At 38.7% G+C, this 288,358-nt stretch overlaps 7 protein-coding genes and 1 long non-coding RNA gene across 10 annotated transcripts; 3 read left to right on the forward strand and 5 right to left on the reverse strand.

The window, feature by feature from the left end:
- The first annotated feature begins 8,919 nt into the window (after positions 1–8,919).
- On the forward strand, positions 8,920–72,685 carry LOC134661544 (uncharacterized). 2 transcript variants are annotated; one of them, XM_063517679.1, is made up of 18 exons: positions 8,920–10,246; positions 13,953–14,164; positions 19,886–19,953; positions 20,518–20,740; positions 21,213–21,395; positions 61,533–61,658; positions 62,106–62,267; positions 62,678–62,785; positions 62,947–63,065; positions 63,311–63,448; positions 63,891–64,086; positions 64,360–64,421; positions 64,501–64,992; positions 65,134–65,512; positions 65,741–65,840; positions 66,006–66,536; positions 71,882–72,015; positions 72,500–72,685. In XM_063517679.1, the coding sequence occupies exons 1-18, from the start codon at positions 9,447–9,449 to the stop codon at positions 72,640–72,642; spliced, it is 4,176 nt and encodes a 1,391-aa protein (XP_063373749.1). In that variant the 5' UTR covers positions 8,920–9,446; the 3' UTR covers positions 72,643–72,685. The 2 variants fall into 2 exon arrangements, with proteins under 2 accessions (XP_063373749.1, XP_063373755.1); XM_063517685.1 differs by having other exon boundaries at positions 62,109–62,267.
- Positions 27,264–47,143, reverse strand: LOC134662024 (uncharacterized). 2 transcript variants are annotated; one of them, XM_063518279.1, is made up of 6 exons: positions 47,002–47,143; positions 46,320–46,468; positions 45,752–45,875; positions 45,016–45,180; positions 44,543–44,638; positions 27,264–27,855 (listed from the first exon to the last, which is right to left on the reverse strand). In XM_063518279.1, the coding sequence occupies exons 1-6, from the start codon at positions 47,044–47,046 to the stop codon at positions 27,346–27,348; spliced, it is 1,089 nt and encodes a 362-aa protein (XP_063374349.1). In that variant the 5' UTR covers positions 47,047–47,143; the 3' UTR covers positions 27,264–27,345. The 2 variants fall into 2 exon arrangements, with proteins under 2 accessions (XP_063374349.1, XP_063374348.1); XM_063518278.1 differs by having other exon boundaries at positions 46,320–46,483; positions 47,002–47,129.
- On the reverse strand, positions 56,294–60,389 carry LOC134662053 (uncharacterized). The gene is made up of 6 exons (XM_063518322.1): positions 60,316–60,389; positions 59,871–59,977; positions 59,427–59,505; positions 58,493–58,546; positions 56,893–57,013; positions 56,294–56,437 (listed from the first exon to the last, which is right to left on the reverse strand). Exons 1-6 carry the CDS (start codon positions 60,367–60,369, stop codon positions 56,298–56,300), a joined length of 555 nt encoding a protein of 184 aa, XP_063374392.1. The 5' UTR covers positions 60,370–60,389; the 3' UTR covers positions 56,294–56,297.
- Positions 72,686–80,795: 8,110 nt separating the features above from the next.
- On the reverse strand, positions 80,796–215,276 carry LOC134655747 (neogenin-like). The gene is made up of 25 exons (XM_063511216.1): positions 214,969–215,276; positions 129,951–130,104; positions 129,395–129,516; positions 107,706–107,847; positions 107,326–107,391; positions 106,743–106,929; positions 106,306–106,428; positions 98,437–98,611; positions 98,126–98,241; positions 97,691–97,778; positions 96,687–97,082; positions 95,074–95,168; positions 93,902–93,977; positions 93,416–93,586; positions 91,475–91,583; positions 90,359–90,523; positions 88,660–88,793; positions 87,668–87,813; positions 86,965–87,070; positions 85,488–85,636; positions 84,751–84,859; positions 83,547–83,655; positions 82,348–82,408; positions 81,809–81,892; positions 80,796–81,732 (listed from the first exon to the last, which is right to left on the reverse strand). Exons 1-25 carry the CDS (start codon positions 215,171–215,173, stop codon positions 81,439–81,441), a joined length of 3,582 nt encoding a protein of 1,193 aa, XP_063367286.1. The 5' UTR covers positions 215,174–215,276; the 3' UTR covers positions 80,796–81,438.
- A 10,301-nt stretch (positions 215,277–225,577) lies between these two features.
- On the reverse strand, positions 225,578–252,138 carry LOC134655758 (peptidyl-prolyl cis-trans isomerase G). Its single transcript, XM_063511227.1, has 20 exons — positions 251,836–252,138; positions 251,076–251,181; positions 250,618–250,705; positions 247,874–247,903; positions 247,205–247,341; positions 245,416–245,524; positions 243,781–243,960; positions 242,640–242,715; positions 240,546–240,647; positions 238,972–239,053; positions 236,435–236,506; positions 235,607–235,672; positions 234,548–234,677; positions 233,311–233,562; positions 232,935–233,069; positions 231,160–231,762; positions 230,038–230,110; positions 228,373–228,463; positions 226,622–226,679; positions 225,578–225,647 (listed from the first exon to the last, which is right to left on the reverse strand). Exons 1-20 carry the CDS (start codon positions 252,028–252,030, stop codon positions 225,578–225,580), a joined length of 2,655 nt encoding a protein of 884 aa, XP_063367297.1. The 5' UTR covers positions 252,031–252,138.
- LOC134662079 (uncharacterized) lies at positions 233,679–234,054 on the forward strand. The gene is made up of 2 exons (XR_010098012.1): positions 233,679–233,792; positions 233,992–234,054. It is a non-coding gene; the product is annotated as an uncharacterized LOC134662079 (long non-coding RNA).
- Positions 252,139–253,490: 1,352 nt separating the features above from the next.
- Positions 253,491–266,520, forward strand: LOC134662073 (heterogeneous nuclear ribonucleoprotein F-like). Its single transcript, XM_063518349.1, has 8 exons — positions 253,491–253,748; positions 254,458–254,586; positions 254,852–255,016; positions 256,290–256,428; positions 261,068–261,231; positions 262,954–263,072; positions 265,294–265,401; positions 266,249–266,520. The coding sequence occupies exons 1-8, from the start codon at positions 253,631–253,633 to the stop codon at positions 266,360–266,362; spliced, it is 1,056 nt and encodes a 351-aa protein (XP_063374419.1). The 5' UTR covers positions 253,491–253,630; the 3' UTR covers positions 266,363–266,520.
- Positions 266,521–282,506: 15,986 nt separating this feature from the next.
- Positions 282,507–285,730, reverse strand: LOC134656796 (uncharacterized). Its single transcript, XM_063512323.1, has 2 exons — positions 284,858–285,730; positions 282,507–284,429 (listed from the first exon to the last, which is right to left on the reverse strand). Coding segments are annotated over exons 1-2 (789 nt in total). The 5' UTR covers positions 285,645–285,730; the 3' UTR covers positions 282,507–284,427.
- Between the last annotated feature and the right edge of the window lie 2,628 nt (positions 285,731–288,358).

A 288,358-nucleotide genomic window follows, 5' to 3' on the forward strand; every position in this document is an offset into this window, starting at 1 on the left:
TGAATTCGTAAATGCTCCAGATCGCAGGTGTTTGCGATAAATATGCGATCTGGGGCCTTACGAATTACCGCCCGTGGTTTGTATAAAGTTTTACGTCTTGCCTTGGCCAGGAAGTGAGATTTTCTTCTCGCGTAGAGGGAACAAAATCACACTTACGGGCCTAGGGTGACGTAAATCTCATTTACTTGTTTATTAAAAGTAGCAACATGTTATTTGTAAATAATTTCAATAAAATAAGCGCCTACCTCCACTGGAGAAAAACATACAAAAGTCCATGTCCCTTGCATCTCCCCACTGGCCCCTCGCTTCTACCTCGTTCTTTATAAATGACGTATCAAATTTCACGTTAAAAGTTGGATTACCTTCCCAATATCTAATGGTGGCCATAAATGTAACTATATCACGGTAAACTCTATCTAAATTACAATCTGTGCCGTTTCTGAACGCTCCACATCCGGTAAGAGGAAAAAATCTAGACGCCTCAAGAAAAAACATGTAAAAATGATTCTCACTCGTCTTTGAGGCTAAATGCTTTAATGAATTTTCCCAGCTTGGGTCTCTGAAGTAACAGAACTGTTGCTTTAAACGTTTAATCTCACCCCAGGTCGTTCTGTTAAAGCCAAATCCAGAATTGCTGTATTTCGACCATCCCCAGACACTTACTATGAAACTAACACTCATTGGACGGTATAGTTCCTCTCGAGGAAAATATGACCCCAGGGATAAAAACCGACATTCCGAACAGAGTTTTGGCTGGACATGTTCCAACAGTTTAGCCATGGTGATGAAATCTCTGGTCAAATATTTATCAGTCTCAAAGAAATAGATGTAACCTTGGTAATTCTTCAGGACTCCGATATGGTCGAACACTTGGTTGGCAACCCACCACCAGAAGAGCTTTCCTTGCGAAAGAACTGGGTTTCGTTGACGAGAATCAAAACACTGGTTTAACTTTTGGCAGTATCTGTGGTCCTCGCCAGGGTAAACCTCTGGATGCAACTGAATGCTATACGGGTAAAATATTTGTATAGCTCTTGCATACTGCAAGGTTGTAATAGCTTTATTAATGTCTTCATCATAATAATCGTGTGCGAAGATTAACAGACTCTTACGAATTCCCTGAATATGTCTTATCGAGTCAAAGAATAAAGATAAATATCTTATGTTAGGATGAACTCGTATCACTAAAACTGTATGATCAAATTTATCAAACTCCAAGCTTCTATGCTGTTTATTATTTATTATTTGTTGGCGTTCATTTACTTGCTGAACAATGTTCTTTAGTTGCTTTAATTGACGCACAACACCAGGGTTGTCATGATACTTGAGATACTGTATATCATGCTCCATGTTTACTGTATTTTTTTTAGATTTTGTGGTGACTAATTCTGTTTCTTCCTCCAAAGTGTGTTGTTTTGGTTTTCTATTGATGAGAAGATATAACATTAGTGCTACAATACAAATGAAAATAGCAATCAATGATTTTGTTACTGCACTTTTAAGTCTCATGTTGTATTATAATCATATCATAATTTATTAGTACTATCTCAGAGATATTTACTTTTTACAATTTATAAAAGAAATAAATTGTATAAATAGTTTATTAACAAATATGGTCCCGTCACTATGACATTAATAAACAAAAAGTATTAAACCGAGAAGCTTCAATTAATGACGTTATTCTAGATCTGTTCTAGATGGATAACGCGATTTGCAATAAGGATTGTTCTCTCTAAAGTATAACTGCGACCTTTTGATTCTTATAGCGGATTTGTCGTTGCTAGAAATTGGTCTGAGTATAACGATAATTTCCGTGATAAAAAATTGTCCTAAGTTTTTCCCCAGGGAATCTTATTTTAATATGTTCAGCAATAAAATCATGAAGAGGTAACGGACAAACTCAGCTACTTTCGCATTTATAATTTATTAGCAGAGATAGGCAGAGATACTAGAGATCAAACTTTATATGATCTTTGTGGATACTCTTTCTGTAAACCTCGTAACTTAATCCTCTTATCAAGCATAACCAATCTATGGCAGCTGTCAACGTTTTCAAAATAAATATATAACTCAAAAAAATATTTACTGTCGGGTCTCTAAAAAAGTAAAAGAATAATAAAAAATACATTAAAATTACAATTAGGTATACTAAAAATATAAAAGGTACTTTCACTCAGCGGTGATATAGTCAAATTATAAATCACATCAATAACCAATACGATGAGTATCTTAAAAAGGACAATAATATTCCTGGCTCTGCTTTGTGTCTGCCTCGTTATACTTATTAGCCAAATTCTTTACGATAATCTGCAAAAGTACAAATTGGTAGCATGGGAAAATTATCTGAAAAAGCTAGATGGAATAGAAGCTAAAGATATGGATGAAGATACAATTTTTCACAAATATGGAGAAATTTATTTTGTACGGAAGACAAAATAATTGATATGAGCAAGATGATGAAGTTCATAAATGATAAGCAGCGTATCCGTAACGCTAGGAAACATAATTTAAAGAATTCGAGCTTCGAAACTGTATTAGTTGTTAAAATTCACAATAATATCAGACATCTAGCTATATTTTTAGACTCTATACGTAAAATGAGATTCATAACTAAAAGCCTTCTCATTTGTGCCCATGACTTTTACGATATTGATATTAATTTTATGTTGAATCACATGCCATTTGTTAGAATAATGCAAATCTTCTATCCGTACAGCCAGGTACAGCTCTCAAATATACCCCAACATATATCCTGGCAGAGACGCGAGATTTTGCAAAGAAATCAACAAGTGCATTTCGTCGAATCAAAGAAATGCCACTCTTGCGCAGTCAAAGCTTTTCTGGTGGTGGGTCACTAGCCAGGTTTTTGATCACATCGAGGTGCTCAAGAAATACGATGGCTACATATATTTTCTGGAATCTGAGCAGTACTTGACGAGTGATTTCATCCACATGGGAAAGATGTTGGAGAAACTTCAGACGCTGTTCTGTCCGGAATGTCGTATTTTGTCTCTCGCGTCTCGTTCGCCTCGGCCCGAGCAGTACAGTCTAAATAACAACACACTAGTGGTCGACGCTTGGGGCTTAAACTTTAGTAATTCTGCAATAGGCTTCAACAAACGAACTTGGTACGAGATTAAATATAGAAAACAAGAATTCTGTCATTTCAGTGACTCAAGTTGGGATAATTCTCTGAGATATTTATTTTCAACGACGCAGGAACAGAAATTCTTGGTGCTTTCTCCTGAAGGGCCTAGAGCGTTTTCGACTAAAGGATGGGGTGAATTTAGAAATGGAACTGAATGTTCTCTGGATAGGATATTCTTGCACATTTCAGATTTTCTGTCGACAATCCGGGGAGTCCTCCCCGGAATATTTTGAGTTGAAAGTCGGAAATAAAGAAATAAATGAAACGATAGTAGGGCGAGGTGACTGGGAAGATGCAAGGGATAAGGAATTTTGTATGTAGAGTCTGTGCGGAAAGAGAAGAGTCGTGGCAGAAACGGGAACTAACATTTTCAATTTTATATGGCAATTAAACCTTTGACACTTGTCTTGTAAAAAGTAAACAAACTTCTGTCATTGTATATTTTTATTAACAAAAACAGCAAGTTTTATGTATAAAATATTTTCAAAATACGATAAAACTGTAGATAAAAACACAAGAAAAATTATATTTAACATTGTTCGGTTTTGTCAGCGGGAAGAAAACGGCTAAAAGCCGACTATCGACTTACAAAAAGTCGCGGAACGTGTTTCCGCTATTCACGGGTATTGATGTTGTATTTAATATTAAATAATTACCTATTTCATAAGCCCCCTTAATAACTTGTCTCCGGTACATAATCGGTAGGTATATTCATTAGAAATATATTAACTTTCATAAATATGCAGGTCATTCATGATAATCATGATTTTTAAAATAACTGACAAATAGTCTTGATGGGAAGTCCATTTTATGCATATTTATATGTATTTATTTTTTCAGGATTGAGTAAAAGTACCTACCGTATCTCGAATAAAAGACCGCTATGTAGGTGATATGCAAGAATTTGTAATTTACGTGCCGGATTCAAGCACATCCAATTCAGATGAAGATAGTTCTATGAGTGTCCCTGGTTGTTCTAAAGCTAACTCAAACATAAATGACATTGAATATTTTAATTCAGACTACACAATTTTATGTATTAATGTAATTTACGGTAATGTTTCAAATTGTAATGTCTTTAATAAATAATTATTCAAACTTCGATTACAAAGAATAAAACTTTTTCTAATAAAATATGTCTTTATTTGTAAGTTTGTTTACTAGGTTCTGTTAGTTACGAAATTATATTTCATATTTAGCAGTGACTTTTCGGCGAAGTAAAATATCGTGAGATGAGAGAACCGGACATACCTATCCCAATAAGGCTTACTTATGCTCTATTTTTTATCCCAGATAGTAAAATTACAGTTCTATTGCCCAATTTCTACCCGATCTACCCGGTTTTGTATGAAAATAACTGTTGAACTGCACAGATTAGGCAGTATATAAATGAGACTCTATCTTGTTTGGTACTAAAATGATAGTTGTATTGGGCAGATTCTTAACTAGTTTTAGCAGTTTTGTCAATCGCACTGTCACTTTTTAGTATCTGAGACATAAAAACAAGAGTGTGTTTTAAAAAGAAAACTAGTGCCTCCGCTAAATCAGAGGATTGAGTTGACGAGCCGACACCACCACCAGGCTCCGTTTAGTAAGCCGTGGCAAAAAACCGGAACAAAAGGGTTTCAAGTATCATGACCTTTAGTGTCGTACTATAATCACGTGACCAGTGTTGTCAGCATAGCAAAAACCATAAAATAGCACTGGCGCGCCCTCAAATCCCACGACTCTTCACTTTCCGCACAGACTCTACATTGCTATTAGAACCAGCAGGGTGTAGATATTAAGCAAGTGTGTATTCTTAATCCCGTACAAATGAATGATTACAAAATACAAATAACGTGTATGTACAATGGTGTCTTCAGTCTAAAGGTGTTGACTGTGGTTTTTATGCTATTGCAGAACATGTGTAACCGTACCTAAAGAAAGGATTATATTTACGTTTTTTAATACTTATCAATCTTATCATTTTAAACCTCTGCAACTTTATCCTCTTATTAAGCAAATCTAATCTATGGCAACTGTCAACATTTTCAAAATAAACTGTATAAAATATGATAAAAATATTTACTGTCGGCTCTCTAAAAATGTAAAATAAAAAATACGATAAAATTACAATCATAAAAAAATATAACGCACTTTTACTCACCGGTGATATAGTCGATTGATAAATCCCAAAAACCAATACTATGAGTATCTTACAAAGGACAATGATATTCCTGGCTCTGCTTTGTGTCTGTCTAGTTATACTTATTAGCCAAATTCTTTACGATAAACTGCAAAAGTACAAATTGGTAGCACGGGAAAATTATCTGAAAAGGCTAGATGAAATAGAAGCTAAAGATATGGATGAAGATACAATTTTTCACAAATATGGAGAAACTTATTCTACGGAAGACAAAATAATTGATATGAGCAAGATGATGAAGTTTATTAATGATAAGCAGCGGATCCGTAACGCTAGAAAACATAATTTAAAAAAATCGAGCTTCGAAACTGTATTAGTTATTAAAATTCACAATAATATCAGACATCTAGCTGTATTTTTAGAATCGATACGTAAAATGAGATTCATAACTAAAAGCCTTCTCATTTGCGCCCATGACTTTTACGATATTGATATTAATTTTATGTTGAATCGCATGCCATTTGTTAGAATACTGCAAATCTTCTATCCGTACAGCTCTCAAATATACCCCAACATATATCCTGGCAGAGACGCGAGATTTTGCAAAGAAATCAACAAGTGCATTTCGTCGAATCAAAGAAATGCCACTCTTGCGCAGTCAAAGCTTTTCTGGTGGTGGGTCACTAGCCAGGTTTTTGATCACATCGAGGTGCTCAAGAAATACGATGGCTACATATATTTTCTGGAATCTGAGCAGTATTTGACGAGTGATTTCATCCACATGGGAAAGATGTTGGAGAAACTTCAGACGCTGTTCTGTTCGGAATGTCGCATTTTGTCTCTCGCGTCTCGTTCGCCTCGGCCCGAGCAGTACAGTCTAAACAACAACACACTAGTGGTCGACGCTTGGGGATCAAACTTTAGTAATACTGCAATAGGCTTCAACAGACGAATTTGGTACGAGATTAAATATAGAAAACAAGAATTCTGTCATTTCAGTGACTCAAGTTGGGATAATTCTCTACGATATTTATTTTCAACGACGCAGGAACAGAAATTCTTGGTGCTTTCACCTGAGGGGTCGAGAGCATTTTCAACTAAAGGATGTGGTGAATTTAGAAATGGAACGGAATGTTCTCTGGATAGGATATTCTTGGACGTTTCAGATTTTCTGTCGACAATCCGGGGAGGACTATTCCCGGAGTATTTTGAGCTGAAAGTCGGAAAAACAGCAATAAATGAAACGATAGTAGGGCGAGGTGACTGGGAAGATGCAAGGGATAAGGAATTTTGTATGTACATTGCTATTAGAACCAGCAGGGTGTAGATATTAAGCAAGTGCGTATTCTTAATCCTGTACAAGTGAATGATTACAAAATGCAAATAACGTGTATGTACAAAGTGTCTTCAGCCTAAAGGTGTTGACTGTGTTTTTTATGCTATTGCAGAACATGTGTAACCGTACCTAAGGAATGGATTATATTTTCGTTTTTTAATACTTATCATTTTAAACCTCTGCAACTTTATCCTCTTATTAAGCAAATCTAATCTATGGCAACTGTCAACATTTTCAAAATAAACTATAAAAAAATATTTACTGTAGGTTTTCTAAAAATTTTAAATAAAAAATATGATAAAATTACAACCATAACAAAAAATATATATAACGAACTTTTACTCACCGGTGATATAGTCGATTGATAAATTCCAAAAACCAATACGATGAGTATCTTGCAAAGAACAATAATATTCCTGGCTCTGCTTTGTGTCTGTCTAGTTATACTTATTAGCCAAATTCTTTACGATAAACTGAAAAAGTACAATTTGGCAGAAAGGGAAAACTATTTGAAAAAGATAGATGAAATGGAAGCTGAAGATATGGATGAAGATACAATGTTTCAAAAATTTCGAAAAACATATTCTATGGAAGACAAAATATTTGATATGAGCAAGATGATGAAGTTCATTAATGAAAAGCAGCGGATCCGTAACGCGAGGAAACTTGGTTTAAAAGACTCGAGCTTCGAAACTGTTCTAGTTGTTAAAATTCACAATAATATCAGACATCTAGCTGTATTTTTAGACTCTATACGTAAAATGAGATTCATAACTAAAAGTCTTCTCATTTGTGCCCATGACTTTTACGATATTGAGATTAATTTGATGTTGAAACGTATGCCATTTCTTAGAATAATGCAAATCTTCTATCCGTACAGCTCTCAAATATACCCCAACATATATCCTGGCAGAGACGCGAGATTTTGCAAAGAAATCAACAAGTGCATTTCGTCGAATCAAAGAAATGCCACTCTTGCGCAGGCAAAGCTTTTCTGGTGGTGGGTCACTAGCCAGGTTTTTGATCATATCGAGGTGCTCAAGAAATACGATGGCTACATATATTTTCTGGAATCTGAGCAGTACTTGACGAGTGATTTCATCCACGTGGGAAAGATGTTGGAGAAACTTCAGACGCTGTTCTGTTCGGAATGTCGCATTTTATCTCTCGCGTCTCGTTCGCCTCGGCCCGAGCAGTACAGTCTAAACAACAACACACTAGTGGTCGACGCTTGGGGCTCAAACCTTAGTAATTCTGCAATAGGCTTCAACAGACGAACTTGGTACGAGATTAAATATAGAAAACAAGAATTCTGTCATTTTAACGACTCAAGTTGGGACAATTCTCTAAGGCATTTAGTTTCAACGACGCAGGAACAGAAATTCATGGTCCTTTCTCCTGAAGGGCCTAGAGCATTTTCAACTAAAGGATGTGGTGAATTTAGAAATGGAACGGAATGTTCTCTGGATAGGATATTCTTGGACATTTCAGATTTTTTGCCGACAGTCAGGGAAGGACTTTTCCCGGAGTATTTTAAGCTGAAAGTCGGAAATACAGAAATAAATGAAACGATAGAAGGGCGTGGTGAGTGGGAAGACGCAAGGGATAAGGAATTTTGTATGTACATGGCTATTAGAGCGAGTGGGCCCGTATGAACCACACAATACCACTGAACGATATCTCTATCTCTTTAAAATATACGTGTATGAAGGTGTCTTCAATCTCAGTGTGTTTTTCAAATTGTACATTGGTTTTGTGTTACGCGTTCACCATGAGATAATTGTAACAGTAATTTTCCTTTAACGTTATAGTTGAATACCTAAATAAAGGTGTCTTGCAAATTACTTATCATGATATTTTTATTACTTTTAAACCGTCTGGGTAATAACTGGGTTTTGTTTTCGAAACAAGAACAAAATGAGAAAACTATTTTAAATCTCTTGATCACAAAGTCTCAAAAAGCTATAATAAATTTTAATTATTTCTAAGAATCAGTGAAGTGACTCGATTAAAAGATTCAAGACTGAAACATAAAACTTTTATTTACTCCATGTTTAACAAATATGGGTTAATGTGTTCCGTGTACGAAAGTAATGTCTTAGCAAAAGAAAGCACACTGAACACGAAAATCGAAACATCTTCTATACAACCCTAACTCATTCCCAAAAAGGTTCACATTTCAAAAACCTAACAGAAAAATGTGGTATTACATTTACAAGTACAAGAAAATCAAATACAGTTTAACACAACCTTAATGACATTGTTAGTGGGTTGATAATGGTTTAACATGAGGGAGTGAAAGTCTGGTAAGGTTAAAAATAGTAAATCGGAGATTTTCGGAAGCGGTCGTGAAAGCTCGGCAGTCGGCAGTGCGCGGCCGCCCGCCTAACAGCGCGCGCGCAGGCTTGGGCGGAACGAATTTATCGATAGTATTTTATAGTAAAATATGTAGCTATTACTTAAGTGGGATTAAAACAATAGGGAGATGTAAATTAAACCTAATACTAAGCTGAAGTGAAAACGATATACTTAGGATATGCAAGTGTTATAAATAATCGATAAGTTCTACAACGAAAGTTGGACTTCAACTAAACCAAAAGTATTAAAAGTGAAACGACATAAAATATTAAGTGTGTGAGTTAAATATTTAGTTATAAAGCTGATCCGCTCAGCCTCATATAAAAATATTAATAGTGCAGTTTAGACAATATTTAGAAAGCAATGTATCACTAGTAGCAAATCACGAAATGCATTCCGTAACATTCTGTCTCGCCCCGCCGAACTCCGCACGTGCGTTTATTTTCATTTATAAATAGGCCAGACGCAGCTGCAGCATGATGTCATTGAAAGAAAGCAGTGACGTCACTGACGGCCATGAGAAAGAAAAAGAGTTGGCCGAGCTTCCTCCCAGCGGGACTTCTCTGCATAAGCGGCGGAGAGGCGAGCCTCCGGCCTCGCTCTCAGTAAAACCACAGACGCCATCTGACGAGGGATCCTCGCCTTACACTGCCGGACCTAGCTTAGAATACTCCTGGTCACTCCCTGAAGGAGAAGTCCTCGACCCAGAAATGCTATGCGAAAGCATGCTCCAAAGACTCAAAGATCGTGACGACATAGCTTCTAAACGGGGTAAAGATCTCGCTGTGAAGACCAAAGATACTGTCGAAGCGTTAGAACAGCTAGAGAAGTTAGTACAGCTGTTGGATCAATTCGTAACTTTGAAAGAGCATAACGCCCGTCTTTTAAAAAAGTTGCGTGACGTGAACCATTTGAAGCGTCTGCATGAAATGTATAAGAAGATAGAACAAGAAAACGTGCTGTTAAAATCTGAAGCTAAGGAAATGCAGATGATAAATGAAGCGTTTGACGCTGAATTAGAAAGCGAGTATGGTCAGGTGTTGTTTGACAGTATAATGGCTGGAGGAAGGAGTATGAAGAGGTCAGGGTCAAAGTGGAAGAGTCATGGAAGGTTTGGGGGCTCGTTACTCAGAAGACAGAGGGCCAGGTCGGCGGGAGGGGATGAAAGTGACGCGACGCCGGGTACGCCGCTAAGAAGACGATCGGAGGGCATTTTTTGCAAAGAAGTGGAGAAGTCTAAAGTTTCAAAGTGGACTAAAGTGAAGGCCGCTTTTAGGTAAGTGTTTTCTTTAACTAAACTAACATATTCCATGGCTGACGGAATGAGGTTCTACCGCGAACACCGAAGTTCGCAAATTGACCAAAATTTGTTCAACTACTTACTACAAGACCTAAAAATAGCATTCGTGTTGCTATATAAACAGAGCGCCACATAAATTTCTGAAATGTTTTTGTTGCGGTCATGTCACTTGCTGACATGCCAACATAGACGTTTATTTTTGATGAATGAATTTAAGTCATTAAATTATTTGTAGGCGGCAGGCGCTGTGACTGGTTAGGTAATTTTCCCAAAATCATAATTTACCTGTAGCATAATTTCTATTCGCATTTTTTCCTATTCTTAATTTACACCAGACGCATTAATTCCTAACATGATTTTTTTGTCTGTGTTTAGCTGTAACAATTTTTGAAGTGAAGACTTCTTTAGCGGCGCTGTGCACTTTTTGAGGTGGGGAAAAAATGTTAAACTCGAGACAGCGTAAGACGATCACGTGACCTGAGCCCGTACCATGAGTCACTGACAGTGTCAAAACTGACATTTACGTTATCGAGAACGTAATTTACTTTCTATACATCTCGTTTGCACTAATATGTGAGTACGAGCGAGATGTATAGAAAGTAAATTACGTTCTCGACGGCGTTTATCTCAGTGCCAAACTGATGGTAGCCGTACTGATAGAAAAACTGTTACATGTAATGTCATTGAGTTTTTCTTTATTAGTGAGTTTCGCTCTAACTGGTATTAATATAACTAGAGTACTAACAGTGATGTGCTTAGGGGTTTCAAGTAATTAACGCTAACGCTAGATGGCGTTAACCTCAATTATACATAGTGCATTTTGGACTAGTCATTGAGTTTTCACTTCTGCCGGCACTCTCTGAGTGCAACTCGTTGTTTTTTTTTATATCTTTATTTAGGAAAAAAGTACATCGTTGCTGAGCGATGATCGCCTCATAATAGTTATTGTCTATAATTTAACAATTTAATTTGCTGAAATTAGGAACTCTTAAAACCAAAGAGGTAGAACTATTGAAATTACGACGTATGAATAACACTTGCACTGCGTGCATACTTGTCGTGCTCAAACTCTAATTATTTTTTTGTTAAGAAATTACTTAGTAAGTAAAAAAATGCTTTCTTGTTATGGTTCTAAAGAAGAATGTCTTTTCGATATTTGCTACATTGCTACAATGTAGCAAATTATATCGAAAATACATTCTCAACGACGATTTTTAAAACAGGCTAATTTCGTAAGGGGAGTAGGTAAGTAATTGAAAATGACATGACATAATGTATCGTCCCCCAGATTAATCCAAATTACGAGACGAGACGACCGTTTTTAAAAACGCTAAAATATGGCTTAAATACCTATTAGGTTAGGTTATTAATGTTATTTATACTACAATAGGTTAGTTTGAGCCATTTAGGGTTTACTTTACATAGGTTATTTCATAGAATTTCATAGTATTTCATAGTATTGACAACCAAATTAACTTGAACCTTAGATGGATCAAATTAAGTCCATGGCCGTACTAAAATAATTATTGAAATAATAATAATTATTGGTCAAGAGGAGAAAGATAATTACGAAGCTTTAAATATGTACAGTCACCTGCAATAATATGTTACTTTTCGAAGCCCGCAAAAATATGTGACACGCTTTTATGGCTCTACAAATAAGATCGTGTCAGATATTTTTTTTTGCGGCTTTCATTGTGTAACATATCGATAACATATTATTGCAGGTGACTGTACCTAGTCTGCGTAGGCAAATTTACAAGGCAATAAAACTGCCAGTGTACACATATGCCATACCAGTATGCTATATAGCGTTTTTGGCGCTGTGGGATCACGAATATCACGATGACTTCAATAGGTAAATAAATATTTCTTAGACATTCTTACACAGATTGCAGTAAGCTCAAGAAGGCTTATATTGTGGGTACTCAGACAACGATATATATAATATACAAATACATAAATACATAATAAACACCCAAGACTCAGGAACAAATATCTGTGCTCATCACACAAATAAGTAAATGCCCTTACCGGGATTCGATGCCCAGGATCGCGGCTTCACAGGCAGGGTCAGGGTCACTACCACTACTACTAATAGGCCTGACCAGCCGTTCAATCGTTTTAAAAACTAGGTATCAGTTTATTTAATATGCCGAACGGTTATAAGAACACTGTAAGATCTAATTTTATACAAATATCGAGTGCTATATCTGTACTATTGAACAGAATATAAGTATGTTACATTGTATGAAATACCGTGGCATTCTAATTTCAAACAAATCCACTCGGCTGATTATTGCCGTGCGCCGCGGCTATTTTGAGCTTTATGGTACCACTACAATGTCGGTAATACCGTGACTTAACCCCTTGATTCCCAGGGATCTATTTTTGTCAGCCAAAAAACGACTTTGAGGTTTAAAATTTAGTACTATACCCCTAGTGTAAATTTCATTCTATAGCGTGACGAGTTCGCGTTAAGGAGCCCACTGATTACCAGTCCGCCGGACGGTATCGGCCTGTCAGTTAGAACAAAAAGTCGACAGTTCCGAACAACTGACAGGCCGATACCGTCCGGCCACAGACCTAGAATTTTCGCGCTCGATGCGTCCGGCGGACTGGTAATCAGTGGGCCCCTTTAGGTGTCATTTTGTATGGGATTTTGAGTACTGTTTTGAGGTAACAAAACGTCCCGCTTGCCACGCTGTTCAAAATTTCATACAAAAATAGACAACGCAAACGCGAACGCTCGTCACGCTATCGAATGAAATTTACACTAGGTACCTAATAGTGGTTATTAAATTGTTATTAATTTTACGAGTACTGATTGAGTCAATATCGCGTGTGTGCAACTCAAAGGCTTTTATAGTCGGTAAACAGAGTCGGACCATGCTAAGTTTCCATGCAAAGAGAGTTACGTCTAGGATAGCCCGCCTGTCGTCACGTGACTGCCAAGGTTGTTTCCTGTTCTTATACTTATAGATAAAATAATTTTTGTGCTTTCATTTATAGTTTGTCAAAGGACTGTCTCATTTCAAACATAGACAGAGAAAATCATACTATCTTTGTCTTACACTAGTACTAGTACCCAAAAGAAAGGGATGAGTAATAGTTTTCATGGTTCTTTCTTACTGACTGACAAATTGGTTTGACCGACTATATTTTGAAAGCAACAAAAACTCATTAAAAAGAGTTTCATTGTGATTATTGTGATGTCACAGAATGCGTTTTCATCCTAATTTCATAGCAATAAATCGTTTCATAAAGAGTAACTGGCCGCGTAGCCAACGTGCCAATCGCTTACGCTCCGTAGCGATCGAAACGCAACTGTCACTGTCACACTAATATGGAAGAGAGATAGAGAGACACAAAGCGATTCGATGGCGAAGCTATAGCGATTGTCACCTTGGCTAGGCCGCCTGATTTGACTAGTTAGTACAGTCAGTCTAAGATCAAGTTCACCATAGTATTAGTATTACTATGGCGTACTTGATCTTAAAAAAGCGGACGGGCTATAACACTGTCATATTATTAGCGTATGCTTAGCTAACAAACTGTCTTGCAGTTTGGCAGAAGAAAATAATTTGTATATTAGGGTTTAATTCATCTGAATAAATGATTTATTTATTTTTTATTTACAAGGTTTCTTAATATAGCATCTTAATCTTATCTTTCCTTACAGATGGGAGAAGGCCCAATGGCCGCAGACAACCGGCAGCGCGGTGGCGTGCGGCGCGATGGTGGGGGCGGTGGCCCTCGCTGGCTCCTCTCCGCCAGGCCTGGGCTCATCCCCTCCAAGTCTAACGCACCCTGAGCGGGACTCAGCAAGCCTTACTCCTGGCAGCGCGCTCTCACTCACGCCTAATTCTAGCTGCGAAGAGTTACGGGAACCAGGTGAGAAGGAGCCTTGGGTAGGAGCCCGTTACGACCGTATTACTCGTATTAGCATAGAGAAATAAGTAAGCAGAGCGCTCACTCTACACACATCAGTACCCGTACCATGAGTCACTTACATTACAGTGCCAATACTGACATATACGCCAACGTCTACATAATTTACTTTCTATACATCTCGCTCGCACTAATATGTCAGCACGAGCGATGCTTATAAAGTAAGTTACGTTCATGCTAGCGTGTATGTCAGTGCCAAAGGTGGTAGCCAGTAGCCACACAGTTTCAGTCATCAATAAGTTTTACAAATTGTCAGACAATAGTGTGAACACGGTACATTACAAACGTCACGTGCAACAATTTTACCCAGTTTCCCAAAAGTAATTTAGTTTTTGCGTAGATAAAATATTAGTCAAAGTTATCTAAAGATTGGAATGTATGTAAGTTTATCCTGTTTATTATATTCGCGGCGTGATGCGTTCTGAGAACATTGCACCGACGATGTGTTTACAAGCAACCTCTAAAATTTTACGAGAATATCCGTGTAATATGAATAGATATTGTATTTATACGTATAGTTTATTTTAACCGGATATGAGTCAGCGGATTAATATGAGAGACAATTCGATTACAAAGACAGATAATCACCATGTAAACTTAAATCAGTCTGCACTTTTAACAGTCTATTATTTTTGTCTCTGAATGTCTGATCCAAATGTTCTAAATGTTTTCATTATATTTTTCACACTATTCACAATAAATAAATAATAACTAAATCGTTCGCAAGCTCACGTGGCGCCAAAATATCAACAAAATCCGATCTCATAATACCGTCATAAAATTTATCCTATAAGTACGTTATTTTTAGCAATCCAAGCGCCGCTATACTAATCACACAGCGTTATAGCCATCCTGAAATAAACCGCATTCTTATTAGATCTAACATCCGTTGGACAGACGTTTTACAAAAGGGTGTATGTTACGTAGTCGATGTGTGTACGTACAGTCACCTGCAATAATATTGTTACTCTTCGAAGGCCGCTAAAATATGTCACACGCTCTTATGGCTCTACAAATTCAATAAGAAAGAGGTGACTGTACCTACCGTCGCGAGATTTTCTGGACACGTCAGGATTTTTGATCCTTTGTCAGAAGGACAACTTGACGAATATTAGGATTTTTAGGAACCCTTACTAACCTTTATATGCCTAACGCGTATTGTGGCGAGTTAAGTGGCTGGTGGCTCCCGAAAGGTTTTGAAATAAGGAATTTTAAATGGGCTATTTGTATGATGGGATATTGTTGAATTAAGAAATGACCGTCCAGGAAATGTTAAGGGGTACGTTTTTGTCCCCGAAAAACTCGGCTACCTAATATATATATACATTTTGGATTCACATGTTGCTTTCAACTTTTATTGAAGTCACGGTTTACAATTCAGCAATCGTAAACGTTAGCAGTACGTACGCTGGATCACTGCAAATTATCAATTTGTTTACTGACGATTGATCTACCAGAAATACGGGCAAGAAAGTAGGACATAGGTATACATTTTCTAAGTTTTATCTGACCTAAGTATATATTTTGGAATTAAGTACTCGGGTTGGAAGGTCAGATGAGATGGCAGTGCAGTCGCTTTCGCAAAAGGCCAGGCTTCCTTCTTCAGGTGAGCTGCGGAAAAATGCCGTAACAACTTAAGAAGAATATTTACCTAAAGTAGTTATTTATTTTAAAAGGGGGCGCGAAGTTGTTGTTTTAACTCCTCTTGTAGTAGCGAATGGTTTGAAAAGTGGAATCTTTAGCGTTTCCAGGCACTAGGGTTAAACCAAGTTTCTTTGCTACCGAGCGAAACACAATTTTTGAAGTGAAAACTTCTTTAGCGGCGCTGTGCACTTTTTGTCATGGGGAAAAAATGTTAAAATCTTAACAGGTGTCACGTGACCGTAAGACGTAAGACGGTCACGTGACCATCGAAAAAATGTTACTTCAATGTCATTGAGTTTTTCTTTACTTATTGATTTAAATGCCATCTAGTGAGTTTCGATCTAACTGATATTAATATAACTCGAGTACTTAGGGGTTTCAAGTAATGCGACGTAATAACGCTAGATGGCGTTAACCTCAATTATACATAGTGCTGCAGACATTTTGCAATAGTGATTGAGTTTTCACTTCTGCCGGCACTCCCTGAGTGCAACCTGTTGTTTTTTTTAACACACCAGCGCTAGGAAAATGCTAACAGCTTTACCCATCTTGTGGATAAAATGCAATTTTCTCATGAGTTTTTGTAGAATAAAGAAATCCTATACGGGCTGGTGTGGTGAACAATTTTAATAACATGTTTAAAACAACCTGACTTCCCAATGTCACTTACGGTTGTTATGTAACATGGCATAGATGGCTGATGGACGCTTCAGCGCACTCACGTCTCCACGAATAGCCAAACATAAACACAGGATGATTGACGCAAATCTTGCGAAGGGATCGGGAATCAGAGATGCGATTTATTTGGAATACTTCTATTTAAAATGCAAATACAAAATGCAAAATACCTATTTTGTATTTTGCATTTAAATGCCTTTTAGTAAAAACCATTTTGTATTTTATTTGAAATACTTTTCGAGATGTATTTTGCATTTTTAATATTCATTTCAAAATGCAAAATACTTTGTGATTAAGTTTAGCCAACATTACCAGTCAAACAAAATGAAATGAACGAATAACGCTTGTATTGCCGAATTTGACCGATAGAGGCGTCTGCTAGCCATGCGCGTCCTTTTTTAGGGTTCCGTACCCAAATGGTAAAAACGGGACCCTATTATTAAGACTCCGCTGTCCGTCCGTCCGTCCGTCCGTCCGTCCGTCTGTCACCAGGCTGTATCTCACGAACCGTGATAGCTAGACAGTTGAAATTTTCACAGATGATGTATTTCTGTTGCCGCTATAACAATAAATACAAAAAACAGAATAAAATAAAGATTTAAGTGGGGCTCCCATACAACAAACGTGATTTTTGACCGAAGTTAAGCAACGTCGGGCGGGGTCAGTACTTGGATGGGTGACCGTTTTTTTGCTTGTTTTGCTCTGTTTTTTGTTGATGGTGCGGAACCCTCCGTGCGCGAGTCCGACTCGCACTTGGCCGGTTTTTTTCTTTGGTCAGAGTGCGCGCCTTATAGCCGTAGAAAAAAAAATACATAGAGTGCTCACTCCATACATCAGTTTTAGTACCAAAAAGACTATTAGCATCTAGTATCGAGTAGCGGAACTATCAGTACTGCTACTTGACAATAGATGTAGCACCGACCGGAAAGTCTTATGCTGTTGAGATAAGACTTTCCGGTCGGTGCGACATCTATTGTCAAGTAGCAGTACTGATAGTTCCGCTACTCGATGCTAGATGTAGACACTGAAATTAATAGTCTGAACTGATGTATGGAGTGAGCACTCTTGTCTTACTTATTTCTCTATGTAGCCGTTTAGACTCGCGGCTCGGCTCCCGGCGCGTCTCGTCATCTCGTGGCTCGCCTCGACACACTCGCATTCGGCTTGTCATTCGGTTATAAACCTTATGCCGTGCCGTTAGTGTTTAAATTATATTAGCTCGACGAGCTTGCGAGCCACGAGAGTCTAAACCGGCTATTATGTCTGACTAGTGTCAATGTGAAACGAAAATGACAAACATTATCTATTCTATGGCTATTCTCATGATAAATACCTAAAATAAACAAAAATATCTGAGATTTGGTCAAAAGGTATTTTATTTTGAAAAAGCATTTTGAAAATACCTATTTTGCATTTAGCATTTGAAATACAAAACGCAAAACTATTTGGTATTTTGCATTTGAAATAGTAAATCTGAAAAGTATTTTGCATTTTGTATTTAAATGCTTTTTTAAAACCATTTTGTACATCTCTGTCGGGAATCAATAATACGAGGGGCGTTCAATATATAATGAGAATGAGATGTAAACTCTTTAACTTGGAGGATACAACTAAACGGAGTAGCCATTACAGGCTTTCCCCTCTGTCGAAAATAGGCGGCCAACGGTCATACACAATGTATGGACTGACGTTTATCTGACATCGCTATTTTTACGTTACGCATACATTTGACGTTCCCCTCCCCCGCAAAAATCGGCAGACTGTTTTGTACAGAAAATTACAGACATGGCGTCTCCGTTTGATTATATCCTCCAAGCTCTTTAAATATTAGGAAAGTAAATACTGGCCGGTAAAGCTAATCTACCTAGCTGATCGCCATGAAAAAAAAAACTAACTGTTTTTTGTTTAAAAAAAAATACGGCGATTTCTTTGCGATGCTATTGAGTACGTTAGCGAAAATGGAGAAAATTGAACTGCGCGCCGTTATCAAATACTTGTGTTTGAAAAATTTTTCTACGGACCAAGTCGATTTAGATTTACGGGACACTTTAAGGTCTAATGCTCCTCCGTATTCGACAGTCGCACGTTGGTGCGCCGAATTTAGACGTGGAAGAACATCGACCATGGATGACCCCGCTCCGGACGCCCTACTACAGCAGTAACTGAAGAAATTGTGAAAAAAGTCGAAAACTTAGTTTTGGCGGATCGTCGTGTCACGGTTCGTTTTATTGCTGAAAATGTAAAGATTTCAACGGGGAGCGTGCATAATATTTTACATGAACGCTTGGGTATGAAAAAGGTACGAGCTCGTATCAGCGCGTTGGGTACCCAGAATGCTTACTGACACGCAAAAACAAACTAGAGTCGAGATTTGTCAAGAAGGTTTGGACCTGATACAGCAAGACAGGGAACTTTTTTTGGCGCGATTTATAACAATGGACGAAACATGGCTCCATCATTACGACCCTGAAACGAAACCGCAGTCTATGACATGGAAAAGGCCATCATCTCCAACTCCGAAGAAATTCAAGGTGGGCCCATCTGCCGGTAAGGTCATGGGCTCTGTTTTTTGGGATGGTAAAGGGGTCGTAATGATTGAGTATCTCGAGCATGGAGCCACTATTACGGGCACTTTATATGCCAAACAAATAGCAACATTGCGCAATGAGATCCGTGAAAAACGGCGAGGTAAACTCTCGAAAATTGTGTTGTTCCATCAGGATAATGCACCGGCACACAAGTCCGCCGTTGCAATGGCTGCAATACGTGATGCTGGGTTCGATATCCTTAAGCATCCTCCGTATTCACCAGACCTCGCCCCTAGTGATTTCTACCTATTTCCGAGATTGAAGGAATACCTGAGAGGCAAGAAATTTGAAGACGACGACGCGGTAGTCGCTCCAGTACAGGATTTTTTAAGTACTCAAGATGAAACCTTTTTTAGAAATGGAATTTTAAGTTTAGAAAAAAGATATACTAAGTGTATTATGCTAAAAGGTGACTATGTCGAAAAATAAAATAATATTTAATAAAAGTTGTATATAATATACTCATTCTCACTTTTTATTGAACGCCCCTCGTATCAATGTGCAACGTAAGAGTTATAAAAATAACAAGTAATCTTTACAAAACGACCGTCTTCACGAAACAGTTTACAATGCCATCAGCCCATCATTTTAAAAGTACGAAATAGGTAATATTAAGTTAAGTAAATTAACAATATTGTTCTAAGTCCTGCATAAGTGTATGTTTTTTATACCATATCTAATTGTGTGTTCCTGAATTGGCTCTGTAACTCTACTTAAGATTCTATTGTTATTTAAGTTATTCTGATTATTGCAGGCCTGTGCCGAAAGAACATCCTGCGCTGTGACGAAAATGACAACACCTTTCTACATGCTCCTCCGCAGGTTATTATCTTTTCATTTTTGATACAAGCTTTTGTCGCCGACTGTACTTTTCTTTCAATAGGCAACTGCTCGCTATTCTCATTGAAATCATTCTAACAAACCAAAAGACAATTAGGTTGCGTTGTTTTATCACAGAGTTGTTATGGCCACCTCCTGTGTCCATCATGAGATCAGCTCGATGTTAGGTACCATTCTATTGGATTGTGGGTGACAATGGCATCCCAAGGAACCCATCCAACCACCGAACCGAACCAACCCAAGGAAGTGGGTCTATTCAATTCAATATTTATTTCGAATAAAAAATCCATATTATTGTTAGTACTTAAGGCTAAACAAAACTTATAAATCTAAGTTAGTGACAAAAAGTAGATACAAATACAAACAAACACAAAATATTAACTATATTAAAAGCGGCGTGGTGCTATTGGACCCGAGCATACATTAAAAAAAAATAAACCTCGTAAATTACAGATTAATTACCTATACCTACCTACCTAAAACCTGATAAAAATTGAGTTTATAACATACACTCTAGCATACGTAAAGCTTTTGTTCTATCCTCAGGATGATAGTTCCACCTCTCCATCCCCAAACAAACTCCACAAAGGACCCTGGGGCAAGATGCGAGATATCATCCAAACTGGGCGGGAATCCGTCAGGAAGAAGACCAGAGGATCCAAGAGTTCTCCAGACGTGGTACCTTTGAGAAGAAGGTCTCTTAGTGATGGAGGAGACAGTGACGCCCCACCAGCGCTGACGTTGACTATACCTTCATCTGAGGAGTTAGGTTAGGCTTTTGAATTTCCAATCCCATTTTGGATCTCTTAGAGTCTTGACACTCTAAGCAATGGATACCTTCTTCAAAAAGTTTGTGTTGTTAGTAAGGTCAATTTGGCTAATTCCGTCATAGGGACTATTTCGTCCACGAGCGTATATTTCTTTGCTTTTCAATCGTACTAAACAAAACCATCTGCTTTTGATTGCTAAAACTAAAAGCAATTGCTGCTTTGTCGGCGAAATTATCAATTTTGTTCGTTTGTCGAGAAAAACGCTAGTAGACGGAATAGTCCCTATGACGGAATTAGCCACATTGACTTTACCTATTCCAAGAAGTCATCAAGAAGAAGACCAGAGGATCCAAGATCTCACTAGATGTGATACCGTTGAAGAGACGGTTTTTGTGTTATGGGAGAGGTAGTGAAGCACCCTCAATAACATTCTTATTACCACACCTAACATTATAATTTTGTACTACACAGAATCCGAGCCATCCCACCCCGTTCTCCGCAAGCAGCGCTCACTCGAACTAGGCGCGAGGCCGCCGCAGCACCGGCCTCCACGGGCCTCGAAATGGACGAAGGTGAAGCGAGCTTTCCTCACGTCAGCCTCGGCGTCCGTACCCTCCAGCCCCAATAGACACTCGGCGTTCTTTACAGATGTTGGTAAGTGGTAGTATAAATGTTGCATGTCCCTTTATAAAGCAAAATAAAGTTCTGATTCTGATTTTGATTCTGAGAATTTAAAAAGCAAACCTTTTCCTGCTGTAAGGCGGTTATCACACTAGCGTCGTACCTACCCACACACTAAAATAACCGCCTACGTGAGCTCGGGATTGGGAATGGTCTAATCTTGAACTACTTTTGAAAGCGTCTTCAAAGTTCTTTACGCAAGACCGTAAAATGTATATAATATTGTCCAGCTTAGGCTTGGATGGCTGAAATGAACTATGTTGTTTCTTCCAAAACAAAGCATCGAATTCTATTTCAACCATTTTGCAAGGCCGAACATTATGCGGCAATCAAATAGCCTTTTACCCGCCAATTTTCAGGCAATAGGCCCAGTAAAGCCGTAAATCCACAATAAACTCGACGTAAAACCCTCCGAAACCATTACTCTTTATAGTCTTTATAGGATAGGTACCTACAATCGAGTTCACAAACATCAATACAAGCCAACGTTCCAAAAATATGTTTACACGCCTCTGAAGACACTGACAGTACGGTCGTGTAATATGTTTGTGGACTCGACCGTACCGCAGCTCTATTTCTTCGACCCATTTCTACGCCATCGGCCACATGTTACCTGGCAATTTGCAACCTTATTGCGTTGGCTCAGTGTCCATATCAGTTAAGTGTTTCTGTTACAACACGTTGACCATCGATATACTTTATTGCCTTGGAATAAGGCTCATATCAGGTTAACTGTGTACCTACGTCATTGAGAACCTTGACATGTATACGGTAATCGAAATGTTTTACTTTAACTTTTAATTGACGTCTTTGACTGTTCTATTTGTGAAGATCGATGGAAGGTAATTTAGAATTTGTTGGTTTAATTGCTGGTTTTATCGATATTTTTAAATCGGATTTTTATATATTATATGAATCCTTATTTATTATTATTATAAATATATGCGACATGAATTCTGTCTGCTTGGCTGTCTGTCTGTTACCTTTTCACACTTAAACCACTTAACCAATTGAGATGACCCCGCCTGATTGAAAAGTAGCAGAATTTACTTTTCTTGGAATATTTTGACATTGCTTGCCCCAAAGATTAAAAATTAACGAACCATAATCCTTTTTAATCCTGTTGACTCATCTACATGGTGTTCACATTGTAGCCCGTGCTTTGAAATGTTTTGGACGGCAATTCCGTGAACCCACAGGATGTTCATAATGTGGTTTCCTTGCTTGCGTCCAATATTTACTAAACATTCTTTGTTATTATTAGTTGAGAGCGTGTTTTCGATCGGATTAGTCATGCGATAAATAATTAATGTGCATTCAGTACAGAAGTAGGTCTCTAGGTGTATTTTTGTATGATATCGGAGGCAAACGAGCAGACGCATCACCTGTTGGTAAGCAATTAACAACCCATGGACACCTGCAACACCAGAGGGGTTGCAAGTGTGTAGCGGATGAGATAGGAGTATCTTTTCTTAAGGGGCCCACAGATTACCAGTTCGCCGGACGATATTATCAGTATCCTGACATTTCCGAACAACTGACAGGCTGATATTGTCTGGCGAACTGGTACTTAATCTGTGGGCCCCTTTTAAGGTTTGAAGATCGTATTGGTCCGTGAATTCCGCGGGAGACACAGTTTAATAGTAAGTAGTCTGGTGAGAAACAATATATTGAAGACGACGAATTCATACGCTGAATATAGATAATGTCATTAACGATGACGCTGACGCGAAGATTTGTCAAATCTAACGGTTATAGTATATAACATTAAGAACTAGAACACCCGTCTTCGTGAATGAAACGATCTATACGAGTATGACGCATTTACTGTAGTGTAGTGGAAAATAAAATGTGTGTATCGTCCAAGAAATTTTCTATTCCTGATAATCTGCGGGTGTTTGATGGCGTGAAATCTACATATGCGGAAAATTTCCAAATTTATCGAAAGAATTTTGAATAAGTAAATTCTACGAATCAGACTTTTGTTTTGACGATCCTCCAATCTCGTATGCAGGGTCAGTACCGACTAACCTAACCTAATAGGATGACATTATATAAGATAGAAATACATTTAAAAAAAGTTAAATCCTAATAGGTAGCACAAAAATCTACCTAAAACATGAGAGAAACACTTTGCCGGCTGTCTGCGCGCGCGTCCATTAAAATTTGGCTCCGATCCAGATAAAAAAATAATTAGAGGAAATGTAGGTGACAAAGTCATTCACCTCCAGCCACTTGATACGGTCATGGAAACTAGACTGGGAGGGTTGGTCATGACCCTATTTGGTAAAATTGGCGATAGACAAAGAAATAAAGTGGACGTCATGTCGTACACTTTGTCACGTACACCTTTTACAGATGATCACGAAAAGAAGGCGACTCTCGACAAATCTTGCGAGTACGCCAACGAACAATGAGATCTCGTAAGTATTGCAATAGTGATGGTTCGATAAGTAACTCGTCGTTCAGAGAAGATTTTGACGGCTGTGCAGTCCCATCAAAGACCACACGAAGCTTTGTTATGCTGCTGGATTCTCTTATCACAGCGTGGTGAGGGATATGGTAGACTTTGGGCCTCCCTAGATATATCGACGCACATTCGGCAAAAGCCGATATGAATAAGCTTTATGTCCGCACAATAAGAGCGAAAAAGCCATCGAGGTGTCGGCAGGTGCCGGCCGATTCGAGCCGAGAAGGACGATGACTTTTTCGCTTTTATTGCGCAGACATAAAGCTTTTTCCTATCGGATTTTGTCGATTCCACGTCGACATATATGGGGGAACCCTTTGTGAATTGGCTTAAGTGTTATGGGATAATCTTAGACAAGACTCAAACTCAGTTCAGTTGATTTCTTTAAAAAAATGGCCTTCACAAAATGTTTGATCGTTTCGCCAACGTCTAAGTGCACGTAGAGCACATCGTTGTTCGGTACAATACAATACAATACAATACAAATCCTCTTTATTGCACAACCTCAAAATAAATGTACATGGAAACACAAATAATACATGAAGACAGAGGTAAACAACAGGCGGTCTTATCGCTAAAGAGCGATCTCTTCCAGACCACCTTTAGGTAGTGGAGAAATGAAAAATGATATGATTAGGAGGTGCAAAAAAACTAAATTTAAACTAGAAAGAATAACTTTAAATTTTAATTCTACAACAATAATACAATACATAAACATACATACATACTACTAAAATTATTTAGTTCGGTAGTTGCTTTTAGTAAGATAGATTGCCGGGTTTTGGCTAAATAATGGTTAAACGCATTTCAAGATTACTTCATTAGCTGCACACTTCCATAGGTTAGCTGTTGGTTTTAGTTTAGTGCATAATAAGCTACCAATATTAATAATATTACACTTTAATGAGCAAAAGAAACAATAATAATAATAGGTATAATGCGCCAATAATATCCTTCAAGCTAAGTTAAGTAAATATTTTAGAGAGGGATGTAAAATATTTTAGAGCTGGTAAAACATTTTTGCTTACACGATTTTATATTTTTGATAGTGATGTGCTGATGTGTGTGATGTGTTCACAATTTTATTGCAGTACCTACCTATATCATTAACTGTTCTTTCTTCTTTACAGTATTAAACCATATTTTACAAAGCATAGCCAAAAATTATCTTCGTATGATACGTTTACCCTCAATAATCCTTACCCATCAGTAACATAAACAAAAAATGTTTAGAACATGCGCCGGAGTTCACGCATTGCCGCAACCTCCTTCGGGAGATAGCGTAAATAGTAGCGATGACAGTGGATTCGGGACATAAAGATATCGTCAGATGACAAGCAAAAGTTACTAATTACTATAAAATACGTCATGTCGTACACTTTGTCACGTACACCTTTTACAGATGATCACGAAAAGAAGGCGACTCTCGACAAATCTTGCGAGTACGCCAACGAACAATGAGATCTCGTAAGTATTGCAATAGTGATGGTTCGATAAGTAACTCGTCGTTCAGAGAAGATTTTGACGACTGTGCAGTCCCATCAAAGACCACACGAAGCTTTGTTATGCTGCTGGATTCTCTTATCACAGCGTGGTGAGGGATATGTTAGACTTTGGGCCTCCCTAGATATATCGACGCACATTCGGCAAAAACCGATATGAATAAGCTTTATGTCCGCACAATAAGAGCGAAAAAGCCATCGAGGTGTCGGCAGGTGCCGGCCGATTCGAGCCGAGAAGGACGATGACTTTTTCGCTTTTATTGCGCAGACATAAAGCTTTTTCCTATCGGATTTTGTCGATTCCACGTCGACATATATGGGGGAACCCTTTGTGAATTGGCTTAAGTGTTATGGGATAATCTTAGACAAGACTCAAACTCAGTTCAGTTGATTTCTTTAAAAAAATGGCCTTCACAAAATGTTTGATCGTTTCGCCAACGTCTAAGTGCACGTAGAGCACATCGTTGTTCGGTACAATACAATACAATACAATACAAATCCTCTTTATTGCACAACCTCAAAATAAATGTACATGGAAACACAAATAATACATGAAGACAGAGGTAAACAACAGGCGGTCTTATCGCTAAAGAGCGATCTCTTCCAGACCACCTTTAGGTAGTGGAGAAATGAAAAATGATATGATTAGGAGGTGCAAAAAAACTAAATTTAAACTAGAAAGAATAACTTTAAATTTTAATTCTACAACAATAATACAATACATAAACATACATACATACTACTAAAATTATTTAGTTCGGTAGTTGCTTTTAGTAAGATAGATTGCCGGGTTTTGGCTAAATAATGGTTAAACGCATTTCAAGATTACTTCATTAGCTGCACACTTCCATAGGTTAGCTGTTGGTTTTAGTTTAGTGCATAATAAGCTACCAATATTAATAATATTACACTTTAATGAGCAAAAGAAACAATAATAATAATAGGTATAATGCGCCAATAATATCCTTCAAGCTAAGTTAAGTAAATATTTTAGAGAGGGATGTAAAATATTTTAGAGCTGGTAAAACATTTTTGCTTACACGATTTTATATTTTTGATAGTGATGTGCTGATGTGTGTGATGTGTTCACAATTTTATTGCAGTACCTATATCATTAACTGTTCTTTCTTCTTTACAGTATTAAACCATATTTTACAAAGCATAGCCAAAAATTATCTTCGTATGATACGTTTACCCTCAATAATCCTTACCCATCAGTAACATAAACAAAAAATGTTTAGAACATGCGCCGGAGTTCACGCATTGCCGCAACCTCCTTCGGGAGATAGCGTAAATAGTAGCGATGACAGTGGATTCGGGACATAAAGATATCGTCAGATGACAAGCAAAAGTTACTAATTACTATAAAATATTTAAACAAAAATCAACCTTCTTTTCGTACTAATATGGTTCACTATGGCTATGAACTTGTGGAGGTACTTAGTGACTTTTGTTTGTCACCTCTGACGATATAGAAGAAAGAGTGCTAAATCCATACATCAGTTTTCTTACCAAAATGCGAGTTATTTCGTAGTCGACATCTAACGTCAAGTAGTCGAATTATCAGTAAAGTGGAGTCCAGACCAGACAATTTTTCGCCAATCTGATGAATTTAAAACTAGTATCACCGCTCCAGGAAAATGGGACTTTAGTTTAAGTTTAACAATGTTTAAATCGTGAAAGTTTATGTCAAATAATACAATCCATGTCATGATATTTTTTTTGGAACTCACGAAATATTTACCAGAGCTGGTTTCATCATTATAGCTCTAAAATATTATTTTCCAGAGTTTATGGCAATCCATTTATCAGACGATATATTATTTTAACGATTTATCACATCAACAGCGTCAAATAATAAAGCGAGTATATTTTTAGATTTTCTAATATGTTTTGAAATAAAACGTGTTCTACAAGCTGATATTGAAATAAAAACATCTCACATAATGTTTTAGATATCATTTGAAATAACTGTTGAAACAAATGAAGTGCTGTTCAAATCTTCTTTAGCATCATTTAAAGTGACATTTACATTGGATGTTGCATTGGCTTCGGTTTCACCAGATGTGAGATCATCTTGCAGTTTTTTCAACTTCTTTTTAAAACGTTTGTCTAAATCGTTAACGTTATCCTCACTTAGCATTCTCCTGATTAATTGTTTCATTTCTACAACTTCTTTCTTATTAGGATCTACTTTAATTTTACGACTCTTCTTTGTAGGCATATCGAGTACTGTTGCGTTGTTTTCTTCTATAAATTTGTTAGCTTCCTCAGTAAAGTTTCCAAATGCACAATTTCTAACTTTGCTGACGAGCCCAAAGGCTTCCTCTTCGACTGTTCTGATGACTTCTATGAGGCAGGCTTCATGCATGGCGCCATGGGCGAGTACCTTGGTCAGTTCCACTACACCCTCCATCAGTTGGCTGGTCACGTCCATCATGGCGGCCTTTACTATGGGCGACTGAAACGTAAACGAACTATCCATGAGGAAATGTAAATTTATTTTTAATACGACTAGCCTAAAAAATATTCTGTATATAGGTTGAGTTGAATACTTTTTAGGGTACCGTACTCAAACAATTGGACCCCTATTTCCAAGCTCACGCTGTCCGTTAGTCTCTTAGGCTCTATCTCAAAAAAAGTTCACTTCTGTGGTGTGGTCTTAAATGAAAAAAAAAAAGAAATGTAAAGAAGGAATAACACAAACTTGAACGAGTTAAAATTTCCTACAGTATGGGTACGGTGACGTATGTCATATCAACACTATTTTGCGAGATTTACATTACATCTAAATTGATGACATCCATATGCCGTTTGAAAAATACTATAAACAGTGACCTGTGGATATTCCAATGGATTATTTAATTATTTAAAAAAAGTTAATATCAGCGAATTTGAACCATAGACGATATTTCGACACTACCACGGATGTTAGCACGATCCGTGACAGATCTACCCACGTGACCTAGATAGAGTTTCGCTATTCCAGTAACCGTGTGTGTAGGTGGGAGAAAATAATATGCTCAATGAAAAGATGTAGACGTATCTGCTCAAAATACCTACAAAGAGCGTGAGGAACAACTCGTGGTCACTATACTACGCATAGCAACTGTCGTTCATCATCACTACATACCTAGTATAAAACAAAGTCGCTTCCCGCTGTCTGTCTGTTCCTATGTATGCTTAGATCTTTAAAACTACGCAACGGATTTTGATACGGTTTTTTTTTAATAGATAGATTCAAGAGGAAGGTTTATGTACAATTTGTTAACCCGTGCGAAGCCGGGGCGGATCGCTAGTACTAATATCGCGCGACTGCTACAAAATGCTACAAAATGTACAAAATGTAGGTTCCCGGTTCTCGCCATACAAACTCAGTACCGGGAGCAAACCCTAGTACCTATATGGGTGACGCACAATTACACGTGGGTAGTGTCACCTCTCACTACCTACTTACTTACTTACTTAACTAACCATAATATAAACACCCCCTTTAGATTTACCCCCGAAATTTGGCCATGTGATTTAGTCGTGATCGTCTAGTCTAGCGTTAGGACCCCTCGAAGTGAACCGCGGTACCCTAGGTTCTTTAATGAGTATCAGCTAAATTTTGGACTCTGATTTTATTTACAATTACCTGGACTTTAGGAAAAGTATATTATAATATTGGAAGCACATTTATTATGACGCTAACGAGTAACTTACTAGAATAATTTATTAAAATACAGAAATAGTACTGAAAGTTACCAGAATTTATTATTGTAATGTAAATGGAGTTATATTTTACTTTAAATGATATTATTTAGGTAAATGCAGCATATATGATAATATGAATATAAAAGAAATATGTTTGATAAAATGAGTTTAAAAATGGGGTTGGTAAAAGCCTGCCACAATCTATTAAGCCTCCGGGATAACATATGAGTAGCACTCCTGGGGTATGCCCATTTACACCCTAGCATTTCAATTTAATATTATTAACTACCAGCTTCTATACGAAATATGCTACCCATACGCTCGATGCAGGACTGGGGGCTCCTAGTCCAATCAGCAAGGTCAATTGGAACTCCTACCCTACTCTTTAGCCAGACGGGCTATGACCAACACTTCGGAACCTATGCGTACCTAGATGGCTATGGAAAGAAGTGTCAAAGTATCCATCAGTCATCAAAATTACTATTCTTTTTTATTTCAAAAACTAGGAATGCGAATCCCATTTCCATTCCCCAGAACTAAAATATAAACTGTATTTCTAGTCTTTTAGAGGTATAAACGAAGTACTAAGTTTATTTGTTAAAAATATACTATATTTTATGAGACTGAAATATCAAGATGAGCATTATTTCACTCAAAATATCCTTTGGATTACTCTTGCCTGCCAAAGGTTCCCTAAAACAGCTAGACGTCGATTTTCTATCTCCGAATAGACTGTGTTCCTAATCCCAACTTGATATTTAAGATTTAATTGTGTAAATACCTTAGAAACATGATTGTAATACTCAGTACCTCGTCTTTACACCAGAAAACCAGAATTTCATAAATAAAAATAGAGATAAGATACATTTATTATTTTCCCCAAATAAATTAAAATATTGGAAGATTTAAGCAACTGAAACCCTATACTCATTTACGCACAATTTTAGTATAGCGAGACCGTAGTTGAAGTTCTTTAAAAGGAGAAATATATCAATTTTACAGACCAAGACTAAAACGAACCCTAAATTCCGAATAATTAGTGTGTGAATTTACCCTAAACCTACCCTTGTCCCTACTCTAGTATAACCAAAGTACAGTTCGTACTTACCATCGACCTGGTACTTTGGAATATACGCAAGTGTATCCCTACTAAGAAGCTGTAGGAGTTCGGCGAGCGATTCCGAGAATGCAACCTAACAGCTCGTGGGCTTGTCTCCCCCCATGGCGGGTTGCACAGAGGCAGGGTGGCAACATGACAGGTCCCTATTATGTATGTATATAAGTGGTATAAATAAATATATTTAATATACGAAGCCTCCAAATACTGTAGATTTCAAATGGGCCCAGATTACTCCGGATGGTGCGCATGTGACACCCCCACTATTCATCTAACAGCTGGACATTGGAGAGCTAAGGAGGGAGACGTTTTTCACCTTCTATGTTGGTAAAGAGAAGGTGCCAAGATAACCCTCATCTTGGAACAAAAAGACTCCTAGACAGCTCACATTTAACACCGCAAGGGGTGAGCAGTCCAGCCGGACAAACAGTCAGTCCAAACAATGATCTGGTTTTGAAAAATATAGCAAAAGACCCCATAGTAAAACACTAAAATAACTAGGTTCTATTTTACGAACCAAACTCCACACAAAATTAAACTAACTAAACACAGAAGTGAAATTCCCTTAGACACCATTATCTAAGTTCAGTTTTATGACGATATTGTCCCCATAAAACCAAACACAGACACGCTTTCCAAGTCCCTGCTATGCAACGATATTGTCCCTGCATAACGTGACGGCACTTAGAAAACACAGTGTAGAAAACTTCACTATAACAACACAAAGCAGCAAAGAATCCCCACAATAGCCTAAGTTCAGCTTTACGACGATATTGTCCCCGTAAAACCAAACACAGACACGCTTTCCAAGCCCCTGTTATGCAACGATATTGTCCCTGCATAACGTGGCGGCACTTAGAAAAACACTGCGTAGGAAACTTCACTATATTTAAATCCCGTACTCGGTAACAAAGAATCTCCACAAAAGTCTAAGATCAGCTTTACGACGATATTGTCCCCGCAAAACCAAACACAGACACCATTTCCACGCTTAAATTCACCAGGATAATTCCAAGCGAAAACAAACATAGTAACAGTTGTAGAGGAACTTTGCTTACCGAATATTAAACGCCCGAGAACCAGAGTCACTGCTAGTCCGATGGTTGAAGAATGAATGCCCCGCCGGCGGCGCGCACCGGCCTTTTATACCCTCTACTGGAGACTGGATACATATTGGGGACGTATTGGATACAAGAGACTTATTGGAGACATATTGGATACATAATGGATACATAATGGATACTGGAGACCTAATTGGGACATATTGGATACATACTGGATACATAATGGATACTGGAGACCTAATGGGGACATATTGGATACATAATGGATACATAGTAGCGACTGGGGACGAGAAACAAGCGATTTATGCTAACCAAAAGTACCAGGATACCAGAACTGAGGGAGAGGTCATTTGCCCCGTACCTATTAGCGTTATGCAACCTACGACCGGTGACTTATTAAGACAAACGTTTACCAAAAGTACCAGGCTACCATAACCGAGAAAGAGGTCATTTGCCTTGTGGCGGGTGCCGACGCTCGATTCAAGAAGAAAGATCCTAAGTCCTATTTTGTTTACTAAGCCATACGACCGTAATATTAAGGTTCACATTCGTAAAGTTCGATGCTACCAAGATCTATCCCTTTCACGCTTGCGTCTTAGAGAAAGACGGAGATATTCTCAATGATGTCTACGCACACATTCACAGGCAATAGTCGGGTAGTCAGTTTGAGTAGACTAAATTATAATAAAAGGGAACGCTTTATGGCCCTTCTACACGCACGAACCTGCAAGCATTATTTTACTTTGAGATACTTTTAGTCTCTTTCCGAAAAATACCTCCGTGTGGAAGTATTTTAAGTTCATCAGAAGCAAACATACTCAATACGTAGCGGGAAGTTTAAAATCTTAGGAGTTTTGGACTGTTTGTATTAACTCTGTACTAGGAGTTCAGACTTCAATACGACCGAACGTCACGCTGTCAATGTCATTGTCAATGCCACAAGCTCACGCATTTAGGTTAGTTTCAACTTGAGATGATTACTTTACGCAATTTATTGATTTAAATAGCGAAAATTTTATAGTGGGTTATATATTTAATGAAACCACAAGTGGTAAAATATGAAAACGTGTGCTTCAAGTTGTAATTGTTACACTATTCATTGGAATCATGTATGAAATACGCGACTGAAGAGGGTCTTAGTATTCAAGGTATTTCTCTCTAGTTTTTGTGTTTTGTAATGAACAAATTAGGCTAATATTTTGTAATAGGCATACGGCCAGTCACAGTTCGCCCCCGATTTAAGTGTTTTATGAATTACAACAGTAATTTGTAAAAAACTTCAATCTACTCTAGATTAGTCGGAAATATCCCCCCCTTTTCTAAACGTGTAGTGTGTGTCTCAATACTAAGTGACCGCTAGTGACTCAGCTTTGAAATCAGTCCATCAGAACTCTGTCAATGAACCATGACAACTCTTTCCCCAGTCACCTCGCTCCGCCAAAGATAACCAGATTGTGGGTCTGGCAGGTTACTAGTTAACCCGTTCTTGCTAGCTCAACCCGGCAGCACGGGTATTACTCCTGTCTCTACCTTTAGCGCCGTACACTTCCGTAGAAGAGCATCTGATGAGACAGCAAAAACTTCCCAAGCAAAACGAAGAGACCTTTAATTTTTATAAGTACGGAGCTTTCAATCTCCATTGCCAGAATTCAAACCAAACTTCTTTGCCTTATCACCCCCAGCCACGTTTTCTTGGCATATGTCTCGTATTTGAATAAAATACACCGACCTTTAAGTTTGTTTGGGTGTGTTTTTTTTTTTTTATAGAAAACAAACTTAAAATTGACACAAGTACCTCAACATGATACGATAAACATATAAAATCAAAGAATCATTAATCCAAATTAGAAAAATTATAAGTCATACCACCAATAAAACAACATAAAAGTGTGAATACATTAAATAATTAAATAATTATAACCTCTTGAAAAGAGCCTCGCCCTTTCTGGACGCTCACGGCTCATCAGAATATGTCGAATGCCGATATATCTCATCCAAGACGAGTGAGTGGTTTCGTGAAAGTTTTATTACCTTGTGGAGTACTAGCCATAAAAATATACCCTGTAAATGGGTTAATCCATTGGATTTTAACCTACTGATAAGATTTTTCCTGGCTAGTTGTGTTTCCCCTTCCCCCACCCCTGATTGATCCCCTGAAAATACCGACAAATCTAGTTTGATTACACTCTAGCCATTGTCTATCTGCATCAATCCATTTTTTCCAATAAAGGTACATACGTCCACTAGGCATCCATCATCTCATAATCATACATCCCTCTCATAAATTCACATAAACTAATAATTATAAGTACTCAACGCATTCCTCCTCAGTTACACTTTCACACGATTGAAACAGACAGCCAAGGCCTTGTTATGTAATCAAAATGAAATAATAGAAATCAAGGATATAGTTACATATGTACTTGAAACAAAAACAATACCGCCCTGTTCAAATAAAAGCTCATTATGTCTAGTTTTAGATGATTTAAAAAAAAAATCTCTGGCACTTATCCCGAGCCTACCCTTTAATTATTTTTTATTTTACTTCTTTATTAATGAAAAAAAACTATGGCAATGGCACTATACCCGAGCCTACCCTATTTTTAATTTTACTCGTTATTTATTAATCATGATCTATTTTTGGAAAGAAAGAAACATCCAAATTATGCAGTAAATCAACGTTAGAAGAATACAGTTAGTCGCAGGTGGCAGAGGAAACGACCCATCTGCGTATAACTTTAATTGCTAAGTGAAAATAAATAAGGATAGAGAATAGCGATCTGCACAGGCGTCTGCAGAGTGGAAGGTTTGGGTGAACAAAGTAACGACCTCAGATGGTCTCGACCCTTAGTCATGAGGATTAGAGAAAAGAACAAGCGAATACTACTGCTGACTGTACATACAATTAATGGAATTAATTTTGAGAAGCGCTATTATATTTCACTGTCAAGCCCAGATAATTTATATGGCTGTTTGCAGCGCGCAAATATTTCTTTAAAATCGCCGAACCAATAACCGTGTACCGGCTGATTGTCATGCGATTCCGACCTAAGCACTTTAACACTGGGTAACTTTGTTACAAGGCTTTGTTCGCCTCTTATAAAAAAAAATATAATCGAACAAAACTAGAATGAGTTTCGTACATTTAACTCGACTCTACTTGTACTTGTACATTTCCTTTATACGATTAGCCCATTGGGTAGTCAAAATCTTTCAAAACGTGTTTACGAATAAACAAAAATATCTGGGATACCCAGCCCCGCTAGGAATACATAAATATAAAACTCGAAAATGCGCGCCCCCCTGAGTCAAGAGCCAGCCTAATCGATCCCTCGCCCCCGCAATCCCTAAATAGAAAACCCCATCGAAATCGTTAGAGCTGCTTCCGAGATCCCCGAAACATACAAATACACATGAACTGCTCGTATAAAGGTAACAGATAAGATCAAAGCAAGAAAGCCCCAAGTTAAAATTTATCGGAAATTATTCCCCAGTACAATACTGAACATTCCATATATGACATTTATAAAGTTGATTATGATGATGACCATGAATCATAAATAATAGTAAACTACAATATATGCAACTAAACATACTCAAATAACGATTTATTTTATGAACTTTATAGGTTGATTCGTTTTATTTTTAATGCATTTTTTTCCCTAAGGTCATTTACCTGTCGCACTTACGTTGACACCAAATAGCTATGCCCTACAACATACAACAATGCTATCCCTTCATGTTAACTGGGGTTTTTGAAATCGACAACATATTTTGCGCGAAACAATCCCCTTTTTTATACGATTTTAACTACCTCATATTAAATTATAATGAAAAAACTAAGTTTTAAAACCATTGAATTTCCTATTGAACATTCAAAAGCTTATGTTTAGGTATTTCTTCTTGGCCTGTATCTTCTATCCCGAAAAACGTGTCTTGAAAGTTCTCTGTAGTCCTTAGGATGGTAGCCACAGGAACAGTAATGCTTGTTGTTTCTTAGTTACACTAGCAGCTTGAAGACTGGATGCTGTCTCTTCTCCTCCAAATCGATGGCACAACCATCTTGTCCAGTTTATCCGGTTGCCAACGGGCATCGTGACTAAAATATCCAAAAATTCCAAAGCCTTAGTATGCACTTATACACATAACTCACTGTAACACTAAAACTTTTCTCAACGTTTATCTCACTCAATTTGAATATCGTTAGTTTCGTTTTTCACTTCACCTGAACTGGTTTTAACACTTATATTTACACTATAAAATATTCAATAAAACCCGATTCAATGCTTTTAAACATCTAGGTATCTTGAGAACTAAGTAGGTACCTAGGTAGATAGATAGGTAGGTAGATAGGTAGGTAGATAGGTAGGTAGATAGGTAGATAGATAGATAGGTAGGTAGATAGGTAGGTAGATAGGTAGGTAGATAGGTAGGTAGATAGGTAGGTAGATAGGTAGGTAGATAGGTAGGTAGATAGGTAGGTAGATAGATAGGTAGATAGATAGGTACGCAGATAGGTACGTAGATAGGTACGTAGATAGGTACGCAGATAGGTACGTAGATAGGTACGTAGATAGGTACGTAGATAGGTGTTCCTTAACCACTGAGTACTGACCGTAATTTAATTCATAACTCGTCTTTGTTTCATAAAATATTTTGTATTGCTAATAAAAATACCTCAATATACCACGTCACTTAAACAAATTACATAAAATGAAGCTCTAAAATTATCCTAAATACAGCAATAAAATTGCAAAATGTCTCATAAATTCACAATAAAAATTAAAACATTTTTCACTACCCAGGCTTCGAACTCGAATTCATAAGCATTTTCTCCATACATTCGTCCGACACTGAGACCGCTAGGCTAACTGAACATTGAGAAAACTGGACAAATTTAGCAATGGGTTTCAAAGGAACACTTTTACTTGTTTTGATTTATTTTTCAAGTAATTAAGCGCATATTTACTAACAAAAAGATTTTTATTTATAAAGGAAACAAAATGGAACGCAAACAATTAAATGGTAAATACAAACACTTTGTACCTACAAACCACACAAACAAATCACACGGAATTCTTTAAAAACCCGCTATTGAACGAGAAAAAAGCATGTGTTTAATATTTTGGAACGTTCGAAGGATTGGAATTAGAATGCAAATCATTATTATGTAATGTGAACAGGAGATTTAGAGATTATTTCATATACGATCGTAACCTACAATTGTTCCGGGTCTAATTATCAAAATATTTGTACTTACGTGTTATTTCTTGACTATTTTCACCGCTGTACGTATGTACACTGCACTAAAGCACGTAAAATAACCACTTTAATGTAAATTTGCCACATGAAACTACTTGAATTTAGAGTTTTTTGTTTACAAAATGAACTCTTACACTGCGTGTCTTGCGTCTGCAAAATAAACTCCTTTTTTTCACTCAAATACGCGTTTCCACTCACTAAGAACCTCCTCTGAGTAAGCATCTACTTCTATTTTTGTTCAAAACACTGTATATTCCATTGTAATACTGCCTAATAACATATTTCTGTCCAAAACAAAGTTGAACCGTTTACAAAACCGACATGTTTTATTTTAACACGATTTGACCAGACATTATGGCCGTAATTTGTTAACACGCACTTAACCTAAACTTTACAGCTATCCGTATTTATCTTACATAAAGATTTTCATTAAAAGCAAGCCAGTCTTATTTTTCCATTCCTTAAAAACAAAAACAACCTCCATCTTTACAATAACTTTTGACAACTGTTCTGTCACAAACATTCTAGAGGTAACATTCTAAGTATAGCTTGTCAAACCACGTTTGTCTGTAGCAATGGCGGCAAACCCAAAAATGTATGCGTAAAACCCGGCCTTTCAGAAGTAAAACTTGAATCCCGCGCGTTCCGCTATATTGTATTTTATTTTATTGATTTTTAGAACCTATCCCTTTTATATTATTAGCAATATAAACGAACAATTATCAACTAGAAGTAAGTTAGTAATATTTAGTCCTGTCTGCACTTATTGTATCTATGTCCGCCATAGATGGTAGAATCCTACAGATGTGCTATACGTGGACGTTCAAAAGAGACAAAACATTCGCAAAGCGTCACTATGATTGGTCCTAACACACTACCGCACCGCACCGCGACCTCGGCCTCCGAACTCTAATAATAATGTTAACGGAATCTGTCAAAATTGAAACTAAATAAATCTAGGTTTGCGGAGAATTTCTAGACTACTAACGACATCTATATTACATAACTAAAAATATCAGAAAGAAGAAAGAAAGAAATCAAACTGTAATTTGACAACAGACGGAATCAGTACTTGATTTTATGACAACGGTTGGAATTTTCTGCTTAAAAATTAATCCGTATTTATCTATGTTCATAAAGTAATGATTGGCAATCTATATATTTATTTATTCCTATGCTAAATGAAATTGATCGTGTAAACTGACTTTTACAATGGACCGCATACACAATGTGACGAAATGATAACACACGCTGTAACGCACCCGACAATACACCAAACCAACAACACAATATGGTCGTGTTCATTTGTTTACCTGTGATTGAATTTTAAATAAATAAAAAACAGCAAAGATTTTGTTGTTTTAATATGTATTTTATATTAATAGACACATTTTACAACTAGAAAATCAGAATATTTGATGAAATCGGAATGATACGGACGGAACGTTCGAAGACATTTGTCTATAGTAACTTTAGTGTCTGTCAACTTTCTAAGTTCCGTTGTATTTCGTACCTTTTTTTCTGTGTCCTCTCTTCAAAACTTTTAAAGAAGACGCTTTAGGAGTTTACGATGGCTAAATTAAATCGCTAAACTAATTTTAAGAACAAAACTATAACGCTAAGAATGTCTGCAAAAGTTTTATATGTTATCACCTATGGCGGTCATGGCGGAATCCGACAAGCATACTACGAGACAAATGAAATGGAAAAACAAAATTCGAATCGGTTTAATGTGTCGAACTACTGCCAAAGTGAAAGAAATGTTGTTGAAAGTTTAAAGACCGTTCCTGCAAACAAGGTAAGATTACGTTCTGGTTTCTTTTTTTTTTTTTTTTAGACGACTCACTACTGTGGTGACCCTGTAAAATATACTTAAATATCAGTTAACGGAAAGTAATTTCGGTCGCAATTTGACCTAAGTTTCTATAAATAAACCTACTTTTCTGACCGACCCTCTGTTAATTACAGACTAACTTTTTATATGGTTTCCATAGTTTGTTATGATTCTACTTATAATGCTTATGACTAATGTATCCTGTTGCCTTATTTTTACTCTTTGCACAGCAACTTAACCACATTTCTTCTTGAAAAACTGAAAGAGATCAAAGTAAAACCCGGTATTTAAAAAAAATGGACGTGTCGATTTTTGTTTATCGCTGTCTATCTAACAAATCTAAACGCATGCGCGTAGCTAATATTGTTTTATGATATAGAAGGCAAAAGAACAGGCAATTTACCCGGTGGTAAATGATTACCATTTCCTTTTCAAAACCAGAGAGTTGTAAGTGCGTTGCTGGCTTTTAAGATGAGACGCCCCCTGTTCCTTAGTATTTCCAGAAATTCTACGTGAAATGAACCAATTTACGCCCCCATGATTTCTCAACTTAAGAATATCTTCTTACACAACTAGATATCTTATCTAGCCACATCCTAGATTAACTTAGGTAGCCTTATATCTAGATTATTGGCAACAGCCTCTTAGCTTAATCTATAGCAACCCTGCCTATGAATATTGCCAGACAAAGGCATCTACCCGCGCGTTATGGTTGACATACATATGTACATACTTATCCATACAAGTTTGCACTGCGCCGCCTAGTACCAACCGTACAAGCTCTGCCTAGCCCGAGGCCAGGTTGATATGCGAAAGATTGTCCTGACTGATATATTTATTTATTTATTTCATTATCATTAATGATACTTGCGATAAAACTAATTGCTTAACGAATCTATGACGCAAGGGGAAATGTTTGATTGTATTCGCTTAAAATAACCGTTGTAAGTGCTAAAGTTATACTACATGTCTTTAATTTTGTTACTTTATTTTTCAGATATCAATGACGCAAGAAGATGGACTTAAAATTGATTTTTTCTGATGGTAATCATCCTAACTCATGAATATAAAAAGGAATCCCTACCAACAGCAAGAATGATGAATGAAAATAATAAAACTTTTTTATTTTTATTAAACAGTAACTCTTAAGGATTTATTTATTTTATTTTTTCAATGCGTAGTGACTATTGAATAATAAAGATAATGCTTCATGACTTTTTTTTTTTAAACCACAATAAAAGCAGAGTCCAAACTAAGTGTACCCACTCCATAACACGGTCAGCAAAATGTAGCCATAAAGGCTACTTTCTATTATTTATTTTTAGAAACCTCGGTATCCAAAATGAACCTAAAAGGTGCATTTTAGATCCCTTGGTCACGGAACCAAAATGTCACCTCTCACTACCTACTTACTTACTTACTTAACTAACCATAATATAAACACCCCCTTTAGATTTACCCCCGAAATTTGGCCATGTGATTTAGTCGTGATCGTCTAGTCTAGCGTTAGGACCCCTCGAAGTGAACCGCGGTACCCTAGGTTCTTTAATGAGTATCAGCTAAATTTTGGACTCTGATTTTATTTACAATTACCTGGACTTTAGGAAAAGTATATTATAATATTGGAAGCACATTTATTATGACGCTAACGAGTAACTTACTAGAATAATTTATTAAAATACAGAAATAGTACTGAAAGTTACCAGAATTTATTATTGTAATGTAAATGGAGTTATATTTTACTTTAAATGATATTATTTAGGTAAATGCAGCATATATGATAATATGAATATAAAAGAAATATGTTTGATAAAATGAGTTTAAAAATGGGGTTGGTAAAAGCCTGCCACAATCTATTAAGCCTCCGGGATAACATATGAGTAGCACTCCTGGGGTATGCCCATTTACACCCTAGCATTTCAATTTAATATTATTAACTACCAGCTTCTATACGAAATATGCTACCCATACGCTCGATGCAGGACTGGGGGCTCCTAGTCCAATCAGCAAGGTCAATTGGAACTCCTACCCTACTCTTTAGCCAGACGGGCTATGACCAACACTTCGGAACCTATGCGTACCTAGATGGCTATGGAAAGAAGTGTCAAAGTATCCATCAGTCATCAAAATTACTATTCTTTTTTATTTCAAAAACTAGGAATGCGAATCCCATTTCCATTCCCCAGAACTAAAATATAAACTGTATTTCTAGTCTTTTAGAGGTATAAACGAAGTACTAAGTTTATTTGTTAAAAATATACTATATTTTATGAGACTGAAATATCAAGATGAGCATTATTTCACTCAAAATATCCTTTGGATTACTCTTGCCTGCCAAAGGTTCCCTAAAACAGCTAGACGTCGATTTTCTATCTCCGAATAGACTGTGTTCCTAATCCCAACTTGATATTTAAGATTTAATTGTGTAAATACCTTAGAAACATGATTGTAATACTCAGTACCTCGTCTTTACACCAGAAAACCAGAATTTCATAAATAAAAATAGAGATAAGATACATTTATTATTTTCCCCAAATAAATTAAAATATTGGAAGATTTAAGCAACTGAAACCCTATACTCATTTACGCACAATTTTAGTATAGCGAGACCGTAGTTGAAGTTCTTTAAAAGGAGAAATATATCAATTTTACAGACCAAGACTAAAACGAACCCTAAATTCCGAATAATTAGTGTGTGAATTTACCCTAAACCTACCCTTGTCCCTACTCTAGTATAACCAAAGTACAGTTCGTACTTACCATCGACCTGGTACTTTGGAATATACGCAAGTGTATCCCTACTAAGAAGCTGTAGGAGTTCGGCGAGCGATTCCGAGAATGCAACCTAACAGCTCGTGGGCTTGTCTCCCCCCATGGCGGGTTGCACAGAGGCAGGGTGGCAACATGGGTAAGACAGGTCCCTATTATGTATGTATATAAGTGGTATAAATAAATATATTTAATATACGAAGCCTCCAAATACTGTAGATTTCAAATGGGCCCAGATTACTCCGGATGGTGCGCATGTGACACCCCCACTATTCATCTAACAGCTGGACATTGGAGAGCTAAGGAGGGAGACGTTTTTCACCTTCTATGTTGGTAAAGAGAAGGTGCCAAGATAACCCTCATCTTGGAACAAAAAGACTCCTAGACAGCTCACATTTAACACCGCAAGGGGTGAGCAGTCCAGCCGGACAAACAGTCAGTCCAAACAATGATCTGGTTTTGAAAAATATAGCAAAAGACCCCATAGTAAAACACTAAAATAACTAGGTTCTATTTTACGAACCAAACTCCACACAAAATTAAACTAACTAAACACAGAAGTGAAATTCCCTTAGACACCATTATCTAAGTTCAGTTTTATGACGATATTGTCCCCATAAAACCAAACACAGACACGCTTTCCAAGTCCCTGCTATGCAACGATATTGTCCCTGCATAACGTGACGGCACTTAGAAAACACAGTGTAGAAAACTTCACTATAACAACACAAAGCAGCAAAGAATCCCCACAATAGCCTAAGTTCAGCTTTACGACGATATTGTCCCCGTAAAACCAAACACAGACACGCTTTCCAAGCCCCTGTTATGCAACGATATTGTCCCTGCATAACGTGGCGGCACTTAGAAAAACACTGCGTAGGAAACTTCACTATATTTAAATCCCGTACTCGGTAACAAAGAATCTCCACAAAAGTCTAAGATCAGCTTTACGACGATATTGTCCCCGCAAAACCAAACACAGACACCATTTCCACGCTTAAATTCACCAGGATAATTCCAAGCGAAAACAAACATAGTAACAGTTGTAGAGGAACTTTGCTTACCGAATATTAAACGCCCGAGAACCAGAGTCACTGCTAGTCCGATGGTTGAAGAATGAATGCCCCGCCGGCGGCGCGCACCGGCCTTTTATACCCTCTACTGGAGACTGGATACATATTGGGGACGTATTGGATACAAGAGACTTATTGGAGACATATTGGATACATAATGGATACATAATGGATACTGGAGACCTAATTGGGACATATTGGATACATACTGGATACATAATGGATACTGGAGACCTAATGGGGACATATTGGATACATAATGGATACATAGTAGCGACTGGGGACGAGAAACAAGCGATTTATGCTAACCAAAAGTACCAGGATACCAGAACTGAGGGAGAGGTCATTTGCCCCGTACCTATTAGCGTTATGCAACCTACGACCGGTGACTTATTAAGACAAACGTTTACCAAAAGTACCAGGCTACCATAACCGAGAAAGAGGTCATTTGCCTTGTGGCGGGTGCCGACGCTCGATTCAAGAAGAAAGATCCTAAGTCCTATTTTGTTTACTAAGCCATACGACCGTAATATTAAGGTTCACATTCGTAAAGTTCGATGCTACCAAGATCTATCCCTTTCACGCTTGCGTCTTAGAGAAAGACGGAGATATTCTCAATGATGTCTACGCACACATTCACAGGCAATAGTCGGGTAGTCAGTTTGAGTAGACTAAATTATAATAAAAGGGAACGCTTTATGGCCCTTCTACACGCACGAACCTGCAAGCATTATTTTACTTTGAGATACTTTTAGTCTCTTTCCGAAAAATACCTCCGTGTGGAAGTATTTTAAGTTCATCAGAAGCAAACATACTCAATACGTAGCGGGAAGTTTAAAATCTTAGGAGTTTTGGACTGTTTGTATTAACTCTGTACTAGGAGTTCAGACTTCAATACGACCGAACGTCACGCTGTCAATGTCATTGTCAATGCCACAAGCTCACGCATTTAGGTTAGTTTCAACTTGAGATGATTACTTTACGCAATTTATTGATTTAAATAGCGAAAATTTTATAGTGGGTTATATATTTAATGAAACCACAAGTGGTAAAATATGAAAACGTGTGCTTCAAGTTGTAATTGTTACACTATTCATTGGAATCATGTATGAAATACGCGACTGAAGAGGGTCTTAGTATTCAAGGTATTTCTCTCTAGTTTTTGTGTTTTGTAATGAACAAATTAGGCTAATATTTTGTAATAGGCATACGGCCAGTCACAGTAGGGTTTGCACGACGGATCCAAAATGTATGGGAAGATCCGCGGATCCGGATCCAGATCCGGATAATTTCATACATTCCGGATCCGGATTGCAAACCCTACACGTGGGTCTATAATAGTATAAAATGGTGTAAGTAGGAACTGTAGGATGCAATTCAGTAGTGTTGCTCAGGAAACAGCATTTTAAATGTAATATTTCACCGTAGGTGACCTTGGGCTTTTTGTGATCGCTTCATAATGCGGTGTCTGTTTAGTCTGCTACCTAGATGCCAATCCGAACTTACATTCCTATATCAAAATGATGCCATGATGTCTCGCTCGTGCCAATAGATGTACGAAAAACTACGAGCGAATAACAAAACGACATCATTTTGATATCGGAATTCGAATTGGCCTCACCAAATATCTCATGGTTATCATCACGAACATTTACAGGCACACCGAACGTAACGCAGTTGTTAAAGAAATCCACAAGCATGTCCGTCACTCGAAGTGTCAGAGCGGGAAATAAACATAATTCTAAAATATACTCGGCGTTCATGGCGCATAAATTACAAATCAAAGACACGGAGAATACACGAATGCGTGTTTACCGGGAACCGCAAATAAGAACGCATTGCGAAAGGAACCGTGAGTTACTTATTTTAAAATTCTTATTTCAAAATGAAATTACTTATACATTGAGTTGTTATTCAATAATTTACACGCGTGCATGGTATTGTTTAACCTGATTTGGGTTTGAGATTTTCTTGCCACTTTGAGAAACAATATCTATCACACATTTATGTTTAAGCACTTTTATTCAGGGTAAGGTATCCAAATTTAGACTTTTTCATGTTTGGCAGATAGTGTAATCGATTGTAAAATAAGTCAGAATTGGTAAATTACTAAATCCTAAGGGTTAAGCTATGGGTTATGGGTCAATTTATAGAGACAAACACTAGCTGCAGGAATTAAAAAATCTGCAGAAAAAAATGGAGATAAGAATGGTAACATTGATGACTTTAAAATGGCTTTGACAGATTTACGTCTCATAATGCTTAATAGTATACCTAATCAGTAATCAGTATATCTAATCAGTAAGGAATCAAAACATTACATAAATGAATACCTTAGCGATGACACATTTGATGACCTTCTTCAAAGAGTTGTGCTCGTGGCCACAAGCCTTCAGCAGTTCGTCTAGCTCCTTCTTCTGTGCACGGACCTGGAAACGGGTTGCTAAATTAGATTTGCACAAGTGCGTCGCAGAATCGGCAGAATAGAAGAAAATACAAACGGATAAAGTAACAGGCCACAGCATCTTTTGCTTATAACTGTTGCAGCATTTAAAATCGTAGTAAAATGTTTTGGGAAGCCAAAAATAAATGTTTATATTCAGATGATAGTAAAGGCCGATATCAGAGCGACATAATTCAGCTTCAATGGACGAATTAAGTTAACTTTAAATAGTATGATCCTCTTGTATTATTGGCGCTGTAGTTTCTTTTGTTATGTTTTTCATTCCTTTCTTGAGAATATATATAACGAGACGAAATACAGTACTTAATTAAGAAGAAAATAATGTCAATTTCTGGTACTTACAGGCTGCAAACGCGTCTTGATCATGTTCTTCATTGTAATAACCGCACCGACGGCCTGTTTAGGGTTGTGCCCTATCAGGGCATACCCGCACACCACCATCTGATGCATCGCCTTCTCGGCTAGCTGGGCGGTTTCATTCTCACGTTCTTTGAGACACGTGTCCAGCTGCAAATACGTCAGTAGACTTTAATAATTCAGCCTATATACGCCCCACTGCTAGGCACAGGCCGCTTTTTGTGCGCGAGAGGGCTAGGACTATAGTCCCCACGGTGTCCTGTGTAGGGTTGTGCCCTCGTTCTCACGCTCTTTGGAGTATGTGGCAATAGAAATTACCAGACTTTTTTTATAGAGACTTTTTTTCCACATACACTCTGTACCTCTGTAGTGTATGAGGAAAAGTGGGACGGAACTTAGAGGGGAAGACCTTCATGTCATTTCATTTATTGAATGTAAAGTCATGTATGTACATGTACACAATTTTCTTCGATAACATATTTAAAGCAACCAGCAACCAGTGGAGGAAACAAGAGAAGTTTTTCTGGACAGGATTCTAGTAAGTGGAAGTGGGAGTGTGCATTAGCCAGGACCAAATGGTGGGAGAGAGACCTTTGTCCTCCAGTGGGACATTTTTTAGGTTCGTATAAAAATCATTCATTCATGCAAGAAAAAAACGGAGGGTCAACATTGACTAGTATAGTTTCATCGAAGATAGCAAGAATATCATCTTTATTGAAACCTCTGTTCCTGTAGACTTCCTGATCTCCTCTAACTGCCCCTGAAGGTCGGACAGCCGCTCCAAGATGTGTGTGGTGCCATTCTGTAGCAGCATCTGAATCTTCATCAGCACCATGTTCACTGACCTGCCGAAACGTTTACTTGAGTGGACACCGCGTATCGGCAAACGTAGCGTAGGACGCCCTCAAATAAGATGGAGTGGATGACCTTTGCAAGGCGGCTGGTAAGAGCTGGATCAGAGTTACCGCAAATCGTGCTCAACGGCGTGCAATAGGACAGGCCTAAGTCCAGCAGTGGACGAGAGTAGGCTGATGATTATGATATCTATGATGATGATGTGTGCTTCAATCCATTGGAAAGAACACAAACAATATTTTTGTTGATGTGGTTTTTAGTTTTTACCATATACTTAACAGATACATGGACAATGTCGCTTTATAAGTACTGTGTTTCGTCGCTTTAATGGGCGAGCTTCAGGCCGAAGGCCGACTGCGGCGGAAGGCTGAAGGCCCGGAGCCTTCCCTTGCTTCTCTTCTCATTATAATTGGTATTGTGGCATTAAAACCTACTTCTCCAGGTCCACGAGGAACTTCTTCTCGATACTCAGTGCCAGATCTTTACTGAGTTTGCTGGTGACCTCATCCTCTATCACTTTGTCTACCTCTTGATTCACTTCATTCCCTGTCGGAGTCGTGTCCTCGCTGTATGCTGCTGATATCTGTAAACTTATAAGCTGTAAGTAAACTTGCATAAAAAACATATTTGATAAGTTGATAACTAACGAAACCATTTCAGTGCTGACAAAATATATGGGTATTTATTTCGATGAAGCAAGTTTTTACGATAACAATTAGCTTTAATACACAGCCATTCAGGATAAGGAGAACAAACTATATAAAGTGTGTCTACTTAAACTTACTTTACTGGCTCGGTGACCAAAAAAGGATCTTAGCCTCTGACACAAGAGAGCGCCACTCTGCCCTATTCTGCGCCACTTCACGCCAGTATTTTAAAATAATCTTACGATGTCTTTACTAATAATACTTGTAGTAGGTAATTGGTAAAATATCTCCTAGCTATATACTTTTAACCACCACCAAGAAATTTTACAACGACAACCGCAGCTTCACTGGTAAAGTATCGGATTACAAAACGGTACCTTATATAGTATATTTACAACCTCCAAAACTTATGAATCTTATGATACTTTCTAGAGTACCAGAAATTATGTTAAAAGTGGATAATCCTCACCGCCAAAACCAATAAGCCCCACAAACATATTATGACACTCGCCATTCCACTCGCAACACAAAAATAGCTCTACCCATATACAAATGTTGCGAAAGCCGAATCGAACCGCTTTACGACGGTTTTACACCCGTTTCATAGCTATCGAAGTGCGATTTTCAAGAAATCACTTATAATAATATTTAGATAAGTAGATTTATCCGGAACGTCGAACTGAATCATCGAAGACGCCAGCGAGAATAAATATCTTCTATATAATATAATAACTTGCGATGGACAAATTTTGTTGTATATTTCAGCTAAACACTTTTTTGTCACGGCTTAGGGATATACAAATTACGCGTCAAAAACTACCTACTAACTAATCTCAAAAATATATTTGCCTTTATACACCGTGGGCGCGAGTAACCCGACAGATTTTAATTTAAACCACGCATTCCTGAGGTTATAAGACTTATAAGGACCAAAAAATGTTTTATGACTTTTGGTCAAATTCGGCTAAAAAACAATGTGAAATGTATGTCAACCATAACTCGTACGGATGAGCGACGGACGTATTATTACGAGTCTACGTAGATAAGCAAATATCGCCCTACCTTTTGTGAGATCACTTCGTTCAGGGATACTTGCTCTTAGATAAAACACTACTAGACTGTTAGGGCTTTAATTTAATGTTATTAAACACAGAAGATTCTGGTCTTATTCATTTCAAAGTAACATATAGTATTTTATGCAACCGTTGTTTAAGAGAGGTCAAAAAAAGCGAGTCGCGTGAGTAACAATTTGAGGCGAAGCCGAAAATTGTTAATAAAGACGCCACGAGTATTTTTTGACTCAGTTAAACAACATCAATACTTTTTCTACGACCAAGCCCATACTTTTAAATAAAATTGTAAATTTAACAAATATTTTTCATTCAAGAAGTAGCAAAGAATGGGTACGGGCGGGAAAAGAATGAATGAAATAAAAAAAACACGTCTATGGTTCACCCATCTGTCAGAGATGACAGTTAAAATTAGGTTGGCAACAATGTATTTCATACAATATTTTTTAAGTGGTGATTACACGAAATATCGTAAAAGTGCCAAAAAGACACTGCGTGGGGATACTTTTTTGGGGAATAGACTAAATACTTGTCTTGACAACTATAAGATAGGGGTTTAAAGGTGTGTGCACGACCCTTTAAATGACAAATAAAAGTACGGGAGTAGAAAAAATATGTTATGACTGATGTCAGTCAAAATAGTTAAATCCAACATTCCTTGTACTATGTATATTAAAAAGGAAATTGTATTTATAATCACCGGAATGCATTTTGCAGTGGATATTCTAAATTACATCAGATTTTTACTTTATTTTTTGATATCTGTAAAATGAGAAAAAACAGTATATTACTTTTAATAGTAGATTATACAACAAGGGCATAAAGGCATAAAATTTTATGCAAATGGCCGATATAGGTCAATGATAAAATTGGAAAATATCAAATATTTAAGGTTATTTTGCCGGATTAATTCACGACTAAAGAAAGTATTTTACAATCCATATGGCCCTTACATTTATCGACAAAGGCACGTAATGTAATAATTACCACACTAGTGTGGTGAAGTAGCACCGTATATATTGTAAAAGTGCCTTATGCCAGTTTCATTCGACTGAAACTCAAAATTAAATCTTTTACCACCACATCCTACTGATATATAAGACATAAAGTGTCATTCTACGGAACTTGCTAACTATGTAAAAAAAACCGCCATATTGCAATTGTCTCTGATTGATGAAAAGCAAGTTACATAGAATGACACTACACTATTTACACAATCGGGCTCATTTCGCCGCGGTCTGATAAATAAGACCTAACTGGGCTATAGCCGCTAAAATCGAAGTTCGCAAATTGCGGGCATTTTTCTCTTTCACTCTAATTACGCCTTCATTGGAGAAAAAGAGAAAGATCCCCCGCAATTTATGAAATTCGGTTTTCGCGGTAGCCTCTCTGTAACTTTGTACTGCCGGCGGCACGAGCACGCTCGATGGAAAAATTCTATTGCGGTTAAAACTGTTAATAGGTTAAGAGCATGAGAAGTCAAAAAATCATTATTACCATTTGAGGGGGCACATTTGACAGAAATCACAGGGCAACATTGTGCTTGTTGTATTGAATGCGTAATCTGAAACATATTAATACATAGTAGAATACAAGAGGAAAACCTGTGGTGTCGATATAAATGTAACAGATGCGCTGGGAATACTGCGCGAAACAAGAAAATTTCGTGTTGCGCAATCACAAATGGTTTTAAGTTAAGATGAAAGTGGAGGACCCGTGCGAAATCGCCTTTTCATACAAACGTAGTCGTCATTTTCCTTTCTGGATATTAACACTATTGAAAATATTTTGACACAGTTTGTTGTATATCAACGACAGCTATGGCTATGTTTGATTTTTATCGATTTTTTTAAATTATTATAAGAGTTAGGAGCATTTAAAAATTTGTATGAAATATGTTCTTGGCTGCTAATTCTTACAATAATCAATAAACCTAAAAAAAAATGTACAAGTATTTCACTTCTTCTTCTTCATCCTCGCGTTAACCCGACATTTTGCTACGGCTCATGGGAGCCTGGGGTCCGCTTGACAACTAATCCCAAGAATTGACGTAGGCACTAGCTTGTACAAATATTTTCCATAATGTAAATTATCCAGAGAGGAAAATGGGGACTACGTTTGTATGGAGAAGCGGCTTTTCCTTTCCTCTAGCTGCCCAGTCATAAAAACTTGCCAAGACAAATGCAATTTTGATTAGAGAAAATAAAGGTTCAGATTATAATGAAATATAAGCCTCTCTTTATATAGGCCTCTGGGTGGCTAGATGATATATACATTTATAGATTTATTAAAAAAGAGTATTTAAATCAAGACAAAATAAGAAAATGTATTAAAATATGCATAACTACCTCAATTTTGATCATGTTGAAAATATTTAGTAAACATTTACAGAAGAGTTCCATTAATGCGGTCAGCTTCAGCAATAAACTGTTAAAGGCAAAATTTAACTTCAATTTTTTTCACCAAACCATAGAGAAATATAGTGAGACAAGAGTGCTCACTCCATACATCAGTTCAGACTATTAATTTCAGTGTCTACATCTAGCATCGAGTAGCGGAACTATAAGACAGCATAAGACTTTCCGGTCGGTGCTACATCTATTGTCAAGTAGCAGTACTGATAGTTCCGCTACTCGATGCTAATAGATGCTAATAGTCTTTTTGGTACTAAAACTGATGTATGGAGTGAGCACTCTATGTATTTTTTTCTCTATGACCAAACGGACGTTGCATTCTATCCACGAGAGTGGCCAAGTAGTTTGATGCAAAATTTTAATTTGATTCCTCATATTAACTCGTGGAATTGACTTTTAATTGAAAGGTTAAGACCAAATCGCCTAACATGGTACGGGCATGTGATGCGGAGGTATGAAAGTCAGTGACGCGAAAGGTATTATATACCCATATTATTATAAATGAAGTTGGACGGATGTAAGAAGAAAGGAAAACCAAGGAATAGGTGGATAGATTGTGTGAGAGATGATATGAAAAGAAAGCAGGTAAATGATAAGATGACGAACGATACAGAGGTAATATAGAGGAAAAAAAGCGGCCAAGTGCGAGTCGGACTCGCCCATGAAGGGTTCCGTATTTAGGCGATTTATGACGTATTAAAAAAAAACTACTTGCTAGATCTCGTTCAAACCAATTTTCGGTGGAAGTTTACATGGTAATGTACATCATATATTTTTTTTAGTTTTATCATTCTCTTATTTTAGAAGTTAGGGGGGGGGGACACACATTTTACCACTTTGGAAGTGTCTCTCGCGCAAACTATTCAGTTTAGAAAAAAATGATATTAGAAACCTCAATATCATTTTTGAAGACCTATCCATAGATACCCCACACGTATGGGTTTGATGAAAAAAAAATTTTTGAGTTTCAGTTCGAAGTATGGGGAACCCCAAAAATTTATTGTTTTTTTTCTATTTTTGTGTGAAAATCTTAATGCGGTTCACAGAATACATCTACTTACCAAGTTTCAACAGTATAGTTCTTATAGTTTCGGAGAAAAGTGGCTGTGACATACGGACGGACAGACAGACGGACAGACAGACGGACAGACAGACATGACGAATCTATAAGGGTTCCGTTTTTTGCCATTTGGCTACGGAACCCTAAAAACGTGCTGCGCCGACCCCAAAAACGTGCTGCGCCGACCCCAAAAACGTGCTGCGCCGACCCCAAATAATGGGAAAAGGGCAAGCGAATGATCATGACGGAAAGCCACAGATTAGATGTACCTACTTATATACTTACTGTAACACGCAAACGTACATATTGCACAGAACACACTGTACATTAGGAACAATATTCTCACTTTTTACATGTTTCGGAGGGTTTGGGTTGGTTTTTGGACTTGATAGGATCTGAAACAATGATTTGAAACTGAGTTCGTAGTATCTTAGACAGAAAAATGAAAAAAGTTTTTGGCAAAAATGACATTTTTGGTAGACTGTATTTTTCTTTCTACAAACAGCTAATACTCATCGAGACAATTCAAAAAATCCCAAACGCAATTCGGTTGCGTTGTTTTATCACAGAGTTCCTATGGCCACCTCATGTCTCCATCATCAGATCGGCTCCATGGTACCTACCATAATATTGCATTGTCACCCGACTTACACACGTATGCAAATTTTCAGCTTCATCGAAAACCGGGAAGTGGGTCAAATTTAACTTCTAAGATTTGACCCGTACAAACATTATGGATGTTTGTACGGGTCAAACTAGTATAAAGTAAATTAAATATAATTAAACCATAAGGTTTAACTTCATATACCTATACTACATTATATGTCAGCGTCTCTTGTGTGTAGTGGTAGATATTATTGTATTTAATAACAATTTATTCACAGTCGTAATAATAATTGTTACTTACAAAGACAACCAGAAAGATGGCTATTAGAAACACTAATTTTATTATTCGGCACATGTCATATCCGCATCCGTAAGTCTCTCCCTCTGCAATGTGAAAACTTACAATTTATATGTTTGCAAAGGGTAATTTCAGAAATAACTCATTAATAATTACATACCTATCCTTATAGTTTCCTTGTTGCTGGATTCGTCAATCTATAAACTCAAAACAAAAACGGCCGTTTTAACTTTGGACGCATAGATGGACGAATCCAGCAACACAGAAACTAGTTTGATGTATTCAAAAGGTACCTACTTTAATACAAGATACAGTACGTAGCGGCCCCCTTTTTTTAAATATATGTCGTTATTTAAATAATCACGATTATTTTAGCAGTGGCGCTAGTGTGCACGTTGATGGCCTCTAGCGGAACGCGAAGGAGCAGTACCAATGTACATGTACATGTATGTACGCACTCGTTCTCGGCCTGTCTAGGAATCTCTCGACGTATTAGTATTTTGTTCGCTTTCCTAAAAACAAATGCCTGCACCAATTCTTGAGATTAGTTGCCAAGCCGATCAGGCTCTCTCTCTCTAACCCATGGCGAAAATCCGGGACAAACACGAGGAAAATTGATAACGTAAAATGAAGATGGGACCATGCCCATGCACTAGATCTCTATCAAAGATCTGATTTCAATATTGCATAGGACCATCCCGTTTGGTCTTAGTATTCATATTACGTTGTCATTTCTATTGTATGTAGTTATGATGTAGTTACAAACCCCATTCTATGGAATCATCAAGGCGCGGTGACCACGATACTTCTGAGCTCCTTGTTCTTGCTGAAATAACAAACAAGGACTTGTACCAGAAGATTCTAGGAGGCAACCACAAACACCAAAATATTTGCCTCTCTGTCGCACTTGCATATTCGAGCGGTAGAGGTAAACAGAACAAATTTAGAAATCCCCGCTTGTTTTATTGATACGATACGACCTTGATATGACACGTAGTGCACAGAGGGGCTAATACCGCGAAAACCAAAATTCGCAAATTGCGGGGATCTTTCTCTTTTACTCCAATGAAGGCGTAATTAGAGGGACAGAGAAAAATGCCCGCAATTTGCGTACTTCGATTTTCGCGGTTATAGCACAGTACGAGCGCTTTTATAATTACCTGCATACGAGGGGCGTTCAATATATAATGAGAATGAGATGTAAACTCTTTAAATATTAGGAAAGTAAATACTGGCCGGTAAAGCTAATCTACCTAGCTGATCGACATGAAAAAAAAAACTAACTGTTTTTTGTTTAAAAAAAAAATACGGCGATTTCTTTGCGATGCTATTGAGTACGTTAGCGAAAATGGAGAAAATTGAACTGCGCGCCGTTATCAAATACTTGTGTTTGAAAAATTTTTCTACGGACCAAGTCGATTTAGATTTACGGGACACTTTAAGGTCTAATGCTCCTCCGTATTCGACAGTCGCACGTTGGTGCGCCGAATTTAGACGTGGAAGAACATCGACCATGGATGACCCCCGCTCCGGACGCCCTACTACAGCAGTAACTGAAGAAATTGTGAAAAAAGTCGAAAACTTAGTTTTGGCGGATCGTCGTGTCACGGTTCGTTTTATTGCTAAAAATGTAAAGATTTCAACGGGGAGCGTGCATAATATTTTACATGAACGCTTGGGTATGAAAAAGGTATCAGCGCGTTGGGTACCCAGAATGCTTACTGACACGCAAAAACAAACTAGAGTCGAGATTTGTCAAGAAGGTTTGGACCTGATACAGCAAGACAGGGAACTTTTTTTGGCGCGATTTATAACAATGGACGAAACATGGCTCCATCATTACGACCCTGAAACGAAACCGCAGTCTATGACATGGAAAAGGCCATCATCTCCAACTCCGAAGAAATTCAAGGTGGGCCCATCTGCCGGTAAGGTCATGGGCTCTGTTTTTTGGGATGGTAAAGGGGTCGTAATGATTGAGTATCTCGAGCATGGAGCCACTATTACGGGCACTTTATATGCCAAACAAATAGCAACATTGCGCAATGAGATCCGTGAAAAACAGCGAGGTAAACTTTCGAAAATTGTGTTGTTCCATCAGGACATTGCACCGGCACACAAGTCCGCCGTTGCAATGGCTGCAATACGTGATGCTGGGTTCGATATCCTTAAGCATCCTCCGTATTCACCAGACCTCGCCCCTAGTGATTTCTACCTATTTCCGAGATTGAAGGAATACCTGAGAGGCAAGAAATTTGAAGACGACGACGCGGTAGTCGCTCCAGTACAGGATTTTTTAAGTACTCAAGATGAAACCTTTTTTAGAAATGGAATTTTAAGTTTAGAAAAAAGATATACTAAGTGTATTATGCTAAAAGGTGACTATGTCGAAAAATAAAATAATATTTAATAAAAGTTGTATATAACATACTCATTCTCACTTTTTATTGAACGCCCCTCGTACCTTCTTGGAGCCACTAGTGAGAGTATGGGACGCAATCGGTTTAGCACCAGCGCCTTCGATAGGCCGGTTGTTGGCGCTACAGGACGACGGCCCATAACACTTATTTACTGCGTGGTGGCATTCCACGAGAATGTCGCTTACGTAACGCTTTCGCCTTGTATGGCAGCTACCTTAATCAAATCCCTAAAGTTCTAGATTATACTGCCAATTTCTTAGCCAAATCGTGAAATATTAACAGACCCAATATAGCTTACTCAGCATTTTCAGAAGTATTAGAATAATGTCGTTACGTAAGCGACATTCTCGTGGAATGCCCCCGCAACAGCGGTCTACCGTGCGGTAAGTCATGCTTGCATTTTGCACACCCTAGTCTAACTACTTATATATAATTTAATTATATATATGAATGCACTGCAGCTTATACCTGATACTTGCACATCAATGCATCAATGTCGTGCACTTGTGTTTTGTCAATTTACAAAACGTTCGTCAAGCTGTTTTTAAAAGAGGTGACTGAGGGTGCACTGATTACGGATTCGGGCAAACTGTTCCACACTTTCACTATGCGGTTAGACAGGAAGTGTGAAAGGAAGGAAGTCTAGGGTTGCTAACTTGCTACTACCCTGCGTCCGTGTCAGGTTCAGAAAATATCCTCTCCACTTCTTAATTCATAATCCGAGTGAAAATATCCCCTAATTCAGGTAAGTACATTGTAGTGTGCTGTGAGTATTTTGTCTGTTTCTGTTATTTCAATGATCTATTATAAGCATAAGCGTTATAGAATGTCATAGAAAACGTAGGTCTATTATTATAAATGTGTTTTAAAATGCAAAACCATACGTTACGTACTTCGCGGCATCTTTTCAAGTAATTGTTGGCACCAAATACAATCGAACGGTCTAGATTGTTCAGCCGTATTGACGTTTTATGCAGTGACTTCTTTCTCATATTTTACATGAAATTTGTATCATATTTAATAAATAGAATTTGATTTTGTATGGATTATTTACACATTATTTTCATAGATTATTTTGGTGACGTTTTGATGGATGTCATAATGAAATTGCCATTCTACTTTTCCATTGTTTCTATTACTTAAACTTAATACTTTACTCATAGATATAATATTTACCTACTTTCTTTGATTCTACTTCTTTACAAGGAGGTGTTACAAGGAGGTATAACACAGGAAAAGTAGTGTATTTTGGCGGCAAAATATGTACATCCATGAAACTTTGTTTATGACCTTTATCTCTAGGTACCTATTTTACTAGGCGCAAAAGTTACGATTATACGTAGGTATGCGCGTGTACACACCAAGCACCAATAAGGTATGTTCGACAGAGACAGTAAGATATTAAGTTAGAGTCTGTTCGGAAAGAGAAGAGTCGTGGAATGTATTGGGCCCCATACATTCCACGACTCTTCTCTTTCCGCACAGACTCTACATGAGTTGCAGGCGTCCATCAGGCGGGCCGTATGCTTGATTTCCACCGATGTGGTATAAAAGAATACACAAAAATTACCAATAAAACTTCATTATTACAGTACAATACGTGTTTATTTTAACTTGATACTATTTACAGTCACAGAAATTTCTTTAAACATAATACGTATGAAATAGAATGCGCTGTATGCGCCCGTACATTTTTGGGTTCAGTTGGAACCATTTAAATCAGTAATAACTAGTTCCCATAGCGCATGAACACAAAAAGCGAGACGTAGACTAGCAAGAACTTGCGTGCAATTTTCATTACATTGCGGTATCTGATCAAACTTTTGAATACCTTTACGTTAGTCGTCGGCAATGTACCTAACGTAAATTGCATGCAAGTTTTACTAGTATGCCTCGCTTAACTTGAGTCCGTATTGCTAGCAGTGTTAACATTCTTTTTAGCTCTAGGACAGGATCGCATGCAAGTCATGCCTTTAGACTTGCATTTATTGCACACCGCCGGAATCTTGGCGGGTTCCTCTATTTTGCTCGTTGAAGCTGTGGAAAGGAAAATGTTGTAAACAACTGGTAGAAAATTATTCCTGCCTTTCTTTTGGTTTATTACTCCAATAAAAAAAAACCTGTCCATTTGCGAAGTTAGGTTTTCGCGGTCGGCACAGCATGCCTTTTTTTTCCATAAGTACCTCTCTGTCGTTCATCATCTCATCATTCACCTGATCATAGGGGTTTTTATAATTAAGTTAATTATTAAGTTTTATGGTATTTCATTTTAATTGTAATTTAGATTAGATTAGTTTTAAATTTTATTACTAATTCATGTAAATTGTTCACCTGGTTTCTTTTTATAATTATAATCTCTTACACAGTTTTTGTACCCTACCCGTCCCCTACAAAGTGCAGCAAAGCTAACGAATAATATACAATTCAAGCTCAGATTGACATCATTCAAATTTTCTATAGATAAAATGTAAAACATATGGACAAGAAATTACGTTTGGATTCTCTACGGCCTCTTTCGGCCTCCAGCGTGGAGAAAGAGGGCTCAAAATTGTGGTGTGAAGCTCGATGGGACTCCTCAATTACTAAGGGCGATGTCAGCGTGATCGATGAGTACTTGGAAAAAAGATTTATATAAATATCTTAAATTAGTTATTGAATTTAAGATGTCATAATCATTTATAAATAAACAAAATTGCCGACCAATTTTCTACATTTTTTCAGGTTTCAATTTTTTCTAATGTGCCATAAGTACCTAAATGTGTGATAAATATAGTCTGTCAAGCCGGATATGTCAGTAGCAATGTAAAGCAAACTAAAGTATGGTATCGTATCCCTAGGAAACGAACAAAAAGCAGCAATGTACATCGAACAACGATGAAATGTAAACAAAACAGTTCCACAGATAAGATATAAATGACACACGATTTTTGAATAATTCAAACGTAGTGTTGCTAACCCGCGATTTTTCAAATTTGCCGCCTTTTTCTACTGACAAGATTTGGTTGACCCAGTATAAATGCCATAATTTCATAGAGATACATAATATAGAGATGAAACATGCGTGCGCCCGGGAGGGACAGAACATATACAATGCGATGAAATTAACAACAACACGCGACATTCCTGACAATATACCAAAAACAACCTACGTAATTTAGTCAGGTTTTGACGTAGAACGTTTTAGAATTAGGGAGACATGAAAAGTGAGACTATGACAACGACAAACATAATAGCTACTCCTACTGAAAAGTTCCATATACCATCCCGTTCGGTCATCTCTCCCCACCCCTAATGCCTTATCTAGGGATCCTATACGTATTCATGCACAGGCGACCACAGTATCCTACCACACTTTAAGGGATGCTGCCTGCCCATCTACCTTAGTCTTGGACGTACATAACCGGGAATCGAACCTGGTCAATATTCTTTATGTAATCGCGTGTTAGTATTTGTTTGTATAATTGATCCTAAAAGTATAAGGACTAAATTTTTCTATGAAATCTTGTGCAAACATTAGACTGAAATGCCCACAGTTTAAATAATTTGTAAAATGTTGTCATTAATATGCATCATTTATCTGAATAGACCACTTATGCATATCTTATCTGCATCGATGCTATGCATTACAAATTGCGTTTATTTAAAATTAGAACACATAAAACAACAAAAAGAAGAAACAACCTTAGAAAATATCTTAACACAGACTATGCACTCCACAAAAATACGAAACGCAATATTGCATTCGTTACCCAAAATAATTAATCTTTGCATCCAGGAAAATGGCTACCATTTTGAATATTTACTGAAATAAAATAATTATCTTATTGTTGGGTTTTTCTTGTGTTCCTTGTGACTTATGATTCGCACCATCAACAATAACAACGAAAAAACTTGCAGTTTTTATACCTAACATTGTTTACAGAGACTTCGACCAGGTTCGATTCCCGGTTATATATGAGATATATTAAAAAATTTGAATGCCGTTATTATTAAATCTAAAATCAAAGTCATGGTTCCTATTAAGAACAGACTTCTCCCTACTGACCCATTTGGATTGATCAGGATCACCCTGTATAAGGAAAATCTATTTACTTGTGAACTTTTTGTTCCGACAGCCGTAGATTGAGTGGGTCGTCTTGGAGCATTCTGAGAAAAAAAATTGCAATGTTTATCTTGTATATATGGTGTCTATACTGTCTACGTTAAGGTGCAGTAGGAAGCTACTATTTATACTAGCAATTTATGATCTATGATAAAACAGATATACTTATATTTATAATCAGACATAGGAATCCGTGGGGCAAATTTTCTTGACAGGTAGGGACTTCCTATATCGATAAGTTTATCGATATAGGAAGATAGAACCTGAAAAAGGATCAGGATCAGAAATCTATCCTATTGTATGAACTTTTTGTTAGATTTTACATTGCATGAACGCCATTGGTTTTAAGACCAACACATGAAAGTCAGGAGAAAAGGAGAGATACATACATGAAAGCAAATACTTACGAATTTATAAAGTACTCCGAAGGCGATAATGTAAATAAGGATTTTGATAAACATTGGTTTGTGCTTGTGTGTTTGGATGCCTGCAAAACAAATCATAATTGCATCGATAATTGAACTCAATTATCAATGCTCGAAACGTAAAAATCAAATAAAATACGTATAATACTAAATTCGCTTTGATTGATAAGTAATCTATCAATAAAGAGGTTGAGATAATATTGACTATTTCATAGTGCAATAAGTATTACGCCCTACCTTTATTTATATAAAGGCTAGGTTATCCTAGCGATTATTTAAAATATGCTATGTGTGAATTTCATACTTGTCTTCAAAACAATAGTTACAAAAAACACACAATGGGGGCGATCACTAGTATATAGAACGAGCATCGATAATTGAGTTTATCGATATAGGAAGTCCCTACCTGTCAAGAAAATTTGCCCCACGGATTCCTATCGCTGTTTATAATAGAATTCAAAATAAATAATACTAGGAAAAACGCAATAGACACCCCTACCTGTTGCTGTAACTCCCTTAGGCGATCTTTTCCTTGATTGTAATAATACTCCAATGTCTTCGGGATAAAATCGAAGGCTCTGAAACATTTATTTGATTTATTCATAATATAAAACCTGCCTTACATTGTTATGAACTTAAGGCGACACACAACAAGCCGTCTCGCGAGGATAGTGGTACGCCAAGCAGCTCTGCCTGTGTAGACGTGCCTAGAGGCTCATTTAAAGACAGTGCGAGAACTCGCATGCGACTTTCATTACATTGCGTTATTTGATCGGTCCGCTGAGTTTATGTAACCTCGATGGTCCGCAATGTAACTAAAATCGTATGCGAGTTCCCGCGCCGTCTAAATGGGCCCTTTTATGGTATGGTACTCTCAGGCACGTCTTTTTCTAATACGTATATCTTCTTGCTTTCTATCATTCAAGGAAAATTATATACTTACTGTAACGGCGAGCAGGGGCACGTCGCGCACGCGCATTGGCAGATGGTGGAAGGGTCGACTGCGCGCAGCGACCTCTGGCACGACGCGCCGCAGCCGTGGGAACGCAACTATATTGACCAATGTAACATAAAGATATGTTTGATCGTCCCACAAACAAACGTCCTTAAAAAAAATGAGTTGCACAGCATCAGTGGATTTATCAAAATTATCCGTTTTTGGTTATACATTTAATAGGTAGGTACCTATTACTAATTTTAAGTAATTACCTATGCCTCTGAAAAATTTGAATGCAGGCAGATTCTTAGAGCGTGAAAAAGGATGAGAAAGGTATCCTATTGTATGAACTTTTTGTTAGATTATACATTCCATAACGCCTTTGGTTTTAAGACCAATACATGAAAGCCAGGAGAAAAGGAGAGATACATACATGAAAGCAAATACTTACGAATTTATAAAGTACTCCGCAGGCGATAATCAAAATAAAGATTTTGATAAACATTGGTTTGCGCTTGTGTGTTTGGATGCCTGCAAAACAAATATCTAAAGGAACATTTCATAATAGTTTTAAACAAATAAATAATAACGACGACTGAAGACGACTTGACGACTGGTCTGGCCTAGTGGGTAGTGAAGCCTGCCTGTGAAGCCGCGGTCCCGGGTTCGAATCCCGGTAAGGGCATTTATTTGTGTGATGAGCACAGTTTATTCCTGAGTCTTGGGTGTTTTCTATGTATTTATGTATTTGTACATTATATATATCGTTGTCTGAGTACCCACAACATAAGCCTTCTTGAGCTTACTGGGCTAGCTTGATTTAAAACTGGGGGTTTTCTCTTTGTAGCCTAGCCTGTTCGATCTCTCATGCAAGTTATGTAGTCAGCCAGTGAACGCATCTGTAGTCAGCTTACTCACACAGCGGGAAATTTAACCAAGTAGCTCACAGGAAACAACTTACATTGTTTTATACGCTTCCTTTCCAACCCCCAATTTTCCTTCTTCTTTTCAGTAAATAACAATTTATTATTATTTAGGTAACGATGGTCATTTTATTATGTTTATTTTTTTCACACCATTGATTTATGTTTTGACATATTTTTTAATTTAATCCATCCATCAGTTTGGTCATGACATTAATTGCCGTAGACAAACATGATTTCGGTTTTTTTTTACTTTAATGTAGCCCAAATGTAGCCTAAGGCAAAGAGTAAAGTATATATTAGGTCTAAGGTTGGTGTAAAGAGCGGTATGCACGACGATTTTATGCAGTCAGGTTGTCAAAATGACATTGCCAATTCTTGAAAAAGCTAAATGGCGGGAAGCAGCTTTTATTTATTGTATGTGAAAATGACTCATTGTTTCATCCGTATTGTGAATTGTAATAAATTGTGAATCAAAGTCATGCAGATAGTTTTTAACTGAGAAAAGCCTATTACTTACATAGAAGAACGCTTAATTAGCTTTTATCGCCGTTCTCCATTGATACAGGTAGCTTTAGGTGGCTCACCCACTTATCGTTTACTCCTAAGGAAAGTTACTCAAATAAGAATGGGTCTGAAAGCTTTACTGGGTTATCGTAACATTGTCCCTTATTTCATATTTCACTCCATAAAATGTCTAGTAAAACCAGTTACTAATGTACTCATAAAAATGTTGTTGTTTCAGAAACTGAAGGCTTGAGCAGTGGGTGCGAAGCCAGTGGCTTCCGAGATGAGATTGCTCGAGATTATGCTGCCCTGCAGACGCGGTTGGGACGAGAATTCTCCGACCGCAGGGGGAAACTCAACAGCGGTAATCTCCCTTTGAAAATGAAAAATATAACTTTTCTCCTCATATTAGAGTTAAAAAGTGGTGGATTTTGATTTCAAACCTTTTCGGAGACGTCCACTTCCCTGACCCGTTTTACTGCGAAATCTAATTACCATGCAAGAGGATGATACGATATGCCGTTACTTCATCATCATTCATTATGATGAATGATGATGAAGTAACGGCATATCGTATGCATCTAGGTCGCATTTATCGGTAAAACGTACCGCGGCCGTACACGATATCTAAAGTACAGTTGACATCAAATATATAAAATTTTCGTTTATAAATGTACTTTTACTGTAGGTTATAACATTCGGAATTATCATCATGAGAGGGTTCATGATACGCCTACTAAATTACATCAATGACCAAGATCAATCTAAACTGATTCAGATCTAAATATTAATCTTTGCCTCTTTTATATAGAAGCAGTCTCAAAAGGCCCTGCGCGCCCTGTCCCGACCAGGGAACAACTGTCAGCAGATTTCCAGAAAAAGCTGGATGAATGGCAGATGCTAAAGGGAATGCAGACGCCACCTTTTGTGCCGGAGCGCAAGGATCTGAGCGAGGACTTCTTGAAAAAGTGGGGTAGGTGTTACGAGTTCGAATGTACTTGTTTGAAAAGTTTCGTACCACATAACTACAGAATAACAGCTGCCTCTGTCATTTTTAACGTTGGTAAGCTCGTTAATTGCTTAGTGCAACCATTGAAAGCTTTGAAAAATCGTTCATAAGGGTCATTTTTAGGGTAATCACTAAAATTCAGTGAGAGTTATTCTTATAGAAAGTGCGCCTTAAAATGTTCGTATTTAAATCGGTCGGTATACATTTGTTAGTCATGCTACAAAAGTTTGCTTAACGACTTTGAACACGAAGAGGTTTTTGTAAGAAAAATGTAGTTGGGTCAAGTTTTACAAACGTTTTACTTATTGATAATGTCAATAAATGAAAAATCTTGCAGTTTTGGGAACTTACTATCTAAAATTGTACCCTTTCAGATGCATGGAACCGTATGAAAAAAACGAACTCTGTGCCCTCATGGGGAGAGCAAAGCAAGCCGGATCAGGTTCTGGTGCAGACGTCTACAGGTCTCTTCAAGTTCCAAGGTATGTTGTCTTTGATTGCTGACGGCGGATTTTATTGCATTTGGACTAATCCTCCTCCCATCCTTCTCCTAGTCTTAAGTCAGTCTTAGTTCCAAAATTAAGTCTTGACTTTTGCTTGCTTCACGAGACTAACTAAACCTAACTAATGTCTATCGTTCCAGGCATATCTCGCTCTTTCACACGTAAGCTTCATGAGTGGGAGAAGTCACGAGGTATCGCCCCCGAAGCGTCGACATCAGCGCTTCTACGTGCCGCCCGGGCACGCAGTAAAGCGGCAAGGGTAATATAGATTTAGAAAAACTTGTGTCGTGTTAATGACTTGAATGAGATTTTTTCCTCAATCCAACAGGACTGGCCTTCAATTCCGTGGGACTTATTTCAAAACATGCCAACTTTAATTACCTAATTTGGTTAACTAGAGAAAACGTATTTGAAAAGCACTACCTATTTATAGCATATTACTAAATATCCTACCTAGCATTTTGCAATACCTATATACCTACCTACCCTTGTGATTGTGTCCAGGCGGCGCCAGCGCAACTAACAAGAACACAGTCAGATGGCAGCGTCGCGCCATCTATGGCATCCGGGCACCTCCACGCCTCTAGTCTGAGCGTTAATGACGCTGATGACTTCGAATCGGAGTATGAGAGGGAACACTTGGTAAGGATACTTAGAAATTATGGTTTTATAGTTGACGAGAATGCAATAGGCTGGACGACTTCAGTGGTATTGTTGTAAGCAGAGATGTCTAGTATCTTTGATACTAGCTTCTGTTACTTATTGAGGAGTTTAAGTTGGATTTGAAACCTAGAAATTCTGTAAGGCACAGCTTGCTAGTGCTACCCGAGAGTTAATTCGTAAATATCCAGTTGGAACGTCACCTTTTTTACAAGTTTATATTTACGCAGCATTCAAACAAGCTGGTATAGTAATATTTGTTTGCCGTTGGGGTTGCTCACGTTTAGTAAAGGTACTTACAAATTTTTGGTGATAATGCGAGGGTCTGATCATTAAGATGTCTGGATCATTAGACTGTTTAAAGAAAAGCACCTATGGTCGACAATAAAAGCTATTTGAAAACACTTTTTTGTTTAATTCGCAGATGGTGGACGACGAAGACCCGCCAACCCGCGGCGCAGTCCTGGTAGAAGTAGAAGCCGAAGAGGTCTGTACAGCGGCACCTTTAGTGGCCGTCTCCCCTCGCCCCGCTCCGCAGCAACCGGTGTATAGCTATGGACTTGCTGAAGCAAGGTTGCTATGTGAAACTAGCAGTGCTGCAGTCACGCAGCCTAACGAAGGTGAGGCATTATCATTTTCATTCAATAGTCTTCGTTATTTAAACTTCGCACGCAAGGCGACTCGGAAATTTTATGATGTTTTCTTGTTTACTCAGTAATTTCAGAATGTTAATTGTGAATCGAATTAAGGCTAAAAACACACGTGGTGGTTCAAAATTTCAAGCCACTCCACTGCTGAATATGTTTTCAGATAGATCACAGACGCACTCACAATTAATATCCTAGAATATAATCATAGACGAGGTGATATAATTTTATATATTTACATTTCAGGATCTCGCACAGTGAAAGCAAATGGACAGACTGGCGCCAAACCAAAGACCACGCGCGACCAGGTGACAAACTACATCTTTTAATTGCCAACAGTTCGTTAAACTTTAATTTATCAAACCATTAATATTTAACTTGTTGCAGTCAAAACCTTCAGAAAAGAACAACAGAAGAAAAATGGCGAGGCAACCAAGCATAGAGGAAGATGCAAAGTTTATCAGAAAAACCATAGAAGAAATAGAAAGGGGCAGTTCCAGTCGGTTTACTGAAGAAAAAGAAGATGTTGAACATGAAACACATTATGAGCCAGCCACAGTCAGGGAAGAAGTAGCTAAAGTATACAATCCTCCGAAAAATATTAAACAATCTGAAGTTAGAGAAAAAACAAAGAGTAAAGAAGACATCGAAGATCCAAAAGACGACAAAAAGAAAGATGATAACAAAAGCAATGGGAAAAAGAAATCTAAGTCACGAGCCAGACTGGAAAGAGAGCAATCGAAGCCTTCAGAGAGTGACACGGAGCAAGATGTGGACACGGTGACTGTGGAGATTCCAAGGAGAAGAAAGAGACCACGACGGGCTTCGGAGAGGCCTAGAACTCCGCCAACATCATTACATTCGGATTCCGAAGGAGAGGTAGCTCTTATGCAATTTTTTCTTTAAAACTATGTCCAATTTTCCTGTAACTTATAATCTATTTATTTTTAATCATTGAGTGCTTCAAGTATACAAACAAGTATGTGCTGATAATACTAATCACACTCATTTATTCCCAAGGTCTTCGTTCTCAAACTGAAAGCTCCCGGACCCCGGGAGGGTTCACCAGAAGTCATAGTCAAAACAACCCGTAAAATATTTTCTCCCGTCGTCCGATGCGGCGAGTCAGTCCCCAGAGCTGTCATCCCAGTCGACGTCGAAGATCTAGACGACGTTCGACCTTCAGAGCAAGTCAGACATACTAAAAAGGCTGAAAGAAAGGCGAAGCAGGAGTATTCTCGTTCGAAGAGCTCTGGGGATCTCCAAGAGGAGCAGAGGCCTACGTCGAGGCCGCCTCTGCCTACGTCACCGTCGTCACAGAGGAAACCACAGCCTAAGGAAACTGCCCCGTCAATAAGGATTATGATTCAGCGGTACAATATGAAGATCAGTGAGGAAGGTAAGCTGGAGGATTCTACCAAAATGCCAATTGTATAATAATAGTTCTATCAACAGTTGGATGCCGAGTTTTGATCTGATGATGTACCGACCAGCATAGTCTGGATTAATATTTAAAACAGTGTCAAACTAAAAAAACTACAGTATAGTGTCCATAGCATTCTCGGAAAAATTCGACGGTTTTTTTTAATCAATGGTTATTAGACTACATTTAGTTAATACTTTCCAGGTCACACGCCTCCCAGCAGTGGTGCTTCCTCACCGGCCTGGCGCTCCCCTGCTCTAGAGAGACGACGCCCTCCCGACATGCCCGTTGGGGTTAATATAAGGTAACCAAACATCCAGGATACGCAGACAAAGTAACAAAGAAAACATGAAAATATTTAATTCTTGCAAGATACATAAATATACAGTGCTCCCAAAGCTCTTAAAATATTTCTAACACCAAAGTATTATGCACTATAATTATCACCTATTTTTAATGTACTTTACAGAAATAACCCATTTCTCGAGAGGGAAGTCCAGAAGTCAGCTAGCGCCTGCCAACTATCCAGGAGAGATCAAACGTCAGCAGAAAAACGACTAACACCCGTCCAGCCACCCGGCCTAGATGGTGTCCTCAAATCCCGTAGTGCCAACGCTTTACACCCCGAACCACCTATACCAGAAACCCCATTGCATAAAGAAATGGAAGACAGCCAAGAAACTATAAAATGCAACGCAAGCACAGACACTATTGTACCCGATCTTATTAATGTACCTGAGAAACCTAATCCGATAGTCGAGACTACGCTTTTAAGACAGATGTCCGAAGTCCCAAGCATAACTAAAATAGTGAAAGAAAACCCTGAGTTGTTTGCGAGGTCTATATCGACTGTGGAGTCGGTGGCCATGGAGGTTGAAGCTAGTCAGCTGTCGGAGAGAGCGGCGAGGATTCGAGCTGCGAGAGAGAGGTTCCTTTCGTCTCCTGTTCCCATGAGGAGGGAAGGGACAAGCTCGGCTAGTGATCTTAGGCCTGGAGATAGGTGAGATTCTGTTTGTTAGTTGGACATATTAACGTACCGTGGGCCACACTGTTAAAAATGACAATTCGTAAAACTTATTGCAAAAGCATAAACCATCGATGGCTTGTTAAGGTGACGGTAGAGGTGGGTAAATTTTCAGATTCTGTCAATTTACCCCATTTCACACACAAGCGCACTTCACGCACACTACCTCACTTTACTGGGACAGGTCATTGACCCATCAAGTTTTTTTAAGATAGCGTTTTGAGTTTAGTGTTAACCACTGACCTCTTTTGAGGAACAGAAACTGTAAAAACGTTCCATTGAAAGAAGAAAGAGAAACAATACATTAAATCTTGCTCTCCTTGTCTGTTCATGTCACACGTGACGTATTTAAATTCTAATTTAATTCATTTGATTGTTAACTATTTTCTGCATATTATGGCTTTGTCGAGATACGCGTTTTGTAAAGTTAAACCGAATAAACCCAGATGTCATTAAGTCAGATGTAAAATGTTATTTACTACAATTACTACTCTATACGGTTATTCATAAGGCGAAAAATCAATTCAATTAAAAATTTAAATAAATAAAGTTTCGGCAGGGTGGAAATTTAATTAAGGCCGACAAAATAAAATTTAATAATATATGTCGGCTGATGACCCCTAAGATCTTTACAGATTTACTTGTACGAGTATCGTATATTCGCTATTTATTTTGCTATTAAATTTATAAAATTAAAATAAATAATTAAATATTATACTGGCATTCCACCGCTATTATTTCAGTGCTGAACTGATTATCTTCGATCGTAGCCTTGATGATGTAGTTGTACTTACACTTACGGCGGTAGGAGCGGCAATGAACCCCGCGCAGCGTAGAACGAGAGGTGCGTTGGGATAAGTGCATATACATATAATTCTTCGTGCGTCTGTCTGTCCGTCCGTCCGTCTGTCACAGTCTATTTTCTCCGAAACTACTGGACCAATTCAGTTGAAATTTGGCACACATATGTAAATTTGGCACACAAATGTAAATTTGTGACCCAAAGATGGACGTGTAACGTAAATAAAATGTATTTTAGAGAATTTGAAATACGGTAGCCATTTTTGGGGGGGGGGGGGAAATTAAAAAATATGTTTTTTAAACTATATAGTGTTACATATCAAATAAAAGAGCTCATTGTAAGAATCTCAGATATATTTTTTTTTAAATTTTAGGATTAATAGTTCAGCAGTTATTCATGAAAATAGGCAAAAAATTATCATTCTCCGCCCACTTTCTCCGAAACAATTGGATCTAAAATTTTGAAAAAAATACACAAAGTAGTTCTTTACCTATATATGTCAGGAAAATCTATAAGAAATGTGCAGTCAAGCGTGAGACGGACTTAATATACGGAACCCTTAGAATGCGAGTCCGACTCGCACTTGTTTTTGTTTAGCTCTTATTAGGTTTAAGGAGTTTTATGAGTGAAAAAAGAAGTTTTTTGTTTTATGTGCCCGCGTTATTGCCAATCGATTGTGTTTTAAACGATAATTAGACAAAAAAACTTGTTTTTCACCAAACGAATATAGATCCCCCTGACACATCTTCCAAGTCGCCTTTGGATAGGCTTAATTTTAAAAATAATTGAAATAATGTTCTATATCATTCATACTTGCAAAAAAAGACTAAAAATAATTTACGTGACCAATGCTTATTATTAGTAAATATCTTACAATTTAATATCTGATATATCACACGATACAAAAAAATGGCCGCAAAGTTAAAAGTTTATTTATTTACGTTACTAGTCCATCTTTGGATCACCGACTCTTTGTCATATGTGAAAAATGTGTACCAAATTTCAATTGAATTAGTCTATTAGGGGCAGACACACGAGTGATCTTAAAAGGGATTTTTTTCTTGAATGATTTGTATGTACTTACCCCAACGCACCTCACGTTCCACGCGGCGCAGCGTATCAGTAAGTACCTAATAATTAGTGTCCGACCGAAACACAAATTTCTGTATATATAAATATTGTAGTCCTACTTGCTCCCCAACTTTTGGTCTTTGTCACATAGTTTAGTTTCATAATACGAAGTACTATTTCGTATGTTTCGGCCAGGCCGAAAGATTCGGCCGTTTTTTGGCCGAAACCGAAACTACGGCCGAAACATGATTTTATGGCCGAAACTGGCCGAAACCGAATCTTCGGTCGGACACTATTATCATGCCGCGATCAGAAAGGGATTAGAAATAACAGATTTCCATACACTTCGTCAAAATCAATATGGATTGACAGCTATCTCAATCCCTTTCTAATCGCGATTCAGTAATACGAATAATCACAATGGTCTTAAGTACCACAGACCCTACTGTCGCTTAAGTCCTTTATGACAATCTCTGCCTATTAGAACTTATAAAAAAAAAGAAACCGAGTAATTATATCCAACTACCGAACCTGCTTACAAATTTTCTCGAGATATTTGAGAAATGTGATATGCAAAGGAGAACATTCGAACAAACGAAAGTATTTTTGCCCAAGCTGAAACGGAGACCTTCGCCTACGCTCGGTCAGTGATGGTTTAGGTACAGTCAGCTGCAGGTCACCCCTGCATAGAAGATTGTATGCAGGGGTGGTATCTTTTCTCTGCAGCTGACTGTACACCTATAAAAAATTGTTGTACCTGCTGCAATTTTATACCGGTACCGTACTTTATATTTCAACAGGTATAGTACCTTCAAAACGAAGCGGTATTGATAAATAAGAACGGTACCGTACCGCCTATAAATAATAATAATAATTCAGCCTATATACAGGTTGGTCCAAACCTTGACGTCCAAAAATTTTTTTTTAGATTCCTCACGTCGTGGGCTATCAGAATATACCCCATGTATGTTAGCCGATTTTTCGTAGTTATCGAGTTATGATTTTTTTTTACTTTTAACTTTTCATATGAAATTCCGGGGTTCCCATACAGAGTGGCTAAAAAATAACTGCATTTCCGTTGCCAGGGAGGTTTTGGGATTATACTGAGCAACTTTTACAATGGGGCCAACCCCGAAACCGCGAAAAAAAATTACCCTTCCATAGAAAATGGACTAGCCAAAATGTATAAAAAGCCAATTTTTTTTCGCGATTTCGGGGTTGGTCCCATAATAAAAGTTGCTCAGTATAATCCCAACACCTCCCTGGCAACGGAATGCAGTTATTTTTCAGCCACTCTGTATGGGAACCCCGGAATTTCATAGGAATAAGAATAAGAATAGAATAAGAATAAGAATTGTTTATTGCCACATACATGAACATAAAATAGAGTTAGAATTACTTACATAATAAAATAAAACAGTTGTTATCATATACAAAACAAAAGTGAGAAGATCTTTGTATTAGGCAAAGGGTTCCAGTCTCAGCGTGTGCCGGGCCTAGGTGCCCGGCGCTGGTTTTCAGACCGGTCCCAGACTAAGGACGGTCGGAGAATATTACCTACATAGGAAAAGTTAAAGGCTTAAAAAATCATAACTCGAAAAGTACGAAAAATCGGCTAACATACATATGGGGTACATTATGATAGCCCACGATTTTTGGACGTCACGGTTTGGACCACCCTGTATAGACAATAATCTCAACGCTAGCCCAATGCGGATTGGGGACTTCACACACAGCTTTGAATTTCTTCGCAAATGTATGCACTACGAGTATGCAGGTTTCCTCACGATGTTTCCTCCTTCACCGAAAAGCTAGTGGTAAATATCAAATGATATTTCGTACATAAGTTCCGAAAAACTCATTGGTACGAGCCAGGATACCAATGAGTTTTTCCTTACCGCTTATACCGTAAAGAAATAATGCAGTCTCTGCTTTGCACGATTATTGTGTAGACATAATTCTTATAATCACCGAAACATACATACCTCTACGCACAGAATGTCATTGAAATAAAACATTGTTTTTTATAGTAAATTAATATAACATTCGATTTATACACATAACAATAAGCAGGCCAGGCCGCAGCGATATTGGCCTGTAAGCTTCATCTCGGTCTCCAAATCCGCAAAACTCGCTGGTACTAAATGCTGGTCTTGCCGTTATTAATTATCTTGATTCTTGAAGATTATCAGAACAGCACGTTACGTAATCGCATACATAGACGGAACGAACGTCAACAAAGTAGGTGTAGACACTGCAAGTCTTTAGGTATTAAACGAATTACGCTTCGTATTAATAGATGAGTAATATTTAAATGAACATATAATATTCTCTAACATAAATACAAGATTACAATTAATTGACATCAAAAGTCATTGACGTACAGAAGTCATATACATTTTTATAATGACGCAAAATTGATACCAGCATAATGAAAATCAATCCCAATCAGTAAAACGAGTCTTTAAACTTTTTTCATTTTAAGCGGGTTTTGAAGGAACAAGTTACTTAAATTCGATTGTAATCGTATTGTTTTAGGATAATTTACTGCTGTTTTCGACCGTTACGACCCGTAAATAACAACAACTCACATTTAAAATTTGACTGGAGCTCGACGTGATTATATTTATTTACCCTATTTTATGAAATACAATTTATCTACTGGTATACATTTTCGTATGCGTATATGATGAAATGTCTTTAGTAATGTCAAAAACGAGCTATGACGACGTACACGTCTGCTTCGATGCAAGGCCAACGGCCATCTGACTCGAAGAAGAGTTTTGAGTGATGTCGTCAATGTATGGAAATTATACGAAAGTTTACATTTGGGATTGAATTTCTGTGTTGTATTTGTGAGTAAAAATATAAGTAGATAATAATCTGGTAGTTTAGTTATCTAGCCTTCAAAATCCCACAACAACTCAATTACTGTCAAAGACAAAACTGTAATGCGTCTTGCTCAAACGGAACTCCATATTTTGATTTTTGGACACTTTTAGTGTCGATTTGTAGAGAATTACAGGAAATAAAAAAAAATATGGCGTGAAGAGCCGGTACACGGCTTCTTCGTGAACAGATTTACGTATAATTTAATGCAGTTATTAATCATTCATTGAACAAATTGATTGCACAAAGTGAGGTCTAAATCGAAAACGTCATATACCGTCCCCTTAAAGCGTTGATGTTAGTACTCATATGCTATTAAATATATATTACCAAATGTATACAAAAAGCAAACATGTAGAGTTTGGGCCAAACTTTGGCGGTTTCCTGACGTCGTGTGGTTGCGTAACACATTGCAGCCATAATCTGTTTTAATTTTTCGTATTTTTTCCTTACACACCTATAGGTAGTAGGTACTACCAGCACACACACGCTCAATTTATTTGTTACTATGTGTGTACGAAGATATGCAAATTTTGAGGAATTTATGTATATTTCTCAGATCCAGTCGCATCAGCTGCGAGAGTGACGTGACAGAGTCCCAGTCCTCTGGTCCGCAGGAGTCCACGCTTGGCCGGAGTGCTTCAACAGGCATGGTCAATGTTGACCCAGAGTCCTGGCAACGGGTCGCAGAAGGTACCCACAGATTTTTCTTCTGTGTCAGAAACAAGATGTGGTTTCTTGTAGCATGTTTTAACACTTGTAGCATTTGTAGCATGTTTTTTGGGCGCTAAATACGTCAAGAAAGAAAGTCGTGTGATGTAGATATTCGAGCAGACGGGGTGTTATAGGTAGATTCATAAGAGTTGGCGCCAAATTTGTACTGAAGTATCAAATCTCTCGTATAAAATCCGTGCCAAATTTCAAGAATTAACTTATAAGTAATCAGTTTTAGCATACCATGATTTTGGTGTGTCAACATTTATTAATTTCATTATATCACAACGATAATTACGAGGATCACGTTATGTCAATGACGATAAGTATTAACGATGCTGATCTAGGCCGATTCTGAAAATCTTGCTGATAAAGACTCAAGTTGCCGGCAGTTGCAGTTGCAAATAAACTCTAATTAGTTAATTAGAGTTTATTTTGATATAATATTTCGTTTCGTTTCCAGGAGGTCGCGGCGAGAGACGCACACGCTCCCGCTTCAGCCTCGCGCGGCTAGCGGCCCGCCTACGCCGGAAGGACCGCGACGAAGGCGCTGTGTCACGGCTTTGCCGACAGAGTTTACTAGTGCACCTACCCAACAAACACTGAACAATGTACAATTGTCATCTTGGCTAGACGCTTCGTGGTCTCCAAACTATCGCTCTACTGCTTAGGCATGCACAGAGTAAACGTTAGGGCTACAAGTCACAGAATCCAGTGAAAAATGCAGTTTAGATCTTATTTTCATACGACCTTGATCATTGCTCACGCTAATTGGTTCATGCACAATGAAGTGTAAGTCGTGCTTAAGATGCGCGCCAACTATCAAGACGATCGTATCAAAACCAGTTCAAAACCATAACAATTTGTTAAATTTGAATCGACCTCATAGTAAAGGGCATCAAGCTTGATGACCCCTGGATGGAGTATATTGCTCGTTTACTTGCCTAGATAGCATTGAATCCACAATAAACTATTTATTTTACACAACTTTAGTTTCATTTGTATACTCTTCACCTGCTTGCAAAAATGTCATATCTGCCTATCTCATTTCTCTGAGAATCTTAAATTCTTCGAATTAGTACTACTAGAAACGTGAGTGGGTAGTGAGCCTGCCTGTGAAGCCGCGGTTCTGGGTTTGAATCCCGGTAAGAGCATTTATTTGTGTGATGAGTACAAATATTTGTTCCTGGGTCTTGGGTGTTTTCTGTGTATTTGTATATTTTAAGTACATATATATATCGTTGTCTGAGTACCCACAACACAAGCCTTCTTGAGCTTACCATGGAACTTAGTCAATCTGTGTAAGAATGTCCTGTAATATGTATAATATTTATTATTTTTAAACGATTTTACTGAGGAGGAGGGTTTGAAATGAAAAAGGCATTTCTTTATTTAAAATTTAATATCGCTTCAATCATGACAATACGCTGTAACACTCCGTCAACCATTCAATACTGCGGTAACAATAGTTACCGTATCAAAAGGTAGGAAATAATATCATTATAATGAAAGGAGCCATGTGAAAAACACTACAATTCATTAGTAATAAGACTCAAAAGAACACTTACAAACAACATTAAAGGGTAATTTGGTTGAGGTAGATTTAATTATAATTTTAATTTACAATACTAACTTTTATATTGTGGGACTCAGGGATTTACATTGCTGCATGCATTGCCTGTATTGCATAGTATTGTAATTAAGGTACTTAATGAAGCCTATAAACGGCCACTGGCTTTCAAAACAACAGGTTCAAAACGTGAAAACCTTTATTAACTGACATTGCATTTGACAAATATTCTACAAAACAATTAATGCAAGAAAAAGTAACGAGACAAAAAAACCTTATGAAAATATCAATATAATTTATGCCAAACGATTGCCAAACTGAGAAATGTATACGGCAAAGTTTTTAAGAATCTGCATCTCTTTTTAGACAATTTTTATTTGAATGTTAGCCGTTTTACGTGATTTTTTGTTGGTTTACTTTAGATTCCCGGAGCCCCCCAACACAGTTCCCTTACATTATTTCGAGATGAATATTGCAACATACATTATTTATAACATCAATGCCATATAACATTTTCGTTACTTTAAACGTTTAGTAGTTCAACAGTTCTGGTTCTGGAAACAAGCTTAACATTACGTTATTTAACAAAATTATTTAATTAGTAGGTACTGTTTATCATTATATAATTTTATTTTACTTTATAAACGATTTCAAAGTGGTTAAATAAAATGGTATTGTAATAGTCGGTTTTAACATCGTTTGCGACTATTTTAGTAATATCAAAGGGGTAACTTCTGGATAAAATTTCAAATTAAAATGCACTTTTCAAGCGAAGGACCTAAATTTACAGTTGAGCCACCACTTCGTTATACTGTATAATTATTTCTTAATTTACACAACAATTTATATTACCCACTCCTGGTTAAGGGTATTGCAATAATTTATTCTTGACCAAAATTACAAACATCAATAATTATTCGCAAAGCCAAGACACAACTGAAAACAATATAAAGACGGTAACTTGAAGACTGATTATCAATTGAATTTAAATAGAATGTAAAATAAATCGAAAGCAATAATATTTACATATCAAAAATAAACCATTGCAAAACCATCAACAACTTTCCGTTTCCAAGCCAAATACAACAAAGTAAAATAGGATTTAGGTTCGATTTATATCTAGATACATTGAGCGTGCCGGTCACGTGCCGTGCTTTTTTTCTATAGGTACAATAAAATTGTCTTTCGGCGCTGCGCGGCCGTATGGTAGGTATGAATACGTTAATAGACACTGTATAGAAGAATATTATTTCGTCTGCCACGGCACATGTCTGGCACGCTCAATATTATAAACACATAACATATAAACCGACCTTTACAGCTCAAATATCAAACTGAAAACGCCATACAGGTTCCGCGCCTAAAGTTATAATTATAGTGGACGCTGTAATCTAAGTACATGTTCACCAAAACACGAGTCGTGTTCGATGCGTCGTGCAAAAATATCGCTCGAATACTTTACGCTAACATTTTACGTGGTTACGACTCGGGAAAAGCATCGATCTATCAAATACTATTAATAAAGGTTACTAGATTGCATCTACGCTAAGTCTGCACCCAAAGTAGGTCACTTTATTTAAATTTGTACACTTAACTTTTTTTTATTTGGATTTTGTAATGTTATTTTTACATCGAAACACGAGCTCTTTTATTCCTTATAGCAGAAAAAGAGTGTCCCAATATTTTTATTTCCAATCCGTGACCACCTTTTCACCCTTTATAAGACGGCAGCGGAATGGAAGGAATGAAAAACGTATGCTAAGGAAAAAAAATTGAAAGAGCCTGTGATTCCAAGTAAAAATAACATCAACAATCCTAAATCTATTTTTTTTATGTTGGTACCTAGTACCTACTTTAAATTCTGTATACGCTAACAGTGCTAACACGTGCATCGCGTCAAAAATGATGCCAAACTTTGCCACTGACAAGTCGCTGCAGACATAACGTAAACGTTAACGTTAAATCTTCAGTTTCATAACGTTCATTAAGAAAAAACAATATCTCTGTTACGATTACAAAGCCAAGCCGTAACCGAAATATTTAAAGTGCCAGTTTAACTCCAGAACATACAGTTAACATCAAAATTCACACTAATCTAATTGTACGTGCAAGATACTTTAGTATCTCTACAATATTGCTCTGCAGTTACTTAAAATATACGAAGGCAAACATAAACTGTTAACAAAATAATAAATTATTGTATTTACAATAAAATATGCATGGTGAAACTATTGCAGATAATGGAATGTAGGATAAAATAGCGCACTTATCGTAGGCCTTAATCGGTAGAATAACTACTGTTTAGAATGGTTTAATTTTTTGATATTAGAACTATGTTTGTGGAAAAGGACCCATCATCTTAACTTTGTCATTTAAATTAATGACTTTTGTTTTTAACAGAGAATTCAAATTTTTAACATTTTTTGTGGGTTGTGACATTTTGTATGTGTCCAAACAAATACAAAATCAATTGTAAAATAATCACCTTAAATAGTGGTGTATAGTCACAATAATTGTTAACAACGCCATCTACCGATATCGACCTACTTTTAACAAATCAAATGGTAAATTACATGGAATGGTTTGTAAAAATGAATACCCGTTTTAGTTGTAATGATAAAAAATTGTATAAAAGTGTAAAATACTTTACTTTTTAAATATGTAAAAAAATATGCGAAAAAATATGCAGAATAACCAGAGGCACAAATTCAGGCTTAATTTTATATTATTTTCGGAAGGACGGATAAGCCAATGATCAAAATAATTAGCTTCAGAAATTGAAAAGCACTGACTGTTCTGAATTTCCTAAAAGAGGATGAAATATAACATTTTTATATGTGAAATATTTATTTTTAGTATACTTTCATGGTTTATTTAGACAAATCGCCAAATTAAGCGTATAAAGTATGTCCCTGACCCATTGGCGCCAAAATAATTTTAGGGTAGGTACAGTAGCCATCACATATATCGGAGCAGCCAAGATACTCTAAAATATCTGAACACGAACTCTAACGCCTTGACAATAGAGTACATTGGGCGCTCCGGTATATCTGATGGCGACTGTATAAGTGATAGGTTTTCAAATGAATGGTGCATTTATGTGCGCAATTTGACATAAAAATAAAACTTACGCCAGCCTAGTTTCTAAGATACAACATTATGTTATCTATCTGATTTTTATACCCATGAAAGTATACTGGTCAATAATTAACCTGATGAATACCAACTATTTGCTATTTGTATCGTTAATATTACAAATATTACTTAATTACATTAAACGACTAAACTACTGGTAATAAAAGTAAACATGAAATTTATAAAACAAGACAGAGTAGTAAAATTAAGTTATTACAATTTTATTCGATTTAAGGCATTCTTTGAAATAAATATGTAAAATATAAAGTTGTGAGAATACTAGGGCAATTTTATTGAAAGTTGTTGTATACTACCTTTTTTTAAATATGGGATTTTTTTGTTGTTTATACTCAGAATCACGAGCTCTTTAGATCCCAATAGGAGAAAAAAAGTGTCCTAAAATATTTATTTTTGTATTTCCATTTACGTTTCACTCCGTTACCGTCGCATACAAAGTCTATGAAAAATTATAACGGAATGGAAATTTTTTTTTTCTCCTATTAGGATCGATGATCTCTTGGTTGTGAGTAGAAAAAAAAAAGCATAAAAATGTCCAAATAAAAAAAGTGTAGTGTATAACTTTAAGTAAAATGGCCCACTACTGCCTTGTTATTAATATTTTGCTTTGATTAATAGATCTATTTCAACTACTAGTCTTAGCTGTCCTATTCAATAAATGAAACTGTAAAAGTAGGTATATCTTAAACTATGGGAATACTAAAAACGTTGTACAGTACTCAGGTAGCCGTAATACGATAAGAAATTCATTTTGGTTCCTGGTTGATAATAATACAAATAAAAACTTAACAGTGATAAGTTCATAAATATTGAAAACAAAAAATGGTCAGAAATAAATATGTAACACAACCTCGAGTGAACTTGCGTAATAGCTACAAAATGTACTTATATTAGCTTAAAACGTATCACTAAAACTCTACTTTACAAATTATTTCGTAAAAATAAGGTCTAGCGCTCAATCTGTTTGAAAGCATTCGTGTTTCTAACTCCACTTATTTAGTACTAGTTCGGTAGCATCTGAGACTAAAAAGATATGTTTAACAGATCGTCATACAATGTAGTTGACAAGTTGCTAATTTGGCCGAACATAACTCATACTAAAGTCATACTCCGCAAATTTCCTGATGGCACTAGAAAAAAAAACCTTTGCTAAATATTAAGCATATGTCAATTACAGATGTTGGTTAATAAATAGATTTACGTAGATTAAAGTAATGTTATTACATTTCAAAAGTTTTGCGGAAACCATCAGGGTTCCTATGAAGTGTTCTATCATCAACGTCAACATTTTGTGTCATATTAGTCATATTACAGACAAATGGTACAAGATGGATTTAGCACACAAGTAAAATGTTAAACATAAAGACGACAGCAAAATTCTTGCACGCAAAATCAATACTATATCAAAAATCCCAGCTTACCCGTCGAGCCTTTTCCAGAATCTAAATTTAGACCCTGTTAAAAAACCTAGCGTCGAAGATAAAATTCTAGATTTTTAAAAGACCTAACACTACGCCTAAGCCTAGTTAACTTAGAGTAATTGAAATTTCAGGTACATAGTCGGCGTTCCTTTGTTTAATTTAAACTGAGTTTTATACTTTATTTTAAATATATTTACATAGCTGTTTGTGCTTTAAAAAGTCGGTGTCTTATTTGTATGTTAAATTATTGCTGAAAGTTCTTCCACACTATGTAGTTATGACAACATAAGACAAGGCGGTAGCTTTTAATACTATTGTTTTAATATCTGTTTTGTACCACTTTGTACCTAAAAGGCCGTTTGTCATTTATTATTAAATAAAGTATACTTTAGAAAACACAAACAGCTTAATTTTTACAATTAATATAAATTGTACCTAGGTGCTTTTATTAAACCATTTAGTCATAGTATTGATACGTTGTCTATGCAACATCAATCAATATCTATAGACCTGTTTAATTATTTTTTCTTAAAATAACCTTGAATACATATAATTAGAAAAGCAAACTCAATAGGCGTTTAATAATAAATTTCGTATCAAAACCACTTAATAAAATAAATATATATTTTAATAGACCGCCAAACTAGTTTTAATAATTAATTGCAAAATAAATTTTATAAGCCGAATTGGTAATAACTATTTTTTTGGGTTTCAAACGAAATTACTATGGTCAAAAAAATAAAAATTGCATGTTACAAAACCCATTAGCAAATGTCCTATTATTAATTAATAAATAAACTACCTAACCTTTCGGCATATCTACGGGGTCGATGGGTGATTACAGAAAACTTAATTTAACATGACGTATTTTAAATTTTAAACAAATCTTATAACGAAGAAAATGAGGTAGATATAATTGTGATATGGAATAAACAACGATCCACTGTCGTCGAGGAAGCCAGGTGTCCAGAAATATTATTTTACAGTACATGCTATTACTTTACCGCCATAGTGCGGTCATTAGCACTATTACGTGCCTATGTCAAAAATTTAAAGGTCCATATGTACTGTAAAACGCCGTACCGTACGATAAGTATACGTGCGAATCATAGGTAATTCGCAACTCCTGTCGATTTAAATTCCACTCGTTGAGAATTCCCTACTTTTCGCACTTTTGTATAGTAACGTAATGTACTAGTTGCCTCCTATGCAAACGAGCAGACGAATCACCTGATGGTAAGCAATAATCTACACCCATGGACACCTGCAACACCAGAGGGGTCACAAGTTCGTCCCCGGCATTTAAGATAGGAGTGCACTTTTTACTTGAAGGTTTGAAGGTCGTACCTATCGGAAGGTGCGAGTTACAAATGTTTTAGGTATAAAAATTGACATACTTTTAAAATAATATTTCTAAACACCCAAAACATTTTAGTTTCAACAGAGTCAACATAAATTACCGCAAATATGGGAAACACAGCGATCGTGCGTCTAACTCGGAATAACTTTGAATTCAATAACGTGTATACTAGAATTTAATACCATTTCATATCAGTTACTTCGATGTAATAAATTATTATTATTTATATATTTTGTTTACAAATTATTTTTATACTATCTACTTGTTTTTTCTTAGGTTTTAAGTATCCTAGTTTGAATAACTTTTTATTGTAAAGTGTAACGTAACAGGGGCCCATTTCTCGAACGGTATTAGACTAATACTGCCCTCCTAAGGTAAAAGGCCGTATTTTCATATAGTGTTCTTTGAAAATACGGCCTTTTACCTTAGGAGGGCAGAATAATATTATTGTGTTGCCATGGTAACCTCTACGATTTGACAGTTCGTGGACTAATAATATTAGTCTAATACCGTTCGAGAAATGGGTCCCGGGTCTCTTCGTTACATGCGCTAATAGGTACACAGTATAATAAAATCTAAAGAAATTATAAAACATAATAAATAAACTTAGACATAAGTAATGGGAATAATTAACGTTACGTAAATGAAACTATGACCTTCACCTTTAGGCACTGTCATATTTCTAACTATAGAAGTCTCGAAGTCATTATTCTTATATTAAGTGTGGAAATAAATGCTGAGCATGCTCGTTCCTGTCATTTCTATGTAAAACTCTTATTACCTACATGTTTTGTTTAGTTTCCCTTCAACGAAAATATGGGGTTATTTTCTATAGTTCTAAGTCAAAGTCCTGAAATATAGGCGCATGTAACGAAGAAAGAATATAAGTGTGTAACATGATTATATTAATATGTGCGTTGAAAAATAACTGCGCTGCAAACAGATATTCGGAGGTGATTCCGATGTTCAATGGGGTTGGCCGGTCAAAGTATTAGTATAGCAGCATCATAGATTTCACCTGTCAATCCTACGAACAGTATGAAATACTTCTTTATTTGAATTTTATGGCTTGGATGCTCTTTCAGCCAAATCATATAAAACTAAACTAGAGAAAGATAAAACCTATGATGGCGCCATCTAAAATACCCTTTGATAGTTTCTAACCCCATTGTATTCTGTCGTATAACATTGTCCTAATCTCTGTCAGTTGAAGCAGCTCTTTAATACTACGTACCTTGTAGTATGTATGTGTATATAATCTGAGGCGAACAGTAGGTAGGTATATAATATAATCAATGGAATTGGAATGCAAATTGTGAAGGTAACTTATAGCTTCTCAGGCTTTGTCTAAAAACTGTCTATGAAAGTCAGAAAACACAATAAACCGTTATTTAACATCGATAAATATATTAAATGTTATGTACACGTGAATTTAGGTACTATAATGGGTGTTTGGATTTCATTTTGGTCTATATTTTGTACGATTACGTTGCACTAACGGTGAAACTAGGCTATTAGACAGGAAGTCCGGTGTCAGAGGCACTGTATTTCTAGACATAGCGGGCGCCGCGGCCGTATTATTGTCTCCACGCTGTTTCCAAATAATCTCAGGCCGATTTAATAACTCTATATACACGCCAAAACGGGCTATAGTTATATACAGCAACAGAGTGCGCGAGGATGGCTCCGCGCTTCAAAGAACCGATAAATTATACTTTGTACTCGTACTCGTTATCAAAAATCAGCCTTACGTCGTTAAAAATAAAGTCTATTAGGAACAAAACACGCCAAGCTATCCTCGCGCCGTCCTAAACAGTCTCCAGTAACTAGCAGCCCGGAGGCCTGCGAGGGATCGCCTATCCCTTTGTATTTCGGGGGTGGGGGCGAGAGGGGGGGTCTCAACCGTTCGGTTGAAGCGTGGGCTGAATTTTGCTGTTGTCTAGCGTAAATTCCGAGCTCCGAGTGATTTCGGAGTTCATGTTATCGTCCGGTAGCTTGTTGAAGGAGTTGTTGGTGCTTAGGTCGCGGGAGGACCTGGAGGTGTCGAAGTCGGCGCGTCGGGAGGTGTCGAGGAGGTAGGACGCGGACGAGTCGGCCTCGAGGACGGTCTCGAGCGTCGTGTCGGCGTCGTGTCGCGACACGTCGAACGGCTCGTAGCGGCCTTTCTTCGTCTTACCGTTTGGGGTTTTTGACTGTAGAGGGAAAGTTTTTGTTGAGTCTAGAGTGTTTAGGGTGATTTTGACAATTTTGTTTAGTTGCTATACTGACCGTGGGGTTCTCTGTGATGTGTACGTGTCCGTTGAGGAGAGGTTCACCTGCGGCCCCGCCGTTTGCCAGTCGACCTCCAATATTCTGTAAAAATAAGTTTTTGGCAAAAATTTCATTTTTGGTACAAGCTTTTATCGCTGATTGTACTTTTCTTACAACAGACATTAATACTCATCGAGACAATTCTAAAAACCCCTAACACAATTAGGTTGCGTTGTTTCATCACAGAGTTCCTATGGCCACCTCCTGTCTCCATCATCAGATCAGCTCGATGGTACCATAATATTGCATTGTCACCCGACTTACATGTGTATGCAAAATTTCAGCTCAATCGGAAACCGGGAAGTGGATCAAATTTAACTTGCAAGATTCCATTACATAGTTACATACAGGTCGACCTAATAAAAGCTTGTTAAAAACAAGAATATTGAGACGGAACATATTCAGTGTTTTAAAGTAAAATAAACTATTTCAGGTTATTTTTATTGTAGGTAGATCATTTAAGTAGGTACTTAAGATTATAACTTGCGACAACGTACCTTCATTTCCGAGCTCTCTCCTTCGTGTCCCTCGACAGGGGACATGGTCCTTCGTCGCGATCTGCGTGTAAAAGTATTTTTAATTACCTATTGAAAATTGCCTGAATGGCTTCGGGCAAAAGGATGGTAGAGTCAGACCAAGAAAAGTCTGCAGCGGATTTGACAGCCCTCGCAGTGCCAGTGTTATTTTAAACGTCAAACTTCTATGAAATGATGACGTGTAAATAACACTTGCACTGCGTGGGCTATCAAATCCGCTGCAGACTTTTCTTGGTCTGACTCTACGGCTGTGCCTCTTTGTTTTGCTCCACTTGTCGGGGGCACTCCCGTGCCTCCAGATGCATCACTTAGGTGTAATTTGTGTGCATTTAAAACTTATATGCATTCAAATGGTTGGGTTTGCATGTTTTGTAGTATTGCATTTTTTGCCACCTTTTAAAGACGGAAATGGTTGGCCATGTAGACTATGTAAAAATTTTTGGTTGCCCATTAACACATTCACTGCCAGCAACCCGCCAGGCGGGTGCACTATGCGTAGTCGCTCGCTACATACGCGTTTTCCCATGTTATCGGCTACGCTCGTAGCGCGTAGCAAGCTGAATGTGTAAATAAAATCCACTTATGTGACCTGACACACGGCCACACCAGAAGCACAAAACAGGTACAGTACAGAAATCAATCTACATACAAAGTGCACTCGAGCAACGCACACATAGACACTGCTCACGGACACGATATCTCGGACCGGTTGGGACCAGTGCGAGCGCGAGTGCCATCCGCTTGAGACACGCGTCTGTGAACTTTTTTGTGCAATGATGGAGAAACAAAAAAAAGTTATTATAACAACTGTTCAGTGGACGGTTGTTTAAATTCAACATTTAACGGTGAATTGTCGTTTTTTAAGCTACCAGTGGTTTCAGAGAGGTAAGTAGGTATCTGCTTGTATTTCGATGGTTCGTTTTAACGTTAAACAGAACAGTTAGGTAGGTAGGTAAGCACCCCGCCCCAGCCACTACTAGATAAGAGTGCCACTACCACGATAGTTTTTTGTGCATGTCATAGTTGACAACCCTAGAGCGACCGCCGAGCGTAGGTATGAAAAGTGAAGTACATACATGTGATTGACTTCTGTACTGTATCTGTTTTGTGCCAGAAGCAAGCTCAGCACCAGTACCCAGTGTGGAATAAGCGTGAGTTACCTTACAGGCGAGGCGGCCATTTTTGTGCGCCGCCACACCAGCAGCGCGGCCGCCGCCAGTAGCAGCAGCACGCACGCCGCGCACCCGATGCCCACGCCTGCCAAAAAAGCTAACACATTATTACAAACAAGGTCACACTACGATGTTCAATTTTTATTGCGTAATATCATAGAGAAAAAAAATACATAGAGTGCTCACTCCATACATCAGTTTTAGTACCAAAAAGACTATTAGCATCTAGCATCGAGTGGCGGAACTATTAGTACTGCTACTTGACAATAGATGTAACACCGACCGGAAAGTCTTATGCTGTTGAGATAAGACTTTCCGGTCGGTGCTACATCTATTGTCAAGTAGCAGTACTGATAGTTCCGCTACTCGAAGCTAGATGTAGACACTGAAATTAATAGTCTGAACTGATGTATGGAGTGAGCACTCTTGTCTTACTATATTTCTCCATGGTAATATTAAGTAAGGATCCAGAGAAAAAATTTTGCAAATCACAATAATGTAACATACATCCTTATTACGTATTGGCTAAAGGCGTTTTCAGAAAAAGGTACCATTTACTTTTTATTCTTTTTAGAAAAAACATTACCTTTTGGGTTATTTCTACTCATAAATATTTATTAGGCCGATTAGATAGAAAAAAAAAGTGTCAAAAAAAATTTACCGTTTTGTGACGCATTTTCAGATAGACTCTGTTTGCAAAGAGAAGAGTCGTGGAATGTATGGGGCCCCATACATTCCACGACTCTTCTCTTTCCGCACGAACTCTGCATTTGCTATGAACCGTCATAAAACCAAATAAAACTGACATCCAAAATGTATATACCTATGCAAAACTAGGGACATTTATATTCTTTGTTAAATCAATAGTACTTGTGATTCTAAGTGGAAATAACACAAGTGTCGTTATTTAAAATAAACTTTTTTTCTGAAAACCCTCGTAAGAATAATCCTACCTTATAAATCGAAAACTTAAACTTGATATTTACATTTCACGCCAAAGCAGGTGCTGTCCCACCATTTTGTGGTGTAAATCGGAAACTTAAAGTATTTAAACTCAACATTAGCATAACGCTAAAACTAGGGGGCTCCTGTGTTCCCTGTGGCTCACAAACGTATTTTACTTGTTATTCTGTTAAACTTTTATTGTCAATAAAGATATTGTTATATTATTGTTATTCGAAGAGTGACTCACCTACGGCGATGGAGGGCTGCTCCGGGGCCGGAGGGATGGTCAGCACCTGCCCCGTGCCCTGCGCTGTCACTGTCACGTATGTCGGCAGGGACAGGTCAAGACCCGCAAGCTGAGGACACAAGACCAATTTAGAATAAACTTAGTAGGTCAACAAGCTTGCCAGGCCGCGTAGCCAACCTGCCAATCGCTAACGCTTCGTAGCGATCGAAACGCAACTGTCACAAAGCATTTCGTTGTCGAAGCGATAGCGATTATCACCTTGGCTAGGCCGGCTGATTACGTGGTCCCAATAAGGCATAGTATCATAATGAATGTGGAGGGAGGTTCGAGGAAAGGAATACAGAGGAAAAAGTGGATGGACTGTGTGACAGATGATATGAAACGAGCGCGAGTGAATGATGAAATGACGGGCGACAGAGGTATGGAAGCAAAAGACATGCTGCGCCGAACCCAAGCGAATGATGAATAAGGCATAGTTTCCTTCTGGGTCGGAAGGTCAGATGGTATGTACCATGTACCTAAGCCCTTTCGTAAAAAACAGTGCTTAGGGTATTTACATATTTGGAATTAATCTTGGAGGTACTTCCTCAGCGTGCTTCAGATGACAACCACTATGATTAAGTAGCAATGGCTGTGGTCTTCCTCAATTAAGCCTTCAAATTATATATCGTTGTTCTTTCAGTTTCTTGAGGTCTTGAACATAATTTAAAGTCACAATAACGAAGGTTCTAGCTAACCTGAACATGGTTTTCAGTGACGTTGACGACGTGCCACTTCTCAAGCGGCTGCGTGATGTTCTGCGCGAACTTCACCACCCGGGGGCCGCTGCCGACCCACGACACCGTGATGCCGCTGCTTGTGTACACGTAGGACAGGTCCTTGGCGTCTGCAAGGTCAGTCAGGTGAGTCAGAATATTGTCACACGAGAAAAAAAAATTATACTGTTTATTATAAATAAGAATGTACAATATTTTCGGAAACTTAACCTAATCTACACTATAATAGATTATTAGCTAAGTGAGAGGTTTTCCCTTAATTACATCAATGACGTTATTGTTACTATTTTTAATCTAATTTATATTTATATAATTCTATTTTGACTTACTACTTAGTCAGTTAAAGCAGTACTTTTTTAACATTAGTTTCAGCTTATGAGGCTTATCTTCTAATTTATCTATTATATGTCTAGGAAGACTATTTAGGATTTGTGGTAAATAACTCGACCAGACTCTTTGCCCATAATAATTGTTACTACTTGGTATATTGAAATGTTTTTTATTTATCAGTACTCTAAGGTTATTTGGCCTATCATACCTATTCAGACTTCCCAGTTTATGTCTATATTCTAATATTATCGCTAGCTTCACTTTATCATATACATTCATTACCTTACAATGCTGGAATAACTTTTCATAATTATGTTTATATTTGTTTACAAGAAAAACCTTGTTAACACATTCAGTGCCGAAAACCCGACTCATCATCTTCCTCGCGTTGTCCCGGCATTTTTACCACTGCCCATGGGAGCTTTGGGTCCGCTTGGCAACTAATCCCAGTAATCGGCGTGGGCACTAGTTGGCCACGGGTTGGGTTGGTTGGTGGGTATTGGGCGTGGGTGCCGAAAATCCGACTATCGGGTATTTTATGATTTCGTTCCCAGGCCGGACGGCCCGGTCGGGATCGTGGTACTACAGCTTTATATGACGAAATTTTTGTGGCCTGGCGCGGATGTCTTGTTTGGCTGGGTGGCAATGAATGTGTTAACAGTGTATGCAAAATCAATTTTAGACTAGACATTTTAATGAACGAATGGTCTTTATGGACTAAAAGACCTATATGCGAATACTTTTGGGTTTTGCGGTAGCTCAGGAGGAACGAGCTGGTAGTTAGCGAGAATTGATCCATATTTCAAAGCAAGATGTCAATACATGTGTAAATAATAGCAAAATTCACCAAACTGAATTATATCGACCGGGATATGGACCGTATAAGAGACCCGGTTGCACCAAACTGTTGCCATCGTTAAAGAGCTCGCTAAATTTTATTGTATGAAAAGTTTCATAGTAAACCGCCGCGGGGCGCCGGCTGACGTTGATCTGTCTGTCAAGTGCGGATGGTGCAACTGGCCCTAAGTCTAGTGAAACTAACCGTGAATCATTCAAAACGGTTAAAATTTAGCAAGTCCCTATACACCGTACCTACATTTACACTTACCAAGATCCTTAATCTGTGGTGGGATGGTAAGAGTGTCACTGCCAGCTTTTCCTTCGTTGCTGATCACCTCCACGTAGGTCTCTGAGTTCGGATCCAAGCCGGTCAACTGTAAAAAATACACTTTGGGTCATATTATTACACCTATGGCGTGGCCAGGGGCCCGTTTCTCAAAAGCTTGTACCTTGTAATACAAGTAGGAAGTCCCTTTCTAACAAAAGCTGTCAAAAAGTGACATCCGCTTGTATTAGAAGTTACAAGCTTTTGAGAAACGGGCCCCAGATCATAGATTTTGATCATTTCATGAAATGCCATTCTAGAATTTATTTCTTCGTGATATGGTTAGCTTTTAGCTTCGGCTTCTGTCTCTGACTGTAAGCCTTCAGTATCGCTATTAAAGTTAGACTATGACTCCGGGATTTTGGACAATCCTCACAAATACTCTACAAAACAAAGACCATTTGACTCACGAGTACGGTGTTCCCATTAGTGTTAACCGCGGACCAGTCGCCCAGCGGTCCCAGTTTCTGTCTGTGTCGCAGGGTGTACCTTCGAACCTATTCCACTTATAGCTAGAATTCGGGATAGTGTGGAAGTGAGGCGGCAAGATCTTATCTCTCGCCTCCACTTATCATCGCTCTCTGCCTTTTTCCGCCGCCGTAATAGAAGCCGTTAGTACTTATTGAAAAAGAAACCCTTTACTCACGAGTACGGTGTTCCTATCAGTATTGATAGTAGACCAGTCGCCCAGCGGTCCCAGTTTCTGCCTGTGTCGCACGGTGTACCGACCGACTCCGTTCCATGATACTCGTACTGTTGTTGTGTTGATATACTTGTAGATCAACTTTGCGTCTGCGAATTGTAAAATTAATTTTATTGATCATTAACTTAATGGAAATATTAAAAATCTTACGCTTGACATGTACTTATACGTCTGCCCGTTTCATTGACATAGATATCTAGGGACTGGCTTTACGGGCAATAAAAATGAGGCATGACAGGGGCCAGTACAGCGGTGTGAAATCGCTACAACGCCATTGGTTGATGAGTTCGCATGACGCGCGCGATTGGTTGACGAGTTCGCATTACGCGCGCTATTGGTCGCAACTAGTTGCGTTAGACTGCACGATTGGCTGGAATTCGTGGGTAGCACCGCTGAACTAGTACGATTTTTAGTGCCCCATTAGCCCGTCCTTAGATATTATACGTCAATGGCCCGTTTATTATAAAGTGTGTGGTCTACAACCATAATAGGTTAAAGGAAAATAGCCATAGGATAATAGGTTAGCGTCTGATGAGAATATGTGGAAGTGATCATTTAACAAGGAGAATCCTGATTCACGAGTGTGGCTCAATGATTATCATGATAATTGTAAAGCACTTATTTTCAATAGTTCAATATTCAGCTAATGAGTTAGGAATAGTGTGTGTCATTAGTCATTACTCAGATTTAGGTTCTTTTCTCTTCTAAAAAGCTTTAAAGTTGGTGAAACTAAAGCATACAATTTAGTATTTATAACACTTTAAACTCTCGCGTTTTTATACACATTTAATTACATAAACGGGTCTACCGCGATATGGTTTGATTGTTACCTTAAATTCCGACGTTTCAGCTGAGTTCCACCAGCTGTGGTCACGGAAAGACTGAAAGTATATCGCGGTAGACCCGTTTGTGTAAGAGACATTTTATGCGTTTACCTTCCTCGGCCAACGTGGCCACGCGATACGGCAGCTGCGCCTCCACAGCCTCCAGGTCTTGCAGCTGCGTTTCCACGCGGACCTCGTAATCGCTGCCCGGCTGGAGGTTGTCTATCGTCACTGAGTGCTTATCGCTGCAACACAGCAATGTTAAACGATGAGCATCCAGGTTACAACTAATGATGCTATGTTTTGGCTGACAGCATCCTAAAGATAAATAATCTAAATCGGTCCTGGCGTCTTCGAGAAATCGGGGAAACTATATAAAACAATGGCATAAGGTCAACCGAGGTAAATGTGTCTCTTGTGGTAAATGCGTCATTTGAAGATATCTTCGAAACGGAACATATTATAACTATTAGAACATTTAATGCAGACGCATTAAAAGTTCAGTGACCACACTTCAAACAGAGAGGGTTGCAATAGTTCTAAAATGTTCCGTTTATAAGAAATCTTTAAAAGACGCATTTACCTCAAGTAACGCATTTACCTCGGTTGACCTTAAAGGAATTCAGTTTATCCAAAGCAATTTATCGGTCCGAGCGTAAGCGAGAGCCCATATAAGTTGAGGATAAAATATGTTTCTTATGTAAAAGGTCCAGCCATGAACATACCTGTACTGACAGTTGCCGTCGTCGCTCGACGGGTCGTCCATCTTGAGCACGCAGACCAGGAACTTGTACTTCCTGGGCGCCAGGTCGTCCGTCTCCCACTGCACGGTGAAGCCGCGGGTCGTGACCTTATGTACAAGGTCCAGCCATGAACATACCTGTACTGACAGTTGCCGTCGTCGCTCGACGGGACGTCCATCTTGAGCACGCAGACCAGGAACTTGTACTTCCTGGGCGCCAGGTCGTCCGTCTCCCACTGCACGGTGAAGCCGCGGGTCGTGACCTTATGTACAAGGTCCAGCCATGAACATACCTGTACTGACAGTTGCCGTCGTCGCTCGACGGGTCGTCGATCTTGAGCACGCAGACCAGGAACTTGTACTTCCTGGGCGCCAGGTCGTCCGTCTCCCACTGCACGGTGAAGCCGCGGGTCGTGACCTTATGTACAAGGTCCAGCCATGAACATACCTGTACTGACAGTTGCCGTCGTCGCTCGACGGGTCGTCGATCTTGAGCACGCAGACCAGGAACTTGTACTTCCTGGGCGCCAGGTCGTCCGTCTCCCACTGCACGGTGAAGCCGCGGGTCGTGACCTTATGTACAAGGTCCAGCCATGAACATACCTGTACTGACAGTTGCCGTCGTCGCTCGACGGGTCGTCGATCTTGAGCACGCAGACCAGGAACTTGTACTTCCTGGGTGCCAGGTCGTCCGTCTCCCACTGAACGGTGAAGCCGCGGGTCGTGACCTTATGTACAAGGTCCAGCCATGAACATACCTGTACTGACAGTTGCCGTCGTCGCTCGACGGGTCGTCGATCTTGAGCACGCAGACCAGGAACTTGTACTTCCTGGGTGCCAGGTCGTCCGTCTCCCACTGAACGGTGAAGCCGCGGGTCGTGACCTTATGTACAAGGTCCAGCCATGAACATACCTGTACTGACAGTTGCCGTCGTCGCTCGACGGGTCGTCGATCTTGAGCAAGCAGACCAGGAACTTGTACTTCCTGGGCGCCAGGTCGTCCGTGTCCCACTGCACGGTGAAGCCGCGGGTCGTGACCTTATGTACAAGGTCCAGCCATGAACGTACCTGTACTGACAGTTGCCGTCGTCGCTCGACGGATCGTCGATCTTGAGCACGCAGACCAGGAACTTGTACTTCCTGGGCGCCAGGTCGTCCGTCTCCCACTGCACGGTGAAGCCGCGGGTCGTGACCTTCGTCACTTGGATGTTCCGAGGCGTCGCCCGTACGTCACTGTCATTTAAAATTACTGTGAAGTTTTACTGTGAAAATGTTTTCGCCGAATTGTCACTGTACATTTTTATACATAGGTTGTGTTTTGTTTTAATTACATTTTACAGACTTACCAACTAATTATAGCCACTATTTAACTGTTTTATTTTTTCAAAATATTTATTCAAACGTTAGCTGGAAGAGTTACGAGTATATCTACATAAGTTAGTCTTTGATTCTAAATTTTTTCAAGCCTTCACCCTGGCCCCTGACTTGTAGTATGTAGATTCAATTAAAGCATGTCTCATGCTAGAGCATAGAGAGGCATCCGACGTGTCATTTTCTATGACGCCTGATCGGTGATCACGTGGTACTTTCTATAGAAAACGAAGCGCCGGAAGCTCCGGCCCGGCCCCAGCCCGGTCTAACAACATTCATTCTTAAATTATTACAAATCTAACCGGTGGCTGGTCGCAGTTCTAACGTAGGTTATCCAATGTTGTGAATAACGATTATTTTTAGGTTAAGCTTAAAGACTCGAGCCCTCAAGAGTCGTAAGTCTTGAAGACTCGACTATATTTGAGAATTGTATTTATTTATTTTACGCGTACGCGTTTTACCAATCGTCTTTGCCGCAGTCTTTAAGCCTCGAAATGAGCGTTATTCACAACACTAAGGTTATCTTCTTTTCTGGCATCCAGCTGATTTTCCCCTAGCATTCTCATGTCCAACCTCGTAAGTCCCCGTGTACTTGTACAAGTACAAATTAAATTCGAGTTTTGAACTCATATAGAAATAAAAGAAAGTTCCAAATTCAAAAGCGCCAATATTACCCTGGGTCTTACGAGGAATTAGCGTATAGATTAGCGTAAGAATAATTTATACTGTAATTTATCATTATGAAATAAATAAACTAAACTAAACTATTATTAGGCCTTGCCCATTGGCAGTCGGTTGGCGATCAAACCTCACCCAGTGCTAAGGTCCAAGGACCGCCACGGCACGCTGCCCAGGTTCTGCTGCAGCCAGGGTCGAGTCCGGGTCCCCAGCACGCGGATTTGAAGGTCACCGTCTTCGGGAACTAGAAATAAATAGGACATTGTTACACAGATTGACTAAGTCCCACAGTAAGCTCAAGAAGGCTTGTGTTGTGGGTACTCAGATAACGATATATATAATATACAAATACATAAATACATAGAAAATACCCAAGACTCAGGATGAACAAATATCTGTGCTCATCAGCATCACAAATAAATGCCCTTACTGGGATTCGAACCCAGGACCGCGGCTTCACAGGCAGGGTCACTAACCACTAGGCTAGACCAGTCGTCAAAAGAATATACAGTAGGGTTTTTTTAGTAGAAAGGCTGTGAAACTGCAGTAATTACTCTGTAAATGTGTACTATGCCTGTCACATAGTATTTGGACACGGTACAAACTACTACAAACAGCAACGCTCCTAACTGTACATCGGTGGACCTTATTACAAAGGGTATAAGGTCCACCGATGTACAGTTAACAGTGTAGGTCGTAGCGAAGTAGATCGATAAGTCAGTCTTAAAAAACGGAAGTCATGGGTTCAATACGCATGTTCGTATAAATGAGAAAACATCATTTGACATTTACCACACACACAGAAGCGCTGGTGGCCTAGCGGTAAGAACGTGCGACTTGCAATCCGGAGGTCGCGGGTTCAAAACTTCAAACCCCGGCTCGTACCAATGAGTTTTTCAGAACTTATGTACGAAATATCATTTGATATTTACCAGCCGCTTTTCGGTGAAGGAAACATCGTGAGGAAACCGGACTAATCCCAATAAGGCCCTAGTTTACCCTATGGGTTGGAAGGTCAGATGGCAGTCGCTTTCGTAAAAACTAGTGCCCACGTCAATTACTGGGATTAGTTGCCAAGCGGACCCCAGGCTCCTATGAGCCGTGGCAAAATGCCGGGATAACGCGAGGAAGATGATGATCATTTGACATTTACCAGTTGCTTCATGGTGAAGGAGTTTTTGTCGTGAGTAAGGAAGGAAGGCTAAATGTCCTCTCTGACTTAGAAGGTCAGAGGGTAATCGCTTTCATAAAACCAGAGTCTACAGCTACACCAATTATTGGGATTAGGTTGCCAAAAGCAAATCCAGAGCACCTTTGGGTTGCAACTGAAAATACTACTGTTTAAAAGAGAACGATTCCACTCACTTAGGTTTTTTAGTCGCTATTGGCAACATGTTTCGGGCCCTTCGGGGGTCCTTCCTCAGGCTAGAGTGCTCGCGGTGGCCGCCCTTCGTGCACGTGCCAATAGCGACTAACAATCTGAGTGAAACCGTTGTCTTCTATAGTTCGTTTTTTTTTCATTAGAAAGAAGGTAATAAGCGATCTCGACATGTCTTTTCATTGAAAAACGCTTTTTGAAAATCAGTAACTATTGTTTATGAAAGCTGAAGAATATAAATGATCGTATTAGATTAATAATTGTTACATATTTGCCGTGACTTATTTTTAAAACGTGTTTTTCAATTAAAAGACATATCAAGATTGTTTACCTTTTTTCTAATGCTAAAAAAACTATAAACTGTTTAAAATATGCACAGACAAGACATCCTCTAGACTGAGCATAGTAACGCTACCCCCTCTGCCACTATATACGGTAGTTTTACTCCATCTTCGAGTCAAAGTGTCAGAATCCCGTGCCATGATTGGTCCGTGTCTTTGAACGGACCAATCACGGCACGGGGATTCGCTCACCTCGTCCCCCGCACCCCCGTATTTTTGGCAGCATCGGTTTCATGAAGTAATTGCTCTAAACTCCGTCTAGAGGATTTCTAGTCTATGAAAATATGTCTCACGAAAGTTTAATTTCGATGCAAATGCTACGGTGAAAAAGAAGAAGGTTATATTATATCCACTTACTATCTAAAGTATAATTCGTGACCGCCGCATCCAAAGTCACGTTGGTGACCGCATCATGCTCGTCTGCCATCCGACTCTGCAGGATCCACTCCACCACTCCAGGGTTCTGCTTAGCGAACTTCTGCCATGACACCAACACCGATTTGTCATCCTTCGTCAGGTTTATTGGAACTGGAAAAGACACAGGAACTGTTGTATAGTTTTAAATAACTTGCAAATAGTGTTTTATTGTAGTGGCTAAACACTGTCACTAAAATAATCAATCGTCTCCGTTCACGTATTCAGTACTTAGTTTTTTTGTAAAAAAATTATGATTTTTTTTCGCGCAGTGTCTTGATTTAATCGCTGACGCGCAAGAATGTAGCTTAAGCGGCCCACTGATTAACAGTTTGCCGGATATCGACCTGTCAGTTAGAACAAAAAGTTGACAGTTCCGAACAACTGACCCCCTTACAACTGGCCCCTTTAGTTTAAATCCCATCTTACCTCCTTGACCTTGGCAGACCACGAAATCCGAGAAGTCAGTGGCAGCACCCTTGGCGGATTGAATATATGCGCGAACCTACAATACAAACTCCTTTCAATATGCATACTTGTATAAATAATTATAAATATGCCAGGCTTCTGGGCACCGTAACACATGTCAGCGCGACCTGGGGAGTATTTTATAGTTATAAGTTTATTTATAAGTTTTATAATGCATGTAGTTTAGTTTTATTGTCTATTGTGTAGTCTTTTTATGTCCCAATAATAATAAAGTATATTATTTGACGACCAGTCTGGCCTAGTGGGTAGTGACCCTGCCTGTGAAGCCACGGTCCTGGGTTCGAATCCCAGTAAGGGCAATTATTTGTGTGATGAGCACAGATATTTGTTCCTGATGAGTCATGGTTGTTTTCTATGTATTTATTTATATATTATATCTATCGTTGTCTGAGTACCCACAACACAAGCCTTCTTGAGCTTACTGTGGGGCTTAGTCAATTTGTGTAAAAAAATGTCGTATAATATTTATTTATTTATTTATTATACTATAAATTTAACTTTAAAATGAAAATCATGAGGGTTTACTAAAGTAGGGATGCTATAAGCACGTAACATTTCGTACTTTGACCCGCTAACTATCTCTATCGCACGCGCGTAGGTTATTATTACTGTCTCGCTCGTGATGCCGGCGGTCAATGACACTGTACGAGGACGACAATATAATTATGCGCGTGCGATAGAGATAGGAACAAGCGGGTCAATGGGGTCCTTAGTTTAGACAGACAGACTAATAGTCGACATAAAACAGAAACTAATTAGAAAGCTTCCAAGATTGTGTTGTAAACTTTAAACAAAACAAACATTCAAGAAAAGAGTGTAATCCCATCTTAAAGGCTGGCAACGCACTTACAAACCCTCTGGTGCTGCAGGTATCCATGGGCGGCGGTAATCGCTTACCGTCAGGCGATTCTTCTGCTCGATTGCTTCTTATTAGGGCGACTGCTATAGTTATGGGCCACTACCAACAATATGGTTTCAATTGGCTTGTTTCGTTCTGATTTCTTAGGAAAGGACGATTATAGGTACATATACTATGTAGTGGACAATAACTGTAGCAGTCACCCTATATCATAAAAAAAAATTATAAGCTGGGAACAATACGCAAAGCTTACTTGAAAGCGGTATGGCGTGAGCGCTTTAGGTACGCTAACCACGGCGCGAGGGTCTTGCACGGGTGGTCCTAGCGGCATCCCTGTCCCACCAGGTTCTGGAAAAAAGGACAGACATAAATGGCGAAGCAGTGGCTGCTCAAATCTAGATAACTTATTTAACAAAAAATAGCTTTATATCGAAGAACAGCTAGATCAGCGAGTCGTGTCACAAACTATTTAAATAAGACCAGCCAAGTGCGAGTCGAACTCGCGCACGGAGGGTTCCGTACCATTACGCAAAAAGCGTCAAGAAAAGTGAATTTTGTTGTATGGGAGCCCCACTTAAATATTTATTTTATTCTGTTTTTAGTATTTTTGTTATAAAATAAAAAAAAAAAAAAAATCATTTATTTCAGACCTTGAGTCCATACACTTACAACTAACTACAAACTAAATTTAACTTAAAAAACAAAGTTTTGTACGGAACACTAATAATATGAGCTAGACTATAAATAGCGGCAACAGAAATACATAATCAGTGAAAATTTCAATTGTCTAACTATCACGGTTCATGAGATTCAGGCCGTCAAAAAAAAGGCCTGTGGTAGACCATGGCTTGTAATTTATAATCAGGCATCGGAGTTTTTGTCGCATGGTAAGACTAATAGCAAGCTATGGAGTCGACATTTGCCATAAATGTAAACTCTTATTCATACTCATACTCATGATTAATTTTATTTAATATGAGAACAGATTACTAAATAGTTACTACGTATATAAGTTTAATTTATTAAACCTCATTTGTTGCAATAAATGTATGTTTCAATTGGGCGAGTTGTACTTCACAACTCAAGCACACTATAGCAGATTTTTCATAGTCATATTGTAAATCGTTGTATGGCTCTATCCATACCAAAATTGCAGCTATTTCTGGGTTAGGCATAATAATTAATTATGGAATATTCCTCAACGTATTTACCACATACAGATATAAATAACTACTACGTTTGCAATCACCAGTGATTGACACATGACAAATACTAATCAATTTTATCAGCGGTCAGTACCTACATGACATTAGGTCTTTCGCAGCGATGTAGTTTGTATAGTTGTATGTTAAAATAGTTGAAGTTATGAATTCATAATGTAATAGAAAAATATTTTTTTATATAATTCGACTAAGATAATATACACGACCGACAGCTCTAAAGGCATTTTAAGATAAATTAAATAAATGAGTATGAGTATGAATAAGAGTTTACATTTATGGCAAATGTCGACTCCATAGCTTGCTATTAGTCTTACCATGCGACAAAAACTCCGATGCCTGTTTATAATACAAGCGGATGTCACTTTTTGACAGCTTTTGTTAGAAACGGACTTTCACTCGTATTACAAGTTACAAGCTTTTGAGAAACGGGCCCCAGGTCTGCCTCGCATCGGTCTATTCAGCCACCAAAAACGGTGTCTCCCCGGTGTTACACCATAAATCGTCTGCAATAGACGCAAAGGCCAATGACGATGATGAGTCTAGGTAAATAAATATAAATAAATATTATAGGACATTCTTACACAGATTGACTAAGTCCCACAGTAAGCTCAAGAAGGCTTGTGTTGTGGGTAGATATACATACCTTGTGCCGTAGTGTGCACTGTATAAGCCAGCACATCCGTAGGCACTGGAGCCCAACGCACGAGCACCTCCTGAGCCCCCAGCGGGGCGCAGGCGATGTCCTGAGGAGCTGCGATGGCCGGGGGCCCCGTGACTGTCAGCGTCGCCCACGCTGAGGCGATTGACACGTTGTTGCTTGCGAAACATTGGTATATATACATACCTTGTGCAGTAGTGTGCACTGTATAAGCCAGCACATCCGTAGGCACTGGAGCCCAGCGCACGAGCACCTCCTGAGCCCCCAGCGGGGCGCAGGCGATGTCCTGAGGAGCTGCGATGGCCGGGGGCCCCGTGACTGTCAGCGTCGCCCACGCTGAGGCGATTGACACGTTGTTGCTTGCGAAGCATTGGTATACACCTGCAGAAATGATATTTAGATTTAGTCAACAATTTCTAGGTATTCTTCAATGTAGGTACTTTTGTAAGAGCAAAAACAACCACTGGTTCGTAGAGAAAATTCGACTAAAAAACAAGCGCAAGAAATACAGCGGGATTTGTTTAACTTTTACTAAATACTTAAATAATAGATATCATTTATTTACAAACAAGATATATACAGAGTACCTATTACTAAAAGAAATCAAAAACTAGCTTAAATCTAAAATAGACCCTTGAGGCATTGTACCGAGGATGCTGGCGACATTTCCTCGCTGTATCGCAATGCTGATACGTTGTGCGAGGTAGCCGCCAGCTCTTTGGTCCCCAGTTACGTCAACCAGACGCTTCGCGATTTCTGCGAACAACTTATGCGCGCTGGGACCCCATGGACCTAGAGTTTCAACTCCAAATGGCACAAAATACTAAATACTTAAGCTTCTTTAATACCTTACTTCTGCAGGAAGCAGGGGGGGGGGAGCTACCGGATCTCTATTGCCTTTGATATAGCGAGCGAGAGATGTAGACAGGTGAGTCACGTTTTACAAAGCGGTACACACTCAGGTTCAGTATTGAATACTAGATACCTACCAGCGTCTTTAGAAGTGATGCTGTTGATGACCAGCTCGATACGCTCCTCGTCGCCAGGGTTCAGGAACGCAGCTTTCCACAACCCAATCTGAAATATTGATTGCAGTATTAGCATTTTTAATTCTCCTTAATAGACAGAAAGTGGTTATATAGCTAAAATTGTCATTTTTTGTTAAGGAATGATGATTCTGATGAGGTAGGGTACTCTTTAGTACTGTCACTGCAACACTTTGTCCCTGTCCATCATATGAAGTCCACTGGCATATGAAGGTCTCATCAGAAGATCACGTGCAAAATGTGGAATGCGTTGCCTCCTGAGGTATTTCCTTTGCGCTACGACATGGGATTCTTCAAGAAGCTGGTAACTATTTAGGGTTCTCAAGGGTTGGTACTAATTAAATTAGATAGGTGTCGGATAGACTCACGACAACTTACCTTCTCAGTAAGAGCCAGTGGTACTCCATCCTTGTACCAAGTGATATTAGGCTCAGGTCGGCCTGTAGCGGTACAGTTGAACCGGATTGTGCTGGCTCGAATAGCTTCTTTCGACACTATTATACGAGGATGAGTCACGTTAGACTGGGCAGTGTCCGGGCCGGAGCTTCCGGAGCTTTGTTTTCTATGGAAACCATCACGTGATCACCGGTCATCTGTCATAGAGAAGTAAGCTCCGGAAGCTCCGGCCCGGACACGGCCCGGTCTAACGTGAGTTATGCTTAAATCAGATAGATGTTGGATCGACTCACGATACCTTACCTTCTCTGTAAGAGCCAGCGGTACTCCGTCCTTGTACCAAGTGATGTTAGGCTCAGGTCGGCCTGTAGCGGTACAGTTGAACCGGATGGTGCTGGCTCGAATAGCTTCTTTTGACACCGGCGGCAGAGTGATGTTGACAGGTTTAGTCACTGTCACGTTGTATGTCTGGCGACAAGGGCATAGTTATGTAGAAATGTTATGTTATGTTTAACAAAAAGAACTAATAGGTATCTAAATACCTATTAGTTAAGTTGTTTCTGTTTAAACTTCCTAAATAAAATTTATACCATTCTATGTACTTGCAAAAATACACTATAATAGATAGCAAAAGATTCCCATTTTTCCGTTAGACTTCAATAGTATTTTATACAATCGTGATATAATGGAGAGCTTTTCAGTCGAGTACTTACCGTGTTTAGGCGACGAAGCTTGCTGAGTTGCCTAAGTAAAGGTACGAGATTGAATAGCTTGATTATATCACTATTGTATACAATACTTTTTCTACGAGTCAACAAAAAAATACTTAAAACTAGTAGAAGAGTCATATACGTAGGTAAAAAAACCAAAAGTATACAGCTAAGTTGCGCGAGCAGCCGCGATACCTTCACACTCGTACACGACCCGGCCGGTTGGTCAACGACACCTTCTCGTAACTCATGAGTCTCTGGTGCTTGCTCCGCGCTTTCGATTGGTCAATTTCATTATAGTTGACTAAACTGTATCGAAATGAATATTATAGTTGACTAAACGGCATCGAAATGAATATTATAGTTGACTAAACTGTATCGAAATAAATATTATAGTTGAGTTGGGGCCCCATAGTGAAAAAAGTATGCGATTTCACTTTGGTATACGAAGTCTTAATTCAAGCATTGCAGTCGACGAGTAGAAAAAACAGCATATTATTAGCGTAGGCTTGCCACCGTAATAACATAAAAAGTTGACATACCGTAACAATACATCTTCGGTTATAAAAGACCGCCGAGGGCGTACTTACTTTTTATTTTTATCAATTTACTTCAATAAAATTACCATAATGTAAAGTCAGAAGCCTAATATAAACGTTTAATATCCTGAATCGTAATTTTTTAACGGCGCGGTTATATTAAAATTACTAAAAAAGTAAATTAAAATTGTTGTATACTCCTTTTGATGCCGAGTTAATTGTGCAGATATTTTCTATTAAAACGGTTGGTAAAAAATAGATTAAAAAAAGATTAGATTAAACTGGGTTGCTTCTTGTTCTAATTATGTTAGTTAAGAAGATTAATTAAGAAAACACAATTTGTTAACAGTATTTACTATAATGAAAAATAAATTTCATTACGGGCCATTCACCGTTTGTTATTTAGAATATTTAGAAAAAGTTGCAAGAGCCATCTATGAAATTTATAAGTGCTTTAATTTCAATGTAATAACCCGTAACTCAGTTTTTAACACTGACACCATTTTATCACGTTATCACGTAGACAAGTACTGTACAGTCATCACAACCCTGTTGTTACATTAACCTTTATCATAGTGGTATCGTTTTAGCATTTTGACAGCAACATCAACATTGGTAATAGGGAATATTACGCTAAAGTCTGCGTAGGGGGCGCCACATCAACAACAAGTAAACAATCTAAGGGTCTACCACAAACGAGAGAGTCGACATTTTGTTATCTATTCTCTCTATCACTCTTGCATATTCGAGCGATAAAGAGGCAGATAGCTGAGTTTCGATTTCGCGTTCCCCGGTAGGCCCTTTGTAAGCAAACCGCCTTGATGTATCAATGTCATATTTGATTGTCTGTGAAAACTTGTCAAAAACAGTTTAAGGTATAGTGTAATACTCCCTATTGACAATACCGGTTGAATACCGGTATAATAAAGGTGGCTATACAGTATATGAAAATAGCGGTAGCGTTATTTTATACCGGTGCCGTACCTTTAAGGATGATTCACGCTAGACCGGGCCGAGGCTTCCGTCAAGTCATTTTCTATGATCACGTGGTGCTTTCCATAGAAAACGAAGCGCCGGAAACGGTCTAGCGTGAGTCATCCTATATATTTCAATCGGTATCGGTATAGTTAACCTTTAGAACGAGTCGATATCAATAAACAATAGCGGTACCGTACCATTTATACCGTAACGAAATCAGTTAATTTAATATTAGCAAAACCGCTAATTAGCAAAACATTGTCTAACTCATAATTCTCATAAATAAAATTTGGTTAAACGAGAAATCTCGGTCGTTACATCTAGCATAACAATTATACCTGTCTGCACGTGTAACATTATTTTGCATCATCCAAGCATGGCAAGGCCGAGTTTTTTTACAAGCTTTTTATTAACTTGCAATGTATGTAGTACCTATCACCTATCTATGCATGTTTGTACGGGTCAAATCTTGCAAGTTAAATTTCACCCATTTCTCGGTTTCCGATTGAGCTGAAATTGTGTAAATGTGTATACAATAATTATCTGGGTGACCGAGCTTCGCTCGGAAAACATAAAAAAACTCGAAAATGCGCGTTTTCCCAGAGATAAGACCTAGCTAGATCGATTTTTCGCCCCCAAAAACCCCCATATAGCAAATTTCATCGAAATCGTTAGAGCCGTTTCCGAGATCCCCGAAATATATATATATATAAACAAGAATTGCTCGTTTAAAGGTATTAGATATGTAAATCAGATGACAATATATATGATGATATGGAGCTGATCATGGTAAAGACAGAATGTGTCCATAGGAACTCTGTGATAAAAGAACACAAACTAAGTATGTTTGGAGTTGCTAGAATGTATCGATGAGTGATAGTCGCCTGTGGACAGAAAAGTACAGTCAATGATAAAAGCTTGTTTCTAAAATGAAATTTTTGTGAAGAATTTATTGGTATCTTTGTAGGCAGGGTCTACCGACTAGGCTAAGAGGTCGTTTATAACCTCAGCTCGATGTGTTTGATAATTTTCAAACCCATTTTAATTACTTAGGGATCGAATTTCAAAAAGTAAGGTTCCTCTTTGGTTTAGGTTGTGCGGTGTCTGTCAGTAACCTAACTTATTTCGACTTCAGTCCATTTTTACCTTTGGGAGGGCCAAAGGTAAAAAATAAATTAAAATTTAGTTTGTAAAATTATCCTTTGTGAAGTGAAATAAAAACATTTATTTCTATTTAATCGTAACGGAACTGTTAATTCCTACTACCAATCCATACTAATTTTACATATAAATGAGAAAGTGTGTCTGCATGTCTGTTACCTCTTCACTTTGAAACCGATGGTATTTTGATAAAATTTGGTATGGAGATAGCTTGAGGCCCAGGGATGGACGTAGAATAGTTTTTATCATCATCATTATCATTCCGAATGACGAAATCTCGGGCAAACGCCGACGACATAGGTACTAAATAAATGATGAAATTCACGGAGTTTTGTCGCAATGACGTCACAATAGGGTAGTTTAGGGAGTAAATGGAACGGTGTTAATTAATACGGCTCTGTTAATTAAAATTAAATAATCAGACATTCACGTTATAAATTATCTATCCTACAAATAAATCCAATCAACCTTTATAAATCCTGCTTTGATAACCGCAAACTTTTCAAATATACACCAATAACATCTGTAAGTGGAAAGAAGCTTTTCCTTTTTGATATGTGATAGCTAACGGGGTGGACAGTATAATTAGATGATGGAAACACGTAGGTATTGTAGGTAAATTTATTATTTTAATTGAATAATATACAGCACAAGATATTGGTATTGCGGTGACAGGCAGTCGCCAACAATATATATTCGATAGAAGACGTAGCCTAACCGCAAGTCATTTAGAAAAACTTTGATCTGTTACGAAGAGTTAGTTAACGAAAGAACAACGTCGATATCGAATATTAATCAATTAACAATTAATTTATAGATAGCTAATTTATACCTTGGATGCCTGAATATTAGATTTAATTAATACACAACATTGCCATACGACGTGGCAATGCTGCCAGCCTTCTGGGCACGCTGCCAATAGACGGCGATTTGGGGCAAAAAATTTATCTATAGTTTATATCTATGCTTAGTTTTTAATTTTAGTTTGTCACTTTTATTTCAAAGCTTTTTATTTTTTGTTACATACTACTTGTTTTAATCTTTAATAAATCTAACTTAATTAACACAGGCGTATTAATTAACACCACTCCATTTACTCCCTAGGCTACCCTATTGTGACGTCATTGCGACAGAAGTCCGGAGTCTATGATGATATTAATACTCCACAGTTACACTAAGTATCAATATATACGAACCATGTGGAAAAAATATAAATCGTACGAGTATTTATCCAAACCACTTCCTAGAATTTTGTGAGGTTACTCGTGCGAAATAATTTATGTTAAGAGGACCACCTCAAAGGAATAAAATATACACAGACTCGACAACTAGACAACGAGAGTGACCATACATTTTGGCTTGGTTCCCACTAGGGTTTGCACGACGAATCGGAAATGTATGGGAAGATCCGCGGATCCGGATAATTTCATACATTTCTCATCCGGATTGCAAACCCTAATAGTTCTCACATTTATGTTTAACCGTCCCCGCATCTAAAGGGGCCCACTGATTAACAGTCCGCCGGACGATATCGGCCTGTCAGTTAGAACAAAAAGTTGACAGTTCCGAACAACTGACAGGCCGATATCGTCCGGCGGACTGGTAATCAGTGGGCCCCTTTATAGTGTTATTCATGAACGTCTGTCAAACCTAACTGTTGATAATCGCTTGTTCATCATTTTGACAATTCTGTTTGTTAGAAAGAGGCAAAACTTACAAGAGGATTGTAAGAGGTTTCTATTTTATATCATATTTAAGTAGGTACCAATGGTATTTGTCGTTATTTGTGTTAATGACGAGTTACCTACTACTTAACTACCTAATGTACCTAATTAATTATTTTTTACGACTTCTTTATGGCTTGGGTACATTAAAATAATAACTATACAATTATATTAATTACGGCAGCTGCTGCTATATCTACGTTAATATAGTGACAAATAACAAATGTTAAGACAGGTACCTAGAAGCCGAAGGGAAATAATGTAGGTACCTATAATAACAGCTAATAGAAAAATTGTTGAAAATATTCTGGACAATAAATTACAAATTCAAACCGATATTCGAATGGCTGTCAAGGTCGGACCAAGCAAGGGACAATCGTTGGCAGAAAACGCTAATCGAAAGTGAAATAATGTATGGAAATGACCACGTGATTTATCGTTGCATTTGTGGTCCTTATACATATTTTCTTCTCGATCGATTCGATGTACGATTGGCTTGGCTAGATGTGACACTATCTAGTGACAACATTTAACGTTTAAATAACATCAAATCTAAATGAAATTATGGTGTTATTTTGTATGCGCCTTGAAATTCGCACTAACTTTTGCACCGACTTGAACAGAACAAAGTTAGGGGGTGTCATTATAAACGTCATATTTTCATAGAAATTTGATATTAATGAAGACATTACCACACTTAGTCATTGCAAATTCCATGCAGAAATAGCTTTAGGTACTTTATACTCACTAAGGTCAAGGCGTTACCTAAAATTATTAAAGCTCTTATAATGCGTTGTCTATTCACAGCAAGTCTTTGATTATTTTCCAGATAAGTACTTACCAACCATGTTTATCGATTACCTACCCTTATAAAATGTTTGAAGGAAATTACACCTTCAAGTAAAAGGTCTGGTCCTTGCTAAGAATACAAAACAACAATCGACTACATACACTTTTTTCGAAAAAAAAACTATGTTGTCGATTTATTAATTTTAGGAACTCTTTTATAGTCCGTTGAAATGTAGCGAATCTTTTGACGCCTTATTCACCTATATTGGGTAAATAGTTTTGACACTATTTGACCCTAAACTTGGCACTGTGAATTTTATTAAGTACACGTTTTGTTTTTAAAAATCTACGCAACAAGTAATAAGCCGAAAATTATTTTTTTTTTGACGCATATTTTTCGACTCATTACTTTACTCGATTGGTATAAAATTGTTTTATGTCGCTGGCAACACCAATTTTGAGTGTAGCAAGCAAAAAGGTGGGCCGCAAAGCTGCGTCTACGCATCGTAAGCGAAAATTGGTACTTTTTAGTGTTTTCCATTTAGATTTGGGACTATTTATGATTGTTACATGACAATTTTCATACGCACAAAGCTAAAATGCAAAAATGTAGGCACCACGTGTATGGAGGTCGTTAGTCCTGTATTAACCAGCCTTTGTTTACGAATCAATGAATACCTATGAATCCTATTATATAAATAATTTCCAACCCACGCAAGTTTTATTTACTTACGGAATTGCTACCAAAATTAGTAACCATTATGTGGAAATACTTCTTAGAGCTTTCATTGAGTTATTTTTAGACATTATTCAAAATACACTTAGTGGAAATACTTCTTAGAGCTTTCATTGAGTTATTCTTAGACATTATTCAAAATACACTTAAATTGAAATTAAATTTATTTAAGACCAACAAAGGATCAATTTCGTTAGTGACACATTTTAATCTTACGACTAGGTTTTGCACGACGGATCCGAAATGTATAGGAATATCCGCGGATCCGGATACAGATCCGGATAATTACATACATTTCGGATCCGGATTGCAAACCCTACTTACGACTAATGTTTGCAGGTAAATAGAAAGATGTTTTGAGACCACAAACATAAACAAAAATATTGTTATATGACCTCGCCCTTAAACATAAACGTGTTCAAAAAATACAAGAGAATGAAGATAAATAAACACAAGGTATTAATTCGAGTGTTGTTTACCGCACCGCACGCCCGGGGCTGATTTCGTCGGTATTGCTATTACGTTTCTACCGTATGTTAATTAAATGAAAAATACTCAGATGAAATTGTAACAAGTATCCTAGCGAGCCAAAACCAAGGGAATATCGCTGATATCACGATATCTTTACAGAAAATTCTAACTAAAAAGGTGAGACAGAGGCTAAAAACATCAAAACTAAGACACAAACATGTTACTTTGTGTGTCAATGTGTAGCCTGTCTCCCTTCCGTCGGGGTGTTTTTTTTTATATATAATATACCAGCAAGCTGGACATAAAAGGATCTTTAAGGAAAACTATACCTTGATTCCATTCAAATATAATTCGGTATCTGCTCAAATTACGAATACCAAAACACGGAAGGGCATTCACCTGAGCTCATTATTCCTAATACCTGGTAATACATAATTTAATACAAATCAGCAAAATGGAAACAGGGAAGTCTTTGATCATTTACAAGGCACGCTCAAAGGGAAGCGGGGATGACGGCTGTTCAACTTTACAAACGGTTCTTTGGTACTTTTGACAGCAGCCTTTGCGAAGTAAAGTCACAGAATTATGAAATAGGTACTGGAATACAATATGTTTACATGACATTTGGACAGCACTTCTAACAGGCAATTTATTGACTTGTGTGCAAACTAACCCCCTTATTCATAAACGACTGATAAGTTAATCAGCTGATGATTATCGTTTCTCCCTCTCTATGACATAATGACAGATAGGGACAAACGACGATCATCAACTGATTATGTTAGCAGCCGTTTATGAATAACGCCATTAGTTGACGCTCAAGCGGAGCAATTGCGGTTACCCATGGACGCTTGCAACATCAGAGTGATTGCAGGAGCGTTGCCAGCTTTTAAGATGGGAGTACACTCTTTTCTGAAACTGTAATATTTAATTACTACTATGAGTTTCATGTTTCATCATCGTCATCATTTTAGCTCTCAACGCCCTATGACTACGTGATAGTTTAGAACCTTTTTGCCGCAACGGTTAGCGGTTCTTCGAGCTATGAACTCACCTTCTTTAAATCCTGATGCCCTGGTACGTTGCAGGTATAGACGCCATCTTGTGACACGTCTACATTAGTCAAGACGAGCACAGGGCCGTTGTACAGCCGTTTTCCCGCCATTTCCCAGATTACCTGTATCACAAAAGTACGATTTTAGTATTTAATTTTGTTAATTATTTAGAAACTCTAGTAATTATTAAAAATCCAGTACGAAATGCCAGCCATTTTTGTTTCAAAGTTCACCCAAATTTTCAAACTGTTTTTGCTAAATAGAGTAACAAACAGCGCAGATTTTGACGGTCCCTATTCTTCCTTTTTATCTCCACTCCACTCAACAACCCACTGAAGTGCTCCAGGCTTGTCCTACGGAGTTTGTTCTGGCTTTGGAGACCTCAAGATCGGCATGGCGTGATGAAGCTTTGTTGAGGTAGTTACTTCGTACTTACTTCAGATGGCCTTGGCCATCCAGACACAGGACACGGTAGGACCGCATCCCCTCCTTCTGGAACTAGTAGCTGGCGGTCTTCGAAGGTGGGCATGAACTCCAGGGCTTGAGGTTCTGGAGGAGCAACATGCAGCCGTCCACCGTGGCTGGTGCGAGTTTTGTTCACGTATGAATTTGTTGCTATGCATCTGGAATTAGACGAGTGTGTAAATGTTAACTGCAGAAATTGTTAACCGAGCGAGATGTTCAAAATAGGAACAAGATGAGTGGTCCGCGGGTAAAAACAAAAGACGAAATAGGAACACAATGAGTGATCCTCGGGTAAAAACAAAAGACGAAATAGGAACACAGTGAGTTGAGTGGTCTGCCGGTAAAAACAGAAGACGAAATGTCTGACTGAGCCATGATGAAACATGGGTTACTTATGAATATCATGATACAGATTAAAAGAACGGGAGGGCTGTCGTTATGTTAAAATTCGAAGAAAGGTTGGTCTAAAAATACTCCTTTTAAGTGGGCATACAGCAACGTTATGTATTTATTGTAAAGATCATAAGAGCAAGTGAGAGAAAAAATATGATTACCTGTAAAGACCAGCATCACTGTCACGCACTTCAGTAATAAGTAGCTGATCTTTCAGCAAATAGTATCTGAAACAAATATAGTTTATTGAAAACAAACCCTTGTAACTGCAAGTGTAAGTGTTAGACTATGAATAGGTAGGTACAGTCAGTAGCAGAATTTGCCAAGCTGGCGGTGTTCAAAGTGATCTTGACACGACTTTATTGTTAAAAGAATAAGAGCGTGTCAAGGTAATTTTGAACACCTCACCTGCTTAGCAACTTCTGCTGCTGTACTATGATACATATCAACATATAAAACTGATTAAATCCAGCTGGCTTACAAATCATGTACAATGGCATATTTGCCGGCTAACTGCTGGAACCGGCCAATAACAGCATACCTGTCGTCTGCAGAAAGGTCCTGGTCATCCTTCAGCCAGGAAATGGTGGCGGACGGCGCTGAGCTGATGACGCAGGGCAGGGCCACCGGCTGGCCGCGCCGGGCCGTCGTGTTCTCAGGGTATTTGGAGAACTTGTCCAGGTCTGCGGAAAGGAGAATGTTAAATATGTGAGTGGTCACTCGTTTAGTTTTAGTTTAGTTGTAGCTTAGTTTTAAGTCTGGTACCCTCTGAAAATCAGCGTTATGGCTTGCCGTGGCATTATGCTGAGTGGGGATCTGGATCTGATTAGCATCTAGGTTCTGTTCTACTTATGTGTTATTTTAAATTATTGTCTAATGTTATTTAGATGTTAAATAAATGTATTTTCTTTCTTACAAAATTGTATACCTATGATCAACATTATATAAAATTGGCCTCAAACATCGGGCATCTCACAAATAAAAAGCCTCACATGTAACTGAATATAAAAGTACGACACCCCCTCTAGTCAATTCCCTGTTCAAAGGAATTCTATTTTAAAGATTGTTCTCAGAAATTTAATAATAAACGTGTTCATAATTTATGAAAACGTACTCTTTTTAAGTCTTGGGTAATAACAAAAATAAATTATCTAATTTAGCGTTCTACTTAAATTAAATTTTAAAGGTTTATTTAAAGTTATTAACTGAATACATAGCTTAGTCTAACTAAATATTTGTATTATTTAATACTAATGGTTAACTACAACGCAGGTGTATAACAAGTGACAATCGAAAACACATTCAAGTAGTTACCTATTCTCGCCATATTCTCGCGCAATATAAATCAGACTGTTTTTTATTTATTTGTCTTTTCTAGTGCCCTAACCTAAATGGATAGGTAGATACTTCGATCAACACCGGCTTCCGACACGTCGGAAGGGATAGGCCCAAGCGATATCTTAACATACAAATCATTCTGCCATTTTTCGCGGGGGGGAACGTGCACACAGTCGCACTTCTCACACACTTACGTACAAAATCCAATCTGTAATGACGACACAAATACATAGAAAATGACACCCTACACAGACAAATCTTGCACACCTCGATCCGTTTTTGTGTACGGACGAGTCGCAAGTGTCACAACACGCACACTAACACATTTTCGTCAAGAGATGAGAAGTCGGATTTGTTGCTCAAAAAATCGAGCAAATAGGCATTTTTGTGTAGCAGTGTTCACTCGCGCGACTGGATTCGGTCTAGTTTAAAATCCAAGTGCAACTAGTTTTATTACCCGTGCTAGATTAGTTGATCTTGTACCTCGGCAGAGGGGAAATAGTGCGAATACCGCCTCCCTTCCGTGTTGCTTTAAGGGTAGATAGCTTGTCATCATGAACAGAAATATATAGCTTTTTTTGTAAAAGTGGACCTTTTGTCAGTGACTTTAAATTTTTCCGACGTCTGTTAAAACCGATCTCTGTTAATTAAAAAGCTAAGAGAGGTGTCTAAAGACCTTTTGCGCATAGCAGCATGGGATCAAAAAGGGCCCTCACAGTAGCCCATTTAAAAAGTCTACTTTGTATGCCAGTGTATAGGTAGGTACAATATCTCGGACAAAGAAAGTAAATTTGATATTTCCTGCAGCAATTCAGTCGACAGCAATGTTCGCAATTAGAACGCAACCTTTATTCAAGTAAGTATACCTACATAAACAATTTCATTCCCCTTATGATCCTGTTCCTAATGTCCCATAAGCATCATATAAACATACTGTTACTCACAAAGAGAAAATTACCTACATATTTCACCAGCACAATGTAGGCATTTCGTGGGTATTGTTTTTTGCTACGTTTTCAGTTTTGGTAAATTATGCCTTGTTTAATTAAGTACAGGCGTGAGACGAGGAGGCTAGGTTAAGTAAGGGACATATATAACACTGGATACAGAGATTAGGAAATAATATAGACTTTCCATTTTAAATAAATAGTTATTATAGGAAGTTCTTACACAGATTGACTAAGCCCCACAGTAAGCTACAGAAAGCTTGTTTTCTGGGTACTCAATACTCTGGGGACAACGATATAAGGGCCAGTTGTACCATCCACACTTGAGAGACTGATCAACGTCAGCCGGCGCGCCGCGGCGGTTTACTATGAAACTTTCCATACAATAAAATTTAGTGAACTCTTTAACGATGACAGACAGTTTGGTGCAACCGACCCTAAGTATATTATATATTGATAACACCTATGACTCAGGAACAAATGTGCTCATCACAAAAATAAAATGTTTTTATTTTTATTTTATTAAGCCACATTGTACTAACAAATTATGGATGTAACGTCTGAAAATAAATGATTTCAATTTCAATTTATTTCAGTGACCTATCGAAAAGACACTGAGACGCCACAGGAGACCGAGGAGCTGGCAGCTATTAGTTCGATAAAGACAGATAACGTTTCGTTTCGTTTCTCTGCGATTGTCACCTAGGCTAGTACACTACCCTATTACCAATCGTTACCTTTAACGTGTCTCTGGTTAAACAAAGGACTCGTATACAACACCTAAATTAACTGAGGTTCTTTATAAAGCTAGTAAGACATACTAAATAGGTATTATTTTCGGTTCGCCGCGTCCCTAGAGGAAATTAATTAACATAAAGTATAATACCTAGGCATTATAATAGTCTAGAAATCTAGACGGTAGAGTAATTCGCTATTGTTCTAGACTTTTGACATAATTTTACTTAGATTTTGCTTTTATGTTGACTTTCCTCGAGGATACGATTATATAATTTATTTCTACGGAATATCTTATTAAAATTAAGGTCATTAAGAGACGAAAGAACGAACCAATAATCCAAAGAAACGAAGGTAACAACGTTGAAATACAGACGCCATTATACTCTTAATTAAGAGGAAAGAAGACGACCGCTGCTTCATACAAACGAAGTCCCCATTTTCCTCCCTGGACATTGACATTATGTAAAATATTTATACTGAATTGAATGTATATTTACCATAGTTATAGCCCTTTTTTTAAATATGTTTGAAGTAGAAGAGAGTTGGAAGGGGTAGACCTCGGCGGACTTTCTCTGATCAGATCGGGGAAATCCTGAAGAAAGGCCAGGTCAAGAGCACCCTAAACCGGCGAGCGTGTATGAGGAATGTTATGAAAGTAACGGAAGCGAATGAGGTGTGTCAGGATCGTAGGAAATGGAAATCTGTGGTCTCTGTCTACCCCTACGGGAAATAGGCGTGATTATATGTATGTATGTGTTGCAGTCAAAAATGTGAACTGGTCAAAAGAACTTTTAACCGACAAAAACAGGCAAAACTGCTTTTGACTGAGCATGTTGGTCAAAAGTAGTTGAGAATTTTACCCCAATGTACCAAATATTACTATGTAAAAATTGTCAAGTGCGAGTACTTTTGACTGATAGTAACAGTCACAATTACTATTAACCAATGATTTTCAGGTAAAACTACTTTTGACCAACATGCTCAGTCAAAAGCAGTTTTGCCTGTTTTTGTTAAAAGTTCTTTTGACCAGTTCACACTTTTGACTGCGACATATGTATGTTTTAAATATTAGAAGAGTAAGGATCTTTTATAAAATTATACGAAATTCGTTTTTCACTTCTAACTACATAGATAGGTATATTATTATAATATTCAAACATATAATATTAGCTATGGTAAGTATAAGTACTTACATTGAATTGTGTAAAAATATTTTCCATAATTCAATTTCCATCGAGGAAAATATATTTGTATGGAGAAGCGACCATCCACTAATTATCAAAAAACTTGAAACTTAAACTGCGATATTGCGTCGTAGGGTAAAAAACAATTCAAGGAAACCACATTAAGTCTAAAAAGGAAAACAACAACAACTTGTTTGTTTTGCAACACCAGAGGAAAACTGTGTCGCCGCGAAAGATGTATAAATTATAGACGTTATTGACACAAAAACGACCGACCCCGTTTTCGGACAAGATGACAGGGAATAAACATATAAGCGTATTGTAGAAACGTTTGCAAACTACATACGTCTCAATAGGGATTACGCGAAAGTCTGGGTAGGGGGCGCCACTCCCACAATAAGTCACAATCTAAGGGTTTACCGCAAGCGAGAGTCGAAATTTTGTTATGTAACCTCTTTATTACTCTTGCATATTCGAGCGATAAAGAGGCAGATAGCTGAGTTTCGATTTCGCGTTTCCCGTTACAAACCGCCTTGGTATATCAACGTCATATTTGATTGTCTGTGAAAACTTGTCAAAAAACAGTTTAAGGTACAGTATGTATAAGTTACTCTATGGTATATTTACGTCGCTAGTGCTGCACTCTGGCGATAAAATATTGCAGTAATACTCCCTATTGAATATATTACTTAAATGAAACATTCTGATGGTGACTGCACCAAAGTTACTGTTGTAGTTTTTAATAGTCCGCAGCAAGCTCGGTTTTCCATACAAACGTAGTTACGCTATCATTTTAAAACGACTAGATTGCTCTAAAATTTTCAACTTACAATAGAATAAGATATACAATACTGTAGTTTACGTAGCAATTACTTTATTTTTCGAAAAAGTAACAAATCTTGAGATATTTCGACTCTACTATTTTATATTCGTACCTAATAGAAAAAAAACTGTCCGCTGTTTTTCAAAGAAATTTTGAGTGTCAAGTTCGTGAGTGTCCATACAAAATGTATGCGAAAATGCGTTACATCCATTTTTTTGACACTTTTTTTCCTATTTAAGTCGATAGTCCTCGTGATTCTAAGTAGAAATAACCCAAAAGTTGATGTTTTTTCTAAAAATAAGTAACTGTAAAACTTTTTGCTGAACATGCCCGGAAATACTGTATCGATTTACTTACCGACAACTGAGTAAGTACTTGGTATTAGTGTAAGGCCTGAGTGGACGCTCGAAGCGGAGCGTTCGGCGGGGCGTGCAGCGTGGCTGTGGGCTCACGCATGACGTGAGCAGCGTGCACTAAGGCCGCTCCTATACGCTTGCATTTGTTTAACATGCACGCCGCACGCCCCGTCCCGCTGCACGCCCAACCCGAGCGTTCACTCAGGCCTTACATTTACACTTATGCAGCTTGTAAATAGTGTGAACAATGACTTCGTAGCATATTCGTAGCAGTGCTACGGCTACGTTGTAGACGCGAGTACGCATGGTCTACGAGCGCATTTTAACCGCCCTCGAACGCCTTAGCGCTGTCTAGGAACCAACTGCGTAACTTGGTAAGGGTGCTTACTGGGAACTGCTGCCTAAATAAGCACATGCACACTATGGGGAAACGGGACATAGGGCGGTGCCGACTCTGTATGGAGGCAGAGGAGACGCCCTTGCACATCCTCGCAGAGTGCCCTTGCCTAATGCGCACTCGTGACTTGATCCTGGGCGGACACATAATGAGCCCGGAGGAGTTAAAGTCTCTCGAGATCAAGAAGATCCTGCAGCTGTTTGAAGTTGCAGGCTTGGATCGAGAGTTGTAGTAGGTGGCGATCACAATAGATCAGCAATGGTCGCAGTGACATAGGCTATATGGAGCCTCATATAGCCCCTAACAACAAGAATAAGAATAACCGCATTTATAAAATGTTTCTCAGTTGGTTTGGGATCTTTTACTTGTTTTTTTTTCGTTTTTTTATGTGGGTAATGTTCCTAATTTCTCGAAGATGGATTCTAGAAATACTGTTAGGCCAATTCGAATGTATACCGATATCACAATGGCATCTAAATATCTAATGACATTCAGTTAGGTATCGTGCGAGACGTACGATAACTAAATAACAGGATTAAAATATCATTCTGAGGAAAATTGACGTTCGAATTGGCCCGTGTGGTTTTAATACTTATCAGTTGGTCTTCGTGATTGATTGAATGATGTGCGACAATTGTGAAAGTTTAATTCAATTTACCTATTCCATTTTTGTGGTTACAGGTGGCAACTCCAATAATTGGTGGTGTCACCCTATTTATTCGCGCTTTTGTATGGAAATAGTTATACACAACACAATATAAACTACTATAAACTAATTAACTATTATTTAAAACAAAACACGGAACACAAAAAATAGACAATCATCAAAAATACTTAAAACTAAGAAATATACTAGAAATAACCTTAACTATAAATACAACTAAACCTACACATAAAAACTAATCAAACAACCCACCCCGCATCGCCCCCGATGCAAAGGTGCCCATCACGCTTGCTGCGTTTCCGCGTTGAACCGCGATGGACAACCTCTGCGCCAGGAACGACCCGGAGCGGGGGTCGAGGCCTCTCTCCCGCAAGCGACGCTCCAGCTCCCCGAGAAAGGTTTTCGCCTCCGCGCACCAACACCCAGATGTCTCCAGTCTCCACAGCCAGGGGACGAACAAGTAATTCGTTACCAGGGGAACGAACAAGTAATTCGTTAGCAATAGTTATACATACTGTCTGTTTTATTCGCACTAAAGTTTGCTAGTTACAGTCGCTACTCGCTGTGTGTGAGACACGAGCCTTATTGTACAATGTTAATGTCTTAATCAAAGTTATGGGCCAATTACTTAGCTTTCCAATCGATAAACAATTTGGTAAAGTTGCCTCGTGTTGAATATTATAATATACCTTTTTCTACTCCAGCACTTAAATGTGTCAATTAAATGACTGACAGTGATATCTAAAGCAATGTCATTTGAATGCTTTGTCTATAGGCTCATAAGATGACTGCTAGCAGTCATCTTATGAGTATAATACAACTGCTTTATTTTTTTTAAAGATACAAGTTCCGATCATCTTGATTGAAAGAGGTATGTTTTCATTTACAATAATAACTCTTTTTTTTTTTAAATAATAACTAAATTTTTTTTAAATAATAACTCTTTTTTTTTAATAATAACTCTTTTTTTGCTGCAGCTGTCATAGAAAAAGTAATGTATGCAACAGCTCATAATTGGTTCTTAAAATTCTAGGGTCTTTTTTTTTTTTTTTTTGCTGCAGCTGTCATAGAAAAAGTAATGTATGCAACAGCTCATAATTGGTTCTTAAAATTCTCGGGTCTTTTTTTACAAAACTCGACTACGTCTCGTTTTGTAACTTCGACCCTTGAATTTTAAGAACCCTTATTATATCACTGTTGCATAAACTACTATTATATACAATATATATACCTTACACTTATAGGCGGGTCAGCACAGTTCATAATGTATGAGAGCTCTACATGAATTCTCACACTAGAGATTTTTTGAGATGTGATAACCTATGTTGCAAATACTATATTAAAAAAAAAATCTCCACAAAATATGTCACATGGTTTTAATAAATCCAAACTATTATTAAAATAGAAAAAATATATCAAAACATGAATCCGACACTCGAGATTTTTTAATATGCAGTTCTCAAACATATACTCATTATGTATTTATATTTTCTCCCAGCTTGACACCAAAACCAGCTCCCAATAATTTTCTTTATTAAAAATATTTTTTTATATAAAAATAACAACTATGTGTACATAACAATTACATGTTAATTAAGCTCTGTATATTTACTATATCCTACAAAAAAATCTCTCACGTAAATTAATCCATTTAATTACTATTAACCATTTTTGTTTTGAAAATGTTTTCGTTGCTTCGAGAAAATGGACAGTGGGTTTGTTTTTCACTTTCTCAAATCTCTTTCTCATGTTAGTGTAACAACAAAAAATCTCCCACGTATATGTAATATTGTATGGAATAAAACCATTATTAAATCATCCAAGCTATTTAAATTACCCTAAATGGCGGGTACTGATTCACTGTAGAGAACGTTTTATCGACTTCCATATCTCCGTCTCACGTCTCGCTTCAACAGCCGAGAGTTCGCGATCCGGTCGACCGTTAATTCTCCCATGACTATCTTACCCAGTTTCATCGGTATGCGTTGCGCGCTTACTTAACACACCTCAGGCCAAGCTCCTATAAAACGCGCAATGCATGCATGCATTGCGGTATCTCCTATACGTCACATATGTCAGCTATGAGGCTATGACATGGCTATGACAGACTGTGGCAGTTAGTTCCAAACAAGTATACAGACTTGTCTACCCACCATAAAGTTTAGCGTAAAGAGAATATATCACTCCTTAGTGAAAAACCATACGGTTTGTGCGAAGTTGATCGTTATGTCAATGCTAATAAAGATGATGGTTTGACTTACGGAAATGAATAATATAATATCATTTTATTTTATATTTCCAATTCCCGTTTCATTTACACCCAATATTAAATCTTTTTCCGTAATAAAATGCGTATATAATTACTGTCATCATCTGTATTTATTTTATTTCTTTAACCCCCGTTATTCATAAACGCGCTACAAACCTCAATTAGCTAATAATAGTAATAATCGTTTGTCCTTATCTGTCACTTTAACTTATGTATTTGTAAGTAAGGGATAAACATAATTGAACTAAATCAGGCCCGTAAAGTTTATGAATAAAGTGGTTAATCTTTATTGCACAAAAGAAAAACCTTATAGTACAAGAGGCGGACTTAATGCCATAAGGCATTCTCTACCAGTTAACGATGGCTTGTCCTCCGGCCCATTTGATCGATGACCTCCTTTGATTATTTATTTTTAATGGACGCCAAAATCCAGACAGGAACTTCGATTTTGACATTTACCACAGTAATGCAGTCGGTAGCAATGTCGCGCTTCAAAATTGCTGCAGTCGACTGCATTGCTGTAGAAAACGTGAAAAAGGTCATTCAAAGGGTAATAGGGTTATATACACCGCGGGATTTAATAACCCGAAAGATTTAAACCAACGATTTTAGAGCCTAATTAGAGTATATAAAGTTATATAACACATAGTCCAAAAACCCTTAATTTAAGAGATATTAATTATTTAAAACAAATCACAAGTAAAAAAATCTCAATTCTAACACACCCTTATGCGTGACGTAGCCACCAACTAATTTTACACGCAGACGCACTAACTACATGGTTATTAGTCAGTTTCACTTAATTAAGTTTGATATCCTACAAAAAGGTTTCACTACCGAAATTTTGTTCTGTTCTCAATCACGAGAGTACAAACTATTTACCTTTACGATAACTGGCTGATAGTTTGACGAAAATGACGAAATTGATGTCAATAAAATGACATATTTCATATGTCACACAAGATATGCGCAAGATAACATCTTTAAATTTGATTGACTGTAATAAATAAAATTCATTTAGCGGATATTCACTTTGTGTACGGATTTGGAAACCCGAAGAACTATGTGCTTCCGGCACGACGGACCCACTTCAGCCTAGAAGTTCGTAAATTGGCTAGACGAACAATACCCTGAGAGGTGGATTGGCCGTGGAAGCAACGTCCTAACCTGGCCCGCCCGGTCACCCGACTTAACGCCATTGGTTTTTTTCTATGGGGAACTCTGAAAGATAAGGAAGGAATACTCAACACCAGTGAACTCTGGAGAAGAATTATTAATAAAAATTCGAACGGCTTCCGAAGAAATAAAGAACACTTTTGTAAACCTAAATAATGAAATCCGTTTAAAATTAAATCTTTGTGCTGAAAACGGTGGTACACACTTCGAAAATCTAATTCATTAAATTAATAACAAAGCGTAATTGTTTAACATAGTTGTTTATTTTACTTTACTCAGTATAAATCAACACATCGAGAATTTAAAATACGTACTGATAAGCATGATCGATATTTTAACAAAAGGTCATTCAAGTAATCATCCCTTTCCAGCTGTAGTATGAGTTAAAACAATAAGAGGCATGATTTCTTTCGGATATAATCATGGTTAATGGCTTTGGTTACCTCACTCAAAGGAAAAGATTTTATCGCAAAGTTTCAACAATAATAACTGCACTATACCTACTGTTGTAGTAATTAATAGTTTTGATACAATTTGTGGTATTTTGAGGTGCCAATCAATTGAAATAATTTCAACGTAAACATGATCCTAGACATAACTTGACACTTCTTGTCATGGAACACATGTCACTGCATTCGCCGTGCATCGTATGATATCGGAGTGATTCATGAAATGTCATGCTCGCTCTCTGTTTCTCTACTTGAGATTAATTAAACTCGCTCACTCTCTGAATAAAGGTTTGTTCACAAAGAAGCGGTAAATTAATATGATTTAATTTGTACTGAAATAGTAGTTTAATTAAAATATATAATTGGACCCATGTTGATATAACATTATTTACTCGTACTGTCGTCAAAAATACGTGATTTAAATCTTTCGGGTTATTAAATCCCGCGGTGTATAAAATGAAATGATGCATTAATAAAACTTTAGTTAATTAACAATATTATATTAAATCATTAACAACTTTGACAGCACGATCTCTTCGCAGGTAGGTGCTCTTCAAGGAGTTTATATTACAACATTATTTCCAAGAAATAATCTCTCATTGTTACGAAAATGTTGGTAGGGTGGCTTTAGGTTACTTTTCGTTCATATCGTCTTGGATATGGGTGAACATGGTGTTAATACACTCAGTATCAATCAACCTGTAAAGATATTGTAGCCTGGCCTTTTCTCGAAAAGTCTTCTAGAAAAATTTACGCTCATGTCGTCTCGGATATGAGTATATTTGGTATCAGTGCATTCAGTATAATATCCTGAACACAAATATATGAGATGACAAGCGCGAAAGTGGTGAGGGTAGTTGCTATGACGCAAAGTTTTTACCATTTTTCTTTTAAACATAGGTACCATGTGGGGTACCAAATGAAAGGGCCTTGTGAGTAGATCACAAATATATAACACACTGTAACACTTTTACTACTTAATCCAACAAATTATTTGAAAAAGTTCAAAAATTTCACAATGAGTTGAATTCCAACTGCTCTAAATTGACTAAGATAACTTGATCCCAAGTTTCCTTGCAATTATACGTAATCGAGGGCCAGGCTCATACTAGTTCTCATGTCGCGATGCGCTAACGCTAACAAAAACTAAGCGTTACGAATTGCTGACATTTGCTTCTTTTAGTTTCACCACTGACTTAATATAAAAGAAATAGACACACAAAGCAGAACAAAAACGTCAAGAAATGTGGATCCCAATGACGTTTCGCACCATTTGCATTGATGATAAAAACGCTTACGTAAATTTTGAGTCAAGATAAATGTTTCGTACAGAAAAGAGCTTAATGTCGTAAGCATTAAGTGTCAAATTTGCAAACATAAGTACCAACACTGTTAAAAAATTTAGTCCGATGGCACTAAACGTAACGTATTTACGTCAAACAACGTCAAACGAGAATAATGAACGAATGGAGTCACTTTGGTACACTTTAATATGTATTACTGTACAGGAAAATATTAAAATTGAAGTAATAAATAAAACAAATTTAATTTAATCGGGAGCTCAAATAAAATTAATTCGTGGTTCAAATTCAAACAAATTAAATTTTTAATTCGTAAGTATACGTCTTTAAATACTAATTTCCTTGAAATAAATTCTACTTATTAAATAACTGTGTATTTAAGATCTACATTTACTCATAGCACGGGTGCACGGGGACATTTAGATACTGATTGGATTTTTTTTATAAAGTCTACCTATACTTTATAAAAAAAAATCCTGTGGTTGTCACTGTGTTCCGACAGGTTTAGCATTTACAGTTAGTCGATATAAGCCCTTATTGGTGGTGTATATGTCGGAAACAGGGAAATGGGCCAAACACACAAGTGCCGTTTTGCCTTGTTTAAAACTGCATCACCCCTATCTCTTGCTATAATTAAATAGCAGTCCACTTTGCACGTCGCATAGGTTTTCTTGGAAATCTTCAATTTAAACATAATATTATTTCTTATGAATTCCATATAAAAATATAAAAAAATATTGACCTCACATCGACTCAATAGAATTTTGTTCCTTGACATCCCTTCTTTGGTACTAACAAATTAATTTATTCAAAACCATAAAATTACCACCAGATTACATAAATTATGTAATGCTATCCAAAGAACTAACCGAAAGAAATACATTCCATCCTTTTTCCTTGTTTTATCATTGTTATTTTTACATATTTTAACGGCACATTTCGTAATTGTTGACAACTTCACATTTGAGCGTTTCAAACAAGACTAAACGAAAAAGTAATGCATGATCTGTTTTGACATCACTTTTGTGGGGCCATTTTTGGCGGCTGATTGGGTATCCAGTTCTTTATACTATATCAATGAGTTTCACTCTACTCAAGCATCGGATGACAGGATCGTTGAAAAGGGACAAACATATCCTTTGACGTTACGTTACTCTTCTCGTGAATTGTCAAATTTTAAAATTCGAAATTAGCTTTGGAATTTGTCCGGGTGGCTATTCGAAGTATAACTTGGTGGACGGTACTTACTAACCAAATAAGCTTGAGATCCAGTATCATAGATAGTTGTAAGACTTCAAGGGTCTATTTATATCTGACTGTGCATCCTGTATTCTAAACGTTTTGTGAATAGATATAAAAATTGACACCTATCATTTTTCACATAAACACAGACACTTTATGCATTGAATTATTAAACCTTAACGCAATGCCATAAGTCATAAGGTATATTTTCCTAATATACCTTGATGCTAATTCGAACTTTGTTATAAAAGATGTCATTTTATATCATTCGCGCGTGCATTTCACTCGTACTAGATGAAATATGTATTGGTGCGAGCGAGACGGTTGGGCGAATGATAACAAAATGATATCTTTTTGACATCTTAAACAAAGTTTGACTTGGCCTCTGTGGAAGCCTGGAAATACAGCATACTTCATTGACTTTTTATGCTGGAAATTGATTTAATAATTGCGAGAAAAATAAGTATGTTATTCTTCAATAACTTGTACAGTTACTGTCAAAAAACTAGAAGTGTCCATTAATTGTGTAGAACATTATTTGCTGTTTGTTTCCAATATCATGCTGCTATTCTGCGAATATAGCAGTTCCTCAGGCAGATAAATTAAACATGATCGAAACAAATACTATTAACCACAATAGTAAACTTTTCTCTCAGTGTGGGATATTCTCGGTCATGAAAAACTTACAAAGTTATTGTTTTTTTCATTAAATCTATAATTAATATTATTGTCGGGAGAAATTCTGACCGTGTAGTCGTGTAAGCTTCATAGCCCATTCTTCAAAAAATCTCTAGTGTGAAATTACTGTTTAGGTAGTATAAAATATAAAATAAAAAAAATGTTATTTCTCAAAAACGGGAACAGATATCAAGTTGTTAATTCGCAGCCGGGTATTCAATATGATATATAATTCACCCGTGTAGAAACATTTGACTGTGCAATTAATGTAACTTTAACTTTATATTGACTCCACTATTGGTACGAGCCAGGATTTGAACCCGCGACCTCCTGATTGAAAGTCGGACGTCATATCCACTCGGCCACCACTGCTTTATGAGATACCTACACAAAATACATGCCCGTACCAGAATTCGAACCCGACACCTAGACAGTAATTTACTAATTTTTCCACTTTAAAATTTTATTCTAAGCTTAATAGCATCGTTCGCAGACGTTCCTTCCTATTCTACGAAGCAGCTGCTTCATAGGAAGGAAATCGTTTTATCTGTATAGATTTTTTGATACATTTGTACTAACTAGCAGAAAAGTCTGCAAACGATGCTAAATATTAAGCTTAGAATAAAATTTTAAAGTGGAAAAATTAGTAAATTACTGTCTTGGGTGAGATCGACCCAGGTCCAGAGGGGTTACCGCAAAAACCGAAATTCTCAAATTGCGGGGATCTTTCTCTTTTACTCCAATGAAGGCGTAATTAGAGTGACAAAGAAAAATGCCCGCAATTTGCGAACTTTTTTCCACTTTTAAAATTATTCAAATAAAAATGTTAAGTTTAGTAATTATATCTAACACCTATATGTAAACATTAGTCTTCTACAGCAGTCGAATGATCAGTAATAATGTCAGGGCCCGATCTTGTAATTAGTTGGTGGAATTCATTCCGCGCTCAATAGGTTTCTGCGAATGAGTTGTAAGTCGTAAATTAGGTCAATTTGACATTCCCGGACCGCTCAGCTCTTCACAGTCTTTCATTAAATTAATATACATTATATTGCTTTAACTTTTACGATTTTTAGACATTATTAAATAAAAACAATAAGGTGCAGGGGGCAATTTAGACTGAGGGGTAATTTAAACTAGTCATACTCACACACAACAAACACAACAAATCTTTTTCGCTATCTGGACATAGGTATATGGCACTCTAGTTAATAATGTAAAACATGGAAGATATTTCGATTAGTTTAAATTATCCCGCAGTCTAAATTGTCCACCTTATAATTACTCTTTTTAGTTTTTTTTTTATAACTAAATGACACCATCTAATGGTCACACCTACTACCAGGCGTTGCTTTGCGGAAATCCATATTTAATTAAAAAAATATCACTTTACTAACCCGCGAAATTATTTCGCAGATTAGCAAAGTAATATTTTTGTTTTAATCATATTGATATCAAAATGCATTTTCGAATAGGCCTCCAAATCTCCCATACCCCAAACAAGTCTCAAAATCCACGTGCGAACTCCTAAGTCTCTACACGCGATCTACGATCACACCCAATGACAATATTTGAATCCCAACTTTGTGCGCAGGCGCAGAAGTTTTTAACGAGTTGCCAAGACGGGTCACATATATCGTACCTAAACTTTAGAAATAGAAATAGAAATAGAAATATCGTTTATTTGCCAGAAATGTGGTACATAAATTAGGTGGTAACATTCATCTTGAATAAATCGAACATCACATCTCGCCGAGAGTGTAGGCATGCAAATTTTACTTACAGTCTAGCATTTTAAGATTACCTATATACATATTTACAATTACAACAATTATGGTACAATTGCCAACACAAAATATAAATAAATTCATTTCCTTTGTTTTCCGGTATAGCGGCAATGGTACAGTCGACATCAATATCAATAGTAGTGACTAGCGTACTTAGCAACGCGATATAAAGGATAGCTCACGCTAGACCGGGCCGTGCTCGGGCCGAGGCGTCAAACATGTCATTTTCTATGACGGCTGATCGGTGATCACGTGGTGCTTTCCATAGAAGACGAAGCGCCGGAAGCTCCGGCCCGGCCCCGACCCGGTCTAGCGTGAGTCATCCTTAATGGTATAGTTTTAGAGTTTTACCAATTCATAATGCCTGCAGTTCGCATTCAAAAGTTACTCGTTTTACAAGGACGCAAAGTTGTTGTTTTGGGCGTTTTTTTTTTTTGTTGTCCCCTACACTTTTTTTGCAAATTTGGGATTTTTTATGTTATTTCTACTCAGAATCACGAGCTCTTTCTATCCTAATAGGAGAAAAAAAGTGTCCTAAGGTTTTTATTTCCATTACGTCACCATTTTTCATAGACTTTGGCGGTCGCGGAATGGAAAGATCGAAAAATGTATGGAAATTTTGGGACACTTTTTTTCTCCTATTAGGATAGAAAGAGCACGTGATTCTGAATAGAAATAACATAAAAAATCCCAAATTTGAAAAAAAAAGTGTAGAGGACAACAAAAAAAAACGTCCTTAAGCACTCCAGCATTACCTACCCCAGCAAGCGAAAGGTTCGAAAAGTAGAATCAGCGCGATATTACTGTGCCAACACCATTTGTTTAGTAGCTACTTTTGTCGCGTACTCTCATCCTCTAATAATGAAGGCTGACTGTACCCAGGTAACTTTATCAGGGATTTGAGCCTGTCGGAGTTGGGACTGTATTTTCGGAAAACAAGTCACGTGCGTAATGGTACTAATGGTGTAATAATAGCTCAAACGTGCCTTTTGGAACCTATTTGGAATAAAGGTACATATACAGGCAACGCTTTGTGCTGAATATATCTTTGCTACAGATGATACGTGTTAGAATCAGTTGCACTTATAGATGGCAGATAAGTGATGTTTTGCTGTTAAATCCACCTTTAACAGTCTTAAATATAAATTCACCTGTTATGTTTTACCTATTTATAGAAAGACAATAGTTTATCTTTGAAATGCCACGTTGATCGACACGTGACACGTAGCTACTGTGACAAGATAAAACTAACTAAATATAGGAACTAATGAAACTCAACTCAGTCTTGGGTCATGTTAACATTAAATTTATTTTTCACTTATCATGCTTGTAAAGGTGGTATTTATACGTGTAAGCGGCATAAATTTGCTTTTTATGCTGTAAAGTAAAATCATCTTAAAGACCGGTCTGGTCTAGTGGGTAGACCTTTAGGGCCGATTTTTATTTAATAGTTGTATTTTCGTTACATTTCCATATAATTTGGCTGTTTTAAACAATCTCCTTTCTGGACGGAGCAAATACGAAGCACTAATCAACAAGCTTAGTGAACTGTTCACAAATGAACCCGACATTCCCAAGACCCTTAACCACGGAATAGTTGGACAATAAACCAATAACAATTATGCCCCTGGCGGCGAGGTGTCGGCAACTTGGATAAGATACATTGTTTCGGGACCTCAATCATGTTTCATGAAAATCATGAAACGTTACAGACTTATAGATATTGTAATTTGAGTAGGTATTGTAAACTAAAATAGATCTTGAGGCTCCCTGGGTCCAGGTTCTCTCACTGCGTAAGTGTGAGCGAGATGGCTGTGCGTGCGTGCCCGGGATCGCAGATATATTTTAGAATTTTAATTTTTTAACATAAACACAAAGCCGTGTGGTGAAAGACAGGGGAGGCCTTTGCCCAGCAGTGGGACACAATATAGGCAATAAAAATAAAAACAAAAAAGTACCTAGCGTAGCGTTGTATGAATTGTTTTTCTGTTTTGCTTTAAAGTCCTAATTAAAATTTAAAAAAAAAACGCTACAATTATTCGCAATTAACTTTAGTATGATTTTTCTGCGATTTTAAGTAAAAGAAAGACGGAAAAGGTTTTTTCCTAACACGTATCTGAACACGCCTCTATTCTCAAGCATCTCAAGTGTTAGATGCGTGTTCAGATATATTTGAGCACCTCGGCCGCTCCGATATATCTGATGGCGACTGTACAACCCTAACCCTACGTATTATCACTATATAACATTCTTCTATAAGCCGAACACAAGTAAAAACCGCTGACAATCAATTTAATGTACCTAAATCGTTGGAACAGAAGATTCCAAGATGGCGGAGCGGAAACGGACATCTCTTTGATCCTTCAAACGTTACACCTGTACCTTTTCATGTCTGATACCTATCTGACGAACAATTTAGAAGGAATTTTTATGAAATAAGACTCAACACGTGTCAAAAGGCTATTTGAATAGACGAAAATAAGATATTTTCTGAAGCTGTAACATAATTTCAACACTATGGGCCCGATTCGGATTTTGTAATAGACATCTATGAGATATCTTTTAGACATCGCCTAGATACGATAACGATATGATTAAGATCTAACCTGTCAAATTTGACATTTCCGCGATTCTGGACATACTCTTGAACGATTTCCACAAGATATTACTTGGAGATCTAATTCACATCTAATAGATAACTAACACGATCTATCGTAAAAGTGACATTGGTTGCCCGAATTGCGCTGCAAAAGAGAACTAGTTGAAATCTAAACTATAACGTATCTAGAATGGATCTAGTACGTGTCGTCTCTTGTGAATATCTTGAAGTTCGAATACGAGAGTCTAACAAAATGATCCCAAAGAAAAGTAGGAAAATCCAACTGACACCAAAAGATCAATGGTTGTATTAGAACAAATTAAATTATTTTCAGAAAATATTTTAATTTGTTTTTATTTCAAGTAGACACACTACTATATAAATTATAAACTTTAAATAAATGTCACATACTAAGAAAAAGTGACCAAGGCCTCCAGTGCCCCAGGCTGGAATCGAACCAGCGTCCTCTGCTATCGCGGGACGCTGGTTCGATTCCAGCCTGGGGCACTGGAGGCCTTGGTCACTTTTTCTTAGTATATGACATTTATTTAAAGTTTATAGATTAATGGTTTATCAATTCCTAGATAGACTAATGGCACCACAAAAATTGTTTGGGTTACACAGCTTGCTAAATAATTGATAGGTATACAGTCAAATGTAGTTCACAAACGTCTGTAAAATCCAATAAGTTCATAATTGTGAATTTTTTGTAATTTTGAAATTTGTTTTTATTAGAAAATGACGTAATTTATTACAGGTTGGTTTGCTAAGTTTTAGGTGCGTAGGTATATAAGGGGCTTATGGGGTCCCGTTGTTTCCCATAAAGTTTTAAGTCATAATGTATTGTTTGTCATATTATCATTAGTCATAAAACTGAAACCGTTAACATTTCAGGATTTTCGTTAAATTATCCTACAGATAGGTTAGGCTAGGTTAGGTTTGTTTTATGGCAATCCTGAAAAGTGACGCGTTTCTGAACCAAATGAATTACGACTAACGAAAATGCGGGCAAACAATACATTATGGCTTAAAACTATTTGGGAAACAATAGAGACCCGGAGCTTATACTTACCGTCCCTATCCTATCCGGGTAAAAATAAACACGTGTCAAAAGGCCTTGTGAGAAGCCGCGAACATTAGGTACACCCGATTTATGAGTTATCCCCGAACCCTATAACAGGATACAGAGGAATAAAATTGAGTTTTGCGGTAAGAAAGCCATTTTCTTTGTGGAAGCCTTGTAAATATTTTACTCACGCACTGGGAGTGTAGGCATGTTGGCATTACATCTACATTCTAGCGCCCTCAATAGGTTGCCTATTATTTATATCACATCATAGCATGACAATGACAAGCGCCATCAAGCTCAAATCATGAAATTAATAGTTTTTAAACCAAAGAAGCATAATTAAGCCTTGTGTAATTGTGTATACTTATTTTAAATGTATGGCATACATTATAAGGTAATTTCAATAACATACTCGTATATTTCCCTTCCGAAAACAAAAAAAGCGTCGGAATTTCAACGCTAAATCCGGACAACACTTATTATTCTATTTGAATACCTATTGCTTTTTCCTTTCATATTAAATTATCTTTTTTTGCGACTGACTTTATATCGCCAGGATAATAGCAAGACATTTTAAGACAAATAATTAAAGGGAAAGGCGTAGAGGAAAGAGTGAGACGAGGCTTTAGACAATAGGTTAACAAAATAATGTTAAAATTATAGCGAAGAGTCTCGACCAACACCTTAAAAGAATCTTGGTAGGTAGCTGGATTAACGGTCGGATGCCCTGGGTTAGGTTTCTTATGTGCTTATATTATGAGGTGCTTTGTATAATTTTTTATGCGGTTTTCTTTTTTATTTTACATCCGTATTAGGTACACAAACCTCTTAAAAGAAGGAAAATACATAAAGACGTAACACACATTTGAATATGTCAAAATAGAAATACCTCAATTTTCTCTGCGCATTTTTCGCGTCAAATAAATACCCAGTAAACAAATAGGTACATACATAGTTAACAGCGAGACACAAATTGAAACAAAACAGCGGCGAATTGAATCCATTTATAAGACAAACTGGGACGAAATAGAAAAACTTGTTTACGAATCGGAAATAACCCTGAATCATTTATATTTGAGGACATCTAAGTATTCTTTTATCTTTAGGTATTTTTCCTGTCTGAGACAGTAGGCAAAACTAGTTTCAAACCCTAGATTTACGCATAATTAAAACAATAATAGATAAATAAATTATAGAATAGCAGTTGTGGTTGAACTTTCAAACAACTTATGAGAAAATATTCAAAAAACCCAATTATATCTTTTACGAATAACTTAAATTAGGAAATTTAAACTGACATCAGTTTGAAAATCTTATTCTAAGATTTAGTAGCACGGCTTTTGTCTAGTGTCTACTGCGGGCAGGCCCAAGCAGAGAAAGCAGAAATAAAAGTAACTTTACGTCATAAAATTGTGACATTTATTACGTATTAATATGTCCAATAAGTAGTGAGCTAATCTAAGTAATGAGGTATTAATGAGGTAGGGCGTCCGCTAGCTGGTGCGGTGCCACGGACCGGGGGGCAGGTTAAGGAAAAATAGTATGAGCAACGCTAACTGGCACGGACGCGTGCGACGGATTATACCTACAACTAGCGACCCGCCCCGGCTTCGCACGGGTTAACAAATTATACATAAACCTTCCTCTTGAATTAATCTATCTATTAAAAAAGCGGCCAAGTGCGAGTCGGACTCGCCCATGAAAGGTTCCGTATTTAGGGGATTTATGACGTATTAAAAAAAAACTACTTGCTAGATCTCGTTCAAACCAATTTTCGGTAGAAGTTTGCATGGTAATGTACATCATATTTTTTTTTTAATTTTATAATTCTCTTATTTTAGAAGTTACAGGGGGGGGACACATTTTACCACTTTGGAAGTGTCTCTCGCGCAAACTATTCAGTTTAGAAAAAAATGATATGTATTAGAAACCTCAATATCATTTTTCAAGACCTATCCATAGATATCCCACACGTATGGGTTTTATGAAAAAAAATTTTTTTGAGTTTCAGTTCTAAGTATGGGGAACCCCCAAAATTTATTGTTTTTTTTTCTATTATTGTGTGAAAATCTTAATGCGGTTCACAGAATACATCGTTCCAAGTTTCAACAGTAGTTCTTATAGTTTCGGAAAAAAGTGGCTGTTACATACGGACGGACAGACAGACATGACGAATCCATAAGGGTTCCGTTTTTTGCCATTTGGCTACGGAACCCTAAAAACCGCATCAAAATCCGTTGCGTAGTTTTAAAGATCGAAGCATACATAATAGGGACAGACATACAGCGGGAAGCGACTTTGTTTTATACTATGTAGTGATAGTGATATGGCACCTGCGTGGCGTGCGCCCACTCCGTGTGTACTGTGTACGCCCACGCTAGTGGACGCCCTCAAACCGCGATCGTCAATTTAATCCTAATTTTGTATAGATACTTATTTAAGTACGAAACGAGTATAGGTAAATACAATACATACCTAGCCGAAACATAAACATGGATGATTCCTCCAGCTGTGTATAGTGTAGGTATGGAACAGATTCTCGTCGTTTCGAGACCACAATTGGTTGATATTGGCAGTTAAACTCCAAGAAATCTGTCAGGGTATGAACAAAATATTTATATATGTTCTTCTGTGCTGCCTATTACATCCAATTATTTTATTTCTATTTCATTTTTCTCCCTTTCCATGGAGTTTACTAGTACTACTATGTCCTATAGAAAGGCGCGACAAGACTAATCATCATTTAGTCAAATCGTAATACTTACGTTGGTGACGTTGCTGTCCTGCCTCGCAACAGTCTCAGAAAAATCTAGATGTTAGACACCAAAACTCGTTTCAAAGGTCATACACAAATCTAGTTTTCAACACTTACTGAAAACTCTGATCAAATACAGTAGCTTGGGTCACCGAAGACTTTTGTAATATTTTCTTGGGCTATGTAGACCAAAAATGAGATGGCGAAACGACCTGGGGCCCGTTTCTCAAAACTTGTAACTTTGTAATACAAGCGGATGTCACTTTTTGACAGCTTTTGTTAGAAAGGGACTTCTACTTGTATTACAAGTTACTTACAAGCTTTTGAGAAACGGGCCCCTGGACTCATTCTGTCGTGACTGGCGGAGCATGCACAAAGCCGTGACGAGTGGCGAAAGACAGGGGAGGCTTTTGCCCAGCAGTGGGACACAATATAGGCTATTAAAAATGTATACTCACGGGCAGTTTTCAGTCGCACAGGGTAGCCCAGCAACGCGCCGCGACGCAACGCGGCGGTGCACTGGTATACGCCATCTGCGCCTTCACGTTTGCGTATGTCTAAAGTGCCGTTGGTCAGGATTCTGTAATTATACAAGATGGATATAGTCCTTATCTAAAAGTTGTCGCACCGGATCCCTTTGTTTGACATAATGATTGAATGCAATGATTTTCAGATTATCATTAGTCATAATTTTGAAACCGTGAACTTTTCAGGAATTTCCTAAGGTTATCCTATTGCCTTTTGGCAATTCTGAAAAGTTACGCGTTTCTGAGAAAAACCAAATTACGACTAACGAAAATGCGGACAAACAATACATTATGACTTAAAACTTTATGGGAAACAATAGAGACCCTTGTCGGACACCTAAAAGCCTCAATTCAAACCGCGAATGGCTTGCGCAGTGGCGCGGGCCCAGACAGCATGTGCTTGTAACATGTAATGTATGTCTTGTAAGTAGAGTTCCGTTCCATTACATTTGGAATAGGGTCTAGCTGAGATTGTTTTATGTCTTACTTGTGTGTGTCGTTGACCCCATCACGCCGCCAGGAGTAGGGGGTGGGAGGGTCCTCCCCGCGCAGGGGGGGCGGCTTGCGCAGCTGCGGCGCCGGCGTCGGCAGCGTGCACGGCACGAGCGTGCGCGACGACCAATACCATGTTAGCGGGACATCTGTAAAACAAAAGAGAACGTTATTTTTAATAGTGCAAGCGCTGCAAGCTCCATGAGCGAAGAGCCCAAGGAAAAACCGAGAGAGTATTCTTATTTTTTTTTCGTTCCTCAAATTTCTTAAAATACGATCAGAAATACATACATCAACTTAACGATGACTCACGTTAGACCGGGCCGTGTCCAGCACGGAGCTTCCGGAGCTTCGTTTTCTGTGGAAAGCATCACGTGATCATCTGTCATAGAAAAGTAAGCGTCGGAAGCTCCGGCCCGGTCTAACGTGAGTCATCCTTTATGTTGCATCTGTATGATTGCGTCTATAATAATTGCTTTTGTTGTACTTAAAGTAAATTTAAAAATGGTTGCCTCTACAAATATGACACTGTGATGTAAAAAACTTAACTGTCAACGTTTTTCCCTTGGACTCTTTGATTATAAAACTATTTACCTATATACTAGACTAAACTTAGGGTTATTACAAACCTCAGTTCGAAGGCACCAGAATCCTGCCGAAGTCAGAGAGTCACTTACCTGAAGATGAATCACGGCCAGTGGCCTCGACCCTGGACTTTTGGCACCAGCATGCACCAGGAACTAAATAAATGTGGGGGAAAATAGGAAAAAATTGCCAGGGATTGGAGAATTTAAATTAACGTCAGGTAGACAACCTTTTAAATTGATAAAGTATCTTAATACAGCTAATTGTAACTACTAAACAACATTATAAAGGCTTCCAAATTACTTAAGCAACTCAAGCAGAGCGCGCAAGTTCGGATTCATTTCGGCTCCGTCCGTCACCGGTGAAATATGGCGTCTCACATAACATGTGATGGATAGACCGAATATTGTGATGTGCAAGTCATGGTATGAATATGAAGTTTAACCATGGAATGGAGATATATATTAATGTCAGGGAAACTAGATACGAGTACTTATACGAGTGGAGATTTCTTTTCGATTTTGTATCGTATGTATTAATACTAATTATTGAGTCGTATGGAATTAATACAATTCTAGGTCGCTTTACAAATTTACAAATGAATATGTAGATTCTTTACCTAGTCTTCTGTGTATTTTATTTTTGGGCACTCGTGGACAATGTGGTAAATCGACTGTAGGTACAGTACAGGGGCCCCACAGTCACACTTCGGTGTATCTTGCGACCCACCCACATATTAAGTACTATTAATAATTGTATCTGCAAATTAGGGAATACATATTAATATTTTCGATGTGATGATGTTTGGCAATTTTAGCATACATAATTTTATCTTAGTCAATCAAAACTTTTAATAACCAATCACAACTTTTTTCAATAGCGGGGAATTGTGTAGTGGGTAATATTCATAGCTAGCTAGGTTTATTTTTCTCACTTCCGCCACAATCAAGAATTTCTGTTTTGCCCTACGGCTGACTGGTAGAGAATGGCTTAAGGCAATTAGTCCGCCATTTGTACTTATTTTTATTGCGCAATAAAGTTTAAATAAATAATAGTAAATAATAATAAATAATAATAATAGAGTTGAAGTACTTGTCACCTAGCAACGGATCAACACGGACCGTAAAAACTTCGCTGGTTTTTAAATTTATTTTCCTTAATATTGTTTAAACATTTTGAACCCGGGACCTTGCTCAACGATATTTATCGCGCTGAAGACAACCCACGTTGCAACCTCCATGCGGGGACCGCAGCCCGGGCTCAAGGAATACGCTCTTGCTTTACCCAGACAACATGACAGCTGGTTGTCAATTTTTTTATTTACAAACAAGAAAAATAGATTTCAGTGAAGCAATACGTATAACGCTTACACTTATTCGTGCTGTTCGTGCTTGTGAAGTGAAGTACTAGTGCCAGTTAAACCGCCTCCACACAATTCATTACATTATAAAAGAAGGCCAAGTTGAACTAAACTTCGACGGTTACCACGCGGCAACTGGTCTGGGAGGACTTTTAGGATTGCTTCGAGAACCCTGCTGCCGAGCTACGTATAATAGTATAGCATAAAATACTTAAGGCCGGTAGGCCGTATCCTTTTTATATTGTTTTTTTAGCTCAGCTTTGTATTTTAATTTTCTTTGTTTTTGTGAATCTAGTGTTTAATGTGTTCGATAACGAGAGATACCCCGCTAAATGTCGCCCCTCTTACTGCATCAGATGTACAATGCCCACTTTGCCCACCGGGTCGTCTCTTTAAAGGCCAGAGAGGCCTAAATATCCACTTAGGTAAAACTCACGGTACAAACACGTCGCAACCCTCTACCCAACCAACCCAAGCATCCCACCCAAACCAAGGCAACGATACTACAACAGGTCTTTCCAGTCTACCAAAGCTTAAGAAATATGTTCGTGTACTCAAACATATACCTAAAGGAGCCAGAAGCTTAGCTGCTGGCAGGTTAGCGGGCATTATAGAAAATTGCCTCAAAACAAACAGTACAGAAGATTGGTATGCTTTTTTATCTTTTTCCTTTACGGCGTTAAGAGTTCCGGAGAGTTCTATTCACAAATCTCTCACGTCAAAAGTAAAAGATAACATTGAGTCGACAAACACATATTTCCCTGACGAAGTAAGTTATAAACCACAGTCTCTGTATCGCTCAATAGAATCTAAAGTGTATGAAGGAGACTTACGGGGGGCCGTACGGCTTCTAATGTCCGAATCAACACTAGCTCCCAACAATAACGACACTTTAAGAGAGTTGCAAAATAAACATCCACCTCCATCAAGACAGCTCGCTTTGCCAGCCGAGCCTAATTTGTCAAGCCCGTATTTAACTGTAACAACTTCGGAGGTAACAAATGCTATAGGAAGTTTTTATAATGGCTCAGCCGCTGGCCTAGATGGTCTCCGTCCTCAGCATCTGAAGGAGTTAACTTCCTCATCAGCGGGAAGCAATGGGCCTAAATTACTTGAATCGCTGACCAAATTATGTAACTTTATGTTGCGAGGGATGGTTCATCCACAAGTCTGTTCATATTTATATGGAGCATCGGTTTGCGCCTTATCAAAAAAAGATGGAGGGGTTCGGCCCATCGCGATCGGGAACACCATACGCCGTCTCGTTGCCAAATTGTGTTGCCATTCCGTAAGGGACGCCATGGCGGCTTACCTCCAGCCCCACCAAGTAGGGTTTGGCACACCTCTTGGCTGTGAATCTGCCATTCACGCTACGCGTTCTTTCGCTACCTTACAGGATGGCGATGACAGAATTGTTTTGAAACTGGACTTAAAAAATGCTTTCAATAGCGTGGAGAGGGATACAATGTTAGAGGAAGTAAGGAATTTGATACCTTCTTTATATCCCTTCCTCTACCAGTGCTATGCCTCTCCTAGCAACCTATTTTATAACTGTAGTATTTTATCATCTCAAGTCGGTGCCCAACAGGGAGATCCTTTAGGTCCGTTGGTTTTTTGTCTGGCCATTCAAAAACATATATCGACATTGGTATCTCCTTTAAACGTTTGGTATTTGGATGATGGCACGATTGGAGGACCAGCCAACGTTGTTCTTAGCGATTTAAGGAAATTATTGCCAGCCCTATCGGGCATTGGCTTAGAAGTAAATTCAGAAAAATGTGAATTGTTTCCATGCAGTTCATCTGGCTTTTTCCCTGACTTCCAAGCACTGCTGCCCAATTTGAAATTAATTGACACCACATCTTTTTCACTTTTAGGTGCTCCAATATTTCCTGAGGGGGTGCCCTCTACAATTCGGAAAAAAGGGGATGCATTATCATCATCACTCCATCATCTACAACAGCTCTCATCACATGTTGCCTTGGTTTTATTACGTAACTGCTTCTCCATGCCCCGCCTGACTTATACACTTCGAACAGCGCCCTCATGGCTCTTCCCAGAGCACATCCGCAACTTTGACCAAACTTTGCGAAATGGTCTGGAAATCATCCTCAACGTCAGCTTGAATGATTCCCAGTGGTCTCAATCTTCGCTGCCCATCCGATATGGTGGTCTCGGGATTCGTCGAGCGCACGATGTCGGACTAGTGGCATTCATAGCCTCCGCTCACGCTTCCATGGATCTTGTCACTCGAATCTTACCAGTAAACGGTGGCAGTGTCCGAATTCCTTTTTTGGAAGAAGCCTTTTATGAGTGGAGGGCTAGGTGCCCAAATGACGCGAGGCCCGAAAATCTGAAGCTCCAAAGATCCTGGGACGACATTCTTAGCAAGAAAACATACGATGACTTACTCGAAGCGGCTGTAAATGTCGATGTGGCGCGTTTGAAAGCAGTGGCATTGCCTGAATCCGGAGCATGGCTGCACGCGCTACCATCACCATACTTGGGCACACTCCTTGATACTGACTCCCTTCGCATAGGTGTGGCACTGCGACTGGGCTGTACTGTTTGCGAACCCCACCAGTGTGTGTGCGGGGCTGCAGTCCAACCAAACGGTCACCACGGACTGAGCTGCGTTCGTTGCGCCGGTAGGTTCTCCAGACACCAGTGCATTAACGAAATTATTCGTCGTGCACTGGTGTCTGCGAATATTCCCTGTGTCTTAGAGCCCCAAGGCTTAAGCAGGACCGACGAAAAAAGACCAGACGGTCTGACGCTGGTCCCATGGGAGCGAGGACGCAGCCTCATTTGGGACGCGACGTGCGTAAGCACATTTGCCCCTTCCCATCTCAGCTACACGGTGCACAAAGCTGGAGCTGCTGCCGAAAACGCCGCTAAACTAAAACGGGTTAAATACTCAAATCTGGAGCCGACCTTCGATTTTGTACCAGTAGCCATAGAAACCAGCGGGCCTTGGTGTGCTGATGCTAAAAAATTCATAAGAAAGTTAGGTCAACGCCTACGAGAGAAAAGCGGCGACCCCAGGTCCGGCGCATTTTTAATCCAGCGTATCTCGCTAGCGGTACAAAGAGGGAACGCCAGCAGCGTACTAGGTACATTCAGCCGGGTACCTATGGCCTAAATGCATACAATACCATTAATTTTTATATTTACCTAAGTATATTAAATTTGTAAATTTCTGTACCTAATAAATATATACAATAATAATAATAAAGTGCGATGTTTATGGTGGAGGGATAAAATGTTAGTGATACCTACGTGTCATACGTGTGGACAATGTTTTAAAGTCAAAAATGTACTACCAAGAGCTACGTCTATATTTATATATTCCGTGCCTGATAAAAACATAACAAATATTATTCGTTTCGTTCCGCTTCAATTTCGGCTGCGTCCGTCAACAGTGAAATATGGAGTCTGATAGATGGAGGGAAAGTAGGAAGTTTGTGCAAGTCATACAATATTCGGGGTTCAAGATTTATTCGTGTCAGGGGAAAAAACGCTAATTGAAAAGAAGGAAAATGGGCAGCAGTTTTAAGTTTACTTTGTAATTTAAATATATCATAAACAGAACCGTTACATCTATTAGGGCATCCGCTAGCTGGCGCGGTTAATGAAAAATAGGGCAACGCTAATAATCCTTTGATTTGTTAGAGAGTGAATCTTCTGTACCTAGTACTAAATGTATTATGTGGTATCAGGTATATCCGCGATAAACTCGAAAACTGTGTACCTAGTCTGAGGGGTCTCAGTGGGTAGGGAAAGGGATAATTTCGCCTTTGCACAATTGATGTGTGTTTTTTCATGTTTTATGTTTATTTTTGTACAATAAAGTGTTTTACTACTACTACTAAATGGATTTTCATGCGGTTTTCACCTATCAATACAGTGATTATTGAGGAAGGTTTAGGTGTATATTTTTTTAAGGTTTTGTGTAACCCGTGCGAAGCCGGGCGGGTTGCTAGTATTAAATAAAATGCGGGGTGGTGAAAAATGATCCTACAGGGAGGCTTCCGCGAAAAGGTATTGAAATACCTACTCGTTTTCGAGGCACAGTATAAGTAAGCAGTATGTCAAATCACGACATAAATACTTAATAACCACTATTACAACTGCATTTACTGCAAAAAGTTCACAAATATGACGTGACAGACGAATAACTGAAATCGATATTATACAGTAAAATCTGGTTAAGTGGGACCTGGATAAGTGAGAAACCTATATAGCTGGGACTCATGGTGCGGTCCCGACACTTTAAATAGCACTGAATTACCTCTGTTAGTGAGATAAAATGAACCTCTATAACTGGGATTAGTTGTTGTGATTTTATAGTCACATTTACCTCTATAATTGAGACAGAGAGTGTGTTTTACCTCTTTTACTAAGACTATATTTATAAGATTACATTTTCCTAATTGTTTTAGGAATTGACCTCTGTATCTGAGATAACGTCAATCTATGACCTCTCTAACTTGGACTTTATTGATAAATTTTCGTATTCTTACTAACTCTTAGTCTATCAACAAATTCCGCATTTGCTTAATTGCGTCTGAACGAATTCGGTTAGTTCCCGATTCGCCGGATTCTTGTTTCGCCGGATTCTTGTTTCGTCGGATTCTCTTATACTCGGATTGTGACGTCCTAAAATAAATCCGGCGAAACAGGAATCCGGCGAAACAAGAATCTGGCGAATCGGGGACTAACCACGAATTCAAGTTTCATTTAGTTACTTTATGTAGTTAAAACTATCGGAACGAAAGCTGAAATCTTGAAAGTGTCCTACGTGGGCGATCTCGTTGCGAACGCGAACGCCGTGGGCCCGCCGCGCCGCGCAGCGCCGCGTCGCGTCGCGTTCGCGAGTTGTTCGCCTACGTAGTAAAGTATGAAAGTTAAAGTACTGGTAATTATCATCACCGCGCCCCCGTGGGAAGCCCGCACTCCGCATTATAGGCAGGTGGAAATAAATGTACCGCCTTTTTTACAGAATTATCTAAAAGCCTAATTAAAAGTTAGTACCTACCGGTATTTTGACGGCGACTCGGAGATTAATTACTTTTATTCTGATGTCCCGGATGATTTTTAAATATTTTATAAGTGTTTTCGGGATATTTTTTAATATATTCGAGCTTGTTTTTAATATTTTGTGATAAAAGTGGAAGATTGTAACTAAATTTGAATTCTTCGGGAAACAAAAACGAATTGTTTTAGTTTTAGTTTGACATGTATTAATTTTAATTTCAATTCTAAGTAAATTTTATATCTGTAAACTGTAAATATGTCTTGTAAATATGATTGTGTAAATATGATTATGTAAATATGTCTTATACTTAATATAATTATCTTCTGCTTTGCATGAATGGGCTAAATGCGCTGATACCTGCATCCTGTGTAACATCCATTATGTACAGTCACCAGCAAAAATATATGACTGTGGGCAGCCGTGCAAAAATATCAGATGCTCCATTGGAGGCATAAGTATATGACGACACTACCTCGGTAAAAATATGTGATGCTTTGTGGCCGGCAAAAACATCGTTACTCTGTATCCGCATAAATATCGGATCGGATCGCTTAAAAATATTTGATTACTCATAAAAATCAAAATTATGTGATTACTCTCATCTGGCATAAATATCTCTCCAATGTGAATGCAAATACATCGGATGGCAGACGGACCGCCTATATATCTGACACGAAATTATGAAATATGTCATCAATCGGCAAAAACGAACCATACCTGGATAGCATAGAGCCTTACATTGTTTGAAGTGATTTGATAATTCACGAAAAGAGTGCAGACTTGTCATTGCATATGTCTGTCTCACATATTTCATTTGCAATTTTAAATTGTGACATAATTCAGGTAGACTTTTAATAGACAATGTGTAATAAACCTCCTTCTTACATAAAAAAGAATGATGAAGAGGTCAACCTGTGAGACTGACAAGGACAAACAATAATAGCGCTTTCGCTGCTACTCCTACTGAAAGATACATACGACTATCCCGTTTTGTCATTTCCCCCATCCCTCATGCCAGATCCAGTTATATACTAGATTCATGATTGCAATACGTTACAATTCAAAATTATATCCAGTTTATTCCGTCAAATCGATGATAGAATATAATGTGAGACAGACATATACAATGACAAATCGGCACTCTTTTCGTGAATTGTCAAATCACTTTATACAATTTACGGCTCTATACCAAACATGTATGGTTCGTTTGTAAAGGTCGATAACATATTTGTGATTTTCCAACGTGTCAGATAAATAGGCGGTCTGTCGTCCATCCGATGTATTTGCTTTTACAGTGGAGAGATATTTATTCCAGATGAGAGTAATCACATAATTTTGAATTTTATGAGTAATCAAATATTTTTAAGCGACCCGATCCGATATTTATGCGGATACGGACTAACGATATTTTTGCTGGTCACAAAGGATCACATATTTTTACCGAGGTAGTGTCGTCATATACTTATGCCTCCAATGGAGCATCAGATATTTTTGCACGGCTGCCCATAGTCATTTATTTATGCTGGTGACTGTACGTGCATTTTAGCAAATAAAATTTTGAACTTTGAACTTTGGGATATTTTTTTTCTGAATAGCCTACTATAAGTATGAGTGAGAAAAATATCTACAAAATACAACCTTGTTAAAATGCTAATAAGTTTAAATTTCGAACGGGCTTTCCAACCAAAAGACTATCTCAATGTGCTCACTTGCTCAGTATGAATCATATTTATTATTGGAGTTTATCTGTAAAAATTTAAATTAAGAATTCGGTTCTTCACTGTCGTTGTGTTTTGTTTTTTCACAATAAAGCACATAGAGTTAGTAAGGGTTAGTAAAGGTCCCAATAGGTACCTTTGAACGAGCAAATCTTGTATATTTCGATGAAATTTGCTATATGGGGGTTTTCGGGGGCGAAAAATCGATCTAGCTAGGTTTTATCTTTGGGAAAACGCGCATTTTTGAGTTTTTATATGTTTTCCGTGCAAAGCTCGGTCTCCCAGATATTAATCTATTAATGCGGTTTATATTGCATTAGAAGTACATTATAAAAACTGAATTATAAAAACTCGTACTGAATTCAGTATCAATTAATTGAACGTAAAATGTAATTTTAATTAATTTTGCTTACCTACACTCTCTCACTTTCTTAGCTTAGGGCTTAGACGAACTCTACATTTTTAACAGTTCTATATAATATTTAAGTCTATGTATATATGGTATGGAACTAGAAACAAAATCAAATCAAAATAGTGAGTTTAAATTTAATCCAAATTGAAGCAGTATAGAATAACGAGAACCTTAGAATACCAAGGAAGGACCTATCGAATCTGAGCCATTCGATGTAACGTTGTACTGTAGTTTTGCCATTTTGACTCCTACAATTCCTACTAGCGACCCGCCCTGGCTTTCTATTAAAAAAACCACATCAAAATCCGTTGCGTAGTTTAAAAGATCTAAGCATACATACAAACAAACACAATTTAACGCCACGGTAAATTAACCGTAGAAATAAAACTATTAAAACGGATTATATAGCGTATATTGAATTTATTTACTTTTGTCTGTCTTGATGTAGTACTCGTATAAATTCAATATATGCGATATACTCCGTTTTAATAGTTTTATTTCATGAGTAACTATCGCGGTAACCGAAGACAATATTAAAACGTAGAAGCTAAAAAACCGGCCAAGAGAATGGTCATGCTCAGTGTATCAAAAATGTGTATCTAAAAACAGGCAAACAATCTCTGTAAAATATAACAATGCGTGCGGTACACTTAATGCCACGAGCTATGACTCGGGCTTGGCCAAATTTTTTCTAATAATTTACAGCTAAAACTAAGTAAACAGTTAATTAAAAACAAGGTACATAATTCCCTAAACAAATAATAACAAACCTATAGGCCAATCAAATTAGATTTCTTCGAAAAAGAATTCCCAGCAAGTTCCTGGGAATTCATTCCTCAAAACGAGGTCCTAATAAAGGTTCATTCCATTCTTATACCTACTCTCGCCATGTCATTTATACAAGTTTCATACCCCAGCCACAGAATAAGTAATTATTATCATACAGAACGGACACGCACCGCCCCGCCCCGATTCGGATTACCTCGCCCGCGACAGGCCGCGACATGAATGTGTGCGTAAGTCGCTCTACTGAGAGCATGTCAGGATTCCGTCAGAAACTCAATGACGCGTGTACAGACGTGCCGCGCACACATATAAATGCAAATCATTTTTGATGTATGGCGTGTCCGCCCTGTGCCCCAGCTCTGCCCAAGCTACGACCCTACGATCGCAGCTCGACACTACAACTAACAAGGACTATACTTATAAATTACGTCATTTCAAATTGGGGGGGGGGAGGGGGTCTGGACATCGGATGATCATGACGTAGGAGGAAACGGGGTCATTCGAAGCATGATTTTAGGGGGGGTGCAAAAATCGACAAAAATAGATGACGTATTGATTTATGAACAGCCCCGTAGTGCAGCAACAGCCACGAGCGAATCGAGTGATAGACATACGGATAATGAAATTAGCGAAATTTCTATTTTCGATTTTGGCGGTGAACCCTCTGCTTTCCGTTTGGAATCTAAGATTGTTGGTTCTTTACTGGGAATATTAATTTATTGCCTCGAGGCCTCGCCGCGCCGACACTGTTCGTTTTCTACAAAGCTCAAAGAAATCTCATTACTAGGAAACAAAATATATTAAATTAATGATTTTATGACAGTAATAAATAAACGAACAAAACTCAATATAAATAAACTGTTAACTGCGTAAGAAATTATGTAACTCAACCTAATAAAACAATATCATATCAAAACAATTCAAACAAAAAGTTACTCCACTTGACATTACCAACTTAGAGACACTAACTTACACAGCTCACTTCTGTAATTGGAAAAATTACCGTAACAGACTAAAAATAGAGTTCACATTTAAACAACGCGACAAGAGAAATGATGCGGCTAAGTTAACTAATCTAACGTAATAATTTATTGGTGAAAACATTGCGTGGGAGTGAGCGAGAGGATAGGGATGTTGTGTGAAAGAAAGAGATGGTGTGTGACATGCGCAGTAGGAATCGGGAAGTAAAAACTTGGGATACGTCGTATTTCGTATTGGAGAGAGTAGTTAGGTTCCGCAACGAATTCAAATAAGTACACTCGCGAGCAAAGAAACGGAATCACTGTGCGGTTTAAGAGGAATTTCCTCCCGCGGACGCTCCGGCTGTGGAATGAACTCCCTTCCGAGGTTTTCCCGAGGGTCTATAGTATGGGGCTTTTCAAAAAAGGAGTGTACAGGTTTTTAAAGGGTCGGCAACGCGCATGTAACACCTCTGGAGTTGCAGGCGTCCATAGGCTACGGTGACTGCTTAACATCAGGCGGCCCGTATGCTTGTTTGCCACCGATGTGGTATAAAAAAACTTGACTTTGGTGTATTATTAGTTCAATAAACAGTATTTATTCAGTGGTTAAACCTGAAACAAAGTGTTTTTAATAGGTTAAGTTGTATAAGTATTATCAGGTTTCAATTGACACTATTTTCTTCAGGATATTTTCTTATGAAACCGGAATATGTGAAGTGATTCCGTTTTTTTGCTCGCAAGTGTAGATAACCTCAATTCTTCGGTTTTCAGCCGAACTCGATAAAATACGTAATCATAGCCAAATTAAAAATAGCCGGCGGTCAATTAATCAATGTTCTTAACTGTTGATGACTCATTTAACATAATAATATCTGGGAGACCGAGCTTTGCTCGGAAAACATATAAAAACTCGAAAATGCGCGTTCTCCCAGAGATAAAACCTAGCTAGATCGATTTTTCGCCCCCAAAAACCCCCATATAGCAAATTTCTTGGAAATCGTTAGAGCCGTTCCCGAGATCCCCGAAATATATATACATATAAATAAATAAATAAATATACAAGAATTTCTCGTTTAAAGGTAAAAAATATCTGGGTGACCGAACTTCGCTCGGAAAACATATAATAATTCGGAAATGCGCGTTTTCCCAAAGATAAAACCTAGCTAGATCGATTTTTCGCCCCCAAAAACCCCTATATACCAAATTTCATCGAAATCGTTAGAGCCGTTTCCGAGATCCCCGAAATATATATATATATATATATAAATAAATAAATAAATAAACAAGAATTGCTCGTTTAAAGGTATTAGATAGATAGATTAGATAGATTAGATTACTTCAACCATTGGCGTCTATTACATATGTCATAGAAATCGGTACTAAACTAACTGTAAGAAGGTTTGGCAATAAACGTGCAGAAAATAAAAAAGTTGCACCCGCCCACCGAGTTTTCCGTATTTTTTAGTACTTATTTGCTGTCATTACGGCAACAGAAATACGTCATCTGTGAAAATTTAAACTGTCTAGCTATCACGGTTCATGAGATACAGCCTGGTGACACAGACAGACGGACAGGGGAGTCTTAGTAATAGGGTCCCCTTTGGGTACGGAACCCTAAAAATACCGTGAACATTTTATGGACACTGACACTGTGTAATTTTTGAAAATTGTCTTTGACACATGCTAACCTTAAAAGGGCCCACTGATTAACAGTCCGCCGGACGATATCGGCCTGTCAGTTAGAACAAAAAGTTGACAGTTCCGAACAACTGACAGGCAGATATCGTCCGGCGGACTGGTAATCAGTCGGCCCCTTAACATATTCAGTGCCGAAAACCCGACTATCGGGTATTTTATGATTTCGTTCCCAGGCCGGACGACCCGGGTCGGGATCGTGGTACTACAGCTTTATAAGACGAAATTGTTGTGGCCTGGTGCGGATGTCTTGTGTGGCTGGGTGGCAATAAATGTGTTAAGCGGATTTTACTGTAGGTATTCATATTTCTGTAGGTTCCATAAGCTCCGTTTTACGCACGCGTGACTCGATCAAAAGAAAGCGGAGTTCAAGGTCATGCCAAAAGGTATTTCGTAATTCGTAATATTAGTACTCCAGAATGCCTGGCGTGCTTACGATTACCAATAATAAATACAGATTTGATTCTGGAGGGTTTTTGATGTTTTACCCGACTTTGTATAGCTCCTAGCCCTGACACATTTTAGAGCGAGGCCACACTGACGATTTGCGAGCGAGTTGAAAGCGAGACGAGCGCGCAGCGACTGCGTACTGTCATGCTGGAATGGGAGCGAACTCGTTGCGCGCTCGCGGCGAACTGGCTCGCAAATCGCCAGTGTGGCCCCGCCCTAAGTATGGTATTATGGTACATATCAGGCAGAAAGCATGGACTTTAACGGTCTCCTAGCCTGGCCGGTAGTGAGTAGCGCTAGCGACCCTACAGTCGTTACATATGAATCAGGCCGCGTAGCCAACATTGCCAATCGCTTACGCTCCGTAGCGCTCGAAACGCAACTGTCACTGTCGCACTAATTACACTAATATTAAAGAATGATAGAGAGATACAAAGCGTTTCGTTGTCGAAGCGATGCCTTGGCTAGGCCCTGCCGGCCACCCGGCTGCCGGCCGGGTTGAAATCCTGATAAAGCATTTATGTTAAAAAGGACTCAAGATTAACCTTATTATAAGAATCTAAAAAACTGAGTCGAGTCTTAAAGCTCAAAGGATTTGACTCTTAAACCATCATTCCGTTTGAAAAAGCCTGACAAAAGCTGCCTACCAATGAATTGTATAAGATAAGAACTATTGAATTGAGCACGATCTCATACAGTCGCCATATGCGCCATCAGATATATCGGAGCGGCCAAGGTGCTCACAAATATCTGAACACGCCTCTATTGCCAAGGCCTCTATTGCCAAGGCATTAGAGTGCGTGTTCAGATATTTGTGAGCACCTTGGCCGCTCCGATATATCTGATGGCGACTGTACAAACTTTATATTCTTATATTATAAGGCATCAAATCAACAACTCAAAACACAATACACATGATTCGGACGTCAGTTCACGAACAAAGGCTGTAATTCTAAGTCTCACGAGGCTAAATAGGGCTTATCCGAATTTGGCCGAATGGGATTTGTCGGAACAGAGCGGTTTGTGTGAAATTAAACCCTATTATAGTTCGTTTTTTTTTGCATTAGAGAGAAGGTAAGCAATCTTGACATGTCTTTAATTGAAAAACGCTTTTTAAAAATCAGTAACTTATACTTGTGAAAGAAGAAGAATATAAATGATCGTATTAGATTCATAATTGTTACATATTTGCCGTGACTTATTTTTAAAACATGTTTTTCAATTAAAAAACACATCAAGATTGTTTACCTTTTTTCTAATGCTAAAAAACGAACTATAGACCTAAATAATTTAGTACATGGGTCATACACATTTTATAGTATGCTTAACTGTTTCGCGTCTTTCCTGTAGGCATCGTAGTTAGAGGAATCTAAAGCTAATTTTTACGCTACAACCTATTACGGCATAACTACATTTTTTCCGTAATGAAGTAAAATTAAGAAAAAGTGATGAACACACAAATTCATATTTAAGCAGCATATTTGGACATATATATAGAAACAATAAATACAAACTGAAATTAATAATAATTGTTCAAAGGAAAAATTGAAGGGAAGCGTGGCCGTGGTACAAGGCGCACAATCATGGACTAAAAATATAAGAGACTGGTTAAAAGTGAAGAACATAGATAGACTAATTCGCATGACTGAACATAGAGGGACATATAGACATATGGTCGCCGACCTCCTAGACGGAGAGGGCACGTGAAGAAGCAGAAGATACACAAATGAATGTCCTTACCAGGATTTGAACCCTGCATCGTAAGCACTACAGAGTACAGACACGTGTACAGCGTTATAATAATACCTAAATACACGTTTACAGTTCAGGTTTGCGACATCAGGTCGAAATAATGGACACGGACAACTTGTAAAATAATTTGGCCTGTATCTGTAAACAAACTGAGACTTTGGTCTTCAGACACATAGACAAGGGACATAATACGAAAAGACTTCTTCTTTAATAATATTTACAAACTTTGACAGCCTTCGAGCGGAAAACGGGAACCTTTTGATTTTTATCCTAAAGATTTTCGGGTTGTTCGTTTTATCGAAAGTTCTTCAGAATAAAAAAAAAAAATCTTAAGTTTCCCAAATAAATCATTGTACAGTCAGTAGCAGAAGTTGCTAAGCGGGCGAGGTGTTAAAAATGATCTTGACGCGACTTTATTGTTAAGAGAATAAGAGTGCATCAAGGTCATTTAGAACACCTCGCCCGCTTAGCAACTTCTGCTGCTGACTGTACCTACGGATCGTCACAAAACAGACTTAATATAGAGTTGACTTAACTAACACGATAGAGTTAATTATTGACAAACATAGAAAAAGGGGCCAAGTGTGAGTCGGACTCGCCCTTGAAGGGTTCCATATTTAGGGGATTTATGACGTACTAGCTGTTGCCCGCGACTTCGTACGCGTGGATTTGTATATTGGTGGTTATAAATTCTACATTAGCTTAGAACATTATGCAGCAAAAGATAGCAGTAGGGACGGTTAATCATTTGTTAATTATTATACAACGCATGAGATTTGTCTTTCACAACCTGGCTACGAAGTTTCAAGCCCCTAACTGAATAAAATTGTTCTCGATATAATCTCTCTCAACCCCCAGAAGATTTTCAAGTCCAATATTTAATAAAATCTACTACCTAACTACCTATACCCTCCTCCAATTGAGGGGGGATTTAAATCTTCTCGGGGCAGAGGTGTAGGGTTGGAGCCGGTCTACCTAGCTTTATTTGACGTTCATAAGCGCATTGTAACCTGTATTTTTACAAAGTTTCAAATTCCTAGCTTAAAATAAATCATGAACCCCATACAACCTCTCATCCCCTTTTTAACCCTTTTAAGGGATGAATTTTTAAAAACGCTGGAATTACTTTTCTTGAGTTCTAATAATATGGCTTTATACAAAGATTCAAGTCCCGCACTCTCAAAAATATTTTATCTACGTACAAAATTTCAACCCCTTTTTCACCACCTCGGGGGATGAATTTTAAAAAACGCTGAAATTAGTTTTCTTGTTTTTTAATTTAATACCTTTTTGCAAAGTTTCAAGGTCCTAGCTTAAAATAAAATTTGCACCCCATGACAAAGTTTCATCCCCTTTTTTACCCCCTTGGGGGTTGAATTTCCTAAAACGTCGCAATTACTTTTTTTGTAATCAGCTATTATGCCTTTCTAAGAAGTTTCAAAGCATTTGTAATGGATTCAAATTTTCAACCCCTTTTAAACCCTGTTAGGGGATGAATTTTCATAAACGCTGAAATTACTTTTCCTGTCTTATAATAATATACCCATATACAAAGTTTCAAGTCCCACACTCACAAAAATATTTGATCTCCATACAAACTTTCAACCCCTTTTTCACCACCTTGGGGGATGAATTTTCGAAAACGCTGAAATTAGTTTTCTTGTTTTTTAATTTAATACCTTTTTACGAAGTTTCAAGGTCCTAGCTTAAAATAAAATTTGCACCCCAGGACAAAGTCTCATCCCCTTTTTTACCCCCTTAGGGGTTGAATTACCTAAAACGTCGCAATTACTTTTTTTTGTCATCGGCTATTATGCCTTTCTAAGAAGTTTCAAAGCATTTGTAATGGATTCAAATTTTCAACCCCTTTTTAACCCTGTTAGGGGATGAATTTTCAAAAACGCTGAAATTACTTTTCCCGTCTTATAATAATATCCCCATATACAAAGTTACAAGTCCAACACTCACAAAAATATTTGATCTCCATACAAACTTTCAACCCCTTTTTCACCACCTTGGGGGATGAATTTTCGAAAACGCAGAAATTAGTTTCCTTATTTTTTAATATACTACATTTTTACAAAGTTTCAAATTCCTAGCTTAAAATAAAAGTTGCACCCCATATAACCTTTCATCCCCTTTTTAACCCCCTTAGGGGTTGAATTTTTCAAAACCGCTTCTTATCTCTTGTACACTTTATAAATGCAACCTAGTGTGCAAATTTCAACTTTCTATCTTTTGTAGTTTCGGCTCTGCGTTGATGAATCAGTCAGTCAGTCAGTCAGTCAGGACACTTGCATTTATATATATAGATTAAAAAAAAACTAGGTACTTACTAGATCTCATTCAAACCAATTTTCGGTGGAAGTTTGCATGGTAATGTACAATTGTACATCATATATTTTTTTTTTTTAGTTTTATCATTCTCTTATTTTATAAGTTACAAAATAGCGTCATCAATTGGTCTTTGAGATACTAAATAAATATTAAAGTGTATTTTAGAAATAACTTATTTTGTTAACAACCTTCTCGTCTCTTTTCATCTGGTAAAACCCGTTAGAACGTTAAATCCCTTTTTAACGTTTAGGGTATGACTTTGGTAAATCCTTCCAGAGAAACAAATTCGACGAATAACTTATACAGGATGTCTAGCGGCAGATTTCCAATTTCTAAGAAAAGGAAATGAATGCGGATTTCCATGTTTTGACAATCACATTTTCTGTACGTCGACCTGCGATGTACGCACTCCTTCAACATTATTCCGAAATAGATAGGTATTTGATGAACTGATACATATGAATATTTTCATTTCGCCGAAGCAAGTGCAGTCAGTCCAAACATCAAGTGGCCTGAGAGAACGCCCATTGAAATTATCTCATAAAACCATTACGTCATTGCATCCAATTTAAACTGCATACTGCAATACAGGAACGATATTCCTAACGTTTACTATCAAGAAGCGAGCCCGGAATTCATGATACCAATGTAATAAAGTGTGTCAAAAGCTTTCGGCAAAACCGTCGTCCTTTTTTTGTGAACATTACAAAAGTTAACGTTATAAAAATCACATGAAAACTAGACTATATTTGCAAGGGCAAACTCCAACACAACCTTAAAAGGTTAAAGTTTGCTCGATAGAAAAAACTATTTTTGTTTCCAGTTGAGCTTTTAATAATCTGTATGGAATTCGTTTTTAACTCCTGACTTTTACAATACCTATATAATCAAAAAAATGAAAAGATTGCATTAAATTGTGGGAAAAATTATGAAGACATAATGTTTAAGTGAAAGCAGGGAGTGTGAATCAGGGAGGAAAAGGGCCGACACAAATCTGTCCACAACTTTTAAACTTCGTTGTAAAATTTCACATTTAAATAATGTTTCAGTTTATGGTGTATGTTAATTCAAGGCCCAAACTGTTAATCCAAATAAACAGGAACTATATCTATAGGTATTAGAAGCCCAACTTCTTGGTAACTCCAGAGACATTTTGAGTACCGCAAGAGATCAATACTGTCGGTAAAAAAGTTGAATTGCGCGACTAGGTTTGCATGGTTCTCTAAACGTCCACTCTGCCCTTTTAACTAGTAGAATAAGTTGGACTCTCCTCACGTATGTGAACAACACAGCAAGCTTCTATGTGCATTCCACTGCAGCATTCCAGCGCTATTGATGTAGGTCATGGCTGTCCCTGTCGCACCCGCGGCGAGCCGGCGGTCGTCTCTATCGCACGGAATGTGATCGAACCTCTTGGTTGAGTATGCTCGCCTGGTAGTTGTAGGCACTGTGTGCGGATAGTTTCTGCTGTCAATGTGGTTTTAAACCAAATAATAGTATTTAGACGGATTTTTTTGGTGATTTGCCACATTTATTAACTCAGATGGTTTGCGAGTTCTGTAGGTTTACTGCGTACGAAAATGTTTATTTTATCTCATAATATTCATTATCGCTCGAAAAAATAACTAAGTTTAGTCCTTAACTAAACAAAAATACCTTCTACTAAAAGCACCGCGTAAACCTAACCAACCATGATTACTATGAACATACATTTAAAAAAGCCACACCAACCAAATACAAAACCTTCTTGGAATAAATAAATAGGAGGGGGTTAAATAGGAGCATTAATATGTATTAAGGATTTCCGCACTGGAGTAATACTCTCCCGGCCATTAGGATAGGTCGCTAAGTACCGTCGCTAAGTAATCGATACACTGCAAGTGTTGGGTGAGGTTAGGGCCCCATCCCTAAACGGCTCTCATGTGGAATGAACAATCGTCCGCGGTATTTCTGGAACGACACGACCTTCAAACCTTCAATAGAAGATAGTTCTCCCATCTTAGAGGCCGGCAACTTGCGGGTTGCTCAGGGTGTTGCGATTTACCCACAAATGTTTAAGGATTTCCGAAATGGAGTAATATTCTCCTGGACATTGGGGTATGTCGCTAAGTGCCGTAGCTTCGTAATCGACACACTACAAGGCACTGCTGGCCGAGGTCAGGGCGACCCGATCCCTTATGCTTTCATGTTTACACACTGGTAGTCTGGTAGATATAAATATAGGAAAACAGTGACATAATATTATAATAAGAATAAGAATAAGAATAAGAATAATTTATTTATAATAAAATAGGTAGGCAATCACAAAGGTGTCCGGTAAGCACCAAACTAGGCTGAGCCTGTATCTTGGGGCTTACAAAAGAGTAGGTAACATACGGTAACTAAACCTAATTAAAATGATGTGTGAAAGAGGGTGATAAGGTGTAAGCTTTTAGAGTGTGTATATGTGTGTGTGTGTGTGTGTGTGTGTGTGTGTGTGTGTGTGTGTGTGTGTGTGTGTGTGTGTGTGTGAGTGTGTGAAAGGTGTAGGAGAGCGAGTAAGTAATTTATATCAAAAGGGGCTTTATCCCTATTAACGTGCTTAGTGACACAAATGGTGATTACAGTCACATGCAATAATATGTTACACAACGAAGGCTGCAAAAATATCTGACACGATCTTATTTGTAGGTAGCAATAAAAACCAGCTTATTTTCTAACTTACGAAAAAATAATCATACAACTCTTTGCATTGCTACGGCTAATATATACATAATATAGGTACAATAAATTTACTCGTGTGATCCTATTAAGAAACTCACTAACGTTTCGTTTCTTAAACCCACACTCGTATTTTAATGCCTCTCATTATGTAGCAGTCACATAAACTACTATTTCCATAATAGCAATAGCAATATCCATGGAGTAAAACGTGCAATTACGCTTGTATGAAGAAGCGGTCAACTATCCTCTTGACAGGTAATCTAGTACTTACCTACCTACATTGTGGACGTGGGGTCAACTAGGCCCAGCCGAGTGACGTCAGCCCAGGAAAGCGCGAAAAAAACTACTTCTGATGCGTGTGCGCCGCCAACGATCGCGACCAAGGCTGTCTGAGCCTATTGCCGATTACTTATCTACTAGATAGATCATTTTAGAGTTCGACTAGGATTAGAAGGGTACCTAAACAATCTAGACGTGACTTTGGAAAACGCTTTTAAGAAAATAGTAACTATTATTTAACAAAAGCAAAAGAATGTATGTAATGTTTCTACCGAAACCGAAAAATAAACTTCGATTAGACACTACAGAGTAGGTAGATAGCGCAGCGATTGAGTATTAAAAACATGTTTTTTTTTTATCATGAAAAATCAAAACTGCATTTGTCTTGACAAGTTTTGCTCCATGGGTGCTAGATGTTAAAAGCGCTTTAAGATGTTAAGGTACACATTATCAATTATGTAATTAATTTATTTATTTATTTTATTTAAACTTTATTGCACAAAATATATACAACAATGTACAAATGGCGGACTTAATGCCAAATGGCATTCTCTACCAGTCAACCATAGGGCCAAACAGAGATACCTTCAATTGGTGCAGAGAATTTACATTATTAATTAATTGAATCATAAAGGGGCCATGCAATTTTGCGGCTGGCTGTAAGTACGAGTACCTAACTTTTATTAGGTACACTCCTTGCACCTGTTTTGGTAAAAAAATTGAAAACCTAAATCATTACAGTCATATGGATATGGCGGCGCGTGAGCGAGGCGCGCCGCTTTTACATATAAAACGACGACCCGCTCACGCGTCGCCTGGAAAACGAGCCTGTGTGACGAAGCCTTTATACCTTTTAACGAGCAATTCTTTATAGGTACCTATATATTTCGGGGATCTCAGAAACGGCTCTAACGATTTCAATGAAATTTGCTATACCTAGGTTCGGGGGCGAAAATCTAGATCTAGCTAGGTCTTATCTCTGGGAAAACGCGTATCTTTGAGTTCTTAATATATGGATGGAAAAAAATGGAAATGAAAAACTTTATTTTTTCTTTTTCAGCTCAAATTCACCGTCACTAAATTATTAGCTCTAATATTTTAAAAAAATTGCTACAGATTTGAACTTTGAGGCAAAAATTGGGCGTCTCTTATGTTAGTATGGAAGCGCAAATATATGCGACGTCTATAAGATGTATTCCATGAAGCTTTTACTAGACATGATTCAATTTTCCATTCAAATATAGACTTTATGATCTGCGACTAAAATTGCAAATACAATAGCGGTTCTTTCTATCACTGCGCCTAGACTCACGCGATAAACCACTCAAATATAGGCTCAATCGTCTATGTTTTACAATTAAAATTGCAATAACAGACAGAATAAGTTATCAGACAACTTAAATTCTAGTAGATACTATTTTGATCCCTATGCAACGGACATAAAAGTGTGATGGCGAGTCATAACACATTAATATTCAAATCAAATAGCATCCAAGTTCTAAACAAGTTTTTTATTGGTAATAATATCCGGCCTACATTTAGGTATTATAAAAATTCATTCATAAGTAAAGACAGAAAATATGTAGTAAAGTTAACTAAAGTTAAATTAGTTTTACTGTTTTTATATGTTTCGTGCGGCATGTAGCGCATGCTCGGGAAACTTTATGACTGAATTTTATGAGGATTTAAGTCATACAATTTTTTTAAATGTGAGATTGTGAGCAGACGTGATGTTTCTTTTATTTGTAAATCAAGTTTGTTTTGTAACTAAATAATTTTATAAATTTAATTTTACATAGGAGCGCTGGTAGCCTAGCGGTAAGAGCGTGAGACTTGCAATCCGTAGGTCGCGCGGGTTCAAACCCCGGCTCGTACCAATGAGTTTTTCGGAACTTATGTACGAAATAGTCGCTTTTCGGTGAAGGAAAACATCGTGAGGAAACCGGACTTATCCCAATAAGGCCTAGTTTACCCTCTGGGTTGAAAGGTCAGATATATAGCAGTCGCTTTCGTAAAAACTAGTGCCTATGCCAATTCCTGGGTTTAGTTGCCAAGCGGACCCCATGCTCCCATGAGCCGTGGCAAAATCGGCATTTTGCCACGGCTCATGGGAGCATGGGGACAACGCGAGGAAGATGATAAATTTAATTTACATATAGGTTTCGATCGAACGGACAACCTTAGATGACGTACTTACAGCTTGAATTTTGAGTGTTTTTTTTTTATATGGGTGTGGAAATAAGCTTGACATTTTTTAACGCTTTGCAAAAATAGTCGCGGCTGGCTGTCAATTCAATATAAAATTAAAAAATCATTAAGATAGCGACCAGGAAAGCATAAATAATAATCAATAAATAAAATAAAATTCTTTTATTTCAGACAAAGTCCATAGCAACATAGGTACATTAAAATTACATTTGGTACAAACAAAATTAAACAATTAATTATTAATAGCTACTATTTACACTTAACAAATAATAAAGAACGCTCGTGATCATAAACAAGAAACGCCGCGGGACATATTAATGCCTCATAGGAAATGCGGGTTCGCAGAACAGACCTAGGCAGACCGACGCGGAATTACAATGCCTAGGATATGTTTTAGGCTTGCGACACACCAGCCTAGTAGCACGGTCGCATTTTTATCGTTTATCACCATGCCTGTCACGTTCTAACAAGTAATGTAAGTGCGAAAGTGACGGGCATAGTGATAGTCGATAAAAATGGAACCGTGCTGAGCCCGCTGATGTAGGGCAGGGCGGCAGAGCGCCGCGGCCGCGGCATGACAACGGAGAAGACATTTCTTATTATAGGCACAAATGGCCGTCATTTTATCAAGTGTTTATTTAATATCCTAAATAAATTTTCTTGGGGCCTAAACATTAGGGCTACCATAACCATTACGTCAGGAATCCTGACATGTGGGGACATGTCAGGATTTTTCGTCTATTGTCAGAGTTGCGAGGGGAGCTCTGGATTTTAGAAACCTCAACTAATCACCTCAAAAGCTAAAGTAGATTTCAAAATACCTACCCCAGAGTGGGGGCAGTGGGGTTGGAAAAAATTACCGTTCCTGAAATGTCAGGCTTTTTAGGGTATTGTCCGGACTTTTGTCAGAATATTTAATTTTTTCAATGGGAACCGTTCCTGCAATACTCCAACTTTTTTGCGTTTGATGATACATATATTAAAATAATGACGCAGGTGAAAAAACATCCGTTCAGCCTAGGAAGGACTTCCTCTCAACTAGCTCATGTGACCGGAATACAAGATCATGTTTATACCTATCGGACTTTGATTAATTGCGAGATTCAAGGAAAATAGCCTGACGTCTGACCAAAATTATATCCCTCAATAAAAAGGCGGCAATTATAAAAATATAGACGCAAAAATCGGTGGACTAGTAAAAACAGATCGATTCTTAAGATCTGATAATCTCACTATTTAGGTATAATAAGTTGTTTTTTCGGTTAAAGGCCAGAGTTTTTTAGATACAGATACTACGGAAGTAATTATTTTTTGTGCCAATTCATTATTCTAATTGAGTAAGTTATGTGCACGCACATTTTTACACTTGACTGTTCGTTGTTTCATACTCTCATTTAACGGCCTCCGTAGCCTAGTCGGTAGTGACCCTGCCTACGAAGCTGGATGTCCCGCCGGGTTCGAATCCCGGTAAGGGTTTATTTGTGTGTTTATCACAAATATTTGTTCCTTAGTTATGGATGTTTTCTATGTATTTAAGTACTTATATGTATCTATATATTATATATATCGTCGTCTAGTACCCACAACACAAGCCTTATTGAGCTTACCGTGGGACTAGGTCGATTTGTGTAAGATTGTCCTATAATATTTATTTATACTCTACTACTGATACTGACTGTACCTATAAAGGACGGTCAGTCGTCCCCCAACATTGTCACGCAAATGTCATAAACGTTAGGTACTTTCCTGAGTTCCTTATATAAACATCTAATGTTATGGACGTACATTATTTTAGTAAATGGTCTCATTTGTCTCTTGTGTTAATGTTAGCTTTTGTTTCCGCGCAATGATGTTAAGAAATACTAAAAGTGGATTTATTTGAGCCTTTCTTATACCAAGTTAAACTAATAACAATAAAGGCTTTGTCACATAGGCGCGTTTTCCGGGCGGGGCGGCGCGTGAGCGGGGCGTGTGCGTTTTATATGTAAAAGGGGCGCGCCTCGCTCACGCGCCGCCCGGAATACGCGCCTGTGTAACGAAGCCTTAAGGGTTCCCCCACATATGTCGACGCGGAATCGGCAAAAGCCGATAGGAAAAAGCTTTTTCACCTCAGCAGCTCGAACAAGGGTACTTTGCTACTTAAAAACAGTGAGCAAAATCGCATTTTGCTCACTGAGTGAGACTAAATGAGCAAAATGCGATTTTGCTCACTCAGTGAGCAAAATGCGATTTTGCTCACTGTGTTTAAGTAGCAAAGTACTCTTGTTCGAGCTGCTGAGGTGAAAACTTAATTGTTGGTATATCTTAAGAAAACATGAGTGAATAGGTAAGTGATGAAGAAGGAATACATTTTTCGGGTTCTCTAATATGTTCTCACTGCTGAGGTGAAAAGTTTTGTGAACTACACGAGATCAAAGTTATTTACATCTCGTGCGCTTTTGAGTCCCTTACTACGCTCAAGATTCTAAATTAGATTAGTATAGAATCTTTCGCTTGCACGGGACTCAAAATAAGCACTCGAAGAAATATCAAACTTTGATCTCTTGTTGTACAAATAACTATATGACCACGCAATAAGAGGCGCAATAGGTAGGTAAGTAGGTACCAGTGATATGAAATGACGGTGATATGAGTAGACATAAGTAGAAGTTTCTTGTAAAGCAATGTAGGTATAAAGATCAGACCCTAGCTCCTACCAAAATGCGATATCATCCCTTAAATATATAATAATCCTCAAAACACCGTTTACCGGCAAAGGACCAAATTCCTTTCATACTTACTTTGTAATTCGAACATATTACCTTAATAATAAAATATTACACTTTAAGAGCTCTTGAGTTCATGAAATATTCAGACCGGAAACAGACTTTGCAGGGTGGGGGTGAAGGGGGTACTTCCGGCGTTTCGCTTAAATGTGTTTACTACCGTAAAATAAGATTATTCTTACATTTTATCGCCATGGTTTATTGTTTTATTTTATATCATTTTTATAGGGCAGTTTTTCTTATATTAGCAGATTTTATTGATGATCGTTAGTAATCATACGAGTATGTGTAGTGTATGTAGGACGTAGTGTACTCTTTTGTAGAATTTCAATGCATAGAAAGGCATACTTCATGGTATAAGCATAAAGTCCGCCATTTGCACTTTTTTGGATGTGCAATAAAGTTTAAAATAAATAATAAATCAATAAGTTTATTAAATTGTTAATACATCTAGCTTAACTGAACTTGAAACCGACAGCGGAGAATTGAATTGAATTTTGTAAAAGTAACTTCCTACGGACTTCCAAGTCGTTATCCATATTCACTGCTAAGAAATTTTATATACAATTATCAAACAAACCAACACTAACTACCACTTACATAAAAGCTCGCAAATATAAACAGTAACTGCATCTAAACCAACATATTCGCACTCTCCGGCCACCCACACCACAACGCCCTATTGCCAAGCATTGGCAACATACGCATAGTACGGGGCGATGAACTCCAAGGTTTTAGCGCAGGTGGGCGGCGAGTTGAAAGGACGAGGGGAAGCACGCGACACTCTTACTCACGCCTATTTAACTTGTAGTGGCTGCAGAACTAACGTGCTGTTTGACAGTAATTGACACGGATATAGGTTTACTGAAGAGTTTGCTATAGGTACTATCAGCAAACTAAGTGCATGGCGTAGCAAAATTGAAAAAGATAGTCAGGTGTCAGTTATACCTATAGGTTTTATGGTAGATCTAAGCAGGAAAGAGTAGTAATAGCATCCTAAAGTATGCGTGTATGCATTTAATATAAGTAGAGTTATGTGTGAAGGGTAGGTAATAACTGATACATACTGATTGATGTTACCTTAATGTCAAAGCAAATTTCCAATTTAAAAAGCCGATTAAGTCGTCCAAACTCGGCCCCTCCGAGCTGTCACTGTGACAGCTGTCACGCGCGGCAATGCGGTGGCGGAATTAAAAAGTCGCTTATGTGAGCTTTACATTGTCAACTGTGCAATCAGAGAGTGCAAAGCATTTTGTACCCCGACTTTAAAAGTTGTTTTTTTTTTTAATTGGATCCATCATGTATCTACTGAGATATTTTTTTCTCAATTGATCCAATTTTGAACAATATGGATCTACTGAATAGTACTTTTCTCGCTAAATCCGTTAAGTTCGCGGGGCTCCTATTTCTGGGCGGTTTGCCCTTCGGGCATCTGAAGCTACCTAACGAACCTAACCTACCTACCTATTGATTTAGTGTGATATTCGTGAAAACATTACACTTTGGGGAAAAAAGCGTAGGTAGGTAGGTAGGTTAGGTTCGTTAGCTTCACGTGCCCAAAGGGCAAACCGCCCAGAAATAGGAGCCCCGCGAAGCGGGGCTCCGTCTAGTTAAGTTGAGGATTAATATATTAATATATCTATTAGGACTACATTTTCTCATTAGATCCATTTTATTAAACAGCAGATCAATCGAGAAAAAATTATCTCAGTAGATACATGATGGATCTAATCAATGGATCTACTGAGAATGATCCTTCGTTAGGTAGCTTTACGTGCCCGAATATAAAAATCAATCCAAAAAGAAATGAATGATCCGTTTCAAAACGATAAATTGAGCAATGTAATCGGTAATTTTACTAATTTTGTAATCCTGTGGGTATTCCCAAATACTTTAACCAAAACTTAATACTTAAAAACTTTCTCAATTGAGTTTTGTCGCACTCAAAATCTTGTAACACTTTCCATTTAGGCGTTTGTGATCTTTGTTTTTGTTATATGCCAAAAATAATTACAAATATTCGGTTTTCTTAAATTTTTTATAAACTTCATTGTTAAAACAACGCTGAAAAATTACAAACGACAAATTTGGATGAATAATATTATTTTATAGAAAAAAATAGTACCTACCTTCTTAGCCTGCTCAATATTTTCACGAATTGACAATAAAATAATACAGCATTCATATTCAAACATATATTTGACCCTTTTACGCTTTGCGCAAAATGATCTTTCATAAAACGTTTGATTTAACATCGAATCCTTTTCACTTCAAGAAGGTAAATCGATAAAGTGGTACGTGATGGCATTTTATCTGAATAGCATTTTCTATATCGAGATGAATCAACGATTCTGGACATTTTTGGCCAAAGGTTGCTCAGCTAATTCAATTTCATTCGATATTTCTTTGTGTAAATATGCTTAAGGCTGGGGTCTAGAGTGCGGCGCGCATCTGCTCGACCCAACGTTACCGCAATTTCGTAGCGACGCTATTTTCCATAGCACTGACTAGACGCTGACGCTCAAAAGACGCTAGGGTTGTTGGCCCTTAGGGCAAGTAGATGTTAGGAACCTCTGCCGGGCTAGCACAGGAGTGGCGCGACAGTAGGCTCCCCGCCCTCTTTAGTTAATACAGTTAGAAAAAGGCCAGTAGTCTATCTAGCGGGCTAGATACTGTCGCGCCCCTTTTGTGCTAGGCCTACCAGTCGCGCGTTTAATCATAGAGAAATATAGTAAGTGTTATGTAATGCGCATAAGACTTTCCGGTCGGTGCTACATCTATTGTCAAGTAGCAATACTGATAATTCCGCTACTCGATGCTAGATGTCTACACTGAAAATAATAGTATTTTTGGTACCAAAACTAATGTATGGAGTGAGCAATCTATGTATTTTTTTCTCTATGGTTTAATATATCAAAGGCCATAGCCTTAAACCATGTGCATACCCACCGATTTCCATCGCATGTCCAAGACAAAAATTCATCAGCCCCAAATATCTTTTGCCCAAATAACTTTTTCCCTGACGCTAACCTCTCAGCTTATCAACGGCCACAGCCTAAAACCACGTAGACACCGATTGCCATCGCATGTCCAAGACAAAGTAATCGGCCCCCAATTTCACGCGAGATTAGCCCCGACCCCACAAGGGGGAATATTATGAATTCAAAATGATCGGAGACATATTGAGACTGATATTTGTAAGAAAATAGTCTGAAGATAACGGTTTGAATTTGATGAAAATGTTACGGACCCAGTCCGTTGAATGTTTTATGTCTGTATGTAAATCCTTTTTAAGAGGCACACGAACTCGCTGCCAAAAATCCGCTCCCATACAATTAAATAAAGCTTCACTTTCATTTAAAACGACATGCTTTTAAATTAGATACATGAAATTTGGCATGAACATTACGTAACAGGTATCTAAGTCTGGTACTAATTTTCGTTGTTTTTAAAATGAGAGCGCTATGACTCACGCTAGTCAGAGAATGACATGTCAGATGCCTCGGCCCGGGCACGGCCTGGTCTCGTGAGTCATCCTTAACTTCAGTTGTACGGTGGCGGCCGCTATAAGCCTCGATGTAAAAACAGGGGCGTTATTGGTGTAACAGTAAGTCTGTCTACTCTGCCTGTGGTATCGTAGTAGCGTAGCATTCCAAACGGATGAAATTATTTGAGTGCGGGTTTCGGTCAAGGATTTGTTACCCTTAGAGGGTTCTCAGATTGCCCGATCCGATATTGGGTGTCGGATAAGATAATCCTTGAAGAAAGACAGCTCCTAATGACATCTAGTCGATAAATGCCCATACCAGTATACCGATATGATGGTCGTTCTTGTCTACGTGACAGCGTGATAAAACGGTGTCCGTCAATCCGTCACTTTCTATCCCGCGGTGTTAGAAAGTGACAGTTATTTTATCACGCGGATAAAGCCATCTATAATAGGCCTGCAGGATTCGAACCCGGTACCTCTTGCTTCGTTGGTATAGGGTCACTATTACTGTCTGCTTAGGTTAGGTGGCCGTTTAAACTTAAATAGCTTATCTAATGTACTATCTAGCGTGCATACTGCATACACATTAGTCCACTATATTGGGAACATATCTCATAGCACACCATTACGAAATAACGCAATGAAATGGACAGTTTTAATACTATTCATTTATTTGCAATGAAAGTTCAGAAGCTAAAATCCTAGCAGGTGTGCGCGCACCTGAGGGCGCGCCAACACCGAAGTTCGCAAATTGCGGGCATCTTTCTCTTTTACTTCAATTACGGCGTTATTAGAGTGACAGAGAAAGATGCTCGCATTTTGCGAACTTCGGTGTTCGCGGTAGGCCCTCTGACTCGTTTCTACTTAAGACTAATTAAGTTTTAAAGTCGATTTTAGTGTGTATGTATTTGCCGTATAAGACTAATATGGAGCCGTTAAATGAAATTCGCTAAACCGTTGCTTAAATAAGTAGCCAATTAAATAAATAATGTGACCTTTGGTGTGCTAGCATGTATAGAAACCTATATTATTCTATTTAGTACCGACTGTAAAATTTAATACTAACAAATAATACTTCTACAGTACATATGGGGCTACTTTTCCGCACTAGTGCGTAAAATAGCACTTTTCGTGCGTATGTCGAAACTTTCAAGTGCCATATGTACTGTAAAACGTTGTTCGATACACGTGCGAATAGGTAATTCGCCTTCGGTCGTGTTTTAATTTATCGCCACTCGTTTCGAATTTCCTCTTTTTCGCACTTGTATCGAAAATAACTATCTTAACGTCACCTATTCGGAAAAGGGTCTTTTTCTGCTGAGGGGCCACTTTGGCACTTATCCTGTTCAAACACACTTTTTTTGCAAACTACTTTTTTAGCTTAAATGATATTTTGAAACATGATTATTATTATTGGGGTGGTATCGGGCCTTTGAGTGTCACGTCGACCAAGTATTGATCTATTGTGACGGCCCTTTAAAGTTCATTACTAATGCCCGTTGCATCCAGAAAATTACAGATGCTTTGGGCCGTAACTTTGAAACATGATAGTCATGATACTAATTTCCACACAGGTGATAAGGCAGGAACTTATGTGTCACATGGTGGCAATATTATTTACCCTTAGGCATTAACACTTAATATTCCTCACTAGCTACCTCGCTTCGTTCAGGATTCAATGTACGCGCTCGCCGTAAATATATCATTTTGCTCCCTTGTGACACATCTACTAATATTTATTCTAAAGATTATCTAGAATCCTTGCTAAGAACATAGAATCGAAATAATTTCTTTCCTAAGCAGAAAAGCAGAAGATAGTATTATACAAAACAGAAAGAAGGACCACAAAATGGACTCATCTCAGCATGACGCTGGCGGCTTCCAGCGATGATCATCCGATGAGACCATCTGGCGAAACAGGCAAAAACCTAATTTCGCAAGTTGCGGGCATTTTTCTCTGTCACTCTAATTACGCCTTCAATGGAGTAAAAGAGCAACTTGTGAAATTCAGTTTTCGCGGTAGCCCCGCGGGTAACAAAACAAAAATCAAATACATACAATAGACATAAATAAATTTACATTTGGTTAGTGACGGGTCGTAGGTAATATTTTTGCTACCAGTGTTTTTCCATTTGGGAATATTACCAGTAAGTTAGTCCCCAATGTATTTAACCCACATCAAAGTACGTGCAAAATAAAATAACAATAATTTCATCCATTCGCAACGATGTTGTCATACATATAAGTATTAGGCGCGTTCTTAAACTGGTACTTAATACGAGTATGATACACAAGATGATTTAAAATTAAAATAACTAGCGGCCCGCCCCGGCTTCGCACGGGTTAACAAATTACCTACGTACATTTCCAAAAAAAAAACTTAATCCCATCTTCCTACGCCACTTTTACTTTGCCCGTCAGTCGACGTCCCCATATTTATTACAACATTGACAACGCTTAACCTTGTCCTGCCCAAGAACTTTTCAAGAAACCTCAGGCCGCCCAATGTTCTAAATTAAGGACAATTTTGTTCCAAATCGGACCGGAACCACAGCAAATAAAGTGTTCTTTATTAGCAAGCTACAGTTCAAGGATCAAAACATGAATGTTAATTATAAGATGTATTTTTTTTAAAGATGTGTCCCGCCGAGTTTGTTGCCGGTCCCATATTCGGATACCCTCCTCCAATAAAATTGAGGGGGGATTTAAATCTTCTCGGGGCAGAGGTGTAGGGTTGGAGCCGGTGTAGCTTTATTTGACGTTCATAAGCGCATTGTAATTATGCCTACATTAATAAACTATCTTTTATCTTTATCTTTATCTTAAACAATATTAATTAATAGAGCAAAGGCTGTATTGGCTATACAATAATGATTGTTCAAAGGGCCGTAGACCTAGCACAATGAACAACCAACGGATATCGAACCTGGGACAAGGGATAACTGTTGATATAGGAACCTACGATAACAATAATGGGCTAATAAGTAGGATAGAATAGATGGCAGTCGCTTTCGTAAAAAACTAGTGCCCACGCCAATTACTGGGATTAGTTGCCAAGCGGACCCCAGGCTCCCATGAGCCGTGGCAAATGCCGGGACAACGCGAGGAAGATGATGAAGTAGGATAGAATAATTATAATAATAGGGGCCTTTTCACATTCACGTTTCCTGCATGAGTAGCGTGAAAATTCATTAAAAAGATAAAATTATTAAATATAGTTGGTCAAACCAATTTGTCAGTCAGTAATAACCAGGAAAACTATACTTACTCCTCCGTTTTTTTTGGGTGCTAGTAGGTACTAGTGAAGAAAAAGATTTGAAATGAGATAGTCCTTTGACAAACTATGTTGGTCAAACCAATTTGACAGTCAGTAAGAACCAGAAAAACTATACTCGTCCTTTTCTTTTGGGTGCTGTACTGGTGTAAGACAAAGATAGTATGATTATCTCTGTCTATATTTGAAATGAGACAGTCCTTTAACAAACTATAAACTGAAATTAACTTGACTGAATGCCTGAATTTTTGATTAATTTCATTATATCGTCAACAATTTAATTAACCCTGAGTTTTGCCATATTCGTCTGTCTATTCGTCTGTTCATGGCTAAGCTCAGTCATTAGTGCAATGCCCTGCCAGGGCCCATAGGACTCTGAATGTACCTTATTATATTAACACATTCATTGCCACCCAGCTAAACAAGACATCCGCGCCAGGCCGCCAGGCCACAAAGATTTCGTCATATAAAGCTGTAGTACCACGATCCCGACTATCGGGTCGTCCGGCCTGGGAACGAAATCATAAACTACCCGATAATCGGGTTTTCGGCACTGAATATGTTAAGATCTGTACTACACTATGGTTGCAATAATTAAATGACTAAATTACACTTTATAACTTGCCTCCGCGTTTGACTAGCAGAATATGGCTAAGGAATAAAAAAAGCTACTGTTTTAATTATGTTGGTAAAAATAATATTAAAAACGGTTTCGGATTCACCCTTGACTGGCGGCCCAGCCAAGGTGACAATCGCTATCGCTTAGTCATCGAATCGCTTTGTGTCTCGTCTCTATCACTCTTCCATATTAGTGTGACAGTGACAGTTGCGTTTGGTTCGCTACGGAGCGTTAGCGATTGGCATGTTGTTTACGGGGCCTGGTAAGCTAAGGAATGCTAGTTTCCCACAGGGATAAGCAAATGTGCCGTGGGCGCGTGTTCCGTTCCCGACCGTTACCTACCGTCGTGACCGCCGCGCATACCGATACGGCCTAGGTCGAGAGCCACACCATTCGCTATAATCCATGTATACATAGCTCTATTTACCTATACCTAGCTATTCCACTTTGTGAAAGATCTCGAAATTTCTAATTTCGAATAAATAATAGTTTGAGCCTAATACGTCCCACTGCTGGGCACTGGCGCATCATGCGCGAGTGGGCTTGGGCTATTGTCCCCACGCTAGCCCAATGCGGATTGGGGATTTCACATACACCTTTGAATTTCTTCGCAGATGTATGCAGGTTTCCTCACGGTGTTTTCCTTCACCGAAAAGCTAGTGGTAAATATCAAATGATATTTCGTACATAAGTTCCGAAAAACTTATTGGTACGAGCCAGGATTTGAACCCGCGACCTCCGGATCGAAAGTCTGACGTCATATCCAGATCCACTCGGCCACCACTGCGTCGTAGTCTACGTTGAATAACTTTCAAAAACTGAATCGAAAAAAATTATAGACGGATTGTATATCGATGGATTGTATTTTTTACGAGAATCGATTCAATCGGTTTGTTGGCGAATTGTAGAGGAGATAAGCGATTAGAACATACAACAGGACAGACGTACGAAAGCATTTTCATTCACTGGCATCTGTGTACACCTGTACAGTCACCTGCAATAGTATGTTACACAACGAGCCATAAGAGCGCGTCACATATTTTTGCGGCCTTCGAAGAGTAACATATAGGTATTATTGCAGGTGACTGTACCAGGTACCTATCAGCTTATTTTATAAAACAAAAAACGTTTTTTTGTCAAACTCTCGATGGACTCGAGCATAATTAAAACTATTTCAAGTCGATTATCTCTAAACATATTTCGATCCTTTTACGCACATGTCAAAGCGATTGTCGAATAAATATCGTGCGACCCTTTTCAAATCTCTCTAAACAAACGTCACAAAATCCAACTCATTTACACATGTAATATTTAAAACTTTCGCGTTTTAAACACATATGTATTAACTCACATTATCAGTTAGCCGCGACCACGACAAGTGAAACCTGTGTCGAAAAGTCGGTAAAAAAGGGTAATAAAATAAATTTGATTTACACATGTTGCATAAACTGATCCCGTAAAAAGCTAAATGCTAATCTATCGAACTTACTTGTAAATGTCAACTTTGTGCGTTAACTAATAACGTTCAAAGTCGCGTGTGGATTATAAAGGGCAGATATTAGCGTACCTACCTGCGCATGATTCATAATCCCAGCAATTTCCGATCCAACGGTCAGCGAGCGAGCATTCACCCTGCCCTACGGCGCAGGGGCAGAAGGATGTAAGTGCGCTAAGGCTCGCTTGGGGATTAAACGCATAGCCAAAATCATATTTAAAAATAGTATATAGCTAACCACTTAAGACACAGTTTCAGGCTAACTAGGATACCAGTCTGTCTAAAAATTGTGAAATAGTAACTTTTAGTTTTCTAAATATGATAGAAAATCGAGCTTAGGTTTGTATGTATAGGTATGTTATGATCAAGCCAAAAATCGGCTTACAAGCATTATCAGACGTAAGGTTTTTCAATTATTATCTAAGACGTTTGGTGACCTCAACTGCCTACAAATGAAAACTATACTGGCCTCAATAGGGTATTTTCCTACTAGTCAAAATAGTTTATTTTTTAGAAGTGTCAAAACGATTTGCTAATATGGAATTTATATGAAAAATTACATAGTGACGTCACGGTCAACTCACCCACTTTTTATATTTCTATCCGATTTATTACATAGAACTTGTGTTTAAAAATAACTGCTATCTACGTTTTTCTAATAATTATCTGGTGCTTTATTTCATGCATGGTGTGAAATAATTTATTTTAAATTCAGTATAATACCCTATAACCCACTTGTGCGGGGGTTTTCTGATAGGAGGAACCTAGGAACCTAGAAACCTAGGAAAAAAAAAGGAGCAACCTTAGTTTTGGACCTCTAATTTAAGTATTAATTGTTGCAATTATTTGCTCACATCCAAACTTTCAAGTCTTTCAACTAAACCATAGTCAGCCATAATACCTTCGCGCCAACCGAGAGAAGTACCTAGTAAATCTAAAAAAATAGTGTTCGTAAGCGACTCTCATGGAGCGCTGCTCCAAAAGCTAAACGAGTACCAAAAAACCACCCAAATAAAGTCCAAAAGCTCTCAACTAAGTTTTTTAATTTGCCGCCTTTTTCTACTGACGGCAATGGCTTGCCAAACTATAGCTTAGACAGACTCTAGCGTCACTTACGACGTTTTTCTCGGGGCGTGCGCTAGGCTTTGCATGTGCTGGGCATTTCAGGAGGGGGGGTGGGGGGAGGGGCGTGGGAGCCTCGCAGGAATGCGCGCCGTTGCCACTAACCCCATTCTGGTATGCACTTTTAGATGGTAGGCTTAGGGCTTAAGCTATGATAATCAGTATAAGGATTAATAGGGAATATCAACACACAGCGTAATAATCATAATCATAATCGTTTATTGCCAACCATGGTACATATGTTGTTACAGATATTTAAAGTATCACATGGACCCTGACAGGGTATAGCACGTATTCTTAAAAAATAGTTCTTAAAGCTAGTTCTTAAAACTAATGCAGTGGGGTTATAATAATTTTATCATTATTTTTGATCTTCCAGGAACTCTGCGTAGGTATTTATAGTAGAGATGCAACGGATAGTTGTTTGGCCGGATACCGGATACCGGATAGGCAGAATATCCGGTATCCGGCCGCCGGATATTCGGCCGGCGGAACTATACCTATATTTTGAGTTTTGCAGGTGCGCGTCGTGCAGGTTTCGACCTGTTTCGTAGAGAACGTTCGCGCGGACACATTTCTAGGATCGTAACGAGTTTTATCATGTCATTACGTAGTAAGTTCGTTTATAGTTACAAGTGCGCGCGCGTATTTTTGTGTAAACAAATAAGTGTATTGTGTGACATTGGTTACGTATTCATTTCTATCTACTGTGTCGTTAGCATTATGACCGTGACTGTTTTCAGATTCAATTTTTTACCCCAAAATGTGTTAATTTTACTATCCGGTATCCGGCCGGATAGTAGGTCACTATCCGGTATCCGATCAGGATACTAAAATAACGGCCGGATAGGCCGGATACCGGATAGTAACCGGATATCCGGTGCATCTCTAATTTATAGTAATAAATCAGGCGATCTAGCATGAGTTGCGTTCTCGCGCGCGACTCCATACATCTTGCGCGACTTCAAGTATGGAGTCCCGCGCGAGAACGCAACTCATGCTAGACCGCCAGGTGGCGTTCGGTTTATAATAGAGATTGGATGGGTTTTAATCTATGTACGGAGTGAACACTATCAACTTCTGTACCTACTTATTTCTATGGTTTCACGACTGTGGTGCAGTGTGTGTGCAAGGGCCTTTTTACAACTAGCAAAGAAATCAAATTTGTATTCTGGAATATTATGATTTTTGTTTTTTAAGTAATTTATAAGCTGTAAGTATCTATATATCATATACGAAAGAAAAAGTGATTTATATTACTAATTGTGGAGACACCTTTTTGCATTTGTAATGTGACATTGTCATCCCCTGCCCTATACGGCCACATCTCAATATTTATGATTATTGGAAACTTAACTTTATTATTTTTAATTAAGATTGAATCTCCAATGAATCCAATGATCATAAAATTGGATTTTTCGCCGTATAGCACGGAGACGTAGCAGGCAGGCGTAGGTACGTTGTATCCAAATCAATTCACGGTTCGGAACCCAAAGTTAAGCGCGGTCTAACCTAGCCTTAAAGTAAAGCCTACTTAAGCTCTTCATCCTCTTAAAAGCTAGTATAGAAGATGAGGACTTAGCTACACTGGCCCCCGGTTTCAAATGTATACGTCTTTATTCGTAAAGGATTTACTTGTCCAAGAGTATAAGTCTAATGAGTGAAAAACATTCGAGAAAACCGACGTTTCTTTTCTGTATAAAATTCAATAAGTTAACAATTTGGATACATTTTTAAGACTTTCATTATACTAATTTAAAGAAGTAGAGGGTTTTACTTGGTATATTAGATTTGACAGACGTTTACGAATTTTTTTTTTCCACCAGGTTTTCTGGCCTCATCATGAGCATAGATTAGTATGATCATGAGTCCCACAGGATACCTATATTAATATTGAAGGTCACCGTAAAATTGTAAACACTCGTTTGTTTATAATCTCGCTAGTTAAATTATAATCTGACGGTAGGGAGATTATAAACTAACCTAACCTAACCCACGTTAGATTGTAAACTAACGGGTTCACAATCTTACAGTGTCATATATTGTATATGTATATACGAAAAACTGTATCGGTGATACGGTGGCTTATCAATTGTATTTTTATAACAAAAGCGAATAAATGAAGCAATCACATAATTATTATTACTGAATTTAAACTTCCTATGACACTTGACATCATACCAACACGCACTACAGAATATGTAATACTACCACTACCGCTCACACGTGGCTCACACTTTTAATATTTGTCGGGAAATCTTACATTGTAGATCAGCTTTCAATAGGCTGGTCCACCCAACAACTCGACTCCTGCGCAATGCGAACCGGCCATCGCGGCAGGTGGCATCGCTGCACACTAATTACCCTCCTTAACGACGCAATCAGTCATCTTCTTGTTTATTTCCACTGCCACTATATCATGGCATTCATGGCATACCTGGGTGTAATCACATAACTCGAGACGGCATAATCCATTCGTAGAGTCTGTGCGGAAAGAGAAGAGTCGTGGAATGTATTGGGCTCCTTACATTCCATGACTCTTCTCTTTCCGCACAGACCGAGGATTTGTTAGCTGTACGTCCAATACGCAGTTCGTCCAAATGATATTTCAATTCGCATTTCGTCCAACACGTATTTGGTCCAACATGCATTTCGTCCAACAGCGTTTCGTCCAACGCGTATTACGTCAACACGTATTTCGTCCAACCGCATGCCGTCCAACATGGATTTAGTCCAACACACATTTTGTCCAGTAGGCATTCCGTCCAACTCGTTGTAGAAGTCTTGTCAAGAAAAATATAATTATGCGTCTCTCATTACTGCAGCCACGGGTCATTTATGAAAATTCGAACCGTTTGTCTGAGTTACGTACACCTTTGTACACAGCTGTGCGTGAGCGGCGCGTTTTCGTGAACCTTGTAGGAAGACACGAAGGTGGACATTGGGCTTTGGGCTGTAGCCGCACGCGTCAGTTGACGTATTTGGCGGTCAAGGGGTTAATGGAATGGAAACAAAGATTCATTGATTAGCGAACGAGCGAGCGAAGCGAAGTTCTACCAATCAACTGGAACACACGGCTGGCTAGAGAGAGGCACGTCCCGGCATTTCGATATTTCTTGACTGAACTATCCGAGGATAGTTTTTTACGCTATAACTAAATATAGTATATTTGTTCTAATTCAAATGAAATTAGGTAAACGGTCCCAGTAGCACCATATCATCGGCGTAGCTGATATTATTGACATTTTCTCATTTCCTATATCCTCTTAATAGACGAATCACGAAATGGACGAACTCCGTAATGATGAATCGCGAAATAGACGAACTGCGTTTTGACGAATCACGAAATGAACGCATCACTTTTGGACAAACTGCGTAGTAGACGAATGGACGAAATGCGATTTGGACGAACTGCGTATTGGACGTCCAGCTAACAAATCGTTCTTAATATATCAATAGTCTAGTATCTATGCATCCATAGTCTGATCAAGTATTTCCCGTCATTACCTAAAACAGGCGAGATTTTATTTTACGTATTATAAAAAAAGCGGCCAAGTGCGAGTCGGACTCGCCCATAAAGGGTTCCGTATTTAGGGGATTTTGACGTATTAAAAAACTATTTACTAGATCTCGTTCAAACCAATTTTCGGTGGAAGTTTGCATGGTAATGTACATCAAATTTTTTTTTGTTTTATCATTCTCTTATTTTAGAAGTTACAGGGGGGGGACACACGTTTTACCACTTTAGAAGTGTCTCTCGCGCAAACTATTCAGTTTAAAAAAAAAAATGATATTAGAAACCTCAATATCATTTTTTGAAGACATTTTTAGATATCCCACACGTATAATTAGGTTTGATAAAAAAAAAATTTGAGTTTCAGTTCTAAGTATGGAGAACCCCCAAAATTTATTGTTTTTTTTTCTTTTTTGTGTGAGAATCTTAATGCGGTTCACAGAATACATCTACTTATCAAGTTTCAACAGTATACTCGTAGTTCTTATAGTTTCGGAAAAAAGTGGCTGTGACATACGGACGGACAGACAGACAGACAGACAGACATGACGAATCCATAAGGGTTCCGTTTTTTGCCATTTGGCTACGGAATCCTAAAAATAGAGCGAGTAGACGTTTTGTGTGTAAAACTTTTACTCGCTCTAATTTGTTTGTATTACCATGTATATATTACCTACTTACTAATTTTAACAACGAAAACTATAGACGTAGATATTTTACCTAAATATTTAATATGTCAAATTTAAAGTTTTTAGAACGTAATTATAATAATATACATGTTATGTAAATAAATGTATTAAATTATAAAATGAGAGCGTTTCTTCGATTACTTAATTGTATGACTTTAAAAAGACCTCGTACGTTAATTCACTACCATTTTTGCAATTAATAGGTACTACCAAGTCTACCGACACCTATAAATACGTGTTGTTATGTTAGCAACAGTGTAGCTAGCCAGTAAAACCGGTGACCTTTTAGAGCCGAGCTAAAAACCTAGTGCACCTAGACAGTGAAAGTGGCTAGCCGAGGACGTAATCGAAAGCTTTCTTTTATTGAACTTTATTGCCATACTATGGTTATTTAATTATGCTTTATGCGCTTTCAAATATTTTGCTTTATCTTTACTGGAAAAAATAAATATTAGAGGAGAATTTTACACAGATCGACCTTATCTCACAGTAAGCTCAATAAGGCTAGTGTTTTGGGTACCCACTATTAGACGCTATTAGATTTACACGAATAATTTTGATAAACACAATTAAATGCCTTTTTTATATAGTATTGTATTGTGTCCCACTGCTGGGCAAAGGCCTCTCCTGTCTTTCGCCACTCGTCACGGCTTTGTGCATGCTCCCGCCAGTCGGTCGCCACAGAATGAGTCCAAGTCGTTTCGCCATCTCATTTTTGGTCTGCCTCTGCCTCGGGTGATCTGTGGTGCAAATAAATGCCTTTATCAGGATTTAAACCCGACACCTTTTGCTTCGTAGGCAGGGTCACTACCGACGTTAGGAGGCCGTCATAAAACAAATACAAATGTGACGTTCCATGCCTAAAGGGTCCTTATGCTCCACGTGCATAAGGACCCTTCTCTGCCGGAAAGCCTCAAATAATTGATAAATAAATATAGATAGATCCATCGATCTACTAAGCTACCTTTGATGAAGACAATTTTATTTTGGCTTTAATTTTTCACAATTAAGTGACAGTATAATTTACTATCATCATCAAAAACATGTAAGTACCATGTACTTCACAAAACACCTAACACATAAGCATATTTCATTCAATATTGCCAAAGGACACAATCAAACGATGAATCAGAGTCGGAAAACGTACCTACGCCATTTCATATTATGCCATGAATGTATAATGAAACGCATATTTATGAAGCCGTACCTATTTTACTTTTTCTGACTGAGGTATGAATGAATGCAGCGGGGTTGAAGTCAACGACCTTTTGACAGGACGACGAAGTTAGGTTTCAGATTTATTACATTTTATAAATGTTATTATTTTAAATACTGTAGCTTTTTTTCCCATAAATAATTCTATAGCTATAACGTGCGGGCATCATTGGAATTATTTGGAATCAACCAATAGCAATAGAGTGGATAAAAGATGTGGATTCCAACCTATGTCTCCTCTCATTCCGCTCATCTCTACCTCAGTGGAAAAGCAGCCTATAACTCAGGTTGGGTTGTTTTAATTTGGGTGAATGGGTAAACAGGTAAATAGGTGAATGTAATTCTTGTGATTCTATTATAATAGAACTTTTACTTCCTCGGAACTCATAACAAAATAAGCACTCGCAGCAAAAACTATGGTAGTGTTGCACAAATAACTATTCCACTTAGGTACCTATTCCAAAACCGAAAACCATTTTGGTAGATGTTAAAATGTTATAAAAAAACTTTCTTATCACAAACATAAAACGTAGGTTCCCGTAAATAACATTTTCCTAAATAAAACTTACGTAAACGTATGAATGGCTGCACCGGGGTCGGCGACCTTTTGACGTTACGACAAACATGGCGGACCCCCGGCCCCCGAGAGCACTCATTTCGATTGCCTCTCCAGCGTTTTTATAAAAAGATTGCGGTTTTTCTAAATTTGTTTCTTTGCGGAAAACTAGACGATAGTTTTTTAAGCTTGTTTTTGTAGCGGAAACTATTAACTAAGTTTATGTGTCTATTATGATGTATAAAATGTACATTCTTATGTAGGTACCTAACTAGATTATGAATAAGTACAATGTAAGTAGTTATTAACTACTACTTAACTCAGTTAAGTACCTAATTTATATACAAGGAGATACTATCCAATTGAGATAGTGAAGGAAAGTCGGAAACAGAAATTTGCTCTTAGGAATCGTAAGGGTAACTTGCAAGATAAAAACCGGCCAAGTGCGAGTCTGACTCGCGCACGGAGGGTTCCGCACCATCAACAAAAATAGAGCAAAAAAATCGTGTTTGTTGTATGAGAGCCCCCCCCCCCCCCCCCTAAATATTTATTTTATTTTATTTTTAGTTTTGTTGTTATAGCGCCAACAGAGATAGGTACATCATTTGTGAAAATTTCAACTGTCTAGCTATCGCGGTTCATGAGATACAGCCTGGTGACAGACGGACGGACGGACGGACGGACGGGCAGCGAAGTCTTAGTAATAGGGTACCGTTTTTTACCGTTTGGGCACGGAACCCTAAAAAAGTACCTAAATAAAATAAAAACAATAAATTGCTAAATCGGGACCTGTCCAGCTCTATAAGTATGTCAGAGTTCAAAGAATAAGTAAATTACATAAGATAAAGATAATATAAAATAGTTAATAAAATAGTTGATTTTAATGTATTTTTTTTATTTTATTATGAAGTGTAATGGAATGTTGCTTTGTTAATTAACTGTTGTAATCTTAATCTGATAATTAGCTTAAGATGATATATATGTTATAACTAGTTACTTGCTAGGCCTACATGAAAAAGGTATATTTTGAATGTTTGAATTTGAACTGTCATTTATTTTTATTTTTTATTTATTTAAACTTTATTGCACGATAAAAATTGTACAAATGGCGGACTTAATGTCTTAAGGCATTCTCTACCAGTCAACCAATGGATCAAACAGAAAACTTATAAGTACTTAGTGCAGGATTGTGGACAAAGAGAAGAAATATGAAACACAAATCAGGTTAAGTATTCTAAACAATATTCTAATTATACACTTACACATATAACAATAATAGCAATATAAACTTACATACTTATATACAAACGTGCATACATTTACATACATATATAAATAAATATATTATATTATATTATGTACCCAAGTATACAAGTAACACGCGGATCATTTATTTTTAAGCGAGTTAGTGAGGTGTTTACGTAACTTGATTTTAAAAGAAAATTTGCTCTGTGCATGCCTTAAGGGAAGAGCGAGATTATTCCATAGACGATTTATGGAAAGCCCATCTTAATGAAAATATTACAATTTGACAATTCAAAAACGTTTGACATGACCAGTGATTGTTAACTTTCCAGCAATTTTGGTGCAGCATTGTTGGTTAAAAGCATCTGTATGCCCTACTCTAGGTGGAATAGATAATTAGGGTTAATAACAGTAATATTAACCTTAACCAATCCTCTCCCTAGAACTTTATTAAAATCTTTTATTTTTATTTACTATGCTGCACCAATATTGCTGGAAAATTAACGATCACTGGACATGACAAGGCACCGCAATATTTAGCTCTACCCTATTGGTACTATGTATTTTATAAAATACAGTATTACCTAATTGTAATTTATTAAACATAGAATAGAATGTTTTTGTTTTAAACTGCTAATATTTCATTATACTTGATTACTGTTTACAATAAAAATAGAAAATGTAATCTAAGAAAATAGAATAAGTACCTACATGAAATTATGAAGCTTATATGTAAAAATTTTTTTTATAAGAATACGATACGTCGCCGCGGTTTGAACTTGTACCTTTTGAGCCATCATATATAAAATAATTCTATGGGTGTCCCAAACCAAATCCGCCAACATTGTTAGAAATCGACCTACCGTAAAATGGGGTGAGTAGGGTTCGCGGGGAGAGTTGGGTTATGAATGGGGAGAGAAGAAATGAAAGGGGGGTGAGATGGAATTTTAAGGCTACTGCTACAAAAATGATGTATTCCAATTTAAAATGGAGCTATAGTACCTAATACTCGTAATAAAAAAAATCGATCCAACAATCTTCCAAGATCACCTTTGTATGCAATTCCATCTCACCCCAATTACAAGAGACTACGGGGTGAGGTGGGGTTTCCTGTTTATCGTCAAATGGAACTACCCAAAATAAAATACAAACGTCCGGAACACTTATTATATAGGTACGTACACCATTCAGTTTGCATATGTAAATATAAAATGTTATCGAGGTTTGAATGTCAGTTTTGCCCCTACTCACCCCATTTTACGGTACGTGTTAAGGCAACAACGGGCTTTTACGAACCTTCATTTGTACACAGTACGTTTATATACCCTATAACAATCAAACGACCACATACCCTAATCGATACAACCATAACACTAAACATTCTATTTGGCGTGTCCAACTTACAAAATCAGACTGTATTGCTTCCACTTAAGGCATAATTTCAGCCGTTAGCGCTAATGATAATGCCATATGCGGATATTTAGAACGGCAAAAACGAAAAGTATTTTTTGCAGTATAATAATACGGCGTATACGTCGTTTTGGGGCTGCCTCTTGTTGAAACGTGTTCGGAAAGCGAAGGATGAAATGAAGGATGTTGCGTGGTCCTGTTACGTAACACGCAAAACAGTTTGAGAATTTGTAGGTAATATTATTATAAGATTATAACTTGAACTCTCGATGAAAGGGAACTGAGGTCTCTATCGCTCTGGCAAATTGGAGAGATAGATAGGCGCAGATAACTTAATTTCGATTCGAATTCGAAGGTATAGTTTGTCGAAGAACTGTCTCATTTCAAATATAGACAGAGAGAATCATACTATCTTTGTCTTACACTAGTACTAGCACCCAAAAGAAAAAGATGAGTATAGTTTTTTTTGTTCTTATACGTATTTACTGACAATTTCGTTTGACCAACTATAACATCCCTGTACGAATTCTAGTAATGGATTGGGGCAGCAATTATCTACAATATGTTGCGAGCGAGCACTCATCGATATTGGGAAGATGATCAAACATACTTATGTACATCGATAAAAATATATTTCCTTCCGGAACCTAAAAAAATATTATACTGTAAACATTTCGCATGTAGTAGATCTTATATTATCTTATATTAAACAAGCAATATTTATTTATATACCTTACATATTTCGGAGATCTCGGAAACGGTATAACGGGGGTTTATAAGGGGGTTTTCGGGGGTGAAAAATCGATCTAGGTAGGTCTTATGTCTGGGAAAACGCGCATTTTTGAGTTTTTGTGTTTTGTGAGTCAAGCTCGATCTCCCAGATATTATGTCTATAAGCTAGGTACCTACTTAAAATTTCATATAGGTAGTACCTACTCGAAGTATTTTTTGGGTTTTAGCAAGTTCAATAATGAAGTATACGGAATTTTTAGACTCCGATTTAAATTTTTCTTAATAATGGTTGCCGGTTGAACGGTGCCATGGTTGTTCGCGAGGTCTATAGCTCAGAGTCACTCATCATCTTCCTCGCGTTGTCCCGGCATTTTGCCACGGCTCATGGGAGCCTGGGGTCCGCTTGGCAACTAATCCCAGTAATTGGCGTGGGCACTAGTTTTTACGAATACCACTGCCATCTTACCTTCCAACCCAGAGGGTAAACTAGGCCCGTATTGGGATTAGTCCGGTTTCCTCACTATGTTTTCCTTCACCGAAAAGAGACTGGTAAATATCAAATGATATTTCGTACATAAGTTCCGAAAAACTCATTGGTACGAGCCGGGGTTCGAACCCGCGACCTCCGGATTGCAAGTCGCACGCTCTTACCGCTAGGCCACCAGCGCTATAGCTCAGAGTCATTAGTATTATAAATATGAAACTTTGTATGATACTATGAAACCAGAGCCTATAGTGCATTACTGACGCTCAGGGTATTACAGTGGCGCCCAACGTGGGGTACAAAGTGCAGTCGCCATCAGGTATATCGGAGCGGCCAAGGTGCTCACAAATATCTAAGCTCGCCTCTATTATCAAGGCGTTAGAGTGCTTGTTCAGATATTGTGAACACCTTGGCCGCTCCGATATATCTGATGGCGATTGTACATAACACTACAGCCATTTTGTTTGTTGTGGCATGGCATTTTCGTCGCATGTCAATCGATGATATAACTGGCGGGTCAAGGCGAATCGACCCGGCCCTCCCAAATTGTATTTATAGTTGAGCTACGTCACGTATAAAAGTAGTTCAATACCTATGTTTAACAGTGACAAAGTAGTTGGTAGGCTAATTAGCATTAGGCAGCGTTCAGAGTTTAGAGTTTATAAAGTTGAGTATTACTACTACCCCTACTATTAAACCTTTATTAGACCTTTCCATTACTAAAAGTCGTTTAAACATTTAAAGGTTGATTATTCGCTTAGGACTAAACCCAAAAGGGTTGATAACGTACAGCTACAACTTTAATAATCACAGGATAGATACCTACATAACCATAACATATATGTCGACTAGATTTTAGGGGAACATGATTCCCATGTTTTCCTCGAATCGTCACAATTAAACCCCTGGCGTCACTTGAGCATAATTTTTTTTCCCCACCATTTTGTGTTGGGGTCAGTGGCGGCCCTAAGGCCCTGTAGGTCCGGCCCTAGGACAGCAAGACATTAGGGTCGGCACCGGCAGCAAGGCAGCAGTCTATATGATGCGCGCTGAGAAAAGGGCATAGTTACTACTATTACTAGAGGGCCTGGGGCCTAGGGCGGCCAACACCGCAAATCCGCCTAACTGGTTGAGGTTGGACCTTTTCAAATGAGTGTGAATAGACATCTCTTGAGGGAACGTGAAAGAACTATAGGGGCAGCATAGGAGCCGTCAGATTTTTGGCGCGAGGCGTAAATGTGAAGTTTATGATTCCGATGTAGCCCACAAGATGGCAGACCCCCCAACGCCCTCGGTTCCCATCCTAGACCGCATCGGCACTTCAGATGAGATTCTGGGTAAATGCTGTCCTTTATTAGTTATTAACCTTTGTCCTTTTCCAAAGACTTCCTTCGATTAGGCATTATTGGTACAATTATTGAAAATGGTGTTTATTCTGTGGTTACCAACTTGGAAACGGGGCCGAGGACAGTACACAATTAGGGCGTTTGAATGAACAACACGTGTATTATAATAAAATATACTATCAAATATCAACATGTGTTAAAGTACAATTGTCACATTGCTAAGTTATATGTCCCTTCCCAAAGCTGTAAATGTAAACCAACATGGAAATATGAAATGAGTATTTTACAAAAAAAAAAAACATTCTTTTTTGTGTAATATGTCCCCCAATATTTATTTATTTTTTATACCTAGACCGTATAGATAATTTTCCCTGGCCATTCATCTACTTATACTACAATAACGATTCGAAAGTGCCTAAACTGGAAAACGGGGCCTCTATTCGAGATGTACAACTGTCACATTTCGCGCACTTTAATTCAACAGTTGATTGAATCGCATGTTCATCAACTGCGGATAATATCATTTGGTACAACCAATAATTCAACAAAAATCAACTTTGTTTTATTACTACTTTAAGTATAAATAATTGTTTGGTTTGGTTGTCACCTAACTGTTCCGATTCAACGGGAGTTCAACACGGTATGACGTCAAACGTCGCTTGTCGAATACCCTTCCTGTTTTTACTTTATTAAATAATTCCTAATACCTTTGATCTGTCATGAGACTACTGTCAGTGGCGTAGCTAGGCGTGGGCGAATGGGCCTCGCCCACGGCCTCGCACTTAGGAGGGCCTCGCAAAGCCAACCTTTTTATTACCTTGGGAATACACATTGAAATGGGCCTCGTGGTTTCGCCCACGGCTGGATTAGTTCACGCTACGCCAATGACTACTGTGATGTCTGTGATGTGCCTTCAGAAAGTTTCGCAAATTGCGAAGTTCCCACATGGAAAATATCAAAAACGTCTCATCTTTTTGTTTGTGGATCGAAATTTTCAATTTCCGAAATGAAAGTTTCCTTTACTTCTCTTGAAAGTTTACTCGGAGGATGGGCAAATTTGTATGAAAAATTGTATTACACAAAAAAACATAAGAAAACGAGTAAAAAAACTAAAATACTGTGACACAAAATCATCGACAATAACAATAAACCTTCATGATCTGCGACACATGGAACTTTTAGTATCGAAAAAACTTATATGGCAATGTTTCAACTTTCAACTCACATTTCTTTCACACAGTCAAGTATTTGGAACTATCTGCCAATCCTGCCATAGTAAAAGTCATAGAATTAGAATAGACAAGAACAACAGTCAATCTTCAAAAGTGCGACCAAAAATGAAACGCAAGTGTGTGCGTAAATTGTCTATGTGAGATCAAAAATAGTGATGTCATGTTACAACATATTAATAATCTGTCGGTGTTTGATTGCTTTATCGACTACTTTTTCAAATGTGTTATTTTAAACGTTAAAATTCTACGACATTATGATGTATAAAATAACACCTGCACTGCGTGTGCTATCAAAATCGTTACAGCCTTATCTTAGTCTAACTCTTACTGTGTTGGAAAGTGAAGTTTAAATTTACTGCTAAACATCTGCACCTTCAAAATGGTACTTATAACAATCGTTATTATTTGAAGTCGGTTATAAAGGTTAATATCTTAATTATGTCTTGTGAAGAAATGATTACATATATAAAGTCTGTTTTTTTATTCCGTAGACTGAAATGACAGTTAATAGTATGAACATGAAATGTCATTTCATACTATTAACTGTCATTTCAGTCTACCGAATAAAAAAATAGGCTTTAGCTATTAATATACCGACAAGTTATCGATACTGTCATCTGAACATTTTGTCAAGCCCTAGCGTAAAGTAACAGTTTATGTTTTTACACAAAATATTTTAAATTATTGAGTAATATGATAAAATATTAGCACACAAAGGAAGAAAAACTTATAATCAACTGTATAAACCGGCTTCTTACACTTTTTATGCTGTTAATTTGACAAAATATCGTTAAGAAAATTTCGCTCGGAATATCATTATTCCTCTGAAATGAGTATTTGCTAGGTTTATTTGGCCCCGTGACACTGAAATCCGGTACACTACAAGACACTATCTTCATTGTATTACTTTATCAAATAGTTTTCTTCCGAATTTGTGTATATTTTTCAAATTGAAAATTACGGTGATACGCTCTTGGCCGTCTGCGGCCGTCATCAAACTCAAAAGTGGTCACGATTTCTCATTGGTAGTCTGACTCTTTCGCACTCATGGGATGTTCATATACGTGATGGCTTCCCTTTCGCACACTTCAGCTGTCTGTCAAGCGCGAGCGCGAAAATGACAAGTCTGTGGTAAAAGTTTTAGATCTTAGAATAACCGGTGACATATCGCTTGCCCTTATTGGTCATAAGGGCCAATTAGCCCACCCTCCATTCCGTGAACTTTTTGGAGACTCCGCAACTTTTGCACATCTGTCTGTTCTGTACTGATATAGGGTCATTGCGCTAATAGTTTCCGTCAATGCTCTATTGTAAAATAAAGTAAATAAGTAACTATTTTCTTAATAATTTTAACAAAGCCTGTCAGCGCAGCGTAGGTGGGTACCTACCTAATATTCGTAGGTACAGTAGAATCCGCTTATAATGACATCGAAGGGAACTGACAAACACGTCATACTAAGCGGAAGTCATAAAAAGCATAGTTGTACAACTTCTTATTTTTGTTAAGTTTTCCAAATTAATCTCAAATTCCTTTGTGAGAGATGAGTTTTATTAAACTTGTAACAAATATCAACTTGTCACTGAGAATCACAACTAAAATACCTTACACGCCACGAACGCACCAAACGTCCTCGCAGGGAAAGACGTGGTGACGGCCACGAAAACCAGCGAAGGTGTCAGTATAACCGGACATAATTTCATGGAAATATGATTTTTAGGTCATAGTAAGCGGTTTGTCACTATAAACGAAGTAATCTTATCCGAATTTGTCACAAAGAGTTTTATATGAAAACCACCAAACTTCGCACAGTAATTACGTCATAGTAAGCGGTTGGTCAGTATTTATAAGCGGAGTCATAATAATCGGATTCTAGTGTATATTTAAAATTATAATCTTCAACCTATCTCTTTTAATGCTCGTGTTCATGTACCTACAAACAGCAAGTTAGGTTAGGAGTCTAACTGCTGTAAATCGGCGGATCTTATTACAAAAGGCATAAGGTCCACCGATGTACAGTTAACAGAGTGGGCGATGGTACACATTTTCGACACTACTGCAAAAATCCGTTGTGCATATTTAGGTCTCCCAAATTAGATAGCTCAAGAATTGCCACGCTCACGCCCTTTTGCGAGCCTCTCTACCCGCCCAAATTAAAAACACACGCCCACCACAACACCACCGCGCTATTCACCGACTTCTGAAATAACCCGACCTACACACCTACTATCAACGAAAACATCCGTCGATAGGCCGGTTTCTGTCGCACGCACCATGACTCATGTGCGTGGGAAAGGGACGGGACGGGTAGCTCTGACGTAGGGTTGGAGAATAGCGCTACAAGGTCACGCGGCCTAGTACAGTGCGTAAGATGCCAGAAAAAAAATACTTCCCAACGTTTAAGCCAAGGTATGACGTTTGGGCGGTGATGGGGCGCGCAGAGGCGACACCATGGATGACTAAGAGTAATCCATGGTGTCGCCTCCATCCTACGCTCGTTCAAAGATGAGGTATATTTTTTTTTTCATACTACGACAGCCCCATAGCTGACACCATTGTCAGCATGTGTATGGTGCCCTGAGAAAAACGAACTTGGACGCCGGCTTACAATATTAAAAGTGTCATTCTATGTAACTTGCTAACTATTTATGTAAACAAACCGCCACATTGAAATTGTCTCTGAATTGTGAATTTACTAGTGACTTTTGCTCACACAGTTAAGGCTTGGCCAGACACAGAGCGCGACGCAGCGACGCGTCCGCGCCGCGTGATGCCGACGCGATGACTGTTCAAACAGGGCGCGCGCGGACCGCGCTCTCAACACGCCCTCATCGCGCGCGCGAACGCGGCGCGGCCGCGCGGGAACGCGGCGCGGCCGCGCGCCACCGCTCGCTGCCTGACGTCCGATCCGACTGATGTGACCCAGCGCGACGCGGCGGCCCGCCGCGTCCCGCCGCGTCCGCGCGGCGCAGCGCTGCGCGGACGCAAGGGGCCGCGCGGCGCGGGGCGCGATAGAAGCGGGGCGTGATACCGGCGGGACGCAGTCTGTTTGACGTCGGTAACCTGCTAGCATGAGCCGCGGTCGCGCGGCGCGGACGCGTCGCTGCGTCGCGCTCTGTGTCTGGCCAAGCCTTTAGGAAGTTCCATAGAATGACACTTTACAATAGAAGTTACGAGTTACGCTCACATTTTAAGACAACATTCTGCTGTATTAAAAGTGATATCTTTGACAACCAACTTAATAATGTTTATGATTAACCTAAGAAGAATAATAAAGCCTAGAAAGTATCCTAATTAGTAAACCCAAAATATGACAATATTGAATCATCTCAAGGCGTGTAACCATTGTAAAGTGTCATTCTATGGAACTTGCTAAAACAAAAATCACTAGTAAATTCATATTTTTTGAGTTTCAATATGGCGGTTTGTTTACGTAGTTAGCAAGTTCCATAGAATGACACTTTACGTGTTCTAAAATGATTTAAATTCGCTTTGAGTACGGAATCATATAACTCATTTTAAACGTCATCTCATTGTTATATGGGGCATTATCTATGAAAAGGGACCTTATTGTCGATGGTGCTTACGCCGTACAACGTTGCCCGACATTGTATTTATATCGGAGCAACGTTAATAATGGCGTAAGCGCCATCGACAATAAGATCCCATTTCATAGATAACGTCACATATATCTGTAGTAAAAAGTAATAAAGAAGGTTGTAGAGAGTTATTGCGCTGTAAATGTTGATGCCAAATCAATACAGTTTGAGGCAGACATCTTGGGGTTGGTTATTGAATTAATTTGGACGTAGATGGGTTTTAAATCGGAAAAACAAACTCGGAAAACGATATTGGCTGGGGTAAAAAGTCGTTTGCACTGTCAACATTATAAATGTATAGGGGGAAGGGTTACCAGATGTCAGGAATTTTCCTGACATGTCAGGAATTATGGCCGTTTGTCAGGAATGCGGCCGGAATACGAATATGTCAGGAATTTTAGTGAATTAACAGACTTATAACACTTTAAACTCTCGCGTTTTGTACACATACATAATTTCTTTGTCTACCCCGAACATTTTTATTAACTAATTTCGGGTAGTTTAGTGGTGTTTTATTAATATCTCCGTTGACATTTGTCGGGACGTCAGTCTTTCCGTGACCATAGCTGGTGCAACTCAGCTGAAACGTCGGAATTAAAGGAAAAAAACAATTAAATTATATCGCGGTAGACCCGTTTGTGTAATTAAATAATTAACAGACTTTTCTATTATGTAGGTACCTAAAAAGGTACATTATTCAAATTTACTTCATAAACCCAAAACAAATCAAATTTAAACAATGCATCAATCATACATAGATAGAGTTAGACCAAGAAACGTCTGCAGTCTGGTAACCCTATTACTCTATGAATTACGTCACATGTTTAGGGAGTGGGAGGGGGTCATGTGTGACATGTTGTGAGAAGGGGGAGGGGGGCGTCAAAAACTTTGTGACGTCACTTTTACTTCGTCTGTAACCGAAAATGGTTTTGATATTTTTATTCGCTGTACAGTTAAATAGATCGTTTTTTTTAGGGTTCCGTAGCCAAATGGCAAAAAACGGAACCCTTATAGATTCGTCATGTCTGTCTGTCTGTCTGTCTGTCCGTCTGTCCGTCTGTCTGTCCGTCCGTATGTCACAGCCACTTTTAACTATAAGAACTATACTGTTGAAACTTGGAAAGTAGATGTATTCTGTGAACCGCATTAAGATTTTTATACAAAAATAGAAAAAAAACAATAAATTTTTGGGGTTCCCCATACTTCGAACTGAAACTCAAAATTTTTTTTTTCATCAAACCCATACGTGTGGGGTATCTATGGATAGGTCTTCAAAAATTATATTGAGGTTTCTAATATCATTTTTTTCTAAACTGAATAGTTTGCGCGAGAGGCACTTCCAAAGTGGTAATAAAATGTGTGTCCCCCCCCCCCCTGTAACTTCTAAAATAAGAGAATGATAAAACTAAAAAAAATATATGATGTACATTATCGTGTAAACTTCCACCGAAAATTGGTTTGAACGAGATCTAGTAAGTAGTTTTTTTTTTTAATACGTCATAAATCGCCTAAATACGGAACCCTTCATGGGCGAGTCCGACTCGCACTTGGCCGCTTTTTTAATGATAATCGCTTCTACTCATGTTTTTTTTTCTAATCGGTTTTATACCTATTATAAATAAAATTTGTAATATTGCTTTTATTGCAAATATTTTTTTCATAGAAATGATAATGCCCAATTCGAATTGCCGATTTTAATGAATACAAAATTGCCAAATATGTAACGTCACACCAGGGGGAGGGGTTATCCAAATGTGACCAGGAGGGGTAAAAAAATGAAATTTTGTGTAACGTAATTTATGGATGACTCCCTGTTGTTATTCCTCAATGCCATGTTTATGTCGGTGAGTGTACAAAAACATCTTAATAGCTTCTTAATAACGTTTTCTAGAGTGCTTGCTTTTCTGTCGACGTCTTTGTACTTATAAGCTTTTTACTTTAGGGTTTCGTACCCAAAGGGTAAAAACGGGACCCTATAACTACGACTCCACTGTTCGTCAGTCTGTCTGTATCTCATGAACCGTGATAGCTAGACAGTTGAAATTTTCACAGATGATGTATTTCTGTCAATAAACACTAAAAACAGAATTAAATACATATACATATTTAAGTGGGGCTCCCATACAACAAACATGTTTTTTTTGCCGTTTATTGCGTAATGGTACGGAACCCTTCGTGCGCGAGTCCGACTCGCACTTGACCGGTTTTATTAATATTTTGTAAGCTTCCCATTCAGCGTTCTTCAAATGTTTTCTTATAGTTACCTTTAAAAACAACATGAACAGGGAAACGAGCGTTTTCCTGGTTCCCAATCTGAAAAAATAAAGTTATTTGCGACATAAAATAACACATTTGACGTTTGTAATAAATATGTATTTTATAAACTGAAATAGATTATAATATACCTACCTACTAAAGAAAACGTGACCAAACCAAGTGAGCGCGAGCTGGTGACGCCGGTTCGATTCCGATCACGACTTTATTAGAAGGGCTAGGTAAATTTTTCTTTAGTAAGTAGGTATATAACATCCATTTTAGTTATTAGGTAGTAGTTTGACTAAGTTAGAAGACAACTCAAAAGTATTTATTAAAATAATTTGATATACTTATTCCTTAGTTTATATATTTCTTAAGCAAAATAGAATACTGTAACAACGAAGTTAATGCGGTAGGTGCAAATGAAATAAAAAAAAATATTCCTACCATGTCCTCAGACATAATACGAGGATTTTTTGGCTATAAAGTCTAATTTCGAAATTTTATAACTTACTACTATAAATAATGACCCACGAAACCAACATGGTCAAAAGCACAAAAGCCTTCTTTTTACCTGACAGCGCGACAAAGGAAGGTACCTAATAAATATATTTAATGAACATAACATTCAACATTTCCCACGGACTCGCATAGGTTTCAATCAACAAAAAAAACGCGTTCGCGAAACAGTCTACAATGTATTAACTAATCTTTGGCGAGGTCAACGGCCGGGGCGCCCGCGGGTTTCGAGTGTGAACAAAACTGAACCGAACACACCAAGATATGGATGCACACGCGTCGGCCTTATGCCAAGGCCATCAGGTTGAAATTCGCGTGCGCCGGCGGCGGTTAATTCTGGTTTTTCCGAACTGATCACTTGCACGCTAGACGGAGCAAACAGAAAGTAAGGTCATGAAACCTTCTTGGCGATACACTGTATAATTCGGCTAGATCTTGACAGTGGCAGTCTTGTATTACTTACATTTAAAAACAGTGAAGACTGAGCAGGGATCCGTTTCTCAAAAGCTTGTAACTTGTAATACAAGTGGAAGTCCCTTTCTAACAAAAGCTGTCAAAAAGTCACATCCGCTTGTATTACAAGTTATAGTTTGTCGATTTCTAACAGGCCCCGATCGGTTTATCCTTTGAAGTTAAACCGCACGTGCTTCTATATACCTGCCTAAAAAAATGGTTGGGCCGTTTTTACCGGTTATTGAATTACCACTCTATGGAGATTGCAATAAGGTTTAAAAATGAATTACTTAATGGAAAAAATTTTTTTTAGGCTGTGTGTGGTCCATTTGACTCGCCGGCACTCAGTACTACGGTTACAGAGTGCCGGCGAGTCAAACGCTACAGAACCAGTCTAAAATGTGTCATCGAGGTGCGTAACAAAGGCGCGTTATCAGAGAACGCACCTACACTGGTTTTTTGAGCTTTGGACTAACCCGCGCTCAGATGCCACTTAGAATAAATAAGACCCTTTTTTGCAGGTAAGTAGCACGTGCGGTTTTACTTAACAATAGACAAAGGATTCGCCGTCGGGGCTTGTTAGAAATCGACAAACTATACAAGCTTTTGAGAAACGGGCCCCATGTATAGTATTTTTTTTTAACTGAGCTTGTTCACTTACATGTACTAACAATGGCATATTGTTTTATTACAATGCTATTATCTGTTTTTGTTCTCGTAGGCGCCAACCAGTTTACAAAAATAAGTTAGAATTACATTGCATGTATATTGAATTTTTTACTTTATTCCTTGTTGAATAGGGTTAAAATGGTCTAAAAAGATAATATCATATTCAATCTTTTGTAAAGTCATATCCACCTTAGCCACGACAGGGAAGTAGTCTGGTGCAAAATGCAAAAAAAGTTATGTTAGCCAATTTACTTAGTTTATTTTGTAGTCTTGTTTAAAGAAATAGAGTCGTTAATCTATACTAATATTTCAAGGCGGTTATAATCTGCTTTTACTACGAGGTAGTTATCCTAATTTGTGGTTTACCACTCAATGGTATTGTATTCTTGAGAGACTCTTTGAGTAAACTAGCTCAGTTCAAAAGATTTACACTATATAAAATATAGGAGAACATCTATTACGTGAGATCTAGCGATCGGCGATCTACACATTTCCACGTATGTTACGCAGGCTTACGGCAGACGTTCGTTTGTTTTGAGCTCTCGATTACAAACGTGTGTATTGTGAATCTTACTACCCAAGAATTAGAGGCTATTTCTAGTGTGTAAACAACAACAGACGGCTAGCTGGATTCATTTCGAAATAGGTACTTATGTGGCTACCACCAGTTTGGCACTGACATAAATAAAAGCCATTGAGAACGTAATTTACTTTCTATGCATCTCGCTCGTACTCGCATATTGAAGATTGAGATGTAGTATAGAAAGTAAATTACGTATACGTTTGCGTATATGACAGCTAGTGTTAACACTATCAGTGACTCATGGTACGGGTACTGCTCTATTTTTAAGTTTTTAAACCCCCGACACAAAAAGAGGGGTGTTATATACAGTAGAGTCCGGTTAGTACGACTTCGCATATAACAACCAACCGCTTATAGCGACGTAAGTATAGGCACTTGTTTGGTTTTAGTATGAGCTACTATGAAAGTACAATCGTTTATTACGACTCCGCTTATAACGACCGATCGCTTTTAACGACGAAAATTGACTCAAAATCCGGCCGTCAAGTCCGGTTACAACGACGAGCGACATAGTTTTTACAAATAAATAGTTGGTAAGAAGCTCCCATCCCCCTTTTGCCTATACGCAGAAAGACTGACTTTTCATAATCTTACAAACTAAATAAAACCCAATTCCCATTATTCAACGTAATTATTTTGATTAAAAAAATATTAAAATTGGCAGTTCGTTTTGTACGACGTCCGGTTAGTACGACGTAATATCATCTTGGGCGTCGTTATAACCGGACTCTACAGTATTTGACGTCAATGTCTGTCCGTCTGTCGCATCGTAGCTCTCGAACAGATAGGCCAATTTCGATGCGTTTTTTTTTGGGGGAAAGCGAGTTTCCTTGCGGTTGTTCTTATAGCTATTTTTCATAGTATTTATTCGGTCTAGTAGTTTGAAGATTATCAGCTCTTTTCCAAAATGATGTAAGGCATTTTTGGCACATAATGGTTTTTTAGAGAACCCAAACTTGCTTTTATAGGGTAGACCGAGGTGAGTTACAACAGAGGTACCTTAACAACGTCAATTTTGAGAAATCTATATCACTGTTTTCGAGAACAATGTTTAGCCTCGTCCGTACTTGACGTTGTTTCAACTTACCTCTGTTTGAACTTGCCTAGGTCTCCCCTACCCGTTTTTAACCCCCAACGCCAAAAGGGGGTGTTGTAAGTTTCACCGCTATGTATGTCAGTCTGTGTGTGCTCTTGTGGCACGTTAGCGTAGGGTAAACGAGTGAACAGATTGATGTTTTATTTATTTACTAGCGACCCGCCCCGGCTTCGCACGGGTTAACAAATTATACATAAACCTTCCTCTTGAATCATTCTATCTATTAAAAAAACCGCATCAAAATCCGTTGCGTAGTTTTAAAGATCTATGCATATATACAGACAGACAGACAGGGAAGCGACTTTGTTTTATACTATGTAGTGATTTAAAAGCAGGTTATATATTCAGCGGTGATTCTTATGGCTCCTCTACACGATGAGCCAGCGCCGGCCACTCCAAGGGACGCAGCCATGCGGTAGAATGAGATAGCAATATCACTTGCTCCCTCTAACGCATAAATGCGTCCCTTGGAGTGGCCGGCGCTGGCCCATCGTGTAGAGGAGCCATTAGATATGTCTCAAAAGGGATTCTCAGTAAAGGATATTAATCTAATATTTTCAGCTTCGGGAGCATAAAAGTTCGCGTGATGGATCGTCGTCGAGAAAGTTCTATTTTTTATCACGGAACGAGAAAGATAACGATAACTAACGTTAGGTAAAAAGGCCGCAGAAGGAAGAAAATGTTTGTTTATCTTGTTACTTAGGTTACAGCATAGACTAGGAATCCTCTAGACGGAGTTTAGAGCAATTATTTCATGAAACCGATGCTGCCAAAAATACGGGGGTGCGGGGGGACGAGGTGAGCGAATCCCGTGCCGTGATTGGTCCGTTCAAAGACACGGGCCAATCACGGCACGGGATTCTGACACTTTGACCCGAAGATGGAGTAAAACTACTGTATATAGTGGCAGAGGGGGTAGCGTTACTATGCTCAGTCTAGAGGATGTCTTGTCTGTGGGTTACAGTCACTACACGAGATTGTTATGCCGTTTGGGGTTCTTGCTAAATTGGAAATTCTATAGCGCAATTATTGAACAACCAATTTAGCTAGAACCCTAAATGGCGATCGCGCAACAATTGCGGAGCGTGATGGTACCACCTACGTACATGTAGCGCATAATTAGTTTCTATCGTATTTTCACGGAAACGTACGAATACGTCTTGCTATTTCAGTCTATCTCGGTACAAAAAGTACTGTAAACTGTAAATCTGTAATCTGACCCTATTCACGCAAATAAAAAAATTATGATTATATTTTATGGTTTATGAAAACTCCACTTTTAAGCTCAAGAACCTACTAACTTTGATTTAAGGCTCAAACTTATCCCTAAACCAATTTGAATGAGTGAAATCTCAGTTCCCTCTGTCGCCATACAAAAGCGTTTTTTGCACATCCTCTCCAAAGCGCTTTAAACCAGTTTCTAATACTAAGCTAAGGTCAAAGTACGAACACTAGGGTCCATCTGCCCTGTTAGGGGTGCCATTGTATCGATAATCGATATGTCGACTAAAATCATTTCAAAAGTAGGCACGCAACCTACCGAGAAAACCAGACCTAATGAAAACATGTCATTTTTGTGATTATTTGTTCAATTGTAGTTTTTTTTTTATTAAAGTTTATTAAGAGAAATAAACCACAATAACCATTTATACGTTTTATAAATAATACTTTACATACCTACACGCACCGCAAATTTCTGGCGTAAAGTGGAGTGGAGACCAATAGGCTAATTATGGCCGATCGTAATAAATACAATTCTATATAAATGGATACTTAAAGCTTTAAACTTCAATAAAATAATATGCTAATTATAGCACCTAAATTATAAAATCAACAACACTGGAAGTTAGCTGTTTTGATACGATTTATAAAGTTTAGTCAGTCAAGCTCTGTAACTTATCTCGGCGTCTTCTTTTTTTATATCGATAGCAGTTCAACTGCCAACTGCAAGATTTACTCAAAGTTATTTCTAGATACTTAGCTAGAATATTGTGCACTTAAATTACACTAAAGGTGTATCAAAACAAATAGGGCAGTTGCTAAGGTCGCTATTACACTGTACATTCGGATAACATTGTAAATGCGAATAACAGAAAGTCAATGTTACCGTATTAAATGCATTAAACATGTTTATATCTAAGATAAACGTAAACCAATCCCTTTTAGGCCGTAAAACCAGCCTAGAAACTAGATAAGTATACTTAACTTGTCTAGTAAAGCAGTTAAAATGCATTTACAACTAACTTTGTAAGTGTAAGCTCTTAGTGTTTGAGTACGTACCCGTACCTACGTGCTTTTACTGGTTTAGGCGGAGTATGTCACTTTCTTAGGAGGTCACTTTCGAGTTAGGTCACATTCTGAGGACGTCACATTCTGAGTTTATCATGCACTTTCTGAGATCGTCACATTCTGAGTACGTCACTTTCTGAAAACGCCACTTTCTGAGGACGTCACATTCGGAGTATACGTCACTTTCTGAGTACGTCACTTTTTTAGCACGCACATGCAACGTGCGCCTGCACGAACAATGGATACCAGCTATCATATTAGCTGTACGGCATACGGCAGCTTTTATTTATGCCATATACCTAGTTTGTTTATTTCAGTGGCCATTGAAGGGGAATACGAATCTATAGACGATAACGGGAAACTGTCAATGACGTTCGGATTCAGACTGCAAAAGCAATACTGCAAATACCAAAAAAACACCCTGTATGTCATACACAAAAGCTGCCGCATGCCGTACAGCTAATATGATAGCTGGTATCCATTGTTCGTGCAGGCGCACGTTGCACGTGCGGTGCGTGCTTATCTTTTTTCACAAATTCTTTTCCTGGGGGGCTAGCCAAGATAACAGTCGTTGACATAAAATGCCAATCGAAAGTGAAATGTATGGAAACGATCACGTGATTTTTCGTTGCTTCTGATTTTTTCATCTCGATCGGCGATTATCATCGAGATATTATTACTATAGAGAAGCCATACCAAACAATGAAATTGTCGCAATCGCAACCACCACGCGAACAAAAAGTCGTAAGCGCCTTAAAATTCATGGCGCTTACGCGTTTAGGTCGCGGAACTTACGCTCGGCTTCTATGGTTTGTTGTCAAAACAACATCCACTCATGGTGCAAAATACTGGTTCTGTGTGTCGGTTTTATAAGTTAGTAATAATGTCCCCTTGGCTCGATCGATAATAACACAGAACCTCACTACGGCTCGGCCTTGGTCGTGCAGGGCCCTTCTACCGAACTCTTTTTTCCTTCCTAATGGTAAACGAGTTTGAATAATTATAGACTAGAGCTTGCTTAGTGATTGACAAGGTATTTTAGATTGAGTTAGGTCCGCGTTCTTCGTGTTCAGTTTAATACAAACAATGCTGTTTTTCTAGCCGGGCTTTTTCTAAAATAAATATCGAAAACCCGATTCTTTCAAATCTGGACGTTCTTGGGCTCATTCTACTCAGAATCGACAGCACTCTCCATCCTACCATTAAAAAAAGATGTCCCAAAATGTCCATTCCATTACGTCACGTTTTTAGTATGAGAAAATTTTTCACTTGTATGTAACGTGATGTAGTGGAATGTACAATTTTCATACAAAATTTTGGGACATCTTTTTTTAATGGTAGGATGGAGAGTGCTGTCGATTCTGAGTAGAATGAGCCCAAGAACGTCCAGATTTGAAAGAATCGGGTTTTCGATATTTATTTTAGAAAAAGCCCAGCCATGTTTGATAAGCTGATGGATTCCGGATTGTTGATCAAAAGAGAGGACCGGAGAGATGGTCAAAGACGCCTAGTTTTTCTAAGATTGAACATAAATACTCGCGATATTGGGACGTGACGTTCTCTGCTCGTAGTCCCTTTCCAAAGCGGGAAAACGCTGAGATAATTTAGCAGCGCTACGAAAACCTTGGCAGAGAATGTGTTAAACCCTGTCCTTGGGACATTGGGAATTATTCAATTGTATCGGGATTGGATATAATCTATATACGATGTCCATCAAAACACAATAAACATAACCCGTTTTAAACTCAAGCAGTTGGATAATAATGAATAAGTACGAGAATTTACGCTTGATGCGAATTTATAAGATTCATATCGGATTATGGGCAGAGATCATTGAGTTATTATTACTATACTATAGAGAGGACATACCAAACAATGAAATTGTCGCAATCGCAACCTGTACCACGCGATCAAAACGTCATAAGCGCCATAAAATAAAATTCATGGCGCTTATTACGCATTTAGGTCGCGTTCACACTCCGCTTCTATGGTTTGATGTTAAAACAACATCAACTCATGGCGCAAAATACTGGTCCTCTGTGCCGGATACGTTAGTAACAACAGTTCAATGATTTCAGTTCATAATTTTATCTTTTTTTTAATGGGCTTACTCATGACTAGCCGAGGCGAAGACGTGATGGCCTACGATGGAGCGAGCCTGCCCAGAAGGTGCCTGTTCACCCGTCTTAATTTTATCTTTTAAATATTATGTCTTCTTTTGAGTTTGGAAGTTCTGATCCTTATCCGATGACCTGTGTCAATATTTGACGGCTCCCCTCGTTTGAGTTTGGACTTTATATAAAAGCTTCTGCGCAAAATAAACGAATTACGGTTTCTTTTGACTTTAAAGGGATTAGGGCTAAGAATAGCCCTTTTCTTTGCTTCTTTGGCACTATCTACTGGCACTGTAATATCTGTATACAGTTTTAGTAAAACTCCATCATGGAGCTTGTCACGGGTTACTCAAGTCTCCAAAATTGAGATGCTAATAAAGCGGAATTTCCGAATAGGTATGGCCAGGGGAATGAGATTTTTGTAGAATGAGTAATGACCCAAGAAGATAGCGATTTATGAATTAGCCTGTTATTTTTAACAGTTATTTCGTATTCACTTTGAGTTCCGCTCAAGCATATAACTTTTTATTCCTCATACACAAAACACCAAACCGGTCAGAAATGTATACCTATCCCTAACTGATTCAATGTCGGCCATAGATAAAGCCCTAAACTCAAACAAACAGCAAGGAAACACTCACAATATATAAGGGCCCCCCAGTCTAGGGTCCCTACGTTGTGGAAGGTCAGGCATTTATTACGAAGGGGACCCTGTAGATAAAATTTATAGCTTTGAAACTTTTTGAGGACTCGTTTAGTAATCCGGTTCTAATGGAAACTTATTTTAGTCTTTTTTTAAACGAATTCGTAATAGTTCAGCCTGGGGCTAATTTCTCGAACGGTATTAAGTGGAGTCCAGACGAGACAATTTTTCGCCAATCTGATGAAATTGTCCGATCGAATCAGGCCGTGCGGACGCAAACGCAAATTTGATTCCCCGATCAAATCAGCAGGTTCGGACACAAAAATGCCAACTTTCGAAACTAGTATCTATGGAATGCAAATTGTGTACGTGTGGACGCTAGATGAGATTGGCGCCAATTATTTTCCTGATGAAATCGGTCGATTTGCCCAGCTCAATTTCGTGGACTAATAATATTAGTCTAATAAATACGTTTTAGAAATGCTGGGCCCCAAGCCGCGTAGCCTACACGTAGCTCCATAGCGATCGAAACGCAACTGTCACTGATGTCGCACTAATATGGAAGAGTGATAGAGATACATAAAGCGTTTCGTTGTCGCAGCGATAGCGATTGTCAGCTTGGCTAGGCCAGCTCTGTTTAGCCCAGTGGTTCCTAACCTGGGGGTAATTACCCCCGTGGGGGTAAAACTGGTATTTTACGGGGGTAATAAGCTAACCTAATATAACAATACAACAAACGTACACGTTTTATTTTTTATTACCATTGGGAGGAGGGGTAAAATCAGGTTCCCTAGTTAGTCATAGGGGTGACCGGACTGAAAAGGTTAGGAACCACTGGTTTAGCCAATAGAATAGAGGTACAGCTTCGATGTAACTAAGTGAAACTCAGATCTTTTGTGGTGTGCCTATAGTTTGTCGATTTCTAACAGACCCCGAACGGCTTATCCTTTGTCTATTGCTAAGTAAAACCGCACGTGCTTCTACCTGCCTAAAAAAAGCGGCCAAGTGCGAGTCGGACTCGCCCATGAAGGGTTCCGTATTTAGGCAATTTATGACGTATTAAAAAAAAACTACTTGCTAGATCTCGTTCAAACCAATTTTCGGTGGAAGTTTACATGGTAATGTACATCATATATTTTTTTTAGTTTTATCATTCTCTTATTTTAGAAGTTAGGGGGGGGGGGGACACACATTTTACCACTTTGGAAGTGTCTCTCGCGCAAACTATTCAGTTTAGAAAAAAATGATATTAGGAACCTCAATATCATTTTTGAAGACCTATCCATAGATACCCCACACGTATGGGTTTGATGAAAAAAAACATTTTGAGTTTCAGTTCGAAGTATGGGGAACCCCAAAAATTAATTGTTTTTTTTTCTATTTTTGTGTGAAAATCTTAATGCGGTTCACAGAATACATCTACTTACCAAGTTTCAACAGTATAGTTCTTATAGTTTCGGAGAAAAGTGGCTGTGACATACGGACGGACAGACAGACGGACAGACAGACATGACGAATCTATAAGGGTTCCGTTATTTGCCATTTGGCTACGGAACCCTAAAAATGGTTGGGACGTTTTTACCGTTATTGAATTACCACTCTATGGAGATTGCAATAAGGTTCTGGAACAATATTTTTCTAGGCTGTGTGTGGTCCATTTGACTCGTCGACACTCAGGTACTACGGTTACTGAGTGCCGGCGAGTCGAACGCTACAGAACCAGTCTAAAATGTGTCATCGAGGTGCGTAACAAAGGCGCGTCATCGGAGAGCGCACCTACACTGGTTTTTTGAGCGTTGGACTAGCCCGCGCTCAGGTGCCAATTAGAATAAATAAGACCCTTTTTTGCAGGTAAGTAGCTCGTGCGGTTTTACTTAACAATAGACAAAGGATTCGCCGTCGGGCCTATTAAAAATCGACAAACTATACCGCGACCGCTGCAAACCATCGAGTGCGCCGACTTCTGGCCGAAGGTTGCCCTGGTTAGATTTACATTATCATCATTCCACGCAGAGGACGTCGCGGGCAGAAGCTAGTAATATATATATAGGTGAATCAACTTTTAGAACACATGATTTCGTGTCCCTAGACTCCCTACCAAAGAAAATACGATTTTTCAAAAACCATGTTATTTTTTTTAACTTTTTTGTTTACACGGGCATTATTAGATCCATAAGTATTTAATTAACACATTAAAATTAACAACTTGATCAGATAAAAGTAACATTTTGTACGATAACGCAGCAGAAAAAAGTTTTCTCCCATACAAAAATCAGGGACACACCATTTTTGCCTTCTTTCTGCTGCCCCTTGTCGGAGGCCGTTGAACCTACTTCTACTTGCTACTTATTTACCTACCATATATTATAAACCGTTATTATGTATCGCGTGCTGACATTGGGATACTCGTCAACCCCTCGTATTGGCGAACCTGTTCCTTTTGCACATTTCAGGGGTCCTTGAACCCCATAAACCCCATGCAATTCCAATCATATGACAATAAGAGCAACCACTGTACTTTACTTTTCTCAATAAATTAGGTATTTGTATTTGTTGTATTTTAATAACTAATAATAATATTCATGTTTTTAGGAATATTTTTTTACTTTTCTTTTGGATGAAATGAGTATTTAGGGTTTTAGCGCTACGCTACAGGGAAATGGCGGCATGTTTTGCAAATTATTACTGTCCTAAATATCAATTGTCTCATCGGAAGATCAGCGCCATTGAACTATTATTACTAACACATAAAACCGGCACACAGAACCAGTTTTATGCACCATGAGTTGTTATTTTGACAACAAACCATAGAAGCGGAGCGTGAGTAGGGTTGCCAGATGGTCGGGATTCGGCGGGATTCTCCCGATTTTTACCATGTGTTCCCGACTCCCGACGAAGTGAAAATTGTCCCGAAAAACAGCTTCACGTTATAAAACAATAATTTCAAATTCCGAACTGTCGTCGAGCGAGCAAGCGACCCGCGTCGAGCCCGTCAGCGCGCGCGCGGGGCGCGCGTGGCGAGATTGAGCAGAGCAGCTGACGTAGTGCCAATAATGTAAAATATCGTTGTTTTTAATAAGTACAATTAATTTAACTTGATAGGTTTTTTTTCCCGACTTAAGGCCAAAATCCCGAAAAATTGATATTTTTTCCCGATAATAGCGGCCTTCGATCTGGCAACGCTAAGCGTGAGTCTCGCGACAGCGCCATGAATTTTACGCCGCTTACGACATTTTGGTCGCGTGGTATAGGTTGCGATTGCAATTGCGACAATTTTATTGTTTGGTATGGCTTGTCTATGGTAATAATATCTCAATCAGGGATGTTGCGAACATCCGCATCCGCATCCGCAACCGCGGAACTTCCGCATTATTTTCAACATCCGCATCCGCATAAAATTGATGCGGAGCTTATGCGGTTGCGGATGTCGAACAAGTCGGTACAGGAACGTCTTTACGGCGGCGTAAGTGCTAGGTAATTTCGTCATTACCTATAACGAAATCGTCTAGATCCAGAAAAGTCGGCCAAGTTAAGTACTGTTTATTAAATATAACGCACCTATATTCTTGCTCAAATACTAAACGTTTAGTTTTTTTTTAATAAAAAAATACTAAAAATGTAATATTTGACGTTTTCTAAGTACCTAATCTTGACATCCGCATCCGCGGATGTGAGCCTTTAAATATCCGCATCCGCATCCGCATCCGCGGATGTCAAAAAATCTGCATCCGCAACATCCCTGGATGATCAGCGCTGTAAAAGCAAACATACTGAGATGAGGCCATTTCATGGTACTTTCTTATTTGTAAGTACGTTTTTTCAAATGTATTTTTTTGTTGACTGACAGGCATGTCCCATGTTGAAAGAAATACCTCCACTCGCCCGGTTGACTGTATATAACGTCTGAATTAGGCTTTAATCAATAATCGGCCTAAATACACTTATAATTAGGGATGTACCGACTAGTCGGGAAAGCCGACTATTCGGCCTCATTTGTAGTCGGCGATTAGTCGGCAAAAATGGCCGATTAGTCGGCACTTTATAAGTGACAGAAAAACAGGGCAAAAAGAAATAAACAACACATATTTTCATAAGCTTTTTACCTATTTTACCCAAATTTTTATTTAGGATGCTTACGAAAACTTTTGTTCGAAATTATTGACCTTGTGGTCGCTTTTTTATGTCCGATTGTGCGGTCGCCGTATGAAATATAACATTAGGATTTTTATATTAAATTTTTTAGCGTTACTATATGATAAATAGCGCAACGAAAGGGTAAAACTATTGATTTTAAGTGCATTTGAACCGAACTTAGACCAAACTAGCCGACTAGTCGGCCGACTAATCAGCCATCCGAGCGCCGATTAGTCGGCTAGTCGGCCAAATCAATAGTCGGTACATCACTACTTATAATGCTTTGGAAAAGTATGAAAGGGAATGTAGATTGACTCATGATTACGCGAGATTAAAATAATATGTTTGTCCACAGAGTTGATAAACAGACAGAGGTAGAACCGCTGACAAAACTGTTATGGTGGTCCAGGCTGGTCGGGAGAGACGCAAACAGGCGTAGTATCAGTAAATTTATAAAATAAATATCTGATAACACCGACGACCGCCAGTGTCGGTGATAGAGTTAAAGTTGACGAAATATAATAATTTGATTTTAGATTAAAGTGTCTTAAAGGGCTCTGCGCTGTTGGCTTCGACCCCACGCACGCCTCCCAAAGGTCCAGGACCCTATGGTCCCGAGATATGGACAAGACATACAAATAATAATAATAATAAACATTTATTTCAGACAGAGCCCATACAATTTTGTTAGTGAATCTTAAAACTAATTATTAATTTATTAACTATCACAAAATTTAAAACAATAAATAAAAAAATAAGTAGGTACATACCCGCATAAGTGAGCCGATCTTGTTCTAACTTGTTCGAGAGATCGGCTTACTTTTGAGAATACAAGATATATGATAATACAAGACAAGGGACGTGATTACGATACCAAAGTCTTTCTACGGAATTTTGTCTATCTATGGAATTGTTTTATTCTAAACTAAAAGCCACAATTAGATTCCAAAAAAACTACCTATTGTGTTGCCAGTATAATGAAATAGTTTTACGAAAGTAAATTTTTACTTTTCTCTACGATGTTTGTAGTTAATGTTCTTATTTGCAATTATAAAGATACAATTTTAATCAACAGTTTAAATAAACAATCATATATAAATACTAGTCACGCCGATAGATATTTATTTTAAACTATTTTGTAGAAGAAAAGTTGATATTACAATGGTATCATTTCAGGTTTTAACAACAAACAAGGCAAGAGGTGTGCAAGTCACGGAAAGTTCCAAAAAGTAGAAAAATCTTTCGGAATTTTCAGGAAGATTTCACAGGAAATCAAGTATACTTGAATTCTGAGAATGGAACATTTCAATCACCAAGTGAGTGTGGAATTTTCGCAATTTTGGAAACTTTCATTTCTGCATCTGTGATTGCCTTTAGTGGGGATCAATAATAAATGTGCCCTCTTAGTATGTTACTTATACTTAGTATGTAAATTGTATCTTCTGTTGGTGATCCTAATAAACAAATAAACTTTCCGACAGCAATGTATCTCTGGCTATTTTTCAACTCTGTGTGTTTGTCCTACTTACTCGTAGGTAGCAGGTATTTCGTGCGCATAATTTTATCTGAGGGCCTACCGCGAACCACGTTCGATGTGATGCGTCCCTGTGACACTTACGTACGAATTTATAAGTGCGACAGAGAGGCAACACGTCGAACGTGGTTCGCGGTAGGCCTTCTGGTTAGGGAAACTAACAAGGTCGGGGACGATTCTACGAAGCCCAACAAATATATGTACTTAATTCTAAAAAAAAAAAAAAAAAAAAATTGTTGAAAAATATGAGCAAGTCGTAGTTTTGCTGGGAATTGAGGAAAATAGTAAATCTTTTGCGGTTATAATCGAGCTATGTAGGTACTTATTATAGTAATAAAATCCGCATAACGTTTTATATAATTTAGTTTAAGTAATTATAATTATGGAGACCCCTCTAAATCAAAAAATCCATAAACTCAAGGTTCTCGACTAAAAATATAATAATTTACAATATTACCAAATGTCCTATCTCATTTTATTTATGTGTACCTAACTTGATAAAAATTGTTTGCTCTGCTTTCACTTGACTTATTAGTCGAGTTTGTTTGTATAATTTCAGCTTCTTTTAATAACACCGGATTCACCGAAATCACTGGATATTACAATATTGTCCATACCTAACTTAATTAATTACATAAATAAAAATAGGATGTGGTTCCTTCCGGATTTCGAGTCCTTAAGAGAAGCCAAAAACTTTCGCTCGCGATCGAAATTTTTAACTTTTTCCAAATAACGAAAGGAAATTAAAATTCTGTTTAACTACCGAACCTTCTCACAAAATTTCACAAGAATCGGTTGAGAAATGCGTCCTGGGGCCCGGTTGAGAAATTCGTCCGGGCCTGGGGAACGGGTCCCTGCCGAAAACATAATTAAACATACGAAACCATTTTTGCCTAAGCTGAAATGTAAGACCTTCGCTAACGCTCGGCCAATTATATGGTAGGAATAGGGAATATTACGCGAAACTGCGTGGTGGCGCCACTACCACAATTACTCACAATCTGAGGCTCTACCGCGAACGAGAGTCGAAATTTTGTTATCTAACCCAGCCATACTCTAAGTGTGTTCCGCGACACCCCTGCAGGGGTTCCCCAAGAATTTAGAACACTATGCTTTAGTCGCCTCGAAAATTTTTACTATGCCGCCACCGTATTGTAGGGTTCCATCAAGTATTTCGCTTTCCAAAAGGGTTCCGTCAAAAAAAAGATTGAGAACCACTGATCTAACCTAACCTAACCTAGGCTCGCTCCATCGTAGGCCACGTCTTCGCCTCGGCTAGTCTGTGGCCATGAGTAAGCCCATTAATTATTAAAAAAAACCTCTCTATCACTCTTGCATATTCGAACGATAAAGAGGCAAGAGGCCGTTTCGATTTTCGCGTTTCCCGGTAGGCCCTTTGTAAACAAACCGCCTTGATGTATCCATATCATATTTTATTGTCTGTGAAAACTTGTCAAAAACAGTTAAGGCACAGTATGCTAGTAGTGTGCTCGTGCTGCACTCTGGCGGAACATTGCAGTAATACTCCAGCAGATATTCGTTCAACAGTAATTCCTCATTCCTTGAAACTGGGCGACACCTAGAACAGTAGTAATTGTGGATCGACACTAGGTATGTGTCCGATAATGGGCCCAGTTGAGTCATCGGCCCCGCCCTGCCATAACGAATGTAAACGGCGATGCCAAACAATGGCCACATGGTTAGTATGTATACATACAGCTATTTAATCGGTGGGTATACATGTAGGTAGTTGGGTTTGGCCATTCCTGTCTTACAAATCGTCTGTCTCGTAGCAGGCCTAGATGACAATCGTTTGCAGAAAACTGCTATCATTTCCATACATTATGTACGTTGATCTTAACGATTCGGTTCGTTTTCTGCATATTATTGTCACCTTGGCTAACCCCCTAGTAAGGTCTACGAATGATCAGTAGAGTCTATGCGGAAAGAGAAGAGTCGTATAAGTAATGTAAGTACCTAAGGGAGCCCATAAATTTCACGAGTCTTCTCTTTTCGCACAGACTACATATACCTAACTAAGTTCGGTGATTGCTTTAAAAAAAGATTTCTGGTTTTATGAAATTTGGTACAATTAGTAATAATTAATAAAACTACGGAAACGGATTAAATCACGTAATTCAATGAACTTAGAATAGAATAGAAGAATAGAATATATTTATTTATTAAAATAAATCCCGTCGGTTTGAACCATTTACCGCGTTCGCGGTCAACGGGTGACTGATTATTGAAGTATTTAGGTGTATTTAGGTAGGTATTTTTACATATAGAGGCTATAAGACAACTTTTTTACTGGTACTATCAAAGAACTCTCGATTCTGAGTACAAATAACATAAAACTTCCAAAATAAAATAATAATATCTGCGTACCTATAAGTATGTAGGGGAGATGCGTGTATAATGATCCCTTAAAGTGAAATGATCCCCCCTCTTATCTGAGCAACTACTGATGCCATCTATCTAAATATGCATTAAACGTCTTCCCCGTGACCCCACCAGTTGCCTCTTAAAGTGTCATGGCGGTATGAGCATGTAGCGTGATTTTATTAGAAAATAATTAAAACATATACGTCTAATCTACGGTAGCCTATTTTCCGAATTCCATTACTTTTAGCATGTTGCATTTTATTCAAATTATGTTTCACTGTCGGATCTTAATGATGTTTATCTATACTTTAAGGATGTTTATACTGAAGCAAGTTGAATTTGAAAGTTATATTTTTGTCGATATTTCAAATTTGGTGTTTGAGGTCAAATGATCCCTTTTCGTAGGCGTAAAATGATCCCTGGAATCATTTTACCGCCTAAGTAATTTACTATGAGCATTTCCTGTACAGGCCATAACATATCATGTCGCGAATTTATGTGCGCAAACGCAAAGCCACTTACTTCCGAAATTACCTTAGGAAGAAATGCTAAGGGCTCTTAATGCGATTAAATTATGGTTTGCCTTTTAAAATAGCAAGCAAAATCTGTGCCCCTGACGGCGTTAAAAATAAGGCCAAAATAGAAAAAGAAATAGCACTCATCTTCTGAAAATAAAGAAACGCTGAAATCGACTGACTTAAATGATTAAAATGAAGAAATCTTGATATTACAAAGGAATCTTCTGTGATTATTTTAACTCTACCCTAGGGATCGTTTTATACATACCTATGTATAAAATGATCCTTTACTAAACCTTTAGAAAACATAACATAATTATTTAAATATATAAAAAAACACGAAAAATAAGTATGCAGTTACTTAGTTAAGTAAATGGACTATTCATAAAGACCTAAATCTTGTGTTTTGGTCTCCAACTGTGAACACAGTAAAGTTTCTCCCTTAAGGGGATCATTATACCCACATCTCCCCTACCTACATACATATTATACATTACAACTTGAAATAATATGGCCCTCATATAAAAAAAAGTATTTTTGATGGGTAGGTACGTACTTAATTGGATATTGTTCATATTATACACAAAGCTAAAAATAAAGGTTTATTTTAAAAACCTAGGCGCACTAAGATACCTATTCTAGTTAGTTTATCTCGCAATAAAGCCGCTTCGCGTTCCCACAAGGCATCAAATTCCAATACGAAATCACCAAAACCTAAGTAATTGCGTATTCCAAGAACCCCGATACGCGAGAGCGAGACATGCGAACTCGTTTTGCAAATATTAATTGCTCAAGCCTTAGGAAATTAGTTACTAGATCTCACGTGTATATACATGGCATCGATGTTTTTTGCGCCATTTTTTCATTAAAGTGCCTAGACGCGTTGAAACCAAACGTTTTTCATTGCCAGCAGGTGTACCTTGTAGTACTAGTCTAAAAGAAAATACACGCGTGTTCAAAACATTCATTAAGCGCAAAACAAAGGCTAGCAAAATGCCACATTGCCGTTTTTGGTCAATAGACGCGTAGTACCATCATTGGCGTAGTTAATTAACGATTAGTGAGCCTTATGGCAGTATAAATAGGGTATATGAGTGGTCAGTGGTGTTAGTACGAAGGTTCGGCGCGCAGGGGCCCCTGACCTTGCGAACACGCGGCTCTCCCCCCGCCCCGCGCCCCGCACTACGCTACTCTGATTTCCACCAGGTTTATTTCGTTCGTATCGATTTGGATATCGAACGTAGGAATTCGCCCATGAATTCGGCAACAATAAACTTTAAATATTGAACCATTACTGCGTTCAAGGATTTGCGACTATTACAAAGGTTTTACGAGGAATACGTTTTGATATAAGCATGGAATGATATAAGTAAGTATCCCCGGGGAAGCGATGCGAAAAAATTACAATCGAAAATCAGTAGTAACGTCTCGTTTTAAGAATAAAATATATCCGGGACGCAACGAATCCAATTCAGATCTACTCCAGATCTAGAGGGACTCTAGATAGCGCTTTATTTAAGGGTCACTCATACAAATCTAGCCGCCGCCACGCGCCATTTTATGCAATTAAGTAGGTAACGCTTTCATTTTACACCTACAGACAGACATTCTGAAATAATCTTAAGAATCTGAAATCAAGCATTCGTATTGAAATGAGAGCGACGCTTCATGGACGCTCCTATTGTATGGGAGCGGGTTTATGGCGGCGATTATGATCTGAATTCCGTTTGATACATTATTAATGAATATTTGACTAGTTTCGGTATATAAAAGGCTGTTCATATCATATCCTATTTCCTTCATCCATCAATTTAGGCCTGTATTGAGATCGTTTGGCTCGATGCCATACATTTAAATCATTCTGACGCCGCAACTACTACTTGGGATGTGTATATATATAGGTAGTACGAGTACTAAAAGCAAATATTAGGGCTTGAATTTCAAGTTTCAAAAAAAATCCTAGTAGCCTAGCGGAAAGAGCGTGCGACTTTCAATACAGAGGTCGCGGGTTCAAAACTTTAAACCCCAGCTCGTACCCGTGAGTTTGGGCCCGATTCGGATTTTGAACTAGACATCTATTAGACCAGCCATTCTCAAAGTGTGTTCCGCGGAACCCTAGGGTTCCGCGACACCCCTGCAGGGGTTCCGCAAGAATTTAGAATAATTTAGAATAATAAAATAAGCATAATTATTATGCTTATTAATAAAGAAATACACTTCTAAAAACTATTGTTTTATTGTAGGGTTCCATCAAGTATTTCGCTTTCCAAAAGGGTCCGTCAAAAAAAAAAGATTGAGAACCGCTGTATTAGACATCACCAAAATACGATAACGATATTTTTAAGATCTAGCCTGTCAAATTTGACATTTCCGCGATTCTGGAGATAGGTACTCTTGAGCGATTTCCACAAGATATTATTACGATATTTTAACGCAAAAGTGACATTTAATCTCTCGGAGAGATTTACATTTTTAGCGGACGGCAGCGGGCACCGGCTCCGCTCCAGTGCAGATCTCTCTCTGGCTATCCCACCACACAAACACCGATCCTGACTGACAAGTCTTTTACTGTGTACTCTTTCAAATTATGGAATTCCTTACCGTCTTCTCTTCGAAAATGTCAATCGGTCGCATCGCTAAAGGCGAATTTAAAGAAGTTATGGCTTTCTGACGGAACTTGAATCAAAAAGATGTATATGCGGTTCACTGACTTAATATAAAAGAAATAGACACACAAAGCAGAACAAAAACGTCAACAAATGTGGATCCCAATGACGTTTCGCACCATTTGCATTGATGATAAAAACGCTTACGTAAATTTTGAGTCAAGATAAATGTTTCGTACAGAAAAGAGCTTAATGTCGTAAGCATTAAGTGTCAAATTTGCATACATAAGTACCAACACTGTTAAAAAATTTAGTCCGATGGCACTAAACGTAACGTATTTACGTCAAGCAACGTCAAACGAAGATAATGAACGAATGGAGTCACTTTGGTACACTTTAATAGGTATGTACAGAAAAACCAATTGAAGTAATAAATAAAACAAATTTAATTTAACCGGGAGTTCAAATAAAATTAATTCGTGGTTCAAATTCAAACAAATTAAATTTTTAATAAGTAAGTATATACGTCTTTAAATAAATTCAACTTATTAAATAAAATAACTGTGTATTTTAGATCTACATTTACTCATCGCATGGGTGCACGGGGACATTTAGGTACTGATTGGATTTTTTTTATAAAGTCCATACTTTATAAAAAAAATCGGGTTATTCCCACTAGTTACCACCAAGTTGATATCAGTGGCAATTACTAGGAATTTTTTTCCCACCTTTTACCACTGGTAACTACTGGGAAAAATAATTCCCACTAGTTACCACCAAAGCGAGTTGGTGGAAATAACCCAAAAAAATCCTGTGGTTGTCACTGTGTTCAGACAGGTTTAGCATTTACAGTTAGTCGATATAAGCCCTTATGGTTGTCGGAAACAGGGAAATGGGCCGATCACACAAGTGCCGTTTAGCTTTGTTTAAAACTGCATCACCCCTATCTCTTGCTATAATTAAATAGCAGTCCACTTTGCACGTCGCATAGGTTTTCTTGGAAATCTTGAATTTAAACATAATATTATTCCTTACGAATTCCATATAAAAATAAAAATAAATATTGACCTCACATCGACTCATTAGATTTTTGTTCCTTGACATCCCTTCTTTGGTACTAACAAATTAATTTATTCAAAACCATAAAATTACCACCAGATTACATAAATTATGTAATGCTATCCAAAAAACTAACCGAAAGAAATACATTCCATCCTTTTTCCTTGCTTTATCATTGTTATTTTTACATACTTTAACGGCACATTTCGTAATTGTTGACAACTTCACATTTGAGCGTTTCAAACAAGACTAAACGAAAAAGTAACGCGTGATCTGTTTCAACGTTACTTTTGTGGGGCCATTTTTTGCGGCTGATTGGGTATCCAGTTCTTTATTCTATATCAATGATGCGGTTAGGTAGTTTTACAGGGCCGGATCTAGGGTAGAGCGAGTGGAGCGGCCGCTCTAGGCGCATGCAAAATGGCAAATGAGAAAAAACAAATTAAAAGACGCGAGTGTAGCCCTGATCATGGGCCGGCACTGAGTTTTAGTATATATGTATTATATCGTATAGAATGTATTATATATTTCAAATATATATAGCTGTTTACATATTTGTTATATTTCATATCCCATACTTTGTATATATTTATAGTAGTATATAGGTTTCACCTATCTTGTAGGATATTAAATCTTTTATCTTTATGCCGATTAGTACAGCTTTTATGTCTACCGTTCTCCAATTCTCCCTCAATTGCTCAAGGGTTAACTGGAAGAGATCCCTGAAAGGGACAAGTTCGCCTTTGTACTAATGATGTGTGTTCTTTCATGTTTTATGTTTCTCTTTGTACAATAAAGTATTTTACTACTACTACTTCTACATTTGTTGCCCGAATTGAGCTGCAAAAGAGGACTACTTAGTTGAAATCTAAACTACAACGTATCCAGTACATCGTATCGTTCTCTAGTCTAGCTTGTTTTCCGAATACCGCGGTTTACGTTACGTACCAGGCGGCCTAGCCAAGGTGACAATCGCTTGCGCTTCGCCATCGAATCGCTTTTTGTCTCTCTATCAGTTATCACTCTTCCATATTAGTGCGACAGTGACAGTTGCGTTTCGATCGCTACGGAGCGTTAGCGATTGGCATGTTGTCTACGGGGCCAGTAGCTTTTCGGTGGAGGAAAACATCGTGAGGAAACCGGACTAATCCCAAAGGGGCCTAGTTTCCCCTCTGGGCTGGAAGGTCAGATGGCAGTCGCTTTCGTACATAAGTGACTACGCCAATTCTTGGGATTAGTTGTCAAGCTGACCCCAGGCGACCATGAGCCGTGGCAAAAATTCGGGATAACGCGAGGAGCGAGGAAGATGATGAAAGGGAAAATTATGTCCGTGAAACGATTGGACAAAATTAGATTAACCCTCATTAATCAAACCTTATTATTCTATTATTAATCAAAATTAATAATTCAATAGTATCGATTATATTAAAGCAACCTTGGATCCATGACGCGTTTAAACTTTTATGGTCAACGTCCACGGGCCTAAGATGGTCGCGTTTTATCGCCTGTCATTAGGATTACCAGATGTCAGGAATTTTGGCCTTTTGTCAGGAATGCGGACGGAACACGAAAATGTCAGGATTTTTTTTAAGTGGGAGCCCACGCTAATGACCTTCAATCTGAATACCTTAGTTTTCTAATGTTTTTTGTAGCTTAGCATATTAACAGCAACGGCTTCAAGCAATATAGTAGGTATCCCATATTTACTTCATAGTCTTCAAGATATTTGGCATCAAAGTTGAACAATTTTAGGCCAAAGAACTTTCGTGTTAATTAGGTAGTTAAAAATCAAAATCCTAGAAATGTTTTTCGAAACGTCAAAGACGAACCCAAATAGGTACCTATATTTCGTATAGCTAGGATCCTTTAACAGCAATCTAGTTACGAAAATAGTTATTTGTACAACAAGAGATCAAAGTTTGATATTTCTTCGAGTGCTTATTTTGAGTCCCGTGCAAGCGAAAGATTCTATAATAGATTCACGAGCGTAGCGAGTGAATCTAATTTAGAATCTTGAGCGTAGTAAGGGACTCAAAAGCGCACGAGATGTAAATAACTTTGATCTCGTGTACCTAGTTCACAAAACTTTTCACCTCAGCAGTGAGAACATATTAGAGAACCCGAAAAATGTATTCCTTCTTCATCACTTACCTCTATTCACTAATGTTTTCTTAATATATACCAACAATTAAATTTTCACCTCAGTAGCCCGAACAAGGGTACTTTGCTACTTAAAAACAGTGAGCAAAATCGCGTTTTGCTCACTGAGTGAGCAAAATCGCATTTTGCTCATTTTGTCTCACTTAGTGAGCAAAATTGCATTTTGCTCACTGTTTTTAAGTAGCAAAGTACCCTTGTTCGAGCTGCTGAGGTGAAAAAGTCTTTTTTATACAATGTTTAATTGATTTCTTTCAAAACCAGGTAGACAAAAGTGGAGATAAGAGATTGAAGAAGACCGTTTTTTGGCTTATAAATTTATCTGTAATAATAATAGGCCTTTTCATCTGTGTCAGATGTTTTAAGCAGCATCCTGGTGACGACACTTGCGTTCGTGGCTGTATAGTTCTATGCGAGAGAGGATCCCGCGTCCACACACGCGGCAGGTGTAAGCTCCCCCAGGTGGACGGGGGTTGGAGGCCTGCTCGTGGCGCCTCATGCGTTTCTCTTTTAAACAGGTAAACCAGACATCATCGCAAATGTAAACTGATGAAAGCCGCAGGTAGCCCCTTAACACATTCAGTGCCAGCGACTCGCTAGCTAGGGGATAACACGGGAAAAACCGTTTGTAGCGAAAAGCGCCTACGAACAGTGAACTCCCCTAGCGAGTCGCTGGCACTGAATGTGTTAATAGAGTTTTTTTTAACCACAATAATATCGTAAATGTATTTTGAAATAATTTTATTTAGTTTTCATCAGAATAATAAGACCACAATGACATCAGACCATAAATGCATATCTTATACATGGCAACTTTGCCCGGCTATTGTGATGTGTGTTTTTGCTGGCTATTGTTTCTTACTCGTATTAGAATATATCGGTGGCACTTGTAAATATTAACAAGCATGGCAAACTTTTGTCGTATTAAGTATAATGTTTCCTTTTAATTGTTTAGTTTCAGTGTAGTTTAATACTTGATATTTATCATACTTTTTAGCTTTTAGGTACCTAATGGAAGGAAGAGCGGTGTTCCTTAACTCGGTATTTCTATACTTAAAGAGGGATACCAGCCTGTATTTTGTTAAAAAATGCTTGTTGTTACTGAATAAATCATTCTTTCATTTTCAATTTAATACTTTCTATAGAAGTGGGCAAAGTTGCAAAAATGAATCATTCATACAAAAACTAACCAAACTTTCTATGTTCACGTCATTAATGTCAGGCAGCGAACTGTGTCGTAGTGCAAAGTAACAAAGCCAAAACTACTTAGAGCACTAGCCGCTAGTTTATGTGGTCGCTAGTGACTAGCGAGTAGACCTCACATGAGCAATTAAATTAATTAATTGGACTAAAAATATATTTCTTTATTTATCTATCATTTAATTTCTGGCAGGCAACTGATGCTGGTACGTCTATAATTACAGATATAGTGCATAATTGTTTTCCATCGTATTATTTCGGAAACGTTCGTATGTCATGCTACTTCAGTCAACCTCAGTACCTCTTGTACCGAGACTGGCTGAAATAACAAGACACGTTCGTAAGTTTCCGTGAAAAAACGATGGAAAATAATTATGCACGACATCTGTATCTTAGTACCTACGCTTAGCAAGATTTCACTGTCATTATTGGACTCTTACATAAATAAACCTAGTCCCACAGCAAGTTAAATACGGCTTGTGTTGTGAATAATACTTACCAATGCAAATACCAGAAAATGTGGCGTAAAGTGGACTGTATTTTTAGTGTGCTATACTAACCCAAATGAAAGTAACTTGGCTTACCGGTGGTTTTGGTCTGCTGCTGCTGGCAGAGGCCTCTGCTGGTGATGGCTTACTTTCTGATTTACACACGCTTAAAATAAGGTTTTTACTGTTTTATATTGCAAATTAGGATATTCTTTCCTTCGCGATTCGTGTGACACATGGCCCTGCGTCTACGCTCTACAATCTATTAGCAAACCGTTCGGTTCGACCTTGATTACAGTCATCAGCATCACACGCTTTTTTACCGGACATGAGTAAAAAATAAGCATGGCCCCTTTTGGCAAGCGATGAAATACTTAGAGCAGAGCGATTACCACTGACTTATTATTTGGTGTGGCGTGAGAATTAAAACTGTCAATGGAGCTTACAGATAATTTAATCCCATCAAAAATGTAACACGCAGCAAAATGTAAGTCTCACAGCCCAAAAACTTGTAAAATCGAATTTGGTATAATTATTATTATTATTTAGGTATTTCAAGTTTTAAACTCATACAATACACTATAAAATAACATAAAATTATCAATACAATGAAGCTGAAGCTTTAAATACATTCTTTGTTAAATACACCAAATAGTTATTTGCCATTTTCGTCTTGGTGCACATGCAGACCAGTGCTTTAGGATCTTACGAATATCTTATTGCTCTGTGTGTCTGTGTAGTGGTATAACCAAGTACGATGGTTTATTCTCTACCTATCTACATATTATATCACAACTCTCAACTTTGTCATATCAAGTTACCTACTTATTTTTCACAACGTGTTATAGAGGCGGCTATAATAATTATTTGAAATTCTTATTTTATTATAAATAGAACTTGGGCATTTTAATCGCCGAAAACGCTATCTATATTTAGTTTTGACCGAATATCAAATGGAAAAGGCTAATAGTAGACGCCAATTTTCTAGATTCTATTCATGAAAGGGACCATCGTTGACAATGGTCCCTTTTAACGCAAGGAATTCGACAATGCCATAGACAATCACATTGACAATTGCCTTTCTCATTCCATATACAAGAAGTCCCAATTAACTTATACCGGGTTTCCTTTATACCAATAAACTCTTGATTTCTTTTTCATTGTGATTGCAGGAAGATAATATTTCATCGCACATCATTTATGAGGTTTTATTGATTTAGAAATATTTATGAGCTACTAGATTACATGTTCCTAGACATGATTGGTCTTTGGACTTAGTCTTCCAAATGTTATCAATTCTATCAGATGTTTAAAGAAATATTTATTTTAATCCTCTTGGTTGTAGACGTTGTAATTCAATGTTTACTCGTGTTATTTGCAAATATTCTTATTATCTTTTGATTGTTAAGAGATTGTCTTTTATTTGTTTATATTGGTTTGTTTCTCAGTATAGATAGATTATTTGTTTATCCAGCACATCAGGACATCAGGTACTCGAAGAAACGAGAACCTTGTAATCGTATACCATTGAAGCAGGAAATTAATTGAAACATACACAATGCGCCCTCCAGCGTGATTGAGGATTCCTATTAATTTACCACAAGTACCTACCGGAGATACGAGCTTGTCCAGAACCTGATTGAGGTTGGCAGTTTTTATTAAAATGCCCCGTTCAGTATCGTTGCAAATCTCTCATCATCATTATCAGATAATTTCGCTGCTGGACGACAAAGGCCTCTCTCAAATCTATCATCATTCATAATAAATTTCAATATCACCACTTGATGGTTAGATGATATCAGGCGATTAGAAGAGCAGTAGATAAATTTGACTCAAATCTACACTCCGCAGTTGATGGATACATAAACAGATTAGTGATTACTTACTCCGTTGGCTCGGCGACCGAAAATGAGACTTTGCTTGCCTCCGACACAAGACAGCAGCGCCACTTTTCTCAGTCCTGTGCGACCGATTCATTGATCGATCGACCGATAAACAGATTTATCGATCATAATTATCACAATATCGCCAAATAAATTACAAAGCATTCTCAAACAAATCAACATTTTCCATCAGAATAAGGTACATGTCATAGCTTTTGTTTACAACTTATGAAGTTTCCTTCCGGATCTGAAGTGTTATGGATACTGGGTTCATTTTTAGAGTTTCAAGTTAGTTATCTGTTTTCTATCCTGATATTTGTAATCAATTACCGCATAGTATATTATCTTTTTAGTTTTCAGTTATGTGGTTGCAGTATCAAGTTATATGACTTTGCCCATGTTTTGTTTATAGGTATTTATCATCTCCATATTTCTTTTTTTCTCGTTGATCATGTCAAAAATTCTCGCACTTAATATTTCAGGCAAATTTCGCTTATCATTCGTCATAATTCATCCTGGATTACTTCATTTGCTTCCCACACTAAATGAGATTATCGCCTACATAATAAGAGATAGCCTAGATAGCGTTGTTCCCAAGTAAAACAACAATGGAACACTTAGCCGACACGGCTCGCGTTTCTGGCCGTTACGGGAGAATATCCTATCAATGATCACACCAGAAATATGTATACAATTATCATCTTTATTCAATGGTATTACATATCTGTGCCATCGAACAATAGTGAACATAGAACTTAAGTGAGGTGAATGTCAAGGATATCCATTAACGCCTGAACTTGGATCACTTTCTGCAAGAATGAGGTTTTGTTACTTCTATTTGACCTGCATTTATGTATCAATGGTATGCGAAGGTCTCAATAGTCTCATACAGTACCAGTAAATTCATTTTTTTCGTAATTTTGTTAAATACTTCCTTAGACATTCTCATGATTATAAATTCAGGGTTTTCTTTAAGATCTTGCCAATTAGATTATGACAATTATTGGACCGTGCTGGTGTCCCTTTATCTAGCTTAATTTACATTTGGAATATAATTTTCAATTACCGCCTTTTGCCAACGGCTGATGATTGGAAGTATGAACAGGCATAAGAATTTAGATTAAGGTTCTAACAATTAATAACCATTCCCAATTCAAATTCAATATCGGATCTCCGCTAATGGCACCAAAAAGATATTTAAATTATATTTTCAGCATACTGTTTCAGTCTAGTCTGGACGCACAGGAATAAATAAAAGTTAAGTGGGTAGGTAAGTATGTCATAAGTCATAACATAACTACCGTTTCTCGAAATGTCTTACTGTTACTAACTCATATTTTATGCCAAAATTGATCCAATTTTGAGCTTTCAGGCGGCGAGATCTCAAACGAGTTATTCAACCTAATAATTCTTGTTTGCGAGTCACTTAATAAGATTTAGGTAATAAGTACGTAAATAACGTTGGAGGTTAGATCTAGGTGCCTTTGAAGCTAGTCCCCGGGAATCAGGTTCCACCAATATTGAGAAATATAGGACTTATTTCATTAGGTATGTATGTACTATTAGATTTATTTTCACACTTGAAAATGGTTACAAACACTGTGTAACTTTACAGCTATATTTTGAAAACTGTGGTAGTGTCAAAACAGGTATTTAAAACCGGGTCTATCGCGAATTCAGTGGATGGTTTGAAATTGTGCCTACCACAAACTTTTTCATAGACTTTTCGTCGGGTAGTTACACAAATCTCCGTTTAGACATTTCGCTGGGACATCAGTTATCCGCGACCACGACCAGTGAAATACAACGTAGGAAATAAAGGTAACAAAGTAAATTCGTGATAGACCCGGTTTTAAATATGTTTTCAAAACGCGAAAGTTTTAAATGTTACTTAGATATATAATATATATGTGGTAGTGTCCTTTATCACGTTCTTTAGGATGTCTTTGCTTACAAATAAAAATACTTTGCTTACAAATAGAAAGTTTCTTAAGATCAGTATCAGCAGGCATATGATTGATGAGGATGACTTTATCCACGTGATAATATAACTGTCATATTTTAACACTGTGCAAATGAAAGTGTCAAGCTCTGTCTTCGTCACGCTATCATGTAGACAACAACGACCATCATATCAGTATTACTGAATCGCGATTAGAAAGGGATTGAGATAGCTGTCAATCCATATTGATTTTGACGTAAGTGTATGGAAATCTGTTATTTCTAATCCCTTTCTGATCGCGGCATGATAATACAGATCGTTAACACCTTAGTGGGAGGCTTCTGGATGTTCTAAAGCCCTGTCTTCCAAACATCCCGGTGTCCAGCCAGTGGCCAGTTGCAGTGTCGCCACTTTAGAACCTTCCTGCTACTGCTTTTAGCTCAAATTCACAGGGAGCCGTTTGATTAAGTAGAAGGTTTTCGGGTGTAATTAGTAATTTGCAACTTTAGGCCGTTAGTACTGTGATATTGATGACTCCTAATGTGATCAGTTTTCTTGACTACTGACTTTAAAGTAACCTTAAGGTTGCAATAGAACATGTGTAGAATTGTAGATGCTTTAGGCATTACGTCATACACAAATAAAAACACAAAAGGTAATGAATGATTTATTATGGTTGATTTTACAATGCATTGTGTAAATTATTTATCTACAATAGGTTCTGATGTTACATATTACACGTAAAAATATCTAGATAGAGTCCGTCTAAGCTAACTTTGCAGCGATTAGAGCGGAACCAAGTGAGTAAATCTTATGATTAACGTCAGTAATGACATTAATGATGACATTTCCATATTTTGTCAATGCAATGTGATGCAGAGGTAACTTAGACCTTGGTCCGACTCTACAATCACATTTTACCCTCTTATTAAAATAAGCGCCCACTAAGCGTATTAGATATGAGCGCCGCGCCGGCGCGCCGCCGCCGCCGACGAAATTTTCGCGCCGCCGCCGCCGACGCTGCCCTATCGGCGTGGCATCGGCGTGACCTTGGTAGTTACTATCTACTTTCAGAGGTTTCAGAACCAGATAATATTATATTCAATCGAGTTTAGATCTTTAACGGCGCCACTTCGAATAGTTTATAGGCATTCAAGAGGTATTTTAGGCCCATATAATTCAAAAATATCGAAGGTTATGCAAATTTATCTGTCTAGTAACCGCGCTACTAGTCTTGGGGAAACGAAATTATTTAATATCAATTTAAACATCAATATACTCGTAATAAACATACTGATTTTCTTCCATTTTTATTGTGGAACGTTCTACATTACAATTTATAGATTGATCACAATGAAAAAATTACCTGTAATCAACTCTGGCTAACGTGAGACTCGAACCCACATCTTTGGATTATCGACCCAATGCATAACTAATTTTGCCAGCTATTAACCATCCGTCATTTACCGTGAATTTAACCATTGCAAGCATGATTAAACGTCTTTAAAAGGTTTAAAAAGGGGCTAATTTTGAGATATTAATGGTTTCCACGTCCAAATGTCCGGCCGTTGGCTTCGCACGGAAGGGCGTCGGAATCGGGTCTTATTTAAACTTGGCCACTGTCAAATTTCAAGCTTTGCTCTCTCGCAGCTCAGTCTTTGGCCTTGCATCGCTTGCATGGAAGTAAGCCGCTATATGAACCTGTAAGTTTTTTGCCCTGTTTGGAGCTCAACTTTCGGCCTCTTTTAAAACGCTTGAACATTGGTCCTTGTCTGATCTTAGCTCCATTGCAGCTCGGCCTTTGGCGTCGCACGAATGCGCCCGCAGGAAAGCTCCAGATCTTTAACACTATGGCTTCGATCTTTATCGGCCTTCGCCCTCGCTCTGCTCTCTTGTAGCTCGGCCTCGCACAGAAGCGCGCCGCAATCAGCGCTCCAGGCGTTTGGCCGACAGCCAAGCTCACACTTGGCGTTCGATTCTTAGCTGTATGCTTACCTGCAGCTCATCCTCTGGCCTCGCATTGGAAGGCGTCGAAATCAAGTCTTCGGTGTTACATGGAGCTCGGCCTTGGGCCCCACTTTTTGACATAAATCGGTTTTGTTGGGTCGATATTGGTTAATGACGGAGCTCGATTTTCTTTGGACTGTCGACAAGACGTTTCCCTGATACAGTATATCCGCAATTTTTAACTTAGCACAAAAGATAAGGGCCTCGCTAAGATCTTCCGGCCAGAACCTCGCCAAGATTAAGACCGCCAATCCACAGTTTATACGATATAAAACTTTTTTCGTACCATTATTCAATAAATTATCCTTGAAAAAAGAAAAAAGCATTTATTTTATAACTTTCTTACAGCAAAAACATGTTTTTCGGTAACATTTTCGTTTGAATCGTTTTTTTCATTAATCGAAGGTGTTTCAAGGCCACGCCGCCGATTCGCCGCCGCCGCCGACCAATTTTGACCGGCGCGCCGCCGCCGGCTTAATGCCTATCGGCGCTCATATCTAAAGCGTATGTGGATCCTATGAAAATACAATATGTAGTAATTTGCGGCGTTAACAAGAAAACCTGTATTATAATGGATAAGTAATGAATTACTATTGAATAATGAATCAGATTGCTAGTGGCATGAGTAATTACCAAGCTACCTGTTTAAGAAGTTCAGCCATTATGTTATGAGTAAACAATTAACTACTCTCAAGTCAATGAGCGAGTATTCAATTAGAGGAGGTATGTATACCCAATTATTAGGAAACTTTTGAGTAAGTATTAGAAACTTTCGAGTATTTGAAAATACTCTTAAACATCGCAAATATAAAGGTGTGTAGGAATTTTACCTAGAAATAACGATCATCAATTCATCACAAACAACGTCCACGATTTCCATAAAGAACCAGCGGTGAATATATTCTCAAACACAAGTAATGAATGGCTTGTGTTTTGAAAGACTAACAGTAACACCTAACAAACAAGTTTTTAAAGAAAGCATAACAGCTAGAATTGAATTGTGTCCCAATCAAACGGTCATCGGAGCGACAAAAAATCCCAGGTAGACCTTGAGCGTATGACATGCACGAGCAACAAACGGAATGCAGGTCTGAGGACATGCCGCATTATCTAATAACCATTCAAATTGGAGCTCCCATTAGACGAGATACGAAAACGGGACGAGGAAGGACGAGGACTTGAGGAATGTAACCTTTACTGTTTCCAACACTCTTCGGGCCGCATGTTGATCGCCTCCGGCGCCTGCCCCGTATAACTAGACTTACTTGGCAGCCTCTAACGAGTATAGGCTTTGTAGGTTAGGTGTTTGACCCGCGGGCGACGCAAACAATCCAGGCGCATGCGTCGGCCGCCGTAAACACATCCCGGGACCGGCACGTGGCTCAAAAACACAACACTAATGACTAACCATCGGCCGCTGCCGCGAACACACCCAACACGAGCACTTGTAGTAACATGAGCGCCATATAAACACAAGCATTTGCACTACACTCGAAATACCGGCGTAGCGGGCTGCGTGGTACGTGCGTCGCAGCCCGCGTCGTGTGGCGCACTGACTGGCGGCCGGCGAGCGAACGACGCGGCTCCCCGCACGCCGCCCCCGCGCGCGCCATCCATTCAACGCATTTTCTGTCATAGCAATCGATAATCGCATTATACTTCCGCTTTTAAGCACGCGCGGTGCATCCGCGACGTGAGATACAACTCGATGTCATCAAAGACTGCCCCAAGCTGAATCGTTCGTTCTTGTTGTTCAAGTATTTAATTATAGTTATTTACCGCAGTTTACTTTTGAACGTAGGTAGGTAACTACTACCACGAGAACCTACAGCGGAAATTGTTTACATAACCTATCCCAATATTCCGAAGGCATTTAAACTCTTAAGTATTGCATAGTAACGTTTCAAGTTTTCTGTGCTAAGGATTGGATTGTATCTAACTTTGTACATATCTACATACGTCTATTTGACGTATTTTTTTTTCGATATTTTTCAACAATACATATAATGCGCAATATGGTCCTATATAATGATATTCACACATAGCCAACTCAGAATGTCGTAGGTCGCGATTTCACGAGATTCAGAGCGATATTACACAGTAAAATAAAGAACTGACCTAGTGTACGACGGCGTATTCAGATTTTTAAAATATGATATTGATCATGACGCGTCCCTATAGCTGTCACACAAAAATATCGTACCTATATCTAGCCAACTTTTCTCGGGGTTCTCAAGAAAATATATTTGATAGGATTTTCGTTATAATATTGTTATCATAGGAATGTTGCCTAAATGTTGAAATTGAAACTTTGAAACTTTGCCCACCCATTTGCAGATTTGATGGTGGGCAAAGTTATGTAAGTCCTAACTTAAAAGGTGAGTGTGTTGGGTCCTTGGGTGGGAATGTCGACGCTGCTGCGCTTCAATTAAAGCAACATTTCTCTAAAGCTACCATACCCGGGAGTTACCATGGATACCGGTACAATTTGACACTGTGTTAACGGTTTAACCGCTTAACGCCGGGTTAGTGGGATGATGCAAGTGGCGCTAACAGACCTAATATATTCACCATTCGTGTTTAAAACAGTACCTAAACCCTAGGTACTTCACGGACGATCATGCATTGAGATCACCCTGACCCACGCTGAATATTATTTTTTATATCCCATGTTTTAACATATTTATATAATAAACTATATATTTTTGTAAACTAGATAAGTGTAGCTTTACGACTGTATTTTTTGTTTTGAGATTTCTGTTACAAAAACAAAAATACTTTTTTTGGTCTTTTCTACTTTACTCATTTTTTTGTTAGAAAGTGCATTGTTTTTATTCTAAAAATAGATTCCTCATCCTTAATTTATCTGAAAACGATATATCACATGCCCTAATACCTATAGCTTTAGAGAAATGTTGCTTTAATTGAAGCGCGGCAGCGTCGAACTCGCTCGTAGCGCGATAGATATCGCTCCGTAGCGAACGAAACGGACGGTCACTGTCACACTAATATGGAAGAGTGAACGAAACGGACGGTCACTGTCACACTAATATGGAAGAGTGAACGAAACGGACGGTCACTGTCACACTAATATGGAAGAGTGATAGAGAGACACAAAGCGATTCGATAGCGAAGCGCAAGCGATCGTCAACTTGGCTAGGCCGCCTGGACATCCCATAGACTGTCCGAGCCGGCAGCGATCACCATATGTTGGAGCGAGACTCAGCGATCGGACCTTTCGTTCCTACTTATGGTTGTCGCTGTCGCCGTCGCAAGTCGCTCAATGTCGTGGCCGAGCCGTTATGAGCAACGCTATTAACAGACGCGGACGCGTGCCACAAATTCTATCCGCAATTATTTTGATTAGATAGATAGATAAATCATTTATTGCCACAACAAGGGTTTTAAATTACAATTATTTTTACACACTTAAGCTATAGGTACTTAACCTAGACAATATATGTATAAATAAGCTCAAATTACAATCTACGTGACAATTGGACAATCTCAGCTAATGTGCTGGAAGCCCCGCCTTTTACTGCATGGTTTTCAGCCTGCCCGAAGTTGAGGCGGTTACACCCGCGGGCACCCGGGCAAGACGGCGGAGGCACTTATAACATTTCAATTTCAAACACCTAGGCGGTTTTCTGTCAAATATCAAATATCAACATTTATTCAGCAAATAGGCCACAAGGGCACTTTTACACGTCAATATGGAATTTACATACAGCAAAAAAAAACACATCAATAATTATAAAATACAACTAAGCCGTAAATATCAAATCAAACTAACATAGAGATGTATAAAGCCTCTAAATGTCGAATTACAAAAAACGCAATAACAATAGTATTGAAAAAAAACACAAAGATACAAAAACTGTAATCTAAACATCAAACATCAACATTTATTCAGCAAATAGGCCACAAGGGCACTTTTACACGTCAACATGGAATGTACATACAAGCAATAATCTTTAATAGAAAAAAACCGACTACTCTAACTACTAGCCTGGACCCACTTAACGGCGCTTATACTTTATTTGGTAATATGTATACCTACATTTTATGGTAATCATAGTGGTATATTTAGTTTAGGTACCATAGTGATTTTCCGGATCAAGGTCCGGGTCCGTGTCCGGATCCGAGTCCGGGTCCGAATCCGAGTACGGGTCCGAGTCCGGAGTCCGGGGCACAGTCCAAGTCAAAATCGAAATTCAAAATCACAAAACGTGTACTATGCGTCGTTGAAGAGTTCTGTTCTGATAATCATCAGCAGTTCCACTTCATCAAATGCCACAGTTTGTAATGTAAATGCTTGATTTTCTGATGAAAATATATAAAATTCTATACGTATGCCTTTAAGATTTTAGAAATTCCCTCTATTCCTCATGGATCCCATGTTCAGGACTTGATTGACATAAATGTGCCTAAAAACCTAACTTGCTTAACAAACATAACGAAAAGGACAAATCGCCAAATGCGAGCTATGCGTCGTTGAAGAGTTCCGTTATGATCATCATCAGCAGTTCCACTTCATCAAATGCGACATTTTTTAATAAAAATGCTCGATTTTCTGATGAAAATACAAAAATCTCTATACGCATGCCTTTAAGATTGGAGGAGTTCCCTCGATTCCTCGTGGCCACATGATGGGAATCATCAGAACTCGAGCTTGACAAAAATGTGGCTTAAAAACTTAACTTGCTTAACAAACATAACGAAGAGGACAAATCGCCAAACGTGAACTATGCGTCGTTGAAGAGTTCTGTTCTGATCATCATCAGCAGTTCCACTGCATCAAATGCGACAGTTTTTAATGAAAATGCTCGATTTTCTGATGAAAATACAAAAATCTCTATATGCATCCCTTTAAGATTTGAGGAGTTCCCTCGATTCCTCATGGATCCCATTATCAGAACTCGAGCTTGACAAAAATGTGGCTTAAAAACTTAACTTGCTTAACAAACATAACGAAGAGGACAAATCGTCAAACGTGTACTATGCGTCGTTGAAGAGTTCCGTTCTGATCATCATCAGCAGTTCCACTTCATCAAATGTCACTTTTTTGAATGTATATGCTTGATTTGTTGATGAAAATATAAAAATCACTATATGTGTGCCTTTAAGATTTGAGGAGTTCCCTCGATTCCTCATGGATCCCATCATCAGAACTGGGTTTTGACAAAAACGGGACCAATCTGTAAGCATATACATGTAATCAAAAAAAAATTTTTCAAAATCGGTCCAGCAATGACGGAGATATGGAGTAACAAACATAAAAAAAAATAAAAAATAAAAAAAAAAATAAACAAAATTAAAAAAAACATACAACCGAATTGATAACCTCCTCCTTTTAGATTTGGAAGTCGGTTAAAAAACAAAAAAAATCAGCAATTATACAATACATCTAAGCCGCAAATATCAAATCAAACTAAAGTATTACATAGTGATGTATAAAGTCTCTAAATGTCGAATTACAAAAAAAATAATAATAATAGTATTAAAAAAACACAAAGATACAAAAACTATTGACTGTGATTTCAAGAAAGGAGGTAGGATACTGTATTAGGGTTGGGGTTGGGCTACTATTAGGGTCCCACGAAGCAAAACCCTTTAGGATCACTCGTGTGTCTGTATGTCTGTCTATCCGTCCATCTGTCATAGCCATTGTGCTCCGAAACTAGGTACTGGATCGTTTGAGAATGAATTTACACATGTAAATCGGTGACCCAAAGACGGGCGTGCAAAATAAAATAACGAATTTTAAATATGGGGGCCACTTTTGGGGGCTTTTCTTTTATTTCTAAACTTTGGGATAGAGCTGGTGGCCTAGTGGTAAGAGCGTGTGACTTTCATTCCGGAGGTCGCAGGTTCAAACCCCAGCTCGTACCAATGAGGTTTTCGGAACTTATGTATGAACTATCGTTTGGTATTTGCCACTTTGCCAGTCACTTTTCAGTGAAGGAAAACATCGTGAGGAAACCGGACTAATCCCGATAAGGCCTAGTTTACCTTCTGGGTTGGAAGGTCGGATGGCAGCCGCTTTCGTAAAAACTAGTGCCTACTCTAATTCTTGGGGATTAGTTGCCAAGCGGACCCTAGGCTCACATGAGCCGTGGGAACATGCCGGGACAAACACGAGGAAGATTATAATCTGATTATAATTGGGATAGAAAGAACCCCCCCTCAAATGCTCAAAGGTTAACTGGAAGAGATCCCTTAACTTAAAGGGATAAGTTCGCCTTTGTACTAATGAGAAATGTTATTTTTCCTGTTTTGTTCTGATTTTTGTACAATAAAGTGTTTTACTACTACTTCCACTCTCTGAAGCCCTGAAAAGTCAAAATGTTTAGGTACTTAATATTTTTTTTAGTTACGTGGTAGTAAGGTACGTGTATCTGTACCTTATACCTATTGTGACACACTGGCCTTTATGAAACCCTAAAATTTCAGATATTAATCGAGTTTAGTAATTGTAACCCAATTTAATAACAAAGGCCGAGTTAGTTAACTGGCCGCGTGTTAAGGCAGGTCAGTATGGGATATGTTTCGCGATACGAGTTGAAAAGGGTGATTATTAAGCGAAACAGGGCACTTGGAAGGGACTTTTAGGCCGAGTGACCGCTACGCAACACGTGCGGACTTTGAATTAAACAAATATATATAAGTATAGGTTCTAATATGTATACATACTAGCTAGCGACCCGCCCCGGCTTCGCACGGGTTACACATAACCTTAACTTTGTGTTTGCGGGTGAGGGCGGTGAGTAAGGTTGCCGGAGCTGAACGAGGGTGCGGAATGTTAGGGCACAGACAATCCAACCTCTAGACATAGCATAGTCGCGCTACCCCCTCTGCCACACATACGGTAGCGTTACTCCATCTTCGAGTCAATCCCGTGCCGTGATTGGTCCGTGTCTTTGAACGGACCAATCACGGCACGGGATTCGCTCACCTCGTCCCCCCGCACCCCCGTATTTTTGGCAGCATCGGTTTCATTAAAGAATTGGCCTAAGCTCAGTCTAGAGGTTGGATTGTCAGTGTGTTAGGGTCTGCACTTGCATGTTACACCTTCCGAGTTGCAGGCGTGCATAGGCTACGGAGACTGATTTCCATCAGGTGAACCGTAAGCTTGTTTGCCACCGACGTAGTGTTAAAAAAAACCGGCCAAGTGCGACTCGGACTCGCGTTCCAAGGGTTCCGTACATTAAGTCCGACTCACGCTTGACTGCACATTTCTAATAGGTTTTCCTGTCATCTATAGGTAAAGACCATGTAAAGACCTATTTTGTGTATTTTTTTCAAAATTTTAGACCCACTCGTTTCGGTGATAGGGGGGGGGGGAATGGTAATTTTTTGCCTATTTTCTTGAATAACTCCTAAACTATTTATCCTAAAATCATTAAAAAAAAATTGAGATTCTTACAATGAGCTCTTTCATTTGATATGTAACACGATGTAGTTTGAAAAACTTTATTTTTTAATTTTCTCATTTACCCCCCAAAAATGGCATCCATATTTAAAATTCATTTATTTACGTTACACGTCCATCTTTGGGTCACAACTTACATATGTGTGCCAAATTTGAACTTAATTGGTCCAGTAGTTTCGGAGAAAATAGGCTGTGAGCCTGTGACAGACGGACGGACAGAGACGATTGATCCTATTAGGGTTCCGTTTTTTCCTTTTGAGGTACTGAACCCTAAAAAGTAAACGCAATAATCCCATACTTATTAGTTACCTACATTTCATCCCTGAGTTTCCTTCCAGGAGATATTTTTTCGTTTCTTTTGCCGAATAATAAGGAAGTGAACCGCACGTGTAAGAAAATGGACAGAAAAAATATTCCTATTATTGGTTGTTGTTTTATATTATTCATTTATGGTAAAGTAAGTTTTGCTTTCGTTTGGGGTTATATTACTTACACGAGTAGAAAAATGTTTGATCTTAGGTATAAGGAAAAATAACAATAGAAAACTTAAGGGTCGCCAACACAATATCGTCAAATGTCTTTCCTAGAGTTGGAAGTGAAATAGGCTACCTAATACATACTGGCTGATATGACTTGATATGATATGAGATGTGAGTAAAATTCCATCGAAAAGTTTAGAAAAATGCAAAATTTCCACATGAAATAATTTCGGAACCAGCGGAACCTTCTATTTTTTCATTTCTCATGCTCTGAAAGAGGGTCATTGTTGTTCTAAAAGGTGTGCAAAAAATGATACGTTTCTGCACTAAAGCATTTTACTTGCCAAGTACGATATTTCTAATTTTTTTACGATAAGCAATTGATATTTGGGTTTAACCTTTTCGACGCCGTGTCAAAAACAAAAGCTGTCACGCTGACGCCACGTCACCGAAGTGTCAAAACAGAAATTGATTTTATGCATATGCACGTAGGTCTATGTTGCTCTGTGGTCTGTGACCGATTAATCGGTCTTTGGCGTTAAAGATAAAAGACAGTTTATTCAAGTAGGCATAATTACAATGCGCTACGGTACGGTTGAACCTACGGTGCGGATATATCGGTCATTGGCGTCCAAAAGGTTAAATGGATTTGTTATACAATTTCCATGCTGATATTTAACTCCCCATTCCAATAACAATGCTACTTTATTTGCCTATATTGTTAATTGAAAGTATCCTCAAGAAATACTATAAAAATGTAGGTATGCATTTTACTTTCCTCGTATACGAAATGAAAATTGTTTAACTCGGGTGAAAGGCATCATTTCAGCATCGAACTATTGGCGCTCTCATTAAATTAAGCTTAGTTTTATGGATAAGGGGAAAGAAAATTACATTGTGGATGTTGTTTACAAAAACACGTTTTAGTTTAATACGTTTATTGAGATAATAGTCACATAATACATTACAGCTAAAGAACCGATTTAGAACTTTTAAGTTGACAGTCTAAAAAACAAAAAAAACTTATTAGATAGGTAACATGTACGTGAAATTTACCATGAATTCATTCTTATGGTTGCCCTTAAATAATAAAAATGCCATAATAAGCAATACATAATACTTATCGCAGGCATGTGACATATGAAAAGGTATCTATAGAATACTCTTACTAGCGAAAAGTCATTACTTCATTAGCGCAAATGTTTTATACATAAAAACTTCAATTTCATTGTATAACTATTGTAAAATAAAATAATCAATATGATGAGAAATGATGTAAACTCTAGTGATCTCTCATATTTAAAAGGCAGTATACAATAGTGTTGGAGGCAACTCGAGTCTAAGTCTAAATTTGTAGAACTCTTTTTTTAGAGACTCGACTCGGAACTTAACAAACTCGGAACCTTTATCGAGTCTTCTTTAAGCGCAACTCAAAAGAATTGAGTCTCTGAATAAAGACTCCATCAACAATTTTGTAGGTTTCATCTAAATACCAGTAGCATAGAAGAAGATAAGCGTGTATGGTGAATCAAAGGGTGGTATTCCACCTGTCCGATTTCTTGGTCAATTTGCATTGCGTCTCACTCTATCACTAAGCAAAATGTGAGACGCAAATACACATTGGACAAAGAAATTAGACAGGTGGAATACCTTACCCAATATTACCCATGAATTTAAAAGGCAATGCGTAGATTTTTATTGAAAAAAAAGATAGTTATCAGAAAAGTCTCTCTCTGACTTCTACAACAGTCTCGGATCTGTAGCAAATTGAAAAAATCCAATTTCGACTTAAAAAAGTTTCCAGCAAGCTCGGCCGAATTTCACCTTCACATTCAAATGGAGTTTCGTTCGCATTTTAAAACTACGTGTTGGATTGTAATGAAACTTTGCACATACAATGACATGAGGTATATCTAGCCCTGTAATTAGTTTATATACCTCCAGTTAATAATACAAACGAAGTAGAGCAAAAACAAGTTTTGTATGAAAAATTAAAATTTGCTGTATTTTTTAAGAGCTACATAAACTAATTACAGGACTAATCTAGTGCTTACTTAGTTTATGAAGCTTCTAAAAAACATACCTTATCCTAACTAGTTTAACTAAACTTAATCTAACTACTCGTTTTAAAATGAGAGCGTAAGTCCCTTTGTATGGAGAACCAAGCTTGCTGGGGATTCTTAATTAAATGAGTCTGAAAAACACAGTCGAGTCTTAAAGCAGAGGACTCAATAGACTCAAGTCTAAACCAACACAACCCTACATCTTTGTATAACATGCCCGCAGGCTACAGGTAATTTTTGTCAAATGATTTACATATTAGCCCCAACACCCAAGAATTTATTTCGTCTCCTAATACACCTAAACTATAAGAACATTGCCTTACTTACCATGTTACTATTCAAGAACCGAAAATTTGCAAATTTCGGAAAAACATTAAATTACGACGCCATAATATTTTTAATTCAGTCATAATCGCTTTTAGGACTCAAAGTAAACAGCAAAACGTCGAGGCAAAATAATAAATCTCGTAAGGCCCGCTAGACAAAATTCTCCTACTTTTAATTTGAACCTTGTTATATAGTAAATTGAGATAAATTTCGTTTAATTTAAAAATGCAATAACATAATAAAAATGCAAATTTATTTTGTTTTTGAAAGATAATTAAATTAAAACAGAGTGTACATTGTACAGTCGCCATCATATATATCGGAGCGGCCAAGGTGCTCAAAAATATCTGAACACGCACCCTAACGCCTTGCCAATAGAGGCGTGTTCAGATATTTGTGAGCACCTTGGCCGCTCCGATATATCTGATGGCGACTGTACATTGTAATGCACATTGGGCCTTACGAGAATAAACAAATACAATTTTTAATTTAGTCTAGCCCCACATATATCGACATAGAATAGGGAACATTAACTGCTATGTTCTGCCGTCAGAGTGCAGCACTAGCACCCATCGTAAACCAGAGTAATTTAAACATACTGTGCCTTAAACTGTTTTTTGACAAGTTTATACAGACAATAAAATATGACATTGATACATCAAGGCGGTTTGTTTACAAAGGGCCTACCGGGAAACGTGAAATCGAAACTCGGCTATCTGCGTCTTTATCGCTCGAATATGCAAGAATCTCGTTTGCGGTAGACCCTCAGATTGTGAGTAATTGTGGTAGTGGCGCCCCCTACGCAGAGTTTCGCGTAATATTCCCTATTGGCAAAAACCAACGGAGAAAAACGTGTCTTCGCAATAAGAGCGAAAAAGTTGCCTCGGCTTACTACTCGGCGACGTCTTTTTCGCTCTTATTGCGTAGAGATAAAGTTCTTTTTTAATCGGCTATTGCCGAACGCGTCGATATTTGTGGAGCCCCATCCCACACTATCATCTCCTGAGAGTCAGCGTTCTATAGCTGGTCAAGCAGATCTTGTCAGTAGAAAAAGGCGGCAAATTTGAAAAATGTAGGCGCGAAGGGATATCGTCCCATAGAAAATTTGAATTTCGCGCCTTTTTCTACTGACAAGATTTGGTTGACCAGCTTTAATTGTTGTTTTCTTTTGTATCTTTTTACTGAGGTGTGCCAATAAAATTAAGTATTCTACCTGTCTAGTCAAATCTATGGCTGCTGCTCGACGCAGCGTTGGCGCAACTGCGCAGAACAGGGATCAGAACCGGTTTTTTGCAAAAAACTTCGAAATAACCATGTTTTTTGAATTATTTCAATATCGAAATGTAGGATTCGGTTGTGTTTTGATAACGACTTCGTACCTATTATTAGATTGCCCAATTAGAAATGAAAAAAATAGCAAAGAATTAAAAAATACCGTTTTCGTTCCCATACAAAAAATACCGGTATCCGATCCCTGGCAGTAACGCCATTTTCCATAGCGCTGACTAAACACCGACACTCAAAAGACGCTAGTGTGGACCTTTAAACAAACATTGTCGCGTTTTACTGGTGGCTAGTGTTCAGAGGGGCTACCGCGAAAACCAAATTTCGCAAATTGCGGGGATCTTTCTCTTTTACTCCAATGAAGGCGTAATTAGAGTGACAAGAGTAGCCCCTCAGAGATGTCAGAGTTTAAAGTTGGTGTCGCTACTGTCGCTATCGGTCCTCGGAGCGGCGTCGGCGCGGGCTGCGCGAGCGGCGGCGGCGCGGCGACGGCGACCGCCGGCTATGGGAACAATAGTATAGTTTGTAGCTTTCTAATAGACCCCGAAGGCTAATCCTATTGTCTATTGTTAAGAAAAACCGCTCGTGCCACGTGCCACAACCACCTGCATAAAAAATCGGTACTTCGGTTACTGAGTGCCGGCGAGTCGAACGCTACAGAACCAGTCTAAAATGTGTCATCGAGATGCGTAACAAAGGCGCGTTATCGGAGAGCGCACCTACACTGGTTTTTTGAGCGTTGGACTAGCCCGCGCTCAGGTGCCAAATAGAATAATTAGGACCCTTTTTTGCAGGTAAGTAGCACGTGCGGTTTTACTGAACAATAGACAATAGGATTAGCCTTCGGGGTCTACTAAAAAGCTACAAACTATACACATTAGAGTTACACGTCCATAGCACAAAACAGATACAGTACAGAAATCAATCTACATACAAAGTGCGCTCGAGCAACGCACACATTGCATGTTTGAGAAAAGCACTATACATGCCTAGCCGTGAAAAGGTCTTGCCGACTTCGTATCACTATCCGGCCTCCCTACGGTCGGCCGGCTATACCTACTCACCCGGCAAGCCCTTCTTTCCCGGCGTCTTCAGTAATGTATAGTTTGTAGCTTTCTAGTAGAGCCCGAAGGCTTATCCTATTGTCTATTGTTCAGTAAAACCGCACGTGCTACTTACCTGCAAAAAAGGGTCCTAATTATTCTATTTGGCACCTGAGCGCGGGCTAGTCCAACGCTCAAAAAACCAGTGTAGGTGCGCTCTCCGATAACGCGCCTTTGTTACGCATCTCGATGACACATTTTAGACTGGTTCTGTAGCGTTCGACTCGCCGGCACTCAGTAACCGAAGTACCGATTTTTTATGCAGGTGGTTGTGGCACGTGGCACGAGCGGTTTTTCTTAACAATAGACAATAGGATTAGCCTTCGGGGTCTATTAGAAAGCTACAAACTATAACAAGTAAATGCATAGTTACCGTGGGCTGGGGCTGCGGTCCGACGCGGAGGAGCCCGACCGCCTTTTCTTTTGAACTTCTGCGAATAATGAACTTTTTGTAGAAAGAAAATCATTTTTGATACTTTTTATAAAACAGGAATCTACTATAGAGCACAGTATAAATAATAGTACTAGGTACAGAAGGTTCACTCTCTAACAAAACGCGTCTATTACGACAGATATGACCGCTAGGTGGCGCAAGCGCGAGCAGGCCTCCGTCCGTAGCGGTGCGCGGCAACTACTATGGCTAGACACCAAAATTGGTGTGGGCCGCGTGTACCTGTAGCGACACGACGAAATTGCGGAGTGAGCCACTAGCACAGATTATATAATAGTTCTTACGAACAGGTACTTATCTCTCAAAGAAAACGCAAATACCTACCGTTTTAATACCTACACAAAAATACAATGGAGTGACCTTCAACGCGCCGCTCCCCGCACCGCGCGCACCGGCACAACGCTAGGGTTGCCGACGCTCAGAAATTATTATAAAAATAAGTACCTACTTAAACTATATATTCTATAGAAGATACCTACCTAAAATATAAGTTTTAATTGTCCAACTAGCATTAGAACTTGCCATATAAAAGCATAGCGTAAAATAACTATAAGTATATGAGCAAGATAAGTTGAAATAAGTATGTAATTATAATATTCCGTTTATGCGTTTTATTCCGACGAGTGACTGGGAAACATTTTAAAAGGCCATATCTCCCTGCAGTAGCCGCAGTGTTTACGCCTGCAGTAGCCGCAGTGTTTACGCCGTTTTATAAACTAATATTGAGAATGTCTAAAACTATACTATACTTTTCCTTTCTATCGGAAGAGCAAAAACGGCTTTTTTAAATAATTTTGTTGTTTCTGCATCTATCTACAGTACAAGCTGTGTTATTTGTTCGTGACGAAGACATTTCTTTCGCATACATTTTAGCATATTCGAGCGCGCGGCGTCGCGACGTGCGTGCGTGAGCGCGCGTGACAACCAACTGGCTTGCTTTTCTACCGTGAACGGGAACAGATTCGTAGGTATAAAACCGAGCTCGCGCGGAGAGTTCCATAGGCCTGCCACTAGCTAGCTAGCTAGCGGGCTAGCGTGTCTTATAGTAAGTCAAGTGTGTCTTAAGCAGTTGTGAAAGGCAGTTCTTGTGCGGTGTCGGTATTTACGTGGTATGAACTCACCAGTTAAGCTTTGGATTCCTCCGAAAACGGTGCCGTCATATGACGGCCGTTATATGGCGGTGAATGACGTCCCTAGAACGTTGTCTATGTAAACAAGATGGCGCGGTTTCCTAGACGGCGTTGATTGTCAACGTAACGTAAAAAAGCGGTGCCGTCATTTGGATGACGGCCGCCATGACCTTGTCGATAGTTTCGTGAACGTTTTATTAAATAGCGGTGACGCCATTTTGAATAAATGACACGAGATTTGAATAAATGATTCCGTATTCCGTACTACGATTATTTTCCTCTTCTGATGATATTTCATCCTCCAAGTAAATTATAGATGGTCAAGCAAATGTTGTCAGTAGAAAAAGGCGCGAAATTCAAATTTTCTATGGGACGATATCCCTTCGCGCCTACATTTTTCAAATTTGCCGCTTTGACCTTGGTGGCTGACGGTGTAACGGTATCTTATCTTATCTTTTATCTTTATATGACGGCACCGCTTTCGGAGGAATCCAAAGCTTAACACTACGACAAAGTAAATAACTGTTCAGTCTAAAACATTACCTTGGGCTTTGGATTCTCGATCCTTCTGGCGCGACTTAATGAGTCGTACGATCTCCATCAGCTCTTTGCGAGCTTCGTCCCGCTCCTCCTCCTGTGTAAGACAGAGATACACTATAATACATATCAAAGTACACACAGTAAATTTACTGCCATCTTTCGACAGAAGATTAAAACTTTTAGAACGCCATTTGACTTTGATCCTTATTCTTTCACTTGTATGACATAATATGGATTCTTTACCATCGTATTTTCACGGAAACGCACGAACGTGTAAAGAAAGACTCACGCTAGACCGGGCCGGGCCGGGCCGGGCCGGAGCTTCCAACGCTTCATTTTCTATGGAAAGCATCACGTGATCACCGACCAGCCGTCATAGGAAATGACGTGTCGGATGCATCGGCCCGGGCACGGTCCGGTCTAGCGTGAGTCATACTTTATTCTATTTCAGTCAGTCTCAGTTTTCATTACAAGAAGTACTGAAGTTGTCTTATAGCACGTACAAATAACTTGTACAGTCGACTACAAACAGATGTATCCACTTTTTCACCTTACTGCCTTGTAGGGCTTCCAAATACCGGACTTCTCACAATACCGATATTAATACCGAAACTGTCTTCATCAATACCGGGATCCCGGTATTGGATATGAATCGCCTAAAATATATAGTTTTATTAAAAAGGGGAATTAGAAAGGCTCACTGGAATACCAGATATGTCCTAAAAGCTATTACAACAATAAACAATCAATGCCGCCATCTGCAATAATTTTATTTCACACTCCAGGTTGGCAATAATTTTATCCAATTTGTTGACTTCACCTCACCAGTCACATTTGTAGTCCAACTTAACCAACCAGACAACATGTTTTCAAATTTCCGTCAACATTGGTTTGCCATTATTAGTTATCCTTGCTCTTTCGTTTTATTATTTTGATAAAATTATAAGAACTAATTATGTTAATGTTAATGTCACTATCATCATATTCATCACTCACATAACTTTAGGATTCATCCACCACCAACCACCAAATATTTATCTGACACATTAGGCAACGATCTTGTTTCAATAATAAAATGCGGGCTAGAGATCAGTTAGAGTAAGACCAAGTAAAGTCTGCAACGATTTTGACAGCATACGCAGTACGCACTACGCAGTGCAAGTGTTATTTGTACGTCATAATTTCATAGAAGTTTGACGTTTAATATAACACTTGCACTGCGCGTGCTATCAAAATCGTTGCAGACTTTTCTTGGTCAACTCTAGATGCGTCTGACGTTTAGTAAGCTTTTTGATACAGCCGAATATAAAGGATTTAAAGGGTTTATACTGAGCATTTCCCTCATTTTTTAAAATACCGGGATCCCGGTATTGCCTTTAAAAATACCGGTATTGAAAAATGCGTTTAAAAAGACGGGATCCCGGGATCACGAAATACCGGGATCCCGGTATTGCCTTTAAAAATACCGGTATTGAAAAATGCGTTTAAAAAGACGGGATCCCGGGATCCCGAAATACCGGGATCCCGGTATTGGAAGCCCTACTGCCTTGTAATAAGGTGTAAAAATGGATACATCTCTTTGTAGTCGACCCTACATGCTACTTCAGACAAATACGAAGGTTTCCGAGAAAATCCGATGGTAAAAGGTGTACATCTGTACCTACATACCTTTTTCTTGTCATGCGGCGGGGACTTGCCTCCCGAGGCAGAACGCTTGCCGCGCCGAGACGGCGAGTTGCTTCTAAAATAACAATATACATTAATTACAAAAGGAACGCTCGCTGGTTCGGTGTGCGAGAGGGACATTGCTATATACGAGTATTACGACTCGAGTAATGAGTATAGCCAAAGAGAATTTGAAATAGAGGCATAGAGGCGGATTGTCAAAGTAAATTATGGTTACGGGTGTGATGGTCGTTCTTGTCTACGTGACAGCGTGATAAAACGGTTTCCGTCACTTTTATATCCCACTGTGTTAAAAAGTGACAGTTATTTCATCACGTCGATAAAACCATCCATAATACGCCAGCAGGACATTTTGATACTTAAATAAATAATTTTTCATTTTCTATTTTCATTAATCTTATTCCGGGACAGCCAATGCGACCTAAAATCCTACAATTTTAAAATACAACCTATTGAGAATTTTATAAGAAGATGAGAGCACAGCTCACCTGATATTGTATGTCTTGCGACGCCTATGGGATGTAAGTTAATAATTATTTTAAAAAATATTACTTATGTAAAAATACTCGTATTCCCAGAGCTTACCTTCTGCTGAAAATCTATTTGAATTGATTATAAAACTGTTATCAATCAAATAGTGGTAAGATCAGACAAAAAATATATTGAATTACAATTATTGTTTATTTTAGTCATTTAGTCATTTGTTAAACAATTACGCTTTTTTATTAGTCATTTAGATTTTAATTTTTAACAAGCAGAAACGTCTGCGAACAATGCTTAAGCTTAGAATAAATTTAAAAGTGGAATAACTCAGAGGCCGTGAGTTCAAGTCTCACCCAAGACAGTAATTTTTCCACTTTGAAATTGATTGTAAATAAATTTATTGTCTTTAATTCCAAAAAAAATTAAAGTTCCAAAAATGTACGTAATATTTTTGCGATAAAATTATGAATTGAAAATTATGGCAAGTTTTTTTTCAAACAGCTTCAATATGTGACGTTCCACGGCTAAAGGTACCTGTAACGTCACATATGTTTATCATGCAGCATTGAAAACAGCTGATTATTTTATGTGTGCTTTATTGATTTTTAGTATCCATCTCACCTGGACTTTGATCTGGATCGCCTCTTCCTCTCACTCCTATCTCTGTCCCCTTCCCGCGTCCCGCTGCGCTCCGTATCCCTCCTCACTCTCCTATCATTGGTTCTGCTGCGTTTCCTGTCTCTTTCCCTCTCGAGGGACCTGCTGCGCTTTCTGTCCCTTTCGTTAGAACTACGTCTCCTATCTCTCCGATCGTTGGACTTGCTTCGTTTTCTATTCCTGTCTTCCTCGCTGCGTTCCGTATCCCTTCTCACTCTGTCATTGGATCTACTGCCTTTTCTATCTCTGTCAATCTTTCTGTCCTTGTCACGGGATCCGCTGCGCCTACCGCTCTCACTATCTTTCCTCCTATCATCTGATTTCTCTGTCTTTCTCTCACTGCGATCTCTGGTTCTGTCTCTCTCTTTAGAACGCGAGCGACGTTCGCTGCGCTCTTCCCTCTTGTCTTTGCGATCATTGCGGTTTTCCCTGTCGTCTTTCTCGCTCCTGTGCCTGTCGCGCCTATCTTCTCTCTCTTTTGGCTTGTCTTGTTCTTTTTCTTTATGTTCGCGTTCTTTCTCTTTCTCTTGGTGTCGTTCGCGACGGGGTTCAGGTCGTTCTTCTTTTCTGTAGACAAATAAATAAAATAAAATTAAATGATCATTTTAAAACGCAAGTTAGCAATTTTTTATGTCAAGGAGATGGAACCATAATACTAATACATAATAGGATACAACTGAGGAGTGTCTTTTCAAAAGGGTTTATTTTTTCTGGGAATCTATTTCTAAATTGGACCTTAAGTTTTCTTGAGCAAGGTTCTCTCTAGAAGTACCGCTAAGAAAAAATAAACCCTTTTGAAAAGACACTCCTCAATTGGTGTTGGCGAAATTATATTTTTATACCACGTTAGCAAAAAAATATACAGCCAGCCTGATAGAAAGTGACCGCCATAACCTATCAACCCACCCACCAACTTGATTTCCAAATAAACATGATTTTATAAATTTTCACCCCAAAAAATCTCGAAATCGACTACCATGACGTCCATGACATGACGATCGCCATCTTACATTCCATTGCATTATTATTACTTCAGTCAACCGATTGTTAAAAGTGAACACTGGATGGACTTATGCCATCAGACCTGCTAGCATGAGACGACGCCGACATGATGATGATGATGATGACGGTAAGGAACCAACGGTAGGACGATGGAGCTCTTACAGAGCGCAACGCGGGTAGACAACAATGAAACTGTCATAGTATGTGACAATGATAACATATAGTTTGTAGCTTTCTAATAGACCCCGAAGGCTAACCCTATTGTCTATTGTTAAGAAAAACCGCTCGTGCCACGTGCCACAACCACCTGCATAAAAAATCGGTACTTCGGTTACTGAGTGCCGGCGAGTCGAACGCTACAGAACCAGTCTAAAATGTGTCATCGAGATGCGTAACAAAGGCGCGTTATCGGAGAGCGCACCTACACTGGTTTTTTGAGCGTTGGACTAGCCCGCGCTCAGGTGCCAAATAGAATAATTAGGACCCTTTTTTGCAGGTAAGTAGCACGTGCGGTTTTACTGAACAATAGACAATAGGATAAGCCTTCGGGGTCTACTAGAAAGCTACAAACTATACCTGGGCGGTTCCTTGGGCTTGTTAGCCTGGAAGGTGCTCCTCAGCATGGAGAAGGGGTCATACTCCCCGTCCGCCGGTTTCCTCTCCTGGCCCTGGGCGTGCTTGGCTCGGAGGGGTTCAGCGACCACGGTGGAGAGTCAAATGGTGATGATGATGATTACCTGGCAGGCTCCTTGGGCTTGTTAGCCTGGAAGGTGCTCCTCAGCATGGAGAAGGGGTCATACTCCCCGTCCGCCGGTTTCCTCTCCTGGCCCTGGGCGTGCTTGGCTCGGAGGGGTTCAGCGACCACGGCGGAGGGTCAAATGATAATTAAACCAGCGCCGTTGGCAACGCTAAGTCGTGCTAACTGCATTGCTGAGTGGAGACCATTTCAGCCTCACATCTTTATCTGTGTTTTGACTGTTTTGTTATACTTCTCGTTTCACATTTTTGTTATGTAATGTCAAATGTTTATTGTTCTGTTATTCTGTAATGTAATGATGTGTTGCCTGAATAAATATTTTTCTATTCTATTCTATTCTATTCTATAATGATTACCTGGGCGGTTCCTTGGGCTTGTTAGCCTGGAAGGTGCTCCTCAGCATGGAGAAGGGGTCATACTCCCCGTCTGCCGGTGTCTTCTCCTGGCCCTGGGCGTGCTTGGCTCGGAGGGGTTCGGCCTTGGCTCGGAGGGGTTCGGCCTTGGCTCGGAGGGGTTCGGCGACCACGGCGGAGGAGAGGCGCGGGGCGGCGGCCACCACGGTGGAGGCGGGGCCGAAGCGGCGGCGAGGGTGGCGCGAGTCCAGCTCCCTGACAAATATAACAAGAATCAGTAACAATGACTTATGAGACAGGTCGTCGCCATGCTGGTCGCCTTACTTTCTTTATGCCAGTCTGGAATATAAGCCCAGGGAGTGTGCAAATATAGGGGGCAGCATAGGAGCCGTGAGATTTTTGGCGCGAGGTGTAAATGTGAAGTTTATGCTTCCGATGTAGCCCACAAGATGGCAGAACCTACTATGGGGCTGTTCATAAATTACGTCATGTTTTTGACGATTTTTGACCCCCCCCCTCCCCCTAAAGTCATGCTTTACATAACCCAGTTTCCTTCTACGTCATGCTACCATCATCCGATGTTCTGACCCCCCCCCCCCCCCCCGATTTGAAATGACGTAGTTTATGAATAGCCCCTACGCACAAGAAAAACGGTAGATGGCAGCACTTGCTTTGGTAATGTAGATGTTTATGATTCCGATTCAGACCACAAGATGGCAGACCCTCCAACACGCACGGTCCCTATACTGCCTATAAGTAATAAAAAACCGGCCAAGTGCCAGTCGGACTCGCGCACGGAGGGTTCCGCACCATCAACAAAAAATAGAGCAAAAAAAAACTGTGTTTGTTGTATGGGAGTCCCCCTTAAATATTTATTTTATTTTATTTTTAGTATTTGTTGTTATAGCGGCAACAGTGATACATCATCTGTGAAAATTTCAACTGTCTAGCTATCGCGGTTCATGAGATACAGCCTGGTGACAGACGGACGGACGGACAGCGAAGTCTAAGGGTCTCCCCATACTTATCGACGCGGATTCGGCGAAAGCCGATAGTAAACAGCATAAACAGGTAAGGTTCGGTTCGGCTCCGTTCGGCCGTCGCGTCGGCGTCTTTTTCGCTCGTATTGCGTGGACATAAAGTTTAATTTCTATTGGCATTGCCGATTCCGCGTCGATAAGTTTGGGGAGACCCTTAGTAATAGGGTCCCATTTATTTACCCTAAAAAATGCTGAATTACCTCTGGTCGTGTTTAGGATCCACGCCTAGCGCCTTGGCGAGCATGTCTGCGCGCGAGTCGGGCGCGCGCGGCGAGCGGCGCCGGCGCGGCGGCTGCGCGCGCAAGTGCAAGGGCGCATGCGCAGGCGCTTCTAAGCATATATAGATACATTTTTACTTGGCGTTAAGGTTCTGTCACACAGGCGCGTTTTCCGGGCGGGGCGTGAGCGTTTTATATGTAAAAGCGGCGCGCTCCGCTCACGCCCCGCCCGGAAAACGCGCCTGCGTGACGAAGCCTTAAATCATACTAATAATTAATTATAATAAATTAAAATACACATGCCAATAAATTATTCCAAATTCCAATTCACGAACATTTTCTAGCTTAATGTGGCAATCTGGCAATGTGGTCGTTTTACGAAACTTACACAGTCATTTCTTCTCATTGCATGAATATCACACCAACTCCTTACTGCCAAGTCAGAAAAGGACCTACATTTTTTTGTTAAATCAATACTAATATTATGGGTCTCTATTGTTTCCCAAATAGTTTTAAGCCATAATGTATTGTTTGCCCGTATTTTCGTTAGTCATAATTCATTTGGTTCAGAAACGCGTCACTTTTCAGTATTGGCATAAAACAAACCTAACCTAACTTAACCTATCTATAGGATAACCTAACGAAAATCCTGAAATGTTAACGGTTTCGGTTTTATGACTAATGATAATATGACAAACAATACATTATGACTTAAAACTTTATGGGAAACAACGGGACCCCTAATATTATAAATGCGAAAGTACGTATGTCTGTCTGTTACCTCTTCACGCTTAAACCGCTGAACCGATTTAGATGAAATTTGCTAAGTACAAACATAGTTTGAGCCCCGGGAAAGGACATAGGGTAGTTTTTATCCGAGAAATCACACTTTAAGGGGGTTAAAGGGGGTGGAAATTTGTATGGGGAATCAATTAGTCTTAGCAGATTGCATAAACAATTAAATACAGAAATTACTGATTCCACGCAGACGAAGTCGCCAGCAAAAGCTAGTACTAAAATATATGAATTCTGAATACAAACCATCATGTTCTATGTCCTCTTCGAAGTCCAAGGCGTTATAGTCGATTCTCTCGTGACGTGAACGTTCTAAAATGGAAACTCTTGTTAATTGATAATGATAACAATTCGGATTCAGATTCGTCGATAAAATAACTTTGATAAGTTTGCAATATGCCTCATAAATTGTAAAAAAACTCAAAAAAATCATTCTTTCTTATTAATCATTCAATAGTACATTACGACACAAGTGCGAAAAGTAGACGTGTCGATTTAAAACACTCCCTTCGGTCGTGTTTCAATTTATCGCCACTCGTTGCGAATTATCTTTTCGCACGTGCATTGTACAAAGTTTACATATATTAATATATTGCCCTTTAAATTTTTGACATAGGAACGTATTGTCCTTAATTCCACCCTAGGGCGGTAAAGTAGCACCATATGTACTGTAAATATCAGTGTTAGTATTAGTTGTTGGAGTTTTGGAAAAGGCTTTCTTTAGTCTCGACCATAGAGAAAAAAATACATAGAGTGCTCACTCCATACATCAGTTTTAGTACCAAAAAGACTATTAGCATCTAGCATCGAGTAGCGGAACTATCAGTACTGCTACTTGACAATAGATGTCGCCACCGACCGGAAAGTCTTATGCTGTTGAGATAAGACTTTCCGGTCGGTGCTACATCTATTGTCAAGTAGCAGTACTGATAGTTCCGCTACTCGATGCTAGATGTAGACACTGAAATTAATAGTCTGAACTGATGTATGGAGTGAGCACTCTATGTATTTTTTTCTCTATGTCTCGACGCAGTTTTTTTAAAGTAAAATTTACATAATTCCCATTTTACTAACCAAGAGTAGTATCGCATTCGCCCTCTTCTTTTTCTTCAAAAGGTCCCTCCGGGGTGCCGCCTGACACTGCGCCTGCCAAATAAAACAAATAACGATACTTAGTGTAAGGGCTTAATTAAGCTTTGGATTCCTCCGAAAACGGTGCCGTCATATTACGGCCGCTATATAGCGTTGACTGACGTCACTAGAACGTTGTCTATGTAAACAAGATGGCGCGGTTTCCTAGACGGCGTTACGTTACGTTGATTGTCAACGTAACGTAAGATGACGGCCGTCATGACGGTGTCGATAGTTTCGTGAACGTTTTATTAGATAGCGGTGACGCCATTTTGAATAAATGACACGAGATTTGAATAAATGATTCCGTACTACGATTATTTTCCTCTTCTGATGATATTTTATCCTCCAAGTAAATTATAGATGATCAAGCAAATCTTGTCAGTAGGAAAAGGCGCGAAATTCTAATTTTCTATGGGACGTTATCCGATCGCGCCTACTGTTTTCAAATTTGCCGCTTTGACCTTGGTGGATGACGGTGTGTTATGACGCCGTGGTACTTTCCACATGTCGCCACCGTAAAGACGGCCGTCATATGACGGCACCGTTTTCGGAGGAATCCAAAGCTTTAGTGGACGCTCGAGTTGGGCGTGCAGCGGGGCGGGGCGTGCGGCGTGCATGTTAAACAAATGCAAACGTATTGGAGCGGCCTTAGTACACGCTGCCATAGAGAAATATAGTAAGACAAGAGTGCTCACTCCATACACCAGTTCAGACTATTAATTTCAGTGTCTACATCTAGCATCGAGTAGCGGAACTATCAGTACTGCTACTTGACACCGACCGGAAAGTCTTATCTCAACAGCATAAGACTTTCCGGTCGGTGCTACATCTATTGTCAAGTAGCAGTACTGATAGTTCCGCTACTCGATGCTAGATGCTAATAGTCTTTTTGGTACTAAAACTGATGTATGGAGTGAGCACTCTATGTATTTTTTTCTCTATGACGCTGCTCACATCACGCCACGCCGCACGCCCCGCCGAACGCTCCGCTTCGAGCGTCCACTCAGGCCTTACACTTACATTCATGAAGAGAGTGCAAAGGGGGGTGGAATTTAAAGAGTTAATGAATTGCCTAATAATGGAAGTAAGCAATGCGCAAATTGAATGATTGCTATTAGCATTATCCAGGCGCTATACAAACTTTAGCTGCTGTCACTAATTCCACGCAGACGAAGTCGCGGGCAAAAGATAATTGTATAATAAAAAACCGGCCAAGTGCGAGTCGGACTCGCGTTCCAAGGGTCCCGTACATTAAGTCCGACTTCCGCTTGACTGCACATTTCTAATAGGTTTTCCTGTCATCTATAGGTAAAGAACTATTTTTAACCGACTTCCAAATCTCAAAAGGAAGAGGTTATCAAAACGGTTGTATGTTCTTTTTTTTAATGTTTGTTACTCCGTCATTACTGGACCGATATAGAATTTTTTTTTGTTTGTATGTATATCAAAACCCAGTTCTGATGATGGAATCCATGAGAAATCGAGGGAACTCCTCAAATCTTAAAGGCATACATACATATAGTGATTTTTCTGATTTTATCAACAAATCAAGCATATACCTACCTACATTAAAAAAAGTGACATTTGATGAAGTGGAACTGCTGATGATGATCAGAACGGAACTCTTCGACCACGCATAGTTCGTTTGGCGATTTGTCCTCTTCGTTACGTTTGTTAAGCATGTTAAGTTTTTAGGCCACGTTTTTGTCAAGCTTGAGTTCTGATGATAGTAGTTAGAGAAGTCGGTTTTTTTCTTTTCAAGATTATGTGTATTTTTTTCCAAATTTTAGACCCGGTAGTTTCGGAGATAAAGGGGGTAATAATCGGACAAACAGACAGACGCACGAGTGCTCTATAAGGGTTCCGTTTTTAGGGTTCCGTAGCCAAATGGCAAAAAACGGAACCCTTATAGATTCGTCATGTCTGTCTGTCTGTCCGTCTGTCTGTCCGTCCGTATGTCACAGCCACTTTTCTCCGAAACTATAAGAACTATACTGTTGAAACTTGGTAAGTAGATGTATTCTGTGAACCGCATTAAGATTTTCACACAAAAATAGAAAAAAAACAATAAATTTTTGGGGTTCCCCATACTTCGAAATGAAACCCAAAAAATTTTTTTTCATCAAACCCATACGTGTGGGGTATCTATGGATAGGTCTTCAAAAATGATATTGAGGTTTCTAATATCATTTTTTTCCTAAACTGAATAGTTTGCGCGAGATACACTTCCAAAATGGTAAAATGTGTGTCCCCCCCCCCTGTAACTTCTAAAATAAGAGAATGATAAAACTAAAAAAAAATATATGATGTACATTACCATGTAAACTTCCACCGAAAATTGGTTTGAACGAGATCTAGTAAGTAGTTTTTTTTATACGTCATAAATCGCCTAAATACGGAACCCTTCATGGGCGAGTCCGACTCGCACTTGGCCGCTTTTTTCATTTTGAGGTACGGAACCCTAATAAATGACTTACGCTCGCGAGTATGTTTGGGGTCCAGTCTGCTCGGCTTATTTTTCGCTTCCTGCTCCCTATCTGCGCGCTCCTGTTCCGATCGCTACAACAAACAAAATGACTATGTAATATGTATACACTTATCATCGTTATGAAAAGAAATGAATTTTCCCAAATTCTGTGGCCAAGTGGGTTTAAATGGAGTTGGTTTTTTTAACCTAGATGGCGCAAGCATAGAGTTTGCCTGTCTCTAGTTTTGTTTTATGAGATTGGGCTTAAAGGGCATTTAGGCTATAAAATTCGAAAAAACAATAATTTGACACTATTCGTAGGATAGACAGTTCAAAGTACTTCGACCGGCCAACCCCATTGACCTGCAACATTTTATTAAATAATTTTTTTCTTTATTCTTTATTATATTGCAGTCATGTTCATGTTACATTAGGTGTTACGATTTGACATGACATGACACCCTGTAAGGGCACTCAATATTTCTTAAGTCTATGTAAATATATGCATGCATCTTATATCAATAGCAATAAAATCTGTATTCATATTCATAATTTTATACTTTATCGACGTTTATGCAGTATTAAATTTCACTCCTTTTATGAAACTAGTAAAAAATAATACATTATCATGCTAATTAATATTAAATTTAGATGTCCAGGTTAACTCATAAATAGATTCAAACAATAAGCAATATGATCACATTAATAAATTAATAATAGTACATTATTGTCGAGGTTCGGAAGTAGCTACTTGCAGGCTGAGGATTCGTTTTAAACGGACGACCTTGGGAGTCCGTTTAATTGAATCCGAAGCCAGCAAGTAGCCTTCCAGCCGAGTCATATATAGTGCTTTTCTCAAAAATGGTGCAAGAAATAGAAATATTTTACAGAACTTACAGAAGCAACGTTCTAATTTTCCATTAATTTTTACAGAAAAAAGTACAACCATTAAAAAAATTAGCTTGCCGCCTTTAAAAAAAAAGAAGTGTATTTTTCTGCTGAAAATACGCCAAACTATTTGAGACACCTAAATAGTCGCGGTACTAACATTAAGCCTGTAACAGACTATCGCACCGCATCGCGACCTTGGAGCGTCGCACCCATAAGTGAGAGTGAGAAAGAGATATCTGTTTCTCGCTCTCACTTATGGGTGCGACGCTCCAAGGTCGCGGTGCGGTGCGATAGTCTGTTATAGGCTTTATAATAATAAGTACTGATCATCTGTTTGGCTGTTTAAGGGACCTATGCCTTCATTTGATATGGCCATTTGAAGTTTTAAAAAGTTTGGAACTCGTTAAATAATGGAATTTGTATGCGACATTGCAGTCCCAAAATCGAGACTGCAATGTTTTTAACTTTTTAATTTTTTGAATGACCATAAACTACGCACTTCGCGACCTATTTTTTAACCGGCAACGTCGACTTTGCCGTCCATTTTTGAGAAAATTATTATGTCGTTTTATAGAGTGCATGAATGTCGATAAATGTTTACAATAATATTTTAATAGAACTTAATTAGTTTCATTTAATTTTCCGATGTACTCGACTGTGAACCTTATCATAACCGAATACTGTGTAGTTTACCTCAAACTCGGATAATTTGATGATGCGCCGCTGCGCCTGGCGCCAGTGCGGCGGGGTCGCCGAGCGCGAGCGAGACCGGGAGCGGGAAGGCGTGCGGTACCGCTGAAATAACATATAAAAATTAAAAAAAAAATGTTGTTGGTAGAAACATCTTATCTTATCTTATTATTTTCGGGGGCCCTTACGGATACACTTCGACCCATAGGGATCTTTTGTGCAATTACCCCCTGGAGAAGATCCGTCAACTACTCAAGAGCTTTTCCCACCATATCCATGTGTCGGATGATGGAGCTCATGGGTAGCGTTTTAAAGTCCTTTGGTTCCAGATATCTGAGATATCCTGCTCCAAAGTCCTTCATTCTTTGTCTGGCTAGGGCGTGACATTCACACATTAAGTGTTTCACTGTCTCTTCCTCTTCGCCACACATACGACAATCGGTGTTGTCAGAGTGTCCCATCTTGGCCAGAATTCCTTTGACCCCGTAATGGCCAGTGAACACCCCCGTTATGATTTGGAGTTGTCTTTTGCTAAGTTTCCAGAGCTTTTTGCTCCAGCCGGAGTCTACTCCTTGCATGAAGAGCTTTGCATGCTTTAGACCCGTCAGACTGTTCCATTCTTCCTGATGTTTGGTCTTGGCATGGTAGAAACATCACTTTGTCTGTCAAAAAAATGCCTTAACTACACCACATAGTTAAAAAGGCTAAAAGGACTCGCATCCAGGCCATAAATGTAAAAAAAAAACACAGTAATAATAAGGGCTCATTTAGACACGAATTCGTATACGATTTTAGGTGGTTTTCGCGATTTGGGGTTGATCCCACAGTAAAAGTTGCTCAGTATAATCCCAAAACCTCACTGGCAACGGGAATGCAGTTATTTTTTAGCCACCCTGTATAAATAAAAGGCTCCCCGAAAGCCACATTTTTCGCGTCAAGAGACTCAAATATCAAATATCAACATTTATTCAGCAAATAGGCCACAAGGGCACTTTTACACGTCAATATGGAATTTACATACAGCAAAAAAAAAACACATCAATAATTATAAAATACAACTAAGCCGTAAATATCAAATCAAACTAACATAGAGATGTATAAAGCCTCTAAATGTCGAATTACAAAAAACGCAATAACATAGTATTGAAAAAAAAAACACAAAGATACAAAAACTATAATCTAAAATTATTTAGAGATGTAAATGTCTCTAAGTGTCATCATAACTAAAAGATTACAATATATAGTAGTTAATCAAATTATTCTTAGAGATGTATAGGGTCTCCAAGAGTCAAAATCCTGTATACCTAATTAAAACATTCATTAAATTAAAGAAATTGATAGTAAAAATAAAATAGCATACGAGAACCGAATGAGGTGTGTCCATGTAATTATACTCAAAAATAAAGTTACTAAATATAATAGCTCGTGTTAGCTTAAATAGACCAGTCTCCACAAACAGCACCCGTTCACGAGTATGACGCGTATCTCAGCCATCGCCTCTCTCAACCTTCATTCGGGAAAGTGGCGACCCGATCAACAACGCCACCGTAAGCAAAGACTTTTAAGCGAGCATGACATATTCAAGCTGCCGGGCCATATTAATATTTAAATTGTAATAACGTATAGCTGTGAGACACAACATTTTGTTCTTGTATGTTACATGAAAAACGGTATATCTTCACATAATTACTAAGCAAAATGCCCTATATTGACTAAGAGATGTATAGGTCTCTCATGTGTCAGAATCATTAAAAATATAAATATGTACAAACAAATTAAAAATAAAATTAAAACTTAGAGATGTATAAGGTCTCCAAGTGTCAAAAACTAAAATTAAATTAAGCACCAAGACTTAGGCTGTAGTTCGTTTTTTTAGCATTAGAAATAATATCAATCTTGACGTGTATTTTAATTAAAAAAAGCTTTTTTTTTTAATCAGCAACTATTACTTATGAATAATTGTTACATACCTATTTGCCGTGACTTATTTTTCAAAACTGTTTTTCATTAAAAAGACACGTCAAGATTGGGTACCTTTATTCTAATGCTAAAAAAACGAACTATGATAGTTGTTGCCCATAACCATTGGATACTTACGAAGACGCCTCGTCCCTTGATCATCCTACCACTGCGGGTGTATGCGTTGTGGCGGTCCCTTTCACGGTAACGCATCCTAAACATGAAAATAAATGAGTCACTGACAGTGTCAAAACTGACATATACGCTAGTCCACGTAATTTACTATCTATACATTTCGCTCGCACTAAGGGCTCATTTAGACGGTGCGAGATCACGCATACGAGTTTCATTACATTGCGTTATTTGATCGGTCGGCTGAGTTGATGGTCCTCAATGGTCCGCAATGTAACTAAAATCGCATGCGAGTTCGCGCGCCGTCTTTATGAGCCCTAATATGCGAGTACGAGCGAGATGCATAGAAAGTTAAGTTGTCGATAGCGTTTATGTCGGTGCTAAACTGGTGGTAGCCACACTGAATGGCCTCGAAGTTTTCCTGACAATCAGTGGCTGGATTTATTCATGTAATTTCGATTTTCACGCAAATCGTTCTTAGAATGTTATTAAACTTACATGAGAAATTGGCTGAAACTGTAACAACGTTATTAGTGTGATTTTTAGAGGTTTGTCAAAATTTACCAAAGATTTAATAAAAGTAGTTTATCATTTCACTGTTTGTGTCATAAATGTCATAATAAGACATTAATTGAAGTACCAAAAACGAATACGAAACCCAAACAAAAGCGATTTTTAAAATATTTATAAATAGTATATTGATTTTAACGGCCTCCGTAGCCTAGTCGGTGGTGACCCCGCCTACGAAGCTGGAGTTCCCGGGTTCGAATCCCGGTAAGGGCATTTATTTGTGTGTTCATCACAAATATTTGTTCCTTAGTTATGGATGTTTTCTATGTATTTAAGTACTTATATGTATCTATATATTATATATATCGTCGTCTAGTACCCACAACACAAGCCTTATGAGCTTACCGTGGGACTAGGTCGATTTGTGTAAGATTGTCCCATAATATTATTATTATATTATATTATTAAACACGATTTTCACTCATACTTTAACACGGGACGTAATCGCGTAAAACTTACGTTTATTTATGGCCTGACGTTTCGAACGTGACGTTACGTCTATGAATAGTATTTACAGTGTTACCTATAAGGTTAAAAACTCTGTACTAGGTACTAATCCACTGCTTAAACATAATACCTCTCTCTGTCCCTTCTAGGGTCAGGCCTATCCCTGTCTCTCTCGTTGTCCCTGCCCCCTCGCATTAGGAACCTGTTAGTGGGGACCTCTGGGATCTCGCGGGGGTCTATTTTCGAGGTCTGCACAAGCGGATGAGAGGGTTCCGTTATTTCACCCTCGTCTGCTGATGCAGATTGGTGACTGGAAACAAGAAACATGGTTAGACACCTTGGAGGATACAACTAAACGGAGTAGCCATTAACAGGCTTTCCCCTCTGTCGAAAATAGGCGGCCAACGGTCATACACAATGTATGGACTGACGTTTATCTGACATGGCTATTTTTACGTTACGCATACATTTGACGTTCCCCTCCCCCGCAAAAATCGGCAGACTGTTTTGTACAGAAAATTACAGACATGGCGTCTCCGTTTGATTATATCCTCCAAGTTAGACACGGATATTATTTTATGTTAAAAGATCGCAAAACGTAAGCATAATTTTGACGTCAATATCCTCCTGAGACTACAATTTTAATGTACATTACAATGTACATATTCGTGCAATCTAATTTGAACCTTTCGTGAACCAAATAAAGTAGCATTTATTTTATCTCATTGCTTTTTAAAACATACGAAATTGGTTCTAATTTACTTATTGAATAAGGTTCAAATTAAAAATTTAATAACTAAGTGGCTAGACAAACACAGCAAGAAGAACACTATATAATCGCCATAGCGTATGACAAACTTGCGTTCGTTTCACCCCATTTCACCTTATATTCATATCTGATTATTACCTCTTGATTATAAATAACTAGAGATGCAACGGATACTTGTTTGGCCGGATACCGGATATCCGGCCTGGACACTGGCCGAATATCCGGTATCCGGCCGCCGGATATTCGGCCGGCGGAACTATAGGTACCTATATTTTGAGTTTTGCAGGTGCGCGTCGTGCAGGTTTCGACCTGTTTCGTAGTGAACGTTCGCGCGGACACATTTCTACTGCCGTATTCGAACTTCAAGATATTCACAAGAGACGACACGTACTAGATCCATTCTAGATACGTTATGGTTTAGATTTCAACTAGTTCTCTTTTGCAGCGCAATTCGGGCAACCAATGTCACTTTTACGATAGATCGTGTTAGATATCTATTAGATATGAATTAGATCTCTAAGTAATATCTTGTGGAAATCGTTCAAGAGTAACTCCAGAATCGCGGAAATGTCAAATTTGACAGGTTAGATCTTAAACATATCGTTATCGTATCTTGGCGATGTCTAAAAGATATCTAATAGATGTCTATTACAAAATCCGAATCGGGCCCCTAGTATCGTAACGAGTTTTATCATGTCATTACGTAGTAAGTTCGTTTATAGTTACAAGTGCGCGCGCGTATTTTTGTGTAAACAAATAAGTGTATTGTGGGACATTGGTTACGTATTCATTTCTATCTACTGTGTCGTTAGCATTATGACCGTGACTGTTTTTTACATTCCATTTTTTACCTCAAAATGTGTTAACTTTACTATCCGGTATCCGGCCGGATAGTAGGTCACTATCCGGTATCCGGCCGGATACTAAAATAATGGCCGGATAGGCCGGATACCGGATAGTAACCGGATATCCGGTGCATCTCTATAAATAACTCACCGTTTCTTCTTCTTTTCTTTCTTCTCCTTCTTTCGTTTCTTCTCCTTCTTATGCGACTTCTCAGATTCCGCTTCGCTTTCCTCACTCTTCTTATCTTTACGTTTCTTGGCTGTAACAATATAATAAAAAAAAAATACTTAAAATTTTTAAGTAAAATGTAATCTGTGGATAACTGTTATTGGCCATCTGTTTCGTAAATAAAAGTTTTACATCAGCATTCATATGTAAAACTTTTATTTACGGCTGTTGTTGTCCTAAATATCAATAAAAAAAAAGAATATTATAGGACATTCTTACACAGATTGACTAAGTCCCACAGTAAGCTCAAGAAGGCTTGTGTTGTGGGTACTCAGACAACGATATATATAATAATTAACTATAAGGAGTGTAATCGGGAGATACATAAGTACCCGATATAAAATGGAGTGTAAGTAATGTTAAACCTGGCTAGTGCAAGAAAATATAATAAATAATAAAGATGAGATGACCGGTCGACTGGTAACGCATATAAAAGAGTCAAGATGTCGCGAGTAAAAATAGCCAAGTGGACAGGTCGCGATTTAAGTCAGGATGGCTGAGTCTACTAATCACAATTAGTCGTGCCATTCAATACTAAGATGCCACTATGGTCCAACTAAACTGAGCTTTCATAGGCCGAGTCAACGGGTCGCTATAGAGTTAGGCTAGGTTCACACGGCGTAATTTTTTCCCGTATACCGTATACGGGATTTTATCGAATACCGTAATGACAGCCAAATTTGTGAGGAAACGTTCAAAGTCGTTCACACGGCGTCTATGCGGGAAAGCCGTCTAGCCGTCTGAACGATTTTGAACGTCTAACGCCGTGTGAACCTAGCCTTAGGATGACCGAGTCGAGAGGTCGCGATATCAGTCAGGATGGCCGAGTCGCAGTGTCATCATTTTCCAAGCATGTTGTTCAACCCTATGGTCGAATGAACTGACCTTTCAACCGCACAAGTTGTCCGCAGTTTGCGACGACGGCGTCCTGCAGAGGGCGCGAGTTGCGGTCGACGGGGAGAGCCTCCAGCTGCCGCAGCAGCATCGCGCCGCTCTGAATACATACACACTGAGGCTTGTGACGAGTCAGAATGGCCGAGTCGACAGGTCTGTGTATAAACCAGGATGGCCGAGTCACGAGGTCGCGATATGAGTCAGGAAGGCCGAGTCGCAGTGTCATCATTTTCCAAGCATGTTGTTCAACCCTAACGTCCAATGAGCTAACCTTTCAACCGCACAAGTTGTCCGCAGTTCGCGACGACGGCGTCCTGCAGAGGGCGCGAGTTGCGGTCGACGGGGAGAGCCTCCAGCTGCCGCACCAGCATCGCGCCGCTCTGAATACATACACACTAGAGGCTTGTGACGAGTCAGAATGGCCGAGTCGACAGGTCTGTGTATAAACCAGGATGGCCGAGTCACGAGGTCGCGATATGAGTCAGGAAGGCCGAGTCGCAGTGTCATCATTTTCCAAGCATGTTGTTCAACCCTATGGTCAATGAACTAACCTTTCAGCCGCACAAGTTGTCCGCAGTTCGCGACGACGGCGTCCTGCAGAGGGCGCGAGTTGCGGTCGACGGGGAGAGCCTCCAGCTGCCGCACCCCCTCACCACCGCTCCGAATACTTAGACACGGAGGCTTGTGAGGACTCAGGATGGCCGCTATAAAGTTAGGATGGCCGAGTCGAGAGGTCGCGTTATTAGTCAGGAAGGCCGAGTCGCAGTGTCATTATTTTCCAAGCATGTTGTTCAACCCTATCGTCCAATGAGCTAACCTTTCAGCCGCACAAGTTGTCCGCAGTTCGCGACGACGGCGTCCTGCAGAGGGCGCGAGTTGCGGTCGACGGGGAGAGCCTCCAGCTGCCGCACCAGCATCGCGCCGCTCGCCACCGCTCCGAATACTACGTGGACACTGCGAGCAAGGAGATGGTAGTTTAGAACAATGATAAAGTGTTGAAGTTTAATTTAGTTAAATTTAAATAGGTACTTAATGTTTCTCATATATTTGATATTGAAACAATGGTAAGATATTTCATAATAGAGGGTTATTCCCACCCGTTATTAGCCACAAACAGGAAAAATATTCTGACCACCATATTAATTATGGCATGTTGAAAATTATAAAAAATGTGTTGCATTGCATTACTACCAAAAATATCTTTACCAACTGTTACCAGAATAATAACCAGGTTCGAAAAAGCGCCCGTCATTTTGAAAACAATACCCGGTTCCGTACAACACAGACTTCTTTACACCAATGTCAACGATTAAATATCAACTCTTAAATGGATCCTAAATTATGACTTGTTTTCAAAATGACGGGCGTTTATCTGAGCCTTGGTGATAATTACTGAAAAAATCCTAGCCACGGGCAGTATGAATATTTTATTGTAACATAATAACCGTAACACAAAAATCGAGATAAAAATAAAAAGAATACTCACTTGTCGAGATGAGGCGCCGGCTGTGTGGTTCTACAACACACAGAACAACAAGAATGAGTGCGCGCGCCCGCAGCGTCCAGCCGCGCCGCCTCTACAACACAAGCTCGCGTTAGACATACAACCCCTTGCTTCGATTTATGATTAATAACTCTAAGCGTTGACAACCCTAGGGGGAACACTAAGTATCAAAATAATATGAGTGCCGTATCGCTTCGGGGCGGTCCATCGTCCTACACTACCAAAACGTAATATCTAGAATATCAGTGACATTAAATTTGAACCTTAATACTATGACGATACCGGTTGTTTTTCAATATGAATGTTGTACTGGCACGTGCTAAGTCGGGAGCTAGCGGCTTTGCGATAATAGAGACAATGGCCTTTGTTTGAAAGACTAAGGTTCGAAGCGAAAAGTTCACCTGAGAGGAGCCGTACTATAAAGCCAAACCCAGGGGACCTAGTATTGCTGATAATATAAAACTATGCTACTTTGCAGCACATGGGTAGTAGCATTGCCCAGATCCTAAACACACAGAACAACAAGAATGAGTGCGCGGGCCCGCAGCGTCCAGCCGCGCCGCCTCTACAACACAAGCTCGCGTTAGCCATACAACCCCTTGCTTCGATAACTATAATAACTCTAAGCGTTGACAACCCTAGAGTTGCTTGGTCACCGCGAGCGGTCATCGACGTGTACCTACAGTCAGCTGCAGTGAAAATATAGCATAGAAGCCCTGCACATAAGTTTGTATGCAAAGGTGTTAAGCGAATAGTATTGCCATGAACGAATTATACTGGTCCTTGGTATTGCTGACTGTACATTGAATGTCGCTCTATTGTATTGTTGTGTAGGTATTTAAAACTCCACATTCGCTTTTCAATAAGGGTAGGTATCTGTTCGTAAGAACTATTACATTTGTACTAAAGCTAAACCCAGGGGACATAGTATTGCTGATAACGTAAAACTATGCTACTCGTTGCAGCACATGGGTAGTAGCATTGCCCAGATCCTAAACACACAGAACAACAAGAATGAGTGCGCAGGCCCGCAGCGTCCGCAGCCGCGCCACCTCTATAACACAAGCGCGCTTCCAACCCTTAATTTACTTCGTTTTTTGTGTAACATTCCTAGCTGGCTAGCGTGTCTTATAGTAAGCCAAGTGTACGTCTTGGGCAGTTGTGAAGTCTGTGACAACCCTATTGTGTTATTGTGCGGTGTCGGCATTTACGCAAACATCAAAGGCGTCGGTCCACTGTTACTTGTTACACTGTGGACCCGTGTTGAAGACCGTTGCATTTTTGTGATTAAAACTTAACTATAGGTCTTATTGTATATCTACAAGTTTAAACATATTTGTATGTGACTGTTTGTTTCCTAAATAAGAAAAAAAAACTGTTGGTATTCGCATTTTTAATGAGATGTATAACAACTATTATATAATGTGTGTTTCAGTTAACTCTGATGCCGAATATTCATAATAACGACATTTGCATACTAAAATAATCCAGGAATCAAGATAGATAGATAGATAAAACGTTTATTTGATTGCAGCAAATACACACAATTTAGAAATATATAGGCAGGCAAAAGATTACACGATTAATAAAATACAAACCCCCTTACCCTTTAAAAACCCCTAACTCTGACCTACCATTGTCAATTAAGATAGTTAAATACTTTGAAGTATTGGAAAAAAACACCACCTGCTAGACCAGCCATTCTCAAAGTGTGTTCCGCGGAACCCTAGGGTTCCGCGACACCCCTGCAGGGGTTCCGCAAGAATTTAGAATAATTTAGAATAATAAAATAAGCATAATTATTATGCTTATTAATAAAAAAATACACTTCTAAAAACTATTGTTTTATTGTAGGGTTCCATCAAGTATTTCGCTTTCCAAAAGGGTTCCGTCAAAAAAAAAGATTGAGAACTGCTGTGCTAGACTAATTGCAATATACATTTTAATCATTGTATTACAACTCCGTATTTTATAAATACCGCGATGAAGGTCACGAAACAACGAGTGTTATAGGTGAACCAGGATCTATTGAGGGTGCGCCATGTTGCGGAATTTCACTGGAACTAATTTTTTCATACTACACTGAATTGTCACCCTATACATGAGAATAACAGCGCCCTCTTGACAATTATCATATATTACTGGTCAGGCTATATATTCAACTAAAAGAATTCTAATTTTTGTTTGGAAATAAGGTGCTATTGCCATGGAAATTAAATTATAGATCAACCTTATAAGTCCTTAAAACCAAAATGCCACATATGCTGTTATCATAAATTATATACTGGCAGAATGTATTATGTCATGTAGTATGTATGTGGCACAATCAATAAATGAGATGAGAGTGAACTAAATGATGTAGAAATAAAAGATGTCCTTCTGTTCCGCCGGAGAACAAGAATATTAAGGCCCACTTGCACCATCCCACTAACCCGGGGTTAAGCGGTTAAATCGTTAACCTAGTGTCAAATTGTAGTGATAACCATGGTAACTCCAGGTGTAATCGGTTAACTCCGGGTTAGTAGAATGGTGCAAGTGGGCCTTAATGAGATTAGTGTGGAACGCCACAGTGACAGTAACCTGTAGCTTAAACTCCAGAGATTTAGTCTAAATGAAACATGCGATCAACAGCCCGTCTGTTTCCGACTGAGCGTCCAGCTACAGTACATAATCTAACCATCAAATAAACAATTTGGAACATTCTTACCATTTGCTGAAGAACTTACATGAAGAATTGTGAGCCATTGGTGTCCTTGCCTCTGTTAGCCATAGACAACAGATATGGCCTGTCGTGAACAAGCTCAAATGTCTCATCTAAAAGTTGAAATGAAAAGAATATCACATTTAGATAATGTGACTGTAGTTAAAATAAATAATTTCAAGAGATAATTATTATGAAATGTAGTTTTTAGACACAATTTCCATTTAATAAATTGGAAAGTACTTTGAAGAGTTATAGAGTAATTTGAGGTTGAGGCCAAACGCAAAAAAAAATCGTAGAAAATCCATGGTTTTGGGTCTCTTTTTTTTACAATATCTTTATCTATCAATAGCACAAAAATCTATTAAAAACATCTCAAGAGTTCGTTCGTATAGACAATTTTAAAGTGCTGGGAAATAAATAAATTCATTTATTTGCGACCAACTTGGACCATGATGATGCCATAATCATTTGAATGTATACCTTCAAAGGTGCCTCCATAAATGGACTCGCCGCCAGTTCCATTGGAATTGGTGAAATCTCCTCCTTGGATCATGAAATCCTTCACCACTCGATGGAACAGCATACCCTGAAAGTGCATTTGTATTTGGAATTGTTGACTTTTTCTTATGCTAGCTGTTTAAGGGGTAGTACAATTTAAAGGATATATTATGTGTTTATCCTAAGATCTCTATAGAAGGGTCCACACAGCGCGAGCATAAGGATGAGGCAATTTCTTCGTGCACAAACCGGCCAGTGTAGACATGACTCTCCCGAGGCAATGCGGCCGAGGCACGTCAACACTGGACATTCTGTGTGCGAGGAAATTGCCTCGCGCGTATGCTCGCTCTGTGGGGACCCGGCTAATCTTGCAACACACTAGAACTAGACCATGATTTTAATCTGCCGCAAAACATAAATGACTGAGGAGGCAGTTTTAAAATAATTAATTGAATGTAACATTACTTTGCATTGCTTGGAGGTAACTTAAGCTTTGCTTTTTAACCTACAGTTTGTACAGAGTGTCAATTTTACAACTGCGTTGCTACATTAAAGCAAATTTCACGAATGAAAAATTAATATGTATGTCAAGTTTGCAATATCATTAAGTGATAACAGCTAATGGCTTTCATGTTGATTGAGTTTGATGACCATTACTAATAGCTGGAGTAAATGTGTGAGACGCAAACACAAAATTTACAAATAACCAAAGTGTAACCTATGTGTAACATTTTTTACTAACCTTATAGGTGAGAGGTTTTCCTGTAACTTTCCCAATCCCGGCGTCCCCAGCACACAAAGCGCGGAAGTTCTCTGCGGTTTTAGGCGCAATATCGTTGTACAGCTCAAAAACAATCCGGCCGGACGGTAGGCCTCCGATCGTTATGTCCATGAAAACGCGATCGCGTTCCGGTTTCTCGTCTCCGTCCACCGTCATTTTGGACAGCTTTGATACTCTCGTTTACGCTTACAGAATCACAGTTTGTGAATTACAAGCACAATACAATCACTTCCTGAAAATTCAGAAGATAATTTCTTGAAAAAGCTAGCCTAGCCTGCTGCCTGCTAGCATTAGCTGTCATAGCCAATAGTTTGTTTTTCCTTCTCGTTAGGCCAAGACTCCGTCAAGATTTGCCAGTATGCATATGTAATTATGTATGGCATATGTATTGCGTTATCTGTGGTTGCATTCTTGTTTATGGTCAAGTCTAGTGAGGCGAAATAATTCTATTTATGTCGATATCGATTTAAAAAAATCTAAATCAAATGCGATATTTATTACAATACTTTTGGCAATTTTTGGTGAGTGTTTCATTCATCTAAATGGCGTCAGTCAAATTAATTTAACATTGTGAATAAAACACGACTGGCATGATTGGAGAGGTACTGACTGACTATAAAAGAAGGCAAAAGAGACAGAGGCCGTTCACCAATCACCTGGATGCGGACAGTGAGTATTATAGTCTTGATTGCGGACAGTTCAAAAAGATTTTTAGACGACGGCTCACCGTTGGAAATGACAATGTCACAAAATCATCAAGAGTGGCGAAAGTGTATCAGGAGGACTAACCCTGATATAAACAATTACTATTTATATCTCTTCTTTTCCTGCTTTACTTTAAGGGCTTATTAGATTAGATCCACTTGGGCACATGCCCGATGGCCGTCGGGCAATTGCTATCGGAAGCCGACTTCGGGCCCAATGACTCTTGCAGGGGTCGTTTTCCGTTTCACGAAATATCAGAACATCGTTATCAATATTTGAAATGTAAAAAAATAGTTAATACTTGGTCAAGCCAACCTTCTCAGTAGAAAAAGGCGGCATATTTAAAAAATGTACTAAATGTAGGCGCGAAGGTATATCGTCCCATAGAAAATTTAAATTTCGCGTCTTTTTTACTGACAAGATTTGCTTGACCATCTATTTCTATAGGACGATATCCCTTCACGTCTACGTTTTTCAAATTTGCCGCCTTTTTCTACTGACAAGATCTGGTTGACCAAGTATATTTTTACATGTCAAATATTGGGAACGATGTTCTGATATTTGGTGAAAAGGAAAACGACTTGCTAGGGTCCGACATCAGAGGGCCTACCGCGAACCACGTTCGACGTGTTGCCTCTCTGTCGCACTTGTAAATTCGTACGTAAGTGTGACAGGGAAGTAACACGTCGAACGTGGTTCGCGGTAGGCCCTCAGATCATTCGGAACCGAGATCGGATCCAAATCCATTTGCAAATGTGGATCTAATCTAGCAACCGTAACCGCTTTAACTAGGCTTATACCGACAAAACAATAATATCGACATTCACTATTCATTGTCAAATGGTCCTCCTCACTATTTTAGTGACGTTCACGACGTTCACCTTTCACGTTCACGCATGCGTGGTTGCGTGCTGTGATGTGATGGCCGACGACGCCAAAATTTTCTAAAATTAAATATCATTGGCGGCTTGACTACCGATCGCATACTTGAGTCTTGAGTATTGCTTTTTGTGCATAATACTGAACTGTTGGTGTAGTTTTAGTGTCGAAAATGTTGGGGTCTGGCGACGGCGGCAACATTGTAAAGCTGAGAGGCTTGCCTTTCTCCACGACCGTTGAAGACGTCCTGGACTTTCTCAGCGGCGTAAACGTACTGAACGGAAAGGATGGTGAGAGCCTACCTATTTGTATTTTAAAGTACTGTGAAAAAAACTGCCTCTTTATTTATTCTCTTTTATTCACTGATGATTATTTTTTCATTTTACTGCCAGTAACAAAGACGCCGGTGACTTGTAGAAAGTGCGCATAGCTTAGTTTTTATGCATTTATTTTAATTTACATGAGAACTGCTGCACTGTCAATGATCCTTATAACTTGTAAAAATAGCTTAGAAGGGGCTGACTTGTGTGTCACGTAGTCTGATCTGATCCGATACAGCTGTTGGCATAGTTTTAGATTGATGAGTATAGCAGTTAGCGAGTTGAGTTAAAATTTCATCTTGTGGCTTATTGTATTGTCTTCCTGTCATTAAAAAAAATTTACACAGAGCGAGCAACCTCTCCAATAGACGTGCCTCGGCCAAGGCAGTGCACCTGTTTTCCTTGGCCGGTCAAAACCAAGTGGAAAAAATGAATAGAGACAACTGTTTATTATTATTTTCTTTTTTATTGCTTTGTAAAATAAATAATAGTTACAGTGAGTGTGTTCGGAGGCAACTTGCCGCGCTAATGTATTATCAATCTACATGCAATAAAATAAATTACTGCAATATACCAAAACCTATTTGAAAACTATCTGTAACATGCTATTCCTATTGTATATAATAAATAATATGAATATGAATATCATATTATGTACTGATTGAATTTTGTTTGCCAGGTGTGCATCTCACTGAAGTGCGGCCTGGCAGGCCCTCGGGAGAGTGCTTTGTGGAAGTCGAGACTCCTGAGGATGTTGATGAAGCCCTGAAAAAGGATAAGGAGAATATGGGAAAGAGATACATTGAAGGTAATTTTGGTGATATTATTTTCTTGTACAGTCAGCAGCGGAAGTTGCTAAGCGGGCGAGGTGTTCAAAATGATCTTGACATGACTTTATTGTTAAGGGAATAAGAGCATGTCAAGGTAATTTTGAACACACGCCCGGTTAGCAACTTCTGCTGTTGACTATTGTTGTTCTTAAAATTTTTGGGTAGGTAATTGCAGAAAAAATGTGAACACGAAGTTTGTTTATAATTTATATGTAGTTAAACTAAACAAATTTTCTCTTTCAGTATTCTCCACCGACCGCCAGGACATGGAATGGGCTCTAAATGCCATGCGTCAAAGCGAAAACGGCTTCGGCAGTCTCCCCCACGTGACTGACGACATGGGCATCGTCAAGCTCCGGGGCCTGCCGTTTGGCTGCTCCAAGGAAGAAATTGTCCAGTTCTTCGATGGTAAGTTTATTGTGACTTGCTGTTATATTCGTTTTTTTTTTGGGGTAACTCCTGTTATGTAGGGGTGAAAAGGTTTAGACACAAGTCGAGCACATTAAATTCAGGGATACCATTTAACTGAGACTTGGTGATGTGTGTAAGAGTACGTACTTGTTTTGATGTCTGTTTGTTTATTCAATTTTAGAGTGCCACCAAAAAGTATGTCTCAGTTCACTGGTATTAGCATACCCATAAACATTACAACACTACTATTAGAATGAATTTATTTTGTATGTATCAAAGACTGTAAAAGAATGGAATGAAAACATTTGTTCCAACATTCGAATTTGTAATAATATTAGCTGCAACGAGACACTAAAATGTTCCACCACTTCTAATTTCGGGCGTGTGAAATATGCTACATTACTCGTGTTACCGCTGTTTGTTATTATTTATTTTCACTTTTCTATTTACTCTGCTATTATAATTTCTATTAAAACGATGAATAGAAATTATAACAGCAGCCTGGCAGATTTCTCTTTGTTTCGCACCACAATTCGCGTCCGAATAACATTATTTTTAGCCAAAGCCGTCTAAACAGATCTTTTGATCATAACATAACTAAAACTTTACACACACACTAACAACAAACCTTTTCACCCCTTAATCGAAAACAGCAACAACACTTTTATAAGTTACAACGATGAACGCACTTTATTTTAAAACGAAATTTTAAGAATAAAAGGCTCACCAAGGTTTGGAAACATATTGATCGTTCAAAAATGTTTGATGGTTACTGTACAATTTTATGACACAATAATATACAGTACTCTAAAACACACCTTGAATACATAAATATTTCATAGAAAACACAGTTTTTTTTCTTATCATCACACAATTTTATGGGAAGTACGAAAAGCTAGTTTAGCCGTTCCGGGAGGCTATTGCAAACATCCGAGAATCGAGTTCATCCATTTTGACAGAGAGGCAAATAGACGAACTTTCGATTATCGACGTTTGGGGTACCTCCCCAATCGACCAAAGTGCTTTAGGCGGCCTAGCCAAGGTGACAATCGCTTGCGCTTCACCATCGAATCGCTTTGTGTCTCTATCACTCTTCCATATTAATGTGACAGTGACAGTTGCGTTTCGATCGCTACAGAGCGTTAGCGACTGGCATGTTGTCTAGTCCAGTAGTAATGCGAGTCAAAGTCATTTTCAAACCATGCCAACCATCGATGTAACTTACACTAGTGACTCCATGATATAATCTGATTACACACTGTGGGCTCAGGGTTGAACGTCGCTACTGACGGGGTGCATTTGCTTTCGGACGCCACGGGTCGAGCCTCCGGAGAGGCCTTCGTACACTTCTCAGACAAGGAGAGCGCGGATCAGGCGCTATCGAGGGACAGGGAGAAAATAGGACACAGGTGGGGGGAATGTTGTTTATTGCTGTCGGGTTTGGGCCGTGAGGGGGGTGGTGATAGGGGGGATATACAAAAAAAAACTTAGAATCAAACTAGACAGTGTGCCAGAATAAATTTGAAACAAAAACTGAACTACACTTGCAGTGCAATATGATAGCAGTTTGAATTTTTAGTAACCTGGCGATATTTTGCTGCCATTGGCATTGTTTTTGTATGTTCTTTAAAAAAAAAAACAATTTACAATGCAACAATAGAAAAGTGTAAAGGTAAAAAGCACTTGATGAATTGGTTGAACTTTAATCGTTTGATGTTTAGTTAATATTGATTACTTTTAGGAACTGGAAACTATTAAATAAGTGTAACAAAACAACTATTTTACTTGTAACAGTTGTGACACCAGACATAAAACATAATAAAATATTAACTAGTCTATGTCACACAGTTTAAAGATAATATGTCTGTCTTGTATATTTTGAAAGCATATCAATATTATATGTAAAAAATTGGCATGAATACAGTCTGCCTTTGCCAAATGGAAGTCTATTGAAATTATATTTATAGCAACAGATAAGACATTATTATTTCGAGAGGCGGGTTAAAATACTGTATCAGAAAGTAAAATTTTTTCAACGGTAGGCTTAGGTGTTAGATAATACCATCCCCCAATTACGGACAAAACCAAACCACGACTACAGTGTTGGTGTAGTGGGTTATTCTTGGGACCCTCTTACTTTGGACCCTTGCTTTACAGAACTGGTATGTTTCATATTTACGATACATCATACAAAAAGAGCTACAGAAATGGGGCGTAATTATGTTTAAAAGGACTCAAGTTTTATTATTATTCTTTAAAGCAAGGCGGCCAACATATTGGAGTTAAATTAGTTAATATATGGGATGTATTGCATAAAAAGTTGGTTTAAATTACTGCACTTGTAATGCTGCCTATGGAAGTCATTGCGGTGATTTTATTAGTTTACTTTGCAATATTTCAATAAGCATAAAGAAAAGAAAATCGTAATTATTTGCTTGGTTTATAACTTCATATATGGACTATTCAACTGGATGTTCATGATCATGGCAGTTTATATTATGTTAGATGGTACTAAACTTATTATGTGATGGGAATTTTCAGTAATTTAATTATATATCTATATCGACAAGAAAACCTATAATTTTGCACAATAACATGACATATTATACTTTTTTTATATGCAGTGTCTTGTGCGGCAAATATGCAATTTAACATTTTTTGTCCTTGAGTCACTATAACTAGCAAAATCACCGTAATGTCTTACTACTACGTCTCCATGCTGGTACTGTCAGCTGCAGAGATATCTTAACCTCCCTGTAAGTAAACTTCTACGCAGGAGGGCCTAAAATCCCATTTTATAGAGCTTCAAGTTTACAGGTGCAAAGCAGTGTTTGACACACGTTCGACCAATGGCGTTATGGTCAGGCCGCTTTAGACTTGTAAAATTGTAAGTTTATAAAATGCGCCTCAGCAACTGCAGCTGACTTGTACATGGACGCAGTATACAAGGCAGCATTATTGTGCACCAGTGATTGGTTGTTGAGTTGTCGAAGGTTGGGCGAGCGAGGGACGGGAGCGGGGCGGCGCGGGCGGAGAGGGGAAGAGGAACGAGCGGGATTATTAGTCTGTGGTACTGGGTGAAAACGGTTGTCTATGACAGCGTTTAGTTTTAAATAAAGGGCGATACTCACGGTCATATCCTGATGTAATGTCGTTCGGGTTTAGGACATGTCAGAACGGCAGCGAAAAGTGTGTGTGTGTTGAGTTGAAAAAAATAGCAGTCAATGTAAACAGTCGGCGATTAACGACGAATGTGGGCTTCTTTTTGATTGACTTCAAGAGTTCCAAAGAGGGTTTATCAATTTTTTAGTTTGTATATGCATAATAGTTTTCTATCGTATTTTCTCGGAACGGTTCGTATTTGTCATGCTACTTCAGTAAACCTCAGTACTTTTTGTACCGAGACTGACTGAGGTAGCGTAGTTCGTACGTTTCCGTGAAAATTCGATGGAAAATAATTATGCAATATTACGTCTGTACAGTTTTATGAAGTCTGTTCTTGTTTTGATAAAGGTGTTGTTCCACCGGAATCTTTGCTACGTACTCGTATGTTTTATGTGCGAGAAAATAGTTGACCGGAAGAGCCCTTCCGGTGAACGGCGGCGATGAGCCCATTTAGGGCGATTGTGCACTACAATGAATTTTACTGTCCGGCAGTCTGAGTTTTCATGGTCCGATATGGCATGAAAAAAACGGATGATTGGCTTGTGCACTTGTCAGTCTTTTTACTCGCAGGTGCGGCGCAGTGTCATGAAAAAAACGGATGATTGGCTTGTGCACTTGTCCGTCTTTTTACTAAAAGAGAGGCCCGCCCCCGCTCGGCCAAGTCATGAATTATACTAATTCCAGACGCAGTGCACAAGCATAAACACGTTTTTCATGGCTGTCATCTCGGACCGGAAAAAAACTGTCCGGAATGGGGAAAAGTAAAATGTCGGACGGTAAAATTACGTCTAGTGCATAAGCTACTATATACATTTAATGGCGTGCTATATCGGACCGTAAAAACTCGGACTGCCGGACAGTAAAATTCATTGTAGTGCACAATCGCCCTTAGACGATGCGAGAACTCGCATGTGAGTTTTATTACATTGCGGGTTTTGATCGGCCGGTTGAATTCAACGGTTGAATTGGACGTAAGTAACCAACAGTTCGCAATGTAACTAAAATCGCACGCGAGTTCGCGCGTTGTCTAAATCAGCCCGTAGTCGCTTTTTCGCCTCCGGAATGACATCTACTTGAGCGAGTACATATTTCTCATTGTAACTTAAAGACCTTTACTTGTACCATCGCTCACACTGTTAACTGTACATCGGTAGACCTTATGCCTTTTGTAATAAGGTCCACCGATGTACAGTTACGAGTGTTGCTGTTTGTACATACATCAGGTACGACTGTGAGAGACAGCGCAGTAAATTACCGATTTGCATTGTATAAAAGGAAGTGAAACTGAAAATTAGTTTTAAGTAGGTGTTTAGATAAAGTAGTGTATGTAACTAACTGTACATAATTAGGCATTAAAACACTTGTATGATCCTATTAAGAAACTCACTGACGTTCGTTTCTTAAACCCACACTCGTATTTTAATGCCTCTCATTATGTAGCAGTCACATAAACTACTATTATTGCATTGTATAAACTTAAAGTAGAGACAAACGTGAAAAGTGATTCAATTCACGTAAACACGAGTTTTGAAAGGTAACCTTGAAGGTAATTTGTCATGTAAATTCAGACAATTAATCTATTGCTACATAGGAAACATACATGCCTACATATGTACAGTCAGCAGCAGAAGTTGCTAAGCGGGCGAGGTGTTTAAAATGAACTTGACGCGACTTTATTGTTAAGAGAAAAGAGCGTGTCAAGGTAATTTTGAACGCCTCGCCCGCTTAGCAACTTCTGCTGCTGACTGTACCTAAAAAAAGTATGGATACTTATAGGTAATCCTAATCATATTAGGCAGAGTTATTTTGTACACCGATTTAAACTTTCACGGATTATCATTAACGAAAAAGGGACATAATGGCGTATAATTTTGTAAATAATAGAGTTATTCTGTGATAAAAAAAAACTCACTAAATATTATTTAACCGTTGTCTTTTATTAAAAAAAAGTCTTCAAGGATGCCGTGCAAAACTCATGCCTAGCCGATTTTATATTTACGATATGATTGTAAAAAAATAATATTGTAATACGAACGAAACAAAACTATGTGTAATTAAATATCTATTCTGACTTTTTTCGTTACGCGAGCCAATGACAAGAATGGTAATTATCAATTTAGGTATCAGTAGCAAAAGTCCAAAGTTCTTTTTCTATTAAAACTTTAAAAACTATTTAAATTGAAACATGTTTAAAATTGTCATTTACTTTAAGGTTTGGACTATTCAAAAAATTAATAAACTTGGGGCCCGTTTCTCAAAACCTTGTAACTTGTAATACAAGCGGATGTCACTTTTTGACAAATTTTGTTAGAAAGGACTTACACTTGTATTAAGCCCCGTCTCCATATCGCGCGGCAAGCTATCGAACATTGGCTCGCGCGGCAGCCGCGCGCAATGGATACCGGGCTGCTGCGCGAGCGAGCGAGTTGGCTCGCGAGCCAACCCGGTATCCATTGCGCGCGGCTGCCACGCGAGCCAATGTTCGATAGCTTGCCGCGCGATATGGAGACGGGGCTTTACAAGTTACAAGCTTTTGAGAAACGCGCCCTAGCACTTCAGCTTTTCTGGTTTCACATTTAGGCTCGCGTATCGAATAGTCCCTGACAATCCAACCTCTAGACTGAGTTTAGGCCAATTCTTTCATGAAACCGATGCTGCCATAAATACGGGGGTGCGGGGGGACGTGGTGAGCGAATCCCGTGCCGTGATTGGTCCGTTCCAAGATACGGACCAATCACGGCACGGGATTGACTCGAAGATGGAGTAACGCTACCGTATGTGTGGCAGAGGGGGTAGCGCGACTATGCTATGTCTAGAGGTTTGATTGTCTGTGCCATCCGCACACAAACACCAACAACACGTAACCCGGCCCCTCCTCCACAGATACATAGAGGTGTTCCTGAGCTCGGCGGACGAGGTGCGGTCGTACGGCGCGCGCATGGAGGGCGGCGGGTTCAGGTCGGCGCGCGGGTACCGCCCGGCGCCGTACGACCGCAACGACCGCTTCGGCGCCCGCCAGCCGCGCGGCCGCGGCGGGTTCAACAGAGGCAAGTGTACAGGGGCCATGATTAGGGTTGCCAGATCATCATCATCATCATCATCCTGGCGTCAATCCCAGCTGTGCCGGAGCGCGGGGCGCGAGGACCCGGGGTCCGCCTTCCGACTCCTTCGTGTCCACTTTGCCCGATCTTCGGCGTCCCTGGTGGTGAGTCCGTTGGCACGCATGTCCTCCTTAACGACATCAAGCCATCGCTTCCTGGGCCGGCCTTTTCTTCCCGTACCGGGAGGAGGCGGCATGGCCAGGCATTTGTTACCCACGTAACTTGCCGGTCTGCGCGAGACGTGGCCATACCAACGAAGGCGGCACTCTTGCAGTTTGTCAGCGATGTCACGGACGCCAAGACTACCCCGGATGTGGGCGTTTCGGACGCGATCCTTGCGTGAAACTCCGCACATCCACCGCAGCATCTTCATTTCCGTGACACGCAGTTCCTGCTTGTGCCGCTCTAGTAAAGGCCAAGTCTCGCTGCCGTACAGAAGGGCAGGTCTAATGATGGTCTTATAGACCTGTCCCTTCAATTTAATCGGCATTTTGGGGTTGCCAGATCGACAGGCGCTATTATCGGGAAAAAATATTTTTTTTTTGGGATTTTGAGACTTAAGTCGGAAAAAAAACATTCAAATTAAAGTAATTTTATTTAAAACAACGATATTTTACATTATTGGCTCTACGTCAGCTGCTCTGCCCATAGACGTTTTTATAACGCTGACGCGCTCGACACCGCTCGCTCGCTCGCTCGACGACAGTTCGGAACTTGAAATTATTGTTTTATAACGTGCAGCTGTTTTTCGGGACAATTTCCACTTTGTCGGGAATCGGGAAAACATGCTAAAAATCGGGAGAATCCCGCCAAATCCCGACCATCTGGCAACCCTAGCCATGATGTCCTTCATTTTAATTTTTAACAAGCAGAGCAGACGCAGACGCGACGAGAGATCGCAGACGTTGCTCGCCCCTTGACCCATATGGTGGAAAGATTTGCTGGCTATGGATGAGGTCTTGGTGGCTCAGATGGCAGAGCGCTGGAGTATCGATCCAGAGGCCGTGAGTTCAAGTAATTTTTCCACTTTTAAATTTATTCTAAACATGATGTCCTTTTTGCGATTTAGGACCTAAACTGAATTGCTTAGGGACGGAGTTATGCGACTTACATAGGTCCGTCCTTTAGCTTTAGTTTAGGTCCTAAACAGAATCGCAATAAGAACATCATGGTAGGGCCCCTGCAGTTCTAACGGCTCATTTATAGGGTTCCGTAGTCAACTAGGAACGCTTGTAGTATGGTGCGCCATGCCCGTCTGTCTGTCCGCCCGAGGCTTTGCTCCGTGATCGTTAGTGCTAGCTGCAATTTGGCATTGATAAGTTAACACAATGGCTGCTGCTCGACGCTACGTTGCAACTGTGCAGCGACACCATTTTCCATAGCGCCGACGCTCAAAAGACGCTAGCGTGGGTGGGGTCTGCCTGAAGAGAAAAAAGTAATAAAATAACTATCCTCCTAAGCCATACAAACGAAACATCCAAAATTTGCCACTGAAATTTGAACCTAAACTGTAGTAAATATAATTAATTTTGCGTTGTTTGAAAATTGAACGAAACAAAGCAAAAGCGACTCTGTTCCAATCGAACATGGTTTAAATTACATCGAACTGAATAGGTACTATAGGTAGGACGTTGGGCCTTAGTAGGCTATAATAACCATTTGTTGCAGGTGACAACTTCTCGGGCGGGTTCGGCGGGCGCGGCGGGTTCCGTCGCGGAGGCGGCGGTGGTCACTGCGTGCACATGAGAGGGCTGCCGTTCAAGGCGTCGCCACAAGATGTCGCCTATGTGAGTACACATGTTGGGACAACTTGACTGTTTCGACGGTCGCGGCGTGTTCCGACGCGGAGGCGGCCGTGGTGGTGGCCACTGCGTGCACATGAGAGGGCTGCCGTTCAAGGCGTCGCCACAAGATGTCGCCTATGTGAGTACACATGTTGGGACAACTTGACTGTTTCGACGGTCGCGGCGTGTTCCGACGCGGAGGCGGCCGTGGTGGTGGCCACTGCGTGCACATGAGAGGGCTGCCGTTCAAGGCGTCGCCACAAGATGTCGCCTATGTGAGTACACATGTTGGGACAACATGACTGTTTCGACGGTCGCGGCAGGTTCCGACGCGGAGGCGGCGGTGGTGGTGGCCACTGCGTGCACATGAGAGGGCTGCCGTTCAAGGCGTCGCCACAAGATGTCGCCTATGTGAGTACACATGTTGGGACAACTTGACTGTTTCGACGGTCGCGGCGGGTTCCGACGCGGAGGCGGCGGTGGTGGTGGCCACTGCGTGCACATGAGAGGGCTGCCGTTCAAGGCGTCGCCACAAGATGTCGCCTATGTGAGTACACATGTTGGGACAACATGACTGTTTCGACGGTCGCGGCAGGTTCCGACGCGGAGGCGGCGGTGGTGGTGGCCACTGCGTGCACATGAGAGGGCTGCCGTTCAAGGCGTCGCCACAAGATGTCGCCTATGTGAGTACACATGTTGGGACAACATGACTGTTTCGACGGTCGCGGCAGGTTCCGACGCGGAGGCGGCGGTGGTGGTGGTGGCCACTGCGTGCACATGAGAGGGCTGCCGTTCAAGGCGTCGCCACAAGATGTCGCCTATGTGAGTACACATGTTGGGACAACTTGACTGTTTCGACGGTCGCGGCGGGTTCCGACGCGGAGGCGGCGGTGGTGGCGGTGGTGGCCACTGCGTGCACATGAGAGGGCTGCCGTTCAAGGCGTCGCCACAAGATGTCGCCTATGTGAGTACACATGTTGGGACAACTTGACTGTTTCGACGGTCGCGGCGGGTTCCGACGCAGAGGCGGCGGTGGTGGTGGTCACTGCGTGCACATGAGAGGGCTGCCGTTCAAGGCGTCGCCACAAGATGTCGCCTATGTGAGTAAAGACATAAAGTCCACCGATGTACCGTTAACAGTGTGGGCGATGGTACTCACTGAGTACCATTGCCCACACTGTTAACGGTACATCGGTGGACTTTATGTCTTTTCTGATAATATGTCTTTTCTGATAATATGTCTTTTCTGATAAGGTCCACCGATGTACAGTTAAGAGTGTAGCTGTTTGTACAGATAGCGGAATTATATTATATGATAAAAATGAACTAATAAACAATAAATAAATGATTGAAATATATGTACAAAATGTAATATCTACCTACATTAATGTTGATGGTATTTATACACTAATAATGACGTGTTAATTATAAGTATAATGCTTTAAATGCAATGTAATTTACAAAGCGACTTGTTACTATAAACACTCTCTTTTCTTATGACTTAATGCCAGTTAAGGTGAAGTTATGTACTAAAAGCGAATTTAGAGTACCCATTTTTTTCAATGAACTGCAACAGTTTTAATGGGGTTTGGCTACAAACAGGCATAGATTTATCAGAATCAGAATCAGAATCAGAAAAATATTTATTGCCACGAAAAAAAATCCTTATCAACTAAGTACAATATATAAAACTTAAATACTAAAATAGGTTCAAATTAATTAAAAAGATAGGTAATTATAATAATATAAGAATGATTGGGCAATGGGCTCCAATCTCAGCATATGCCAAGCACTCCAAGCAGAGGGCCTAGCGCTGGTTTTCAGACTGGACCCTTGAGATCGGTCGGTCGGTTTATTTCTCACTTAAGGGGCCCACAGATTAACAGTCCGCCGGACGGTATCCGCCTGTCAGTTAGAACAACATTTTGACAGTTCCGAACAACTGACAGGCCGATTCCGTCGCGCGGACTGTTAATCAGTGGGCCCCTTTTCACAGTCACCGCATCCAGATCTGCACTAGTGTACGCTTATAGCCTTGTCCATGATGGTACAGTCACCTGCAATAATATGTTACACAACAAAGGCCGCAAAAATATCTGACACGATCCTATTTGTAGAGCCATAAGAGCATGTCACATATTTTAGAGGCCTTACATGTTACAACTCCCACCTTACAAAGTTTAAATGTAGGTTTCTGAATGTGACCTATTTATTTATATGACAGTTCTTCAAACCCATCCGGCCGATGAACATCAACATACTTTTCGACAACAGCGGGCGGCCTTCGGGAGAGGCTGACGTCGAATTCGAATGCCACGAGGACGCCATGCGGGTTGGTATCACATTTAATTTTGTAATATCTGGGAGACCGAGCTTTGCTCGGAAAACATAAAAACTCAAAATGCGCGCTTTCCCAGAAATAAAACCTAGCTAGATCGATTTTTCGCCCCCGAAAACCCCCATATAGTAAATTTCATCGAAATCGTTACAGCCGTTCCCAAGATCCCCGAAATATATACAGGGTGCCCGGTAATTAGTGGATAACCTTCTAACCACCGACAGAGCACCTTAGGCTGGTCCAGAAAATGCACTTGTAGGTCTAGTAAAAGTTTCGTGGTTTTCGAGATAATCGAACTTTTCTGTCTTTTTTAATTGGAGCTAGCCATTAAATTTTTTTATTAAATTTAATATCACTCGGCAGAGAACTACGAAAATTCTCATACAATAAAATTTAGCGAACACTTTAACGGTGACAGGCGGTTTGGTGCAACCGACTTTTAGTAGAGCGTCTTTAACCCTTTGACCGCCAAAGACGTCAATTGACGCGCGCGGCTGCAGACCAATATGAACCTTCGTGCATTCCGACAAGGTTCACAATGACGCAGCACACACGATATACGTGGCGTTCAATGGGCTCGTCTTTTGTCGTTGTCTCGAATCAGTTTTTTATGTTCTCAAGTAACACAACATTTATATACAATACAGTTACGCGCGGGATAGACTATCCAACTTTTTCTAATTCTATTATCTAGAAAAGGATGGCAGGTTTATCTCTTGCGCGAGATTCGCGTCGCTTTCGAGCCAACAACATAAACAACTAATATTATCAAAGTAATATAATTTTATTTATCGAATTTCACTTTTACTCACTTTAATCACTTTTTTTTTTTCATTTTCAGGCCATGCGTCGCGATAAAAACAATATGGATCACCGCTACATCGAACTGTTTCTAAAATCGGCGCCAGGTGGCGGCGGCGGCGGATTCAAGGCCAACCGAAACTTCAGAAATTGAACCCTATTGCCATTCAGTAAGGTCTTTATTGCCACATGCGCCAACAAGCAAACGTAAAAAGACCACCGGTAAACGTAACTTTTGAAACTGAACTCTATTGCCACCCACTACGGTTTATATTGCCACATACAGCGACAGGCAAATGTACAAGGTATGAATGGAATGAATGAAACTTTCACTGTATGAGTGACACTGACACCTGTATCTGTATGAGTCAGAGCCACAATTTTTTCGGTTAATGTGATACACACATAAATGTTTCATTCACTCATTTATTCTATTCGTGCCAGCTCTTATGAATAAACCTGTCAGACTACCCCTTATGGCGCCGAGGCCAAACGCAACATCAGAATTTGAATCCTATTGCCACGCACTAAAGTTTATATTTCTGCTGCTACCTACTTTAGAAATGGAAATAAAACATGGTCTTTAATTCTGTATAACCGTCTTGATCGCGATATAAGACGTCGCAACAAGAATTATTCCTACACCCGTGGAATTGAATACTATTGCCATAAGCTTTGGTCACTGATTGTCTTGAAAGTAAAGATTTAAATCTCTGTCGATCTTTAATTTGATTTAAATCTATTTTCAATAATTGTATGTGTAAAATAAAATTTTCGGAAAATCTATTTCTCAGGCAGTTTCAGAGTATAAATGAATTACACTCAAAACTAATGAAAACTGGTCACTAGTAATTTACATATAAATTGACCGGTTTTATGTGTTATTGACTGATAAGACTCGCCTGAGGTATACATTTTTCGAGTTCCTTTAAAATTATTATAAATATTTACTATCAAACAGAACATAACACAGGGAACAGCGATGTATCAAGTTTGCTACATTCAACTATAGTTTTAGAAAGAGCCTAAATGTTACATATACCTTCCAAAATGAACTATATTTTGTACCGGCCAAGGTTCAGATTTCTTAAGATATTTTAAGTTTGATACTGATTTGTTACTCATTTTGTATGTAATTGCCACGAGTGGCACCTTCCACGGCAGATGAGCTGTCAAAATAGCTGGGCCCGATTTTATAAATTAAATTACAGTTTCTCAGGTCTACACTGGCAACATCGGTCAAAAGGGCTGTCAGTGTTGCCAATTTACACATGTTACATTGTAATTTATACTATAAAACGGGGTCCTGGGCGCGTAGCCAACGTGCCAATCGTTAACGCTCCTTAGCGTATCATCTCTATCACTTCCACACTAGTGCGACAGTGACCATTGCGTTTCGTTCGCTACGAAGCGTTAACGATTGCACCTTGGCTACGCACCCTGGTGTGATGGAATTTTCCAATGAAGTATTAAGTAAGTAATATAATAGGTACGTTTTGTACGCAAACTCTTAAGATTTGTACCCGTTTTTATCGTTATTGAATGGAATACTAAAATATGCTACTGTAAAACTACCTAATAAACCATAGTCCAATACAACTACGGTCCACAAGTTTTATACGCTTAACTATCAATACCATCTTCTTTTTGGTGTTGTCTGAGTTTTTTCTTCTATTTTATGGCATTATTTGTGACGTTCATCGAGTAAAGGTACTCTACGGCGGTCGTCGCTTATACCGACGCTGCAATACTAGTGCCATGCGACGTAAGCGCCAACCGCCATAAGGTACCTTTACTCGTGGACCGTCACATCTTGCCTTACAACAGGACATTCGAATATTAGTCACTCCTGAAGTTATAGTTTGTCAAAGGACTGTCTCATTTTCAAACATAGACAGAGAGAATCATACTGTCTTTGTCTTATACTGGTACTACTGGTACTAGCACCCAAAAGTAAAGGATGAGTATAGTTTGTTTGTTCTTATTTACAGACAATTTAGTTTGACCAACTATAGTTTTGGACAGTTGGGTGGTTTAACGGTAACGTTGGTGCAGCGCCATATTTGCAGCTACAGTATTTAGCACTCTCCTATAGTATCTCTATGTACTTGACTGTTCAATTATAACCAGAAGACTAGGTTTATATGATTTATAGTTGTAAAAGTATTTGGTCGAATTTTTCATCACACCCGATTTAAGTATTTTATGTCATCTAGCTTTAATTCTAATTTTATATTACATATGATTTATAAATAATGCGTGCTTTTATTTCGGTAACTCGTGATCCATACATTTTCCTATCTATTCATCCTTAAGCTTTGGTTTCCTCCGAAAGCGGTGCCGTCATATAGCGACCGTCTCCATACAAATACTACGACATCCATATTTAGTATGGAGACGGCCGCTATATGACGGCACCGCTATCCTAGGAAAACCGATCTTTAGCGCCACTTGTACCATTCAACTAACCCGGGTACCAATAGAATTTGACACGGGTGGACGGTTAAACGCTTAACCCCGAGTTAGTGGGATGGTGCAAGTGGCTATTAATGTTGTCAAGGAGAAAGTAACTGTCCGTCTGTTTAGATTAAATTTGGTATGAAGACAGTTTGAGAGCCGAGGAATAAGGAAATAGGATCGTATCTATCAATCATCATTCCATACAGATGAGATGAAGTTGCGGGCAGAAGCTAGTGTAAAATAATTGCGTTTTGCACAACCATCATATTATGGTATGGTATAATATACCTACATACCAGGGATGTTGCGGATGCAGATTTTTTGACATCCGCGGATGCGGATGCGGATGCGGATATTTAAAGGCTCACATCCGCGGATGCGGATGCGGATGCGGATGTCATGATTAGGTACTTAGAAAATGTCAAATATTACATTTTTAATATTTTTTTATTAAAATAAAAACGAAACGTTTAGTATTTGAGCCAGAATATAGGTGCGTTATATTTTATAAACAGTAACTTCGCCGACTTTTCTGGATCTAGACGATTTCGTTATAGGTAATGACGAAATTACCTAGCACTTACGCCGCCGCTAAGACGTTCCTGTACCGATTTGTTCGACATCCGCATCCGCATAAGCTCCGCATCGATTTTATGCGGATGCGGATGCAGATGCGGATGTTGAAAATAATGCGGAAGTTCCGCGGTTGCGGATGCGGATGCGGATGTTCGTAACATCCCTGCTACATACATAACACAATTTTTTTTTCTGAGCGATTATTTGCGAAAATATTAAAAAAAAAACCGGCAAGTGCGAGTCGGACTCGCGCACGGAGGGTTCCGCACCATCAACAAAAAATAGAGCAAAACAAGCAAAAAAAACGATCACCCATCCAAGTACTGACCCCGCCCGACGTTGCTTAACTTCGGTCAAAAATCACGTTTGTTGTATGGGAACCCCACTTAAATCTTTATTTTATTCTGTTTTTAGTGTTTGTTGTTATCGCGGCAACAGAAATACATCATCTGTGAAAATTTCAACTGTCTATAGCTATCACGGTTCGTGAGATACAGCCTGGTGACAGACGGACGGACGGACGGACGGACAGCGGAGTCTTAGTAATAGGGTCCCGTTTTTACCCCTTGGGTACGGAACCCTAAAAAAAAGTTTGTTGAAGGGCCCCTATTCGTTTTGAAAGACCTATCAGACGACACCCTATACCATAGGGTTGAAGCGAAAAATAATGTCATCCCCACTTTACATATAGGGGAGGTAGGAACAAAAACGGACAAGTGCGAGTCGGACTCGTCCACCGAGGGTTCCGTACTTTTTAGTATTTGTTGTTATAGCGGCAACACAAATACATCTGTGAAAATTTCAACTCTAGCTATCACGGTTCATGAGATACAGCCTGGTGACAGACAGGTAGACGGACGGACAGAAGAGTCTTAGTAACAGGGTCCCGTTATCCTTTGGGTACGAAACCCTAACTACAAAACTGGGCGTATTTCATCAGCATAATAAGTGTAACAAAATAGGGGGGGAGGGGGGGGGGGCCCGCCTTCTGGCTAGAGTTTGAATTTTTTCCATACAAACGTGAAGCAACTCAGTACGTCGCCGAAACTGAAAAAGCTGCGGTTGTGCTAGCCTACACAGATAAATTAGTTCTCAAAAAAATACAAAAAGATGACTAAAAATTCGATTAGGATCCTTATGATCCTTATCTTATCTTATACCTTTAAACGAGCAATTCTTATATTATATTATCTGTATGTATATTTATTTCGGGGATCTCGGAAACGGCTCTAACGATTTCGATGGAATTTACTATATAGGTGTTATTGGGGGCGAAAAATCGATCTAGCTAGGTCTTATCTCTGGGAAAACGCGCATTTTTGAGTTTTTATACGTTTTCCGAGCAAAGCTCTGTCTCCCAGATATTCATTATTATCACAGACAAGAGGTTAAGGCGTCGTGACAAACATCTTTTTTAAGGTAGGGTGGACAAGAGAAACACTTGGGTTGTAGGGAATCCTCAGAGTCGGACCGCGCTATGTTTTCACGCCAAGTCGCACGCTTACCGTTTTATACCAGCAGGCAACCTTTTTGATATTACCTTTACAACGTTATTAACCTCTAGTTTGTTATAACGTCATTATCCCCTTGTATAAAGACAATAGTCGGCCGCGCCACCGCGGCTCGCCCCGGACCCCCGAAATCGTGAGCTATAAAAATGGGCTCCCAAATAAATCATGAGCAATCATTAGTGGGGCTGTGGGAGTGGCCCAAGCCACGGACGGCGGCGGGAAAGGAAATATTATTATAATTAAAATAAAATAAAGATAACTTTTTTGTACCTAACTTAGTGGAAGGAAACCGTTGGAATAAATAAATAAATATAGAACTTAATAAATCGATAGCTGTATCAAAAGACCAACCTACTAAAAATTAAATAGAAATGCACAGTAACAAGACAGTTAATGCAATACATTGTATTGAATACAAGATCAGCCAATTAGTGTAAATGTTCAAACGGTAAGTATCTAGAATATTATAAGTTATTAAATAATTTTATATTTATATATACCTAACAAAGAGTGTTGTTTATACATAATCTTGTTGTTTTGTTAAATAGTTTTCTTTTTAATTATCTAAGGGGCTTCAAATCTTTGATGACTACATTGACGACTAACCGCTACTCCTCGTGGCTTGTGCCGGCAACCCGCGGCGGCGGCGGCGGGCCGGCGCGCCATCGACCAAATACACGGGCGCCAACATACTGTCTTACTTTACCTAGATAATATGCCAGATAATGTTTACCTATTACACATTTTTAACTAGGTAGATAAGCCACAGAAGTGTCTATGTGCCAAGGGGTCCCTAGTCCTGGTCATACAGTTCTAATTATATCAATGAAAATTACCTAGCTCTGAAAGCTAATTTTCGAATAACAACGGCATTTGAGTGGAGGTAGATAAGTACCTACTTAACATATTAATTTAAATTTTCGAACAGAGCAAAATCAACTCTATTTCCTAAACTATCGTTTTAAATTTCACTTGCATGGCTTTTCAGTATGGCTGGACCTTATGGGTCTGAACAACTACAACGTTATTACAACTAGCAGCTAGCAGATTTGGTAGTAAATTGGCCACTCAAACTGTCACTTTAGTAGGTATCTAGTATATATAAAAACCCGGCTAAGTGCGAGTCGGACTCGCGTTTCAAGGGTTAAGGGGGGGAATGGTCATTTTTTGCCTATTTTCTTGAATAACTGCGAAACTATTAATCCTAAAATAATAAAAAAAAATATTTGAGATTCTTACAATGAGCTCTTTCATTTGATATGTAACACTATATAGTTTAAAATAGTTTTACAACAAGAGACCAAAGTTTGATATTTCTTCGAGTGGTTATTTTGAGTCCCGTGCAAGCGAAAGATTCTATACTAGATTCACGAGCGAATCTAATTTAGAATCTTGAGCGTGGTAAGGGACTCAAAAGCGCACGAGATGTAAATAACTTTGATCCCGTGTAGTTCACAAAACTTTTCACCTCTGCAGTGAGAACATATTAGAGAACCCGAAAAATGTATTCCTTCTTCATCACTTACCTATTCACTCATGTTTTCTTAAGATATACCAACAATTAAGTTTTCACCTCAGCAGCTCGAACAAGGGTACTTTGCTACTTAGAAACTGAGTGAGCAAAATCGCATTTTGCTCATTTTGTCTCACTCAGTGAGCAAAATGCGATTTTGCTCACTGTTTTTAAGCAGCAAACCCTTGTTCGAGCTGCTGAGGTGAAAACTTTATTTTTTAATTTTCTCATTTCCCCCCCAAAAATGGCCTCCATATTTAAAATTCATTTGTTTACGTTACGTCCATCTTTGGGTCATAAACTTACATATGTGTGCCAAATTTCAACATAATTGGTCCAGTAGTTTCGGAGAAAATAGGCTGTGACAGACGGACGGACAGACAGACAGACAGACGCACGAGTGATCCTATTAGGGTTCCGTTTTTTCCTTTTGAGGCACGGAACCCTAAAAATTATAAAGCTGTGTAGCTCATTTGGGTATCACCAGCCGTGGGTATCACAACACCGGGCCGGAGGCGCCGGGCCCTTGGCCCGCGCCGCCTCGGCGGGCGCCGGCCGCTGCAGATTGTCCCCCTACTCTCGACAGCACCCGATGCATCGTGAATATTGAGATAGCGATTATGACGAATAGGGGTCAATTTCGTTAGTGGTCAACTTCAAAAACTTTGCCATTTGAATTACATTTGGTATGGTGTGGGTCATTATATATTTATCATAGATCATATCATCATACTTCCACTCCGACGTCATACGTCATACTTCTTCGATAATGTATGTATGAAGTTTAGTATTAGCTGGTATTAGGTAGGTTCGCTGCAATTACGCTGGGAGCCATCTGGGAGCGCAAATTTTCAAGTACGAATAATACTTAGATAAGTTCTAACTAGTAATGTGCAAGTTGCAACACATTCTCAAAAATGCAGAACATTCTCGGCTTCTTTCAGATTTTTTCAAAAAATAGGTATTATTACTATGTATCTACCTATCACATATAATATCAGACAGGCAGAGGAAATATCTAATAGCGGCTTGTATCTTCTTGACACTTGACATGCCTTCATTGTTTGCTAAAGTTAAATTTCTGATTATTTTTTCTTTATTAGAAATTAATTTGGCAACTATGAACTTTCTCCTTGATACAATGCTAGGATTGCTAGGTATAGTTATTTAACCCGTCAACTCCCACGTGTGTGACGTCACCATAAGCGTTCTGGCTCAAATTTGCGACAAACCTTAGGGCGACAAGTATTTTCATGATTTTTAGGTATAGACTTTGCCCCCTGAAAAGGTTAATTAAAATGTCATTCCCCTAAGACATGTAAGCTGACACTGTATATAAGATGTTATTTGTAACCATTCAGTAACGCGTGTTTATAATAAAACGCACGCCGCGGCGGCGCCGACGCCGGTCGGCGCGGCGCGCCGGTGCGGCGGCCGCGTCAAGAGGCCAGGGAACTAGCGGGGGTCACCGCGAACGCTTTTTTATTGTTGGTGAGATTCAGTTTTGCCGGTAGGTAACAGTAGAATAAATAATCGATTTCACAAAACAGTTTAAAATGCCATTTAATTATTTACAACCATGCATACATCTCATAACAATCATATATACCTATATATTCCACCAAAGTATATTATACTTACTTATCCCTTTTATTAGCCGTCACAACTAATGTGAAATCTGCGGAAAGTTTCCAAAATATTGGAAAAAGTTTTCAGAAATTTCACAAAACTAAAGAAGTTTTCCATTTTGGAAATAAAAAATTTTGTTTCTCATACAAAAGTATGATTTTTAGTCTGTTATGATTCCGAAATTTCGCAAATTTTGGAAAGTCAGAACCCCTAGTGTAAATTTCATTCGATAGCGTGACGGACATGTACGGTTCGCGTTTGCGTTAAGTGTCATATAGAATGGGATTTTGAACTTAACGCAAACGCGCGCGCGCGTTTACTTGTGTGTCACGCTATCGAATGAAATTTAGGTACACTGCTGTAGTCCGCTCCGCTAGGAGCCCCGCTCGTTCCCCGGCCACATCCGTACTGCCCAATAGTTTTTGAGTGTTTGGATTGCATAGCAATGGTGACACTGTTTAGGGGAGCCTTATCGATTCCCCTTCAAGTCCGGGCAGTCATTGACAAGTAAACAAGACACTTATGACTGCTAGTCCTGTATAGAGGCCTCATATATTTTCTAAGTCAATATGTGTTTACAGATGTAGGTACAACCACACAGAATTTCTTTACCTTCTGATATTGTCCCGCTGTCTCTGACCTGTCACGTGTTTTTATGTTTATATTTTTGTATATGTACAATCAGCATAAAATAGGTGGGTACAGTGAGCAAATATATCACAGCACATTCCATTTAAACCCCATGGTACGAAAAGTGTGGGGACTCGTGTGGCCCCAGCATAAAATAGGTGGGTACAGTGAGCAAATATATCACAGCACATTCCATTTAAACCCCATGGTACGAAAAGTGTGGGGACTCGTGTGGCCCCAGCATAAAATAGGTGGGTACAGTGAGCAAATATATCACAGCACATTCCATTTAAACCCCATGGTACGAAAAGTGTGGGGACTCGTGTGGCCCCAGCATAAAATAGGTGGGTACAGTGAGCAAATATATCACAGCACATTCCATTTACACCCCATGGTACGAAAAGTGTGGGGACTCGTGTGGCCCACTAAGGCTCTCACTGTCTATTTGATGCTGCCTGTACAGTCAGGGCCGGATCTAGGATAGAGCGAGTGGAGCGGCCGCTCCAGGCGCCAAATGGTAGGGGGGCGCCAAAATGGAAAATACTGTGAAAACAAACATCTTGAAAAAATGGACGGGTAACTACGGAACCTAATACTGAGCATGGAGCGCCAAAGCTTAATATCGCTCTACCCTGATCGAGTACTCAGGCCGGCGCTGCCTGTATTGTTGAACAACTTGAAAGTGACAGGCACTAAGTTACGAAAAAGACTGTGAACCATAATAGGTACAATTTACTTGTTCTTTCATAAAAATTAGGGCCTGCCGCTATGCCAGGACAACACTAAGCTAGGAAGATGATGATTATTCACAAGCATTTGAATTGTGACCCACTTTATACAAATGATCCCTCGAGCTGTTTGTTCTATTCAAATCGCCGAAGTTCCTAATGTCCCTTATAAATATCGCATCAGAATTCGATAACCGACAATGTATGCGCGTGAGTCGCCAGTTCTGGATCGTAAATCAACGCAGACCGTTTATAAATCATGTTACACCTACAGTCAATTTGTATTTAGATAGACTAGCTTCTGCCCGCGAGTTAGTTTGCGTAGAAGTCATTAACAGTATGTTTAGAACAAATTGATGACTGCACCTAATGTTAGTCCATCCATTCTAAAGGTCAGAAATTCAAGTAGGTACCCTGTCGTACTCGATTGTAATTTGACAATTTCTTATGGTCTTTTATGTGGTTTTGACACGACCTTGACGATTGTCTTGGTGATTGGTGAGTGATGACTTTCATTCTTTCTTTTATTTCGCATACACCAATCGGCTTTAGCGATCTTCAAGGTTCGTGGGGTAGTTGCACAAATAGTTTTGATAATTTGCTGGGACAGTATTAGCCGCGACCACGATCAGTGAAACCTGTGTTGAAACGTCGGTAAATAAAGGTAATAAAATAAATTTCGCGACCCGTCTATAAATGTGAGTTAATATATCTTCAAGATTGTATTAAAATTAGATCAAAACCGTAACAAGTTGTTAAATCTGAATCGAGCTCCTGGAGGCCAATTCAACCGTAAATTTTGATATCTACATAAATGATGTATTTTTGTGGTCATCCATCCTCCTCGCGTCGTGTTCCTCATTGCTGAGGGTCGTGAAATCCCCGTGGAATCAGCTTATCTATGACGGTGTCCCCATCTGTGTTTTGTGGTCATACACGAGTGCAATTCGATCGTGCTTGTTGTCATTTGTTCACTTAATTCTACAGTTGACGCTACGATAAATGAAAAATGCATCTTCGTAGAAAGCAGCCGTAGCAGCAGGTGTAGACGAGCTACGCGAATTTGATTTAAACTGCAATATGAAAAAAAAATTGAAGTACAAAAGTTTCAAGTGTTCGGTTACCTGTAAACTACTCTTGTCTCTATGATAATACTAACCGTGTCAGCCGTATAATTTACACTCTCGCAAACCCATCTTGTCAGTAGAAAAAGGCTCCAAATTAAAATTTTCTATTGGACAGCAACCCTTCGCGCCTAGGTACATTTTTGCAATTGACCGACTGTTTCTACTGACGGAAATGGCTTGCCAAAGTATACTTAAGTATAACACTGATTTAAACTTTCACGATTTTTACACACTATTAAATTGTACAACGGGACTTAATCGCTTATCTAAGTTTTAAGATTTACCTCCGACGTTTCGAGGACGGCGTTGTCCCCGTGGTCTTGGAGAAGACACTACTTAAGTATAATTATACATACTACCCGCAAACCAAAAGGATTACCCAGCTCATATTACCATCTCTTTCACGCCTGCTACCACTATGCAAGTGTGAATTAGAAGTTTTATGACACCGATGTGACACCGATAGTCCGTTTGGTTTTCAGTAGGGCTATGATGGTCGACTGTATAAATGATATAGTTGTATAAATGATGATAAAACTGACATTTTATCCAGTTTTTATTGATTTGTCGTCTTTTCCACTTTCGACAGCGATAGTCGTTAAACGATTAACTGCAGCCAGCCTATTATGGATAGCTTTATCCATCTTTATCCACGTGATAAAATAACTATCACTGTTTAACACCGTGGGAAAGAAAGTGACGGACACCGTTTTATCACGCTGTCACGTAGACAAGAACGACCATCATATCCGTACTGAACATGGTCGTTGGATAATATGTCACTTGTCTACTTTTCCAACTTAAACTTAGTTGATAAGTGGATAAGTTAAATGATATAAAAGACACTTGTCTAGATTTATACATTTTTATAACATTCATACCGTTTTGTCCACTTTGACAGCGATAGACGGTAAATGGCTACGTTTGTTGGATAATTAGACATATAGTCGATTTTTGACGGCTAGCCTTTGATTAATTTATCGTAGTGCTCACTGGGCACGATAAGGTGCTCTTATGGTATAGAAGTGGTGAAAAATACAATTTTTAGGGTTCACTCGTGCGTCTGTCTGTCCGCCTGTCACAGCCTATTTTCACGGAAACGACTAGACCAATTAAGTTGAAATTTAGTACACATATGTAAATTAGTGACCCATCACCCAAAGACGGACATGGCTTCTTCGCGTTGTCCCGGAATTTTGCCACGGCTCATGGGAGCCTGGGGCAGCTTGGCAGCTAATCCCAGGAACTGGCGTGGGCACTAGTTTTTACGAAAGCGACTGCCATCTGACCTTCCAACCCAGAGGGTAAACTAGGCCCGTATTGGGATTAGTCCGGTTTCCTCACGATGTTTTCCTTCTCCGAAAAGGGACTGGTAAATATCAAATGATATTTCGTACATAAGTTCCGAAAAACTCATTGGTACGAGCCGGGGTTTGAACCCGCGACCTCTGGATTGCAAGTCGCACGCTCTTACCGCTAGGCCACCAGCGATTTTTTTAAGTACAATAAATAGGTTAGAAGTTATTTAAGAAAATAGCCAAAAAATTGCCCCCTCCCCCCACCTTTATCTTCGAAATTACTGGGTCTAAAATTTTGGACTCGCACTTGGCCGGTATAGTTTTTTTTTTCAAATATAATATATACTATTTGAACTCCATTTGTATTCATATAAGAATATCATTACATTATTTGTAGGGATGGCAAAGATATCATTTCTTCTTGGCAGCTGCTGCCATGGAAGAAAAGCATCAACAAAGAAAAATTCAACGACGTGCCATAAGGGATACATGGAACCCTTTTGATATGCCCAACGAGGAGTTTCGGCACATATATAGAGTGCTCAAAGACTCTCTATTTGTGTGCCGAACTAGACGCCGACCTCAAACTCAACATGGCGACGGATTGCCAGCACATCTTAAAGTACTTAATTAAAGATATAATGTTGCACTGAGGACGTCACTTTCTGAGAACGCCACTTTCTGAGGACGTCACATTCGGAGTTCGTCACTTTTTTAGCATAATAGGTACGATTTAACAGTATAAAATACCAGCACGAAAGATGTATGTAATGCCAGCAACCAGATTACCTGTTCGACATACGGTCGCTTTTATATCCTACATACCAACACCAATCTCTGTTTGCCTTACGCCTGACTGGTAGAGAATTCCATTTGGCAAAACGTCCTATGTTTCGTGCAATAAAGTGAAAATAGAGAAATAAATAATAATAAAAAAACCATCTAATTATGTTTAAATCAGAGTATTTAATTTAGAATACTTAAAAACTACATGCCCCAAAACATTTAGCCACAGATTGGAGTTAGGCCGGAAACAGCTTCGATTCTATACACATAAGGGCGCGTGTACACGGTGCCGCCTCCGCGCCGCCGCCGCACGGGCTCGTGTACACCGTGTACACGGTGCCGCCTCCGCTGCCGCACCTTCGCGCTATGTACACGAGACGCGTAAAGCCCGCCGCCGCGCCGCCGCTGCACCTTCGCGCTATGTACACGAGACACGTATAGCCCGCTGCCGCGCCGCCGCCGCGGGTTTTACGCGTCTCGTGTACATAGCGCGAAGGTGCGGCTGCGGCGCGGAGGCGGCACCGTGTACACGCGCCCTAAATGTTTCGCACAGTAGGAACCATGATTTTATCATACGCCGCTGTGATTAGCTCGTGAAGGTATCACGGCAAGCTCGCTGACACCAGTAGAAGGTCATTCCAACATATTTACATTTAAACGGACTGCCGCTCCTTTTGTGACAACATATTCTTCAGCATACCGCGTCTTCTGTCATGTCTCCATAAACTCTAACGTATTTTTTATCTGCGTATAAAATCAGCTCTTGCAGTTTTTTTTTTCAGACAATATTTCCTCTCGTGTCACCCACAGGTGTTCTCCACAGGTGTTCTCCACAGAGAATAGGCGTCCAAGGATTTTTTCTTCATAGCGTTGCCGAATTTCAGAATATATGTTCAGCCATCAATCACTTATGCATATGGAGTGATCCATACTCTCATAGTTCTCATGTTCTGCATATATTTAATGCAATTTATTTGTTTGTTTTCTTCCTATAGGTATAGGTTACGCAATGAATTTTTAGATTAATATTATATTGTACTTTTAGCCTGACTGACAATGAAAATCTATCATGTCGTCGATTTGACATCGCTGATTTTTTTTCTATAGATGGTCAACCAAACCTTGTCAGTAGGAAAAGGTGCGAAATTCAAATTTTCTATGGGACGATATCCCTTCGCGCTTACATTTTTCAAATTTGCCGCCTTTTTCCTATGACAAGATCTGGTTGACCAAGTATATTTAAAATGTTATATCGTTTGTCAAAGCACTGTCTCATTTCAAACATAGACAGAGATAATCATACTATCTTTGTCTTATACTAGTAGGTACTAGCATCCAAAAGAAAAGGATGAGTATAAGTAGTTTGTATTGTTCTTATTTAATGACAAATTGGTTTGACCAACTATACTTACAAGAATGAACTTCGTTTTTCGGGTAAAATCGGACGTAATCGCGTAATAGAAAATGACAGCGTCGTACACTCGAACTATACAGGGTGGTCTATACCACGACGTTCAAATTTTTTTTTAGTTTCCTCATATCGTGGGCTAATAGAATATACTCTATGTATGTTATAGCTGGTCAACCAAATCTTGTCAGTAAAAAAAGGCGCGAAATTCAAATTTTCTATGGGATGATATCCCTTCGCGCCTACATTTTTCAAATTTGCCGCCTTTTTCTACTGTCAAGATCTGATTGACCAAGTATAGCCGATTTTTCGTAGATTTCGAGTTATGAATTATGAATTTTTGAACTTTTAACTTTTGTTAAGAAATTCCGGGGTGAACCAATTATAAAAAAAAACTATTTCTTGAACTTTTTTGAATGTTTCTTTTTGTAACATAATCCTTTAAAAACGACGCAGTTGCTAAAAAAAATCAGCATCCTCACTTGGCTGCGAGTTGGAAAGAAAAAGGCATAAGTCAAAGTTTTATGTTCAAACAGGTCAAGTTTACATTTTACCTAATTAAGAAAAAACAAGCGAGTTCAAGGACTTTTGGTTATTTTAGAAACTGCTAGTCCCTAAGTTTTTTTATAAAGGTAAAAAAAGTGACAATAGTCATAATTTGACAGAGTCGCCGGTCAAAGGAACCGAGGTGGAAAGTTCCCAAATTAGTAATCTGATAGCCCACGTAGTGATAAAATAAAAAAAATGTTGGACATCGAGGTTTGTACCACCCTGTATAGAGTAGTTAATAGAGTCAGACCGAGAAAAGTCTGCAGCGATTTTGATAGCCCACGCAGTGCAAGCGTCATTTTAAACGTCAAACTTCTATGAATTTATGACGGGTAAATAACACTTGCACTGCGTGGGCTATCAATATCGCTGGAGACTTTAGCATAGGACCTAAAAGTTATGAATGAGATAGATTTTGCTTAGAAATAAAATGAAAATTTTAACCATAAGTACCTACAATTATACCATACCTACCATACCCGCAATGTAATACACCACACAAGTTACCGGATACGAGCTTTTTAAAGTAACTGTAAACCAATTATCAACATCACTACACCTTATAAAACAAAGTCCACCGCCTTGTCTGTCTGTTTGTATCATTTGTATGTTCGTGTTAAACTCAAAAACTGCTGAACGGATTTTCATATAAATATAAATACAAACTAAATAAACATGTAAAAAATAACTATATATGTACTTATCTACTAAAACTCATCGCATCCCGGGCTGCTCCCGACCCAAAGGTGCCCATCACACTCGCTGCGTTGCCGCGTTAGATTGCGATGGACAGTCTTTGCATCAGGAAAAATTCGGAGCGGGGGTCAAGGCCCCTTTCAAACAGGCGAGGTCCCAGCAAACAGGAGCATCCCGAAGTCTCGACACCGAGGGAGAAAAATAAATACCCGCTCAGCGCCGTATTTATCTTTTTAGGGTTTCAGGAAAAACGGGACCCTATTACTAAGACTCCGCTGTCCGTCGGTCTGTCTGTCTATTTAGATGATATATTTCTGCTGCCAACAACAAATAATAAGTACTAACAACAAAATAAAATAAATATTTAAGTGGAGCTCCCATACAACAAACGTGATTTTGTTGCCGTTTTTTGCGTACCTAATGGTACGTGTTTGTTAATTTAGAGATTCGTAAATTACAAGACAACATTATTGGAAGCCATCTTTATTCGTCTAGTTCCAAATATGAAAAACCCACCATAAACTCAAACCATAAACTATTACCATAACGTAACATTCCTCTCCTTAATAAAATTATAACTAACAACTATAACTAAGATTCAATTAGTCTCGACGGAGCCTTGACTATTCGTCCAGACCTCGTCTTATACAAGTCAAAATTTGGTTCCGGAGTATCATTGATTCCAGTATTGCTTTGACTCACTTCACTTGTATCAATGAGCTCCTGATCATCACTTTCTTCTGCTTCATAAAAGGATTCACAGTCGCTATCATTACTATCATAGTTTATAACATAAGAGTTAGGATTAACAGACTCATTTTCAGTACAATTAGTTGACTCATATTCATTTATGTTACGCAAATGTTGTCTGTTTCTCCTATATTGGCGACCTTGTTCATCCTTTACAATGTAGGAACGAGGGAAGTCAGCCTTATTTACAACACTTCCTTTTTGCCAGCGATCATCAGACATCTTTTTCTTAAACATGATACCCTGACCTATCTCTAATTGTCTTAGAGGCCTAGCAGTTTTATTGTAGTGGTTTTCTACCTTATGTTGCAACTCTTTATCTAAGAAATAGTTTCTAGTATATATTTTAGGCTTTAAATAATTTGCAGACACAGGACAACGGTTATTTAAGTTTCGATTGAACAAAAGGTTAGCTGGAGAAGGGCTATTTTCCTTGGGACTATTTCTGAAATTTAATAACGCTATATAAGGGTCTGTGTTATCCTCTTTACATTTTTTAAATATGGATTTGACAATTTTGACAGAAGATTCCGCTAACCCGTTCGACTTTGGGTAGTCAGGAGACGAAGTAATATGCTTAAATCCATATGCATCCGCAAATTCTTTAAACTCTTTACAGGAATACCAATATAATCTCTAAAGGACAACCATGTCTAGCTATCATAGACTTAATATGATTGATGATGGTTCCTGAAGACAAGTCATTTAATCGAGCAACTTCAAAAAATTTACTGTAATAGTCTACAACAACCAGATAGTATTGTTTATTAAATTCAAAAAGATCAGTGCCTAACTTTAGCCATGGTAGTCTAGGTATGTCATGAAATTGAATTGGTTCTTTAGTATTGTTTTTCCTAAATAAGGCACATGTTTGACAGTTGTTGCAGAGTTCTTTAATTTGACTTGTCAATCCAGGCCAAAATAGAACGTTTTTAGCTCTACGAAGACATGTATTTAATCCTAAGTGACCTTCATGAATAATTTCTAACATCATTTTTTGTAATGCTACTGGTATCACAATAAGATTATTTCTTAAAATTATTTGGTCGACTAGGGACAATTCATTGCGAAAATTCCAGAAAGGTTTTACTAATTCATTTAGATTGTTCTTAGAATTTGGCCAACCATTATGAATATAATCTTTTAAACAGGACAATGTGGCATCCTCGTTCGTTTTCATGGCAATGAGTTGTCGCCTGTCACTTGAAATAGGCAACGAATCTATCATGACCTCAACATGACAAATAATTTCTTTATTAAACTCTTCATCAAATTCCTTTGTCTCATCATTCTTGTCAACTAGGAAAGAGCGACTGAGAAAATCTGATATATACATTTGTTTTCCAGGTACATACTTAACAGTAATGTCATACCCTTGTATTTTAAGCATCATTCTTTGTAGTCTTGCAGGTACTAAAGACAGGGGTTTTTTAAATAAAATTTCTAATGCCGAATGATCAGTTTCAACTAGGGTATGTTTTCCTAAAATATACTTATGGAATTTGATGCATCCAAATACAATAGCAAACATCTCGCGTTCAACCTGGGCATAACCTTTCTGACATTCAGTTAGCGCCTTAGAAGCATATGCAATAGGCTGTCTGTCTTGTAAAAGACAAGCGCCTACTCCTTCCGAGCTGCAATCTACCGAAACGACTACATCTTTATTGCTGTCAAATAATTTAAGCGTGGGAGCGTTCGTTAATGCCTCCTTAAGTTTATTAAAAGCATTTTCATGAGAAGGAAGCCATTGAAATAATATGTCTTTTTTAAGAAGCTCGCGCAACGGGCTTGTAATAGTCGAGTAATTGTTGATAAATTTTGACAGGTAATTTGTCATTCCTAGAAATCGTTCAAGTTCTTTCTTATCATGAATGCATTTTAATTCGGAAATGGCCATTACTTTAATTGGATCAGGTTTAACCCCTTGGTCACTTACAATCATGCCAAGAAATGAAATTTCTTTACGCAGAACTTGGGACTTCTCCCTATTGAATTTGACATTACATTCTTGAGCTCTTTTCAATACATTTAGTAACACTTTATTATGTTCTTCCACGGTGCTGGCATAAATTATTAAATCATCGACATAAAATTGTACATTATCAATATCACTAAAAGTCTCTTCCATGCGTTCCTGAAATGCTTCTGTTGACACAGAAAGTCCAAATGGCAATCGTTTATAGGAGTAGTTACCAAATGGAGTAGAAAACGTGCATAACTTTGAACTTTCTGAGTCAAGCTGTACTGTCCAAAACCCACTGCTACAGTCAAATTTAGAAAAATACTTAGAGCCTGATAACTTATCTAGTATGTCATCAACCGTTGGCAATTGCTTGTGTTTTCTGATAATGAATTTATTTAAGTACCGAGGGTCAATACATACGCGTATTTTATTGTTTTTCTTTTTGGTTACAACAGTTGAGTTGACCCACTCCATCGGATCCTCATTTTTGGTGATTATTTGCTGTCTCACCATATTGTCCAACTCGTCCTTAAGGCTCTGTCTTAGTGCTATAGGGACCCGACGAGGTGGATCGGCTCTGGGAATTGCATTTTCCTGTAAAACAATTTTATAGGGTTTTTTAAAACAGCCTATACCATTGAACAAATTAGTATACTCTGCCATGATTTTATTTGTGTCAGAGTTATTTGAGACATTTATAGTATGAACCATGTTTCTGGTAACTAATTTTAGTTTCATGCAAGATCTTAGGCCTAAAATTGTCATACAATCTGTGCTCACAATAACAAATTCAATGTTATCACACTTTCCATTCTTGAGGTAGGATTTAATGGTGCACACACCTTTGACAGGTATGCACTTATCATGAAGTGTCACTAATTTAATGCGCTTAGTAACTATAAATCTCTCATCAAGGTTCAATGACTTATAAGTAGCTAAGGACATGCAGTTTACCTGAGCACCAGTGTCTAGTTTGACGTTTATAGACTTATTATTTATAATCATAGACTCAATCCACTCACATTCGCATTCACACTCACTGTTGATACAGCCAACGAAGAAGGACTCCTCGCTGTCGTCTTCAACCTGCTTCTCTGTTATGGCTGCAACCTGTTTGTTTCTGCAAACCTTCGCAAAATGATTAGGAATACCACACTTCTGGCACTTGCAACCTATAGCTGGGCATTGATGCGTGCGATCCCAGTTATTTCCGCAGCGATAGCATTTTCTTGTCTTGACGCTTCTTGTTCTTGAAGTATTGACATTGTTGACGTTATGTACTGGCACAGTGCTGACGTTGAGCACGGAGGTCGCAGCTATCTCATTCGTTAGTTCCGTAACTTGTTTTTGAGACAATTCCGCAGCTCTGCACATGGTGATGGTCTTCTGCAGAGTCAGATCCTCCGTGCGCAGAAGCCTCTCCTTCATAGCGGTATTAGCTAGACCTATGACGATAACGTCTCTCACGAGTTCCTCTCTCTTGTCACTGAAGTTGCATGTCATACTTCTGTTCTGAAGGTCAGTAAGGAAATCGTCGAAGGACTCTGTAGGTCCTTGTGCCCTTGTAAAAAATTTATGGCGTTGCATCGTGATGTTAACTTTTGGAATGAAATATGCATTAAATTTCTTTAGGACTTCTTCAAAGGTTTGCTTTGGCTCTAAATTAAACGAATTGTATATTTCTACACCCTTGTCACCCATGTTATGGAGCAGCAGAGCTATTTTACGGTCATCGGAAACTGCTTCAAGGTCCTCGGCAAGAAGAAATATTTTAAATTTTTGGACCCACAATTTCCAATTCTCTTCCATAGAATCCGTGAATTCTAATGGTCGTACGTAAGAGTAGGCATATCCTTGCTTGTTTTGTGGACATTGTAATGCCGGCGAATTTGCCGGATTTGACTCACCCATTTTCGTATTTCACATGTATTATTTTATACTTCTGACACCATGTTTGTTAATTTAGAGATTCGTAAATTACAAGACAACATTATTGGAAGCCATCTTTATTCGTCTAGTTCCAAATATGAAAAACCCACCATAAACTCAAACCATAAACTATTACCATAACGTAACAGTACGGAACCCTTCGTGCGCGAGTCCGACTCGCACTTGGCCGGTTTTTAAGGGACGCCGCATGCTCAGCAGCCGCTCCTGCCGACCGCATTGTACGACTAAGATGCGGGGCGGCAAAAGTACTGACGCACGTGGCGTCCCACAGTAAGCACTTACCTCTTTCCCACGGCACCAGGGTCTAGCCGTCAGGCCTTTTGCCGTCCAATCGGCTAAAGCCTGGCGGCTCAAGCATACATAGGATATTAGGTAACTCTGACACTAAGGCTCTCCTAACGATGTCATTAAGAACATGGTGCCGTGGGAACCTCCCAGCGCAACGGCAGCAGCTCAAGGCATGGTGGCCGTTGCTCCCCACAGTGGAACCGTAGATGCATTGGTGGGGTTGGCATACCCATGGCAACCTATCAGGCGGAGAGCAACGGCCAAATGCATCGAGCAGTTGAGCAAGGTGGCTAAGTTTGGGGAGGGCCTACAATTTAGTTGATTTTGACAGATGGTTTGACGTATAAAATTCACCGTATTTGAGGTTAATAAGGTCTACTGTCCTTAAAATATTGTATGAATTTACAAGCAAATATCAGCCTTCGTTAATTAAGTATTGCAGCCGGTTCTACCTTAATCCGATAATGTAGCTTATTTCAAAGACTATGAACTCTAAGTTCTTAGAAATAAAGCTTCAAAAGCTTTAACCGTGGATAACTTTTAACTATCAACGTCACATGTGGATAAGTGGTGATAGGATGTCATTCTTTAAAATACGCTTTAAGTAAACTTGTTTAGAATTGATTTTTCAAAAGCTCAAACCGTGGATGATTTTTATCAGTCAATGGCAAAAGTAGATAAGTGGTGGAATGTGATTAAGTAATCTAGTCTTTAAAATAGGCCTTAAGTCATCGAGATTAAAATTGATTTTTCAAAAGCTCAAATCATGTCACGCTATCATTAGTCACTTGTACTTTATCCTCGCGTCTTTTTACTGAATTATATCACTTATCAGATATTCCACATATCACGCAATAAATGATTAATGATTTGGTGACAAAGCATCATAGCCCTCCAGATAGTACTTATATACACGTTCTAAAAAATAACTTGTCAGCCATGTCAGCGTACATTGAAGGTAATATTTATTTTGTATGAAAAAGAGGAAGTCTAAAGTATTCATAATTTTTAAAAGTTGTGTAACAATAGTTTTATAGTTTGAGGAGTATAATATATGTTTTAATTATTTGCTCGTGTTACAGGCAACACCCTGTATAGTACGGAGTGGTATTTACACGTTACGTAAGTCGTAAGGGCCCGGTCCGGCCGGAGATGATAATTTTTCAGGCGTGCGACTCCGCCGGCGCGGCGGATGGCGGATGCAGCTGGGCGTTCGGATACTCTTTACAACATTCTTTTACATTTTATTTCTAGCTAAGAATTTCTTTTCTTTGCGTTTACTTTCTGTTAGGTAATTCTATTAAAATGTCAACTAACGAACCTCTTATCTAACATTTTTTTTATTTTTACCGCGTAAGTCCTTTTTATTAATAATATGTTATTAAAAGTGTTAAAAACCATAAATTTAGTATTTTATGGAGTCATTAAATAAACAGCAGAAATTTTATAATTATTTGTTAAAGTAGGTACTTACGTTATATTAGTTATATGACTCGGCTGGAAGGCTACTTGCTGGCTTTGGATTCAATAAAATTAAAACCATGATTCCATGTACATATGTATATCTTTTAAAATCAAATTTCTATTACACCTTATGTGTATAATTGCATGAATTCTATAGTAATTTAAATTGTATTTTTAATGCATGTTAATTATAAGATGTAATTCCTTTTTTGAAAATATGTGTCCCGCCGAGTTTGTTGCCGGACTTGCCGGTCCCATATTGGGATACCCTCCTCCAATTGAGGGGGGATTTAAATCTTCTCGGGGCAGAGGTGTAGGGTTGGAGCCGGTTAGCTTTATTTGACGTTCATAAGCGCATTGTAATTATGCCTACTTGAATAAACTATCTCTTTATCTTTAAATGAATCCTCAGCTAGCAAGTAGCTACTTACGAGCCTCGACAATAATGTACTATTAACGCATAAAAATCCAGATGACATTTTTTTTTTCAATGTGTCTAAAACGACCATCTGGACATTGGACTTACAGGAGGTGTAGGTACTACTATTTGTCGGAATCCGATATGTCCGCCTTCGCTTAAAAAGAAGTCTCAATCAATTTGTAAAAGCATTTGTTTAGTTTTTAACGGATCATCAGCGACAGAGATGTGAAAACGAATGAACAAACATATAGCTGCTCAACCAAATCTTGTCAGTAAAAAAAGGCGCGAAATGCAAATTTTCTATGGGACGATTTCCCTTCGCGCCTACATTTTTCAAATTTGCCGCCTTTTTCTACTGTCAAGATCTGGTTGACCAAGTATACCTATTGTAGACTTGTAG

Source organism: Cydia amplana, chromosome 2 (genome assembly GCF_948474715.1).
Source record: "Cydia amplana chromosome 2, ilCydAmpl1.1, whole genome shotgun sequence".
Classification (NCBI taxonomy): domain Eukaryota; kingdom Metazoa; phylum Arthropoda; class Insecta; order Lepidoptera; family Tortricidae; genus Cydia; species Cydia amplana.

Bases quoted from the DNA above. Each gene is read 5' to 3' on its own strand.
- LOC134661544 (XM_063517679.1), top strand. From the start codon at position 9,447: ATGATGTCATTGAAAGAAAGCAGTGACGTCACTGACGGCCATGAGAAA. The intron at 21,396-61,532 runs GTAAGTGGTAGT...TTGTTGTTTCAG, and splicing joins GGCGTTCTTTACAGATGTTG to AAACTGAAGGCTTGAGCAGT. The intron at 64,422-64,500 runs GTGACAAACTAC...AACTTGTTGCAG, and splicing joins CAAAGACCACGCGCGACCAG to TCAAAACCTTCAGAAAAGAA.
- LOC134655758 (XM_063511227.1), bottom strand. From the start codon at position 252,030: ATGACGGTGGACGGAGACGAGAAACCGGAACGCGATCGCGTTTTCATG. The intron at 247,342-247,873 runs GTGAGTATTCTT...CCTTGCTCGCAG, and splicing joins CCGGCGCCTCATCTCGACAA to TGTCCACGTAGTATTCGGAG. The intron at 233,070-233,310 runs GTAATCATTATA...TATCATTTGACC, and splicing joins AAGCCCAAGGAACCGCCCAG to CTCCGCCGTGGTCGCTGAAC.
- LOC134655747 (XM_063511216.1), bottom strand. From the start codon at position 215,173: ATGGCGCGCGCGGGGGCGGCGTGCGGGGAGCCGCGTCGTTCGCTCGCC. The intron at 98,242-98,436 runs GTGAGTCGATCC...CTCGTATAATAG, and splicing joins TACAGAGAAGGTAAGGTATC to TGTCGAAAGAAGCTATTCGA. The intron at 87,071-87,667 runs GTGAGTAAAGGG...TATTTTTTACAG, and splicing joins CTGATAGGAACACCGTACTC to TTGACCGGCTTGGATCCGAA.
- LOC134662053 (XM_063518322.1), bottom strand. From the start codon at position 60,369: ATGTTTATCAAAATCTTTATTTTGATTATCGCCTGCGGAGTACTTTAT. The intron at 59,506-59,870 runs GTAAGTATATAA...TAAATGTTTCAG, and splicing joins TGCCCCTGCTCGCCGTTACA to AGCCTTCGATTTTATCCCGA. The intron at 58,547-59,426 runs GTAGGGGTGTCT...TTTTTTTCTCAG, and splicing joins TAAGGGAGTTACAGCAACAG to AATGCTCCAAGACGACCCAC.
- LOC134662024 (XM_063518278.1), bottom strand. From the start codon at position 47,046: ATGGCGAGTGTCATAATATGTTTGTGGGGCTTATTGGTTTTGGCG. The intron at 45,876-46,319 runs GTAGGTTTTAAT...ACGTTTCGGCAG, and splicing joins TTCCTCGTGGACCTGGAGAA to GTCAGTGAACATGGTGCTGA. The intron at 27,856-44,542 runs GTATTCATTTAT...TTTACGTTTCAG, and splicing joins TCAAATGTGTCATCGCTAAG to TCGCCCATAGTAAAGGCCGC.
- LOC134662073 (XM_063518349.1), top strand. From the start codon at position 253,631: ATGTTGGGGTCTGGCGACGGCGGCAACATTGTAAAGCTGAGAGGCTTG. The intron at 253,749-254,457 runs GTGAGAGCCTAC...TTTGTTTGCCAG, and splicing joins CGTACTGAACGGAAAGGATG to GTGTGCATCTCACTGAAGTG. The intron at 261,232-262,953 runs GCAAGTGTACAG...CATTTGTTGCAG, and splicing joins CCGCGGCGGGTTCAACAGAG to GTGACAACTTCTCGGGCGGG.
- LOC134656796 (XM_063512323.1), bottom strand. From the start codon at position 285,644: ATGGAAGAGAATTGGAAATTGTGGGTCCAAAAATTTAAAATATTTCTT.